Genomic DNA, 230,352 nt, shown 5'->3' with positions numbered 1-230,352 from the left:
CCCAGCCTTTTTTATAAACTCCGTGCTGTCTTGAAAATTCAGGGCCTTGGCTCTACAGTTAAAAATCCAGTTTCTCAGTTGTCACATTTCAAGTGCTCAGTAGCTGTATGTGGCTACTGTATTGTATAGTGCAGATATAGAACATGTCCATCGTAGAAAGTTCTGTTGGACAGCACTGAGCTAAATACTAACCACTTACTGGTGTACTGGATTTATCTTCCGAAAAAGTAACAAGGTCAACAGAAAGAGACCCTTCATGGTCTTCCTGTTCCAGGATGGTCTCCCTGTTCCTGTTGACATGATGCCGACTTCCCTTGTTCAATTCTGTTCTCTCACATCTCTTGGTTCTCCTCCCACCTCTCTCAACCTGCTTGGCCACTTAAAAGGAGGTACTTCCCTGACTTCTGCCCACTCCCTTTTCTCTATGGATTCTTCCACTCCCACCAGCACAGTGACAAACCTTCAGCTGTGGGCATGGCCTCTCTCCTTAGGACCAGTCTCTAGCTGCCTGTGAGGGCCTCCACTGGGCATTTCCTGGGCGCCTCAAACAGCACTCCTTGTCCTACTAATACCATTTGCCTCCTGGTCTTTCAGGCTAGAAGCCTCCAGTTCATCCTTAACTCTCCTGCCCCTTCTCTCCAAATTCAGTCCCCCCACACCTCCCTCTTCCCTCCTTGGGACCCACCTCCCTTCTTTTCATGTTGTAGTTAGAGCCTCTTAATTGGTCTCCCTGCCTCAGTGTCCCTCTCTGAACCATTGTCTACTACTGCCAAAATTTGCACCAAAAATAAAGTTGGTCAAGTACTTCTCCCTCTAGAAATCTTCAGGGGATTGTTGCCTATAGAGTGGCCCATATTCCTTACCTCGACAGTCAAGGGTGTCCGATACCTGGCTCCAACCCTTCTTTTCTACTCAGTGTTCCTCAAATTACAGGCCATATATTTTCTCACCTTTAAGTCTTTGCTGTTTTCCCAGCCTGGAATTCCTTGATCCTCTCTTGTCAAACAAAGTCATGATTTTTTTAAAATTCAGGTCAAATGTTATCTCCTCCACAAACCCTTGCTCTTCAAACCAGATTTCTCTGGGTTCCTACAACACTTTGCTGACACATCTGTTTTAAGGTTTATTTCCTTTTGCTTTGCATATGATTGCTGACTTTTTTTTTACATTTCTCAGTATTATGTGCAAACATAAGAAATGAAAACCTCTGGAAGTGTGACTAGCTCTGGGTTCCTCATGTATGTTTTCTCTTAGACTTTCACAGCCTTCGTTTTAAGAAGGCTGGCTTGTCCCAGCTGGGAGGTAGCTGTAGAAAGAGAAAACTGAACTTGGAGATAGAAGATCTGGATTAGAATTACAGCCCTCCCACTTTCTTTTTTTTTTTTTTTTGGATATAGGGTTTCATCTGTCTTCTGGGCTAGAGTGCAGTGGTATGATCATAGCTCACTGCAACCTCAAACTCCTGGGCTCAAGTGATCCTCCTGCCTTGGCCTCCCAATGTGCTAGGATTACAGGTGTGAGCCACTGTGCCTGTCCCCTCCCACTTTCTCAAGCAAATTCCTTCACCTTCTGAGTGTTGCAGAGAGGATTGGTTAGAAATTTGATGTGAAAATACCTCATACAGGGAAGGTGCTTAGCCAAAACACATCCTGTTGAATTGAGTTGTTCTTAGAGGAACAGAGGGGAATGGTCTGAGATTTGTCCATTCTTGGACTAGAATTCTGAGAAGGAAACAGCCCCATGGCCTGGGTGGCAATAATGGCTGGATTCACAAAGACCACCAAGCAGGAAGGTGCAACTTGAAGGTGCAGGGTCACCCAGCCTCTGCATGGGAGTTCCCTTTAAGAGGGGACCTTGTGGCCCACCTCCACCATCTCACAGAGGAGGCCACACCGAACAATCACACACTGAGGGCCTTGGCTAAGTAAGGAAGGGGCTAGTCACCCGGGACCTCCCATTCCAGTTGTGTGTCCCTGTGACCTGTCATCCCTGGAAGCTGATCGCACTCTGGCCCAGTGTGCTGGGTGTGTCTCTGTTCCAGGCACCTTGTCCCACCTTCAGCAGCCAGAACGCTGTGACCCTTGGGCAAGGGAGGGCGGGGAAGAAGTTTGTCAAAGTTCAACTCTCTTGGGAATGTGGAGCAGACAAGTCTCCCACTGGGGTGATAAACTCCATCTTAAAGAAAAAGCTTCAGATGCTATATTTGATTTTGAGGCTGTTCTGAGAAACATTCCTGGCCAAGATAACCAAATGACAGCTGGTGCCCAAATGGCATGTGATCAGTGGGTCACCAGGCAGATGACAGACTCCTCTTTCTATCCTACCTCCACCTCCAAAACCATAGTCATCATCACAGCCACTGCCCATCCACGCCAAAGCCTCTACTAAAGCCCTAGTGTCCACCAGCAACCCCATGACAGCCACCTCCAGGTAACCAACGCCGTATGGATTAAGTTGAACACTGGATCAGTATTCTGGGTTACATGCAAGACATTTGGACTGCGAATGGTCCCTGGCCTCAGGTAGCTCCCACGGCGGTGGGGAGAGGAAGTGGTCAGCCAAGAGTCAGGGCGTGTATGAAAGGAGCAGCGTGGAGGAGCTCTCATAACAGTCTCACTGCTGCGCTCACACAGGAACACTGAACACGTGGGGCTGGGATTTGAGGGATGCCAGGTCCCTCTATCAATGAGTCACTTCACTTAGTGGCAACTCAGGACTGTCAACAATCGCTGACACTGTTGGAGAAACCCAAGGAAAGGGAGACCTTGTCTACAGCCATACCACCCTGAACATGCCCAATTTCATCAGAAGGGGAGGCCAGGCGGCATGTGGAGTGACGCTCAGTGTAGTGAACAGAGCCAGGGAACGAGCCCCGAGGAGGGTTACGGCCAGCGTGGGAGATGGCTGGGTGTTTGAAGGTAGTGGATTGTTGGCATTGGCTAGAGAAGCTTTCAGAGACCTGTAACTCTTAAACAATGTTTAAAGGAGGGAGAAACACAACAGAGAGAGAGGAAGGCAACTTACCAAAACAGAAGGCAGCAGTTTTGTGGCAATTGTGGCAGTAATACCACTTGTACGAGCAGAGTACTTTATCCATGGCGCTGTCACACAGCATTGTCTCAGCTTATCTAAGACACCCCTACACCCCTGTGAGGTGAGCATTGTCACCACATCCACTGGAGATGACCCTGAGGATGGACAGAACTTCTAGAGGTAGAGACGCAGGGAGAAGGCACTCAGGGCAGAGGGACTGTGTGAGTTTGTCAACAACTCTGTCCACCCAGCCGTGGCTCCGGGTTCCTCCAACAATCTGTCCCTTGATTTTTTTTTTTTAATTGTAGTAAAATATACATAACATAAAAGTATAAAACTGGCCATTTTAACCATTTTAAATGTGCGGTTTGGTGGCATTAAGTGCATTGACATTGTTGTGTAATCATCACCACCATCCACCTCCAAAACTTTACATTTTCCCAAACTGAAACTCTGTGCACATTAAACAATGTCCTCGGACTCTGTAAGCCTCGAGTGGCAATGGCTCCCTATCATGGCTGCAGTCGTGCCTGTGGACACCCGACTGGAATGCGGCATCTCTGTCCTGTTGGGCACTGGCACAGCAGCCCTATGAGGAAGTTGGCCACAATCATCTCCTATCTCCTTTGAACAAATGAAGAAACTGAGGCAAGGATAGGCTAAATAACTTACTCAAGGTCACACAACTGGGCAGAACTGGGATTTAGACCCCAGCAGCCCAGTTCCAAGACAGTGGAGACACAAGAAAAGGCTAGAGAACTTGACCACTGACAAATGTGGGGTTTAGCGCAGGTGAGGAGTCCAAGCTGACCAGCGTTTGGAGCAGGTGGTGACTGGGAGAGGAGAGCAGGAGTAAGAGCCCGCTTTAGCATGCTGAGATGGAATAGCACATCCTGAGCGGAGACACTGCCGCTACTAGTGGCTTCCCCTGTCCCTGCCCAGGCAGAGGCTGAGAGAGGAGCCTCACCAGGGTGAGCTCCATGGGCTGGAGGTGAGGCTGATGCTGATGTAGGAGTGACGGTGTCCCAACCTGTCCCAGGCTGGAGCCCTGCAGCCCCGCTGAGCAGCATGGCCCGGGTGTGACTGGTGTGACCAAATGGATTTACTCCTTTGGGGAAAGACTCCTGGGGTTTGCCTCTCCCCACTACACTGCCTGGGAGCATCAGCATAAAAGTAGGGGAAGGCCGTGGGGAGAGGAAGGTGGCAGAGGGTGTGGAGAGCCTCGGGACCGGGAAGCAAAGGGGAGGACAGGAGACACAGGACCAAGGAGATGTTCTCCCTGCTCAGCGGGCTGGCTGTATTGGCTGTCTCCTTCCTGCTTCTGAAACTTGGCATCCTCTACTGGGAAAGGAGCCACCTTCCCCCTGGCCCATTCCCCTTCCCCATCCTTGGAAACCTGTGGCAACTAAGCTTTCAGCTGCACCCGAAGACACTGCTCCAGGTAGGCAATCTGTCCCCAAGTTGGAAGCCCTAAAGGGGTGAGCAGAAGAACCCTTCCTCCTTCTCAGCCCAGGGACGCTGGAGATGGAAGGAGCTGGGGTCAGACACAAGTAGGGGTGAAGCCTGGTCCTGCCACTCACTAGCTCAGGGCTGTGAGCCTCAGTTTCCTCATCTGTCAAATGTAGGGTTGTAGGTGGATTGCAAAAATTGTAGACTTTGTGCAAAGTCTACCTTAAGAGGATTCTGAGGGCAGTAGAAATCCACTGCAAATGTAACATGATGGAGAAAGCTGTACTGAACAGAACTCTACTCCAAGAGAGCACTGTGTGGCTGGAAGGACTTTCTGAAAAGCTGCTTCAGATGGGAGTTGGGGAATGGGACCCCTAAGGGCACACTCAAGTAACATTACTCAAGTAGTCACTGCACAAAGCCACCTCCAGGGTACACAGATGCGCCAGCGGGAGGGCGTCTGTTGGATTGAGTGTGCCAGGGGTGGACTGCTACTGAGAGCCATGGGCAGGACACACTGCCTTTCCCTGGTGAGGCTTGGCTCTCTTCTCAATCCGTGCTGAACAAATATTTTTTTTTTGAAACAGAGTCTCACTCTGTTGCCCAGGCTAGAGTGCTGTGGTGTCAAGCTCACAGCAACCTCAAACTCCTGGGCTTAAGCAATTCTTCTGCCTCAGCCTCCCGAGTAGCTGGGACTACAGGCATGTGCCACCATGCCGGGCTAATTTTTTTCTATATATATTTTTAGCTGTCCAGATCATTTCTTTCTATTTTTAGTAGAGACAGGGTCTCGCTCTTGCTCAGGCTGGTCTTGGACTCCTGACCTCAAGCGATCCTCCTGTCTCGGCCTCCCAGAGTGCTAGGATTACAGGTGTGAGCCACCACGTCCAGCCTGAACAAATATTTTTTAAATATCTGGTTGAAGAGATCAGAGAATTATGATCCTCAGGCTCCTTACAAACTGGAAAGAACACTACATTGGGAGTTGGGACAGCTGGGTTTGAGGTCCTGCTGGTCCTTTGCTATCTTTCTGGAGTACTTTTTTTTTTTTTTTTGAGACAGAGCCTTGCTCTGTTGCCAGGGCTAGGGTGCCGTGGCATCAGCCTAGCTCACAGCAACCTCAGACTCCTGGGCTCAAGCACTCCTCCTGCCTCAGCCTCACGAGTAGCTGGGACTACAGGCACACCCCACCACGCCTGGCTAATTTTTTCTACTTTTAGTTGAGACGGGGTCTCGCTCTTGCTCAGGCTGGTCTTGAACTTCTGAGCTCAAGCGATCCTCCTGCCTCGGCCTCCCCGAGTGCTAGGATTACAGGCATGAGCCACTGCGCCTGGCCTTGGCCTATGTTTTTTAACCCATAAAATGGAGATGATCCTACCTGCACAGACACTGAGGGGGACTCAAGTGACATATGTAAAGCCTACACAGGACATTAGCCCTCAGGAAACTGCAGTCATTATTTAACATCATCTGTAAAGTGAGTAGAGCACACCCAGCTCCCAGGGCTGATGGGGCGTGGAACTGGGCCCTGACCATTCCAAGCACTCGGGGAGGCTGTGGCCCAGGTTTGGCTTGTCTGGGGAGGGGGTGGGGGTGCTCTGAGAAGGTGCCCTGAGGTGGGTGTCACCTGGTCTCTCCGCAGCTGGCCCAGACTCACGGACGTGTGTTCACCGTGTGGGTGGGCCCGACCCCTGTCGTGGTGCTGAGCGGCTTCCAGGCGGTGAAGGAAGCACTGGTCTCCAACTCGGAGCAGTTCTCGGGCAGGCCCCTCAGCCCGCTCTTCTGGGACCTGTTTGGAGAAAGAGGCAGGCTGCCCTTCCTGTTGGGGAGGGGAGGTGGCTGGATGGTCACTGCGCTCAGGGAGTCGGGCTGGCCCAGAGCTGTTAACAGAGAGGGGACTCCCGAGAGGACTCGGGTCTCCTCAAATGCCCCTGTGGTGGGGGTGTGGAAAGGAACTCACTCTGGAGGTCAAAAGACCCGGATTCACATCTCAGTTCAGCCCCTTGCCACCTGTGTGACCTTGGGCAAGTCAGCCTCACTGTGCCCTCAGTGTTCTCGTCTGTTAGATGGGGATAACGACCGCTCTTGCCTCCCGAGGATGTGGGGGAGACCAAGCAGCTGAAATATCGAGAGTGCCCAGTACAGTGTCAGGCTCAAATGTCCCTGTTCCCTCCTCCCCCCTTCTTTATCTCCTCCTACATTTCTTGCGGGGACTCTTACAGGCAAAATCAGATTGGTGGACTGGGAGAGGGCGCAGTTGAGCCCAACTTGAGCACCCCAGGCTCACCAACCACACTCCAGATGCCCCTCGCTCACCGGTCAGAGCACCAGCCCAGAGCTGGCTGGGAAGGTCATTGGGGGTCTGCCCTCTAGGCCTGAGTGACAGCCTAGTGGTCTTGGCCTGGGAGGCTGGGAGAGGCTGGTGACTGTCCACCTCGCCCCGGACCCAGGGGTCATCTGCAGCAACAGGCACACATGGCGGCAACAGAGACGCTTCTGTTTGGTGACGCTTCGAGAGCTGGGCCTAGGTAAGCTGGCGCTGCAAGTGCAGCTGCAGGAAGAGGCAGCAGAGCTGGCTGAAGCCTTCCGCCGGGAGCAGGGTAAGACACGGGCGGGGGGCAGGCCAGGGACAGCCCACCCTAATCCCCGCACCCCACGTACACGCAGAGGAGGCTGAGCCTTGCTGCACATGCAGGGGTGTGTGTGTGCACGCGTGTCTGTGAAGCCTGGGAACGTTAACAGCAGTTTAGAGCTGGATCAGTGCAGTGGGAGTTTCTCTGAGGTGGGTGGGCAGAGGCCCAGGAATGCCCAGGTCACTGGGAAGCCAGAAGCCCTTCTTCTCTACAGCTGGGGAAGTGTTCTCCAATGACACCTAATGCCTTTCAAACCTCCAACCTTTTGCACATGGTATTGACCCTCCCAAATGACCTAGCCCACACCCCTTCCTTCCCCACTAGCTCCTCCTTTCAGACCTGGCTGAGGTCGTCCGCCCCAAGAAGTCCTCTCAGAATCCCAGGCACAGCTATGGATTTGTTCCCACCTGTGACATAGCTGCCCTACATTCTGTTGTCATTTAAAGGTTGTCTGTGTCCCACTCCTCCCTCTGCAAACCTAGTACCTGTCACAGAGCTGGCTCCTAGAAGGTGCTCAGTAAGCGTTTGTAGGGTGTGTGAATGAGGAATGAGAATGAATAAATGATAAGTAAACGAGCGTCTATATACAAGATCGGATGAGTGCTCGAGCAGTGCTCCTGGGCCTCCCCAGCCTGAGCCCTGCCCCTCTGCTCTCAGGTAGACCCTTCGACCCTCAGGCGTCCATTGTCAGGGCCACGGCCAGAGTCATCGGGGCCCTGGTGTTTGGCTACCGCTTCCTCTCGGAGGATCCCATCTTCCAGGAACTGACTCAAGCCATCGACTTTGGCCTGGCCTTTGTCAGCACCGTGTGGCGCCGGGTAACTAGCATTTGGGGAGGCAGCTATGCAGGGCACTGGACAAGGCAGGCAGGAGCCTCAGCCAGGGCCTGGCAGGAGAGAGACCGTGGGGCCTGAGTCTGGGTCCCTTAAATGGCTTCTGTTCAGCAAGCTGACAAGTTCACAGCATCAATCCTCCTTGTGTGCTTCAGCGAGAATGGGCAGGGAGTAAGAAGCAGGTTATGTCCTCAGAAATGCAGCTTTCTGGCCCTGCAATGTCCTAGCTACGCCCCAAACACATATTGCTACCATTGCTCTCATTTCTGTCTAGATTATTTTGGGGGTCATCAGATGAGAGGCAGCCCTGGGTTGCCCATGTCAGAGGCTGCAGCCCACTCTGGAGCCCCCCTGACTTGAGGACTGGCAGCTGAATAGGTCCTGGGCGGGCCTCTCTCCCCACAGCTGTACGACATGTTTCCCTGGGCCTTCCGCCACCTCCCAGGGCCCCACCAGGAGATGTTCAGGTACCAAGAGGCTGTGAGGGGCTTCATCCGCCAAGAGATCATCAGGCACAAGCTTGGGGCACCTGAGGTCCCCAAGGACTTCATCAGCTGCTACCTGGCCCAGATCACCAAGGTGGGCCTGGAGCAGCTGCAGAGGAATGGAGGGGGCTGTCTTTCTAGGCTGCACCTCGTTTCTAAGCCATGGTCTTCCTTGTCTTGTCTTGGTCTACAAGCGTTCAGAGCACCCTGAAAGCTCGTGTTAAAATAGGGTTTTCCTCCCTACCTTTTCCTAGGCCAAGGAGGGCTTCTGCAAACATGGGTAGGGTGGGAAGCAGAGGCTCTGGCTAATGTTAAGGATAGTTCCCCATCAAAAGTGAGTGCATACCAGGCACGGTGTAGTCCTTGCTACTCGGGAGGTGAGGCAGGAGGATCGCTTGAGCCCAGGAGTTTGAGTCCAGCCTGGGTGACATAGCTGGACCCTGTCTCAAAAAAAAAAAAAGTCAGTGCAGTTCTGGGACTCAGGTCCTCCTGAGGGGTCAGACCCCCAAGGAGTCTTGGAACAGGTCAGGTCTCAAGGAGACACCAGGGCTCTGCTAGGAGAGAACTTTGGACCCCGAGCTGTTCCCCCCACCGCCTGCCAGGCCAAGGATGACCCTGTCTCCACATTCAACGAGGAGAACCTGATCCAGGCGGTGATCGACCTGTTTCTGGGAGGCACCGACACCACAGCCACCACCCTGCGCTGGGCGCTCGTCTACATGGTTCAGCACGGAGACGTCCAGGGTGAGGGACCCCGGTTCTACGCTGGCTGACTGCGTGGGCTTCTGGGCCCCATGCACCACCCCGTCACTCCTGCTCTGTGGTGCCAGGGCTGGGTCCTGCTCTCTCACCACCGTGGTCAAAGAAGCGTTCACGGCTTTGAGTCAGACAGGAGGGGCTTCAAGTTCCCACCCTGCTGCTTGCTGTGTGACCTTGGGCAAGTCATTCCGCCTCTCAGAACCAGTGTAAAAGGGGGCAGTGTTATTTTACCCATTCAGTAATGATTCAGCACCTACTAAGTGCCAGGCTCTGTGCTAGTGTCCACCTCAAGATCACAGTCACGGAGGGACAAAGGTGGCTGGAATTCTCTCAGGGACAAACTGGCTATGATCTAAGTTTGAATCCTGGCTCCACAGTTTTGGGACCTTGGGCAAAAATATCTGTCCTATTAGAGCCTCGGTCTCCTTGTCAATAAAATGAGGACAACAGTTTCTATCTCGTAATGCTCTTTGTATATAGAGCACCTGACACAGAGGGTGCTCAAACCTGGGTCCTTTTCTTTCCCTCAAGTAGCCCCTGGAAAAGAAAACCCTGCAAAATCTCGTTCATAAGCAGCTAGCTCTGCCTCAGAGAAGGGCGTGCTCCCGTGGGACCGGGGGAATAGGGTAGGGTGGAGTAACCTGGGGGTCAGGAGCCTCTGGGTGGGGGTGAGGGTGGTGGCGCAGGGTGGGGAGGCCAGGCCTCAGGCGCCCTCCCCAGACCCACACTGAGCTACCCACAGACAGGGTGCAGCAGGAGCTGGACGAGGTGCTGGGCACTGCCTCAGCTGTCTGCTACGAAGACCGCGAGCGACTGCCCTACACCCGCGCTGTCCTCCACGAGGTACAGCGCCTCAGCAGTGTTGTGACCGTGGGCGCCGTGCGCCAGTGCGTGACCCCCACCCGTGTGTGCGGCTACCCCATGCCCAAGGTAGGCGGCCCCCATGCAGCCCCACGCCCGCCCCAGTACCTACAGGGCATGCCCTTCCTGCCCAGCACAGCCATCTGCTATGGCTTCTGCCAACCTGCCAGCTCTCTGTCAGTCAGTCAGTCATCTGTCTATCTATCTATCTATCTATCTATCTATCTATCTATCTATCTATCTATCTATCATCTATCTCAGTCATCTATCTGTCTATCTATGTGTCTATCTCAGTCATCTATCTATCTATCTGTCTACCATCTATCTATGGCATTTGGGATGGGGGGTTGATTATAAAAGAATATACTCACCAAGGGATAAGTTTTAAAGTTCCCTATTGCTCAGAGATAACTCTTGCAAACATTATAACGTACCTCTTTCCAATCTTTTTTATCCAAATACATTTTACATAGTTGTGATTATGCTGAATATCATTCTGAATCCTTCATTTCACTTAACATATTATTCAGATTCTTCTAGATCAGTGGTTCTCAAACTTCTAGGTACATTGGAGTCTCTGGAAGGCTTCTTCAAACAGACACTGCTGGGCTCCACCCCCAGAGAGTGCGGTGGGGCCTGAGACTGCCTTTCTAGCAGGTTCCCAGGCAGTGCTGATGCTGTGGGTCCAGGGACCACACTTTGAAAACCACTGCTCTACATTACTCTTAATGGCTGCATAATGTTCCACCAAATGGATGTTTTGTCATTTTTAACCCTGTTGGTGAACAGTTAGGCCATTTGTAATTTATGTGCCCTAGGCTTGGTCTGTATTTTGTATTATATCCTTAAAACTGGTTTCTGACAGAAATGTCTTTCTTGTTTCTTTCATTTTATAACAAGGTTAAGAAACAAGTACCAAATAAGGAGAGATAGAAGAAGAGAGTTATATAAAAATAACCCAAATCAAGAACAGCTACTTCATATGCACATAAAACTTGAATCTGAGCTTTACAGGGGTCAAGGCAATTTAAAAAAAGGAAATCCCAATTAGTTATGAATCTTATTATGTAATAAAAGGAAGCATGCCTGTATCAGGGAAGCTTTGGCTTATCCAATTAGTTATTAGAAGGATCATCATTCATAATGTTCTTTCAAGGTCCAGTGGGCAATGTGTAGGATAATGCCTTAAGCAGGAGTTTTACAAAAATTCGGAAATATTCTCCAAAATGGTAGCTGCTTCTTATCTGAACCCCTTTTATGAGATAAAAGTTTAACATGAAGTTGAATGCATTTCTATAGTAAGCCAAAATAATATAGTTGAAGTTTACAGCTCTCTGGTGATCCAGGCTGAGACAGGTTTCCAAGAAGGTTTTTGACATGAGCTTGACAATAACATGATAACACCTGCTCTTTGCCAAGGTGTACGGTGGGCTGAGGGCTTTGCACCCACTCCGTCATTCGGTACAATGGTGTATTGCTGAGCCATGTAGGTCATTCAATGTCAATAGACATTGAATTACTTATCTCTTGTTGTGTAATAAATTACCCAAAAACTTAGCAGCTTAGAACAACAGCATTTATAATTTCCCTGTTTCTGAGGGTCAGGAAACTGGGTGCAGTTTAGCTGGATGCCTCTGATTCAAGATCTCTCATGAAGTAGCCATCAAGTTGTTGGGGGGGGGGGGGCTGCAGTCTCCTCTGAAGACTCTACTGGGGAGGCTCCACTTCAAGCTCACTCACATGGATGTCTTCAGGGCTCAGCGGCTCATTGGCTGCAGACCACCCTCAGTTCCTCCACGTAGCACAGCTCACAGCAGGGCCTCTGACTTCCATCAGAGAGAGCAAGCAAGAGAACACCCAAAACAGAAGCTAAAATCTTTTTGTAACCTAATCTCAGACATGATATTGCAGCACTTTTGCCATACTCTATTAGTTAGAAGTGAGTTCCTAGATCTAGCCCAACTTAAGGGGAGGGGATTGCACAAGGGTGTGAATCTTGAGAGTCCAGGATCATTGGAGGGCATTTTAAAGGTAGCATACCACAGACTGTGTAGGTGGTGAGGTTGCCACTTTAATGAAAATGAAACGGAGTCACTCACCTTGGTGCCCTGGTGCAGGGTGACTCCTCTATACCTAGAGGCAGTGGCTGGATCCCCAAGACTTTCCTCAGAAAGGGGCTTTGACTTTGCCCTGATGCCCAGCCTGTCCTTAGTGGAAGCTGCAATGGTACGACGTGGCACACTAGGAAAGCGATGAGGGGAGAATGTGTGGGAGATCCCTCTTCATCATAAGTGTCTTCATTCAGCACTTATGACTGTGGTTCAAGGCAGACTCGACTTGACTCCAAGGGCCCTGCCAGGATGCCATTATTAACTTCTTATTAATTTGGTCAGACTTGAGATCCCCACCTCCACACATTTCTTCTCCATAGCAACCCTATCCTTTAGATGCTGCTGTTGTGATTCCTTTTTTACAGATAGGGCAACTTCAGCATACAGAGCATGAATAACTGCCCAAACACACTGCTAATAAGTGACTTAACTGAGTTTCAGATTCATGGCCCTCTGATGCCAAAGTTTTTTCTTTCTACCACATGCTCTGCTATTTGTATGGCTCCAAAAATGACTCTCTAGGTAAGCAGTGAGCCAACGTGTTAAATGGAGGCATTTTGCATTGCCCACTGGTCTGTCTGATTGGTGGATACTGAGCTGTTCTTGGCAGGAGTTGGCCAGCAAGTTCATAGGTTTGTCAAGTGTCTCTGGGAATGTGAGGAGGGGACAACGTCATCAGTTCATCTTGCTGGCATGGCAGAGGACCTAGGCCCAGAGTGTCTAGAAGCTGTGCCAAACTAGGTCAGTTAAAAAGGGAAGACCAGAGTCCAGCTCTGTTTTATGCCATTTGGGATTAGAAATTTCCTTATTAAGAGGCCCTTCCTGCCAATTTGATTCTAGATAAAGGCTCCAGAGGACTATTAATAACCTGAAATCAATATTGAGCTTTTACAACTTGGGCAAGAGATGAATGCTGAAAGTGGAATCAAAGCTTGACAGTAGATCATTAAATGTTACAGATGTTCCTAAACTGTTCTTAGCTGTTTCATCAGCTGAGTGAGAGTGACAACAGCAATGGTTCCTAATACAGTGGTTGCACTTCAAGACTTCAAGCCTGTCTCTTCTCTGACATGCTGTTTGATTGCGAACTCCAGACTGCCATCTACTGGGGAGAAGCTGGCATAGAGTCCCCAGAAGGCACCCAGCAGGCACATGGCTCTACAATATGGGGGATAAGGAGGGTCGCCCTTTTTGCGTGCTGGATAGGCTATGCTCTGAACTCATTCCATGAGCTAAGACCAGTCAGTCACTGTGCAGGGAGGCCAGAACATCATGCAAAACAGGATACAAATAATTCCGGAGTGAAAAGAGCATCTTGCTAGGAGCCTCTTTCTCTCAAGGTGATTATTAAGGAGTGTTGCAATGCAGAGAGGGTCACTTAATCCCAGGTGGAAAAGGGGGAAATCGCTAAGACTAGAACTGGGAAATGTATAGCTCACTCAGGCAGCAGCAAGAACACGTGCCTCCCCAGCACCTCTGCTTAAAGCCACTGAGTGACCAGGTCTGGAGGCCCTAGTGGTCCAGATAGCTAGGGTCAGGCCCCTCCCTTAAGCTTACAGCACTGCAACAACAACAAAAAAGTGCCTTCTGAAAGTATTTACATCGGCTCAATTTCTGCATTCTTTATTCGTTTCTGTTTGGGATACAGGCTTCAAGCACTTCTGAGCTTTTATTTTATTTTATTTTTTTTAAATTTCAAGCTATCTTTGTCAAGACCAAGAATCCTGTAGTCAGTGTTCTGCTCCCTATAGAGGTAGCTGGTTTAATTCTATGGTATTTGTTTGGTAAATGAGCCATGGAGTAGGAGGCCCTCCCCAGAATCCTGGAGCTCAGTGTCCTGGGTCCTGGGACCATAACAAACCCCACTTTTGTTCCACTTTGGCCTCTGTATGCGGCTTCCACTTGGCCTCTCTATGCCCAGAGCCCACAAAGTAGGAGCAGAAGTTACCCTGTTCCCATCTCATCAGTCTGATTCTTTTTCTGATCACTCACTTCTCCTTTTAGATAGAGTGTGGGCTAGGGTTAGGGTAAGGGTGAAGGCCTGGGTTGGGGTTAGGGTTTGGGTGAGGGTTAGAGTTGGGGTTAGGATTTATGTTTTCCTCTCCCCAACCCTAAAGAGTGAAGCTTCCTGTCTCCTTTTCTTCTCTCTGTCCTTCCATTACTCGGTCCTTTCTTTTTGTTTGCCATTCCATTTTCCTCTTTCTCTCTGTCTCTCCCTCTGACACACAAACACACAACCCCTCATCCCAGTGTTTGCTGCCCTGTGCCTTACTTGGTCCCTTCCAGACATGCCCACAGCTGCTGGCCTTCTCCGTAGGAGGCAATGGCTCTGTGTCTCTAGACCTGGTTGAGAATCTTCAGAACAAAGGTGGGAGGCCCATAGCCAGGGGGGTGTCATGCTCAGTTCCTTCACTGATGTGAGCCTGGAGGAAGGGCACCCTGAGAGGGCCTGCCTGCTGAACCTTCCCATGTCCCCCCGGGCTACTCCCACAAGCACACTGGGTGTTCTTTGAGCTCACTTGGGCCCAGTGTCAGGGCCATCTGAGGCTCCTTGAGCCACACCAGCTCCTCTCTTCAGGGCACCATCATCTTGCCCAACCTGGCCTCCGTGCTCTATGACCCTGAGTGCTGGGAGACCCCTCGACAGTTCAACCCCAGCCACTTCCTGGACAAGGATGGAAACTTTGTGGTCAATGAGGCCTTCCTGCCGTTCTCTGCAGGTACTAGGCACAGTGCTGGATTCAGGGTGGTGGTTGGGGGTGTGGAGGGACAGACACAGGGACAGCTTCCGCCCTCTGACCTTTCTGCTTCCAGGGCATCGGGTGTGCCCAGGGGACCAGCTGGCTCGAATGGAGCTCTTCCTGATGTTTGGCACCCTCCTCAGGAACTTTCGGCTCCAACTGCCAGAGGGGAGCCCGGGGCTCAAGCTGGAGTACATCTTTGGGGGCACTCTGCAGCCCCAGCCCCAGGAGATCTGTGCAGTGCCCCGCCTGGGCAGCCCCAGCCCAGGTCCTCGGGCAGAGTGCCCGTAGCCAGCTGGGCATCTGGAGGCCTGTCCCCCATGAAGTCCTTCCTCAGTCTCTCTTGGCTTCTGCAAAGTTAGAGAAGAGGAAGAACAGGGGTTCACGCAGCTCAGCTCATGGTTCCCCCTAACATGAGCTCTGGGGGGTGACACTGGAGAGTAGACTTATCAAGGATTCTATGAAGGCAGCTGAGTTTGGGTAGCTCGGTTCTTAGGTTAGGTTATTCTTTGGTGGGGAAGGACATTACAAGGTTAGTTAATCTTGACATTAAATCAGTTCACAATGTTAATTTGGGGAATTAAGCCTCACAAAGTAGCAGCTATGTAGGTTCAGAGGGAAAGGCAAACTTTCAAGCAAAACTATAAATACAGTAATGCATGCAAGTACTCTGGATGCTGGGGCTGATAAGCATCTCCCCCCCACCCCCTCACCCCGCCAAAAAAAAGGGGAGGGGAAGCAGCTCATTTTCTGGCCTCTCCTGCCCTCTCTTGACCATAGGGAAGCAGTGCAGGTCTCTACAGTCCTCGGATGGGGAAGGATCTCCCCCAGTCTCCACCAGGCAAAGCCAGCAGCCAATAATAATAACTGTTCCCAGCAAATTCTCCACCAAGGACTCCCTTTACTTTGCCCACAAGGCTCCCCAAGTTTTGAAACATTGTCTCTTCAGATAAGTCTTGTTTATTAAAAAAATTGCTTGTATTAAGGAAATGCAAATCAAAATCAAAATGAGATACCACTACATATCTATTAGAATCGCTATAAATGCAACCCTGACAATCCCGAGTACTGGAAAAGATGTGGGGCAACTGGAACTCTCATGCACTGCTGGCAGGAATGCAAAATGGCCCAATCATGCTGGAAAATAGTTTGGCAATTTCTTGTAAAATTGAACATTGCTCACACAACCCAGCCGTCCAGCTCCTAGGTATTGTTACCCAACTCCTAGGTATTGTTGCCCAAAAGAAATGAAAATATATTTTCACAGAAATACATACTATATGATTCCATTTCTGTGATATTCTTGAAAGGCAAAACCATGGAAACAGAAAACAGATATGTGGTTGCCAGGGTCTAGGAGTAAGGTTATGGGTTGGCTATAAAGGGACATAAAGGAATTTTCTGGAGTAATAGAAATGTTTTCTTTCTTGATTATGGTGATAGTTACACAACTGTATGTGTTTGTCAAAACTCATACAACTGTACACTTAAAAGGGTGAATGTTATTGTATATAAATCATATCTCAATAAATCTGAGTTTTTAAAAAGGAATGCCTTGACCTTTTCCTTTGTGTTATTTAAAAACTGCACAAAAGCTGGGTGCAGTGGCTTGTGCCTATAATTCCAGCTGCTCAGGAGGCAGATGGGAGAATCACTTGAGCCCTGAAATTTGAGGTTATAGTGAGCTACAATTGCACCACTGCACTCCAGCCTGGGCAATGGAGCAGTACCCTGTCTCTAAAAAAAAAAAAAAAAAAAATTAAAATTAAAAAAAAGGCGTACATATGAAGGAGCCAATGCTTCTAATTAGTAGGATATCAATCATTGTTGCTGTGCTGGCCTGGGAGGATTCCAGCCAGAAATGAGAAAATGTGATGTATTCATTAGCCTCTAGCCTTTCTGTAGGCATGTATACAAGTTCTTCTAGGCTTTTTGAAATCTTGAAGCTTTCTCATGGGCACCCTATTTTCTATGTGGAATTGTTCCCACAGGGCCTGGGGAGTCCAGATTGGAATCCACTGGACAAGTCGGGTTGCAGAGAGCAGTAGATAGCCTGGGGTTATTTATTTTTTGAGACGAAGTCTTTCTCTGTCACCTGGGCTAGAGTGCCCTGGCGTCGGCCTAGCTCACAGGAACCTCAAACTCCTAGGCTCAAGCAATCCTACTGCGTCAGCCTCCCAAGCAGAATTACAGGCATGAGCCACTGTTCCTGGCCAGAAAGCCTGGGGTTCTTAAGCCCAGGAGATCCTACCCTGAGCTGGCAGCTGTTTGGAGAGGCAGGCTCTGGGGTAGAGAATACAAAGCTGGGCTGTAATGCACCTGCTGCTTGCCTCACTTTCTTAACACTTTGTCAGTCCTTTCCCTGTTAGAGCCCAGGGAAGCTTGCAGCATCCTCTGACACCCACTCCCACCACCATCTGGCCTCCTGTCTTTGATCCTGCCTGGCCCTCTGCATGCCACTTCATTCAAAGGCCAACTTCTCCAGGAAGTTTGTCCTCACTGTGGATGAAATCCCAGCTTTGCTCTCAGTAACCCAACTCTTGCGTGCTTCAGTTTTCTCATATGTCCAATGGAGCTCTCCCTTAGGACCACTGGGAGTGACAAGGCTCAGCACAGAGCCTGGCATATGATAAATGCTCTGTATATGTTGGTGGGGAAACTCTTTCCCCCATACAACATCCATAAGCACTTTGCACCTTTGTTTATGGCACTAAAATAAAATGATGATGATGGGAGGAGCTGTTTCCTAAAGACAGGTTTCCTTTTCAGTTTCTAATTATTACCTCATAACGATATGATGATAGCTGCCATGTGTTGAGTGCCAACCATGTGATAGTGAGTGAACTGGGTACCTGACATATATGAAATCATTTAATCATCAAAGTGACAAGGTAGATATAATTATCTGAATTTATAGGAATGAGAATCAGGATCTTGCCCAGGAACAAAGAGTTTGAAAGGGTCAGAATATCAATAAGCTTCAGTTCTCTCATCTGCAAAGTGGAGATAATAACGCTAATTTGTTTAATATTAAGATTAGGTTAAATATGGTAATGAATGCAAAATACCTAACACAGCACTAAGTGCTCAAAAAATGTCAAATAATAACAGTAATAATAATAAATACTCCTTTGCTGGGATCATGGTCAGCACACCCTCATAGATCCTTCCACTCTTTGTCTCAGCTGACCGACCCCTGGCTATCCCCTGAGGACACTAAGGACACTGCTTCTCCTGCAGCCTCTGAATGGAGGCTGCTTGTTTTTCCTGTGTCAGTTCAGGTTCTGACCATAAATAGCACCCTCACTCACTCAAATTGAACAATGAGAGTTTAACAACAGAGAACACAGAAGCCAATGAATGTGGCTCAAGGAGGAAGGGAATGGGAAGAATAAGTGCTCTAAACTCATTTTCTTCCCATGCTCCAATCTCCTGTTGGGACTATAATTGGCTGAGCCCAGCTGGAAGCCGGAGGGCAAGGGAGCCTGTTGACCTGGTCCATAAAGGTCAGCCTCCAGGGGCCTAGAGCAGCACGCAAGCATGATCTGGGGGAGCAAGGGCAGAAGACATTCAGCATGTCCCAGTCCCAGATCCTTTGGGTTCTGGAGGTGGACCACATCCTCCTCATGCCCTAATGGTTCCTCCAGATAATTTGTCCAAAGACCACCCTAAGCACATATTCCTCCTCTGTGGAGACTCTGCCTCTTATGTCTAGCACCTCTTCAGCACCATTAATAATCTTTGGTCACCTCCTCCTCTCCTTCCCTGAAGTCTGAGGATTCCATTCCAAGTCCTGCCATCATCTTGGTGATGTGAACAAGTTCATGTGAGCAACACAGTCAATGTTCAATGAGCGGTGTTGGTGGTATAGTGGTGAGCATAGCTGCCTTCCAACATCCAAGACTCTCAGTTTCTGGGCTTCATCTTTGGTGACTTCCAGCTTCATTCTTCTTCAGCTATCAGTCCTATGGCCATACTCAAGTTCTTATCAACACCTAGAGAAGCTCACCCTCTGAAATTGCAAATTCACAGATCTCTATCAAGAACTGTAAAGGGTCTACTCTTTTGCCCCTACTTGCAAACTAACAAGTTACCCTGACATAGCTTTATGGGTGCAGATGGAAAACATAAGATTCCAGGGTCAGCAATGGAGGGCAATTTATTATTCACAGCAATAGCATCAGCCAAACTATTATTAGGTCATTAAATATTAAATGTCTGATTTAGAATCAAAAATTTAGCTTATTATATCTCAAACAAGAAGTAGTACAATTAATCAAAGTATGCACCTAAACTGTCAACACAGTTTTCCTATCTTTACAGTGCCTTGTTTATGCCAGCAGCAAAGAAGCCTGGAGATCAAGTGGCAATGAAATCACAAAAGGTGTTTTCTACAACTTGTTGAGAATTGAATATTTTTCCTTCCAAGAAGTGGTCCAAAGCCTAGAAGAAGTGGTAGTCAGCTGATGCAAGGTCTGGCGAATATGGTGGATGACAAAGAGTTTCCGAGTCCAGCTTCTGTAGTTTGAGCAGCGTTGATTGCGTGACATGTGGTTGAGTGTTGTTTTGCAAGAGGATTGGCCTATCTCTATTGACCAGTCTTGGCTGCTTAATTGCAAGCATCCTCATTATTTCATCCAATTGGTTGCAGTAGACATATGCTGTAATTGATTGATCACATTTCATGAAGCTGTGGTAGATAAAACCAGTGCTGGACCAACAGATACAATTAGCTTTTTTTGATGAATATTTAGTTTTGGACTGTGTTTTGACACTTCATGTTTATCCAACCATTGTGCTGAATGCTTGTGATTGTCAAAAATAATCCATTCTTCAGCACACATAACAATACAGTACAGAAATGGCTAACCTTTATGTTGTGACAACAAAGAAAGGCAAGCTTCAAGATGATTTCTCTTCTAATGCTCATTTAATCCATATGGTACCATCTACCCAGTTTCTTTACCTTGCCCATTTGTTTCAAATGGTCCAATACTGTTAGAATAGTAATGTCAAACCTTGCTGCTAATTCACGTGTAGGTTGAGACGGATTTGTTTTCACTACAGCTTTCAGTTCATCATCATCCAGCTTGGTCTTATGTCGCCCACATGGCTCATTTTCAAGATTAAAATCACCAGAACAGAACTTCTCAAACTATCGATGTACCATGCATTCATTAGCCACAGCCTTCCCAAACACTTTGTTGATATTTTGAGCTGTCCGCGCAGCATTAGTTCCACAACTGAACTCGTATTCAAAAATAACTTGAACTTTTTATTTATCCATGGTTTCACAATTGCTCTAAAATATCTGAAAGATAATCACAAGCCAAAAACCATGGATTTGAAATAATGATGGTGTATCTTCACAATAAAAATAAAACAAGAAGTGTCAAAATGAAATGTCAGAGCTATCAATTGTCAAACTTAGTACTTAAGGAAATCAGACGTTTCATACTTAATAACCTAATGAATTTTTGTGCTGGTACCCTGAGTCCCAATTCCCATGGAGCAATGGGAGGAGGGCTAGAATGATACCTGCAAACTCAATGGGTTGCATTAAGGAGAGAAATGCTGAGCTTAGAAACCAGAATCTTTTATAATGGGCAGCTTCCTATGCTCTATAGGGTGATATTATCTTTCTTCCAAAGGCTGTAAGCAAACTTCCCTGGAAGAAAATATCTCTACCTTCCAAGTTCTTTGTTTACTGTAAAAATTTACTATAAAACAGTAGATTTTCCAAGCTCAGTGTTCTTCAGTTGAGATGCAAATCCATTTTATGTTCAGCATCTATTTGGCTTATGGTATTGCCAGGATGGGATGTGGAGAACAAGGGGGACCCATGCAAACATGATGCTCCTGACGCTTGCTGTGCTATGATAATAAAGTCCTTTTTCTCCGATCAAGGAGTCTCCTGTCTTTTGCCAATACCCAACCTTTTAACTTGTAAATAGAGTAAAATCCCAGACTTGACACCTATGACATAGCCAAAGTGAATTTATTTTAGTTTCTCAAACAAGTCATGCCCTGGGTGACATCACAAATGCTATTCTCTCTGCCTAGAATATTTCAGTCCTTTTCTTCTCTTCGTGATCACTATCAGTTTCTCTGGGAAGCTTTCTCCCCCAGCTTCTCATCCCCTATCCCTCGACTGTGTTATATCCCCCTGCTCTAAACTCCCACAGAGCCTTAGGCTTCTCTGATCATAGTGCTTTCACAATGTATTGTAATTGTCTGTTTATTTACATGCTCTTTTCTTCCCCAATACAGTGGGATCTTTGTGAGGTCAGAGATAATGTCTTCTAAATTATATCCCCAGATTTACTACATCGCCTCGCCTACTGTAGGTGCTTAATAAGTATTTATAGAATGTTGTTTTGTAGAGATATGCATAAAACAGTATAAGAGTACAAAGGAAGGGCATCTAAATCAGAGTAGAGGTCTGGGAAAGGCCTCCTAGAAGAGGTGACATTTGAGGTTGATGTGCAGGACGAGTTGGTTAGGTATGTTGAGAAGGGGGAAAGGGAAAGGTGTTCCAAGCAGGGAGAATGGTGGTATGAATGCACAGAAGTGGGAACTAGGATGCTGCCTTTGAGAAACAGCCAATGATTCAGTATGGCTGCAGAGAGGGCTGGAGGGATGCAGAGGCAGGAAATAAAGCTGACAGGCAGGCAAGGGCTGAATCATGAAGAAATCTAAATTTTATTCAGAAATCCCCATTTTCATTTCAGGTTTGGACTTTTTCGTTAAAGACACAAGGCACATCCTCTGATGTGTGACATAACAGAATAAATGAAATGGTGAGATGCAGAAGAAAGAGTAGTAATTTAAGAAAACTTGGCTTGCAATGTTGGCTCCTCTAGGACCAGTTCTGTAACTTTGGGCAAGTCATTTCACCTCGGTCAGCCTCTGAGGCACTGTGACACAGTGATGAGAATATCCACCTCAAGTGGTGTTCTGAGGACCAAACGCGATAAGGTGGGTAAAGTGCCTGGGACATGACATTACTCAAAAAATATTAGTCTTCGTTCCTTTTTCCTCTGGTCCTCATCTTCCTCATCTGCAAACGGGGTGGAGGCCAGGCTGCTCTCCCAGGCCGCTCCTAGGTGCAGGATTAGCAGTGGAAGGCGAGGTGTACACAGGTGGACTGGCCACTCTGCTCACCTTGGGCTGGTTCGGCCGCCGCTCAGCCGCGCGGGGGCGCTCTAGGCTGCTCCTTGGCGCTCTATGGTTCTTCCTTCGCCCCGGAAGTGGTTCCGCGGCTGGGGTTGGTAAGGTCGGGCCATGGTGGGGCAGAGGCTGGAAGATGGCGTGGCGAGGCTGGGCGCAGAGAGGCTGGGGTTGTGGCCAGGCGTGGGCTCCGCAGCTGAGCGGCCGCAGCTGCGAGGAGCTCACTGCAGCCCTAGCCCCGCCGCGGCTGCTCGGACGCAGGTAATTGCCGCCGCTCCGGGCTTCTGACCTCTTGATCCGTGAGCTCCAGCCTCGCATCCTCAGGGGCGGAGGCTGTCCGGGCCTCTTGTGCTGCCGCCAGCTCACTCCCTTCTCCTTACCTGTCCCTTCCTTTCACTCCTGTCGCCTGCGTCCAGTCCTCGCTTCTTGCCTCCCTGCCCCGGGCTGGGGCGCAGTGCCCGGCCCTGGCCCAGCCTTCCGTGAGCCCGCGCTTTCTTCGTGCCCGTCGAAAGGGACGTGACGGGAGGGGAACCTGAGGGCTCGTTGCATGCCACATTTCATAATCCTGAGAGGAAACGATTGAATTCCTTTTTTAAGTAAAGCGGTTGTATAGTTGGTAGAATGGCAGAGCTGCGGTTTTTATTCTCTTTCAATTTAATTATAAACCCTATGTTCCACTGCAACCAATTATCTTATTTAGCGTCCAGAGAGTTAAGGGAGGACGAAGTCAAGGGATGTCTCTTTGCCTCTTGCAAAGTCGTAGGAGAGGCTTTTCTGTTGAAGAATTGAGACAATGGAGTATTTGACTTCCAGATGATTTGGAAAGAAAACTACCAAGCCTGCCCGAGTAAAAGCTGTGTGAAGATAATGGTCTATCAGTATTTGCTGATTTTTGTATTAGAATAATTAAATTCTAAGTTGAGAAAGGAGAGAAATTCCTTAACTGTCCAAGAATCTGATGTGTATTTGGCTTTGAAATTTGTCCCTCATCTTTCATACAAAGTTTCAACCTTCTCCGTTTCTGACTTAGTTAGATGGGTTCCACAAATCCACCTGACTGATGGTAGCAAGGAACGCGGAAGTGTTTATCAACACATGGGCTAGCCAGTGGTAAGTAAGTGAGGCTCCAGTATGGTGGAGCTGTTGCCTATTAAGAATCACCTGAAGTGTTTGTAGAATATATTTCCCAGGCCTCCCCCCAGTCTTAGCAAACCAGAATCAGGAGAAGAGTGGAAGAATCTATTTCTTACAAGCATTCCATGTGAATTTTATCAAGGATTTGTGAACAACTTGCATACATTGTATCTTAACAAATATACTGTAACATGGAGCAGCAGGAGCTAATCTTAAACACGGGGAAAATACAGAATGAGAAGGTCAGGTGGAAGTGGTGATGGAGTTCAGTGGTCCTGATTCCATTGCTTACTCCAAATCCCATTTGAGATTGCATGGATTAACGGGGAAGAAAAGATTAATACTGTATGTTTAGGAAGCAATAAGTGTGTTAAATATTTAAGATTTGTGTACACATCACTGTACTGGTTTTAGGAAAGGGAAGCAGAAGAAAACTAACTTGATTAATGAGGAGCCTCCAATAGAAATTGGGCATGAAGATCATTTGAAACAATGAATGAACAAGAAGATTAGTACCTCATTTTCCAAAAGCTTACCATTTATGTGGAAAGTCTGAAAAATGACATTTTCATGGTTACATAGAATAATATGCATTATGTAGATAAGCCTGAAATAGAGCATTTGCTTCCATTGCCTCTGGGAATAAACACTTCAAGTTATTAAGGAGCTTGAGTTACTTTGTATATAACTTTTATTAGGTCTGTTTTGACTTCCTGTGGCAGAGGAATGACTGAATCCATGTAATAGGCCTGAAGTGGGGCCAGAAATTTGCATTTTGCAAACACTAAGTGGTGATAACAGGGGTCCACAGAAACCCACAAGCCAAGAATAATTTACATTTTAAAAGGGTTGTAAAACAAAAATATATGTGACAGATTTTAGTAGTCCACAAAGACTAAAATATCTCCTATCTGGCCTTTTACAGAAAAAGCCAAAAATCTTATTTAGGCTTTTCAGAAACTTTTTTATCAAGCTTCTGGCAGCACTTCTGTAAAACATGGTTTAGGCTTAAAAGTAGAAACCTGCATTATTTGCCAATTGTGTGAAACTATCCAAGAGAACAAAATAGTTGATTGTAGCACTTAACACAGAGCCTAAAATTTTTAGATTGAGGTGATAGTCTTAAGATATCTTTAGGTAAGATACTTGAAAAGTTAGTAAATCAGGTGTATTAAATTATTTTCCCTGTTTAACTCACCATCTATTAAGATGGGTTTCAAGAAAATGATTTTGGCTTGCAAGAGTTCATGTAGGATCTCCCTACCCCTGCCAAATATACCTGTTTTGTTTTAAGTGGAATGAATCTAATCAATTGTGCTTACACAAATTTGTCTCCATTTGAACATTAGGCCATGTCTACTCAATTTGTTCATACAGATCTTTAGTAATATAGATATTAGTGCTAACCTGTTTGTATATTTAAGCTGCATTATCTTCTCACACTCTTAAAAACAATTCACAAGACTGTATTACCTCGTCTTAAGCCAACAAATATATGGACTTGACTTTTTTTTTTTTCAAAGTTATAGCGTCATATTAAACTGAACCATAGCTATGTGGCTAGTGGCAATTCAAGTTTTCATGAGATCTTCCCACTTCAAGCACAGTAGATTGTGTCCACAAATCACTAGTTATTGGCAGGACCAAAGCAACAGAGCTAAAGGTCAGGCCTGTCTTTATGAGTTGGTTTATGACTCAAGGGACTTTCCCCCATTCCTATCTATTTTATTGTGCTGCTTCACTTTATTTTCCTAATGTATTTCAGATAAGTAATTTATTTTTTCATCTTATGTACCTATCTGAATGAGTAGAGCTAAATAACCTAAACCTGTGAATAAGATCTTAAACATTTACAATTAGAGACATTTTTCATGCTTTTCCTGATTTGTTAGGCATTTTAAGAAATTTAACACAAAAACTCCCTAAAGAGAGAATGTACCTTGTAATGTAATATGTAATGAATGTACTTTTTACATCTGAAAGCATCCTTTTGCCAAAGAAAACCCAACTCTAAGTGACATAAGCAATTAGGGAATTTATTGGTTTATGCAATTGACAAGTCTAGAGGTGGAACTGGTTTCTAGTGAGACATGATCTAGTGTCTCAGATTGTCTCCACACCCCATTTTCTCCATGGCTTCTCTGTGTTTCTTAAATGTTGGCTTTGTTCTCTCAGCATGTTCTCCTTGTACTTATAAGATGGCTGCCATCAGCTCTTGGGGCTGTATATTTTTAGGTTCAAATCCAGCAGAAAAAGTTTTCTTTTCCAGTATCACAAAATCTTGAAATTGAATTTCGTTGGACCAGATTGGCCTAACTTGGGACAAGTGCCCATCCTTGAATCCCTTGAAGTTGCCAGGGAATGAGATGTGTAGGTTGGCTTAAGCCAGTCATGAACTTGGTGTGCCTCCCCAAACCGAATGGCTGGAAATTCCAGGATACAGTTTGGAGAAGGAAAGGGTGCATGGGTGCTGGGAGTCAGCCCTAGTGAAACGTTTGTATTGGAATTCCTTGTTATATTACCTAGTTAGGATAAATCTGTAACTAACAAATCGTTCTAATTTAAGTGGAAGTATTGTTGGAAGAGTGGGAATTCAGGTTCTAGCTCTATTCAAAGTGGTTCATGAACCAGCTGTTTGGGCATCATCTGGGACAGGGGTTTGGCAAACTAATTTTGTAAAAGGCCACATAGAAAATATAGCCACATATGATTTCTGTTGCATGTTCTTTTTTTTTTTTTTTTTTTTTTTTTGAGACAGTCTCACTCTGTTGCTCCGGCTAGAGTGCTGTGGCGTCAGCCTAGCTCACAGCAACCTCAAACTCCTGGGCTCAAGCAATCCTACTGCCTCAGCCTCCTGAGTAGCTGGGACTACAGGTGCATGTCACCACTCCTAGCTAATTTTTAAAAATTTTTGTAGAGATGGGGCTCACATTGTTGCCTAGGCTGGTCTTAAACTTCTGGCCTCAAGTGATCCTCCTGCTTCAGCCTCCCTAAGCACTGGGATTACAGGTGTGAGCCACCCTGCCCAGCCTCCACCATTATTTTCATTAGCAAAATTGATGCCTCATGTCTTTTTACTAAATTCATTTCTGAATTTAAGTATTATGGCAGTGTAGCTGATTAGCACACCCTGATCACATCTGGAACCCTAACTATAGGAGGCCTGGGAAGTTTCTGGCTTCTATTCCCTGCAGTTTATGAATGTGCCCTAGGTAATAGGTTCAGTGAGCCAAGACAGAGTATCTAATTCTATCTAGCAAGTTCTCTATGTCCCAATAGAGACATACCTCGATGATGTTGTGGATTTGGTTCCAGACCACAATGATATAGTGAGTCACACAATTTTTTTGGCTTCCCAGTGCATATAAAAGTTATGTTTATACCATACTATAGTCTATTACGTGTACAATAGCATTATATCTAAAAAAAAACCCCACACATACCTTAATTTAAAAATACTTTATTGCTAAAAAATGGTAATGGTCATCTGAGCCTTAAGTGACTCACAATCTTTTTGTTGGTAGAGGATCTTGCCTTGATGGTGGCTGCTAACTCATTAGGTAGTGGTTGCTGAAGGTTGGGGTGGCTGTGGCATTTTTTTAAAACATTTTTTTTTAATTTTTAAATTTTTTTTTACAGACAGGGTCTTGCTCTGTCACCCAGGCTGGAGGGCAGTGGCATGATCATAGCTCACTGCAGCCTTGAACTCTTGGGCTCAAGCGATCCTTCTGCCTCAGCCTCCTGAGTAGCTGGGACTATAGATAGGTATGCGCCATCATGCCCGGCTATTTTTTTTTTCTTGACCTTGGGGCTGGCTTGTGTAACATACTTTTGGTGTCCTTAGCCCTATACTTACTTCTGGTGAGATTCTCAAGGTAAATATTCTAGACAAAAGATCTGGCTTTGCTTTAAGTCCAGATTCCCAACTTAGTCTGTTTGTGTTCGTTTTCAAATGTTGTGCTTCAAAATTTTAAATGAATTGGTGAGATATAGAAGTAATCTTTCATTAGAACTGATTGAATAGTTTTAAGCTGTTGAAAATATAGAGAATTCTCATCTTCTGTATTTCTTGGTCTAGTAAGAGAAATGCAAGAAACCACAGTATTGTTGGTTTCTAGCATTTTTGATCTTTATAGTAGACATATTCCCATTACTTTGTCACTCCTTTGTTTTGGCCCAAAGTAGCATTACTTGTTTTGATTACTTGCCACTTCATTTACTAAAGCTAGCTCCAGGTTACTTGGGAATATTTAATAAAAATCAAATCCACTGTGAAGGGTTCACATCTGTCACTTTGTGCACTTTCAGACCCCTGTTCTCCTGTGCTCCTCCACACACACATAAAAATAAATAAAAATAAAAAAATAAAGATGTCAGGTATGCATTTGACTGTAAGTAAACTGATGGTTGTTGGGAGGGTTATTTATCTAATACAGGATGATTGGAAGTAAGTGGCTACTACTGCCTTTGCTCAGTGGCATAAAAATGTCAAGGTTAGTATCTAAGTTCCTTGGCCTTTCTCTTGACATTCAAGATGACTGCCCCAGCTCCAGGCTTTTTACATCATTATTCAAGGCAGAAAGAAGGGTGTGTGTGTGTCATCAGTGATGTGTCCATTTTTATCAGGTAAGCAAAATCTTTCCAAGAGTCTCCTGAAAAATGCTCAAGTCTCATTTGTGTAGAATTCTGTGTGATACGGCTGCCACTAGCCATAGGGGAGGCCAGAAAAGTGAAGATATTTATCATTCTTAGCCATTATAGAAAAAGCACGCCAGCGGAAAGGGTTAGAAATAGATTTGGGATTAGCTATTCAACAGTGTTTGCTACAGGGTATTCATTCATAAAACTGTTAACACACTCTGAAGGCATTTAGAGTATCATTAACATGGTTTGAATAAGTTCATAACTTTCCAAAATAGATTTCTTTGAAAGAAAGGAATATCACTTATTTGGAAGTATAAATTCTGGATTATTTGAAATTTCAAGTCAAATTACTTTATCACTACTCCCCATCTTCACTGTGATTTCTGAGAAGTTGAACTGAGTAGACTCAGTGTTGAAGAGAAAGCACATTCTAGACAAGTAATAGTAATAATAGTAGCCATATCATTTTTCTGAGTTTCATTGGTTTCCATAATGCCGATTAGATACCTTTACCTGGATATCCTATAAGCATCTTTTTTAATGGTAAAAATACTTCACTGAGATATAATTTACATATAGTGAAATGTCTGGGTATTAAATGTACAGACTGCAAATTCTGGTAAATGTATACACCTGTGTGACCATCACTTAAATCAAGATAGATATCCATCACCCCAGTAAGTTCCCTTTTGTCCCTTTCCAGGTAAGCCCCACCCACTCCAGGCAACCACTGTTCTGATACTTATCACAGCCGATTAGTGTGTCTTCTATTCTTCAACTTAAATGAAAGTCAATCACATATAATGTATTCTTTTGTGTTTGACTGCTTTTGCTCAACAATGTTTTCAAGAGTTATCCATTATGTATGCTCAGTTCTTTCTTAGTTTCTTCCCTTTTTTGGTGAGGGGGACAAGTATACTATTCCATTGTATGAATATATCAACAGTTTATCCATTTTCTGTTGACGGAAATTTAAGTTCAGTTTTAGCTAGAAGAATAAAGCTAGAGTGGTAATTCCAGAGGCTTGCATGGCTGAGGTGGGAGGATCACTTGGGGCCAGGACTTTAAGACTAGCCTAGGCAACATAGCAAAACCCCATCTCTTAAAAAATAAAAAAAATTAGCCGGGCATGGTGGCATGCACCTGTAGTCCTAGGTACTCTGAAGGCTGAGGCAGGAGGATGGCTTGAGCCCGGAAGTTCAAAGTTGCAGTGAGCTATGATTGCACTGCTGCACTCCAGCATGGGCAGCAGAGCCAGACCTTATCTCCTAAAAAAAAAAAAAAAAAAAAAAAAAAAAAAAGCTGCCATGACCCCATGACTGCAAGCATTTTAAACAGGACCCCAAATGGAATCGTACATCCTTTATCTTCTAATTTCCAATTTTGAGGCCTCCAGTTTTCCTTAGTGAATAGTTCCACCTTCCATTCAGTTATTCAAAATAAAATTAACAATCATTTTTGACCCCTTCTTTATTCTAACATAATATTTACCTTCTTTTTATTAGGGACTAGGCTTGATGGTAGAGATACAGTGAATACAAAACTGTAATTCAGTGGGGGCATGGGCAGTAATTGAGATAAGTATTAGAAGAGAGCTTTAGAACCCTAGGATTGCAAATGAGAAACCTACCCAGCCTGAGAAAGCTAGAGAAGACTTCTGGAGGAGGAGATATATCAACTGAATTCTGAAGGGCACAAAAAGTTAACAAAGGGAAATAAGTACCATAGGAAGAAATAGCATTGTCATAAGTGAGAAAGAGCAGATTGCGGGAACTGCAAGGAAGTGAGGATAACAAGTATAGAGAGGATTTGGGGTGGTAGAGGGAGGAAGTGGCGAGAGGAGGAGGACAGATCTAAGGGGAATGTGCTGAGTTTGATGGGGTGATGAAAAATTATTGTACGATTTAAAGCAGAGGAATATTACACTTGTGCTTAATACATACAAAGTGAAGGCTGAATTTGGAGTGGGGCAATATTGGAAGCAATGAGGTCTGCTAGGAAATGGTGGAGTATTCCAGGCCAGAAGGGATGGGCTAAGGAGTTGTGTTGGAATTAGAGATTTTTTGGCCCTGATAAGAGGGCATTTGAAGAACTATTGGAAGTTTGAGGACAAGTGATGTGAGGAAAGAAGACCATACAACATGTTAAAGTGTTTGATGTTAACTGTGATCCAGACATGAGGTAAGGGACTAGACCAGGAATGAAAAAAATATTTTTATTTGACAGAGTTGGTTTTTAATTGGATGATAAGAATAAAGGAAAGAGAGAACTCCAAAGTGACTTCTAGAATTTTTTATTTTTCACTGGCTTTCTAATCTGATTAGAATTTTTATTTTATTTTTTTAAGAGACAGGGTCTTGCTCTGTTGCCCAGACTAGAATGCAGTGGTGCAAGCATAACTCACTATACCCTTGAACTCCTGACCTCAAGTGATCCTCCCACCTCAGCCTCCCAAAGGCTGGGATTACAGGCATGAGGCACCATGCCTGGCCTAGATTTTTAACCTCAGTAACTGAGAACTATGGTTCCACTAAAACAATTAGGAAGTCAGAAAATGGAGGTGTTTGTACAGGAGAATGAGTTAGTTTCATTTTTAATATATTGGTTTTAAAGTAATGGGGAGCGTATCCAAGTATTGGTATTCGATATATAGTTAGAAATACAGGACTAGAAAATTGAAGTTAGGACTAAAGAAATACATTTGAATCATTTACCTGCTTAGAAGTGATTCAAGCCACAGAAATGAATTTTTTCTTTCAGTCAATCAGATGTGAGCATCTTGTGTCAGAGGCTGGATTACAAAGATGAGAGACGTGTTTTTGAGGAACTTTGGATCTAGTATAAAGATAATGTGTTCATGGTACAGTGAGAACAAACAGGAAGGGATCTCTACTTTATCAACCTGGAGAAGTTGCAGTTTTATAAAAGAAGAAGAATGTTTCAAGAATTTATATGGGTTGAGTTTGAATGGAGTAAAAGAACTTAAGAAAAGGGGAAGCTATTAGGATTTGAAGATGAATTTTAAGAGTAGGGAGCGCAGTGTTAACAACAGCTAAAACTGGGAGGCATGATTAGTGTCAGATGTTTTAAGGAGGTCAAGCTATAAGGACTCAAAACCCTTTATAAATATATTTGGTGGATACCCCCAAAACAGTGAAATAAATAAGGGAGAAGTGAGAGGACCCATCAATCACTACTTATAAAAGGAAATAATTATTTGAATTTGAAATGGCTTCGAGGATAATACATTTTTTAAAAAAATTTCAATAGATTTAGAGGGTACAATTGTCTTGTTACATGAATGAATTGTATAATGCTGCAGTCAGGGCTTTTAGTGTACTGGTCACCAGAATAGTGTACATTTTACCAGATAGGTAATTTTTTTATCCTTCACCCCCCCCCCCCTTTTTTTTTTTTTTTGAGACAGAGTGTGGCTTTGTTGCCCTGGCTAGAGTGAGTGCCGTGGCGTCAGCCTCGCTCACAGCAACCTCAAACTCCTGGGCTTAAGCGATCCTCCTGCCTCAGCCTCCCGAGTAGCTGGGACTACAGGGATGCGCCACCATGCCCGGCTAATTTTTTCTATATGTATTTTAGTTGGCCAGATAATTTCTTTCTATTTTTAATAGAGACAGGGTCTTGCTCTTGCTCAGGCTGGTCTCGAACTTGTGACCTCGAGCGATCCACCCGCCTCAGCCTCCCAGAGTGCTAGGATTACAGGCGTGAGCCACCACGCCCGGCCCCCTCACCCCCCTTTTTACTCTCACCCCTTCTTAGTTTCTTTTCTTCTTCTCTTCTCTTCTCTTCTCTTCTCTTCTCTTCTCTTCTCTTCTCTTCTCTTCTCTTCTCTTCTCTTCTCTTCTCTTCTCTCCTTTCCTTTTTTTTGAGGCAGAGTCCCACTCTGTCACCCTGGCTAGAATGCCGTGGCGTCAGCCTAGCTCACAGCAACCTCAAACTCCTGGGCTCAAGCAATCCTTTTCCCTCAGCCTCCTGAGTAGCTGGGACTACAGGCATGTGCCACCATGCCTGGCTAATTTTTTCTGTATATATTTTTAGCTGTCCAGATCATTTCTTTCTATTTTTAGTAGAGACGGGGTCTCACTCCTGCTCAGGCTGGTCTCTAACTCCTGACCTTGAGTGATCCTCCCGCCTTGGCCTCCCAGAGTGCTAGGGTTACAGGCGTGAGCCACCGCACCGACCCCTTCTTAGTTTCTAATGAAGGACAATACATTTAAAGTTTGTCCTGTGAAGTGGCCAAATTTACAAGATAAAGCTATTCTGTGCTGATGGAAACCGACAAGAATTCTGCAGCTTTTTATAGGCCTGCAGATTCTTTCTGTGTGGAGGATCGATACAAGTTATTGTGTTGATTGATACAAAGTAATAGCCCAAACAAATACCTTCTGAAGTTGCTGTGGTTTTTGTGTCTCTTGTGACTTTGAATTCTACCTAGGAGTTAGGGCTCCTGGCTCTTTTTGGACTGTAGAGGAGAATAAACTGAAATGGTGATGATGCAGTGGAGAATCACAGATGTTGATGTTTGCAAGATGCCGTTGTGTTTCTAATCAGCTATTTTTCCCTGTAGGTTTAACTTCTTTATTCAGCAAAAATGTGGATTCAGAAAAGCACCCAGGAAGATTGAACCTCGAAGATCAGACACAGGGACAAGTGGTACAGCATACAAAAGAAGTGTTTTGATTCCTCCTGTGGAAGAAACAGCCTTTTATCCTTCTCCCTATCCAATAAGGACTCTTGTAAAACCTTTATTTTTTACTGTTGGGGTAAGAGCTCACATCACTAGGCATTACCTACCTTGCTGCACGTGCAATGTTAAAGTTCTGTTTGTCTTGTCTGGGTTCCCTTAAAGTAAGGACAGGTGGGTGGGAGTCAGGGATCAAAAGGATCTGGGTAGCTGGGCTCATGAATTCTGAATACAGAATGTGAATTTAATAATTGCTTTTAGAAACTGGCCCAGTTATATAAGCACTGGAGAAGAAACTTACAGAGTCTCACATTTGGTACAGCATTTCGGTGGATACTAAGTTGGCATTTTGAATTTTATTTGAAGATTTGTTGATGGAAACAGGCTCCAGGGTACTGTGAAGTAATAAAATGGAAAATAATAAAATGTCCTTTTTTTCTGTTAGGTTTCACTGTGCCAGGTGTTCCTTTTGTTGGTTTGTAAAAAGCAATGAAAATGAAGTTCTGTCCTTATATGTACAGATCTATTTTCCTTTTAAATTTATTTTATAATTTTATATATATATATATATATATACATATATATATATATATATATATGTATTTTTTTTTTTTTTTTTTTTTGAGACAGAGTCTCACTCTGTTGCTTGGGCTAGAGTGAGTGCCGTGGCGTCAGCCTAGCTCACAGCAACCTCAAACTCCTGGGCTTAAGCGATCCTACTGCCTCAGCCTCCCGAGTAGCTAGGACTACAGGCATGCGCCACCATGCCCGGCTAATTTTTTCTGTATATATTTTTAGTTGGCCAGATCATCTCTTTCTATTTTTAGTAGAGACGGGGTCTCACTCTTGCTCAGGCTGGTCTCTAACTCCTGACCTCGAGCGATCCACCTGCCTCGGCCTCCCAGAGTGCTAGGATTACAGGCATGAGCCACCGCGCCCGGCCTTATTTTGTAATATATTTTTATATAGTTTACAGGCTGTGCATTTGGATCCGCTGCTATTTGGCAATATGAATCACTGAAATCCAGGGTCCAGAGTTATTTTGATGGTATTAAAGCTGATTGGTTGGACAGCATAAGACCACAGAAAGAAGGAGACTTCAGAAAGGAGGTAAAGATAAACATTGCTTTCCTCTAGTTAATCACAAATTTTTTATTGATACATAATGTATGTACATATTTTCAGAATACAAGTGATATTTTGATACATTCATATAATGTGTAATAATCAAATCAGGGTAATTATAATATCCATCACCTTAAACATTTATCTTTATGCTGGGAACATTCAAATTATTCTGTACTAGCTATTTTGAAATAGACAGTAAACTATTGTTTACTATAGTTACTCTAGTGATAATCCCAATCTATGAAGTCTGGCTATTTATGAGGTGTTTTTAGTTAATGGCAACATTAGGTTAATAGATGTCAAGTCAGTTCACTTAACAATCTTTTAGAGTCCTTTTATCACAATATTTATTAATGTTTTGTATGTCTGGCAGTGTTGTACTTGACAGTGTTGTACTTGACGGTGTTCTAAGAATTTTGTCCCTCTGCCCATCTGAATCAAAAATCACCACAGATAGTTATAAAGAATTAATGTTTTGAGGGCCCATCTTACCTCCACTGAAGTTTAAGGGCCACTGGTGTATTGCCTTACTGTATTACTGTAGAGTACATATCAGAATGACAGGGAGTTTTTCAAAATATACATGCCTTAGGGGTAGAGCTACCAAGTAGGTTTTAGAAAGTTTCTCAGTGGTATGATGTTTACATGCCTCTGGTAGATACCCTCTGGATGTTTCTAACTGTGCTCAAGGAGATGGGATGCAAGAAAAAGGTAAACTACAGAGCTTTCAGAGCTTGTCATTTACTTTATATGCAAGTTCATGGCCCTCCTTCCTCTGAAATGATTTTTTAAAATGTTTCCTCTTAGATAAAACATGAATATTTTATTTCTTTAACTTGCCAATACTTATTGAGCACCGAGGCTTTAGGTTAATGTGTGGTTCCAGATCCATTTGGTTTCAGGCACCTTTGTTTCCTATGATACACTGCCCTCTGGTTTGGACAGCGGGTGGATGTCCTCCTTATTTTTCCCCTTCCTAAGGAACAGTGTGATGCTGGCCAGCAAGAGGCTGAGAAGGAAGCCTTGGGTTTTCTTTTTACTAATGATAGTTTGAGGTTCCTTTAAAGAGGGAAAAGAATTCATTCCTCCTTGTTTCCCTGTAGACACATTCAAGAAGCATGAGCCTTATCTGTTTAGAGAGGCTTTATGTCAGAGTAATGATGGATAATATTTACAGGTAGAAGTGACAATAACTAGCAGATTTTTATTAAGTACAGTATATTTGAGAAGATAGTAAAACTGACCTCATTCCGAAGGAATTATCCTGGATCCCTTAGAAAGCTACAGGTTTCCAGCACATCTTTGCACTATGAAGTTTTTTTGGTTTTTTTTTGAGACAGAGTCTCACTTTGTTGCCCGGGCTAGAGTGAGTGCCGTGGCATCAGCCTCGCTCACAGCTACCTCAAACTCCTGGGCTCAAGCGATCCTACTGCCTCAGCCTCCCCAGTAGATGGGACTACAGGCATGCGCCACCATGCCCGGCTAATTTTTTCTATATATATTTTTAGTTGTCCATATAATTTCTTTCTATTTTTAGTAGAGATGGGGTCTTGCTCAGGCTGGTCTCGAACTCCTGACCTCGAGCGATCCACCCCCCTCGGCCTCCCAGAGGGCTAGGATTACAGGCGTGAGCCACCGCGCCCGGCCCACTATGAAGTTTTGATATACAAATGTACACAAATGGTTCCTGAGAAAGGAGCAAAGTGACAAACTGTGTATATAATCTTCATCCAAAGATGGATTGTTTATAATAGAATTAAATAAGTCATAGGTTATAATATATACAATCCATGCCCATTAAAGAAGATTGAAATAATATATAAATATAACATGGAAAATGAAAGTCCTGGGAACCCCTTTCATACCATTATGTATGCAGTTCATAAAGTCTGGGAACTTACAAGTTAATTTTAATTAAAGTAATGGAATCGTATATATACTGATCTGTAATTTCTTTTATCCTGGATTTCTTTTCATAACAAAGTCTGGTTCAATTTCATAGTTAGAACACATTTTTTATATAAAAACTTTAATCATGGGAAATTTCAAACAGATACAAAAGTAGAGAAAATAGTATGATGAACCACTGTCATCCAGCTTCAGTGATCACCAACACATGGCCCATTTTATTTTGTATCTATTTCCCTTTCATTCCCCTCCCTCCCCACTGCTGTATTATTGTAAAGCAAATCCTAAGCATATTTCATCCATAGAATTTTCAACATGTATCCCTGAAAAATTAGGATTCTCTTCTCTTTCTAAACTTCATATACTATTATTATATCTAAAAAAAATAGCGATTTAGTAGAAAATGTTCTTGGTTAGAACTATAAAACTACATGAGACCCTCCTGGTATGACTAATCACTTACTTGGTACTTGGCTGAATCTGATAGTGTGCTAAGGGCTTTACATTATTGTTGCTCCTCATGACAACACTGCTAGATATTTGTTATTGTCTCATTTTCTATATCAGGAAACTGAAGTTTAGAAGTAATTTGTTTGAGGCTTCAGAGCTAATCAGTGGTTTTATGTAGACAATGTAGGCTGACTATAAACACATGCCTTTTCCACTCTACCACATATGTATTATGTCTGTGATCACCAGTGACTTTTACAGATGAACAATTCTCCTTTTATGTGCAAGGCATTTCCTTTCTGGATTTTCATTTTCTAGCCTGAAACTTCACATATGGTAATCTGCAATTTTCCTTCTGTTATAGATTAACAAGTTGTGGAATAACCTTAGTGATGGCCAGCGGACTGTGACAGGTTTGTGTTAGCTTACACGTTTTAGCCATTCAAGGGAAGAGAAATCAAACCAAAAGGTACAGTATGTCGCAGGCAATGGCTTTTGTACTGTGCTCACCAGTGGTTTAGAAGATAGAGTCTCTGTACCTGTAGGCTAATGTAATAGTATAAAAAATAATGTGGCATGAAGGTTCACATGATGCTCTTGGTCAGTTATTATATTTTCTAATTTTGATCTAGTGTGATACTGATCAAATGATCAAATTGTTGTAGAATCCCAGCTTGTGAATTAGCTTATGAATAATTATTACTTCCCCTATTAAAAAAACTGAAGAAGACCTTGATTAAGTACTTTCTATACAGAGGATGCTTTAATACACATTCTCTCCCTACCTCACAGAGTTGCTTACAGAGTAGTTGTCTCCCTTTTTACAGATAAGGAAACTGACTTTCAGAGAAGGAACTTTTCGAAGGTCAAACTGCTAGTAAGTAGTAGAGCTGAGTTTCAAAACCTGGGTCTGTCTCATTCTAAAACCAGTTTTCTCTCTACTCCATGCTATCTATAAAACTCTCTTTAAGTGTAAGCATGCCATGCATGTCACCATGATAATTTTTTGTTCTTTGTAAATTTTTATGGAAAAACAGATCTAGCTCTTCAAAGTAACACTTGTGCAATATTTTATGTACTTAGTTATTTGAGAAACTTGGGAAAATGGATTTGTAAGTTCTTTAGCAATTGTGTAAATAAGAAAAAATTATTTCTAGAGAATTGTGAAATATTGCTTTTTCTCAAATATAATTAGACTTACTGGTACTTCTAATTTTCTGTACCTGTGTAAGTGAAGAAAAGGTGTTTATCTTTCTTTATTCAAACTGTTTCCTCAGTCTAGAAGGCTTATTTTTTCTGATGTTACTGGAACCTGATCTGGCATTCAGTCTTATAGTTCAGATGTTTCCTTCAGGAAGTGCTTTCTTTTTTCTGAATTCATTGCAGTTTTCATCATTTATAATACAACCTGCCTTATATAATTGTACATGTAGCATCTCTGAGGGCAATGTAGGCATCTTGAGGACAGTGATGAGATTTTTTATTTTGTTCTAGCACTTAGCACATATCATGGACATGGTAAAATAAGGTACTCAGTTAAAATCTGTTGAATGAATGAATGTTGAATGGGATCTTGAAGCATGGGATTGAGATTTTTCAAAGTATGTTGCCATACCTTAGACTGTAGAATTGATTAGTCAATGAGGTCTTAATATGATTACTTCAAAGATAGCTCTATAGTAACACATCTGTTTTCACTGAGATTAATGTGTTTTCTTTATTTGCTTGTTTTCTGAAAGTAACGAAAATTAATAGCATTCCTTTAGGGTAGCAAGGTTTTGGTTTCATTCATTATTTTCAAAGCATTTCACAATTGATACCTCATATTCTTTGAAGGTAGTAAAGATTTTATGCCATTTAACTATATGAAGAAATCTGGGATCAGAATTTAAAACCTTTTCTCATGCCAGTAAATAGTTTATGCAAAGAACCTGGTATTCACAGGTAATTAAAAATCAGAATTCTTTCCCCTGGCCTTTTTCTTCTTTTAATCAGTCATTTAGCATGAAGGGCATAGCAGTAAAGAGATACTTGGGATCTATCTAGCAACTTGAATGTAAAGTGCTTTGAACAACATAAATATGAATGGTTATGCTAAAGATGCTAAAGGTCTTAAATCCTTATTTATGTATTTTAATTTATTTTAATTGTTTTTTTAGAGACAGAGTCTTGCTTTGTTGCCCAGGCTGGCTCAAGTGATCCCGTTTCAGCCTTCCATGTAGCTGGGACTACCGACATGTGCCACCACGCCCGGCTAGTTTTTTTACTTTTTTAGAGACAGAGGTCTCACTGGTCTGTTGCCCAGGCTGGTCTCAAATTCCTGGCCTTAAGCAATCCTCCTGCTTCCGCCTCCCAAGTCACTAGGATTACAGGCATGAGCCACCATGCCTGGCTCTTAAATCTTTATTGTTAGGTTTATCCAAGTGATTTTTAAAAGCTGAAGAAATGCTCTTTGAGCTGTTTTGTGTCACCTTAGACTTCTCTTGTAGAAGATAATTATTCTAGTAGCACTGTTTCTAGCTTTGTAGTGAAGCTTAATAATCAGTTAACTGTCTATTGAGATTCTCAAGGGTAAACTGGTACTTTAGTTATGTCTTGTCTTCTTTCAGGGGCGCCAGTTAGTCCAGCTTGCCTTGCTTAGCCCTCCTGATTGCTTTTTATAGACTGAACCTAAGTGAGGTTGGCTCAGTTCTTGGTTTTAATAAACAATAGATTTATAGGATGACAGATTCATTCTGTCCCACTTTCTTTCCTTACATCATAGTTGTTCTCAGTATTATTATTATTTGTTGTTGTTGTTTCTTTTGAAAGAATTTGACAAGTTCTGACCTGGAGAGTTTAAAAGCTTTGTGAGACTGGTGTGCTTCTCTGCTTTGTGGTATTCATACCTAGACAATGGCATGAAAGCTCTAGTAGGTTAAAGAGTTCTCACTGTTACACCAAGTGCTTCTTCACATAAGGATTCCTTGCTATCTGAATCTATTGGGTTCCTGAATTTGGATGGCAAGATTTTGGATATAGGAAGTTCAGACAGCAAAGTGTCATCTAAATGTATTTGATTCCTGAGTTTCAGATAGTGAGAGGTATATTAAATTTGTCCATATCTCTTTGGTTCCTAGGTTTAGATAAGAACAGTTCAAATTGTAAAGGATACCTATAAGTTATTTTATATGTTATATATTAAATATATATTTATTTTTTATACTTTATATATTATTGTTAAGGTAGAGTCCAGTGATGAGGTGAAAAACCTCCCTTCCTTATAGTTGATGCCAGGTTTGGAGTCCCAGGTTTTTGACTACTATCTCAACCTGTCCCAGAATCACTTTCTAAAGATGTATTAGAGAACTGGTTTTAATTCTGTTTGTTTGATTTGGGGATTTTTTTGGTTTTAATCTTAATTATTACACAGAAATATTTCCCAAACTTCATCTTCCTCTGGGGAAAAAAAAAGTAGAGACAGGATCTCTCTGTTGCCCAGGCTGGAGTGCAGTGGCACAATCATAGCTCACTGCAGCCTCAAACTCTTGGGCTCAGGTGATCCTCCTGCCTCAGCCTCCTGTGGAAAAAAGAGGTTTTATAAGCTCCCTTGGTATTTGTGGAATGAGTGGGGAGCGTAAGGTAGCATTCTTCAACGTTAGACTTGTTCGTGGTGCTTTTATATTTCAGCTAGTTTCCTATTCTATTGTCTTGATCTGTCTTTTAAGCCTGTCTTGGAGGTTCCCAGCAACCCCTAAAGAGAGTATTTTCTCCTACCTTTCTAGCGTTTAGGGGTATCTTTGAGGTGCTCACCGGGTTTTCCTGTTAGTTCAACAGAATGCTGACTTTACCATATTGGGATTCAGGTACAGCTGAGAGGAAAGAGCCGGCTAAATTGTTTCTGATCAAGGAGGAGAAAGATGGGGAGAGAAATCTCAAGAAAACTGTACCCCAATTCCTCTACTAGTCCATATCTCTTGTCAGCCCCAAAGTTAGGCAGCACTACACCCCAGGCCCTTAACCCCTCTGCCCCAACTTCTGAAATCTATTTTTTTCTTTACTATTCTGTTTCTACCAGGCTTATTGTTTTTTAGTTACAATTTTCTCTCTCCTTATACCTTCCCAAGGTTTTGAGCTGTCCTCCCAGACTAAGGTCTTCTTCCCTATTCCTGATGTTGCTGATAAGGCAGCGTTTCCCTTCATCTTCTAGCTCATCTTGATATTTTAATTAGTCACTATTTTTCTGTAACTCCTGGCTTCACAGTCTTTAGACAAGTTATTTCTGGGGAAAGAATAGCAAAAGTAATGCTTGAGTGCCTACTAGGCTTCAAGTATCATGCTAGGTGCTTTATATGCATTTATATTATTGTTATTAATCATCATAAAAGCCCTGTTAGTGGTATCCTCATTTTTCATATGGGGCAAAGAGAGGTTAAATAACTGTCTGAGATCATACAGTTAGAAGGGGTGGATATGGAAATCAAACCCACTTCATAGTTCAAATAATACGCTTTTAATCACATCCTTTCAGTTTGTACTATAGCAAACCACCACTATTTACCTTTCTGATAAACCACAATGCCTCCCCTCATCCCAGGTATCTGGGTGCTGATTCACAGCCTAAATTGTAGCAAATTATTCTAAGGCAGCAGGCTGGCACCCAGAGAAGAAAGGGAGCCTTTTTTGACTACCTAGGTTAGACTTAGTCATTGTAAATTGAGTAAATGTGCATGGTAAGAGATTAAAATAGTGGTAAAGGATACAGAAAGTGAAGAAGAAATCTTTCTCTCACCTTGAACTTCCATTTCTGCAGTTTTCTTTCCCATAATAACCATTACATCTTTAGTTTCTTATATGTTCTTCCAAAGCATCTATTTATATATAAGCACTTATATCGATCTGTGGTTTGAAACACAAATGGTAGCATGCAATACATATTCTTCTGTATCTTGATTTTTTTTTCATTTAATATTTTAAAGGACAGTCTGTATGAAAATGAATAGATCTATTACATTCTTTTTAGTATTTTACTGAAGTATAATATACATAGAGGAATGTGCATATGTCAGAGAATGTGTATAATACAGAGAATAAATAGGCAGGTCAGGTTGATTTCTAAAAGTTGCCTATAGGGGAGGTTAGATATTCTCATCTGCAGGGAGAATACAGAGAAATAATAACCCATTTTTGTGGTTAGCCAATATTGTAAGGGTCTTTGCTTTTCTTATTGTGAATTTGCCCCATTCTTTCTGTTCACCCAGATTAGTTTCAAACTTCTGTCTCTATCCCAGTGGGAGGATGGAAAATGGATGGTTTTTCTGGATTTTTTCTTGCTTATAGGTAGCTATGGGTCTACTCCTTAACTACTTTGGTGGCTACTACCTAGGAAGAGAAGTAATAGCCACTGTGTGAGGCCAACAGGTTGATACCTGCACCTTCCTGATTCCAGGGAACCTGAGGTAGGGGGTGCTTGAGCTCAGTTCTTTGGCTGCTGTGGATGTATGTACTTGTCAGTGTGTGTGCTGGCCATGTCTAGGTGAGCGTGGCAGCTTCTTCAGAGAGAGGAACTGTGGAGAGGTGGATTAACCCACCCCAGAAACAGAAGGATCCCATGCTTAGCTACTGAACTCCAAGTGGGATAGTGAGTCCTTTTTTTTAGGAAAAGAGGTTGTACTGTCTTTCTTGGCCTAAGGAGGAAAATAGACTGAGGTTACTAAACCAAGTAGTGCTTCCCAAATCAGTGCATCACTCTTTTTTAAAAAAAATTGAGATATAATTCACATATAAAATTCACCAAAGGTGTAAAATTCAGTGTTTTTTTTATTATAGTCACAAGATTGTACAACTGTCATCATCTAATTCCAGAACATTTTCATCATCCCAAAAAGAAACTCCATTCCAATTAGCAGTCACCCCCTCATTCCCTCTCTCCTCTTAGTTCTAGGCAACCACTAATTTGCTTTCTTTCTCTATGGATTTGCCTATTTGGATATTTAATGTAAATAGAATCATATAGTATTTAGACTTCTGTGTTTGCTTCTTTCACTTAGCGTAATGTTTTTAAGATTCACTCGTGTTGCAGTATGTGTCAGTACTTCAATTCTGTTCATGGTCAAATAATAATTCTATTGTATGGGCCAGGCGCTTTGGCTCACGCCTGTAATCCTAGCACTCTGGGAGGCCAAGGCAGGAGGCTCACTTGAGATCAGGAGTTGGAGACCAGCCTGAGCAAGAGCGAGACCCCGTCTGTACTAAAAATAGGAAAAAATTAGCTGGGCATGGTGGCACGCGCCTGTAGTGCCAACTACTTGGGAGGCTGAGGCAGGAGGATTGCTTGAGCCCAGGAGTTTGAGGTTGCTGTGAGCTAGGCTGACACCACTGCACTCTACCTAGGGTGACAGAGTGAGACTCTGTCTCAAAAACAAACAAACGAACAAAAAATTCTATTGTATGGATATATCACATTTTGTTTATCTGTTCATCTGTTGGACATTTGAGTTTCCATCCTTTAGGTACCATGAATAATGCTGCTTTGAACTTTCGTGTGCATGTTTTCACATGGACACATATTTCCATTTCTCTTGGTATATACCTAGGGGTGGAATTGCTGGGTCATATGGTAACTCTATGTTTAACTGTTTTTTTCTTAATTCTGGCTTAAAACCTACATGAAATATATATCTTAACCATCTTTAAGTGTACGACTGAGTAGTGTTCAGTATATTTACATTGTTGTGAAACAGATTTCCAGAAATTTTTCACCCTGTAGATCTGAAACTCTATACCCATTAAACAATAACTCCCTTTTTCTTTTCCCCAACTACCCTGATAACCAGCATTCTATTAATACTTTCTGTTTCTATGAATTTGATTACTTTAGGTACTTCATATAAGTGGAATCATAAAATATATATTTTTTTTCATAGCTGTCTTATTTCACTGAACATAATGTCTTCAAGTTTCATTCATGTTATAGCACATGATAAGAGTCCTTCATTTTTAGGGCCAAATAATATTTCATTGTGTGTATATATCACATTTTGTTTATCCATTCATCTGTTAATGGACATTGGGGTTGTTTCCGCCTCTGGCTGTTGTGAATAATGCTACTGTGAACATGTGTGTGCAAATATCTCTTTGAGACAGACCATGGATTCAATCTTTTGGATGTATATCCACATGTGGGATTACTGGATCATACAATAGTTGTATTTTTAATTTTTTGAGAAATACCTGTACTGTTTTCCATGGTGGTGTCACCATTTTACAGTCCTACCAGCAATGCAGGAGTGTTTCATTTTCTATACACCCTTACTAACACTTGTTATTTTCTATGTTTTTATTTTTAATAGTAGCCATCCTAATGGGTGTGAGCTCAAAACCTCATTGTGATTTTGATTTTCATTTCTCTGATGATTAGTGATATTGAGCATCTTTTCATATGTTTATTGGCCATTTGCTTATCATCTTTGGAAGAATGTCTCTTCAAGTTCTCAGATTATTTGATTTTTTGTCATTGTTGTTGAGTTGTAGGCCTTCTTTTTTTTTTTTGAGACAGAGCCTTGCTCTGTCCCCCGGTAAAATGCAGTGGTGTCATAGCTCACTGCAACCTCAAACTTTCGGGCTCAAGCAATCCTCCTGCCTCAGCCTCCTAAGTAGCTGGGACTATAGGTGTGTACCACTGTGCTTTACTGATTTTTCTATTTTTAGTAGAGATGGGGTCTCACTCTTGTTCAGGCTGGTCTCAAACTCCCGACCTCAAGCAGTCCTCTTGCCTCAGCCTCCCAGAGTGCTAGGATTACAGGCATGAGCCACCATCTTTATGTATTCTGGATATTACTTCCTTATCCAGATACATTATTTGCAAATATTTACTCTCTTCTGTGATTCATTTTTGCCTTTTTACTCTGATTATGTCCTTTGATACACAAAAGTTTTTAAGTTTGTTGTAGTCCCATTTGTCTGTTTTTGCTTTTGTTGCCTGTGCTTTTGGTGTCATATCCAAGAAATCATTGCCAGGTCCAATGTCATGAAGATTTTTTCCTGTGTTTCTTCTAGGAGTTTTATAATTTTAGGTCTTTCGTTTAGGTCTTTAATCCATTTGAAGTTGATTTTTGTATATGGTGTAAGATAAAAATCCACCTGAACTCTTTTGCATGTGGATATCCAGTTTTTCCTTTGAAGAATTGCCTAATTGTTTTCCAAAGTGGCCATACCATTTTATATTCCCTCAGGCAGTGTAGGAGGATTCCATTTGTTATTGCCTTTTCCCCCCTAATATATCAGCAACAATGATTAATATTTTTGCATTTTTTAATTGCAAATATATATATAAAATGTAAAATTTACCATTATAGACATTTTTTAGTGTGCAGTTTAGTGGCATTAAGGACATTCACAATGTACAATCATTTCCAGAGCCTTTTCATTATCCCAAACAGAAGCTCTCTCTACCCATTAAACATTAGCTCTCCATTTCTTCCCCCTCAGCCCTAGTAACCATCATTCTAGTTTGTGTCTATGAATTTGCCTATTCTAGATACCCCATATAAATGGAATCATAAAATATTTGGGTTTGTTTGTATTAGGCTTCTTATGCTTAGCATCTGTTTTCATGGTTCATCCATATTGTAGCATGTATCAGAATTTCCTTCCTTTTTAAGGCTGAGTAGTATTCCATTGTATGTATATAACCACATATTGTTTACCCATTCACCTGTTGTGGCAGATTTGGATTATTTCCACTTCTTGGTGGTTGTGAATAATGCTATAATATACAGAAGTCCCAATATCTCCACATCCTTGCCAATACTTATTTTTCTTTTTTTGAATTTGATAGTAGTCATCCTAATGGGTAGGCAGTGGTATCTCATTGTGGTTTTGATTTGCATTTCCCTAATGACTAATAATGCTGAACATCTTTTCATGTGCTTATGTATCTTCTTTGGAGAGCTGTCTATTCAATTCCTTTGCCCATTTTTTAAAACTGGGTTGTTTTGTTGTTGAATTTTTGATATATTCTAGATGTTAATCCCTTATCAAATGTATGATTTGCATATATTCTTTCCCATTCTATTGCTTTTCTTATTGATTATAATCATCCTAGTGGGTGTGAAGTGGTATCTCATTGTGGTTTTGCTTTGCTTTTCCAAATCAGATGTCTGTTTCTCCAAATCCTTTGCCCATTTTTAAATAGTTCTTAAATATTTAAATATTAAAAATTTTAAATATTTATCTTTTTGTTGAGTTATAAAAGTTCTTTACATATTCTGGATACTAGACCCTTATTAGATATATGATTTAAAAATGTTTTCCCCATTTTATGGGTTGTCTTATCACTTTCATGATTGTCTTCTTTGAAGCACATTTTCATTTTGCGCAAGTCCATTTTATCTGTTTTTTCTTTTATTACTTGTGCTTTAAGTGTCATATCAGGGAAACTGTGTCCTAATTCAAAGTCACAAAGATTTATATACCTATGTTTTCTTCGAAGAAAAAAAACTTCTTAAAGAAAACTTCTTTAAAGTTTTAGCTCTTACTAAAACTGTGGTTTAAGCCTTTGATTCTTTTTGAGTTAATGTGTTTATTTGGTATGAGGTAGAGGTCCTAAGTCATTCTTTTGCTTGTGGATATCCATTTGTCCCAGCACCATTTATTGAAAAGACTATTCTTTCCCCATTGAATTGTCTTGGAACCTTAGTCAAAACCAATTGATCATAATTGCATAGGTGTATTGTATTTCTGGACTCTTAATTTTATCCATTGATCCATGTATCTGCCCTGATGCCAGTACCACACGGTCTGTAGCTTTATGTTGTAAGTTTTGAAACTAGGAATTGTGAGTCCTCCAGCTTTGTTAATATGAAGTATTACATTGATTTTCATGTGTTGAACCAACCTAGCATTCCTGTGTCATATTCCACTTGACTATGATTTATAATCCTTTTCATACACTTCTGGGTTTGGTTTGCTAATATTTTCTTGAGGATTTTGCATTTATATTCATAAAGGGATATTGATAGTTTTCTTGTGATGTCTTTGGTTTTAATATCAAGGTATACTGGCTACATAGAATGAGTTGGAAAATGTTCCACTCTTTTCTGTTCTTTGGGAGAGTTTGAGAAAGATTGGTGTTAAATCTCTTTTACAGTTGGTAGAATTCATCAGTTGTAAGTTGAATAGTGTTCCCTCAGAACCACAGAATGTTACCTTACTTGAAATAAGGTCTTTGCAGATGTAACTAGTTACAATGAGATCATACTACCTTAGGGTGGGCCCTAAATCCAATGACTCATGTCCTTAGAAGAGGAGAGGACAAAAAGAGACACATAAAAAAGAAGAGTATGTAAAGAGATGGTGGCAGAGATTGGAGTTGTGCATCTACCAGCCAAGCAATGCCAAGAATTGTTGGGAGCCACCAGAATGTAAGAAGAGAGAAGGAAGGAGTTTTCCCTAGAGCCTTCAGAAGGAGACATGGCCCTGCTGATACTTTGACACCTTGATTTTGGACTTCTAGCCTCCAGAACTGTAAAAGAATAAATTTCTGTTGTTGTTTTTTTTTAATTGGTTGTGTTACTGCATTATTTCTGTTGTTTTAAGCCACCAAGTTTGTGGTAATTTGTTACAGCAGCCTTAGGAAACAAAAACACCAGTGAAGCCATCTGGTTTTGGGCTTTTCTTTGTGGTAAGTCTTTTTGATTCCTAATTCAATCTCTTTACTTTTTCTTGGTCTAGTTGGGTTTCATATTTCTTTTGAGTCAGTTTTGGTAGTCTGTGTCTTTCTAGGACTTTTAAAATTTCATCTTAATTATTCTCATTTGTTTGTATATCATTGTTCATAGTATTTAATTATAATCTTTATTTCTATAATGTCAGTAGTAGTATTCTGCTTTCATACCTGATTTTAGTAATTTGAGTCTTTTTTTTCCCTTTGTCCTTCTAGCTAAAAGTTTGTCAATTTTGTTGACATTTCAAAGATCCAACTTTTAGATTCATTGATTTTTCTCTGTTCTGTCCTTTATGTCATTTATCCATGTTCTTCATTACTTCTTCTGCTTGCTTTGGATTTAGTTTGCTCTTCTTTTTACAGAGTCTTAAGGTGGAAAGTTAGGTTATTGATTTGAGCTCTTTCTTCCTTTTTAATGTAGGCACTCATTGTACTGCTTTTACTGCATCCTGTAAGTTTTGGTTTGTTGTATTTTTATTTTCATTCATCTCAAAGTACCTAATTTCCCTGTGATTTCTTTGATCCATTAATTATTTAAGAATGTGTTAATTTTCATATATTTCCAAATTTATTTTTGTTGTTGACTTGTAATTTCATTCCGTGTGATCAGAGAACATACTTTGTATAAGTTCAGTGTTTTTAAATTTATTTAGACTTATTTTGTGGCTGAACATATCCTAGAATATATCCCATGTGCATTTGAGGAATGTATATTCTGTTGTTGGGTGGTATGTTCTTTAGATGTCTGTTAGGCTGAGTTGTTTTATAGTGTTTTTCAAGTCTTCTGCTTCCTTGCTGATCATCCAATTATTCTATTACTGCAAATGGTGTATTGAATTCTCCAGCTATTATTGTTAAATTGTTTATTTCTTCCTTCAGTTCTGTCCATTTTTCTTCATATATTTTGGGATTCTGTTGTTAGGTGCATATGTTTTTAATAGTTATATCTAATTGATGGATTGACCTTTTAATTATGTAATATCCTTCTTTGTCCCTAGTAACATCGTATGTCTTAAAGTCTATTTTGTCTTGTTATGCACATGACCTTCTAGATGCCAGTAATATGTTGGAGGTTTTCAAACCCTCTATGGAAATCCTTTTTTTTAGAAAAAGCCTACAGAACCCAGTATTCCCAGGCAATCTCCCATTAAAGTACTGACCAGACCTGACACTGCATAGTTTCTGAGATCAGACAAGATCGGGCACGTTCAGGGTAGTATGCCATAGACCCTCCTGACCCACATGGAAATCTTATTTCCCTGCTTTTCCTTTTAAGATTTTGGTTAGACTCTTCTTTACCCCAAGTGTTGTCCACCTCTCAGGCAGCCGCCAACTTAAAGCATTTAACCTGTAATTGTTTTTGGTAAATGCCCTCTGGCAAAATGACCCAGTCAGGTTAAATACAGCCTTGCAAGTGGGATTTTTTGGGGAAGCAACAGCCAGGTCAAATAATGACAATTCTTAGGGAATGAGGCTTTGAAAGAGCTCCAGCACAATTCTACCAGCTCCTTCTGGTGGTTGTCAGGCTGCACTGGGAATGTGGACTGTTTTTAAGGTTACTTTGGAGCTGGAGAGCAGGGGATGAGACTAGGGCAAGATAAAATGCTACAAAGCTAGCTGTTCTGAGATTCACCAAGTTTTTTTAAATGAATGTTCTCTCATTTGCTGCAAGCCTTTGGTTAGTTTCCAGAGTTCTGAAAAGTTGATTCTGATAATTTTTGCAAGTTTTTTCATTGCTTTTATGAAGGAGAGAGTTTTCAGAGATCCTTATTTTGTTATTTTCACTGATGTAATTCAGTGTATCACACTTGGTAGAAGTTGGCATGGGGACAGCAGCCTTCCCGAATCAGTAGTGCCAAGCTTGTACACAAAGTCACTGAGTCAGGAGGAATCATGTAACACCTGTGTTAAATGGAGATACAGAGACCTTAAGCTGGTGCGTTTCTCAAGGGAGAAAGAGAAGGGAGGAAATCATTCTTTAATCATCTGCATGCCAGGTGCATGTACTGTCTTACTTAAGCCTCACTACAACCTTTGAGGAAGGAATTATTATCCTCATTTTACAGATGAGGAAACTGAAGTGAAAGGGATAAAGTGCTAAGTGACATATCTAGGATTCAGACCTAAAAAGGCCATTCTCTTTCCACCATAATTTCATTTATTGGTGCATTACTGTGTGACTGCTACATTTAATTGTGCTTTCTCACTTCATCATCACTCAACTCTTTTAGGTAGATTTTCTTATCCTCATTTTACAGAAGAGGAAACTGAGGCTGAGTGGTTAGGCCTCTTACTCAGGTTATAATGTAAGTAGAACAGTCAGTTCTGCTGGATTCCTTCACCATACTCTCAGGCAATGTACGGTGCTGCCTCAGCAGGCCTAGGATTACCGCACGTCCTCTCCTGCTCACCTGCTTCTGAGGACCGGCCTGTGCTGTTTCTCAGCTAGGGAGCTGTTTGTCTGGTGTCTGAAGTCCTAGAATTACCAAGGTTAAAATAAATTCTCCAGGCACCCTCTGTCTTGATACATAGTAGAGCAATAGATTAGGAATTCTGGCTTGGCCACTGAAGTTTGCCTCTCTGAGAATTTGTACCTTTTAGAGCCTCAGTTTTCTCATCTATAACTGGCCTTCAAAGTGGGATTTGCAAGGAAGAAAATACCTGCATTTTATTTTCCTCACATCTTTTTAATTGTTAGTGTGTTTTATAATGAACTACAGTGGTTCATGTGTGTAATTTGTAAATAAGTATACACATATTGGGTATGTCTATTCAGTTGTTCACTAATGTGGTGCCTAATCAAAGAAGTCTGGTGACCACTGACCTATGAAGTGAGGGATTTTGCCTACAGTTTGTTCCAGTGCCAGTACTCTCATAATTTACCGGAAAGGCCTCTTGCATTTGGATTGAAAACTTGGCAGTGTTTACTCTTTGTCTCCTGTTAACCTTGATGTTTTTGGTTATCTTTCCCTTTTTCAAGTCTTTTCCTTAGTTGTAATCACTTTAACCAGAGATGCCTCCTACTTCTCTACAGTGCTGTGGTACCTGTGGTTTCCAGAAGTTGTGTGTGCTGTATGTCACTGGTTTGAGGAAGCAGCCTGTGGAACTGAAAGAGTAGGCAGGGTAGTTGTTGCCATTTTTCAGCCTAGCGGGTAGGATAAGGAACCCCTTCTTGCTCACTTTGCATTGAACCACAAGTAAAGTAAACATCAAAGCCCTGACTGATTATCTTTATGATCATAGAAACCTGATCTTTATGATGATGTCCAAACTGTTCTCAGGTTTTCTTTACCCTAAGATATCAATCAGCATGTACAATAACCTAGACCTCAGGGGGTGCTCTGGGTAGTAAAGATGTTTATAACTCTTCTAAAGAAAACTAAAGAACCCTAGGCAACACTAATTACTGCTGTCTTCCTGTAGGATAAACTTCCCCAGGTTCTGTGGAGTCTCTGCCTTTCCTCTAGCCAGCCTCCCCTTAGGGTTCCAGGCTTCTCATTGGGAGGTACACCCAACTCCCACATGTAAACATACTTCAAAAGCAGTTGCAAAATTCTTCCAGATTATCCCTGAGTTCTTATCAAATGAGTATTTTTCTCAAACATGTTGACCTTCATCTATACAGATGATCCACAGATGTTTCCATGAGCCAGCAATGAGTTTAAGAAGTGTACCATTCCCTGAAGTAAAAGAAGTGATGTTAGCTTTTCTAGTCTTGGCCAGAGAACCTAATTCTGTATATTACTTCTATGTTTGGCTTGGCCATTATCAAATAATTATAGATATGATTATTATTGAGAAGACTGAACTGTTCTGAAGAAGTAAAATATGGATCTAGGTGAAGGAAGTTAGGTCGCAGAGCATCTGCAATTTTCCAGGAATTCTGTGACTTTACAGTTTTGGTACTTTAAAAGTATTGATTTCACTTTTCTTAGCTCCCCTCCCATCCCGCAAGTATATAGTACTCTTACACAATTGTGGTAGAAAATTTTATTCAGGTAGACTTTAGATCAAACTGTCTTTGCTCTTCTTTTTCCTCTCCCCAAATTATAAATGTTTATTTTATAGGTATCATAGCTGCAAATGTCTTTGTATTCTGTTTATGGAGAGTCCCTTCTCTACAGAGGACAATGATAAGATATTTCACATCCAATCCAGCCTCAAGTAAGTCTAACTTGTGTGATTTTATTTTGAGGTAGAGATAATATGAAAGAAATATGCTTGATGTTCATCGAAAAGCTATAAAACAGATGAATTATTTGTCAGTAATTACAAGCAAAATCTGGAGGATGGGCTGTAAACTCCTTGTGGACAGAAAGCTCATCTCTCTTAGTCCTATATCCCAGGTGTCTAATATGTACCTTGTACGTAGTAAGGTACACATACTAAGGTACATATTAGTATCTAAATATTTTTTAATGAATTAAGGTCTGTGATCACTACAAGTTTATCCTTTGAGGAGAATATTATTAATATATACAACTTAAAATTAAAATAATTTACTCATTCTTTCCCTTAACTAACTTTTGCCATAAGGACAGCTGCTTTCATTGAACTGAAAAGTTTTATTGGTTACTTACTAAGTAGAAAAGAGACTTATTGAGAAAGCTTTTTACCCCTTTGAAAAATGCTGTCTTAAACTGTCTTATTTAAGCTTTGAGCTGGTTCTAATTTTGTTTCCCATGTTTGATTTGTTTTGCAATAATAATAAAAGTCTACGTTTTTTGGTCTTTTTTTTTTTTTTTAAGACAGAGTCTCACTCTGTTGCCCAGGATAGAATGCTGTGGCATCAGTCTAGCTCACAGCAACCTCAAACTCCTGGGTTCAAGGAATCCTTCTGCCTCAGCTTCCTGAGTAGCTGGGACTTTGGGCGCGTGCCACTGCACCTGGCTAATTTTTTTATAGTAGAGACGGGGTCTCGCTCTTGCTCAGGCTGAGCTCAAGTGATCTTCCCGCCTCGGCCTCCCAGAGTGCTAGGATTACAGGCCTGAGCCACTGCGCCCGGCCAATAATAAAAGTTTATTTATTTATTTATTTTTATTTTTTTATTTCAGCATATTATGGGGGTACAAAAGTTTAGGTTATGTATATTGCCCTTGCGTGCGCCCCCCCCAACAGAGCTTCAAGCATGAATAAAAGTTTAAAATAGATAATTTTTACTGGCTATATACTCCATGATTACCAGACTCTGCTTTTCTCTCTTGTAGAGGTCCTTTGTTCTCCAATGTTGCTCTCAACATTCAGCCATTTCTCCTTACTTCACATGGCAGCAAATATGTATGTTTTGTGGAGCTTCTCTTCCAGCATAGTGAACATTCTGGGTCAAGAGCAATTCATGGCAGTGTACCTGTCTGCAGGTAATAAGCTTTAATCTCAGGGCCTTTGAGGGCATAAGCACTCTCACTTATCTGCAGAAGGGACAGAGAGAATGTTTACCTCCATATTCTACACAGGAAGTGCCCAGGACTTGTTTGTCAAGTTGTATGTAGAGAAAGGAACCACAGACTGGGGGAGCTGTTGTCTTTCTTCTCATTTTGCTGATTGCCTTTTACATGAATTATTTTGGTGTGCTTAGTTTTAAATTAGGATAAACAGGAGTTAAGAGCTAGTGCAGAATTTAAGCATGTCATTTTAATCCCACTAGACCTTGATTTCTTTATTTTTTATTTTTATTTATTTATTTTTTTTGAGACAGAGTCTCACTTTGTTGCCCGGGCTAGAGTGAGTGCCGTGGCGTCAGCCTAGCTCACAGCAACCTCAAACTCCTGGGCTTAAGTGATCCTACTGCCTCAGCCTCCCGAGTAGCTGGGACTACAGGCATGCGCCACCATGCCCGGCTAATTTTTTTTTTTCTATATGTATATTTTTAGTTGGCCAGATAATTTCTTTCTATTTTTAGTAGAGACGGGGGTCTCACTCAGGCTGGTCTCGAACTCCTGACCTCGAGCGATCCACCCGCCTCGGCCTCCCAGAGGGCTAGGATTACAGGCGTGAGCCACCACGCCCGGCCGACCTTGATTTCTTTAACTCAGGCCCACCATTTTATAGATAGTGGTTCCCAATTTCCTGGCTGTCTCAAGTATCTGGATCTTTGTTAAATAACCTTAAGCAAACTCATTTCCCCCTGTGTGTTCAGTTTCCAGAGGGTTTAGATCAGAGCTTTCCAGTATGAATGCCTCCCATCCAAGTACTAACCAGGCCCGACCCTGCTTAGCTTCTGAGATCAGACGAGATCGGGTGTGTTCAGGGTAGTATGGCCGTAGACTGTGACTGTCAAGAATGAGTTTGTTCCATCTATTTTGCAAGAATGTATATTGGCATGGAACTATTTCCTAGTCATGGCCTTGGAGGTGGCATTGTTTTCTTATTTCAATTAGGAAATTGCAGTGCACGATTCCAGGTCCCTAGATGCTGCTAAGTTGACAACTGATCAAATTTTACTTGCCTCTATACCAAATTTACTTAATTAAAACAATAAAATATAAAAATTAATTTCTAAAATCTCTACATCAAAAAATAGTATATCTGGCAGTGTGCTGTAGTGCAGAAAAGCACTTATCTCTCATCTACAAGGCCCAGAGTAGATGCTTAATCAGTGTTAATTGAATACTCATGTGTATGTAGTTTGTCAAAAGTAGATGCTGAGCAATATCTTTGGCTTGTAAGATAAACATATATTTCTTTCCCCAAGCACTAGTTGTGTCATTGTAGGTACAGAGGGTCTGTTTCAGATGCCATTACTTCCTTCTCCATAGAAAGTTGTTTTTTAAAATGAGCCACATTAACTCAATGACATTGGAGCCAAAGGGACCTAAAGGATCATTTAGCCTAGTATCCCACCCCAGAGATTCTGATTTAGTGTGTCTGGAGTACAGCCCAGAGGATTCTGAGAGAGTTGGTGAGTTTGGGAGCTAGTCTCCTTTCTTTATGTTACAGCTGAGGAAAATAACTGAGAGGGAAAGTGAATGACCCTGTGTCATTCAGCAAGTCATAGAGTGGGTCAGACTTTCTTTCCCTATAAATAGCTGGAGCAATAGGCAGGATAAGTATTCATGCCTGTGCCCTTATAGTGATCCAGATAGAAACCTGATACTTAATCTGGGTAGAGTGAACAGCAGAAATGGAAACCATTTTTATACCTCACTTAAATTATTGAAATGTGACTTATTTCTCAGGTGTTATTTCCAATTTTGTCAGTTACGTGTGTAAAGTTGCCACAGGAAGATATGGACCATCACTTGGTGCGGTAAGTATTTCTAATTTAAATTTTTAACATTTTAACTTTTAAGTTTATTTTGAAATAACTCGACTTACAAGAAAGTTGCAAAATTAAAGAATTCTCATTTACCTTTCATTCTACTGTCAACTGACATCTCACAGAACCACAGTACAGTTATCAAAACCAAGAAATTAACATTGAAACAATATTCTTGACTAATCTACATCTAATTTAGAATTTGTAAATTGGTAAATCTTTGTAAATATCAGGCTATAGCTTTTAACTGTTGGTCATTTATATGTACTTTATGAATAGAGTACATATCAAGAGGGTTAAGTCAGAACAGTGAGTATCCAATCCCCATAAACCAGAGAGCCTAATCTAGCATTGGAAAATTCTAATTATAGATTTGAATCTGGTACCATATCCTCTTTTTTAATCAGTGTATGAATGTCTTCTGAATAAACTAGGTGACTAAACACTGTGCTAGAGCCTGGGGATACATCAGTGAACAAAATGATCAAGATTCCTGCCCTCAGGAACTTACATTCCAGATGCTTTAAAAAATTTTTTTAGGCTAGGCATGGTGGCACATGCCTGTAGCCCCAGCTACTCGGGAGACTGAGGCAGGAGGGTCCCTTGAGCCCAGGAGTTTGTGACTAGCCTTGGGCAACATAGCGAAACCCTGTCTCCAATTTAAAAACAAAAAAATTTTTTTTTAATATGTTTTCTTTTGAGTTTAATAGAGGATTTCTAGGCACATAGAAATCTTTATATAGTATTTCTCTAAAGACTACACATTCAGTTTGTACATGTTTAAATACTAATGTACTTAAATGCATTCAAATAGGGGATTTCGTATCTAAAGGAACTCTAAAAAGGCTCAGTTTTGCAAAAGAATGCTTATGTAAAATAATCATCCCCTAATTTGTGTGTTCCTCAGATCTATTTGTACTTAGTTTTCCTAATGAGGTATCTATCTTGTTTATGACTGACGTACTTTCTTAAGCCTCCTTTTTTTCTTCATAGAATTTCTATATAAAACATGGTTCCAGTATAATTTATATATTCCAAATCATACTTTCTAACTTATTCTATAACTAAGCACCTGTTATATGAAGGCCATGAAGATCACTAGGATGAATCAAAACTGAACCCAGACTTCAAGTTTAGTTGGGGAGAAAATGTTATACACACATCTAATATACACTGAAAGGAAGAATTCTCTCGAGAACTTTGGGGGCTCTAAGGGTGGGGAGACTTTTCTTATTAGCCCAAAGGATCTGGGAGGACTACTGTTATTCTTATTTTACAGATAAGAAACTGAAGTCCCAAATTAATAGAGCGTGGCAGTGTGGTATTTAGAATTAGAGTGGGGTTGAATCCCAACTCTGCCACTTACCTGTGATTTCCAGGATATATTACTGAACTCCTCTGAACCACAAATTTCCCCACATAAAATGGGTAACACCATCTGTACATTTCTGATTTGCAAGTATATTTAGAGTGCTTAGCACAGTAAGGAGCACATAGTAAGAAATACGGAGGTGGTAGTTTTACTCAGTCACCAAAGTCCTATAGAGCCATGGCAGGGCAAAGTTATTATCCCCAAAAACTTTAATTCATCCTTGATTAAAATTAAAGAAAATTAAATCACCAGCTGCAATGGCATTTTAATGAGAAATCTGGAAGAAATACTATTGACAAAATTGTATTATGAAATATAAAGTATTGATCTTAAGATGTTATAAGCTGATGAAGATGTCAGTTGCTATATTGGCATTAAGGATCAAGAATACTGACTAGTTTTGGTAAGGGTTTTGTTTAGTTAGAGCTATGCTTATTCTGAATCTCATCAAAAAATTAGTTTCTTACTAGTTATTGGCAGGAAGCTTTTCTCTAATATTCTACTTTTCAAAAATGTATTTTTTGCTGGTTGCAGTGGCTCACGCCTGTGATGCTAGCACTTTGGGAGGCCGAGGTGGGAGGATTGCCTGAGGACAGGAGTTCAAGACCAGCCTGAGCAAAAATTAATTTTTTGTGAATTATAACCCTTAATCTCAAAATGGCAAAGATTATCAAATGTTTGTTGTAGGAAATAGCATTTGTTAAAATGTTTGTTAGAGAAAATCTTTTTACTTGAAGTTGTAAATGATTTCTCACAGGCTGAATTCGCTCACCAACATTACAATGACTTGTTTGCTATGACTTCCTTGATTTAATTGTAATTGACCTAACTGTATGTAAACTGAATTGTCTTGCTAAATTAGGAAAGTGTCTTTAGTCTTTTCCTTACAAGGTTAGAGTAAAATAAAATGGTCACTAGAGCAGATTCATTTGTTATTCTATTTTAATTTATCTGTAGTGCTTTGGAGTAGTCTTACCTCTCTGCATGGCTTTTTTAGTGACTGCACTAGGTATTATGTATACATCACATTTCACCATCTACTGATGGTGTCATTTTATCAGTGTAAGTATAGAAACCTTTCCTCCCTTTACATTCCTATGCCTTCCCCAAATTATAATTCTTTTAAATATTTACTATATTAATATAGTATCAGTCACTGTTATGATTTTTGCTTCAACCATTAAGCATAATTTAGAAAATTCAAAGGGAGAAGGAAAGTCTACTGTATTTATGCATGTTTTTACTTTCTCCGTTGTTCATTCTTCCTGATGTTTCATTTTCTTTCTGTTTCTTTAGCCATTCTTTTAGGTAGGTAACTTTTCTTTCATCTAAGAATATCGTGCTTTCTCCTTCATTTCTGAAGGATATTTCCACTGGATATAAAATTCTGGGCTGATAGTTAATTTTTTCAGCACTTGACAAATAATATGCTACTTCCTTTTGCCATCCATGGTGTCTGATGAGAAATCCTTTGTCGTTCAAATAGCTAGTCCCCTGTAAGTAAGGTGTCATTTCTCTCACTGCTTTCAAGATTTTTTTCTTTGTCTTTAGTTTCAAAAGTTTGACTATGGTGTGTCTTGTCATTAATGTCTTTGCATTTATCCTGTTTGGAGTTCACTCAGCTTCTAGAATATGTAAGTTTATGTCTTTTGTGAAATTAGCTGTTATTTTTTTGAATAGTTTTTTCAGCTTTCCCTCTTTCTCCTCCTCTTCTGGGACTCCGATGATATGATGTTAGATCATTTGTTATAGTCACATGGTTCCCTGAGGCTCTGTAAATTTTTTTAAGCATTTTCTTTCTCTTTTTAGATTGGGTAATTTTTTTTTCTGTCTTCAGGTTCACTGATTATTTTCTCTGTCCTTTCCATTCTGCTTTTGAGCCCATCCATTGAGTGTTTTTATTTCAATGGGAATAAGCGCAAACATTTGTCAAAAAACAAGTTGTGGGCCAGGCGTGGTGGCGTGCACCTGTAGTTCCAGCCAGTCTGGAAGCTAAGGCAGGAGAAACACGTGAGGCCAGGAGTTTGAGACTAGCCTGAGTGACATAGGGAGACCTCATCTCAAAGGAGAAAAAAGAAAACGGCGATTAAGAGAGGTAGATGCTATTTTCCAAAATAACCTTTTTAAATGTGAAAAGGTAGGACTCTTCAATTGTAAGGGCTCCTTTTAAAAGTCATTTTGCTCTCAGGTGTCTTTTTTAACATCCCATTTGTAAATAAAACTTAAAGAAAAGTTGCAGGAAATGATACAAAGGACAACTCCCATACAGTCTTTTTTTTTTTTTTTTTAAAGCAAGTAACTTGGGTTTACTAATTAACATTTTAAAAGCTGCACAGATTTAAAGTATATAATTTGGTAAGTTGTGACATGTAGACACATGTCATGAAACCACCACACTCAAGATCATGAACATACTCATCATCCCAGTTTCTGATGTTCCTTTGTAGTCAACTCCTTCTTGCCTCTCCTCCCAGGCCAAACTTCCCTACTTTCTGTAAAGGTAAATAAGTTTGCAAATGGAATCATACACCATGAGCTCCTTTTTGTTGTTGTCCCAGCTTCATTTATTCTGTATAATTATTTTGAGATTCATGCATGTTATGTAGATTGGTAATTTATTCCTTTATATTAAGGAATAATATTCCATTATATGGATATGTTATATTGTGTTTATCTATTCACTTGATACTAGACATTTGGGTTTTTTCCAGTTTTTTGGATATTACAAAAAAACCCAGCCGTGAACATTTGTGTACAACTCTTTGTATGGGCCATATGCTTTCATTTCCTCCCCCAGCTTTTTTTATTCTGCATTATGAGAGCGCATTTTCATTTCTCTTGGGTGAACACCTATGAGTGGAATAGCTGGAGCATATGGTAGATATGTTAAACTTTTAAGGAACTGCCAAACTGTTTTCCAAAGTGGTTATAGTATTTTATGATTCTTTCCCACCAGCAGTGTGTGAGAATTCCAGTTTCTTCACATCTTGACCAACACTTGGTATGGTCAGTCTTAAACTTCTAGTAGGTATATAGTGATATCTCATTGTGGTTTTAATTTTTATTTTCCTGATGACTAATGATATTGATCATCTTTCCATGTGCTTATTTGCCACCCATATATCTTCTTTGAAGTGTCACTTCAAATGTTTTGCCCATTTTTTTGAAGAATTGCTTTCTTATAATACATTTATAGTGTTCTTTATGTATTCTGGACATAAGTCCTTTATCAGACTTTACGACATGAAAATATTTTCTCTCAGCCTGTATGTTGTCTTTTCTCTTAACAGTATAAGGTTTTAATTTGTATGAAGTCCAGTCTTATGGATCATGCTTTTTGTGTCATACTTAGAGACTTTTTGCCTAACCTAAAGTCACAAAGATTTTTTTTTTGGTTGGCTGGGGGTGCGGGTGGTGGTTGTTAAGAGGTGAGGTCTTGCTGTGCTGCCCAGCCTGGCCTCAAACTCCTGAGCTCAAGCCATCCTCCCACCATGCCTGGCTATTTCCATGTTTTTATCTAGAAGGTTTTTTATTTTAGGTTTTACACTGAGGTCTACGTTTCACTTTAAAAGAACTCCAAAATATTCTTGACCCAGATTCACTGATTTGTAACATATGCCACATTTCATTTATCATTTTCTTTCTATATCCATACTTCTTTTTCTGAATCATTTGAAAATAGGTTGCATATATTATGCCCTTTTGCCCCTGAATACTTCAGTATGTATTTCCTAAGAACGTGAACATCCTTATATATTCCATAGTGCAGTTATCATACTTAAGAAATTTGACATTGATATACTTTCATTTAATCTGCAGACTGTACTCCAATTTTGTCAGTTGTCCCAATAATGTCCTTTATAGTTACTTTCTCCCCTAAGATCATACATTGCATTTAGTTGACATGTCTCTTTGGTCTCCTAAAAAAAGCTAGAACATTTCCACAGTCTTTCTTTGTTTTTTATGCCATCAACAGTTTAAACAATGCAGGCCAGTTATTTTATAAAATGTTTGTCAGCTGAGTTTGTCTATTTCCTCATGATTAGATTCAAATTATGTGTGTTTGGTTGGAATGTTATGTAAATGATGTTTTGTCCTCAGATATCACAACTAGAGGCACACGATGTCCATTTGCCCCTGACTGGTGGGGATAACTTTGGTGAATGGTTAAAGTGTTGTCCAGCTTCTCTGCTATAAATGTATTTTTCCTTTGTAAATTAATTATTTATGAGAAGATACTTTGAAATTATGTAACCATCCTGTTCATCAGCTTCACCCCACCTACCTTGAAATAGCATCCATTGATTGTTCTAGTTTGAATTGATTTTTACTATGATGGGTGTTGCAAGGGTGAAGGGTGTAATTATATCTTACTAGCTTTCCCTAATGTTAACATCTTCCATAACCATGGCTCACTTATCAAATCTAGGAATTTTTTTTTTTTTTTAGAGACAAGGTCTCACTGTACTGCCCACACTGGGGTGTAGTGGCATGATCATACTCGCTGCAGATTCAAACTCCTGGACTCAAGTGATCCTCCCGCTTTAGCCTCCTGAGTACCTGGGACTACAGGCATGCCACCATGCCTGGCTAATTTTTCTATTTTTTGTAGAGATGGGTCTTGCGATGTTGCCCAGGCAGGTCTCGAACTCCTGGCCTCAAGCGATCTTCCTGCCTCAGCCTCCCAAAGTGCTGGGATTATGGGGTGTGACCCACCACACCTGTGAAATCTAGGAAATTAACATGGAATTAGTACCATTAACTACAGACTATATAGGGATTTCCCCAGTCTTCCCACATCCTTTTATATCCCAGTATGCTACATTGCCTTTAATTATCCTGCCTTTTTAGTCTTTTCCAATCTGTGACAGTTTCTCAGTCTTTCCTTGTCCTTCACAACTTTGATAATTTTGAAGAATGGCAGGAAGCTATTTTGTAGAATGTCCCTCATGGGAGTTTTATTATTTTTAATAGGTGACTAAGATTTGCTCTGCTATAAAATTGGGTAGAAAACAAACTAAGTTAGAGCGCCTGCCTCCCTTCGCTCTCTCCTTGTTCATCAACCACACTCCACACTCAAGCCACACTCACCTCGTTGCGCTTCTCCACCATGCTGTGCTCATTGACCTCCAGCCTTGGTTTATGCTGTTCTTTTGCCTAGAACACTCTTCTCATCTCTTCTTCCTTTACCTGGCCAACACCTGGTCACCCTTCCATGCAAAGCTTGCTGTCACTTATTTACGTTGTGCTGACATTAGCTCTCCCTTCCATGTACTGTCACAGCATGGTGTACTTCCTCATCATAACTCACCATATTTTGTTATTTTTACTTACTATGTCTCTCTTTCTGTGCAGTAAGCTCCATGAAGGCAGAGACTGTAGGTCTTGTTCCTCTGTATCCCTAGCATCTAGCATAGTGCCTGCGACACTATGTAGGACGCAACTATTTGAATGAAAGAGATTCATGTATGTGGGTTTCTTTGGGCAAATTCATGCTCACTCTCTCCCGTTGGGGGAGCTTTGTTGGAGAAGTTTGAGTTCTTTCTTAGACAATATATGAAATGATGCATGTGATGCACTTAGTGCTATCCTTGAAGTTCGGGAAGCTGAACTCACATGCTGGTTGTTATACGTCTTATCGGCCTGTAATGAAAGTTCAGTCTTCCAAACAATTACCGTGTGAAGGACCTGGAGCCCCTTTGCCTGATATTGTGTAACCGAAAGCTTTTAAGCTTTGTGCTCACCTAGAAACATGTGGCATACAAACTTTTCAGAAAAAGTGCCACTCCTTTAGACATTGCAGCCCCTAAGCAGTTGCACATTGAGTTTCCTGTTGTCCTCTCTGTTACTTTGCAGTCTGGTGCAATCATGACCGTCCTCGCAGCTGTCTGCACTAAGATCCCAGAAGGGAGGCTCGCCATTATCTTCCTTCCGATGTTCACCTTCACGGCAGGGAATGTAAGTATTTTTGTGAAGTGAAGTTCTAGAGACAGTGGTGATGTTTTTACGTTGGCTGAATTCTTGCCCTTACGTTAGAACTGTCAATAGTAGAGAAATCAGTGTTGTACCACTTCTGTTCTTTCTTGCTGTCTTTCAGGCCCTAAAAGCCATTATTGCCATGGATACAGTGGGGATGATCCTGGGATGGAAATTTTTTGATCATGCAGCACATCTTGGGGGAGCTCTTTTTGGAATGTAAGTTTGAGCATAATTGATTGCTAACATGCTTCCTTGGGTCACCCCTCACTCCTCCTCCCTCGTCTGGAAGGCAGAATGAGAGACACTTAGCTGTGTAATGGAAGCAGGAACAGGTAAGGTTGGGAGGGGGAAGAAACCTCAACATGGTTCACTTTTGGCCTTACCTAGTTTCACCAGGGGAGGTGGGATGTGAGACTATCAGCCCTGCCCCTGCCTTGGTCATTTGCAGAAGGAGAGTCTGTGTCTTGCTTACCCTTAAGCTTAAGTCACCCCAATTCCTGACCTGTCATCATTCCTAGCCCTTCTCAGAGACTGTTGCATGGCCCCCAGTCTGACTTGTCATCTCCTTTCCCCTGGCTCAGGCGTTCTTGCCTGGTGTCCCACCCTGCTGCCACTGACCTCTGTCTCACTAGTGCCATGCAGACATACTGAGTTGGTGACACCATTTCTCTGCCTGCAGTGAGTGTGTGGGAGACAGCTGCGGGACTGGAATAGAGGCCAGGGACATAAGCCAACATGGACCACTTGCTGAGCACGTGTTATATGCAGGCACCAAGCTAGTTACCTTGCATTATACTGTTACTACTCCCATTTTACTGATGGGAAACTGAGGCTCAGAAGTGATCTTCCCCACACCAACCAGCTCTTAAATAGCAGAGATTTAAAGCCAAACCCAGAGCCCTTCCCACCCCCATCACACCATATTGAATACATCTGGCATTGTGGTTACAAGAGCTTCTATTTGTGCTTCAGACAACAGGATCTTGCTTAAAACCTAGTATTTTAGTAGCAACTCTGTGGTGGAAACATCCTCAGGACTCTTGGAGCCCATCTCACCATGACCCTTCAGCAGAGCTGTTGTCTGTCTGGTGTGCTGGATCCCCTAATGGCCTATTTTTCTTGCATAAATGTTGCCTTTTGACCTTAACTTGGTTTTTACTTTGTTTCATGACAATGAAAAACTTAGGTTTTCTAATTTAAAAAAGTAGAAAATTTATTCTAAGTGAAGCAGTTTTGCCCAGTAGGCGGCAGGACTAAATGCCATTATGCCATTTATAATTTTTCAGTGATGATTAAAGAATAGCATATGTGAGTTCTAGCTTTAACAGCAGCACGTTATAAATAGTAGAAACTGACCTGACATTACAATATGAGAAACACAAAGACTTACGAAAAGGGGTTCTGTTTTATGAGTTCTAAATTCATCTAGATCCTTCCACGTATACTTCAAGGGTCTTTTCCCCAGCAGTTTTTTATTCTTCTGAACTATAATTAGATGACCTTTTTCCATTCTGAAAATAATTGGATCAAATGCATTTTAAAGTCCAGGATCTGAAAGGCAGAGGAATCCTTTCTCTTTGCTGTTTCTAATTTCAACTCCTTTTCATTTACTAGATCTCAGTCATATCCAGAATTCATCTTTTCTAACATCTTTAATCTAGATTTAGAAATCTAAAATCTTTTTTTTTTCTTTTTTTAGTTAAAGTGCCCTGATTTTGTTGATGTAAAGATTCCTTCAGTATCCACTTGCACATTTCCCTGACTTTATGTTTCTGACTAAATCTTACAGTCTTTGTATTGTACTGTTGCAATAATAACAGCTAACATATATTGAATATTTGCTGTGTGCCTAAGCTAAGGAGTTTGATTCTCTAGAATTCTATGAGGGAAGGGCTAATCCTCTGAAGTATTCCATTTTACAGATAAGGAAACCGCTTAAAGAAAGAACTTGTCCAAGGTCACACAGCTAATAATTGCAGAGCTGGAATTTCAAACTCAGCACTAGATTAGGCTGCTGCTGTTGCAAAAAAGGGTTCCTCTGACAGTATTTCCTAATTTTAGTTTAGTCAAACAACCAATTACATTTGGATTTACAAGTATAATCCGAACAGCGTATCTGTAAGATTAAACTGTTTAACTCTTTGCTTGAAATAAGTACGTTTAAAAGATTTGGGAAGGGCTGGATGCGGTGGCTCATGCAAGTAATCCTAGCACTCTGGGAGGCTGAGGCCAGAGTCGCTAGATATGGGGAGTTTGAGACCAGCCTGAGCAAGAGCAAGACCCCATCTTTACTAAAAATAGAAAAATTAGCCGGGCATCCTGGCGCACACGTGTAGTCCCAGCTACTCAGGAGGCTGAGGCAGGAGGATCCCTTGAGCCCAAGAGTTTGAGGTTGCAGTGAGCTATGATGATGCCACTGCACTCTACCCAGGGCAACCGAGACTCTGTCTAAAAAAAAAAAAAAATTTTGGGAAGACAGTTTATTATGGGAGAGTTCCTGACTAGTAATTTATTTATTGTGAGAATTTTTACAATTGCATTTGAATCTGAGTGATCCTTTCTATCTTGTTCAAAATTCACCAGAAAATTTTACTATAAGCACAAGGAATTTTGTTACAGGCCTATTAATTAATTTGCATTTTTTAAAAAAAATGCCTTTTTCTATAAATTTACTGAATATTTTCTTTGAGATTTTCTTTATTTTTCAAGATTTTAATGGTAACTATGTATTTTCACAATCAGATTTTAATTATATTTAGTGAATATTAAGTTTCAGGTACAAATACATTTTTGGTAGAGATGAGGTCTCGCTATGTTGCCCAGGCTGGCCTTAAGCAATCCTTCTACCTCAGCCTCCCAAAGTGCTAGGATTAAAGGTGTGAGCCATTGTGCCTGCCCTAAACCCCTTCATAATAAAAAAATACATGTTTAGAACATTTAAAAAATGTTAAAACATTTAACTGCTATTGTAATATAATCTAAGTCAAATAGAGCTTTTTTTAATGCTCTGGGAGATGCAAGATCAACAAAATCTAGTCTCTGTCTCTGGGAACATGAAATCTGTTTGGGGAAACCAGGACAAAAAGAAAGGTTTCAGTAATAAAAGCTTTCATTAACTGCCTTTCCAAATCAACCCCTTGTCCTCTGGGAAGCCTTTCCTGCCTCCACCCTGTCCTTGAGGGGAGGTAGGTGCCGCCTAAGTTACACTTGCAGCCTGTGCTGCCCTTGGGTAGGGAGCTGAGCGTCTCACAGACAGGCCCTCTCCGTCTCGGCTCACAGGAGATGCTCCCTAAATGCACACGGGTCAGAGCACAGGCTTCGGAGTCAGTTTTGGGTTCTAGTTTCAGTCTAGTGATTCCCAGTTGTGGAGACTGAGCCAGTGAATTTACTAAACCTTAGCACTTCTGCTGTCTTGGCTCATCGCTTGAGGCTGCTTTTAGGCAATTTTGAACAGGAGAAGAAGGGGGATCAGAACTGTTTATCTTAAAAGGGTGGGCAGAACTTAGACGAGCAGCCCACGCTTTGTGTAGCTGGGTGGAAGCTGTCAGGAGGCATGTAAGCTGTTACAGCCATCATTAGTAAGTCCTGTCTGACATTTCAGAACATCGACTCAGGCTGGCCTGCGGGTGAGTCCTTGGGCAGATTACTTTCTTTCAGACTTGGTTTCCTCATGCGTAAATGGGAAAAGTGATACTTGCAGGGTAGTGGTGAAGACAGTGTATGTGAAGTACTTACACATTTCAGAGCATTCAGCCATCGTCCTATCCTACTTAGAACTTTTACATACTCTATATATTAAAGCTAAATCATTTATCTACATAAAATAAATTGGTTGTTTTAGTAAGCTACATAGTAAATGATAGTGGCATTCGATTTTAAAAATGTCAACTTGGTATCATCATAGTACTTACTTACCATTTGTATGTTACACTATTTAAATGTCGGACCTGGTTTGTTTTTTTCTCCAGATGGTATGTTACTTATGGTCATGAACTCATTTGGAAGAACAGGGAGCCTCTAGTGAAAATCTGGCATGAAATGAGGACTGACGGCCCCAAAAAAGGAGGTGGCTCTAAGTAAAACTGGGGTTGGACAGTGCTGGTGCATCTGGGCCATGCTGCCCGGGAGCCCCTGGGCCCGGACTGATGTCTGTGCTCCTGCTTGGAAGACACCCCATCTGGCCTCCCAGCGATTTAAACTGTGTCCCCCAGTCCATGTCTTACTATAAAGTGAATTATCACGAAGTTGGAAATAAAGGTTTATATCTCTAGTTTGTAAGCAGAGGGTGTGCGTTTTCTCTTTAAGAGCACAGATGCTTCTCCGGCGTCTTGCTTTTGGTGGTTGGTGGTTGCCGTTGACATGGTTTGAGCCGGGGACCTGGGGAGAGGCCATGTTGACAGGCCTGATCAAAACACTGAGGTGCTGCGTTTGTCCACGGGCTCTCTGGCACCTCTGGTTAGAGCGTTCACTCTCACCTACCCCTTCCCTGGCTTGGCTGACAGTCAGAAGTCACAGTATCACAGTGTTACAGCTCTTTGAGAATCTGTCTAGCAGGTTTTCTAGTCCTCACTGGAAGACCGCCCCGTCCCCCCCCAAAAGTCACAGTATCTTCTCTCTGGCACAGTCTGAAATAACAGCTGCAGTATTTTCTAAATTTTCCCAAGAAAGGTAATGATTTCTGGCAGTGAGTGGCATATACAAAAAGCTATTTTTAAGTTTTGCTTTCTAGGTTAAAATCGTAGATAAATTAAGAAGTAGAAGGAAGTGACTTGGATAAATTCAGATGTGAATCTGAGCCAAATTGCATCTTATGTCTGAAAATGTACCTTCTAATTGAAAAATCTTACTGAAATAGCACACCGTGGTCATCATAGCCTCTCTATAGTAGAACTCAGTGTCCTCACGATTGAGAATTATGTGTAGAAATGCAATTTGAGAGTTTGTTTTTCTTGAAAGGATTTAAGTTTTCAGTCTTTTGGTGGTCAGAAAATGCTACACCAAATCTTGCACCTTTGCACTGACGGGGAGTGAAGGCCAGACGTCAGCCTTGTCTGGTTAGTTCGCCTCAGGTTGCGCACCGCTGGCCATCTGGGCGCCGGGCTTGTGAAAGGGCGTGGGCGTCGTGCCCACCTCCCCAGGTGGAGAACCGGATGGCAGCACACGCCCAGCACAGAAATTGTCCGGTATTTGGCAGGTCTTCATGCTGTTTTCCACCCAGCTGAACTCGTCTCTGCTGAGAAGTTCCAGTTATTCTTACTGGGCACAGGATTCTATTCTAAACTAGTATCACTTCTAGCAGAGAGAATTTTCTTAATCCAGCCCCATTTTGCCAGCAAGGAAACAGGGGAGGTGTGATGATGGGGCAATGCCCAAGGTCACACTGCTTTGCTCTGACGTTTTTCTTTTTTTTTTTTATTTACATATTTTTATTTGGAAGTGTTTGTATCACTACAGTGAAACCAGATTTTAGACATTGGATGTCAGCAGTTTAAGATACCAGTTTATTATAAAAGAGACATGGAAATTTACGTGACGAGAGATTTCAGAACTTCAGTGGAATGGGCAGCTTCATGTCGATGCCATTTCAATAGTGATTTATTTCAGTCCGCATACTTTCCAAGAATGTCACCATCTCTAAGAAATACCTTGTCATCTGGAACGACTTTGGTGCCTCCACATTCTGGGAGAAGAACATTATCTCCAACTTCCACACTAACTGGTTGACTCTCTCCACCCTTTCCTTTAGAGCCTGATCCAGCAGCCACTACTGTTGCTTGTAATATTTGAGATTTTTCTGGAAGCATAATGCCTCCTTTGGTTACAGTTTTTGGCTACATTTTATTCCTTCCAACCAATACTTGGTCAAAAAGTGGAAGAAACTTTCTAAAATGGTTGTCCTGCCATGACTTCCACCACCACAGCTCATACTCTGCTCTTTTGCACAGCTGCTGCAAGGAGAGACCCTGACGTTTTTCTTTTTCTTTTTTCTTTTTTTTGAAACAGGCAGGGTCCCGCTCTGTTGCTCAGGCTGGAGTGGAGTGGAGTGATCACTGCTTGCAGTAACCTCCAACTCCTGGGCTCAAGTGATCCTCCCTCCTCAGCCTCCCAAAGTGCTGGGATTACAGGTGTGAGCCACCACGCCCGGCTGCTCTAACATTTCTGAATGTGTCATGCCAACAACCCTGTGACATAGAGATGAGGCAAGATTTGTTTTCCAGAGACGGGATTGGAGGCTGAGTTCACAAGAACATTCACCATAGGGTCCAAAATTAAATTCACATCTTGCTTTGGGCAGAGCAGGGGAAGAGGCAATGAAGACATTTCTTCTGTCCCTGCTTAGTGAGACAGAAGGAGTGTTTAGAAGTCCCTGAAGCATTTCTCTGTCTATAAAATCCCTCAGTGCTGGAGCCTCTGTTCTGACAAGTACCATTTTCACTGGGAGTGGCCTTGGGAGATGAGAGCCTCGCTCTGGCTGCACAAGCCTTGCCTTGCTATCCACAGCTTTGCAATGGGCCCACTCGCCGAGTTGCCCACCAGAGTATTCTATTTTCTCATCTTGGCTTCTCTGGTGACACTTGACCACTGCCACCAAGGCCATCTCTCCCTGGCTCGGGAGCTTCTTGGGCGGTGCTGCCTCCTCCGCTGGCTTCTTAAGTGTGGGGTCCCCAGGAATGCACCCTTGGCCATTGTCTGGCCTCATTCATGCACTTCTCAAGTGGGTGCACCTGCTGTGGCTTCAGTTGTCCATGTTTGGGTGCTTTCTCCGCTCCAGACCCGCTGAATATCTCTGGACTGTAATTTAGTAAATGTATCTACTGCAACATGCATGTGGTTCCAGGTGCTGGGACCCCGCTGCACAGGTACCTCAAATATCACTCTTGGCTTAAGGAGTGATGTCACCAATCACTGAAGCCAGAAACCGGGGAGCTGTTCTAGATTTCCCTAGCTGGCCTCTCACTTCCAGAATCCAGCCCCTCCTCTCCGCACCCAGTGCCTGTGCCTTGGTGTCGTCCCTCATCTCCCCAGTCCCTGGACTGTTAGGACTGTTCTTCCAGCTGGTCTCTAAGGTGTCCTTGTACTTCTTCACGTGGCTGCCAGCGTGCTAAGAACACTTGTCATTCCATGTTGTCACTTACGAAAAATGTTTAAGCTCCGTAGTGTGGCCACCAAGGCCGTCCATGGTCTGGTGTCTGCTACCTCTGGCGGAACCCTCATCCCTGTGCCCTGCATTCCCACCGGTCCCACCACTTCCCTCATGACAGCTGGCAAGTCCAGCCTTCCCTGTCCCTTGTCCCTCCTTACACTGTCCTAGCTTTATCAGTCCTATTACATGTTTTTCCATGTCTGTCGCCACCACACTAAACCTCCTGAAGGGACCCAGCGTTATTCCTCGCGCATAGTTTGACGAAAGACGTATTAAGAGAGCTGCTCTTTTTATCCTGCAAAGCGGAGTATTTCAGTCACCAAGCATCATCGGCCAGGCTGGCTAACCCAGGGCCCTGGCACACACAGTTTACAGACAAAGGCAGCTTGTTCTGGACGTGGAGCGCAGGTGTGTCACCTTCCAGCGTCTTCACCGTGCACATGGCTTCCCTCCTGCTGCCTGCCAGGCCAGCACCTGGCCTGCTCAGCTGACCTGCTGCCGATACTTTGCTCTGACTTAAAACCAAGACCAGCAATGTTTTGGGAGATGAGTTTGTTTTCTGGCTGGCCAGGGCTGTACTGCAGTCCTTTCCTCTGAGGTGCTGACTGGATACCGTCCAAGTGTAGCCTGGAGACGGAGCTCTGGGTTAATTAATGCCGTTACAATAGTGTCATTAGTAACTGGTCTGCCGTGCATATTGAGGGCACGTGTAATACTCAGAGCCTTTCGAGGGTGGTCAGGGAGTTGTTTCTGATGCCCTGTCCTGCATTACACAGACTGACCTTTAGGCTGGAGGATTATTCAAATGTAGCTCTGCATTAAAAATAATGCATGCACAGAAGAGAAAGGAACTTTATAGCACAGTGGCCAAAGTTTTGTGACAGCTTTATAAAACCTGAGCCTTTTGGGACCATGCTTTAAAGTTAGGGATTTTAGAACCCAGGGAAAGGCCAGTTGGTTGCTAACACCAATTCTTAATGAAAACTGGATTGGTTGTCACAAATAGCATCAGGACTAGTCGTCACGACTAGCATTGGAAAGGCAAATAGGCGGTGACTAACAGGCTGATTCAAACACGTGTTCCTTGGGAAACATGGCCCTTCCCGGTGATAGCCTCCTCAGCTGCACCTCCCTTCGTGCCCGCTGGGTCCCGCAGTGCAGCCCTAGCACAAATGCACCAGTCGCCCACGGCGACCAAGCAGAGACCCTCCCGGACGCGGCCGGGCGATTGCGTCTGGCTGCTGGCCCTGGGCGATTCGCTGGGAATTGTCGCCATCTGGCCCTCGGCCTCTGCGAAGCCAGGTGGATTTATAAAAAACATTTAGGGAACCTGGAATTCCTAATGAGACATCCTTCAGGTTGGACATTTGTAAATGGCTGCAGGCGGTTTCAGGTGACTGTGCAATCTTCCTCTGTCCCGGCTTTCCGGCGGGTGTCCCGCTCCAGCCGCGCGCAGCCGGCCCGGCTACGCGGTGCTGCCGGCGAGTCCGCGGCTCCCGGGAGGTCCCCTCACTCCCAAGCCAGGGGCGGCGCTGCGGCGGCGCGGGGAGGGCCGGGGGGCGGGGACGCCGGGCGGGGGCGGTGCGGCCGGGAGCGCGGGGAGCCGAGCTGCGGGCGCGGCGCGCGCCGGGGCCGGCATGGCGTGGCCCTGCATCAGCCGCCTGTGCTGCCTGGCGCGGCGCTGGAACCAGCTGGACCGCTCCGACGTGGCCGTGCCGCTCACCCTGCACGGCTACTCCGACCTCGAGATCGAGGAGCCGGGCGCGGGGGGCGCCGCCTCGCGCAGGGGCCAGTCCGCCGCAGGCGACCGGGCCCCCGGCCGGGACGTGCCACTCACTCAGTACCAGAGGGACTTCGGCGTGTGGACGGCGCCCGCGGGGCCCAGGGACGCGCCGCAGGGGCGCGGGCCCCGGGCGGGCGGCCGCAGGGGCAGGCCCTCCGCGCCCCCTGCCCGTGGGGTCTACGTGCTGCCCGTCGGCGACGGGGACGCGGCTGCGGCGGCGACCACATCGTACAGGTACCGGGCTGGGCTGGCGAATGCATGGTGTCCACACCCCGCGGTGGGAGGACACCGAGGCCCGGAGCTGGGAGGACGGGGGGGGCCGGAGCCCGGATCCCACACAACCTCTAGGGCTGCAGGCGACCTCGGAGGTCACCCCCTTTGGTGCCTGGGCACTGCAGGCGCCGCTTTCGCTGCCCCTGCGCGAACTCTGAGTGAACGACACCTCCACTGACGGGGAGCTCACTCCCTCGCTCACAGCCTGCTCCCCTCTCGGGCAGCCTTGTCAGAACGGCCTGCCTTCAACTGTGTTGAAACCCGCTTCCCTCTAACTTCCGCCCGGTGGGCCCGGCCTTAGGAGGGTGCGCGCGGGCCAAACCCCCAGCTCCCTCTGGTCAGTGCCCTCCGTGGGGGGCGCCGGCGGTGAGGACCGAGCGCCCGGTCCCGCGTGGGTGGCCCTTCAGGGTCCCACTGAGCGACTGAGGGCTGCTGATGGGCTTTCACGGAGGACAGGTCTGCGGGTCCCCCCCGGCCCCAACCCCAGCCCTGCTTCTGGGCAACTGAGGGCTTCTCCCTTTTTTCTCTTATTACAAAAGTAGTTCATACTCACTGTGGAAAATAGGTAATTGTAGAAATTACAACAAAGAAAGCAAATATCCCCTTAATCCTTCCCCAAACTGGCCATTCTTTCTAATCCTTAATGTGCGCTTGAGTACATATGCATTTATGTGTTTTTACGTGGTTAGATTTTTACTGTACACATTATTTTTCACCCATTGTGGATGTCTGTTACTAGATGTTCTACATCATGAATTTTAATCAATGTGCAGTATTTTTATCCTACGAATATACATCTATATCTTCAAATATTACTTATCTACTCCCTCATCATTGACTTGTAGGGTGTTTCTAATTTGGGGCTATTGAAAGCGCTACTATTCTTTTGATGCAGCTGTTTCACTTCTAGGAATTTTCCCTACAGGTATCCTAGAAGGGGGTGGGAGCTCAAGGTATAAAGTACATGAAAACACAGTACAGCCACCTTACACAGCCCTGCCGCCCTGCTGGTGGAGGGACTGGTTAATTACAGCACTGCCGTGGGATGGGACACTGAAGCCCTGCAGGCACTGATAACAGAAGGTCTTAAGTACGCACATGTCAAAAAAGCAAGGTGCAGAAGAGCATGTATGCTGCTTGTGTTTAAGAAAGGATATTAACATACACACATGCGCAACTAAGCACAAGATATCTCGGATGGATACAGAAGATGGAAGCTTTGGAGAGAGGAACCTGGGGAGCAATGGGGGCTGTCAGGGGTGGAAGACTTCTCATTTTACTCTTTTGAACCATTGCTTTTTTTTTTTTTAAACATGTATTACCCTTTAAAAAATTTTTTTTTTAAAGAAGAAAATGACTTCAGTGGTAAGCATCCTTGTAGCTAAATCTTTGTTCATACCATAATTTCCTGTGGATAAATTCCTACCTGTGGAAGTACAGAGCCAAAAGGTATGAACTCCCAATTTATTGTTTTAAAAAACCAACTGCATCAAGGCATACTTTCCATGCTGTAGAATTCACCCATTATAAATAGTGTGTACAGCTCACGACTTTTGACAGATGTATCCACCGGGGCCACCATTACCAAGACGCAGAGAATTCCATCTCCCGAGGAGCTTCCTCACAGGCGCGCGCTCCTTACGGAGCTTGATGGGGCAGTGGTTGCGGGGTGGGTCTCGCACGCACTGACACGCGCTGAAGCGGAGCTGCTGACGCTCGAGCGGGGCTGCAGCTGGCAGAGCAGAACGGGCGCCGCGTGCGGGCCATGGCCAGGCCCGGCCAGGTCTGATTGCTAGCGATGGGGACCAGCCGCAGGGCCCTGAACGGCGGGAGGGCTGGAAGGCCAGAGGTCCTGGGCGTGCTACACCTTCCAATGGCTGATGTCGAGATGCCAGAACAGGACAAGGGGTCGAACTTGCAGGGAGGAAGCTTCAGCTTCGGGAAGGAAGCACTTTTTACCAATCAGAGCTCCCTGACCGTGGAGTGAGCTGCCTCCCGTGCGCTGAGCTCCTCACTGGGATGTGCTGGCAAAGGCTGAGCTTTCAGAAGCGGTCCCTCACCTGTGTGGAGCATGTGGCGAGTTCGAACATCCTGCCGGGGCCTCACAGCTCCGGTGAAAGTAAAGGTGCTAGTTATTGCTTTCTCTGCTTTGGCACATCCCCGGCACCAGGCTTGGCATGTCCGGTGGATTAGCTCCCTGAGGCGTGTTCAGCGATCGCTGTGCCCATTCTGCACAGGGGGATACTGAGTGGCTGGCGCTGCTCCGAATGGCGGAGAAGGGAGTGGAACCCAAGTCTGTTTTGCTCAGAGACCAAATCTGTAGCCCCCACAGGTTATCATCCCGTAAGGGCTGCCTCCTCAGAATCACTTAGTTTCTTGAACTGTGTCCTGATGCCAGCGATGGAAGAGCAGTGACAGGAGCTGGGGCTCAGAGGAGCCCTGGTGTATAAACTTGGGGTGGGCGTATCGGCCTCACCGACCCTGTCCCCATCTGTGAAGCAGGAATAGCAGGAGCGTGGCTGCCCAGACCCCTGCTGACCCCCCCAACATGGACAGAAACACAGGACCACCATTGAATTTGGCTCCTCCGAGTGCCACGCCAGCTGGCCTCTGGGACCCTCACCTCTAGCTCTGGGACTTGGCATGAGCAACCCCATCCTGCCTTCCATTTTGCAAGATGCACATCATCTAAGCAAACCTTAAATTCAGAAAGCCAAGAGAATGAACAGATCCAGGAACCCCAAAGATATCAGAGTAGATGTGTGGCCACTCCTGACCCAGGGTTCTTGAGTTCCAGAGACCCCCTAGGCCTCAACCTCCCCACCCCAGCAGATCCTGCCTTGCCCGGCTTCAGGTCTCCACGTGAGGACTGCCCTGCCTTGCTCACCTGGCCAGGTGGGCAGTCAGCTCTGCCCATGGCCGGCCCGGGCCCCTCCACCTGACCAGTTCCTCCCAGAGCCTCCCCTCCGGAATTCTGCTCTCTGGCTGTTCAGCGCCTTTGGCCCAGGTTCTAGCCCCACCTGCTTCTGGAGGACAAGTCCCTAGCTCCTTGGTCATTTCCTGCCTTCCTTCCCAGGAAGGTCAGTTAAACGGTTAACCCAAGTTCCACAAGACTTTTTCCCCACAGTAACTTCATGCACACAGTTCAGCAGCCCCACTTTTCACAAGAAAGTGAGGCTCCGAGAAGTGAAACAATGTGTCTGAAGCCACGTTGGGCTGAGAACCCAGGCCTCCTGGTCCTCCATCCAGGGCTCCCTGCGTTACCCCAGTGGCCTCTGCCCCTCAGTGGAGGGACTGCAGCCCTCAGCGTGCAGCTGAGGCCCATGAGGCGGAGGCCGCTGGGACACGGGTGGAACACTGCCAAGGGAGGCCCAGCGAGGCCTGTATGTTTTACTAATCTTGGCCTGAGCCATTAGTCTGTCTTCCTCCTCCCCTGGGCAGTCACCAGGTCCTGCTGATTCCATCTTTGATGTCCCTTCTCTATTTCCCCTGCAGCCCCCTCTGACCTGGGCCCCTCCTCCGGCAGCCACAGCGATTGCTCTAGCAGGTGGCTCTGGTCACTTCTTGTCCTGGGACCCCTACAGCCACCTCAGGGGAGCAGGCTCAGGCTGCCAGGCCCGAGGCTCAGCTCAGCCATGAGGTGTGGTTTGGGGACAGAAGGGCACACCTAGGGAGGACCTGCTTCCCCAGGAGAAACAGAGCAGCAGATGGTTTGGGCAGCTGGTCTTTAGAACCTTGCAGCTTCAGAAGCAAAGATCACCGGATAGGGCCCTGGCCCAGCTCTCCTCCCGGCACCCTGAGCACCCCAGAGTGCTGACCACGGACAGACACGGCCGCTCTCGGCCCACTGGTGCCCCAGCTGTGCTGCTTGCTGCTGAGAAGAAAAGGCAGCTTTGTTGACCTCAGGGCCTAAAGCAACAAAGAGCAACCCACGGCACGTGCGGGTTTGGGCCCCGGCCAGCGGATGCTTTTCCACGTCACCTCGGCCAGGTGCTCCTGTGGACACAGGGGTCTCTGCCTTCCTGAGCCCACCATCTAGCACGGGAGTTGGTAGACAAAAGAGGTCTCTTTTGTCAGAGAAATAGAGGAAGTCAGTCTTTTCGCCGAGAAAGCTGCTCCCGGGGCATGGAGCTAGGTTGTGCCAGCCTTGTCATTTCCCCCCAGGGGCCAGCTTGCCCTCATCAGCCCACCCTCCCTCCCCACATGCTCATGCCAGAGCTGGGATCCGCTCTCTCCAGCACGCAGAGCTGTGCAAAAGCCAGCCCATCTTTTATAATAGGTGTTTCAGATGGTCACTACAATTCATCCTCTCTTTGGCATGAGTTAAGATGATAAAGTATAAAAGAACTAACAGAATGCTGAGCCTTAGTTTTCTTTTCCGTCATAACCAAGTACAGAGGGCCTTGGCTGTGCCAGGTGCTGTCCAACTTGGCACCTCCTCTGGACATAAGTGGCCACTAGTGACCTGAATGCAACAGACGTTCACTGCTTCTGGGCCTCTGGGGCCCCCCAAAATGGCCTGGCTTCTGGGCAGGCTGCTGCAGAATTTCAGGGGGTCCTGGAGACAGTACAGAGCGTGCTGGGTTGTGCTGGCTCTGAGACCGGCATAGAACCAGGTGATGGCGGTTTCTGGAGTAATGAGACCCAGGTGCTGAGCTCTGCCCTGAGTAAGTTTCCTCTCCTACTGCCTTGGGAGGCAGGGTGAGCCCAGACTCCCCCGTGGAGCACTCGGAGGCCAAGGGCAGGGCAGCCGCAGACCGCATGCTCCCCAAGCCGGGCCGTCTGCCTGAGGAGTGCACCTGTGCTCGGTTCTCTTTGTGAGGGGGATACAGAAGCTGAAGCAGCTCAGCAGCGACAGGGTCATGACATTCCAAGAAGCAAGGGCAGTGGCCCCTGAGGGGTCAGGGGAGGGGATGGCTGACCCTGTGCCAGGCTGTGACTTGTGTTCTCTATTCCAGGCAAGAGTTCCAGGCTTGGACTGCAGTGAAACCCTCAAGATCCACAAAGGCAAAACCAGCCAGAGTCATCACTACCCACACTTCTGGATGGGACGGCAGCCCTGGGGCCAGCTTCCAGGTCAGCCTGAGCTGGTGCTGCAGGGGGGGTGGTTACAGAGGCCTTTACCCAGGCTAGGGATTAGGAGTCGGATTTTGATGGTGTAAAATGGCATTATGGCCAGCGACAGCAGTGCCCAACCAATCGTCCCCAACAAACAGAAAAACCAAGGTACTTCTTGTCATTTAGCCAGGTGGGTGCTCTTCTAAGCTTGGTTTCTTTGGTGAGCAGGGTATCTCTCTGCCTCCTAAATCCCAGTCTTACCCTTGGCCATTCCAAATGCCCAAGCATTTGTGTAAGTGGGAAGAGAAGGTGGAAGGGAGGTGGGGGCCCTTTGGCTTCCCAATTCCACACAAAGGTGGCTTCCGGAAGCAGCATGGGAAGTCTCCGTGCCAATGGCCTGCTAATGCAGTGACAACTGCTCACTGTAATTCTCCCCCACTCACCCCTCAGGTTAGTAGTCTTAACTCCTGGAGGACAACGAGGAGGAGATGTTTTCCTGGAGCTGGGATGAGGGGTAGTTAAGGAAAAAGCCCACTGATATGTGGCCACATTTCATTTTTTAGGTCCCTGAGGTGAGGAAGAAGTTCACTCCTAACCCTTCAGCCATCTTTCAGGCTTCGGCGCCCCGGATTCTCAATGTGTGACTGCCTGTGCCACGGCACCATGGCTGCTGAGACAAAGTGCTGAGAGGCATGCTCAGGACCCACTGGCACCGCGGCTGGGCTGAGACCATGGCATGGTCCCCTCCTGAGGGAAGGGCATGACCCCTCTCAAAGCTGCTGTCACCAGGGCTGTAGAACAGAGGTGCAGATGGACCTGTCACCATCCAGCCCAGCTTGGCCTCAACCATGCTCTTCTTCCTCAAGAAGTTTGTGGAAGGCTTCACATGTTTTTAACTGCCATCCGGCCATCCTTGAGTTTTTAAGTCTGAGGAACTTAAGGATCAATTCAATTGTGAATGGAACTGGTGTCTGGGGGCTGAGGAATGTGGACGTGTCAGGTCCTTGAAAGAACCAGTAATGTCCACTTTGGGTGGTTTTCTCAGGATGCATGATAATTTTGTTAATTTTATAACCTATGGTAATCTAAGATGATATCCTTGGATCTTCCTACAAATGGCCCCACATGTTTAAGTTACAGAAGACATCTTAGGTTATCACCTGCACCATGACTCGTGGTAATGCTAAGTGACCAGGATGAAATTTCTAGAAGAAATAGAATATCAACCATAGGGCTTCAGCTACAAAGATGTGTAATTTCTTTATGACCAAAATGATCCTCATGTTTTAACAAAACATTTCTTGGGATTGAATGAAGGACATTTACCTTGTGGTAGGTCTCTAAAGACTGAATCCCACATTTTATTATTAATACTAATTAGTTTCCCTCCCTAACATGGATGACTAGGAAGGGCACTACCATGCACACTGGGTAAGAACTGGGTGCATTTTGGAGAAGGTGGCATTGGGTTCATTCCCTGAAAGACCTTAAAATGTCATCTGCACAACCCTCGCCCTCCCCTTCCCCCATCACTTAGTGACCAGGGATCTCCACCTGTTGAGGAGGCAGAGCGTTTTATTATCTTTGGAAAGCTCTCTCCTACCTTTCTCAACAAATTCTAGCCAGTGTGGCTGCATGGGACTAGCCTGGTCCCTTCCCTGCATAGTAGCCCTTCAAACAAACATTTAAAGGGTTTACATCTCTTCTTAAATATTAGAGGCACAAGCTCGGGACAGGGACAGTTTGTGGTAAGGAAACTCCAGGATTTCCTTTTGGATTCTTCTTCCTCTCCAGCCCACAGGAGGCTCCTCTGATGGGCATTTAAGCCACAGGTGGAGGCACTCAGGTTTCAGAGCCCGGTCTCCAGCTCCGGCTGCCTATGCAGCGTCCCCTCAGAGGTGCTAGCTCTGGCAGGCACAGCCCTTCCTCTCATTCCAGCAAGGAAATGCTCTGATGAGACTCACTTTAAAGGGAAGCCAGAAGCACAGGCTTACACAGAGGGCTCCGTTATTTCAGACTCACTGAGGGAGGCCTGCCTGCGGTTAGATGTTTCTAAGAGAAAAGAGACTGCCTACTGGGCATTCTGTGGGAAACGAACAGACTAACTGTACAATCTCAGATTTCACTAAAATGCAAAAATGTACTGTTTGAATTTCTTAATTTCTTTAAATTATAAGCACAAGAGACTTCTCATACTTTTATCCCATCTCTTGGTGATAAGGACTTTAATGTAACAGGGCTGCTGCTGTGTCCCTTGGAGGCCTGTCAATCCTGAGCACCCTCTCTGTGGGCTGCAGAGCACACCAGTGTTGTCCACAGAAACCACTAGGTGCTCCTTTCTCTTCACCCCTCTCCCACATGCTCATCCAGGAGCCTGGGGTAAACAGACTCTCTCTGAAGCTAGTTTCAGGCTCAAATCCTGGTTTCTCCACTTACTAGCCGTAAGCAGTGTGAGCTTCCACTTCTTCATCTGTAAAGTGAGGATACTACATCTACACCTGTTGGCTTACTACAGGCATCTATGTTTATTTTATGTGCAGGGTGCTCAGGACAGTAAATAGCCAACAAAGCACAGCTGTCAGAATTATTCTTTCCTGCCTAAGCAACCCCTTCCCGCTTCCCCAGGGAGCCAGATCTACTCCCATCTGCAGCCCCTAACATCCTCCAACTTGCTGCCCTGTGCTCATGGCCACTCACCTCCCCTCTGCCCACTGCCACACTGTACGGCTCTTGGGAAGCCCACTCGTTCTTGTGCCATAATGGACCAGTCAGCTCTGCTGTACCTCAGCTAGGACAAGCCAAGCCTGCCGCCTCCTGGCAGTGTTGGTGGGGCAGCAGCAGGGGAAGCCCCACCACCTCAGCCAGGCCTGACGTCTGCAAGGCAAACTGCATGCCTAAGACCCTTTGCAATGCACCACGACAGCTTTTCACAAACATCCCACCCAACTCGACAGTGTTCTTACCAGGCTTCGTTATTTATTAGAACATCTGGGTTCCTAAGAAACTCCCTCCCACTCACTCTAGGTCTGAATAAGGCCTAACACCATGCTGAGTGAGTGACCCAAGAAGCAACAGAGACAAGCCTCAGGCACGTGGTCCCACCCCACATACATCTTACACGCATATATGATATGCACAAAGACAGAAATGCACTGGAATATTAACAGTGGTTCTCTTTGAAAAGGGGATTATAGTAGTTTTTATTTTTTACACTTTATACTTGCTAAAATTTATATAAAATAAGCATTTTTGTATTAATTCTGTAAAAAAAGTTTTTAAAAATAAAAAGCAGTTCAATCTGTTAGCTAATTTCAGCCAAAATAAAGTGTACAACCTTAATTATCCCATAACCAGTTACCTCTGCAGCAGTTGCCTCGCTCGGCCGTGGGGTGCACCACAAGGTTCAACAAGAGGAAAGCCCTCAGGTCCTTCCACACTCCCGGGCTTGCAGTCATTCAGACCAAGCCATTCATCCCATCTCTCCTGATACAGAACTCTAGGCCTTCAGGCCAAATAACAAGCAGCTTCAGAGGAAAGTTAGGCCCTGCTGGATGGTGGCCCTACAGCCCGTGCCAGGCAGACGGAAGAGCGCCCCCCTCTGGACAGGGTCAAGAAGAGGCCCCAAAGCTGACTCTGTTGGTCCCCTTCAACCAATAACACGGAGTCCTCATTTAAAGTACTGTCTGCGATATGGATCTGTCTGCTCTGCAGCTCCTGTCAAAACCCTGGCTGAGATGATTAACATTCATGAAGGCAAGCCTGAGCATGCTCCGATTCTCGTTCCTCCAGACTATTCAAATCTTTGACTTTCCCAATTTTGAACCTAAGTGAAGTCTGGTCCCCAGAAAGCTACACACCTGAACTATATCACAATGCCTCCCTGCCGAGATTCTTGCGTTTAAAGAACCAAAGCTTTCAAATTCTTTAGGCTCTTATGTTTCTGCATTTTTTGTTATTGTTTAGTCATATGATAGCAGATGGTCACAGCATAAGGACTGTGTCACAGGAGCAACTTCTTTCAGACCTCAGCATAGTCTAATTTTATCCTGCCAGATAAACCAGTATGTTTGTTAGACAACAGAAGCCAAGTCCCTCTTTGCCTTGGCTTTGAGGAAACTGAGCTCATTTATGCAGTTTTCCTTTGCCCCAAGCTGTCAGATATGATTATGTCCAAGGTCAACATGTATCTTCCAATTTTGTTTTTAAGACTTTTATGTAACTGTAATCCTTTATCTTGCATGCTTGGAAATTTTTTTGGAAAGAAGTAGAGGAATTAATTTAAACACACCAAAACCTCTACCTTCACCTCATCCCCGTGCTTTCTGACTTCGTGCTAGAAGAACCCTTAGTGTTTCAAACTAAGAAAAACCCACCACAAATACTAAAAGATTTATTGTAGACATTTCTGTTACACAATTATGTTACACATTATGATACAGACACATCTGAAACAGTAACACATATGAAGACTGTTAAATCATTTAAAATTTCATTTGCAAAAAGATAATTTCTTTAGGCTTTCATACTTGTAATGAATAAATTCTGTTCTCATATGGATCAAATCTTCCACCCTGTAGATCTCAGAGTCCACTTGCTGATCGAATCTATACACCTGTGTATCAGCCTTGCATGTAGCAGTTCATATATAGAATATTTGAGCCTCACATCCTCAACTATTTTATTAAGCCAGGGCGTGCCCTATGCCCTACTGAGAATAGATTCCTTCTGCATTTATTGGCAGCCCTCAGATGCTAAATTAAAAAGGTAGATTTTATCCAGTCACCTCCACTGCCTTACTTTCCTGACTCAAACATCTATCTATAGGACTGTAAAACAAGAGTTATGTTGCTTGGACAAGTTTCTTTGACTCTGACTTGCAGGTTTCACATTTTCTTTGAGCAGAGTAAGAGCAGATTTCTAACAGAATAAGTTTTTCGTTTTACCTTCCACACAGACCACGTTGAGAAGCCTGGGATAGCTTCAGTGGACCTGGACGCCACGCAGTGGCACTGTCTGCTCCCTCCATCGAGGGGGCTTTGCTATGGACACCACCTAGTCTCACTGCTTCTGAGCACTGGAATCCCTGTCTCTGGGCTTGAACAGCAGTTGCTCCAACTTTAAGGCACTCACAGGTGTTTCTTTTAAACACTTATCTTCTTGGGAAAAACTCCTTGACAGAGAAGAACAGAATTCTAAATCCACTGATAGGACAAACGATCCCAGCAGAGCCTGCCCAGGGGCTGTTCCCACTCAACACGGATTTAGCCAAAGCTCCTGCAGACCATGCAAATGGTGTGGAACCAGCTATCTGCTCGGCACACAAAAGTAAAGTTGGTGCAATTCTGCCAAGTGTCGGGGACTTGTAGTTGTTGCCTATTACTAAGAGTTTCTTGGGTTATAGTCAAACCTTTTCCTGACCTATGCTGGGATCTCTCCATCCCGATGTTGCTTTGACACTGGTTGCAGTAATGCTCCTGTGCTCCACGAAACGAACTCTGCTCGGTTTGCAGCCTCCCAGGCCTCTGTGGTTCCTTGCTGGCTGACTCACTTTGTTAAGAGTGCAGATCCTCCACACCAAGGCCAGGCAGGAGCAAAGAACCACTCGCTGAGTGCTGAAGCCCAGTCCCTCTTCAGGGTAACTGCTGGAGTTTCCTGTTACCCCAGCCCACCGAATGGATAAAATCTCTAGCCCGCCAGACTCCTTGTCTACCTGCTGGGGAGTGAGGCCCAATGTGCCCCCTTGAGTACACTCAGAGGAGAGAAGGACACGATACGCACTGCCTGGCCCAGCTCTGAGACCTCCTTATGGAGCCTTGACAGAGAGTGAAGAAATGTAAGTTGACAGAGCATGTATCCACTTACAGCTTCACTCCAGAATCAGGTAACCAACTTATGTCCTAAAAGGATTTCATCTGGAACCGAACACTCTGGTGTTACAGAATTAGGAAGAGGCAATGGTTTGGTAGCCATGATATTCTGAGGCACAAAGAAAACAACCGCCTTCTCCAAAGAGAAGAGTCATCACAGTTCACATGCTTTGGATACGCCTTCAGATCCTGATTTTCTAGGGGCATCTTCGTTCTGTTCACTGATCCTCATTCAATATCCCCATGTGTTTGTTTGTGAGGAAGTCCAGGAAAGGAATGTTGCAAATGGCCTGGTGGATATTACTCACTGTAATTTCTTTGGGAACCCTGGTCCAAAAAACAAAGTAGATTATCAGGTATAATTCTCTCAAGTATATTTCAATTAATTTCCCACAGGGACCATCCCTGCAGAGGCCTTATGAAAGGGGACAATGATGAGGGATGAGGCATGGCTTAGGGCCAGGCTCCAGGTACACTCTCTCTCCCCCTTCCCATCACTGCCTTTCAGCTCTGGTGAAAGTCTGGCCTACCCTCAGTCCCAGTCCTGGTCAGGGCTCAGATCTGACTTCCCAGTCACAGGCACAAGAAAGATTTTAAGAAGCTGATCGAATGATTAGGAAAAAAGATTCTGAGGACTGGAGAAAGGAAGTAAAAGTGGATAGCAGAACAGAATGTCACGTTTATAATTCAATCTCAGCAGACTGAGAGATGAGTCAAAGCACCACAGAACTCTGGGACCGTATTTCCCGTCTCATGGAGTCATGTCAGGCCAAGTGTGACGCTAAATGTTCTCATCACAACACCCAGTCACTCCAGAATCAGGGCCATGGAGGCGAGCAAGGTCCCCAGGAGGCACTCGGCTCATTCCTGGGTTTCAAGCAGGACCACGGGCAGCAGGACTGGAACTCTGTCCCCCTTCCTGTTTTCTATAGACTTCTTTTTTTTTTTTTTTTGAGACAGAGTCTCGCTTTGTTGCCCGGGCTAGAGTGAGTGCCGTGGCGTCAGCCTAGCTCACAGCAACCTCAAACTCCTGGGCTGAAGCAATCCTACTGCCTCAGCCTCCCGAGTAGCTGGCACTACAGGCATGCGCCACCATGCCCGGCTAATTTTTTTTCTATATATATTTTTTTAGTTGTCCAGATAATTTCTTTCTATTTTTAGTAGAGACGGGGTCTTGCTCTTGCTCAGGCTGGTCTCGAACTCCTGACCTCGAACAATCCACCCGCCTCGGCCTCCCAGAGGGCTAGGATTACAGGCGTGAGCCACCGCGCCCGGCCTTAGACTTCTATTATACCCCTGTGAAGTCTGGCCTGATAGTATCCTGAGTTAGGCCTCCTTAAGTCCTCAGGCACTTTGTTACAATTTTATAAATTTTTGACATCCATTAACATAATGGAATAAAATATTTGTTTCCTCTGAAAGAAAAGCAGGATGTGGCCTATATATGATTCTTTCAGAGCCTAGGATAAGAGTGAAATTCAGTGTTCCAATCAAAGATAATTTGAGTTAGCAAAGAGCAGTGGTGAGCCTGTGGGCTTCGGAGCCAATGAAACCTGAGTCTGAATCTAGGCTCTACCATATATTTGCTAGGAAAACCAGGTAAGATAACCTTTCAAAGCCCAGTTTCCCAATTTCTAAAAAGGGAATAGTTCTGCAATGAAAAATAAATTATGTAATATATATGTAATGCTTGGCCTTAATGTCTGACACACAATGGATACTATTGTTAACTTTAATTGCAAAGAGCTGATATTTGTTCAACCCTGTAACAAAACAGAGTCCTAGGTGTATAATGATGGGGAGGATAATGATGGGGAGTATAGAGACCTCTGGGCAAAGGTGAGGTTTCACAACCATAAGGTTTTCTCAAAATAACAGAACAGACCCTTGAGTCTGCCTGGTTCTAAGCATTCTTAGTCCCAAGCACTGAATCTCCTACTGGATTGATTTAAGTACAAAACATCTTCACGGGCAATTAAACTGTTAGGAAACAGGAGTAGGCCTCATACCCAGCTGCAGAGACAGCAGTACCTGTTGTGAGATGCTGTCTGGTATCCGACCGCCAAAGCCTGTCTCAGGATATCATTCACCAGCTGTTCCGTAGCCTGCAATGGAGGATGCTGTTACTTTCAAAAATGGCCATCTGCTTGCTGGCAAGAAGGGATGCATGTGACCCCTCCCTTACCCCAAACTTTTGAATCAATTGCAAATAAGGATTAAAAATTCCTTAAGGAAAAATTAAAGGTCTGAATAACAGACCATGAATGACAGAGGCCATGAATCTGAGAAATTATGAATCAGGGTAATTTTCATTAATCAGATGTTGTTTCTAAGGAAAAGAGAAGTGAGAGTTGCTACCAAGGTATCCCTATTCCTGGAAGGGGTCTTCTAGAAAAGGAAGCTGTGGCTCTTTCACCCCCTTGCCCAGGGGTGGGACAGCTGTGGCCATTTCTCTGTTGTTGTGACATGTAGAGAAGACCCAAGGCTCTGTCTCTGCCACCTCCTAAAGCATGCCACCAGCAGGTGCCCACCTTTAGGATCATGTCCTCTACCACTGATGCGTACACGTTCCTGTGTAGCGCCACCGGCTGCAGGGCGATCCCAATCTGGAAGAGCAGAAGAAAGCCATTTCTTCTTATTTTTGCTTTTAAAAAAGCCTCTCTCTAAACAAGTATACTACTTCTCTGACACCCAAAGAGATGCCTGCTTGGAAGAGACTTTACCAACATCCTGGACAAAACTCACAGGGAAGTAACACAGAAATGCAACATTCAGAAGAAAATGTTATTTCATTTTTCCATGTTTCTGACAGATTGTTTAAAATGCTATTATAATCCTGTTTTTACTCTCAAATCTCCTTCATGGCACAAGATGGTCAGGATTCGCCATGAATTCTGATAGCAGGATCAATACTTTGGAAGCTCTGGAATCAGACTCGAAGGCCATGTTTACAAGAGGTGAACAAGATGTATTTGGGAATTGCATCCTGTCCCATTTTTCATTTCATCCTTAATTGAAAATAAACAGTGTCTTTCAACTTTGGGTCCTGTGTAGCTGGCAGGTGGCAGATGCTAAAGAGCTGTTAAGTTAATCAGGGGTGGGTAAATAACTCTCCTGCACAATTGGGACATGGTGTGCACCATGTCTACACCACAGACAGGGCACTTAGGAGCTATAAAAATGTCAGGGAAAGATTACTCACTGAAGTACAACTTAGAAATATTATGACATGCCTCACGAAGGAAAGGCGCTTCTCTTGAGGCAGGTGACAGAAAAGATGAGAAGTAATACTGTCTAAATCTAGCTGGCTTTGCTTCAAGTTCACGTTCACCAAGCAACCTTTTCACATGTATTAGTTTTCACCCAGGGGCTCTGATGGGGGAAGGTGGGAACCCCAGAGCATGCCTGGGTTTACCAGGCAGAAGTAAATCATACATTTATGTCACCAGAAAAGTGTGGGTCTGAGTTTATAGGGCTGAACATCAGAACATCTTGTGCCTGGTTTGTGATCTATCCATAGGCCACAGCCCCCTACCTTCTGTGTGACATCACCAATAAATTCAGACCCTGGGGTTGGTGGCAGGTAGAATTTCATTTCCTCTTGTTTCTCTTCCTGCTCTTTTTTGATGTTTATCTTTAATGGCTCTGAGAGGTTCAGGATGTCCACCTCCTCCTCATTCTCTGGTTCTCTTTTCTGGAACTGCTGCAGGTCCTCCAGTTTCCGACAGAGGTTGTCAGCAGAGGAGAATGATGACGGGCACTCTAAACAAGAGGTAACCAGTCTTATGTCAGCTGTGGTGACAACAGAAAAGGACTTTTGGCCTCCATAAGAGTCTGAGGAAGGAAGATAAGTGCCGAGGGAGCTGACCTTCTTTCCAGTAATATAATCCTATGGATCTATAATGATGAGAACTAGAGATTCATAAGGCAGGAAAGCACCAGGACTGGCATCTTGTAGAGTATGTGATTTATATGATGTAACTGCCATCTACGCCAAAACAGTACATAATTCTGACTTCTGCCACAAAAACCAGGCTCACCCTCTGAGTATTAATGACTGAACTGATTTTTCATCTTTGAAATCTGTAAAATTTAGAAATGCAGGGTAAACAAAATAAAAATTGCCCATGTTCTCACCACCCAGAGAGCAGGATGTTAATGTTTAGTGTATACTGTGCAATCAGTCTTTAATAAGGTGATTTATACAAAGCCTAACAAGGAGGGCTAGGACTTTACAGCCACTTGTAGCGGACCCCTTTCACTTTATGGATGAATACGTGAGGTGAGACCAGGCACAAAGAACCCAGCAAGATGGTGGCAGAGCATCCAGCTCCTGGCCTCTTCTGTTTTACTGACTGGGCTCTAACAAACAAGTTAAGGAGCAGAGTGAATGCCTTTCGCTTTGGCACCATCGTAAAGGCAAAAAACCTTAACTCAAATCATCTTAAGTCAAGAACCATCCGTAATCAGTCGTATTAACAGAAAGCCTGGCATATGTCAAGTGCTGTGCTTTACACACAGCACACCAGTGAAGCACAGAGGTAACCAATATGGTCTACGTATCTACGTCAGACGAACTCTCAGGGTACTGACGTTAAGTGCTACAGGAGATCACAGAAAGGAGAGGTCACCCTGTATTAGGCTTTCAGGAAGCTTCATGGAGAAAATGGGACTTACCCTAAGTCTTAAAGGACCCCACCTCTGTGCTCCAGGTTCCCTCAGGACAGGGAGGTAGGGCTTCTGTTTTTCTATATAAATGGGGTTGGGAAGAGAAAACACCCTTCTTATTTTTTAAGGTGAAACTCAAAGTGCTTCTCCCCAAACACCTTTTATGCCCTGCCTCCTAGGGCCCTGTGGCCATACAGCAGTTGTCTGTTTCTTTATCATAAAATGCTCAATTCATTTTAGCTGCAACATTATTAGTTGTTCACACGTGCCTCCAACACTGGGCAGTGTTCCTAGCTAGGCTTGGAGACGAAGTAACAGACGAGACACAGGCCCCATCTTCATGGGAATAGGACAGACTTGTCTATGGGGTCATCAGGTCACAGAGGAAGGGGACATCGCCTCTATCTGAAGGAAAGGGGGTGGATTAGGAGAATGATGCTAAGAGGGGACTCCTGAACTAACAGGGTATGCCTGCTGTATGGCATGGGCCGGAACGTTCCTGGCTGGGGTACAACAGTTGAAATACTTAGGTACAAACAGTTCTAGAGACACAGCGCAGTCTTGGGGGGACATGGCAAGGGTAAGCAAAGGCTCCTGCACTCCACAGCAACTGTTCCAAGCCCTCAGGCCGCTGTACTTCAGCTGAAGGCCCACTGAACGCTGCTGGGGCTGAAGAGACACTGTGCTCAGGAGCAAGTGCCCCCAGGCCGCCAGGGGTGCTCAGGGCAGCTCAGCCAATCGCCTACCTGGCTCGCTGTCGATCTGGGTCAGCACATCCTCAATGGAGTCCCCGTCATTCCTCAGGCTCTCAGGATCTGGTGGGGTGTAGCCATGGCAGCGACACCAGTGAGCAATGTGCTTGGTTTTAAGAGGGGCCAGGTGGTGAAATCTTGGATTCTTCTCCAGTATTTCTTGTAAGACTTTTCGCATTGTCATCGCTCTTTGCCACTTAAAAAAATTGTTTTGAACCATAATCAAATCCTTTGACTTAACTGCTTATTGAAAAGTCACATAATTGTAAATCACCTTGCTAAATTAACTTGTTAGAATCATTTTTTCTAAGGAAAAAAATCTCATTGTGTTATTCTCAGTTTAAAAAAAAGAAAAAGAACTTCTACTGGCTTCCTAATGCTTATGATAAAATAGAAACTCTTAGGTTTGGCCTTTAAGGCTCTTCACCTGGTCTCAACCTAGGACCTTCCACACCCCCTTCTTCCCCAGCTTCCCCCAAACCAACCACACGGACTTGTCACTCCTTCCTAAACAGGCCTTTATACATGCTGCTTCCTCTTCGTACAGCCCCACTGTACCCGGCATAGCAGCTGCCACACTGTGAGTACTCAATAAATACTTGAATTCATTTTAATATTTTGAAATTTGTGAAAACTGTTTAGAAAATGTGAGGAATGACTCTACCAATGCAGGAAAATAAAGTAGGCTTTTCAAAGGCTAGATATAGGTCTTTGAACAATGACATTTTTAACTGAGGAAAACATTCTGCCAAATATTTTAACAAAATAGGCCGCAAGTTTTATCACTGTTCCATAAGACAAGGTTTATGGAGGCAGCCAGCACGCACAGCTGTTGCAGTTCTCCTCTCCCCACAGGCTCAGCGGCCTGTCTCTCAAACGGGCACACGGGGGATTACCTCAGCAGCTCTCCTTTTCCCAATGTTCCAGCCGTAATACTGCTCCACAGACTTTGCAGAAAAGCAGCTGGCATCTTCACCTGGAATGCACATACCCAGCCACTCTGAATAAAGCGGTTATGATTCAAATCAAATCTTATTTGCCAGAGGCATGTCCATTAGTTTCTCCAGACCTCTTCATTGCATACACATTCCTCACTGAGCAAGCCCAGGACCAGCGCAACACACGGGCTTCTTTTTAAGAGAGAGACAGTGTTCCACTTGTGTGTACTCACAATGCCACCCCTCCTCGGGAACTCGACTTCTTTGGTAGAGAAAGGTAATCTATTGCCGTAAAGCTATTAAAATAAGTGGAAATGGCGCTCCACTAGGAGCCCCGGCCTTGCTGGTAACTAAGTGGCCCGGGGCAACCCACAGCACCTCTCTGAGATTTAGTTTTCTTATCTGTAAAATGAGAAAGTTGGGAAAGATGGTTTCTGAACTGCCTTTCAGCTCATGTAGTCTGTATTTGTATCTAAATTTTTAAAAAGAGGAATCCTTTTCTGTTGGGCTGGTAAATTGTTACTGAAAATGTACTTTGAGCTACCTCAAAATGATCCCCTGAACTTCAAATGAGAAAAAAAGGGGTCATGTCTTTGCTACTACAGCTGGAAAAAGTAAGCAGGGCGGCCTGTACCTGGCCTGTCATAGTCACATCCCTATGAATGCAAGTGATATGACAGATAATCTGCCTCAGGCCTTCCCGCTGCATGTTCACACTGATCCTGCCCAAGAGCACCCACCTGAGTACCCACGGGTTACCTGGCCCTCAGCAAGGGTTACTGATTCTGTCAGCACAACTGGGGCTGAGAGGCAAATTATTCAATCTTGCTAACAACGGGCAGTAACACAGCAGACTTCACATTAGGTGTTTTGAAAATCGTGCATTTCTACAAAGTGAGTGATACTGAGTTTTAGAGGAAAGACTAATGATCTTGGAGTCAAACAGAACGGGGTTTGTATCCTGCCTCACCACCCACAGCTATGTGATCTTGAGCAAGTTACTTAACCTTGCTTATCCTCAGTTTCCTCATCTGTAAAATGGAGATGACACCACCTATCACACAAGAGACTGTGAGTAAATAAGACAGTAATGTGACAAGCCTGCACAAGGTCTGGCACACTATAAGCAAATGCTAATTTCTTTCCTTACTAACAAACGTTAAAAACTAATGCAGTTATTTTTTTCCTTTTTTTTTTTTAAGAGATGGGGCTCACTCTGTCACCCAAGCTTGAGTGCAGTTGGTGTGATCATAGCTCACTGCAACCTTGAACTCCAGGACTCAAGCAATCCTCTAGGTAGCTGGGACTACAGGCACGTGCTAATGCACCTGGCTACCAGAGTTTTAATTATGTACACAATTTATGATTTATATATAAAAATAATTGTAAGAAATTCCTTTTGCAGATCAAGCACAGTGAAAATAGTAAAATACTAACTGGATGTGAATTCTAAAACCCCTGCAAATGAGCTATATTTCTAGCTAAAACCTCATAAGATAATAACTGCCACATCTGTATTAATTTACAATCCCAAGAGATTTGAGTCAATACCCCAAGTAGTTAAAAATGTACGCATATAGTCAGTATAATTGTCTTACTTTTTGCAGTGATTAATGGAATCTTCTTTACTACTGCTGTTAAGAGTTGCTGGATAGTCTCTAAATGATCTATCCTGAGAAGGATAAAAAAAATTAAGGCAATAAATTAAATACTTATAGCAGTTTCTAGACACATATGTACATGTATTTTGTGTATATATTCCCCCTTTCTGAGGAAATTATAATTTAAAACCATTATATGGCATGTTTTTCCTTCCACAGACAGCCTTCTTTATAAACGAAGAGTGTCTGTGTTTAAAAAGAGAATGTCAAGACTAAATAAACTGATTATGACCCCAGGAATGGTAATTATGCAATTATCACAGACATTTTATCTATTATTTTTAAGTTAAATAGTGACATAATCTTTTTTGCAATGTGACTGCTACTAGAGCAGAAAAATTCTATCACATAAATGCCCAGCTTGGAGCTATTCCGGTCCATGCCTCTATCTCTTATGTTTAAACATTTTTATTGTCCCCAGCAGGTGGAGATACTTCAAATGATGTGATCATAGGTGGGTTCCCAGTTTGGAAATTAGAAAACTTCAGGAAGCATTTTTAGAAGAAGCTACGAGTGTGTATGGCCCGTGGAGAGGTGGCTGTGTAAAATCAGGCAGGTGTGTGGACAGCATCACAGAACGTATACACACCTGAGTGATTATATCACAAGACATTTCATCCCCAAGGATTCCACAGAGAAAGTATGTGTTGGCAAGCCCAACTGAGGGGAGGTCTGTAATCCCATCTGAGGCTTCTAAGACCACAAATCAAGTGCCACCTCTAAGTCACATCACATCACGGTACATGATGTGTACCACTGTGCATCAAGTGGTTATACTCGTGTGCACCACACGTGGACAGTTTCCCCCATCAAGGGCTTAACTCCAAACATACACAACTCTACACATATTCAGCTGTGAAAGCTGATTTTTAAAAAGCATCATGCTAACACCCAAAGCAGAACTCCTTTAGAAAAGACTGGAATAATTACTTAATGACATAGTTTCCCAGCTCAGAACTTTCTTCTGTTTTCACTGCTGTCTGACCCTCCTGGGAGAGGCAGCTTGGCCCAGGTGTTTCTGGTTCAGCCTTCACTACAAGGGAAGAGCAACAAAGGGAGAGCTGTCAGGATTCAGTGGTGGAAGGACACGTGCAGGCACAAACAAAGCTCTTCCATTGAAGCTCAGTGAGGAAACTGCCACTCCAGCTGTTGTAGGGACACAGCCAGGAGACTGAGATGGCTCCTATCATCACAGGGTCAGCAGACAAGGGAAGAACTGTTAGCCTGGGTCTTAGGGGGAACAACTCCAGGCTCATGACAAGATGGGGGCAATAAAATGGCTTTTTAGATATTTTTTAAAGGGCCACCCACACTGCTATGTGACATCCCTCAGCCCCACCAACACATGTGATTGAACAATGCCACATTAAAATACAATGCCGGCTTGTTCTAAGTTCTAATACCATGATTTTTTTGATATCATCTCTCCAGCTAGTTTATTAACAACTTTCAGCCTCATCTTAGTGTTGGGAGACAGAAGGCTGAAAGCAAAAATCAGATCCACTGTGCTTGGAAACCTCCAAGCTAACCACACCAGGCTTTAATGTTACTAAATCTATTGATGGAAGATAGCAATCCCTCAGGTCCATGTGCCTTCCCATCCTTCAACAGTCTTCTTCGCTCAAAAAACCATGACCACACACTTGATGCTTCAGCACCAGCTTCCCTGACTCTGCTCTCTTCCCTGTAAATCCAACTTGCACATCAGTACCAAGTAATTTTCCTAAAATATCTGATTGGTATAATTTCCCTACTCAGTATGCTTCAGTGGTTCCCTATACAACAGGGGTCTACAAATGAGATATACTAGTAGTACATCTTTTCCCCCCTTTTCCTTATTGATGTATACTTTGCATTCAGTTAAATACACAAATATCAAGTTCAATAAACTTTGTATATACCCACGTACTCACCAGTCAAACCAAGATGTAGCCTGCCTGCCTCAAGCAGACGCCCTTATGCTTTTGGCACTTCCTCCTTGACAAAGGTGTTCACCTTTCACCCATTTTGAATTTCATATAACTGGAGTCATATTGTACACACTCTTTTGCATCAGCATCATTTTGGCTATTATGAATAACATGTGATGAACACTCTCATGTGTCTTTTGGTGGACATACGCACTCATTTCCTAGAAGTGGATTTGCTAGATGTTGTTTAACTATTAGAAACTGCCAACCTGGTTTCCAAAGTGATTGTATCAATTTAGAGTCCCACCAGCAGTGTAAGCAATTTCCAGTTGCTTCACACTGTTCTCAACACCTGGTATCGTCAGTCCTTTTAATTTGGTGATTCCGGTGGATCACTATGGTTTTAATTTGCATTTCCTTGATGACTAATGAGGTTGAATAATTTTTCATAGCCTTATGAACTTTTGGGATTTCCTCTTTTGTGAAGTGCCTATTCACGTTTTTTGCCCATTAACAAAAAATTCGTGTCAGTCCTTTTAATATTGATTTTTAGGAGGTCTGTGTATATTCTGGATATGACTCCTTTGCTTTATATATACATATATATATATGTATATATATATATAGAGAGAGAGAGAGCGAGCAAATATCTTTGAGTCTGTCGCTTGACTTTTTGCTCTTGATCTCTGAAGTGAGGTCCCCAATGTTAATGAAGTCTAACTTAACAATTCTTTCCTTTTATGGTTTTCCCGTGTGTCCTGTTTAAAATATCTTTGTTAAGGTCATGAAGATAGTCTTGCATTTTATTCTAGAAGCTTTATTTTTTTACCTTTTACATTTAGGTCTATGATCCAGCTTAAATCAGGTTTTGTTTACAGTGTGAAGTAGAGGCAAAGGTTCAATGTTTTCCCAAATGGATATATCCAATTAAGCCAGTGCTATTTATTGAAAAGACCAACCTTTGGCTATTGAATTTGTCATAAATCAGGTTACCATATGTATGTGAGTCTATTTCTGGGCTCTCTTTTCTGTTCCATTAGTCTATTTTTGAGCCCATACCACATACAATCTCAATTACTGTGGTTTTATAGGATGTGTATCTAGTAGTCTAAGTCCCCCAGCTTTTTTGTTCAATACTGTCTCAGCTATTTTGACCTTTACATTTCCATATACCTTTTAGACTTAGTGCATCAGTTTCTATACACAGACAACAAAAATAACATTGTGGGATTATGATTGGGACTGTATTGAATCCAGATGTCATTTTTGGTGGAAAACTGGTGTGTTCATCAAGTCTTTTAAAAATTTAATATGGTATATTCTTTCCATTTATTTATGTCTTTAATTTTTCTCAGAAATGTTTAATAGATTGTTAGCGTATAAGACTATCTTTCCTTAGATTTATTAACTAAATATCGGTATTTTTGGTGCTACTGTAAATGTTCATTTAAATTTCAATTTCTAATTGTTATGGCTAGTATATAGAAATTCAAATGATTTTTTAATGTATACTGACTTATACTGAGTGACCCTGCTAATTTCACTATTAACAATGCATGTTCTCGCAACTCCTAATTTCAGACTTCAAGAAACAGAAGTCCTCAGAAAAAGTTCAGATACTCCAGTTCTATAGGTTCAAGTATACTCACTTTAATCTAACATTCAAACAATTACAGCATTATATAATCATAGCATTTTCAGGATGCAACAGGTCTACTAGAGACATGAAAACGTATGTTCCCAAAGATTTGTACATAATAGCTCCAAACTGGAAACAACCATAATGTCCATCAACAGGAAAAAAGACAAACAAATTATGGTATATTCCTACAATGTGGAATATTACTCAGCAACAACATGGATGAATCTCAAAACATTATGCTGAGTGAATGAAACCAGTCACAAAAGAACATATGGCTTCCATTTACATAAAGTTAAAAAATAGAAACAATTAGTCTATGGTAATAGAAATCAGAATAGCAGTTACCTATGGGGGTTGGGAATTGATTAGAGGGGCACACGGTGGAAATTTCTGTATCTTAAATGGGGTGTTGGTTACATGGGTTTAAACATTTGCTAACTCATCAAATGGTAGGTGTAACTGTATTTCACTGAACATTTTACTTCAATTAAAAACTAAAACAGATATGCTCTGGCCTAGTCCAAAATTAACTGAATCAGAATCCGTGTGAGGCAGGCCTATGCCATGTACCTCCTGTTGAGAGGGACACCAATTCTTTCATGAGCTGTCTTTTGATCAGAGGTTGGTGAACTTTTTCTATAAAGAGCTAAACAGTAAATATTGTAGGCTTTGTGGGTCACCCGATCTCTGCAGGAACTAAGCATGGGAGACAATATATTAATGAATGGGCATGGCTGTGTGCCAACAAAGCTTTACTCACAAAAATAGGCAATGGATTGTAGGCTGCCAGACCCTGCTTTAGGTGCTTGTTTAGTAAGCTACAAATCCACCTCTTCCCAAGACTATAATGAGAGATCCTGGCATGACTGAAAAGCAGCCTGCCATGGTACCGGACTGATGTATTTAAAATTCCAACTTTACTACTTTCTAGACTTGGAAAGTACATACTTAGTATCTCCAAACTTGTCTTCTCATCTGCAAAACGGGCATTAACAGTTATGCTGAATGCTATATTTAAAGCAGCTACCACGGTGCCTGGTACAGCATAGGCTCTTATTATAACACAGTAGCTTTCGTTATTGTTGGAGATGCTACAGATACCAAATGTGTTGCTCTAATCCACTGCACTATCTTGATCTATTCTTGTCAGAAATGTCCCCCACTGCCAGCTTGCCAAAGTCTAGCCCATACCTAAAGCTTCTTTATCACAATTATATTCCCCAAATGAGCCCCCCTGTTTGGTCTACTCCCCCAAACCAGCCCTGAGTCTTTGTCTCCACTGTTCCCTTGATCTGGCAAACCCCTTGACCTCTCCACAGCTAAAAAAGTGTCACTCTTTTAAAGTCCAGGTTATAATCCATACCCCATACAAAGTCCTGTTCCCCTCACACCCCCTGCCAATCCTGATCAGACATCCTAGACTGCAATATTTCAGCAATCATTTTCCAGACCACTCACTCATCTTGCATTTACCAATCATTGCCTGCTATCTGTGGCAATTCTCTTCAACCAGATTATAAATTCCTGAAGGCCAGAAATGATGCTTCATATGTCTCTGTATTTCCCTCAATGTCAAGTCTACTATATAAAGACTTAGTACATTATTTGCCAAGTGACTGATTCATAGATGCTGAAAAGAAAGGGCTCAGATTACAGTAATGTCCTACATAAAACTTCTGGACAAAAATACTGTGAGATCCTACATACCTTTTGCAACAGCTGCTGGAGCAGAGCTGGGGACAACTGGAGTTGGAGCAGCTACAGGCACAATGGTAGGTGGTTTGCTGGTAGAAAATGACTGAACCACTAAAGGGCAAAAAAGGGGGGAAGGGTACAACAAATATAGAAATTACTTTTAATGAGGATGATCCCAGGTGACAGCCCCATGTCACACTCACAGAACTTTAGCACAACGGGAATGGTAAGGTCCTTTTTTTACAATAGTGATCTGACAAACTGGGCCATTATTAGTTATCAGGATAACTGAGCTATATCCTCAACTGTGGAAATGGGGGCTTGTCGCTAAACTAAGAAAATAAAAATCCAATTAACATAAATTCTCATAAATGTTTAAAATGTTCCCCCTCAACTCAATGTTAGATATGGGCATCTATTTAGAAGCCAGTAGGTCAGGTGGGTTTTACTTTCAGTCTTAGCCCTGGTGCCTGAGAGTTCAAGGTGCCAGTGAATACCACGACATCTGAAGGGCAGGCTGTACAAGGAAGAGCAGTCACCGACTGGTAGACATTGACAGACCTGGAGACAGCCAGTGTGACAGGCCCATGGGTGACGGACTTACCTTTATTCACAGGCATCAGTATAGTCTGCACACCTCCAGATGTGTTTACACTGAGTGGTTTGAGCTGGCTGGGAATTGTTAGGACAGCTTGCTGGGGATTGGATTGACTGGAGTGAATTTTTAATAATCCTAAAATAAATCAGAAGATAAGGCCAAGTTGAAGATCTGATGCTTCCTTAAAATTCCTTCCCCTACTTGCCATGCATATTTTCTCACAGGAGGAAGTTTCTAGGATGTTTACCCTTTTAGTAAAGAAAGAGCTGGAAGCATGAGGCAATGGATGCTACAGATTTCACAATAAAACATCTGTGATGATAATTAATTTTTAAAGTGGCCTTGTCCCACATCCAAAAAGTAATACAGATTTTTTTGCAAAAGCAGGACTAACAGGAAGGAGAAAAAGTCACCCAAAGTCCTACTGCAGATAATCAGTACTAACATTTTGAGGAAGTTCTTTTCTGTTTGTTTTCTATGACAATTCATTTGTTCTGTACATATTTAATAGGTATAATGTGTGAAAACTGGATACAAAGTTTTGTATTTTGACATAGAAAGTTGGCATTTTTGTACTTAAAAACCTATTGTGGCTCCCAACTGCCTAAAGAATATTTCCAAAATTAGCTTCAAAGCATTCAGGGTCCATTTTAATCCGGTCCCAATTTATCTACACCTCCTTCACACCATCCTTACATATCTAATACTTCCATCTGTCTACACATCATACCTTGCATTTCCTATTTCTGTATGGCCCTTATTTTTCAAACATCAGATATTCTCCATTATTTTAGAAAGGGTCACCCTCCCTCATTTTACCTTAAAGGTAATTTCCATACTCCCATTTCCATTACAAAACCATTCTAGGCATTCAGAGGGCTTGTAAAAAATCAGGAAGGGCCTTAGTGTGACAGAGCACACAAGACACAAGCTATACAAACACATGTTATAAAATAACAACTACTTAAAAACAACATCAGAGGCTAAAGATACTTTAAGGCACTGGAAAACAGGTGGTTTGAGCTAAGGAAAGGAATCATCTTAAATACTTCTAGAACAGGCCTTAAATAAATAAGAAAGTAGTAATTACTGAGACATGCCCTTGGGGAATACAACAATGACCTGGTGTCTTCATGTTTCTATGAAATTATATGCTGATCAGCTGAAAGGTAAAAAAGTATTAAAAAGCTTGTAACTAAAAATAGCTACTCCTTGTTCTATCTCCCTATCCTCATCTAGTTTCCCAGCAGCAACTACTTCTAACTCTCTGGTTCTTTCTTTCAATATTTACCTCAGTATTTTTAAAGTAATCTGTATATTGCAGGCCTTGATTCACCAATTTTTCATGTAACCTACTGACTTACTATTAAGGTAGATAAAAGCCTTTTAAGGCACCTATGTTTTCTCTTCTCTATAAAGATAGTCCCTTACAACGATTTGACTTATAATTTTTGGACTTTGTGATGATGTGCAAGTGACGTGCATTCAGCAGAAATCCCACTTCTCTCATGATGCTTGGCAGTGAGAGCCAGCTGCAGCTCCCAGTCAGCCACGAGTTTTTGTGACTTACCAATATTTTCAACTTACAATGGGTTTGTTGGGACGTAACTCCATTGTAAGTTGAGAAGCTTCTGTTATTCTCTGTTAATCCAAAGAAGCATACCATGATACTACGTATGATTACATTTTATTTTCTGAAGTTAACAATTTCCTCCTCTTTCATTTGCTCAGTTTTCTTTCAATATCTTACCTTCAGTCTTCTCATCTCCTTCAAGAACTCTGTAAGCCAGTCAAGAGTACAACTTTCCACAGTCTCATCTCCTAAACAATTTACAGTCCCATTTTTTATAAGATATATCCCTCCTGGAGGTCTCTGATCTGCTCCAATTTGGACTGTTGCTTTCTAGGCCTGCCACAAAACTCATCTTGTCAATGTCCCTTTACTGTTCTCCTGGGAATTCCCTTTGCCTTCCTTCTATGTTGGATCATCTTCTACTTTTGTCCTCTTAGTTTACACTTCTTCATTCTGATAAAACATATATGTTAGTGATGCCTTTGGACACGGTACACAGGAAATACATTTGAAATTCAAAACTATTTCCACCTCAGTAACGATCTTGTTGACTAGAGAATTCTAGACTAAAAGTAATTTTCACCCAGAATTTTGAAAAACAATAGTATGCTAGCGTCCAGCACTGCTATTTAGAAGCTCAATGATAATGTAATTTCTCAAATTTTCTATTTCTTTTTCTCTCTGACAGCTTTTAAAATCTTCTCTTTCTCCCTGGTGTTTTGATTTCTTGAACACATTGTGCCTGGGTGTGGGCCATCTTTCATTCATTGTGCTGGACACTGTGCCTTTTGAACCTAGAAGTTCATGCCCTTCAATTCTGGGAAAAATTCTTGTTTCATTTCTTGGATCACTTCCTTCTATTTTTTGTTTTCTTTTTGGAACTCCTTTTAGTCTGGCCAGAGTCAACTGATACATCATAGAATTTTCTTTCTTAGTGTCTACTTCTTGGTCTACTTCCTGCTTCCACCTTGTGCCCCACAGTTTACTCTCAATGCAGCACCAACAATCCCTCTAAAAGGTAAGGATCACATCACTCCTCAGCTCAAGTCCCTCCAGCGGCTTCTCCTGGAGTCAGAGTCTCCCCAGTGGCCCACACAGGCCCTGCGTGCCTTGACCTCACCTCTGAGTGCTCTCTCCCTTGCTCCCTCTGCTTCTGTCCCAGTGGGACCCTGTTTAAGATAGTGTATAATGCACACAAAAAATATAATTAAAAAATTGTTGGTTGTAGTAGGAAACAGTTTGAGCCTTTTATGAAAATGTTACACAGAAAGGTGCATTTGCTGCTGCAACTTAGGAAATTAGAACTTAAAGCAGGGAGATTTCATCTACTACAGGCTAAAAGCCTGACGAGGAAGGGCAAGAGGGGAAGGCATGAACTACTTATAATAATACTTCCTTTTATTTCTGTAATTTCTATTCCAGTGCCCAACACAGCACCTCACATAAAACATTCAGTTAGTAGAGAACAAGCACTCCCTATATTAGAACTTGGTCAGTTTTAACTGGGAGCTGGGAATCATGGGAAAAATCAGCTGTAATCTTTTATTCTCTGTCCATAAAGCAAACAAGACACAGGGGCTTGGTGTGGAGCTTTGTACGGGAAGAAGGGATAATAATGACAACAACATCCACAATCTCTTATCCAAAGGTAGTAAGGTATGTATGCGTGTATGTATTTATGCATTTGTGTGTATTATGTATGTATCTCTCAGTGATACTCAGTTTTTTCTGTAGACTAGTGCCAGCTGGTAAACTGGTTGTTATCAATCTGCAACAATATAGACATTGAAAGTTTAGAAACTGTTTTAACAGTTTAACATTTCCGTGACATTTTTATTGTATTTTATAGAAGTATCTCTCTGTACTGGATTGTAGAAAACAAAAAACAAAACTGATCTTTCAAGCTTGAGAAGAGAAGCTGTATATTACATCAGCGCCCTGGCATCTGAGATAGCAAGATGTAATCAAACACATTAATCTTATGTGGCAAAACATATGAATATTCACATTAAGTAGTACAAGATGGCTGTCAATGGACGTCAAATTATGCCCTAAAGTTAGTTATAAAAATAAAACCTTTGGTTTTCACAGCTTTTCTTTGATTTTAGAATTGCAGATAAGGGATTATGAACTGACAACAAAAAGGATGGCACTGATGATGATAACTGCAGCAATTATTTACATAATGGCCAGCACACTCCGGACAGTGTGCTAAGCACTCAGATAATGTAATCCATTTAATCCTCTCAACTTTATGAGACAGGTATTATTATCAATCTCATTTTACAGCTGAGAAACTAAAGCAAATTACTTCTTTTTTTTTTTTTTTTTTTTTTTTTTTTTTTATTTCAGCTCATCATGGGGGTACATAAGTTTAGGTTATATACATTTTCCATGTCCCACCCATCCCCCCGAGTCAGAGTCCTAAGCGCGTCCGTTCTCATTCTCCCGACAGTGCACCTGGCACTCATCATAAAGCAAATTACTTCAACTAAGGCAACCTGGCCTCATGACTCGTGGTGTCTGTTACTCAAAGCAGTAAAAGGTACACTTTTCTGGGTTCTGAGAGGTTATGGTTTTATTTTTTCATTTAAAAATTATTCAATCTGTAAATTGTAAATAATTTTAAAATAACAAATTAAATAATAATTTTAAATGATAAACTTAAACTCTCAGACTTAAGTGTTGTTTAAAACCCTCCCAAAGATATTCTAGCCCAAAGAACGAAAGAGAGAAATAATATCATGATACTATTCACCTGATACTGTGGCTTTCCCAGAGATGGGGTTAGGTGTGGACACCAGGGATGTGGCACTGACGACAGCAGGGGTGGCAGCCTTGCAGGTTCCCATGGTGGCCTGGCTCACACACACTTGCTGCTGCCCAGAAGTTTTCATTACAGAACTGACAGCAGATGATGAACTGGGAACTGTTCCTTCAGACTGCTTACCCACGGGGCCAGAAATATAGAGATTAAGAAATTAGGGTTACCATATAAAAAAAAAAAACTTTATCACCTACCATATCACTTTATAAAAGGCTATTTCAACACCAAAAAAGTAGGAGGGCATATTGTTGAATGTAAAAATGAAATAAAATGAGCTTTATTAAGAATTTACCACAATGTTTTAAAGTCTGTCACTTCGACAAATGTCTACTACATGGCAGGCATAGCACGGTGGTAAATGCTAGGGCACAGAGATCAAAGCCATTAAGGAATGTGGTCACCAAGGTGTGATGAGTGCTATAGCAAGCATAGGTAAATGTCACCAAGACGAATGAGAGGAAAGTTACTACTTCTGCCTAGGGACAGAAAGGGGAGGATATTGGAAAAAGCTTCAGGTAAAACATAGTATTTTAGGGAAATCTTCAAGATTTAAAACAGAGAAAGGGAGCGATGAAGGAGTGTTTCTTGGCAGAGGAGAGTACGTAGAAAGAGAGGCATGAAAGAACACAGTATGTTCAAGGAACTGCAAAATTGAGTGGGGGTATGACAAGTGACTAAGCAATAGCTGTAAGATATGAAGCTTGAGAACAGTAAATCAGGCCAGATCATAAAAGCCCTTGGGGTTCCTAGACAATTCAGAGGGGTAATTGTCTTTTCAACAAATGTTGCTGGGTCAACTGCATATTTACATACAAAAGAATGAAGTATGGCCCCTATCTCATTCATACCATATACAAAAATTAACTTGAAATGGATCTAAGATTCATTTATTTTTAAAAATATACTTTAATATATTTTGTTCAAAAATTTCTTCTTTTTTTCTTTTTTTATAGAGACACGGTCTTGCTCCTGCTCAGGCTGGTCTTGAACTCCTGACCTCAAACAATCCTCCCATATCAGCCTCCCGGGGTGCTAGGATTACAGGTGCCCGGCCTCTAAGATTTAAATGTAAGACCTAAAACTACAAAACTCTTAGAAGAAAACACAGGCTTAAATTTTGTGACCTTGGATTAAGCAATGGTTTCTTATATGTGACACCAAAAGCAGCAGCAATAAAAGAAAAATATAATATACTGTACTCCTACAACTCAACCTAACTAAAAAATGGGCACCCCCTAAGATAGTGATAATTTTTAAAAAACAGACAAGAACAAGTATTGGCCAGGATGTGGAAAAATTAGAACCCTCACACATTGCTGGTGGCAATTTAAAAAGGAGCAGCCGCTTGGGAAAATAGCTTGGCAGTTCCTCAAAATGTTAAACACAGAGTTACCATATGATCCAGCAATTCCATCCCTAGGTGTACAGCCAAGAGAAATGAAAACATATTTATACAAAAAGCTATACATAAATGTTCACAGCAGCATTATTCGTAAGAGTCAAAAAGTAGAAAACAACCCAAGGTCCACCAGCTGATGAATGAATAAACTAAATGTAGCATGTATCCATAAAACTTTACCGTTTTTTTTTTTGGAGATAGGGTTTTACTCTGTTGGCCTAGGCCAGACAATAGTTGTGTCATCATAGTTCATTGCAATCTCAAACTTCTAAACTTAAGCAGTCCTCCTGCCTCAGCCTCCTGAGTAGCTCAGATGACAGGTGCACGCCACCACGCCTGGCTACTTTTTCTATTTTTTGTAGAGACAGGGTCTCGCTACTGCTCAGGCTGGTCTTGAACTCCTGGCCTCAAACAGTCTTCCTACCTCGGCCTCTCAAAGTGCTAGGATTACAGTGTAAGCCACTGCTCCTGGACAGTATATCCATAAAACTGAATAAAAGGAATGTAGTACTGATGCATGCTACAATGTAGATGAACACTGAAAGGTTACATTAAGCAAAAGAGATACAAAAGGCTGTATGTTTTATGACTACATTGATATGAAATGTCCAGAAATGACAAATTCACAGAGAAAGTACATCAGTAGTTGCCTAGGGCTGCCGGGACGGAAGAGTAGGGAGTGACTGCTAATAGATATGTTTTTTTTTTCTGGAATAATAAAAATGTTCTGGGATTAGATAATGATAATGATGGTTGCACAACCTGTGACTATAGTAAAAACTATTGAATTGTATGCTATAAAATGATGAAATTTATGGTATGGAACTGTAATCCCATTTTTAAAAAAAGAACAAAAAGGCCCCCTGGTGTGACTGCTCAGTATCTTTCCCATGTTTATACTTTCTTCATGTTTCATTTTGACTTTCTACTGCCATGCCAATTCTCACCTGTTGTACAGAACCATTTGCTGACAGGGCCACAGCTGGGGAAGTGGCAGTTGTGATGACCCCTCCTGCTACTCTCAGCATTGTGGTTCCGGGTTTTGAGAGTTGTGAGGTGGCTGGCACAGACTTCAAGGTGCTATCAGATATTTTCATTAGAGATGCCTGCCCTCCATGGGCTGCCTGCAGAAACAAAGTGGGTAGAAGTAGTAATGTTGCCTTGGTTAACACGCACAATTTATTCCTTATCTACATTTGAGATATGCCCTAAGAATTGGAGAATATCCAAGAAAGTCTTGCCAATCAAAACTATATGAGGTGTTTATGCATACACCTTTCTAATAAGCTCTAAATTCTATGACCTTTTACCTACAAATGCTCTTTTACCCCTAATATAAAACAAGTAAATGAAGGTATTTGCAAGTTACTATTTAGCAGCAGTATTTTCAAAAATAATACACCATTTGTTTTCAAAATAATTGAGTCCAAGATACTCTTAAAGGTACATATAGCCAGGTGTGGTGGCTCACACCTATAATCCTAGCCCTCTGGGAGGCCCAGGTGGGTGGATCGCTCGAGGTCAGGAGTTCAAGACCAGCCTGAGCAAGGGTGAGACCCCGTCTCTACTAAAATAGAAAGAAATTATCGGGCCAACTAAAAATATATATAGAAAAAATTAGCCGGGCATGGTGGTACATGCCATTGCACTCACTCTAGCCCGGGCAACAGAGTAAGACTCTGTCTCAAAAAAAAAAAAAAAGAGTACATATAACCTTTAAACATGAAAATCAAGCAAAGACAGGGCCAGATTCAAGTGGGTGCTCTAAACTAGATCCAGGCTTAGAATCTGAATCTGGAGAACCATTCAACAAATTATACTCACAGTGGTCTAAATCAAAGCTCAACAAATGTTTGTTTCGGTAAATGATTATTTCTGGCTTCACAGGACATAAGATCTCTGTTGCAGCTCCTCAACTTTAACTCATTTATCAGTTTCTGAGAGCTTACTATTTGCCAGGAATGGCAGAGAACATGTGTACATATCTAGGTCATTCATAGGTCCTTCTTTCCAGTAACTTTATATGGTAGATTTTATTCCCATTTTAGAGATGAGGATAATAAGCTAACTGACTTTAAAAGGACCACACAGCTAGTAACTGAAGAAGTCATGATTAGAATCCAGAAGTAAAAGAAAATCCAAAGGTAAGAAGCAACAGCTGCTCCAGATGGGAAGAAAATCGGTGAAAGAACTCTGGAAGTATGAAGAATCAAACTGAAAGCACAACCTAAAAAGGGAATGCCAGGTCTCTAGCAATGGATATCAACCAAAATCAGAATACTGAAATGACAAATGAAAAATTTTGAACATGGATTATAAGCTCAATAAAACGCAAGATAAAATGGGAACCCACCACAAAGAAACCACAAAAAGAATGTAGGAAATGAATGGAAAATTCACTGAAGAAACTGAAATATTAAAGAGAAATCAAACAGAACTTCTGGAAATGAAAAATTTATTCAAGGAATTACAAAATACAGTGGACCTTAAGAATAGACTAGATCAAACAGAAGAAAGAATCTCAGAGCCTGAAGACAACTCCTTTTAATTCAACAAATCAGTCACAGAGATAGAGTGGAGAAATAAGAGAAAAGAGCAAAGCCTACAAGAAATATGGGATTATGTGAAGAGGCCTAACATAAGAATCACAGGCATCCCTGAGGGTGAAAAAGAAAATATAGAAGGGCTGGATAATCTATTTGTAGGAATAATGGAGGAAAATTTCCATGCCCTTGGTAGAAATCTAGATATCCAGGAACAAGAAGCTCAAAGGCCTCCTGGGAGATTCATCACAAAGAGGAAAACACCACGACACACAGTCATCAGATCGGCCGAAATAAACACCAAAGAGGCCCTCCTACGAGACAGGAGGCGAAAGCAGCAGATATCTTACAAAGGAAAACCCAAAAGACTAACTACAGACTTCTCAACTGAGACCTTACAAGCCAGAAGGGACTGGGGCCCCATTCTCAGTCTTCTCAAACAGAATGATGCCCAGCTTAGAATTTTTTTCCCCACAAAACTAAGTTTCTTATATGAAGGGGAAATAAAGTCTTTCCAAACAAGCAAACACTGAGGAAATTCATCAAGACAAGACCTGCCCTGCAAGAAGTACTCAGAACTGTGGATCAGCACAATAGACACTCACCAATGTAAAATCATCTAAAAGCTAAAGGTCAAAGGCCAGATACCATAATGGCTCAAGACATAAAACAAAGCAACAAAGTTCTACTCAACAGGATGAACAGAAATCCACCCAACTTATCAATTCTTTCAATAAATGTGAATGGCTTGAACTGCCCACTGAAGAGACATAGGCTGGCCGAATGGATAAATACACACAAGCCAAGTATCTGCTGTCCTCAGGAAACACATCTACTCCCCAAGGACTCATTCAGACTCAAGGTGAAGGGATAAAAAACAATATTCCACACAAATTGAAACCAAAAGAAAGCTGGTGTAGCAGTTCTGATGTCAGATAACTTAGTCTTCAAATTAACAAAAGTAATGAAACACAAAGATGGTCATTATATAATGGTAAAAGGAACAATTCAACAAGAAGAGATAACAATTCTAAATATTTATGTACCCAACAGAAGAGCACCCAGATTCATAAAGCAAATCCTACTTGATCTAAACAAAATGATAAACAGCAGCACCGTAACAGCCAGGAACTTCAATACCCCACTGACAGAACAGGACAGATACTCCAAACAGAAAATAAACAAAGAAACAATGGACTTAAACAGAACTCCAGAACAAATGGGTCTGACTGACATTTACAGAACTTTCTACCCCCCAAAACCACTGAATATACGTCCTTCTCATCAGCTCATGGCACATTCTCTAAGACTGACCACATCCTAGGCCACAAAACATGTCTCAACAAATTTAAAAAAATAGAAATTATATTATGCATCTTCTCAGACCACAGTGGAATAAAATTAGAAATGAACTACAACAGAAACACTCAACTCTACACAAAGTCATGGAAATGAAAACAACCTACTGCTGAACGATTACTGGGTCAAGGAGGAAATTAAGACAGAAATCAAAAGATTCTTTGAACTAAATGACTAAGACACAAGCTGTCAAAATCTGTGGGACAGTGCTAAAGCAGTCCTGAGAGGAAAATTTATATCCGTAAATGCCTACATCCAAAAGACAGAAAGATCGCAAATAAACAATTGAAGGAATTGTCTCAAAGAACTGGAAAAGGACAAGCAAACCAACCCCAAACCCAGCAGAAAAGAAATAGCAAAGATCAGAGTAGAACTAAATGAAATTGATAATAAAAAACCATACAGAAGATTAATAAAACAAAAAGTTGGTTCTTGGAAAAAATAAACAAAATTGACATGCCTCTTGCTAGATTAACGAGAGCAGAACAGAAAGGACCCTAATAAGCTCCATCAGGAATGAAGAAGGAGAAATTACAAGTGATGCCACGGGAGTACAAAATATCATCTATGAATACAATGAAAACCTCTCTGCACATAAACTTGAAAGTGTGGAGGAAATGGACCAACTCTTAGAATCACACAGCCTCCCTAGGCTCAATCAGGAAAGAAACAGAATTCCCGAACAGACCAATATCAAGTACTGAAAATGAAGCAGCAATAAAAAAACCTTCCTAAAAAGAAAAGTCTCAGGCCAGATGGTTTCACACCCGAATTCTACCAGACCTACAAAGAAGAACTGGTGCCTATCCTGCAGAAATTACTACACAACATCGAGAAGGAAGAAATCCTCTCCAACACATTTTACAAAGCCAACATCACCCTGATACCAAAGCCAGGCAAGGACTCAACAAAAAAAAGAAAACTACAGACCAATAACCCTTATGAATATAGATGCAAAGATTCTCAATAAAATCCTAGCAAATCAAATTCAGCCGCTCATCAAAAAAAATAATCCATCACAAAGTGGGGTTCAGCCCAGAGATGCAGGATAGTTCAACATACGCAAATCTATAAATGTAATTCACCACATAAATAGAAGTAAAAACAAAGGCCATATGATCCTCTCAATAAATGCAGAAAAAGCATTCGACAAAATTCAGCACCCTTTTATGATAAGAATGTATAACAAAATAGGCATAGAAGGGACTTACCTGAAAATGATAAAAGTCATGTACAACAAACCCAAAGCCAGCATCATACTGAACAAGGAAAAATTGAAAGCATTTCCGCTTAAAACTGGAACCAGACAAGGCTGCCCTCTATCACCACTTTTATTCAACACAGTGCTGGAAGTTCTAGCCAGAGCAATCAGACAAGAGAAGGAAATCAAGGGCATCCAAATGGGTTCAGAAGAGGTCAAACTATCGCTCTTTGCTGATTATATGACTTTGTATCTAGAAGACTCCAAAGATTCTGCCATGGAACTACTGCAATTGATAAACAAGTTCAGCAAAGTCTCAATGTATACAAATTAGTAGCATTCATATATACCAACAATAGTCAAACTGAGAACCACATCAGACTCAATACCTTTCACAATAACAACAAAGAAAATAAAATACCTAGGAAAATATTTAATTAAGGAGGTGAAAGACCTCTACAGAGAGAACTATGAAACATTAAGGAAGGAAATAGCAGAGAACGTAAACAGATGGAAAACCATACCATGCTCACGGACCAGCAGAATCAACATTGTTAAGATGGCTATGCTACCCAAAGTGATCTACCAATTCAATGAAATCCCTATTAAAATACCAACATCATTTTTCACAGATCTAGAAAAAATAATCTACACTTCATATGGAACCAGAGAAGACCCCATACAGCCAAAGCAACCTTAAGGAAAAAGAACAAATTGGGAAGTGTCAATTTACCAGACTTCAAGCTATACTGGAAGGCTATAGTTGGAAAATGGAAGACAAATACTGTTGTTATTCTTCTTTGATGCTACACCAAAGCTAAACAAGTGGAAGTTTCCTCAAGTTTGGCTGTATTACATAATCTGAAACCACAGTAATTAAGCTTCTCTGTTACATTAAAATCTATTGGTGAGGGACTTCTGATTCCACACAGGATGTAAAAGGCTGTAAAGCACGTTGCTCCTACCCTAACAAGAAAAGGCTGGATTTACTACAAAATCTTATTTTGGGGGAACATATGGGAACGTTGAAATTTCAAAGTAACCAAGTAACCTGATCTAAGGATAGGCAGTCCTTGCAAGGAGGGAAGGGTAACAGTAATTGTCTCATCCGTGGCAGAATAGGGTAAACTGTACTGGCTGTAACCCCAGCAGGTAAGAAATCTGCTAAGATTTAAAAGAACTGCCTAAAGAGAAGTATGAGGTGTCATATCTGTCTGAAATAGCTGGGGACATCTAACTAAAAGGAAATTAATAGTAAAAGACACCAAATGCCGGAATTTGAAAAGATCAATAAAATTGATAAACCTCTAGGTAGGCTGATCAAGAAACAAAGAGAAGACGCATAATTACCAAAACCAAGAATGAAAAGGAGAACATCACCAAAAGTTCCACAGACACTGAAGGATAATAAGAGAATATTATGAACTTAAAGCCAATAATTTGACTGCCTAGTTGAATGGAAAAATCCCTTTAAAGATACAAACATGCTTCCCTCAAGAAGAAATAAATAATCTGAACTGTCCTATACCTATTAAATAAACTGAAATTGTAGTTAAAAGCTTTCTCAATTAGGAAAACTCCAGGCCAATATGGCTTTACTGGTGTATTCAATCAAATAGTTAAGAAAGAAACAGTACCAATTCTACATAAACTCTCCCCAAAAAAAGGAGGGTAAAGTTTCCACTTCATTTTATGGGGTCAGCATTACTCTGATACCAAGAGAAACCGAAATTACAAAGAAAACTACTGACAAATATCCCTAGCAAAAATCCTAAGCAAAATTTTATCAAATTAAATCCAATATATTAACAAAAGATAATACATGGTAACCAAGTGGGGTTTATCCCAGGAATGCAGGATTGGTTTAACATTTGAAAAATCAGTCAATATAATTCATCATAAACTAAACAATTCATCAAACTAAACAATAAAAATCATGTGATCACTTCAATACAAAAAGCATTTGATAAAAATCTAATATTCATTCCATGCTTTGAGAAATGCTCATCTACATATAGTCATAGAAAATGCATTGTTTTTTGATGGGTGGTATCTTACTATATATATCCTTCTACACCTTTGTTTCATTTGGTAAGTTTTAGAGATCTAGCTATAGGATCATCCTACAAATCACTATAATATCCCTCACTTGTCATTATTATAAGATTCCCTATCATTATTCTTAGGTTTATACTAAAAAATGCTGCAGAAACATGTAACAAATCCCACTGCAGCACTTGCTTACTGTATGGATAGTGTGGCTGAAATTGCCTATTACAGTATTCAGGGTCTTCTACATGAAGTCTCTCCAGAGAAATATTATAATCAAATGTCAAGAAAATCTTTCTTTCTTATAAAGAAATAGTGGATGGTTTTTTTCTCTCTCTCACAAATAGTGTGATTTCATAACTGATCATGCTTTTCATTTTGCTTTTACTGTCACATTTATACCTCATTTTATTAACTGTGTTGGATATCTTACTGTTTACATATCTGAATAACCCCTGGGGCCTTATTTTCTCATTCTCCTTATATTTTCCCAAACCTCAAGATTTATTCTTATTTTTCTATACCATTTTGTTGTTCATTGTCTTCTGTAATCTTAATTTCTTTGTTAATAAAAACAAGCTATAAATATGCAAATAAATGCCACAATCAGCACATATTTGGGGTGAGAGCCTATATTTACCTGTGTAAACAAAGTGGTTTTCTGTCCAGAGATGACTTTTAATGTTTGTTGTCCTTGTGCAGAAGATGTGCTGACTCCCAGGGTTCCCTGGACCACTGACCCAGTAGTCAGTTGCTTTCCAGAAGTCTGGGGTGATGGCTGGCCAACTAAAAATGTGCCCTAAGTTAGAAAAAAATATCAGGAACAAACCAGTAATTTGTTAAATTCAAATGAATTGCTCTGATCCTTTAAATCACAGGCTACAATGTTCTCCCCTTCAATTCTGCAACTCAGCAAAATAATTAAAAGGAATGGTTCTGCCCTAAGTATCACTTCCAACAGTTTTCCCCACTTCTCAAACTTTGCACCATAATTATAGAGCAGGCTGTTGGAAATTCAAGTTTTGCAATCTAGTCCTCAAAGCTAGATTTAATCATTCAGACTGCTAACTATTCATTTTTCTCAGTAAGAACATCTGAAACCAAAAGTCTATTACTTTCCTTAGGGGACAGCAAAGACTTCAGTGACAAGGGGAAAGAAAGTGGAAACCCATTCCTAATCTACTCTAACCCAACTCCAAATACCACAACTTGACACTGTCTCTTTGGTTACTCCCTTCTGAGAGCAAGTTTTCAACTCTAGAGTATACTGTTTATTACCTCATGGATTTGGGAGGCAATTAGCATAGTAGAAATCCTTCTTTGAGGCAGAAAGATCTGGGTTTAAACCCAAACTCTACCATTAGCTGAGCAGGAAAATCTTGGATAAGTTACGTCTTCCTGAATCTCCATTTCCTCTTCTCTCAAAGCAGGCCCCAAACAACATAGATTTATAACATAGCTAAACTCTTAGAACTGACCCCTGATCCCAGAGCTGTAAAGGTAAATCAACTATCCTTAAAAGCAGTTATCAAATAGCTAAATGATTTAAAAGATCAGTCCACCAATAACCAGACCTGGGGAGTTTGCTTGAGGATATAAGATGTGTAAGTCAGGTGCTGGGATATCCCTCCAGAGCCAGTGGTACTTTGCGCTCCTCCTGTTCCTCCTCCTCCTCCGCTGCCACCTCCACCACTGCCACTGCCACTGCCACTGCCTCCTCCTCCTCCTCCTCCTGTACTACTACCACCACTGGCAGCTGAGCCGGACTGGAGATCTAAAAATACAATGAATGACAGCAACATCATAAAAAGTACCAAGCCAAGTTTTAACAGAGAAAACAAATGAGCCCAGAGAGATGTTTCCCTCACAGCACCATTTCTTCTCCTTTCCTATTTCCCTCCTTTTCTGTTATCTACCTATTCTGTGACAAGAGTGAGGAAAACTTCCTAGAGTTAGAAATTGAAATCTATTTACTCTCAACTGAATGGCAGCTGACTATATTTCAGCTCCAAGTACAATGAAGAACTCATCTTTGACAAGTGTTTTGACTTAGCTGTGGGAGACCGAGAGGGCCTGCTACTGACATTTTCTAGCCAAGTGTTTTAATCAACGCTTGAATTTGCTCAGATAGGTGCTTCTAAACTTTTTAGCATCTCATCCAATTTCAGTGAAATTGCTGAGGTTTATTTAGTGTAATTTTACAGTACTCTCTTATTTTAAATCCCACTTCAAGGCCTTAGGACTCTTTTTACTTCCCTTTTGGTCAGGTAATGTATATGAATTACCTGGACTACATTCACTCAATAAATATTAGAGTTTGACTTCCTTCCCCACTTTAATTCCAGTGATTATTACTGGAACAGATTCCTTCCCAATGGTTTATTTTGACCCTGAGGATATCATAAGAATCTGGGTAGCTATCTGGACTTATCTCAGAATACACACATTGTCCTTTTCTTACATATCTTTTAGGCATGCCACTGCTTAGGTATGAGGAAAAAATACCAGGGCAAGAGAGTGGCAATGACCCATCATAGTCAATAAACACAATGGCCATAAGCTTACACACTGCACACTGCCTTTTGGCAAGGGTGGTTAATTTCTAATGTACCTGATTACTGTACCATTCTATTTCTGATTCAGAGGGAAATAATTTCCTTTATACCTTTTCCTTCTCAACACCACCCAAATTGTTTTTCTCTATACGTTAAAGCAAAAGTTTATGTAACTCCAGATAAACTACCTAATCTCCTTTGGGCTTTAAATGTATACACTAAGGTAGAGCCTGTATTCCTCTTTCTATCTCCAAATCCAGCAAATGTTAAGAAGTACATCTAAATAATGTCAGGCAGAGACATTTGATTCTAATCCTATTTCTATCCCCTTTAAAATGAAACTAGACTTCCAGCTACTGAAAGAAGATAGATCTTCCCTCAGGTATCACGAGATGATATTCAGATGCCACTGAAAGGAAGAACTCTTCATTTACAGTTCATGCAGACAACTTTCTCCCAAAATAGCCTTAACAGCCATCTCTATCCAGTCACTCATCCCTGATCACAAACTGAATAGTAAACTCATGTCCAGTTAAATTACCCATATGTTTTAAATCCATATGGGCAAATGCTACCATTACACCATCAAAGAGTTATAGAAATGCTTCCTGAAATAGGTAAAAACTCCCTCTCAGGTGGATGAGATAACCATAGCCAAAGACCCAAGAACCAACTGATTTAACTAACTAGCATTGTTGGTAGCTCGCAGGATGGCTCCTTGAGGGATCAGCAGCAGTTTTCCTTTTCCTGAAGGATTCTTGCTGTTTGTGGTAAGGTAGAGTTTAGTGCCAGGAGGCAAATTTGCCAAGTTGGCCAAATTAGTGGCTGGGAGCTGCAGCGTTGCCATTACTAAAATGGTAAAGGAAAAAAAAAAAGGAGGAAAAACTGTAAGATAAATTGGAACTGAAGGCAACACTCTGAAATTAAAATAGGGGCAATTAAATCTTATATATAAAAACACTAACAAACAGTAAACTTACAGTTTGTTTCCTAGATGCAGAATGCTTTAAAGGCTGATATTCTTAAATATCTTGCTAATTAAAAAATAATTTAGACCAGAAGAGCCTGTCATAAACTCATTTACATCTGTATATAAATAGGGTGAGCCTATTTTCTAGTTTTGACCAGAACAGTTCTAGGTTACACCTATGTCCCATTGTAATTATTAATAGTGACTCTTTCTACTCTCAAAGTACTGTGGGCTAGACAATTAATTAAACAATAACCCTATCTATGGATGAATACACATTTTCCCCCATTTGTTTAAAGTCAAAGTTAGGGCAAGGTCTACTGTCCTAATTGGCAAGTACAGTTGGCCCTCTGTATTCATGGGTTTAAACAACTACAGATCAAAAATATTCAAATATTTGAGGGGAAAAAAAAAGGATGGTTGCATATGTACTAAACATATACAGACTTTTTTTCTTGGTATTCCCCAAACAACACTATATAACAACTATTTATATAGCATTTACATTAAGCATTTATGTTGTATTAGGTATTATAAGTAATGTATATATGATTTAAAGTATACAGGAGAAGCCAGGTGTGGTGGCTCTCACCTGTAGTCCCAGTTACTTGGGAGGCTAAGGTGGGGGGAATGGTTGAGGTCAGGAGTTTGACACCAGCCTGGGTGATTAAGCAAGACCCTATCTCTTACAAAAAAAAAAAAAAGTACATGGGAGGATGTACATAGGTTATATGCAAATACTACGCTGTTTTACAGGAGGGACTTGAGTATCTGTGGATTTTGGTGTCCACAGCAGGAGATCCTGGAACGAATCCCTCACGGATACCAACGGATGACTGTGTGGATACGTGTAACTTTAAAGCAAACTACTTACACACCTCTATGTAAAATGTTCTATAAAAAAGAATAACAAATGTTTTTATACACTTCTTATAGCATCAACCTAACTGGGCTTTCCTAGACCGGATCAGATATCAGATAAAATCACTAGCAAAAGAAATTTTGGACAGAGCTGCTGCTGAAAGGACCCCCATGATTATTAGTTACCTGAACCCTGCGATCCACTCTTCTGAGGACCAGCAGCAGTGACCTGAGCCTTGGTTAAGGCCTGCACCGGCTGGGCTACAATGGTTCCTCCACCTCCACTCACAATTGCTTTGGCCACTCCTTGGGTCACAACTTGCTTTGGACCAACTGCTTTGGCAACAGAAGAGCTGGCCTTGGCTACAAGGATTTGGCCACCACTGATTGCCACAGCCTGTTTCACTGTTGAAGGTAAAGTAGACCCAACTGGTACCCCAACAACCTGTTCAAAATAGAAAAGAGTCCAACAGTGCTGCTTCTCATAGTCTCTTTGAGAGCTCTTAGAACAGTAGTCACTCTGTTCTAGCAAGGAGCAAAGGCCTAGCTATAACACACGGAGTCTAATTCAGTCATCTACGAATGCTATCTGGACAGATGCGAAAGAACAACCATTATGTCTTACATTTTGGATATTATAATAATAAAAGATTAAAGATTGTTGTCTTACCTTGCCTACTTTTATAACTTACTTTGATAATAAATCATTTTTTAATAGAAAATTTGGGAAATTCATAAGCATAAAGAAAAAAATTCTACTCATTCAGAAATAATCTCAAACATTTTTAATGTATTTACTTCCAATTCTTTGTAATGTACATTTTAAAACACAGAATTGGGATCACATTGTACATATAGTTTTGTAACTTTTTAAACATCACAAGCATTTTCCAATGTTATTTTTAAATGACCAAATAATAATATATTAGAATAGATAATATTATAATCTATGTAGGAGAACATTTCACTACTGTTGGATATTTAGGTAATTTTAAATTTTACATTATAAAAAACTGTGCAATAAACATTCTCATATAAGAACTATAAATTCCAGTAGATACTTTTAAATATCACCTCTTCAGTAACTTCTATATTATCCCTACCTGAATTGATAATCTCTTCTTTCATCTCTGTAACTCCTAACAGCTCACATCATTTATAATATACGATACTTCTTGCGACTGAATTTTAAAAAAAGTTACCTTTTTCGCTATGTCTTCCTACTCTTTCCTTTCCTTGAAGGTGGATACTTGATTTAAAAAGTTTAAACAAGAATAATATTTAACTGGATTTCTTAAAAAAAGATCTCAATATCCAAATGGAAGTTGGAAATATCTGGCTCTGAGAGTAAAGTGAACCCTTTCAAGTAAAAAAATACTCTGGAGCTCTTTTAAAACAAAGTAAACAGTTAAATTAGAGGAAGCTAATTAATGGCAAATTGGGGCACTGTTTCCCACTCCCATTTCTTTTTTTCATAAAAAGAACTCACCAGAAACTAGATGAAAAGACTTTTATAAGGGTATATGAAATACAAATGATCTGCCTTCTTAAGGCAAAAAAGATAAAATAGGAAGTGCTTTTTACCTATCAGATTGGGAAGAAAAAAAAGTTAAAAATCTGATAACACCAAGAACTGGCTAGAGGCTATGGGGAAATAGCAATTTTTGTTCACTGCTGGTAGAAAGGTAAATTTCCAAAGCCACTCCAGAGATGCACTGGCATATCTGCTAAAATTGAAAATTCACATACCCCATATAGTAGGAATTCTACTTTTAGGAATATAGCCTAGAGAAATTTTAGACTTGTGCTCAGGGGAACATATAGAATAATGTCCAAGGGAGCATTATTTGTAATTACAAAAAACTATTAGGAACCTAATGTCTATAGAACATAACAACATTATAATATGTACAGACAGAGGAATGGATAAACCATGATTTAAGATAGACAATGGAGCATCACACATTAGCAAAAATGAATCAACGACAGGGAGTCCCAAACTCTCCATACAAAGGAAAAATTTTGTAAATAAAGGTACATTTAGCTACAATTTCCTATTTTCCCTATGTATGGCGACTTTTGGGACACCCTGTAGAAGTATATATTTTAGCATACAAAGACTGAAACAATACATATTGAGTGAAAAGAGACATACATAGAAATATGTATACATGTATCTTTTATGAAAAGCTTCAAAACACAAATATTACATGTTTTCCATGGCCACATATTTATGTAATAGAAGTATGGATTGGAAGGCTACACATCGAAGTCATGATAGTGTTGCTTCTGGGAAGAACAAAGTGGACTACAACTTTTATCAGTCATGTTTTATTTGCAGAACAAAAGGTCTGAGCTTTTGGAGAGCCACTTGCAATTGTCAATTGTCATCCAGCAGCTTGACTTCATTAATGATTCCCAATAACTCTTTGGGGAAAAAAGAGGAGCTGTGCTTCACTATTGGGCATTGACAATACTTAATTTTGCATCCTTTAATTAGCAAAGAGTTGGTAAACTGACTTCCTTTTTTGAACAGGGAGGGTCTGAATGTTTGGCACAGGACTGGAAAAACTGGGGGCATATTTGACACCTTTTTAAAACTGCCCTTTAGACAGAAAAATCTGCTATTCTAATATTAAAGACATTTGATTCATATGAGAATTGGTTACAAATTCAAATTTTCATGTCACCCCATGAGAGGTGACAGACTACTCACTTGGCCTTATGCCCCCCAATTCCAGAAAGGGCTGAATGTTGGTGGCCATAAGAAAATATGGTCAGTGCTTGTGAAGTCGAAATTAGTCATGATGCTAAGATTGCTTAGCTTTTTCTCCCCATTCACAAGTACAGTTGATTTTGCAAGTAATTAAATGACTAGTACAAAATATGCAGAAACATAGCTAGATGTCATTAAAGGGGGATGTACTGGTTTTGATTTTTGTATAATGTACGTATGCCTAACAACCTGTCTAGACTAGTATATTAAACTAATGTTTATATGAATAAAAAAATTTAAAAAAAAGATCTGTGTAAATATTAACATGTTAACTTGGGGTGCAAGATATGTGGGTGTTGATTATATTGTTCTCTATATTTTACTGAAATTTAAAACTCTAAATTAAAAAATAACAGGATTATTTAGGAGATGGAATAAAATGATAAATTATATGCTAGTGATGAATGGGATGTTTTAAATAAATAATTACTAAATTATACATAGTTTTTATTCAAAGATTGTGAGTACAGTAAAATACATGTGTTTTGTTCTTGCATAATATGGCTGATTTAAAGAAAACAGTCCCTAATCAACGGTGTAATAAAGAGGAAAGACCACAGGCTTCTGTAAGCAAACAGATTTGGTTTCCCAATTCAGTTATACCAGTTAGTAGCTAGGTTATTTAACCTGTTTGAGTTTTAGCATTAGCCTCATCTATAAAATACAGATGATATTTATTAATACCTCATAAAATCATGAAACAAAATGAGAATAAATTTATAAAATGCCTAGCTGCTGTTGCTGCTAACCATGACACTTATTATTAACTGAAGAATGGTACTCCATGAGCTGACGTGGAGACTAGAAAAGGAGAGCTGAGGGACAAACATTTGTTGCTGTCTTCAGCATTTGGTCAACGCAAGAGATCTTGATCTTAAATCCTAGATTCAGTTACTCAAATAGAAATTAATCTTGAGTGAAATTATATAGCATCTGGGATCTGCTTTAAAATATTCCAGGAAGAGGAATAAGATTGGCAAAATGTTGATAATTGTTGAAACTGGGTCCTGGGCACATGGGAGTCATTATACTATTCTACTTTTATGAATGTTTAAGGAAGGAAGGAGAGAAAGAAGGAAGAAACAAAATAAATGAACCAATGGAAAAAAGCAAGTTTGTCCAGAATGGAGATGAGAAATTCCTCCAGCTCTTCTAGCTTATTGAAATACCCTACATTTCTTTATTCTAACTGTATGAGCGTCATTCTGTAGGGGACCTGGGAGTTTCTGTGGCCAGAGCGGGGTGAGGTCATTTCCCTAGATATGTGGAGATACAGAAACCCTTCTTACTAGTCAAGAACTTTCCTGTACATTTATAAAAAGTTTCTTTATACAGAAAAACATTTTTGGGGTGTGGAAGAAACTGCTAGTTGAACCCCAACTATCTATTCTTTCCCTTTCTCTCATACAGTAACACACACTCCGGTTTTTAGATGGGGACATGACCACACAGAATCATGACTGTATTTTCCAGCCCTCTTGTACCTAGATGTGGCCATCTGATTTCTGGCTAAAGGGACGTGAGCAGAAATGATGAGTGTAACTTTTGGGCTGTGCCTGCCCTGGGTTTTCCCCTTGCTCCCTTCCTGCTGGCAACAAGTGTGAACATGGTGACATGACATGAAGTGTTTATTTTAGCCCACAAGGTGAAAACCAAAATTTGAGAATGCCAGGCAAAAAGGCAGGAGGAGTTTAGATTCTTGATGACCATGGAACCACCAAAGTAAAACTGCTTACTGGTCTTTTATGTGTGAGAGAGAGAAATTTATTTAAGCCTCTGGTGTTTATATTTCTCTGCTATAACAGTTTCACTTTTTTCCTAAGACAAGAATCTTCACATCTCCTAAACACATCAAACTTAATAATCTATTTCACAAATTAAATTACATATAGCCTATTTTTATGTTCCTAAACTAACAAAGAAAGCAAAGACTTTAAAAGAAATCAAGACATAATTGGACCTATTTTGATCTTTTCCCCAAAATTCCATGCATCTGAATTACTTTTCCCTTCTTGTGCCAATTGCTTCAAAGTTCCAGGATATGACACACTTAATCTCTCCAACAGCCTGATAAGACATGGTGTCCCAAATTGGCCACAGGAGGGCAGTCTTTACTATCAGCTTATCCACTATGTGCAAGCACTTCCAAGATGAATGCCCCTCCCCCTTTGTTTTAGAAAAACAAAAGAATGAGGAAGTTGCATTCTATTAGGAAAAACTCTAGGCCCAGCTAATTATTGACACAAGGAAGGAGGGTAAGGGCTCTGAAACTAGACACATTATAATGCCAAATTAGTTTGACTTTTTTTAACAGCACACTTCAGCCTAGAACCTGAATGCACCCACCAACTCTTCTCATCCTCTCACACTTCTCACTTTGATTCAATGTTTCTATTTCTGCTCTTCCTGTGCCCTGTACACACCTTTGCCAAGTTAAAATTTACTTCAGGGGAAGATTCTATATATGTGATTTTTCCCTCCAGACACTAAAAAATACAACCATTTATAAGTGTTTAATAGTAACTATTACCATGGTACTTGGGCATGTATATATATGACCTTCACATTAGCTACTACTTACCCAGCACCTGCTCTGTGCTAGGTCCTTTATATACAATGATCTAAATCTCCTACAGCTTTGAAAGACAGGAGGTATTATTCTCTTTCACTAGATGAAAAAAACCAGGGTTGAGAGATTAAGTAATCTGCCCAGGTCACAGAAGTAGTAAGTGGCTGTGATCTGCAACAAGTTCTAATTCCAAAGCTCAAACTCTTTTTACTATACCATACTGCTTCCTTCCCACATGAACCCATTTATTCCTCAGTTGCCCCCTTTCTCATCAAAGGCAGTACCTCTCTCCACTTTCAGGAAAAACATAAGCTGTGTTTGTTTTTTTTTAGAATTCAAAACATTTTTTAATTTCAATTTTTTCTATTTTCCACATACATGAACTATATGGTCAAAATTTCTTTTATAAGTAATGTGCAAGGGCGAAGTATTGAAAAGTTTGTTGTTGTTTGGGTTTTGTTTGTTTGTTTTTTAATTTCAGAATATTACAGGGGTACAAACGTTTTAGTTATATAAATTGCTTTTGTACCGTTTGAGTCAAAGTTATAAGTGCCAACCCCCCAGAGAGTGCACTGTACCCATTAGGGGTGAATTTACCCATCCCCTTCTCCACCCCCACCACCTGCTTGTTTTCCGATGAATGTTATTTCCATATGTGCATATGAGTGTTGATCAATTAGTTCCAATTTAATGGTGAATAAGCTGTGTTTCTATTGTTCCAACGTTGTATGGGCAACAGTACTTTTTCCATCCTCCTGTTTTCTGGCATAGTTTCTAGGAATGCACTTTAGCAATAACCAGGGACAGCCTGTTCTTGCAGTCAGATCCTTATTTCAAGTGCAAAGGATGTACTAAATTTCCTGGACAGCCAGCCGTGACTTTTCTCATGCTCTACTGCTTCTTTGCAGTTCTTTCACATTCTGCTGTGGCTCTTCTTTTCAGGTATCTTTAAAATGTATTCAGGGCATTCTAACACAAACCCCACCTATTTTCTCTTAGTCCTATATTATCATTAGGTAGGTGGTAATGTGTCAAGACAGTACAGTTGTTCGGCATTACTGGAGGAGTGGATTGGCAAAAAGTGGAGATTAAACTTCTCCCAGAGCTTCTGACCATAAATAGCAATGCTAGATTGACTGAAAACCTAAACTGGTAAAACCATATATCGCTATGTGAAGCAAAATAAATTTTTGGGAACATACAGGCAGAACAAGTCTGAATAGAGAGTTCAGATGACAATAAATGATTCACTAAAGGATGCTGACAGAATGCTTACCTGTACGGCCAAAACAACAGTGGGAGCCTTGGGAAGCAGTTGGGGATGCTTGTCTTAATGATCATGGCTATGGAAGCCTCTAAGTCAAATCTGATGCTATAGCTCCACGATTCCTTAATTTGTCTAAGCATATGTATCAGCAGGGAAGCCTATCAAAAATCCAGATGCCTAAGGCTCCCAAGAAGATTCTGATTCGGTAAGTCTGAGATGGAGGCCTAGGTATCTATATTTTTTTTAATCAGCAGATAATTCTTATAACCAGATATGGCTGGGAAAGTAGTTAATAAACTCTTACAGAACTTAAAACTACCTGGAACTCTATGAATTTTTATCTTGGTCCTTATCTAGCTATGTGATATCTAAAATCTTTTTCTATTTTAGAAATATTCCTCTTAAAACGATTCACTCTCCCTAGACAAGCTGGCTTTCAAGTTGAAAAACATCCACATAATATTCTTAATAGCTTTAGAATACACCTGCCAAAAAATTGAGATAATTTAACTCTGGATGTTCTAAAAGCATGCTTAAATTAGAGACAATGGTTCACAAATTTTCATTAGTTTTGAAACTGGGAGTTTGGAATCAGCAGGCCTGGGTTCAAACTCCCTGTCCCTTATAAGCTGTATGCTCTCGAGGAAGTTGCTTAACCTCTCAGAGCCACAGTTTTCTCATTTGTAAAGTGAGGGTGAAAATACCCATCCTGCAGGGTTGTGTGAGGATTACAGATAAAGTAAATATGAGCATGGCATACAAAAGCACTCAACAGATACTAAAGTCATGTATCACATAACTACATTTCAGTCAACAACAGACCACATTTCCAACACTGGTCTCCCATGAGATTATAATACTGTATTTTTACAGTATCTTTTCTATGCTCTGATATGTTTAGATCCAGAAATACTTACCATTGTGTTACAACCGCCTACAGTACTCAGTATAGTTATATTCTGTACAGGTTTGTAGCCTAGGAGCAATAGACTGTCCAGCGGTCCTCACCCTTTTTGGCACCAGGGACCAGTTTCATAGAAGACGGGAGTGGGTGAGGACAGAGCTCTGTGGCCCAGTCCCTAACAGGCCACGGACCGGTACCAGTTTGCACCTCAGGGGTTGGAGACTGCAGGACTGTACCATTGAGCCTAGGCATGTAGTAGGCTATAATACCATCTAGGTTTGTGTAAATACACTCTATGATGTTTAAACAACGATGCAACTGCCTAACCACGCATTTCGTAGAAGGTATCTGTCATTAAGCAACACATGATTGTATTTTTAATTGACTCAGGAAAACATGAACCTATGTATTATTTTACAGTTCTCCAAATATATTAATTCGCCTATACCTCCAAATTATACAGAAATTAAACTCTCTATAGAAAGCCAAGAATCAATCAACATCACACAGTCTGGATATCACAGGTGTAAACTGTAACACTCCTCTATCAGAAATAAGTAAAATAGTAGACCCATTTTAGATTTGAATCAAGTGGAAAGCTAAGTCCATGAAGTCAGTCCCTTTCACTGCCAGAGATAACACAGTGTCTCTTTGCCTCTTGAACGATTTCTGGACCCTCTATAATATATGCCCCAGCTCTTGTCAATGATTACTATAGGAGCAGAAGGGTTTAACACATTAACTGCCATGTGAGTTGTAGTTAACTCACATTACTTTTGAGCCTGGGACCTCCTGAAGCATATGTAACTCATACATCTCTTCACCTTGGGAGCTGCGAGAACTATTTTTCAAGTTGCACATAACTCATGCACAGAAAAACAATAAAAAACAACACATTTTTCATTAAATTAGAAAGGATCATTTAGTTTTCGAAGTTTTCATTCTATTAATAGTTTCATAATAAAACATCATGGCCCTGAGAAATTTTTTTTCTAGTGTGGCAGTCAATGTGTTAACATCAACTGACTTGCTTTTCCAACTGGGCTTTCATCTATAGGTTTTTATGGGATCAGCCTCTGTCCCCTTGAATCTTTTCAGCGTCTGTCAATTATTTAGGCAAACAACATTCACTTACATGTTGACCTTCCCATCCCTACCCAACACAAACCTTGGAGGGCTGAATCTTTGGTGACTGGGTAGTCCCTTCTCCAGTAGTTATGACCTGTTTTTGAGGGGACACGGCTATCATGTGACCCCCTTTCACAGTCACATACTGAGGAAGTGGTGACTGGCTGGCAGCTCCTGTGGTGGGCACGTGAGGGGCTTCACCAGGTTCCTGTTTGATGATCACCTTGCAACAAACAGGATAATGACATTGAATAAATGTCCCATTTTTAAAAAGCTATTAATATGATTTATTCTCTTTGCAGGAACTAACAAATTAATGAAGCTTGATCTGTAGAGAAGGATTTCACCAGAAGGGTAAAAATGCTGTTTAAATACAGTCCATAACAGCTATTAAAGGGACCAAAAGTAGGATCTGGACTCGATCCTGTGTTCTTGCAAACTCAACCTAGTCACTTGTTTTACAGATTGGTGACATATAGCAAAAGAAAGAAACAAACAAACTGTTTGTGCTCTCTGAATTCCCATCTTACTGGACTCTAAGAGCTGTCCTGTGGACACCACTAAATAAATGAAAGCACGTCTCAGGCCTAAGGTCTGGTCTTAAGAGTTGAGACATTCTAAAAAGTAACATGTTGTAGGAGTAGTGTCAATGAACTCCAACATTACACAAAAACTATTATGAAAGAAGACCATATGGACTTGTAGGATAATGCCCTAATAAATACTCACTTTTGTGAAAGCTCCAAGTCCTCCAGTTATAGGTTTGGGGCTTTGAACCTTAGGGTGACTCCCAATTGGACAAAGAGGTGGCATAGATGCAAACAAAGAATCCTCCTGCTGTATGTATGAAAATAACATATTTTACAATCAAGATAAACTGATGATTTCATATATCTAGTCATTTATATTTGATACAAACCTGTGACATTCCTTAGCAACATAAACAACCAAAAGACAAAACAAAACAAAAAGCCTAAAACTGAAACTGTGTGGGTCTTCCAAGCCTCCACACCTGCATTTTTTGTTGTTGTTTTTTGAGACAGTCTCAATCTGTCACCCAGGCTAGAGTGCAGTGGTGTCATCATAACTCATTACAACCTCAAACTCCTGGGCTCAAGTGATCCTCCTCCTCAGCCTCCTGAGTAGCTGGGACTACAGTCTCATGTCACCATGCCTGGCTAAGTTTTTCTATTTTTTGTAGAGACGAGGTCTCGCTCTTGCTCAGGCTGGTCTCAAACTCCTGACCTTAAGTGATCCTACTACCTTGGCCTCCCACAGTGCTAGGATTATAGGCATGACCCATAATGCCTGGCCTACACCTGCATTTTAATATTGTTTTAGAAACCCAATGCAAAGAAAAGCTATAACTTGGCAAGAACCCACTCATCTGTGCCCTGCTGTATGCTGGAAAAACTTCTATCCTACTACTGCTAATATTTGGCAGATAAGCTAATATTTGCCAGACTTTATCAGTTTGCATGTTTAGTTAGCCAGATTATGAATCACTAAAGGACAAGGACTATTATTGTTTCTTTTATATCCCTAGAGCCTAGGCACTAAATAAATAAAGAAACAGGCAATTGCAATGTTTTAGTATATACTCTCTTTTAATAGTACTCACAACTGGATTTGTAAAATTTACTCAATAAATACTCAGAATAAAAGGGAAAATTTTTCAATAATGATTTAAAAAATAAAGCAACAAAAAGAGCTTAAATAATCGGCATATGCAAAGATAACAATGGCCAACATTCAAAACTACTGTGGCTTATTTTTAATTCCCAAACACAAAATGCAAGAACACAGCCAATTTGCCATAAACTATGGGAGCAAGAAGCAAAGTTAAGAACACTTCTTGACTATGTAATGAAAAAGATCATTAACAAACATTAAAAAATAAGGCTGGGCATGGTGGCTCACACCTGTAATCCCAGCACTTTGGGAGGGTGAGGTGGAGGATCACTTGAGGCCAAGAGTTTGAGACCAGCCTGAGCAATGTAGCAAGACCCATCCGTACAAAAAACAGAAAAATCAGCTGGGTATAGTGGTACATGTCTGTGGTCCCGGCTACTCAGGAGGCTGAGGAGGAGGATCACTTGAGCCAGGAGTTTGAAGATGCAGTGAGCTATGATGATGCCACTGTACTATAACCCAGGCAACAGAGCAAGACACTGTCTCAAAAATAAACATTAAAAAATAAACTGGCAGAGTTATGATCCTCAAGTTAATTATTTTAACAAAACTCTCCAAACTAAATAAGTAAATAAACAAGACCACTTCCTCATTGCAGTAAGTTTTCAAATAGATACTGAGTGATCATTTGATAGACATTTTGAAAAGCATTTTCTACACTAGGAAAAGAGCAAAGCAAGGTAGTGGAGTCTGGAGTAGGTGATCTTCAAGATACTTATCAGCTTGATGACTCTACCTTATGGAATTTGTGTCATCAACTGATGCATTCTTGCTGAGGCTAAACACGCTGTCTTTAGAAACTAGCAAAGTGCAATAATGCATTAAGAGTGTTACCTTGACATTAGATGTTACAAAACTACTTCCATGAATTTTAGGAATAGGAGAACCTGTTCCTTGGGAGACCTGAGCCGTAGAGAGCTTGTTTGTCGGACTTCCTGATAGGCAAGGCAGATTTAAAAATAATGTATAAACAAAGTAAAATTTACAGAATGTAATTTTAAAGCATTTTCCACCACCCTTCCCTCTTCCCACTATTTGTTTTTAATTTAGAAAGTTGTGCCCTTCATGGAGAACAAAACAAAAACAAACAAACAAAAAAAAGAAAGTAACTACCTGCTTGCAGGCCCCAAAAGAGTAAGTCTTCCAAATGAAAACAAATTTTTTTAGAAAATTAATTATGGCTCACTTTTAATTTTTAGAAATTAAAAAGAGAACTTAAAACATAAAAATCTAAAAATGTAACTTTTACAAAGAGTAAATCTTCCCTTAGAGAAACAGTATTGGGGTTACTTTTATATATTCCTGCTTTTTGTTTATGGATAGAGATTTCATTCTTCCATTACACCATTATACGGTGGTACAGTCAAAGCCATAAAGTGTATTCCCACTAAAAGTTTACTTAACATAAATGTTAAACTGTCACAAGGCAACGTCATGCCAGGGTTACGTTTTTAATAAAGATCAAACCTTTTGGATCGGCAAATATTGATCAAAAACACACCTGTACTGGGAGTGGTAGTTCCAATAACCTGCCCAGGCTTGTCCATGATAACATAGGGATTATTAATAACGGAGCTGGCAGTTCCTTGCTTCACATGGACTGGAGTGGAAGTTGGGGTTCGAGGCAATGGTGATGGGCTTGGAGTTGATATTGGGGAACCTTTATTAATTAAAAAGAGAGAAGAGAAACAAAATACATATATTCAACTCATCTAATAAGATGCTGAGGACCAAGGAAGAGGGGCAGCGCTACCAGAACAAAGGTGACAAATGAGCAAAAGTGAATGGGACCATATGCTTTAGAGGCTAAGCAGTAGCAGAGGAGCAGCTGAGGCCTGTAGTATGATTCACTCTCTGCATCCTTACCCTTATGGACCCCGGCATCAGCATCATTGAGGAAATCGTTAGAAACTGTTAGCAATTTTTAGAATTTAAGGTCTCATTCCAGACCTACTGAATATAAATCTGCTTTGAACAAGATCCCCTGGTATGCACACTGAAGTTAAAAAAGCAGAGCTTTACATCACAGTGTGGAACTGCTGAATCTTGATTGACATGATCTTAACATTACAGGTTGTTATAATATTGGTTATACTCAAAGACATTAAAATTAGGGAGGAAATCAGTAAGTGAACAGCTAGCTTTAGGAGCCTGGTATCTTGATTTCCAATTCATTTCAAATAGGAAAATGTAAAATTCACCTGCCCAAGACAAAAGTCTCTGTCAATATTATGTCACAGTTACAATCCAGAAAGATTCACTTCCCACAGAATACTCTCAAGGACTACTGACATACATTTAAACACCCTCAGCTGTCTTTCATTGAGCAAATTTGTCATCTGTGAATTTCTCTAAATGTCAAACCAATTGATATGTTCAGCCTATTCCACCTCTGAAGCAGCAAGTTCTAGTATGTTTCTAACTGGTAGGTAAAATTATACATTCTTTACCTCTCATCATTTCAAGGATTTGGATATTTTTGCTTAGCTGTCTATTTTTAGCACAAAACACTCCTTTTTTCCTCCTTCATTTAAGAATTGCACAGGCCGGGTGCGGTGGCTCATACCTATAATCCTAGCACTCTGGGAGGCCGAAGCGGGCAGATTGTTTGAGCTCAGGAGTTCGAGACCAGCCTGAGCAAGAGTGAGACCCTGTCTCTACTAAAAATAGAAAGAAATTATATGGACAGCTAAAAATATATATAGAAAAAATTAGCCGGGCATGGTGGCGCATGCCTGTAGTCCCAGCTACTCAGGAGGCTGAGGCAGGAGGATCGCTTGAGTCCAGGAGTTTGAGGTTGCTGTGAGCTAGGATGATGCCACGGCACTCACTCTACCCCGGGCAACAGAGTGAGACTCTGCCTCAAAAAAAAAAAAAAAAGAATTGCACAGAAGCCCTCCCAATGTCTGGATGTTTTCAGCTGCCCTCTTTCCTGTCTTTTCTGAGGTGATACAGAGCCATAAAGTGTATTCCTACCACATGTTTACTTATCATAAATGTGAAACTGTCACAAGGCAAAGAACAATCCAACTTTAATGAAAAGGAAGCCTCAGAACTACCTACTGATAATAGGAATGAGTAATTTTCTAGTGTGGTTACAGAATAGAAGATACTTCAATTCTGAACCAATTCTAATTCTTAAAGCTTAATTCTAAGCCAAAAGGCCTCCAAATTTCTTCTATTATTAGTCACTCTGGTCTCCATAAATAATCCCCAAACTCAATTCCTACCTTAGTTTCAGCCATATATCCTAGCAAACATTTTAGCCATGCTGATTATAAGAGACAAAAATTTGACAATTTTGAGTTCTCTTTCCCTCATTCAAAAATTAGTTTCATATGAATGAGTTTTGTGTTTGTTTGTGACAGCTTTGCCAATCAAAAGTGATTAACTCTCTTTTGTTAAAACAAACACTGCTTAGAAGAACATAAGGGGGAAAACAAGCCACAGTACTTTGTTTTGCCATTCCAATAATCCTAACATCGACTCAACTCTACACACATCATCTTCAACACATCTTTGGCGTACCTGACACAATCTTGCAGCTCATGGTGATGGGCTGGAAGGATTTTCCAGGTGACTCAGGGTTAGGAACCTGACTTTGTGGCACAATTTTGCAGCTTGATGCTATTGGCTGGAAAGCTGAATTACCATGAGAACAAAAGGTAACTTTCTGGGATGTTGTCATTTTGGTGGGTGTTCTTTCCAATGAAGATGGCAAAGAATAAAATGTAGTGTGTCGCTCAGCTTCAGTGCTAGCTGGGAATCCTGCTTGAAACAAACAGGCAAATGGTAAGTTACTGATCACTTTGAAATAACAAAATCTTACCATTGTAGGAAAAGAATAAAAATTTCAGCACCCACTTAAACCACTTACTGGCAGTAAAATAAATATAATCAATTACTTCTTTATGCCTTTTTTGATAAAAAATAAATATGCTTAGAATGCAATTTAGTTAAAAATGCTTCTTTCAAGAAATCAGAAAACATATTAACTATAAACCATATATAATATGTCCCTACATTCTTTAATATATAAATTGAAAAACTGTTTAAGTTAGAGAAGAGGAAAAACTCGAAAGCATTCACTAAATGCCCATAAGGAAGATGCAACTGAGATGTAAAGAGGAATAAAGTTGAGATTTTATAAAAGAACTAAAATATTAATATCACATTAAAATACAGGATTTGAGATAAAACACCATTTAAGATCAACTTTATATCTTATACACTTATATGCGAACACTTAAATATATACTGATTCACTTACATACTTATCAAATTAGCTATTTAGTATTCAAGTTTCTTGTTCACACAGAGGCTGAACCAGAAAGTCTTCTTGAAATATACTAGAAGAAATTCTCATAATCATCAAAGGATAAAAATCTAATGCTTTTTAGTGACTTGCATTTTATAAAATGTTGGTAGAACTTTATGGCAAAAAATTTTTCTGAGTGCAGAGATTTGGCTATTTTCGTAATAGAACTACGTAGCAGAGGCAGTATGTCTACTTTTGGAAAATTTATTTATAGGTCTCTGAAGGCAGCAAATGAGAGAAAGGAATACCCCAGAATGACTCTATACAAGGAAAAATGCTTTTGTTACCTTTGTCCACAGAGGCATCAGGTACTGGCTCATGTGACTGCTTTATTGGTGAAGAAGCTTTCACTGGGGCTGGAATGGTCAAAGGCAAAGATGGAGGGGCATCAGAGATGTCTGACTCAGAGGGCTGAGGATAAATGTAGTCTTCTCCAAGAGAATGGCGATGGAGTTCCACATCCACTACCTACACAGTTGGGCAAAAATTGGGCTTGTGAGTCCATCATTAATGTCACAGAAAGCTCAAATCCTGTGGCCTAAGAGTTGTGACAAATGATTTCTAATCATACTTCAAAGGCCATTTCAATCTGAAGAACTAAGAGATTTACCTTAGAACATAATGTAATCTGGCTTAGCAGATACATATCTCAGTGAAATGAATCACAAAACTGGTGCCTTTTCATCTGCTGTTTCTACTCATTAAAACACCATTCCTCCCAATCTTTGCATGGTTGCCTTTCTCACCATGGACTCTCAATTAAATGCCACCTTCTCAGAAAGACCTTTCCTAACCACCCTACTTTAAACAACTCCCTTGTCCTCCAGCTACTCTTCCCCATAGCACTTAACTGAAATTATTGTTTGCTTTTGTGTTTAATGTCTACCTTCCCCATTCTCAACACCACCAAGAATACAACTCCTTGAAGACAAAAGTTAGAAGCTTTTTCATTTCTGTATTCCCAACACCTGGACTAGTGCCTAGAATATAGTAGGTGCTCAATAAATACCTTCTGATAATACAGCACATTTTTCTAGGCAGAGTAAGATTTAACTAGCTAACTCTGATTAAATGGCTATTGCTAATATATCATGAATACAAAAGAGTGGTGTGGAGAACAGAGTTAGAGGTACCATACTTCCTGATTTTAAAATTTATAAATCTACAGTAATCAAAACAGTATAGTGCTGACATAAACACAGATATACAGACCAACACAACAGAATAAACCCTCACATATATACTCAAATGATCTTCTACAAGGAGGCTGAGACCATTCGATGGGGCAAAGGACAGCCTTTAATAGTGGTAGGAAAACTGAATACTCACACACCAAAGAATGCAGTCGGACCCTTATCTTATATTAATAGTGTATTATTATTAGAAGGATTTGTTCTGTAAAATTTAGATTCAGTCAGAAGGCCGCACTCAAGGACCCAGAAGTCCACATGTGGCCCAAAGGCTGCAGATTCCCCACCCCTGTATACTACATACTAAAATTAACTCAAAATGGATCAAAGACCTAAATGTAAAAGCTAAAACAATAAACTTCTTAGAAGAAAATGTAGCGGAAAAGCCTCATTGGATTTGACAATGATTTCTTGTATATGACATCAAAAGCACAGGCAACAAAAGAAAAAACAGACAAATGGAACTATATCAAACTTAAAAACTTCTGTGCATCAAAGGAACAATCAACAGAGTGAAACAGGAGAAATAAATCACAGAATGGGAATAAATATTTGCAAATCATATATCTGATAAGGGGTTAATATCCAGAATATATAAATAACTCCTATAACTCAACAACAAAAAAACCTGATTAAAAAAAATGGGCAGGCCGGGCGCGGTGGCTCACGCCTGTAATCCTAGCACTCTGGGAGGCCGAGGCAGGTGGATTGCTTGAGGTCAGGAGTTCGAGACTAGCCTCAGCAAGAGCGAGACCCCGTCTCTACTAAAAAAATAGAAAGAAATTATCTGGCCAACTAAAATATATGTATAAAAAAAATTAGCCGGGCATGGTGGCGCATGCCTGTAGTCCCAGCTACTGGGGAGGCTGAGGCAGTAGGATCGCTTAAGCCCAGGAGTTTGAGGTTGCTGTGAGCTAGGCTGACGCCACGGCACTCACTCTGGCCCGGGCAACACAGCAAGACTCTGTCTCCAAAAAAAAAAAAAAAAAATGGGCAAAGGACTTGAATAGACATTTCTCCAAAGATATACACATGGCCAATGAGCACATGACAAGATGCTCAACATCACCAATAATTAGAGAAATGCAAATCAAAACTATAAGACACCCCTTCACAACCCTTAGGACAGCTATTATAAATTTAAAAAAATAAACAAACAAAATAACAAGTTGTAGAGAAACTGGAGCTCTTGTGCACTGATGGTGGGAATGTAAAATGGTATGGAAGCTGCCATGGAAAATACTGTGGTGGTTCCTCAAAAAATTAAAAATAAAATGATCTAGCAATTCCACTTCTGAGAAGAAATGAAAGCATGGATTCAAACAGATATCCGCACACCCTGGTTCACAGCAGTACTATTAACAATAGCCAAAAGGTGGAAGCAACTCAAGTGTTCATCAGTAAATAAATGGACCAATAAAATGTGGTATAGACATATGATGCAATATTATTCAGTCTTAAACAAAGGAAACCTGACACATTACAACATGGATGAAATTTGAGGACATTATGCTAAATGAAATAAAGAAATCACAGAAAAACAAATACTATATGATTCCATTTATATGAAGTATACTAGAGGTCAAATTCATAGAGACAGAAAGTAGAGTGGTGGTGGGGGGGGAGGAGAGAGGGAGGAATGGGTCGTTGATGTTTAATGGGTACAGAGTTTCAGTTTTGCAAGATGAAAAGAGTTCTAGAGATGGACTGTGGTGACAGCTGCATAACAATGGTGATATTTAATGCCACTGAATTGCATACTAAGAAATGGATAAGATAATAATTTTATATTATGTGTTTTTAACCAATTTTTTAAAAAGGGGATGAAGTGGGGAAGGCCAACTTAAAAAAAAAAATCTAACACTTATTTTTTTCCTAATTAAAAATGAAGATCAATTTTCATCCTTTGTTCCCAAATAATCCTGTAGGAAAAAACCTACCGTTTCTGCTCCAAGAGTCTGCAAGCCTGTGTAAGTTCGATCCAGCTATTGAAACACGAAAAAGAAGAGTGTTAAATTTCACTGTGCTTACATCTACATCTTAGGATACAATCTTATCTAAAACCCCTTTCTCCACAAGTCTTGATACCATAGGATCTAGTTTTTCATAATGTAAACTATCAATTCATCACTGTAATAAAAATCTTCAATTTTCTGAGGGAAAAAAACTGAGTAAAATCAATAAAAACCATCTCAGACATATCAATACTATATTTTTAATATAAATAATACAGTTCTAAAAAACTATTCTAAGAACAATCTAAAAACGGAAGTAGTTTCCCACAAAAAGATGTTTATTGCAGCATTATCTATAATTACAAACTAAAACCAAAGTAAACATCCCATTATAGAGGAATGCTTAAGTAAACCATGGACCATCAATTTGTGAAATATTATGCAGTCACATAGATGATATTTACCAAAACTGTATAAAAATATTTTAAATATAGGCTATAAATATTTTAAATGCATACAGTATGATGACACAATTACATTTATAAGCATTTTTGAAAAAAGAAATGAAGGCCAGGCGCGGTGGCTCACGCCTCTAATCCTAGCACTCTGGGAGGCCAAGGCAGGCGGATAGTTTGAGCTCTGGAGTTTGAGACCAGTCTGAGCAAGAGCGAGACCCTGTCTCTACTAAAAACATAGAAAGAAATTATCTGGACAACTAAAAAAATATATATAAAATGAGCCGGGCATGGTGGCACATGCCTGTAGTCCCAGCTACTCGGGAGGCTGAGGCAGGAGGATTGCTTGAGCCCAGGAGTTTGAGGTTGCTGTGAACTAGGCTGACGCCATGGCACTCTAGCCCGGGCAACAGAGTGAGACTCTGTCTCAGAAAAGAAAAAAGAAAAAAGAAATGAAAATTTAGGCAGTATAGGCAATGCTAATGACTTCAAATATTGTAACATCATGATGATTTATTTTTTAGCAAAGATTATAAACTGAAGGAATATTAATAACATAAAAGAATTTACACTTGCATAGAAAGAGGCTAAGGTGTTAGTTTTTAATTTATATTCTATCACTTTTTAAAAAAGGATTTATGACATCTTATGAATATAAACATTATACAATAAGACTGATATGGAAAAATGCTTAATTTGGGTAGCAAGGAAAGACAGAGAGAGAAAGATGAAGCCAGGGGTAGGTTAGTACATACAAGGTTTTAAAGGCTTGCAAAAGGTAGATATCACATCTGGCAAAGTTCCTCAGCAGCCAACAAAGAGGACAACTCAGTCAGTCATGAGATTTAGTGTTTATAAGATAAAAAGATAAAAGATTAATAGTAGTTCCATGGAAGAGATCTGGAGTTTTAATATTTCAATCTTAGCCAACAGTATGACTGCTAAAAAGATATAGGCAATTTTAGGTTATATTCATTTTCATATCCTCCAGAGCACAGAAATAATAGTCTCTTTATAATCTGCACTGGTATATGTTTCAATATTGGGACCAAATTTTAAGAGACACTGATAAAACAGAAGTGTTATCAAAACAGTAAGAGGAATTGGAAAACACAGCATACAAGCAATGTTACAAGAACAGGTTTTGCCTGGAGAAGAAATGATTTAAGGAGACATGTGAAGGTTATCATAAAACATTTTTAGAGTTCTTATAAAACAAAGTTTTAGGGCCAGGCGTGGTGGCTCATGCCTGTAATCCTAGCACTCTGGGAGGCTGAAGTGGGAGGATGGATCTCTTGATCTCAGGAGTTAGAGCCCTGAGCAAGAGTGAGACCCCCTTCTCTACTAAAAATAGAAAAAAAAAAATTAGCCGGGCATGGTGGCACCTGCCTGTAGTCCCAGCTATTCAGGAGGCTGAGGCAGGAAGATCAGTTGAGCCCAGGAGTTTGAGGTTGCTGTGAAACAAAAGGTCTTATTCTATATTATTTTGGAAATCAAACCAGGACAAATGAGGTCAAGGTTCTTTAAAACACAGCAGTTTAAGGTACATTTATGAAAGAAACTTCTAAAAGTTTATTTACTAAATGGGTCAATGTGTTATCATGGGAAGTGCTGTGCTCCATGGTGACGGTTTATGAGAGGTTAAATGATTATCAGTCAGAAATGCAGGATATGGGAATTTCTTAAATTCTGGGAACTATAAATTTTACATAACTCTAACATTAGAGGGTTTAGCATTTAATATTTACAGTATCAAATACACATTGTTATTTACTACAGAATTTCAGAATACAAAGATCACAGCAGGCTTAAATAGCCAGGAAAAGCTACACAGGAACTTGAAGAATGGAAAAAATTCAGACAATCATTCCAGGAGGGGAACAGTATGAACAAAGACACAAGAGAAGAAGGCTGTAGGCATTTCTAGGACATGAATAGATTAACATGGCTGGAGTAGAGCGCTCATTCAGGGGATTAGTGAGAAATAATTTAAGGGAAGTAAGTTGAATCAAAATGTGCAGAGCCCTGAACAGGAGGCATGGGAGTGTGAACTTGAATAGGAATTCAATTACACTTTCTGAAGAAGGAATAGCATAATGGTTCTGCTGTTTTAAGCAGACTAGTATGATCGTGATGTGTAGAGGGGACTGAGGGGAAAGGATATAGATTACAGAAGTCAATCAGGAGAAAGTAGGATGACAGCCTAGCAATAGTGGGAAGGGCGGAGGGTAGAATGTAAAAGAGATCATATGAAGAAAGTACTCTACAACTAAGCAATTATTTAGAAAAAAGGAAAAATCAAAGATGGCTCTGAGAGTTAACACAGAAATGACAGGCAAAATGATACTGTAATACAAATAAGGATTAAATGGGCACAATGCAGGTGTTTAAGGTCTCAAAGCCAATACCCAAAATATTATTACTATTAATAGTATTACTACTAGTATTACTACCAGCAATACTATTACTACAGTATTATTACTAATTAGTAATAACAGCATAGTAATAATAATACTAATGTGATTTACTATTTTACAAAATAGTAAAACAATGTTTTCAAAAAAACAGATTAAAAAACACTTTATTGTCATTTTAAAATACCATATCAAATAATCTTCCATCAAGAACTCTAAGTAATATGTACAATATAGCATGTGAGAGCTATGTAAACAATTCCCTTTATTTTAGAAATTAGGGCTGGGCTCAGTGCAGCATAAGGTAGTATGTGCAGAACTGAAAATAAAATAAAAGAAAGCAAAACTATTTTAGATCTTCCTCTAAGTAATGGGGCAGTATTCTGTCACTACAAACAAAGTGGCTATACGCTCTTTATTTGGTTTCAGTGCTTCTCTGTGGTCACAGGGCAATTTAGTCTTACAGTAATCTCCAGAAAACAGCTTAAACATCAAGTTAAGTATTACCATCTATCACCAATGGAAGGCAAATTTCAGCATGCCTTAAGGTTTAAAGAGGTGCATTTGTAGAACAAAGGGAATGAAAAAGGAATTCTACAGATGTACTCATCTTTATTTAGTCCAATTTTGGGAGCCATTAATGGGAACATTGTGATAAACCACTAAGTAAGGGTGCTTTGGGAGACATGCAGTATTAAGACTGTAGAGAAAATATACATGAAACTACGATAAAGAAGGCCTAGAGACACATTAAGGAATGGTCTGTCTTCCCACTATAAAACTGAAGTATGTTTATTATATAAAATTGCAAAACTATTTTTAAAAACAAAAACAAAGAGCAAGGGAAATTGCTCACAATGTCATTATTTCAATTACTCCAACATTTTGGTATATTTTTTCTGTATCTTTTCTACCTTTTTAAAATCATGGTTGACCTCATATGCATACAGTTTTATACAAGCACACCTCAGAGATATTGCAGGCTTGATTCCAGACCACTGCAATAAAGGGAATACTGCTATAAAGTAAGCACACAAATGTTTTGGTTTCCCCAGTGCATATAAAAGTTGTTTACACTATACTGTGTAGTCTGTATCAAGTGTGCAATAGCATTATGTCTAAAAAAAACACTGTATGTACCTTAATAAAAAATACTTTTATCACTAAAACATGCTAATGATCACCTGAGACTTTAACAAGCCATAATCTTTTTGCTGGCTGTATTTGTCTGTTTTGCATTGTTATAAAGGGATGTCTGAGACTGGGTAAAGGTTTTCTTTTTAGAACGAAAAGGGTTCATTTGGCTTGTGAGTTTGCTGGCTGAAAGACTGGGCATCTGGCTGGGCCTCAGGCTGCTTCCACTCATGGTGGAAGGCAAAGAGAAGAAGGTGAGGGGGAGTCAGTGTATGCAGAGAGAGATCACATGGTGAGAGAGGAAGTTAAGAGAGAGAAAGAGGGAAGGTGCCAGGCTCTTTTTAACAACCAGATCTCACAGGAACTAACAGAGCCAGAACTAATTCATTCCCCCACCACAGTGAGGACAAAATCTATTTACTAGAAATCCATCCCCATGACCTCAACACCTCCCATTAGGCCCCAGCTCCAACAATGAGGATCAAATTTCAACATGAGGCTTGAGGGCACAAACTATAATACTGGCAGAGAGGGTCTTGACTCAGTGTTGATGGCTGCTAACTCATCCATCAGGGTAAGTGTTGTTGAAGGCTGGGGTGGTTGTGGCATTTTCTTAAAATAAGACAACAATGAAGTTTACCACATGGATTGACTCTTCCTTTCACAAAAGATTCCTCTGTAGCATGCAATGCTGTTTGGTAGCATTTTATCCATAGTAAGACTTTTTTCAAAATGGGAGTCAACCTTCTCAAACCCTGTGGTTCCTTTATCAACTAAGTTTATATAATATTCTAAATGCCTTGTTGTTGCTTCAACAATGTTCACAGCATCTTCACCACAAGTAGATTCCATCTCAAGAAACCCCTTCGTTTGCTCATCCATAAGAAGCAACCCTCATCTGTTCAAGTTTGATCATGAGACTGCAGCAATTTGGTCACATCTTCAGGCTCTAATTCTAGTCCTCTTGCTACTTCCCCTGCATCTGCAGCTAATTCCTCCACTGACGTCTTGAATCCCTCAAAGTCACCCATGAGGCTGGGAATCAACTTCCTCCAAACTCCTGTTAATGTTGATATTCTGACCTCCTCCCATGAATCACAAATGTTCTCAATGGTATCTTGAATGGTGAATCCTTTCCAGGTTTTCCATTAACTTTGCCAAGATCCATCAGAGGAATCACTCTGTATGGCAGCCATGGTCTTAGGAAATATATTTCTTAAATATAAGACTTCAAATGTATATTTCCATCAGAGCTCTTTGGTGACTAGGTATGTTGTCAATGAACAGTAGTGTTTTGAAAGAAACCTTTTTTTCTGAGCAGTAGGTCTCATAGTGGGCTTAAAATATTCAGTAAACCATGACATAAAAGAGATGTGTTGTCATCTAGGCTTTGTTGGTCCATTTATAGGCAAAGTAGATTTAGCATAATTTTAAGGGTCCTAGGATTTTCAAAAGGGTAAATTAACATTGCCTTCAACTAAGAGTCACCAGCTGCATTAGCCCTTAACAAGGTAGTCAGCCTGTCCTTTAAAATTTTAAAGCCAGGCATTGACTTCTCTCTAGCAATTAAAATCATAGATGGCATCTTCTTCCTATAGCAGGCTGTTTCATCTACACTGAAAAGCCAGGCTCTTCATTTATTATCTTAGCTAGATCTTCTGGATAACTTGTTGCAGCTTCTGTATCAGTTCTTGCTCCTTCATCTTATACCTTTATGTTATGGAGAGGGCTTCTTTCCTTAAACCTCATGAACCAACCCCTGCTAGCTTCAAACTTTTCTTCTATAGCTTGCTCACCTCTCAGCCTTCACAGAACTGAAGAGAGTTAGAGCCCTGCTCTGGATTAGGTTTAAGGGACCATTATGGCTGGTCTTCTATGCAAATCACTTAAAACTTTCTCCATATCATCAAGAAGGCTGTTTCACTTTCTTACCATTTGTTCATGGGAGTAGCACTTTAAATTTCCTTCAAGAACTTTTCCTTTGCTTTCATAACTTGGCTAAATGTTTGGTGCAAGAAACCTAGCTTTTGGTTTATCTTGGCTTTTGACAGGCTTTCCTCACTAAGCTTAATCATTTCTAGCTTTTGATTTAAAATGAGAGGTGTGTGACTCTTCCTTTCACTTCAATACCTTCAACACCTAGAGGTCATTGTAGGGTTATTAATTGGCCTAATTTCAGTATTTTTGTGTCTCAGGGAATAGGAACACCTGAGAAAAGGGAAAGACGGGGGAATGGCTGGTGGTAGAGCAGTCAGGACACACATGACACTGATCGATTAAGTTCACCATCTTACATGAGTGTGGTTCATCGTGACCCAATAGAGCAACAGTAGTAACATTAATCATCACTGATCACCAAAATAGATATAATAATGAAAAAGTTTGAAAATATTGTAAGAATTGCCAAAACATTATAAACACAAAGTGAGTACATGCTGTTAGAAAATGGCACCAACAGATTTGTTTGATGCAGGGTTGCCACAAACCTTCAATTTGTAAAAAAGGCAGTGTCTACAAAGTACAATAAAACGAGGTGTGCCTACTGCTTTTCACTTACTGTAATGGCAATTTCCCCCCATGTGTAGAAAATACTCCATAAAACAAATTTATAATGGTTGCACAATAAACCATATGGATATATCTATTAATGAAGGATTCCTTACAAAAGCATTACAATCTAATACTTTATAACTTACAAAACATGTTTGTTCACCTCTATCTTTATCCTTATAAGATAAACATATCCTTTATTCTTATGAGATAAACAGACAAGGATTATTATTTGTCCCATTTTATAGAAAAGTAAATAAAGTTAAAAAAAAAAAAAGATTTCAGTAACTTAGCCCCAAGAAACATATTAACGGTGAGGTTAGATCAAAGATTTATGTCTTCTGACTACCTGACCAGTTAGTTCATCTTTTTAAAGAATATACACTGTACTGTAAAGTGACTCCCTCCCCAAGCTTCAGAGGACAAAGAAGTGTTGTATAGCAGCAAACATAACACACTCAAAAATATTATCTCCTCCTTCCACTATCCTTGGTCACTTCTCTCAGAAAACCTAACATTACCACTTTAAATACAGTCGACTCTTGAACAACACAGGTTTGAACTGTCCAGTTCCACTCAGACCAAACCCTCCTCTTCAACCTACTCAATGTGAAGATGATAAGGATAAAGACCTTTATGATGATCTACTTCCACTTAAGGAATAGTAAATATATTTTCCCTTCTTTATGATTTTCTTATTAATAGTTCTTTTCTCTTGCTTTATTGTAAGAATATATATAATATATACAATATGCAAAACATGTATTATTTGGCTGTTTATGTTATTGGTAAGGCTTCCAGTGTACAGTAGGTTATTAGTAGTTAAGTTTTTGAGGAGTCAGAAGTTATATGTGGATTTTTGACTGTACAGGAGTTGGCCCCTCTAACCTCCATGTTGTTCAAGGGTCAAAAGCCAATGAAAAGAGATTTCATTTCTGGGGAGCAATGTTTTGTTACAATACCTTCAGATTATGTATGATATCTATCCGCTTGTTCTGGCTGTCCTTAAAGTGAACTTGAACTCTGACAGGAAACTCACCCCAGCCTCTTCTGGTCAGGTGAAAAGGAGGCTCTCTAGGGAAAAGCAGACATTAACACATTTGCCCATGTTCATTCTCTCATCCTAGACAGGAAAAGGTTTCTCATACTGCGTAAATAAGAAATTCATGTCTGTGTGAGAATCATTTAGGTTTCCTCATTTGAAGCTAAATCGTCATGCTGAATTTTTCTAAAATGCTAAATTATAAAAGAAAAATTCAACTCAAGCTTATATTAACTTTCAGTTACTAAATGCTAAGAGCCCAGAGTAAACAGACCATACATAATCCAATGTCATTTTCATGGATGAGGGAACTAAGGTGATCTGATGAATGTCACACAGTAGGGCAGGATCCTTAACTGGCATGTGACAAACACAGACTGAGGTGATACGTTCCCTATCCCAGACCCTCATATTTATTCCTCCACTGAGGCAAAAACAAAATAAATCATTGCTCAATCTCCAAGTGGTAATTCAACTGAAACTGTCTACTAAGGACTTTAAAATAAAGAGCCTATGTTCACAGCATAATCTCCCCCAAATAGTGACTATGGTTTTAGTGGGTAGAGTGGAATGTAAGTGAATGCTAAGTAGACTGAAGAATTCTCGTCACAATGAATTTGTGAAGGGAAAAAAAGGGAAACTGAAGAAACAAGAATGGCAAACTGCTACTAACTGATGATGGGTACATGAGGGTTCATTATACTCTTTACTTTTCTATATGTCTGAAATTTTCCATAATAAACAATGTAGAAATTTCATCGAAGAATCTTTAAGTACTCTAAATAATATGGTTTAAGTTAATGGGGTAGAGAGAGAACGTCTTTAAAATGAAAATGTCTGTTAGGCATCCCTAGCTTAGAATTATTATAGTGAGAGAAGATGCCAAAATTACAGGGAGAAAAACTTCCAGTGGGATGTGTTTTTGGAAAACTAAGGAGAGACATGAATTCAGTGAGGGCAGAGTACAAGAACACAGCTGGAGAAGAATCTAACAGATGTGCATTAAGCAGCACAGAGCCAGAAGCTAACAGCGGAGCCCAAGACAGGAAAAAACCCTGAGTATGAGAGTAGCCTAGAAAGCAGAGAAATTAGCAATATGTTATAGACCAGAGATAAAAGAAAGTAAAGAAAACTAGACTGTCCTGCATGGAAGAAACTAGCTGAGCTGAGAGAAGTAGCCATGATGTTGGTATAGATTTAGGTCTGGGGTCAAATGAGAAAGTAGACTTGAGATAATAGTTTGAAAATGGATCTAAGACCAGAGACGCAGTGGGGCTAACGGGCATGGTGAACTTAAGAGTAATTAATGGAAATTCTATTGATGTTAAGCTCGGTCATTTAAATTTCTGTAAAGCTAAGTGGTAAGTCTAAACTCATGTTGCAATACGTCTTAATCACACTGTTTCAATGCTGGATTTCTCTCACAATGGATATAATAAATTAGGTCTGTTCCTCAATTTCTATACATGGATTAACCTTTAGTAAACAGACAGGAAGAACTGCTGCTGGAAAGACACAGACAAACATAAAGCCAAGAAAAAGGAACAATGCTTTTTGACAGGCAATTCTTCCACAACCATATTTTTGGAAGCCAAAAAAAAAAAAAAAAGAATCTAAGACCTACCAATTGTCAATGGAAATTTTATACTTCAAAAGATATGTTACTTCACACAAAAAAGGCAAAAAAGGACTGCCTCCCCTGAACAAACATCAGTATTTCTGGATTAATCACAGATGTTGAAATATATCAATGACCAAGAAGGAAAAATCACACTATAGGGCTAAAAAAAAAAAAAAAAGGCTTTATCAGAAATATAGAACGGACTATAACTTCTTGTTCAACTAATTAATTCAAATGGCCAACCAGTCTTTCAGGATCACTCCTAGCGACCAAGAACTCACTACTTAATGAGACTTCATTACATTTCTAAATAGCTCTGTTATAAAAATATTTCTTCTATTTCCTGCATGTCAGTTCTAAATATGCCATTTGGAATCACTAAGAATAAATTCTTCCTCTACATGAAAGATCTTCAAAGGAACATCTTATAACATTCCTGTCTTTTCTTTTCAGAATGAATACCTCTGTTCCTCACAACAGTAGCAGCAGCAAACACAGTGTTTCCTATGATCCAACCATGTTCTAAGCCCTTTATATTTACTAATTGATCTAATCTTTACAATCACACTATGAAATATCCCCTCTTAGACACAGTGAGGTTGAATAACTAACTTGCCAAGATCACACAGTTAATAAGTAGTGGAACTAGGATTTTCACTCAAGCAAAAGGCTCCAGGGCCCACATTTAACCACTGTGCTAGTCCACATCCTCAAGGTGGCAGACCTCACTACCCAGGCCACTCTCCTCTAGATGCACATAGTGTTAACTGGATATTGTCAGACTGCTGCAGGGCACAGCAAGTCTCCTTGACTTCTAATAAAGCAGCCTAAAATTGCATTACCATGCTAAATAATTTGTTTTTACCTTTTGGTTTTTACTTTTCTAATGAGGCTACTGGAAAATTTAAAATTGCACGTGTGGCTCACAACATATATTTCTATTGGACAGTGCTACCCTAGAGAATTCCTATATTGGAGCTAAATGAAACACATATAATCATTTGAAGAAGCTCACCAGGATTTTCTCTGGGGACCTAGCCCAGGCTAGTCTCACATACACCAAGGGCAGGAATACTCCACTAAACTTCTCAAAGGGAGGGACCACATGGTGTTCATCTTTGCAACCCCTGTATCAAGCCCTGAACCTTAGCATACATTTAGTGACTGTCTTGTGCCTAAAAACAAAGATTACAATCACAGCTTTTAGGAAGTTGGCTAAGAGTTGCCATGACATCTGAACCAAATGTGAAAAAGATACTTCTATAGGAACATAATCTACTCATGCTCTTTGTCAGGAAACATGCTGTGATGAGGAGATGCAGGGTGCTTCAGAAACACATTTGTACTTTGATTCACAGTAAGATAAACCAGAAGTTTCAAGGCAGGTGCAAAAGTCCTCCCATATTTCATCAAATCACTTTAGATAACTGATACAAGAAACATCTTAAGAGTCTTGTAAAGAACATAATGAGTTATAATTAAATCTAAGATATATGCTAACAGTTCTATCCTACTTTATATTGGTTATACCATGTCTGGAGTTTTAGGTTTAGTTCTAAAAAGACTATTTTAAGAGGAATATAGATAAACTGGAGCGTGTCAAGGAATACAACCTGGAGGACAAAAGAACATAAAACAAAGCCACATAAGTGATAATTGAAACAAATGTGGATGAGACCCAACAGCTGCTTTCAAATATCTGAACAACTGCTACATGGAAAAGGGATTATAATGATTCTGCCTGTATGGTGGCACAGGCATATGAAAGTACTGAAAGTTTAGAAGTTAGAGAAAGTTATAATAGATATCTACTCAGTACAATTACAAACTTCCACACGAACAAAGTCACTTACAAATACAAGGGCCCACCTCATAAATTCAATAACTTACTCAACATCAAACATGAAATGAGCACTTACTACATGCTAGGGACTACACTAGACCCTCATAAGACAAGCGAGTCAAGGTTCCAAACATCAAGAAGCTCTAAGGCGGCCGGGAGCGGTGTCTCACGCCTGTAATCCTAGCACTTTGGGAGGCCGAGGCGGGTGGATCGCTCGAGGTCAGGGGTTCGAGACCAGCCTGAGCGAGACCCCCGTCTCTACTAAAAATAGAAATAAAAATTATCTGGACAACTAAAAATATACATAGAAAAAATGAGCCGGGCATGGTGGCGCATGCCTATAGTCCCAGCTACTCGGGAGGCTGAGGCAGTAGGATCGCTTAAGCCCAGGAGTTTGAGGTTGCTGTGAGCTAGGCTGATGCCATGGCACTCACTCTAGCCCAGGCAACAAAGTGAGACTCTGTCTCAAAAAAAAAAAAAAAAAAAAGAAGAAGCTCTAAGTCTAGTAAGGGAGACATATATGTAAATTAGTATAATAGATATACACATGTTATACATGTTACTTGCTATAAAAAAACACAGAAGTGTGGTTGATCACAGCAAATGATTTCCTCAGGAGTTTTAAACACCAGAAGCATATAAGTAATAATCTCTTTTAAAATACTATTTAAGAATCCTAACACTGTTGTTCATAATGTTTGAATTGCTGTTGGGAAAAGCATGTGGTAATGGTATAGGTCAGTCACGTCACAGCAGCCAATCTACACAATACTGTCAAAGTGACAAGGATCAGACTGAAAACAACTATCACAGGCTATTTCTTTTTCTTATCTTTTCTTTTTTTTTTTGAGACAGAGTCTCACTCTACTGCCCTGGGTGGAGTGCAGTGTCATCATATCATAGCTCAATGCAACCTCAAACTCCTGCCTCAGCCTCCCAAGTAGCTGGGACTATAAGGTGCACACCATGATGCCTGGCTAATTTTTTCCTATTTTTAGTAGAGCTGGGGTCTCACTCTTGCTCAGGCTGGTCTTGAACTCCTAAACTCAAGTAATCCTCCCGCCTCAGTCTCCCGGAGTGCTAGGATTACATGCGTAAGTAAGCCACTGTGCCCAGCCCACAGGCTATTTCAATGATGTAAAATCTCACAAATTTCATGAAATGAAGTTCATTTACTATTAGCAGAAAATACTCCACATGTACGAGATGAAAGAGAAATTTGAAAAGGAGATGCAGCATGATCCTTTCTTTGGATTTTCTTAGACTGCTATAACACATTCTGACAAATGATTTGCCACACCTTTACCTGCAGATTAGTAAGGATTTCTAAGGAAATACAATCTTATATATTACTGCTTATATTTTTGCAACTTAAAGGAAGTCAGTGTGTTTTACAAATTGTAATTCTTGGTATGAGAATGGAGGGAAAAAACAGGCATTAGTTTCCATTGTTAAGTAGTAAGAGTTTTATATAATGAGTTTTTAATCTCATTTTTTGGGTAAATCATATCTATCATCAATAAAAATATGATTAATACATTTTAACTGATTCACATTTATAGTAAATGTTTTTCTAAGACCACATATTTTAATTTTTACCATGTAAGGGAATTTCTTATTGATCTGGACATTGAAAAATCTATTGTGTTTATTATTTACATTTTTATAGACACAGCATTTTTTAAATTTGTCTATTTCTTACCAAACTCACAAAAATATCTTTATTAAAACACTGTGCTCATTTGGAGTTAGGCTACCTAAACTCAGAAAATACTGTCACTCTATAAGGTATTGCTAAACTGTAAAATATTATTAAAATCCCAGGCATTCAAGTAAACAACCATTTACTGTATTTAACCCATGGAAGAAAGAAGAACAAGGAAGGACTCACTGAGGAACTTTTGAGTTATGTCCTGAAGGATAAAGAACAAATCTCTTCAGAAAGATGGCCATACTGTGTGTGAGTGTGTGTATGCTTGCATGAGTATAGGAAGAAGACAGATAATAGGGAGGAAAATGGTATTCTAGGCAAAAAAACCCAAGTCTAGGTCATTGGTGGTTTTCTAGGAGAGGATGGATCCTGAGCTTAGCTGTATGGGGCATTTCTGAAGGGATTCACGTATCACGTATAGATTTAAATTAAATCAGAGACAAAGTCTTTTCAACACTAGGGTTTGAAAGCCTAAGAATAAAATTGCTCTTTTATCACTTAAGCTCTACTACTGAAATAAAACAAAACACAACAGGTATCAACACTTTTCTAAGGCTTTATCCAGTATGTCAAGAAAATGAAGAAAGTTTTATGAATAATAATAAAAGAAAAAAAATCTTATTTGTATTGCAAAACTACTATACTGATTGATTCTTGGGCAGACAGGAGATAGAAAGATGCAATACCATAAAAAATGTGAAAACTGCTGTCTGTGCAAATGCTGAAAATGAAAACAAAAAGTGAAAATTAATCCTTAATTCAGTGCAATTTCAATCTGCAATTTGATAATTTGATTCTAAAGTAATCTGGAAAAACATAATATACTCAAGAATGGCTAAGAAAAAATCCAGAAGAATGATGACGATGATGACACTATATCAGATATCAGAACATGTTATAAAGCAAATCAACAAAAATAGTATAATATTGTTACAGGAATAAATGTTATTAATAGTCTAGAACAGGATCTAAGTTTATGTGGGAATTCAGTGTATATTCGTTTGTAGGAAAAAAACAGACCAACTGATAACTAGGATAACTATTATCCATATGAAGATAAACATTCCATACCACCTACAAAAATCTGATTTCCAAGCATTCCACTTTCTGGCCACCAACCCCTATCTTTCCAGCTCTACCCCTAATCCAACTATTTTCTAACCTCACTTAGACTGCCATTTCTTGCCCACAAAAATCTTCACTATCCATCACTGCTCTTATATAATTCACTTCTCTCCTTACTCAGCATAGATTCCACAGTGTATCACTATAATAACCTAATCATTAAAGTGAAGAAATGGATGAACCAAGAACCCAGGATTTTGTATGAATTGCCTATATGCACGTAAAATCCTTAAGAACAACACAGAAGTACTGGCAGACAGAACATCAGTAAGCTAGGTGCTAAGACTGTTTTTGAAAGAGCAGAGTGATGTGGGAAATTAGTAGATAACTGCAACAAAGGAGGAGCAGATCATATGGGGCCTCAAAGGACCTAAGGTTTTTTAGGGAGAAAGGGGAAAAGTGGTCTGGAAGCTACAAATATGATCAAAGAAGACATCTACCCCACCCCTAGACCCAATGGTATGTGCGAGAAAAAAACAGCCACCACTTGAAAGGGCTACAGAAGCAGAGTTCTCAGGGGATACCCATTTTTGTTTAAGAGTCGGGGTGGAAGGAAATGTTCTGAACAGCACAGAGGACAGAGATTTCACTGATAATAACCCACAACCACTTCCATAGTACATTTATACAGCAAACATGTATATGATGTAAAACATCATATAGATGTAAAGAATACAGCTAAATGATATAAGCAAATTTCACAACAGTATAAATATATCACTCCATCTTTGTGAAATAACAATAACAAACAACGACTCTACCAGGTTAGAATATGCATAGGAAAAATATCAATAGGGGTTACTTATAAGAGGGTTAGAGCATGGGGAACTTTCAGCATTATATATTTCTGTAATGTTAGAATCCTCTGTTATATTCTGATAACTATAAAAAAACAGTAACACTTTTATGTTTATCTGTATCTATATAAACAAGGTTAGCTATTTACAGAGGTGAGCAAAACCGGCTCATGTAATTAGTGTAGTAACAACCTGACAGGAGGGGACAGTAGCTGTTCATTGAGACAGTAATCTGCAAGAGGGAACCATGGCTGAAACTATATTATGACTAAGAGTCTATGCTGAGTAAATTATTAGTAACAGAAAATTTTCCAGGGCATGTTGTGAAGTTAAATCACTTTTCTTTCACTTCAATAAATCTGTACTTCCTAGGTTAAATAACTCAAATGTGCTTACCTCACTTCCACAAGGTCATTTGGTTTATAGCTGGGATGAAGGAAGAACCAAACTTTCTTGACAAAATGATTAATGCTGGGTTCTCTACGAGACCCTCGGACATATACCATCCACTTATGAGTTGACTGGTCATTTTCTTCCCTCTTATCTGGAGGTATATACCTAGAGAAGAAAAAAAAAGAAACCAGAATTATTTTTTCCTTCAAAAACCTAACAAAACAATTAACTCCTACTTAAAACAAGATTAAAATTCCAGCAATATTTAATAGGTATATCACCTAACCAAACAAAGTCTTTGCAGCTAATCATTTTGTTTTTCATTCTTTCTAAAACATTTATTTGGCCTAAAGGGCATTCTGTTAAGAGTTTGTTTTGTTTTCTGATTATCAGCGTGCAATTAAAAACAAAATCAAACTTGTTTTTCCTGCCAAGTGGGTATACAAAGTGGAAATAAACAGGCATATTTTTATTCCTGGGATAGGGATTCTCTAGCTTTTGGGTTGATTTCATTCAGGTTTCAGGATGCAAGAACTCTAGGCCCTTCTGGTGCCTCTCACTACTGTCAAGGAGGCTGTACCTGGTTTCCTGCCTTTTGAAAGCCAAAACAAGTCATTCCCATAAGTCTTGACCATGGTAGAACTAGCATCGTTAGCCCTCCCCTTCATGAGACCTGTCTTTATTTCAGTATGAGGCCCCTTTCTTAGATTCTGGTGGACAATATGGTCATGTCCTCCTATATGTTTATTTTAGCCTATGATTAATCCTTAGTAATGCAGGGGGCCAAGTTGCCCAACCCAGCTCTTCAGGAGTGTTCTTATCCAATCTTGGCCCTTTACTCTCCATATGTAAGAACCAGTCTGTAAATTTCATGAACCCTGTTGAGATTTTAATAGAAATATTTCCAGATCAATTTGGAGAGAAGTGACATCTTTACAAGTCAGGTTAGCCCAGAAAAGGCCAAGCCCGAAAATTCAGAAGAATTTCCACCAGGCCACAAGAAGATTGGGCATAAACAATCATTTCACCTAAATTTTCAAACGTACTGGCATAACAATGTTAATAGTTTCTTATCTCCTTCATAGTGCAGCGTCTGTAATTGTATCTTCTTTTTTCATTTCTAATATTATTTATTTGTATCTTCTTTTTCTCTGATTAATTTCTTTGATTAATTTTACCAGGTTTGTATATGTTTATATTTTTCCTTTCACAAATGTATTAATTCATTCATCAATTAAATATTTACTAAACCAGTACTATAACATACAAAACCAGAAAAGACATAGTTTCTACTCCAAAGAGATTCCAATCTGATTTGTGAAAAATATATGAAAATAGGAAATGATAGTATGATAAAAATGACAAAAGAGAGTATAAAGGAACTATAACTAATAAGGATCAGCAAATAAAACTTCACGAAAAAATTAATTAAAACTGCTGTAGTTTAAAATCTTGGCCAATGTAATCAATTTTTCTCCATCAAGATAATTTAATCCCTTCCACATATTTACATCTGGGCCAAATATTTACGTAACATAATATCCTTAAGTTTTGAGAAGATTTATAATGTCTCTATCCAGCCCTTAGACATGTGGAAGAGATGATGAAGCTCCCACAAGACAGCATGAGGTCATAATGACAGAGACAGCTCTTTAGCTTGGAGGGATTCTGCCTTTAACACCTGCTCCATAGCTTTTGTCACAAATTTAAAGCATTTCAATTTGGGTAACCAAATCAACATTTTTAGGAATTAGCTAAGGCCCCTAAGGATAGAACTAGATCAGAAGTAATCAAAAGTTTCTCCAAACTTACACACATTAACATGCTTGGTGAAATACATTTATGTAAGAGCTCATGTCTTAGAAATTTTTACTAAGCACTATTTTATTCTGAGTCAAAGACTGACACACTAAAGCAGAGTCTCAAGTCTCTGGACCTTGGTTTACTTTTGAACTAAGACCGTGAGAAAAACATTCATGAGGTTTCTTCCTACTATAATACTAGGATCATAAGGGTATTTATACAAAAATATTAACATAAATGGTTGACTGAAAATGAAACTTTATCTATTTGTTCTCACGTCCCAATGACTTGCTAGATGCAAACCTCTTTGGCTTGCATTAGAGTCACTAAAGTAAGGTTTTGGAAAAAAAAAAAAAAGTCAAAGACACTCATCACACTTAAGTCCTTCCATCTCAAAAAAAAAGAAAAAGAAAAAAGAAAACAAAGAAGAGTAAATGGGTTCCCACCAAGAAAAATCTGGTTTCATCTTTGGAAGTGCCAATCACAAATAAATGGCAGATGCAAGAATGGAAATGTGGAGGAATAAATGAAGATTTGAAAGTTAGAGTTGAGAATAGTGCCTCAGAATTTATCATTCTCATTGGTTTCCAAATAATTAGCATCTTTTACAAACTACACATGAAAGTATAAGAGGTTACTAAGCTGCCTCTTCCCTAGTGATATTTTGAGAAAAAATCTCTTCCCCTTATTTACCATTTGTGGATACTGTGAAAGGTAAGGCAGAATGGCACTGTATAGAGAAGCAGTACAGAGGAAATAATACCCACATGAAAAACAGGAGACCTGGATTCAAACTCTGTGCTTACAAATGAGCAAGAAAGACTACTCTAAGAAAGACTCTGGACTTTGATTTACTTTTGAAACAACTAAGAGCTTGGGGAAAAGAATCCCTGAGGCCTCTTCCTACTGTAATACTTTAATATTAAGTATGAACATGAATGGATGACAAAATAAATTCAACTAGATACTCACTTGGACACATTGCCCACAACTATTGTTTTCTTTACAAAAAGTCGTGAAGTTTCATCTCCAGTGAGATCAGCACTCCGCTGTTCTGTTTTATGGGAGCCAGTAACACTAGAAGTATCCTGAAAAAAATCGTAATCAACATTCATTTTCATTTTGAATAATTCTTAATGGGACAGAAACCAAAAAATCATAAAAGATAGAACAGAATAACTCAAATTAAAAAAAAAAAATTCTGGCTTTGTGGTACCTCTCAAAACATTAAAAAAAATTATTATAAATAATGCATTAATTTATATAAAAAAGTTTGTATAATTCCATGTTTTTAATAGTCATATACATATGCTTTGGACATGCAAATAGGATGTGGAACAGTACACAAGAAACTATTAATATTAATGCAACGGTTACCTCTGAAAAATGGAAATGGAGACAGGGGTCAATGGAATTTACTTTCTTTTTAATCTTCTCTACCAATCAAACATTTTCAATGAGAATACAAATACAATGGTTAATTAAAAGCTTGACTACAGAGATAAGACTGCTAGGGTTCAAATCCTGGCTCTTCCATTTACTAATGTATATGTAATCTTGAGTAATTATTTACCCTCTCTGTCTCAATTTCCTCATCTATAAAATACTTGTCTCACATGATTGTACAGTTCTTAGAAAAGTGGCTGGTATATAGTAAGTGCTAAATGTTTGCTATATAAATAATACATAAATGCCATGTATTGTATAAAGATGTTAAGTTTCTAAATCCTATGACTAGTATGACCTAAATTCTTTTAAATTTAAAAAAAGAAAAACTTGTGCAATATTTGCCCAAAAATACTGAAAAGATATAAGTAAATCCTAACTAAGAGTTCTTATTTTGAGGTGGTAACATTATGAATCACTTTTCTGTTTTTTTCTACTTTTCTATATTTTACAATTTTCAACAACAATGAACACATACAAATTTATAATCAGAAAAATAAATAAAAAATTATTTTATCAAAAGTAAGTCAAATCTTTGATATCCAAGTATATGGAAAGACACCTGGAAATTTCCTCTGTCACAGAATACCTGGCTCAGAAAAACCCCTGATCTAACCCCATAATGACTTTATAGCCAAATATTATATCAAGAAGTTTCAAGTTCCTTGAAATGGGAACTTAAGCAGGCAGGATAAAAGAGCAATAAATGGTTTTCAACTCTATTTATTATTTGTCAAATTTCCTCCAGCTACTACACCATCTTAAATTTAATAACATATATTATATATTTAATTTATATATGTTATATTTAATTAATATAAAGTCTCACAAAAGAAACTGAAGAGCCATTACACTTGAGAGAATAAATATGACAAAGTAGAAACACCTTGGGCAAGATCACAGAATTGCCAACTCCTAAAGGTTTCTTTCATATCTGTGAATGGTATCCAGGAGTTGTGCTGCACACAGCCCTAAGCTCTAAAATTACAAACACCTGGGTTTAATTCTCAGTTCTGATACGTTTGAGCAAATACAATGTTAACTACATCAAGATTCATTTTCCCCCTTCTAAAACGAAAACAATCTATTTCCTAGAGTTCCTGTGAAAGTTAAGTGAGAAGATATGTGCATACTTAATAAATACTAGTTCCTCTCTCCTTTAACACTCCCCACCCCTACAACCAATCCATCCAACTATACCCTTCCAGTATTTCGGCTTGGTCTCTGCTCCGTGTTGTGTAAGAGTCTTTCTTCTATATCCATATTGCTGTTATTATCTTTGTCAGATAAGAAGTCATTGTGTTGAGATAAAGAATCACTTTCTGAATGGTTGGCTGATGGTGTTTCTGATCTCTGATTGGCAGGAGACGATGACCTAGATGGTGATTCCAAAAATTTCTTGATAGCAGGATGATTAAAAACCATTGTATCACATGTCTTTGATCCCTGCAAAAAATGAAAGCAAACAAACTTTTAATCAAATCCATCAAAAGTAGGCAAAAACCTGATCTCTCCAAAACCCTTGTCTATTACAGGATCATGCTTAAAATCCTTCAAAATCTCCTAACACCCATAAAATGAAATCCAAACTCTTTAACATGGTCTGAACAAACAAAACAAAAATTAGAGTGATAAATAATTATGCAAAGTTTCTAACACTAAAAGCTAAAGATGCGGGATCTTCTAAAGATAAATGAGAAATAAAGATAAATATATGGTAACATACAGAAAATCAGATTTGACTCAAAGAAATAAGTCTCACATCACTTTACACCAACATATCAACTGCTCTAAATAATTTCCTAAAAGAAACATAAAAATGAAGGAAATGTATCAGATTACTAAATATGAAATGTTCAATTTCCTTAACTACAAAGTTTGACAGTCAATATCTCTGGCATTTTACTTTGACGCTCCTTATATTTATTATAAAGGTACATCCTCAGTCTTTCAAACTCACATTTTTGGCTTGTGTAAAACTATGGATAAGTCAAAAATTCATGTTATTTTCAAATATGAGTGCCATTGTGGAACCAACACAGCGCAGACAACTAGAAATATCAATGAAGTGTTTGGGAAGGATGTGGCTAATTAGCAAGGTAAAGAAGCTGGACTTGCCAGGCATGGTGGCTCATGCCTGTAATCCTAGCACGCTGGGAGGCTGATGTGGGAGGATTGCTTGAGCTCAGGAGTTCGAGACCAGCCTAAGCCAAGAGTGAGGTCCCATCTCTACTGAAAAAATAGAAAAAAAATTAGCAGAGCAACTAAAAGTAGAAAAAATTAGCCAGGCATGGTGGTGCATGCCTGTAGTCCCAGCTACTCGGGAGGCTGAGGCAGGAGAATCACTTGAGCCCAAGAGTTTGAGGTTGCTGTGAGCTAGGCTGATGCCATGGCACTCTAGCCCAGGCAATAGAGTGAGACTCTGTCTCAAAAAAAAAAAAAAAAGGAAAGAAAAGAAAGGAAAGAAAGAAAGAAAGAAAAGAAAGGAAAGAAAGAAAGAAAAGAAAGAAAAGAAAGAAAGAAAGAAAGAAAGAAAGAAAGAAAGAAAGAAAGGAGCTTGATAGATGGATTCCACATGAATTAAATGAGTGTTGGAAGAGAAATCATCTGGAAGCTTGCCTTTCGTTGCTGTCACAACATAAAGGCAAATCATTTCTACACCATATTGTTATCTGTGATGAAAAATGGATTCTTTTTGATAGTTGCAAGCATTTGGCACATGGTTGGATAAAGATGAAGTGCCAAAACACAGTCCAAAACTAAATATTCATCAAAAAATACTAATGGTGTCTGTTTGGTGGTTCAGCGCTGGTTTTACCCACTACAGCTTCATGAAACCTGGTCAACCCATTACAGCAGATGTCTACTGCAACCAAATAATGAGGACAAAATGATGAGGATGCTTGTGATTAAGCAGCCAAGACTGGTCAATAGAGACAGGCAAATTCTCTTGTAAGATAACGCTCAACCACAAATCACACTAACAATGCTGTTCAAACTACAGAGGCTGGACTTGAGAAACTCTCTGTTATCCACTGTATTCACCAGACCTTGTGCCAACTGACTACCACTTCTTCCAGGCTTTGGACCACTTCTTGGAAGGAAAAATATTCAATTGTCAACAAGTTGTTGAAAATGCCTTTCGTGATTTCATTGCCACTTGCTCTCCAGGCTTCTTCGCTACTGCCATAAACAAGCTTTCGTTAAGATGGCAAAACTGTGTTGATAGTTTAGGCATATAGTTTGATTAACGGTACTGCTTCCTATTTGAGATATAATAAACTAAACTTCTGATTAAAAAATCGGACATTTCATATTTAATGACCTAATATATTTAAAATGGCCCTCACATAGGAGTAAAATGTAATATAGATTGTCTTAAAATAATTACTGCTGCTGTACAAAGTTTGCTCTCAGTCCAGTACAGAAGTCTAGGGTATTTTTCTGTATCTTAGTTACTTGCATACAAAATACAGTGTATTCTATTATAATGTGATACACTGTAGTTATGTTCTTAGGAAACCTAGCTTTTAAAAATGTGCTATCAAAATAATTGTTTTAGTAAGAAAAAAAGAGCGAAAGACTAGTGTTTCAGAGTCAAAGCAACAAAGTCATTGAATTTCAACAATGGTTTTTCAGAGCTATAAATGTGTTTTGCTACTACAAACTAACAATAATTAAATGCCTGATCATAACAGACAAAAGCATAACTAAATATCCTTGAATAAATCCTAATCAGAACGAAGCAGGATAAAATCAGTGTATTCCTAGGCCACCAAATAGCACAGATCAGAACTGCTAACAGAAAGCAATAAAAGATTAAATGGATAACCAGCTTTTCAAACAGAATAGCTACCTCAGAGTAGCTACATCATGCAGATGCTAACTCGTGATGTCCATTTGTTGAATTTCATAGTGAGCCATGCAACAGATGACACTGGAATCTGTCCTGAGTTGGAAAGTGTTTCCCCAAAATTCACGTCCACCCAGATTCTGTGAATGTGACTTTATTCAGAAATAGGGTCTTTGCAGATGTAATCAAATTAAGATGAAGTCATACTGGATTAGGGTAGGCCCTAATGGCTGGTAGCCTTATAAGAGGGAAACCTGGACAGAGAGAGATACAGAGAAGATACACCAGAGAGAAAACACCCATGTGAAAATAGAGGCAGAAATCAGAGTGATGCAGCTGCAAGCCAAGGATTGTCAGCAACCACTGGAAGCCAGGAAGAAGCATGGAAAGATTCTTCCCTAAAGCCTTCAAAAGGAGCATTGCCTGCTGACACCTTGATTTTGGACTTCTAGCCTCCAGAATAATGAGATTAAAAAATCTCTCGTTTTACATCACCAGGCTTGAGGTAATTTGTTATGGTAGCCTTAGAAAACTCATACAGATTATTCTAATGTGTATTACGAAAACTCCTGCACTAAAGAAAAACTTGTCTACTATCTAAGATTAAACTCAAATAATGCTCTAGTTTTTATTAGACAACATCAGTGTAGCACCAATGTCAGGTACCCTAAAGCTCCACAGGATAACATGAAAGCCTAAATATGACAAGTACCTCTTATTATACCCCTCCAGCCCTTCCCTGGTTCTCACTAAGCCAGTACTGTCAAAGAGGAAATTCAGCTGACATTAATTCTAAATTGAAAAAAAACTTAGGAAAAAGAAATTAAAAAGAGAAATAACAAACAAAAGCTATATTCTGAAAATATCAAACAGGAAGAAATATTTCTATTTCAGTTCAGTCCTATCCCCTATGCCAGAATTTGGACAGATTACTAGGATAAAAGAGCCAGATATTTATTTTCGATTTGCTTATTGAAAACAAAATTAGGAAAAACTTCCCTTTATAACTGGAATGATCTAGTGGTAATCACATTACATGGTCAAACTTAATCACTAACAGAACCACCCAATATTATGTGCCTACTTAACGTGATAAAACATCAAGTATATAGCATCACCTATTAAGTATTCTTGCCAGAAATACTTAACCTGAAACCTAAGCAAACCTTTAGACTTGACTTCCAAGTTACAGGAAAATAGAGAAGATGAAGGAGTAACTTAAGGAAAAAAATAAATCCGAAATGTGGGACATTCTGTAAGATAAATGGCCTGGTCTCTTCAAAAAGTCAGTACCATGGAGGAAAAAAGGTAAGACGACTGACTGTTCTGGATTTAAAAGAAACTAGAAACACAAAACAACCAAACACAACCCATAAACCTTGACTGGATCCTAGTTTGAAAAAAATAGCTTTAAAAGATTTGGAGGACAACTGGGGAAATGTGAATATGGACTGGTTCACTTTCTGAGGTACTATGATTACAAAGAAAAACGTCCTTTAAGAAACACATGCTTAAGTGTTTAGGGGTGAAGTGTCATGATGCCTGGAACTTACCTTTAAATATTTTACAGAAAAAGCAAATATGGCAAAATGCTAAAACTGTCAAATCTAAGTGGTACACAAATAGGTGTTTATTTCACCTTTCTCTGTATATCTGAAATTTTCCATCAAAAGTAGTGGGGGAGCTAGGCATAATGGTGTGCACCTATAGTCCCAGCTACTCAGAAGGCTGAGAATTGCTTGAGCCAAGGAGTTCGAGGCTGTAGTGCACTATGAACATGCTTGTGAATAACCCATGTACTCCAATCTGGACAACATGGCAAGATCCCATCTCTTAAAAAAAAAAAAGGTAGGGGGAGAAATCAGGGCTTATGGAGTAGAGCAAATCTTCTGAAACTAAAAACTGCCATTTATTTGAATAAAAGGCTAGGAAAAACTCAATCAATCTATAACTTACTCCAAAACAGGCCACAATCAAATGACAAATTAGAGCAAGCTGCAATGAGGTCTCATTCATTTTTGTAGCTGCAAAGCCTAGCATAATGCTAACAATTAGTAGAAGGATTAAGTAAAAAGGAAAAAATGTTCCTTAGGGTTACTGACAGTGCAGACAGGTATGACTGAAGGACCATGGTTGAACACAGTAATAAGTTTATGTATATTCCCAGGAAAGTAGGCTAGGTTTCTTGAATTCTGAAGGTCAAGATAAATGTTTCCTGAATGGTTCTGTATGTTATGGGAAAAAAAAAATTAAAATTAAAAAAAATAATAAAAAAGATAAATGTTTCCAAGGCAGGGATTCCACATTGACATAATTTCCCCTCACGCAACAAATATGGGTGGCTGGAAAATGACTGACTATGAAAAATACTTACCTCAGAAACTTTTAGAAGACCTGCAGAAGCATAGTAGTTTGCTACAATGCAGGCACGAAGTTTATCCATCATCCTTCTTGCTTCAATCAGTCGCTAAAAACAAATAATAACTCATTACTTTAAAAAAATGGCAATTGTAAAAGAGATGTACAAACAAATCACAAAATAAGAAATACAAATGACCAAAAAAAAAAAAGAGCTCAACTTCTCTAATAATTAAAGAAAAACAAGAGTGATATTTGCCACCTATCAGAATGGTAAAGATGTAAAATGACAAAGAACCGTGCTGCAAGGGTATGTAAGTAAATGTTACTATGTATATTCATGTGCATATTCATTGAGAAATATCCACAAATATTGAGCACCAGAGCAAAGAGGATTGTATTTTAAAATGAAATTTCAGGTAATATTTTTTATCCTTTCTGCAATTTCATTTTTTAAAAAATAGGTTTTTTTGCCCCCCAAACAAGAAAGCTATTTTTCAAAGAACAAAGGGGAAACGCAAACCATGACTTTCTCTCAAGAGATTTTTTTTCAGTTCATTATATATGGATTTTTTTCCCAATATCTCTGGTGTTTTTTCAATTTATCATCATTATACCTGGTCAATGACCTCAATTTCATGTTCTTTATTCTTCATTTCAAGAGCAAATTGTTCCTTAATGATAGTCTCAATCTTCTGCACAGCAGCATCACGAGCTGTACAAAGAATATAAAATACATTCAAGTCCTAATTAATTAATCAGTGGCTATCTTAAGTCAGCAAGCAACAAAAGAAACCCAAAAAATATTAACTCTAAAGTGGAGAAAACTAGTGGACATCACCTTAACCAGATGATGAAAAATTAAAATCACTAATATTGGGGTAAACTGACTTTGTGTGCTTTCTGATATAATGCACTGAAGACCACAATATCATTCTGTGGTATTCCTGCCAAAAATGCTGAATCTACTCACAAGAAAATATCAGACAAACCCAAATTGAAGGATGTTCTACAATATAACTGGCCTGTACTATTCAAATAAAAAAGTCAAGGAAGACAAGGAAAGGTTGGGGAGAATGAAAGATACTACAGAGATAGGACAACAAAATGCCCTGTGTGACCTGGATTAAATTCTAGGGCTGGGAGGTGGATACAATACTGACAATACTGGGACAACTGATAAAATGAATAAGGATCATAGATTAGGTAACATATTAATAGCAATGTTAAAATTTTCTGTTTCTGATAATTGTGGTGTGGTTATATGAGAGAATGCCCTTAAGAGATACACAGAAGTATTTACAGGTGTCCAATTTATTCTCCAATGGTTTACAAAGAAAAATATTAATCATGTGCTTATCTATCTGCATGTGTGCATGTGTCTGGGGAAGGGAAAGAATGATAAACCAAATGTGGCAAAATGTAAACAACTGGTAAATTAATCTGGATAAGACATGGGCGCTCCTTGCAATTTTTCTGTGTTTGAAATTATACCAGCCGGGCGCGGTGGCTCACGCCTGTAATCTTAGCACTCTGGGAGGCTGAGGCGGGTGGATTGCTCGAGGTCAGGAGTTCAAGACCAGCCTGAGCAAGAGCTGAGACCCCATCTCTACTAAAAATAGAAAGAAATTATCTGGCCAACTAAAAAATATATATATATAGAAAACCATTAGCCGGGCATGGTGGCGCATGCCTATAATCTCAGCTACTCAGAAGGCTGAGGCAGTAGGATCGCTTAAGCCCAGGAGTTTGAGGTTGCTGTGAGCTAGGCTGATGCCATGGCACTCACTCTAGCCCGGGCAACAAAGCAAGACTCTGTCTCAAAAAAAAAAAAAAAGAAAAGAAAAAGAAAGAAATTATACCAAAATAAAATTACCAAAAAAGAAAAAAGAACCCCATGAAGATTCTGAGAGAAATAGTTGGTGACCCATGAAAAACCACAGCCCCAAAGAGAAAGAAAGTAAAGAGTTAGGTGGAGGAAGAGGTAATCTGTGACACTAGAGTAGTTCATAAAACTTCCTTTGTAGAGAAGGGTCTAGCAAGCAATTCAGCAGTTTCTGATCACAACTATCTAAAGGAATGAGCAAAGAAGGAATTCAAAAGGAAAGAAAATGCCTCTGAAGGTGACATAATTCAGATGATAACTAATCAAAGCAATAAGCAACTCAAATTTAAAAATATCAAAATATATAATGTGGCCTGATACAAAACAAAGAGGAGCCAAATGACTGCTTGAAAACAAACCTGGGATTTTGCAAAAATGATCCTGTGTTCGTTTTTTTTTTTTTTTTGAGACAGAGTCTCACTCTGTTGCCCAGACTAGAGTGCCGTGGCGTCAGCCTAGCTCACAGCAACCTCAAACTCCTGGGCTTAAGCAATCCTACTGCCTCAGCCTCCCGAGTAGCTGGGACTACAGGCATGTGCCACTATGCCCAGCTAATTTTTTTTCTATATATTTTTAGTTGTGCAGCTGATTTCTTTCTATTGTTTTAGTAGAGACGGGGTCTCACTCTTGCTCAGGCTGGTCTCGAACTCCTGACCTCGAGGGATCCTCCCGCCTCGGCCTCCCAGAGTACTAGGATTACAGGCATGAGCCACCGCGCCCGGCCCATGTGAATGAAGCTTTTGAATAACAGATTTAAATTACATGATACTTACACATTTATTTGGCTTGTTATTGAAAGGAAATGGTATTTCTTCATAAATAAATTATAACTGAATGGGGAAGGGGAGTTGCAGTGAAATGTTTTCATTATTTGGGATTGGATTTGATCATTTTCCCTCCACAAAGACTTTCTGGAGGGATATATGACTTGCCTGCACTTGCAGAGATAGGAAGTTTCTTCACCATTTACATTCTAGGGATCCTAATCTTTGTGAAACTGCAACACCTTCACTATCACTTGGATGCCTTCTTTACCCTCCTAAAAGTATTAATTAATGTAGATTATTTAAATAAACATTAATGAAGTTCAGCAATAATTTGTTTTTTTTTTTTTTTTAGACAGAGTCTTGCTGTGTTCCCCAGGCTAGAGTGAGTGCCGTGGCGTCAGCCTAGCTCACAGCAACTTCAAACTCCTGGGCTTAAGTGATCCCACTGCCTCAGCCTCCCCAGTAGCTGGGACTACCAGCATGCACCACCATGGCCGGCTAATTTTTTCTATATATATATTTTAGTTGGCCAGATAATTTCTTTCTATTTTTAGTAGAGACAGGGTTTTGCTCTTGCTGAGGCTGGTCTCGAACTCCTGACCTCGAGCGATCCACCCGCCTCGGCCTCCCAGAGGGCTAGGATTACAGGTGTAAGCCACTGTGCCCTGCCAATAATTTGTTTTAAAAGAGTAAATTTAGCAATTTTTTGAGATAGCTTAAGACATTCAGGGTACACACGCAGTTGATGGTTTGCTCTTCAGCTAATTATATAATGTTGGCAAGTCATTTAATGCCTCTGAACTTTACCCATGAAGCTAAGTGCAGTGTTGAACTACATGTTTCCCAAATTTCCATCATTCATATACCACCTTCAAGATATAGACCACATCTGAGAACCACATAAAACATTTTACCAATACAATATTTTAAAATAATTTTAACTTTATCCTAAGCAATAGTAGCCATGAAACTGTAAGTTTGAAGGATCACTCTTTTTTCTATGCAAATTAAAACAGTATGTAATTAAAATAAAAAAACTTAATCCATGTACCACCTGTAATCTCATATGATTATGTCACATTGTACTACATATATCAGACACTTTATGATTACTCTTAACATAAAATGATAGCTAAAACTTGTAGCCTATCTCATTACTGATACTTTCACTGTTTACCTGATTTGTTCCTGCCAGATCTTCTGCCTTTTATTGCCACACATGGTGTATTACTACTAATATTAAACAGAGCACTTAGCTAATCCCTTTCACAAACCCCTTCAAATTATACACAACAGTACAAATTCATTTCATTTTAGTTCCTATAAAACTTATAGTGGAGGCATATGTCAACAAAGAAATAAATAATTTCCTAAGGCAGGCCGGGCACGGTGGCTCACGCCTGTAATCCTAGCACTCTGGGAGGCCGAGGTGGGTGGATCGCTCAAGGTCAGGAGTTTGAGACCAGCCTGAGTGAGACCCCGTCTCTACTAAAAATAGAAAGAAATTATCTGGCCAACTAAAAATATATATAGCAAAAAAAAATTAGCCGGGCATGGTGGCACATGCCTGTAGTCCCAGCTACTCAGGAGGCTGAGGCAGTAGGATCGCTTAAGCCCAGGAGTGTGAGGTTGCTGTGAGCTAGGCTGACGCCACGGCACTCTAGTCTGGGCAACAGAGTGAGACTCTGTCTCAAAAAAAAAAAAAAAACAAAATAAAAAATAATAATTTCCTAAGGCAGGTCAATTTCTACCTGAATTCTCAATTGCTTTATGCCGCTTATTTGGAAGGGCCACAGACACATCTTCATAATCCGGGTCAGTTTCTTTGACTGTTCGCTTGATTCCAGACATGATGACATTCAGTTCTTCACTGTGAAGCAATAAATTAATTAATTAATAACACTGCATGGTACTAGTACTTTTAAATATATGTGTATACACATACAAACATAATAAATAATATTTAATAAATATTATATAATACTGGTACTTACACATCTGTGCGTGTATGTATGTACATATCCCTTTTAAAGCCAAAAGGATAAAGCATAAGTTTAACTTTAGAAGTTTCCAAAAAAATATTTTCATCATCAGTCATCTGGTAAAAAGCATGGGTTTCTCTTTCAAGAGAAAATTCTTTAACAAAGTAGCACATTGCTCAGACTTTTCAAAAGAAACCTGGCTCTCATAGAAAGACCCTCATAAGGAAAGGAAAGAAATCAGATTTCTATGGTAAGAGCACATGGTGTCTTGGAATTCACAAAGCATTAAGCATATTAAAAATATAAGCGATACAGTTAAGGGTTTAATAAATAATTTATTGCACAAATCCTGTCTCTGGTACTTATACAGTACCTGCTATATAATAGGTACTCAATAAATGATACCATTGTTACTGATCATTTATTAGTCATAATAAACACAAACTACATATACTTATATGAAACTAATGAACAAATTTGCAATACGATAAACAAGTCCTAGATATACAAGTCTTTGAATAAAACAGTCCCATAAATCCTCTAGATCTGCACTGTCCCAGTACTAGCCATATATGGTTATTTAAATTTATTAATAAATTAAAATTTAAAATTCAGTTCCTTTATTCTACATTTCAATTTTTCATATTTCATAACTAGCTACATTTCAAGTGCTCAATATCCACCAGTTGCTAGTAGCTACAGACAGTGCAGATATGAACATTTATATCACTGCAAAAGTTCTACTAGTAATGCTCCTCTTCCCAACTGTTTCATTGAACATTTATAAATATTTCATGAGTCAGTTTAGGAAACACTGTCCAGACCAGCACTGTCTGATAAAAATACAAGGTAAGCCACTTATAGGATTTAAAATTTTCTAGCAACATTTTTAAAAGTAAAGAAATAAGTGAAATTAATTTTAATAATATATTTTACCTAACCAATATTTCTAAAATATTATCATCCCAACAATGTTATTAATATAAATAAATCAGTAATGAGATTTTATATTTTCATAGTTTTACTAAGTCTTTAAAATCTGGTGTCTATTTTACACTTACAGCACATCTTAATTTGTATTAGCCACATTTCAAAGGCTCGATAACCACTTGTGGCTAGTGGCTCCCTTACTGGGCAGAGTGAAGCTACTGATTTATAGATAAGAAAACAGATTCAGGATGGTTAGATAAATTAACCCTTACAGTGTAAATCTATGACACAAAATAGACTACAAGAGCTCCCTAATTTCCAAACCTCTGCTCTACCAGTAAGGGAGATTACCTAACCAAAGGCAGAAATGCACAATAAATATTTCATGAGGTAATAAAGTATTTTAAAATAAAATTAATGAAAATAAAATGTTAGCTCAAAAATACTTATTTTGTATTCCTTCAAAGTTAAAATAGAAATAACAATTTAAAAGTCCCTTGGCTCTCAGTCCAGTTCTTTCACCCATCTGAGAAACAGACTCACTTGATTCAGCTGGGAGAGAGATTCATTATGTAATGATATATATATAATCCTAAATCTGAGAGAACATTTTTCCTATAACTGTTACCTTGTATAGTATCACTAAGCTTAAAAATATTCTAAAAACCCCTAGCATTGGCCGGGCATGGTGGCTCACGCCTGTAATCCCAGCACTCTGGGAGGCCAAAGCAGGCGGATTGTTTGAGCTCAGGAGTTCGAGACCAGCCTAAGCAAGAGCGAGATCCCATCTCTACTAAAAAAATAGAAAGAAATTAGCTGCACAACTAAAAATATATAGAAAAAATTAGCCGGGCATGGTGGCGCATGCCTGTAGTCCCAGCTACTCAGGAGGCTGAGGCAGATGGATGGCTTGAGCCCAGGAGTTTGAGGTTGCTGTGAGCTAGGCTGATGCCACGGCACTCACTCTAGCCCAGGCAACAGAGTGAGACTCTGTCTCAAAAAAAAAAAAAAAAAAGAAAGTAAGATCTTATTTCTTCAGTCTTCTCCATTTGGTCTGCAATTAATTTTTTTTTTTTTTTTGAGACAGAGTCTCACTCTGTTGCCTGGACTAGAGCGAGTGCCGTGGCGTCAGCCTAGCTCACAGCAACCTCAAACTCCTGGGCTCAAGCGAGCCTACTGCCTCAGCCTCCCAAGTGGCTGGGACTACAGGCATGTGCCACCATGCCCGGCTAATTTTTTTCTATATATATATTTTTTTAGTTGGCCAGATAGTTTTTATTTGTACTTTTAGTAGAGGCGGGATCTCGCTCAGGCTGGTCTCGAACTCCTGACCTCGAGCGATCCACCCGCCTCGGCCTGCCAGAGGGCTAGGACTACAGGCATGAGCCACCACGCCCGGCTGGTCTGCAATTAATTTTAGACAACTTGAGAAAATCTTGGGCAGTTATAACATTCTCAAAAATCAGTAAATCCCATTTGTTTTTCCTTAATGAAGACAGAATTTAAAAAACAATCCCTACTTGTAGATAAACCTATAATCAGAGGTAGATAAATCCCAGCAGATGCCCAAACTTGTTCTTGCACCATACCATTTCTTCAGCGGGTACCTGTCTTCTACAGTTGGCCAAGAGTCTTACGAGATTATCTGTAAGGATGAGTCCAAGTCCAGCATCATCCTCATGTACCCATTCTATGGACTTCATAATCTGCATATTCTCCTCCCACCTCCCAAGTAATCTCAAGAATAACAGTAGCTCCTCCCCCAAAAGGCTGGGGATCCTTGAAGAAAACAGTATTTTATTTTATCCTCACTTAAGAGATAAATCAAAACACTCTTTTGATTTTTGCTGTAAAACTAGGGGACTAGAAGAGGAGAAAAAAGAGAAGAAGTGTGGGGGGGAGGTGTGGAAAGGAAGAAACCACTAATGAGTTAACTTGTGCTGCCAAGGTAATTCATTTTTCATGAAGCCCTTAGAACACAGCTTTTCCTGTCATCTTTGGGCACACATTTGAGCTTCAGATAAACATGTTTAGGAAGATGTTAGCTCTGCATTGAGCATTTTTAAATAATTCAGGTCTGCTTCTGTCAGCAAGAACAATGCTAAAGTATACACATGCCACATTCAAGTAAATGCTAGCTACGGTTAGGACATCTGCTGAGGCATGCTCTCATCATGATGTAATAAATAAGTGAATGGAATGTGTAACAAATGACCCACAATAATATTAAGTTTTGGATTCTTCTTGGCTGACTTGTAGATTTATGAAAAAGAAATGTGGGCAGTTGTTAGACATTGTCAATTCAACTTTGAAACAAAATGTCTTACTAATCCTCTTTAGGTTTTGAATCAGTTGAAATTGAAAAGAATACTGAGATGGTAATGTGAACTGTTTTAAAAAAATCTGTTACCCTTGTTAATTTGTATATGAGAAAGGATTTTCTCCATACTATGGGGCAAAAAACAAATACCGAATAAAATGTAATGCTGGGGCTAACATAAGACTACTGTCATCCATTCTACCAATTTAAAATTATCTTATCAAAATAGCTTCATTATGAAAAGTAAATGTCAATTTAAATGTAGAAAATGTTTTTTTCCATAAATAACACAACAAAAACAAAACTTCATAGACATATAATGCTACCAATGGAAACGCATCATACATGTTCAAATAACATAAGCAAGCCTGAGTTTTTGACAAAGGTTAGAGACCAAAACCAAAACAAAAATTTTAATGTTTTATACTTTGAAATAACACCAGGAGAAAGATAATTTTAAAATGAAAACTATATAATTAAAAACATAAAAATTATGTAATGTACAATACTGGAAATTCTTACTAAAAAGTCTTAGTTTTCATGTCAGGGAAGATCTAGAACCCTAGAACCCAGTCCTAGAACTCTACCATTCTTTGTTTTGCAAACACCACATCATATGAGATATGGCCAATTGCTGAGGGGGAAGGAGTAAAATCTAATAAACACAGCATTTGAAAGATTAGCCATGTACTACTTGAGGTATCTTCTTAATAATTCTATGCTCCTCACAGCATCTGAATCTCAGAACTACTGAACTTTGTGCTCTTTTCCCATCTTGTTTAAAAAGAGGGGAGGGGAACTGGCACAATCATTTTCCATCTGCTTCTATACAGAAAGACATTCCTGAGATGCTGGTAATAATTTTATAGTCCTTTTAGTCCTGTCCTTTCTATATTCTTCACTTCAAACAAAATATTTTCTCCTTTGTAAATAAGACAATCATGTTCCTTTATTAAATATCTGAATGAGAGAATCTATAATTGATTCTCTTCTATTAAGCAAAGAGAGAGACATTTCAAAAATGTCTACAAAATCAAAACAGGAGAATGGACAAATTGTGGTATAACCAATGAACTCCTGGATCCAAGCAACAGAAACAAATCTCAAAATCATTATGGTAAGCAAAGAAGTCAAATACCAGAGTACAAACTAAATGATTACATTTGCATCAAGTTCTAAAACACACAAATTAATCTATGGTAAATAAAATGAGAATAGTAGTTGGGGGTGCTGGTGGTGGGAACTGATTGGGAAGAAGAATGAAGGATCTTTCTGGGGTGACAGAAATATTTTATATGGGTTGAGTATTCCTTATCTGAAATGCTCAGGACCAGAAGTGTTTTGGATTTCAGACTTATTTGGATTTTGGCATATTTGCATATACACAGTAAGATTATCTTGGGGATGGGACCCAAGTCTAAACATGAAATTCATTTTTGTTTCATATACATATTATACACGTAGCCTGAAGATAATTTTATACAATGTTTTAAATAATTTTGTGTATAACACAAAGTTTTAACTACATTTTAACTACAATCTGTCACCAGGTCAGGTGTGAAATTTTCCACTTGTGGCATCATGTCAGCGCTTAAAATTTCAGATTTTGAGGCATTTCAGATTTCAGATTAGGGATGCTCAACCCTTAAGAGTATAGGTTACATGAGCATATGCAATTGTGAAAACTCATCCGACTGTACACTTAAAATCTGTTATTTCACTGTATGTAAACTATACTTCAATTTAGAAAAGAACTTTAAAAATATTTTTCTGATAATATCATCCCCTGCTTGAAACCTTCTAATGGCTTCTCATAACACTTAGAATAAATTTGCATTCCTTAATGCAACCTATAAGACTTTATAGGGACTGAGCACTGTCTCCCTCACTGGTCCCTTATCTTTAAGATCCAGACGTGTTGGTTTTCTTTCTATTCCTCAAACACATTTCAATTCAACTTTTCCTTAGAGCTTTTGGACTTATGGGTCCTTTTGTCTAGAATGCTTTTTCCCTAGGTTAGCTTTACCAGACCCCAGCTCAAATGTCCACCTATCAGAGAAGGCATTCCCTGAGCCTCATCCAATATTAGCTCTCCCCACCTTCCCCCTTCAAAGTTCTTGGAGGAGCTCATTTTGCTGAATAAATAAATGAACTAAAAGATTTGTCAAAATATAAATACTCACAGGGAACATACTAGCTTACACTAAGTTTTCATCATTCTTTTCATACTACTTACAAATCTATTTGTTGACACCGGTACATCTTCAAAGGCACTACAGCTAAATGTTTAAAATAAAGTGATGTGTACATGCAAACAAAAAGACAACAGGCATGGCAATATTAATAACAGAATAATTCAAAGCAAAAAATATTTAATATGATAAAGATATTACTATTAAAAAAACAAAAGCACAAAAATATATCATAAACTATACACCAAACAACAGAGTATCAAAATACACCAAAAAACAAAACAAAACCAGAAATACAAGAATTTAAGAAAATCACATCTCTCTCAAGAATTTAAAAAATCAAGTCAACAGATAAAAATACAGATGATATGGATAATGCAAGTAATAAGTCAGATTTAAAAGATACATATAACTCTGAACCCAACAAAAAATCTGTTTAAAATATCTATAAAAGTTCATTAAATTTAAGTCATCTAATAGGATATGAAGTCTTACTGTAATTGGACTGTAATGGAAATGTTATAGCCATTTTCTGATTCTAATAAAATTAAGTATTAAATTGTTAACTCACTATGATATGGAAAATAACATACTCCTCTAATGACTCATGGCTCAAAGAAATTAAAACTAAAATAACAGACTATTTAAAAAACTAATGATGAAAACACAGCATTTCCAAACTCATGGAAATATGATCAAAGTCATCCTCAGAGGAAAATAGCAAACCAATTTTCATTTGCAAATACAGATACAAATCCAATTCAGCAGGATATTAAAAGAATTAAAAAAAAAGAATAATACATCACAACTGGTAGGTTTTACTGCCAACAAAAGAAAAAAATAAAGCAGAATGAACAAAAGCTAAACCTAAAACCTAAGTAGGATGATCCAGAAGGTGGTTTGCACTACACATGTCTACTGTTGAACTTTTAGAACATTTTAATGCAACTGACTCAGTAATCCAAATACATGTGATACATTTCATGAATTATATTTTCCAAACTAAAAATAGCAGCAGCTTTTATACAAACACCATCCAGGCTTCCCAAAGTCTTTCCAATGTGCACTCTAAAAAATATACGTCCATTTTAATACTTTGAGAAATATCATTAGGCAGATAGAAGTCCTACTAAAAGAATCAAAATGTGGCTGGGCGTGGTGGCTCATGCCTGTAATTCTAGCACTTTGGGAGGCGAGGCTGAGGCAAAAGGATCGCTGATTCCAGGAGTTCAAGACCAGCCTGGGCAACACAGTTGAGATTCTGTTTCTATAAAAAATAAGAAAACTTAGCTAGGTGATGGTGCATGCCTGCAGTCCCAATTACTTGGGAGGCTGAGGCAGAAGGATTGCTTGAGCCCAAGAGTTCAAGGCTGCCAGTGAGCTATAATCAAGACACTGCACTCCAGCTGGGTGACAGAGCAAGACCCTGTCTCTTAAAAAAAAAAAAAATCAAAATGTGTATTTTGATCTCAATTAAAATTTTTCCATCCATTTAAAGATTACTCATAGAACTGTCATCTCCCATTGATACAGATAACTGAAAAAATACACCTAATTTTCACCCCAAATTATGCTCATTTTACAATACAAGCAATCTGAAGTAATCTACCATAGGAAAAACTCAGACCAAGAGAAATCTAGGAGAGAGAAGATTCTGTTCTGGTTTTCACTAGAGTTGGTACTGACAAAACCTCTATCCTAACTATTCTAAGCCAAGTCTTATACACAAAACCTTTTGAGTATGTTCCCACTTTGGGGGCTACATGATCACTTTGTCTTCAAACCATCTGGTTTGGAAACAAAAACAGGTCTTTCAAGTAAAAACAATCACAATTTTACACACTGGACCAGAATGGTGGGAAGATAAGAGGGGTCTGGGTCATTAGCATCAAATTGATGTGGGCCATTCCTAATATGACATATAAAGAGCTGAGCAAAATGGGAAAGCTAGACAGCTGAGCTCAAAAAAAATTGTTTCATTAAGTATTATGTATTTACAGATCAGAAACATCTAGTTTCCTATAAATAAAATTGCTTAGGACTACACAGTTTGCTAATAAGGTCAGCCCCAGGATCCATTTAGGCTGGTATTCTATCTCCAACCTTGCAAACTAGCATATAGAAGATTTTAGGATGTAACAGCTGATCTAAATTATCCATGCCACTACGTCTAGCCATTAATGCAACAACTGGAGAGCTGACTTTAGGTGAGTTTTACCATTCCTTTCCCCCACCAGTTCAACATACTTTTTCTTGAAGAGTGAGCTATGGGACATTCAAGGGTTTTGAGATATTTAAGGTAAATTCTTCTTAAGAAGACATAAGGGAGGCCACATAACCTTCCAGTGACTTCCGTGAAGTCACTTACAGACAAAGGTCACTGAAATTATCTAAAATGATAGTTCTGTCTCATGGCAATTTTGCTGTTTCAGTTGTGAAGCCATGCCATTTTTCTTTCCAAAAGAAGCAAAAAGGAAACAACACTTGTCTAAAAATCCAGGTTGAAAAGAAGAAAAGGAACTGGACTTGATCAAGATTGTCACACTCCAGGGCATAGTCAGTGAGAATACATAAATTGAACCAAATCTTGCACACACTACTAAATAGGGACTTTCAATGGAGCTTTCAAACGGACAATAAACCTTATGGAGATAAGTCTCATGTCCTATCTGGAGTTCAGATTCTAGAAAGGAAACAAGCACTTTAAAACATGAAATAAATTTCTAGAAAATTGCTTTTTCTTTAGACCAACTCTACCTAATCTAGAAAAATCTATCCACCTTCAAAAATCTACCAAATGATGAAAATTTTCTAAAATTAGATATAGGTCCACCCTCAGCTCAGATGTGCAAAAAAAAATAAATAAAAAATAAAATAATAAAATTAGATACGGTGATGGTTGCACAACTTTGTAAATATACTAAAAAACAGCCCACTGAAATTTTACAATTTGTAAGGGTAAATTTTACAATTTGTAAATTTTACATTATATGACTTAGATCTCAAGAAAGCTGTTATAAAAAATAACAATGATAAACCCAATATATATTAACCTTAAACAGAAACCTAACTATTTATAGATTATCCTTCCCCCCAAGTATGTGTATGCATGCTATGTATACCTTTGCCAGGGGTAGGGGGGTAGGGCGTTGGGGGTGGAAAGAGCAATTATTAATAGATTGGGAATCAACATTAGGAAGACCAATTTGGGGTTGGGGGAGTTGTTAATACTTCTTAATTTTACCATAAAATATTTCAGGTATTCAAAAAAGTATAAAATGATCAGTTAGGGGAATACATGGATGTTCAAAAGTATTCATAATTTCCTATTTTTAAAGGTGGGTGGTAGCTAAAAGTAGGAATTTGTTACTTTATTATTATTCTTTAAAACATACTTATTTTATGTCCCCTTTCACAGCTCTTTTTTTTTTTTGGGACAGAGTCTCACTCTGTTGCCGGGGCTATAGTGCCGTGGCGTCAGCCTAGCTCACAGCAGCCTCAAACTCCTGGGCTCAAGCAATCCTTCTGCCTCAGCCTCCCGAGTAGCTGGGACTACAGGCGTGTACCACCATGCCTGGCTAATTTATATATATATATACACATATATATATATATATTTTTTTAGCTGTCCAAATCATTTCTTTCTATTTTTAGTAGAGAGGGGTCTTGCTCTGGCTGGTCTCGAACTCCTGATCTCGAGCGATCCTCCAGCCTCGGCCTCCCAGAGTGCTAGGATTACAGGCGTGAGCCACCGTGCCCAGCCCACAGTTCTTAAAAACTAAAAAATTTACAAATAAAGGGTACATTCACACTATGGAACAAATCAGTTCTGCCATAATATGACATACGCATTCTTAAAAATCACTGCGCTATGTAAAATTGCATAATAAAAACCCACAGGGCTTATGGAGTAAATAAGGTTGGGGCACAACACTCCATCAAAATCATTATCAGTGACATAAAAAAGGAATCTAATAAAAATGGCAGCACAGTTTTACACGTTAGACGGTTAAGAAATATATAAATGCTACATAAATGACGCCTTATCTTGAAAAAGACCTTGAGTTTACTTGTGGAAGTAGGCAGTGAAGGTTGTGAGTTACTGGAAGTGGTAGAGGAAGAGTTATCTGCAATCAACAGAAAGTTGTAACACCAGATGTGCATGAGTGTGGATCATAAAATAGCAGTAAGCTGAGATTGCTGGGAGCCATCTGAGGTGTGTGCGTGTGCGTCTTGTGTATTCTTTCCATGGATCAGTTCATCAGCATGCAGTTTTCTGCATTCACCTAGTGTTTCTTGCTGATGGAATCATGCATAAACAAATGTTAAATTCACATTATGCTCAGATAGTGCCCAAACATTAACAATTGCATTGGAACAAATTTGTATTTTCTTATAGCAAAACTGACTATATTACTTTAAGATTGTAATGCAGCCATTAAAAAGAATGTGTTGATATGCAAATATCTCTAAAATAAATTGTACAGTGAAAAACAAACACCAAGGTGCAGAAAAGTGTTTATATTTTGATTCCTTCTGTGTAAACTCGGGGAGAAAGAAGAGACAAAAGATGAGCTGGTGTATGCTTGCACAGGTTTTTTTGGAAGGAAAGATCAAAAACCATTAATGTGGTTTTTAGTGGCTGCCTCTGGGTAGTAGATTTGCTTTTCATTTTATTCCTGACTACCATGGTTGAATTTTCTAACCATACACATTGTTATTTTGGGTAGAAAAATGCCAAAAGGACTAATCTGGAAAATGGGTTATAGATGTTTCTATGTCTCTTTCTGGTTTCTTCTTACTTCTCTGTATGTTTAAAAAAAAACAAACCAACAACAACTCAGAATGTGAAACAATTGAAACTCTCAAATACTGCTGGTGGGAATATAAAATGGTATAACCACTTTGGAAAACCATTTGGCAATTTCTTAAAAAATTAAACATACCCCTGCTATATGATCCACACATTCCACTACTGGGTATTTACCCAATAGAAATAAAAGTATATGTCCACACAAAGACTTGTACACAAATATTCACAGCATCTTTATTTGAAATAGTCAAAAACTAGAAACAATCCAAATGTCCATTAACAGGTAAACAGATAAAGTGATATATACATGCAATATTATTCATCAATAAAAAAGAATGAATTGACACATGCAACAATTTCAAAATAATGATGCTGAGTGAAAGAAGACAGCTTAAAAAAAAGTACTATATACTATATGACTCCATTTATATAAAATGCAAACTAGTCTAGAGTGATAGAAAGTTCACCAGTGGGTGCCCTGGGAGAAGGCACAAGGATAGGGAGGAGAGAGGATTTTCAAAGGGGCATCAAGAAACTTTTGGGGATGATGGATATGTTTACTATCTTGATTGTGGTTATGGTTTCACAGGTATATGAATGTCAAAACTTATCAAATTGTACATCTTGTATATGTGGAGTTTGTGGCATGCCAACTGTACCTCAATAAAGCTGTTTAAATACACACACACACACACACACACACACACACACACACACACAACTATTAAATATAGTTTACCAAAAAATGTGCAAAGAATATGCAATGAAAACCCTCAAACATTGAGATGAGAATGTTAAATGGTACAGCCTCCATGGAAAACAGTTTGGTGGTTCCTCAAAAAGAACTGCTGTTAGACCTAGCAATTCCACTCCTAGGTATATATCCAAGAGAACTGAAAACATATGTCTATAAAAAAACATGTACATGAATGTTCATTACAGCATTCTTCATAATAGCGAAAAAGTGGAAACAACGCAAATCTCCATCTATTGATGAACGTATAAACAAAATGTGGTATATTTCTATAATTCCTAGCAATAAGAAGGGATGCTACAACACGGAATCACCTGGAAAACACAGTGCTATGTGAAATAAGCCAGATACAGAAAGCCATATGTTTGTTGTATGATTCTACTTATATGAAATGTTTAGAAACAGGCAAATCCATAGACACAGAAAGTAGTCGCCAGAGGATGAGGGGAGATGAGAATTGAGGCTGACTACTAATAGGTAGGGAGTTTCTTTTTGGGGTGATAGAAACATTACGGAATTAAGTGATGGTAGTTGTGCAACTTGGTGAATATACTAAAAACCCACCGAATTACACACTTTTAAGACAGTGAATTTTAAGTTATGTGAATTTTTGTCTCAATTTTAAAAATATACCCACACTCTCAGATAAAGTAAATTTTAACAAAACACATAGCAGTCAGCACTGCATCTGCAACTCTGTGCATAAAACCATTACAAATAAAGTTGAAGCCTCTCCTGCATTCTCCTCACCTTCAGCCTTCATTTACCTCCACAGCTCACTCTTGAGATAAGCAGAATAAACAATCCTTGTCTAGGAGAACTAGTTCTTCTCCCTCTCCCCATCTGTTGTCATCAAAGTTCACAAGCCTGAACATCTCACAATCATCTTCCCATGGGTTCATATTTTATCTCTACCTTCTCCACTCACTGAACTGCTCTTCAGCCTTCAAGAATCAAATTCCGAGTCATCCGTGAACTCCAGGCTTTGAAAACTTTTTTTCTACCTCCCACAGAACAGATGATATAGAAACAATCTTTTTCTTAAGTCTTGTTTTCTGAGTGAGAGGTGCACCAAGCCCCACCCTCCACTCTGCAGCAGTGTAGAAAATAGACTGAAAAAGGAGTGAATAAAGGCAGGGAGATGGGGCGGTCAATTTAAGAAAGTGGCAATGAAGATTCAAATAAAAATCCATGTTTTTTTAAACTGAATTTCTCAAATGGAAAAAAATCCATGGTTGAATGAGAAAACTAACTTAAATGTTACTTTTTCTCTTTTTACAAATTTTGATAAAAAACAGTCAGCTGGTGCAGAGGCTCAGGCCTGTGTAATCCTAGTACTTTGGGAGGCCAAGGTAGGAGCATCACTTGAGGCCAGGACTTCAAGACCAGCCTGAGCAAGAGTGAGAAAAAAACAGAAAACATAGAAAAATTATCTGGGCATGGAGGCGCATGCCTGTAGTCTCAGCTACTCAGGTGGCTGAGGTGAGAGGGTTGCCCAAGCACAGGAGTTCATGGTTACAGTGAGCTATAATGAGGCCACTGCACTATAGCCTGGGCCAGACAGTGCGAGATCCTGTCTTAAAAAAAAAAAAAGTCCATAGCAACCTATAGTCATCCAAAGAATATGAAGGCATTTAAAACTATATGAAAAACATACGGGGAAAATTCTGCATGCTATATGTCAAGCTACATATTTTTAATATCTTAAGAACTTTTGGCAATCAATTAGGAAACAAAAAAGATGCACAGGAAAAGGAACAGAAATTCACAAATTGCCAATAAATGTGAAAAAAGTGTTCAAACACACTAGTAATCAAAAAATGAAAAAGAAGAATGACATCATTTTTCATCTAACAAATTTAGTTGGGGGCAGATGGAGATAGGGGACACTTTTTTCTATTTCTTCACTTCCTCACATCCCATTCAACTATTCTAATCTGGTTTCCACCTCCCACTTCCAGAACTGTGGTAGGAACAACTACTAAAACCAAAACGTCCATGGTGCCAAATCCAATCAACAATCTTACTAAGCATCTCAGAAGCACTGATAGAGGACCAATTCTCCATCTTCCAGAAATTTAACTCTTTTGGCTTCCATACCAGTCTCTTGCTTTTTCTCCTATTTCACTGGCTACTTCTTCTGTATCCTTTGCTCAATCTTCCTCATCTACCAGACTGAGAAATATGTGAATGCCTGAGCCCTTTGCATTCCTCTTTCTACACTCTTTCCCTAAGTGATCTCACATGGTCCCATACCTTTGAGTATCATTTATATATTGATCATTCCCAAAGTTTATCTCTAGCTTCTCTTCCCTGAGTTCCAGACCTGTACATCCAACTGCCTCTTCAGCATACTGACTTCACAACCAATGTGCATCTCATATTTAACACGTCCAAAATAAAAATTTATGATTTTTCTCACCTCAAATTTCTCTTCTGTTCCTCATCTCAGTAAACAATTTCACCATCTACTCAGTTGCTCCAAACAAAAATCAAGAAAGCAAAGACTCTTCCCTTTCCTTCACCAATCTGTTTCCAAGTCTTGTTCATTCTACCTTCAAAATGTTTTAAAATCTTTTTACTCTTCCCCATCTCCACTGCCATGGGCCTAGTCCAAGCCAATGCAAGCAGCACAGTAACCGATCTCCCAGATTCCACTCCAGCCTTCTTCCACCACATAGTAGTCAGATCATGCTACGTGTCTCCTTAAAACCTTCAAAGGCTTCTCATAAAAACTAAACTCCTAACCACAGTATCATCTGCTCTTATCTTTGAAAGCATATACACAACCCAAAATATAAACCCAACGGTATTATCTCTAGACAGTAAATCTACTTTTACTCGTTTTGCTTGTCTGTACTTTTAAATTTTTCTACAATGAATACTTGCTACTTATTAAGAAAGGGGAAATGATATTGCTGAATACTATATACTACTACACCGCATTTTTTACGCGTTAGAGAGAAAAGGGAATGGAAAATGTAGGTCAACTCTTAACTGTTAAGGAATATACTTAGATGAAAATACCAGCAAATATCTATCAAAATTCTAAGACTGATGTGTCAGGGCTGTAGGATTACTGGTAATATTTTTCCTCCTCTATTTTCTATTATTAACATAAGTACATTCATAATAGGGGAAAAAAACGTTATGTTATAAACCTCATTGTCTCCTGCAATCAGGCCACAGCCCACCAAGCCAGCTTTTCTTGCGGGTCCTCACTTTCCACTCCAACCCTGCACTGTCTCACACCTCTGGGGCTTTCACTCCGGCACCATCCCCGGAATATTCTCCAAGCTTTCTAAAGCCTGCCCATCCTTCACGAGAGTGGGGGTTGGGGAGACGGTAGGGATGGTGACAGGTTGGAGGGACGATCCAGGATTCTTTGGTGCATCCACAACTTGCCGGTGCTGGGGCCACATCTGGTCTCCAGTGCCATCAGCAGGCCACCAGGCTTACCGTCCGAACGCTCCCGCGGCTGAGGCTCCAGGGCCCCCAGTCCCTCAGAGAGCGCTGCGCCAGGCTGAAAAGGAACCCCCCACTCACATCTGAATCCTGGGGCTCCCCGACACTCACCTCGGAAGCCTCTCCTCTCCGCAGTCACCAGCTCCCCGCCCTCCCCTTCCCCTCCCCCCTTCCCCCCTTCCCCTCCCCCCTGCCCCCGGGAATCGCCTGTCCCGCCTCGGCGCTGCCCGCGGGGTGGGGGAGGGGCGCGCACGTGCCCGCGCCGCCCCCGCCCAGACAATGCCCTGGAGAGCGGGGCGCGCGCCCGGCCAGTCCCATCCTGCTCCCGCCAACACTCACCCTTTCTCCGGTGTCCGGCTGCACCGCGGGCCCCGCCAGGCGCCGCGAGAGAGCACAGCGAGGCGCGCTGGCCGACGAAGCCCCACGGAGCCGCCCCGCCACGAAGCCCTAGCGACCCCGCAGCCCGCGGAAGCACACAGCTCCGCGAAGCCGCCCGGCCTGTTCCGCCCCGCACGTCAGCAGCAGGGGCGGGGCGCGGCGGCGGCGGCGCGCGCTCGCGCGCGCGTCCCAGGGGCGGAGCTCGCAGGGATGGGGGCGTGGCGGGGCGTGGCTGGCCCAGGCTCCCACCCTGGCCTTCGCGGCCGCGCCTCCTGGACGGTGTAGGCTTCGGTTCTGGCGAAGGCACCATCATCCTTCATTTACCTGCCTAGAAGAAGATGGCAAGTTCCAGCCCCAAGTTTGACAAAATATTCATTCTACAGTCATTTATGAGTTGCCATAGTAATAACAATAATAACTATGATTTTTGTGTGTGCCAGCTTGGGCCAAGCTCTGTGCTAGGTGCTAGGGACACAAATTAACAATAATTATTACCAACCCATTTTACGGATGTGGAAACTAAGGCTCAGAAAACTTAGGACTTATCTAGATCACACAACTAGTGAGTGACAATGCGTGAAGTCCAGTTTTCCCCCTAAATATCTCTGAGGTTTACCTTCTCTTTCATTCTTCTTATGCCATCCTACCCAGGACCCATCTCTCTGCCCAAGACAGTGATAGCCTCCCAACTGGTCTCCAGGGATCTACTTCTGCCCGCCCTCAATCTTTTCTCCTCAATGTGTAAAGATTTACCGTTGGAGCTGGGTGGTGAGTTTACGGGGTTCAATTTGTTATACTTTACATACATGTGATCAATTTTTTGATGTATATAATATTTAATAATGTTTTAGGGGATTTACTCCTATATCCCCAATAGCAAGCCCAGTGCATTGCACACAGTATGTACTCAAAAAGTATTTGTTGAAAGTATGAATAGTAGAAAGCTCTGCATGATGAGGGAATAGAGGAATTTATACTATGTCACCACTGGCTTCCTGACCTTAAAGTCTATTAGAGGTAAAAGCAGATTAACAATATTTGCGCAACAAATTTTTATTGCATTTCTATTCTGTTTGCTGGTGCTGTGTTCCAAGCGCTATATTAGGCACCGAGGACACAGAAGTGAAAGCAGAATTCCTGCCCTTGTGAAATTTAGAGTCTAATTATCATATAACAGGGAAACAATTTAATCTGTAAGGCTAAGAAAGGCTTCCTTGAGCCTTAAGCTAAGACTCAAGATAGAATAGGAAAATTGGGGAGATAAAAATGAATTTCATGGAGAAAAAGGTAAGGTAAGAGATCTGAAAGAATGTGTTAGTGTTCCTCAACTCTTGGACTCTAACCCTGAGGCAGCAGCATAGAGATATCCAACTAAGTGCTAAAGAAGCTAGAAGCACACTTCCCCTGGTCTAGCTTGGAAGGCTGCCCAATTCTGGGAGAAGTCTCACACTGAGCAGGGCTCAGGAGCAGACTGTAGCAGTGGACGGGAGAGGAGTCTGAGATAGTACTGCTGTGTCTCCACAGCTGGCAGATGGTGTGCCAGAAACCCAGACTTCTCGGTATGCTCCATGCTCCCTGCTGCCCATGCGGAAAGTAGCAGGTTGAAGGCCACGGACAGGCCAATGGGCACTTGCCAGGGGTCAGTTTGTCCTAAGCAGAGGCCTTGTGGTGGACTGATGGGCAGGGAATGGCTGGAGAATGTGGCTGAGACTCCAAGGATGGGCAGAGCTGAAGATGCCAACAGAGCTGAAGTCCTGGTGAGAGGAGCAGGGATAGAGGGGTGGGGGTGAAAAGCGAGGCATCAGACTCTGAAGGCACTGAAGCAACAAGTCATGCGCTTGCCAGCCAACCAGCTCTGCAGCTGATGCCAGCAGGGCAGTGGTGACCAGGAGTGACCAGGAACATAGATAGCAGCAGAGGCCAGTGAGGACTTCTTACAACTCTGCACACAAACCTGAGACCCCTCCCACCACTGCCTTGAGGCTTCCCCTTTATCCCATAGCCCACCTTGGGAAGTCAAGGGGAGGAGGGGAAAATTCTGTTAGGACTGCAACTTTGAACCATTTACCCAAATATTTACCAAAAATGAAACTATTTTATTTTTTTCTTCATATTTTGATAGATTTAGGTATACAATGAAACTATTTTAGGCCAGAAGGGACTCAGATAACTTTCACTGGCAAGTTGAGGTTTAGCCTGCTCCCTGATAGGAATGAGAGCCCTTGAGAACGTTCGCATCATTTAAAGAGAAATAACACAGCTACAGATTTTTACACACATGCTTGCAGTGTGGACGTTTCAGTAAGGGAGATAAGCTCTATGAAGGAAATGGGCAGGATGTTAGGGAAGCACAACATGGGAGAACCAAATTTAATGTGAAGGTAAAAAAGTCCTCTTTGAAAAATTAGCAAGTGAAACCCGAAGAAGTGGAAGCTGTTGGGAAGGATAAGGCCTGAGACAAGGGGAGAATGAATCCCAGGGTGCCTTAAGTAAGAGCAGAGTGGCCAGGGTTGGGGCTGAGGGTCAGGGAGGATCAGGATCATCATGCAGGGAGGTGATGGTAAGATTTTGATCTTTACCACAAGAGCAACAGGAAGTCATCGAACGGTTTTAAGCAGGGGGGTGATGTTCACTACAGTATTCTATTTGCCCTTTTAAAAAGATCGCTTGTCCCAGCAAATGGGTGGGGAATGACTGGGGAGGGATGTGTGAACAGAGAAACAGTGAGACAGTTGGAAAGCAATTTGAGTAGTCTGGGTGAAAAATGAGGGTGGCTTACACTGGGCAGTGGAGATGGAGGGAATTAATAGATACAAGAACTATGGAGAAAATACCAAAGACCTGGTGATGAACTGGGAGGAGACTGGCCCCTACGAAGTCAATTGGCCTCTTAGAAAAAGCTGCCCCTTCCTCCAAGCAGATCGCACCCTGCTCTGGGGCTTGGCAAGTTGCTAGAGGCTGGAGTTCAGGCCCCTAGTTGGCCAGACCCCCTTAGACGGCACTTGCCTACACAACCACTGGGGGGTGGGCTGAGAGGGAGAAGTTTAGGAGGGAGGAGAATGGGGTAGCTCCCAGGTTTCTGGCAGTGGCAAATGGTGGGTGGTGGTGCCATTTACTGAGAGGAGGGAGGCTGAAGGAAGGACAGACTTTGTATGATGGGGATGGGGGAATCAAGAACTTCCCATGGGACCTTTTAAGTTTGAGGCATCCACCTGAAGATATTATATCTGTACATACGACTCTGTGGCTCAGGGGAGACCTGATGGGTGCTACCGTCAACATAATGCTGTCAACAGGTAGTTCGTGAGAGCTGGTGAGGTTGCCATGGGAGAGAGTGCAGTCTGGAGAGGTCACACAGCCACAGCCTACAGTTGTCAACATGTTTGCTTTAAACAAGCCAACATTTCAAACATTGAGAAATTTCACATAATAACCTGGATTTCTGCTTCTATAAAAAATCAGAGGCTGTGGTAACCTGGCCCCACATTGTTATTAGATATTAGCTAACACTACATATCAGGCAGTGTTCCAAGGACTTCACAAATTTAATCCTCATGAGAACTTTATTAGTATTCGTACTTTAAGTAAGAGAAAACTGAGGCACAAACAGGTTGAGTTAACTTAGCTATGTCAGACAGCTAAGAAATGTGGAGGTGGGTTGCAGACCCAGGCAGTCTGGCCCCAGGGTCTGAGAGCTTAGCTAACTTACCAGAGAAGCTGCTAGAAAGCTGCAATCCCATTTAGAAAAGGCAAAACATCTATACAATCTGAAGAGAAACCAGAGTAGTGCACTCCCATTTAAGGAAGCCCTATTGCCTTCAGGGTGAAGGTCCCAACACACCCTAGGGTTTTCTTGACCCCTCTCCCCGTCTAAGTCTGAGCAGGAGTTGCCATTTATTGTTTTACTCGCACTACTATTTTCTCATACTAGGGAATTATTTCTCTATAACCATGCCAAGTAGAAAATTAAAAATATTCAGTTAAGACATCTAACTCCAGCCAGGTGTGGTGGTGCACACCTATAGTCTCCCAGCTCTTCAGAGGCCACAGCAGGAGGATCACTTGAGCCCAGGAGTTCCAGGGCAGCCTGGGCAATAACAAGACCCTGTCTAAAAAAAAAAAAGACATCTAACTAAGTTCTGTGGGTAAGAATTTAAAAATAATTAGACTGTAAACTTCTGCTTGTGTATTAATTGTCAGATTAAAATTGGTGAAAACAAATTAACAAATATGTATGAGAAACTCTTAAGTATGTTTCTATGCTTCTGATACAATCATATTTCTTGTGATGATCAATCATTCCCAAGTATATGAGATTAAAATGACCCAGAGAGGCTGGGCGCACTGGCTCATCCCTGTATCCCTGTAATCTCAGCACTTTGGGAGGCCGGAGTAAGAGGATCACTTGAGGCCAGGAGTTTGAGACCAGCCCTGGCAACATAGCAAGACCCTCATCTTTACAAAAATAAATAAATAAATAAATAAAAAAGAAGAAGAAGAAGAAAGAAAGAAAATAACCCAGAGACAAGGCAACTAAAATGTTAAATAACTAATTTTTTATTTTAGGTAGCGTTATTTAGATGAGACCAATCTCCTTAGACGGAGGTGGGGAAGACCGACAATATGCTTAACTTGATTTCAAGTCTTCAAGTCTTGGGGAAAAAAACATACAGTTTTAGTCAGTTGTCAGTTTGAGGTCTTGTCTTATAGGCTTTTTAAAAAAATTTTTTATTTTAATGAGGTCTCTGTTGCCTAGGCTGAACTCAGAACTCCCAGGCTCAAGGGATCTTCCCACATCATCCTCCGGAGTAGCTGGGACTACAAGCGTGTACTACCGCATCTGGCTTTTCTTACAGACTCCGCCTAATTGGGAGAGGGGAATGGGGTGGTTTGGATTGCTCACCAGTCTGTTAGTAAACGTGTGGGAGTGACATGGGAGCGGTGGTGGATGCTAAATGTAAAATATTAGTGAAAGGAAAAGCAAGTGTTATTAAAGTTAGTCAGGAAAGTTTCAGGAATGCCGACACTGACCCAAGAAAAGGAGTCCAGTGGTTGAGGGTGGCGCTCATGCTGGGAGCTGGTGCCCAACAGCTTGAGGGGCTCAGGTTGGGGTCGAGGAGCTGGCTGAAGGCAGCAATCAGAGAAACAAGGCTAGCATGAGAAGGATAGCGAGCTCAGAGCTCTGCGTAATAGTAGAATGAGGAAGCTGGCTCAGATGGAAAATGTTGCTAAGCTCTGACCCAGAGATACCCAGGCCCAAGGTATCCTGGCCTCCTTCCTGGGAAGACCAACTACCCTTGCTAAGATTAATAGGAGTGGGACCCCCAGAAGGCTTAAGGTGATGAGGTGCCCTTACCTGAATGCAGATACTAATTAGACTGAGATTAGTAAAATGAGAACCCCACTTTTGAACAGCCCCAGGAATACTGTTAAAGTCATTAGAGCCTGGGAATCATACTCAGACAATTAAAAATAAATGATTGTCCCCAACCAGGTCAAAACATGAAACCAAATGTCTGATTGGCCTTTTGAGATTTGGCAAAACAGTATCCTACCCTTGTAGATTTTATTGTGCCCTATCATAACCCAAAAGAGTCCATGTATGCTACTTCTCCTATGCTAAATACTGAATATTTGTGACCCCCCAAATTTATATATTGAAACCTGATCCCCAATCTGACAGTATTTGGAGGTGGGGCCTTTGGGAGGTGATTACATCATCAAGGTGGAATCCTTATGAATGGGATTTGTCCCCTTGTTAAAGAGGCCCCAAAGTGCTCCCTTGCCCCATCTGCCCTGTGAGGACACAGAATTCAGAAGATAGCTGTCTATGAATTAGGAAAAGGACCCTCACCAGAGGCTGAATCTGCAGGAAGACACCTGGATATTGGACTTTCCAGCCTCCAAAACTGTGAGGAATTTCTGTTTGTAAGCCGCTCAGTCTATAGTATTCTGTTGTAGCAGCTCAGGTGGACTAAGACACCCTCCATGTGGATGGTATAGTCATCACATAATACAAACATTGGGGGTGGGGGACATGATGTAAGACATTGTCATTTATTAAAAAAAAAAATGGATATCTGCCCCAGAAGGAAACTTTCTGTAGTTGGAACTGGTGGGTTTCTCTGTGTTTTTTTAATATAAAAATAAAGCCTCTAGATATGGAGATATTGGAATACTCATTCATTGCTGGTGGGACTACAAAAGCGTACAGCCACTTTGGCAAACAGCTTGGCAGTTCCTCAAAGTGTTTAACATAGAGTTACCATGTGACCCAGCAGTTCCACTCCTAGGTAAATATTGAAGATAAATGAAAACATATGTCCACACAGCATTTGTACACAAACGTTCATAGCAAAAACTTGTATCTCAACAGAGTTGTTAATAAAAGAAACCTCTGGTGGGAGGATTGCTTGAGGACCAGAGTTTGAAACCAGCCTGGGCAACATAGCGAGACCCTATCTCCACAAAAAATAAGTAAATAAATTAGCTGAGTGTGGTGCTGTGCACTTATAGTCCCAGCTACTTGAGCCCAGGAGTTCGAGGCTGCAGTGAGCTATGATCATGCCATTGCACTCCAGCCTGGGGCAACAGAGCCAGACTCTGTCTCTTTAAAAACAACAACAACAACAACAACAACAAAAACCTCTGGATGTAGACTAAAAATGTCTAAAAATTACTTCTACAGGTAAGGTAAAATAAATACAAAATTTCAGTTGTTAATAGGCAGGTTTCTGTTATGAGTTGGTTCTGATGAAATATGGACAATGCAAAAAGGGGAATGTGCAAAAATGGTTGTACTTAAACCTTTGGGTCAAGTTTTTAAAGATTGAAGACTTTTTATTTTAATTTGGTTGTATTTATTTATATCTTTAATCAGCTTTCAAGTGCCCAATTAATATGATACTGAGATATATTCATTTATTGTTTTTAAATTGGACTTCCACACTACAGGTCTCTGTCGTGGAAGATAAAGACACTAGTCCTGAGCTTATTTATTTGTTGAAAGAATTTTTCATATCTTTAATGGTATTTACTTGTGTTGTCCTACATTAGCTTTTATCATAATCTTTTCCTTGCTTTCTATTTTATGGCCTATCCATTCTAGAAATGCCCCCAGGCAAGAGGTATATTCCTGACTGTAAATAGCCCTCATTCTTAAATGTAATAAGAGGCCACTGTTGGCCTAGACCGAGAATGCCCGAAACAAATAATGTTGCATACATCAGGTTGCAAGAATTGATTACTGCCCAGAGTCCTATCCTTTGGACGCTGTTGTTAGACGTCTTATTCTGTCTTCACAATGGGCTACCCAATGGCAGATTTGTGGAACATCGCCCTGTAATCAGATCTTAAGATTTCTCCAATGAAAGTGAACAGGGGACTTTGGTTGGAAAGAGCACCCTTCTATAACTTGACTTTGGCAGGGAGACACACCACATGTATAATTTTTATTTCTCCAAACATTCCCAAAGTCTTCTTTTTTTTTTTTTGTAATATGACCATTATGTTTCTCTTTCTTTGCTTTATTCATAGGCTAAATATGAATTTATCCTATTTTATATGTTCAGAGTAACATGTTTAGAGTAGTAAATTCATGCAGATTTGGTGTTCCCTAGTTAAGCAGCAGATAATGTCAGAACAGTCATTGCTGGGGCTCAGAAACCAATATCCCAATATATGGCAGGCACTTCGAAATGACTGAAGAAGAAGCCTCAAGGTCTCTCTGGCCTTCCCCCACCCCATCCTTTGTCTCTCCCAAAGCACAGGATGAGATAGTTATCCTCTGATGTTCGGTTCTCTGCCCAAAGTCTGACTGTCAAAGAAGAATATTACCTGAGTTTTCATTCACTGAACTCGTATTGCAGGAAGAAAGGTTGAAGTCTGCCAACACATCTGGACAGACTTTTGTCACAAACCATCGTCTGCTCTGCAGGCCCAGCAGACTTTGTCCCAGGCCACTGTACGTTCTTCAAACCCATTGAATTCCCCTAAAAATCATTTGCTACCCCCTAAAATCATCCACACTTCTCCATCGCCCTTTCTCCTGTGAAGGGTATATAACCCCATTGCGTGGTGGTTGTAATCACTCTGGGATTCTCCGCATGTACATTAATAACTTTGTATGCCTTTTCTCCTTTTAATCTGCCTTTTGTTAGTTGATTTTCAGGGAACCTTCAGAGGGTGACAGGGAAGTTTTTCCTTAGCCCCTATATCATACATGTGCCTAAAGAAGAACTGTTCTCATTATAAAAGAAACAAAAGGCGGGGAAACTGTCAGGGAATTTTTCCTGCTGCTTTGGATTCTATTCTCTATAAATAAGACCAGATTGAGAGTTTGGGTAATCAGAGTTTGTGTATAGACCGAGTCTGGTTTTCATGGCCCCAAATGCAGGCAGTCTGTTTTAAAGGAAAAAATCATAATATTGATTGATATGATAAACTGATAGCTGTGAAAGCTCATATGATTTTTTGACCCTTAATTACATATTCCTTGTACAATGCTGACATCTATATTTTGTATAAAAGATGTATGCAACAACAGAGGGATAAAAAGCTGTGTCTCCCCCTTTCCGTTTAATCACCCCGGTTCCTCGTTTTTGAAACTCTTCTTTTAGGTGTGGTATACACAGTAGCTTGGCAGATTTAGCATTCATTCCCAACCCTTTCTCTTTTCCCTTCTTCTGTAGAAGCTGGAAAGTTAAACATTCAATTTCCCACCTACCCTTGCAGCCAGGGTTGGCCATCTGACCATGTGACTAATACTTGGCTTTCTCATCAATTCTGTGAGCTTCTGGCACCTTCCAATAAATTCCCTATTCAGAGAGAGTTGGTTTCACTTGCAAGCCAACAAGGAATGTTGATCTTCAGCAAGGCACTTAGGAGGCTCTTCCACTTAAGAGATGATGAAGGTCTTAACTAAGGCATTGATAGGGAGGATATAAAGATAAATAGATAGATAGATAGATAGATTTAGATGTCAAAGAGGAAGAGTTCCTGGCACTAAATAAATAAATATTTGAAATGCATGTTTGAATAACAGAAGAGATTACTCCTGTATTTCTGGCTTTGATAGGCAGTCAATATTGTTGCTATTAACCAGAAGAGAAAATGCAAGATAAATGGGTATTTTTGGAGAAAGAGGTTTTGGAATTTCAGGTGCTAGTAGTTCCATATTAAGAACTCAGATAGAAATTTGTAGAAGACATTTGGATATATGAATCTTGACTGAACATTAGATTTTGGAGTCATCAAATACAGTCAAAACTGGAGCCTTGGCCAGGCGAGGTGGCTCACGCCTGTAATCCTAGCCCTCTGGGAGGCCGAGGCGGATGGATCGGTTGAGGTCAGGAGTTCGAGACCAGCCCGAGCGAGACCCCGTCTCTACTAAAAATAGAAATAAATTATCTGGACAACTAAAAATATATATAGAAAAAATTAGCTGGGCATGGTGGCGCATGCCTGTAGTCCCAGCTACTCGGGAGGCTGAGGCAGTAGGATTGCTTAAGCCCAGGAGTTTGAGGTTGCTGTGAGCTAGGCTGACGCCACGGCACTCACTCTAGCCCGGGCAACAAAGTGAGACTCTGTCTCAAAAAAAAAAAACAAAACAACAACAACAACAAAAAACTGGGGCCTTAGGAGTAGACAAAATTACCCAGAGTATTTTCTGCAGAGGAAGAGGAAAGCCTGATGATTACTCTTAGGACAGAGGTGTAGAAAGAGCCCATAAAAAAGAAGTGAAAGGAAAAGTAGGAAAGAGTTCTGTGACTGTAGCCAAGACAGAAAAAATGAAATCAATAGCATCAAAGTTGTAGGGGGATTAAATAAGGTAAGGACTTCAGATTTAGCAACAAAGATGTAATTGGCGATCTGGCAAGTACAATTTCGGTTGGGTTATGAGTATGTGAGCCAGACTGCAGTGTATTCAGAAGCTGGCATTTATCCTCCTTGAAGACACAGAATGTCATATTCACTTTTTCAATCCCAGTAGGAAACATTTTGCCTGACTTGTATTAAGGACTCCAGGTTTGTCAAATAAATAAATGAATAAAATCTCTAAGCTGTTAATAACTACCATTGCTGACTAAGCACCATTGCCAAGCACGTGCTAAGTGCTTTTACATTCTAACTTAATGCTCATGATAAATCTATATAGGAAGAGACGAAACTGAGGCTTAGAAAGGTTAAATATTTTGCCCTAAAACACACAGGTAGTAAGTTTTAAAGCTAGCATTGGAACACAGTTCTGACTTCAAAACCATATTTTCACATTATGGTGCCACCAACCCTAGTCTAAGTATAACAACTAGGATTTTCAGAAAGCCAGGTTCAGTCGATGGCTCCACATTGCTAACTTTGTGATCAGGACTAGGGCAATGATTCCTAAGAGACCTTTCCTTGGGGGAGGAGGGGTTGCCGCATGTGCTGGTCCTGTGTGAGAGGCAGATGCCGAGATGGGATTAAACATGTAAGGATTTTAGTAAAAACATGCAAGGATATGCCCTATGAGGGAAAACATGGAGGAAGAGTGCCAGAGAAGGCTTGGAGAGCCATTAGATCCCAAAAGCAAGTGAAGAAGAAAGAGAACGTTGGGTAGAGGGTTCCTACATTGCCATGTAGTCTAATGAAGGTTGAACAAAGCAGAAGGGGAGTCCTGGAGGCAAAATCCACCATCAGAAGGGAACTGTGTCTCTCCCAGGAACAGGTGTGCTTTAGTATTCCTGCCTCAAGTCATTGGCTGGGAGCAGCCCATGGGAGGTGTGGCCTTAGCACAAATGCAAGGCAGCTGGGGAATCATTTGGTCAGTTACACTCTGTAGTTGGAGGTCAGCCAGGCCCATTTCCATGGCTACCACATCATGCTAGAAAGCTTCTTGGAGAAGGGTTGTATTTTGTTTTGCCTCTGTTTACCCACCTGCTGACATAGAATTCCTATAAAGTCTTAATATCATTGGTATCTTACCAAATCTCAGTAGAATGTAATGTGTGGGGCCAGGCACGGTGGTTCATGCCTGTAATTCTAGCACTTTGGAAGGCCAAGGCCACAGGATCGTTTGAGGTCAGAAGTTTGAGACTAACTTGAGCAAAAGCAAGACCCCATCTCTAGAAAAAAATAGGAAAATTAGCTGGGCACGGTGGTGTGTGCCTGTAGTCCCAGCTACTTGGGAGGCTGAGGCAGGAGGATCGCTTCAGCCCAGGAGTGTGAGGTTGCAGTGAGCTATGATCATGCCACTGCATTCTGTCCCGGGCAACAGAGTGAGACCCTATCTCAAAAAAAAAAAAAAAAAAAAAAAAAGACTGTAATGTGTGGTAAACAACTAACTAAGATCTTTAAAAATTATCTTTTCTCCTTCCATTGGGAGATTTATCACATTTTATCAAAAAAAAAAAACTACATGAGTGCTCAAAGCCTTGTTTCTTTAGCACAAATTCCTCTTTAGCACTTCAGTTATAATATGCAAGTATGGAATAATGCATTTATCAAACTATGACTCAAAAATCCTGTTTTAAGGTCTATCTTTAACAGACTCTGGTATAGCCATAGGAACCAGAATTGGTGATTAAAACATCAAGTACCTCTGTGCCAAGCATGGTATTAGAATACAAAGATGAACAAGTGATTTGTGCCTCAGTCTTAATTTATAAAGGTCACTGGCGGACGACATGGAGAGGTCAATGCCATTGGAAGAAAAGGTTAATGTTCTTCAGCTTGCCTGCAGATGACAGGCATGGCCACAGAGGGAAGAGCCAGTGCTGGTCAGGAGGCAGACAGGAGTCAGGGGAAAGCATAGGCAACAACCTTTACTGGGGTTTCCTCGGGAAAGGCAAAGGCAGGGCAAGGTTAACGGTTTAGGATTGGCTAGTTTGAGTAATTCTGGCTGACTTTGAGGCACAGGGGGTGCCCCTAGTTGTCTGGTACCTGGCCCTGGGTTGAATTAGGGCAGGGAAAATAATGGTTTCGTATGTGAGACTTAGATAAAGGAGGTGGCTGGAGATATGGCCATGGGATTCGTTGGTTTGTATGTGGAAGGCAGGCTCACTGGGAGTTGGTTACTGCTGTCTCTAGGAATTAGCTAGCCCTGGTAGGGGTAACCTCTCTCCAGTCAGCAAGGCCTCCAAAAGGTGTCAAAACATTTTAAAATATGGAAAATAAAAAATATGACTAATACAAAATTTAGTTCCAGTCTTCAAAAAGACCCCAATATAATTGGGAGGAAACCGTAACTTTTGATTTTCTGTCTCCATTATCAGTTAACAAATAGCAGAGAAGCAGAAGGCAGGCATAGTCCATTTTCCCCCTCATTCCATTAGGAGAGTGGGTGATTTGTGTTAAAGAGAAAATTTAAAATACAAGAGGCTCCTACTTATCCATTGTCCACAGTTTTCCAAATATGAGCTAATGAATATTTTTAATTCTTTCAATTCCTTCCCTGCCTTTGCACATTGCATTTTTGTCCGCTGGTCCAGACCAGCTGCATAGAGAAGGTGCCAACAGTGTAAGATAGATGTTCATCTGAATATTTTAAACCAACATTTATGTGCTGCTTTTCTGTGCCAGGACCATGTTCACCCTTGAATATACACTGTGTAATCTCATCTCCTTACAAGAAGCCTGTGAGTGTTATAGCTGTAGTTCCCTAAACAGGGGAAGTAAGACTCAGAGACGTAAATGGCTGTATGGCAGAGCACTGTTTGAAACCGGACCTGATGAAGCCTGTGCACTTTACAGATGTGGCTACAGAGTTCAGTCAAATGAAAACAACTGTAACATTTCCTACTTAAAAAGCACTCTAACTTGCCATTTTATTTTGACGGCATAACTAATACTAAGCATGAACAGCTAAGCATTATATGTGCTCCTATGACATATTTTATATCTTTTCAAAAATTTACTTTTGTCAATGCAAATTCAGACATTACTTCTCCAGTAAATAATAAGCCCAGGCCTTCTCATCTATTTCAAATTTATTGAAATAAATTTTCTTAAGTTCTTTACCCTCAGTATTGCTATAGGGGATATCTTCAAGAACCAAATCAAAAGAACACCAGAGTGCAAATGTTATAGATTACCTTCTAGTAATTAAAATTGTTTTTGAATAAGTAATACTTTAATGTAGTTCAGACTAAAAAATTGATTTCATATATTTATATATTAGGTCATTAAACATGAAATGTCTGATTTTGAATCAAAAGTGTAATTATATCTCAAACAAGAAGCAGTACAGTTCATCAAAGTATGCGCCTACTATCGACACAATTTTGCTATCTTAACGATAGCTTGTTTATGCCAGCAGCGAAGAAGCATGGAGAGCGAGTAGCAATGAAATCGTGAAAGGCGTTTTCCACAGCTTGTTGAGAATTGAATATTTTTCCTTGCAAGGAGTTGTCCAAAGCCTGGAAGAAGTGGTAGTCAACTGGTACAAGGTCTGGGGAATACAGTGGATGACAGAGAGTTTCCAAGTCTAGCTTCTGTAGTGTGAGCAGTGATGTTTATGTGACATGTGGTCCAGCATTGTCTTGCAAGAGGATTGGTCTATCTTTATTGACCCATTTGGCTGCTAACTCACAAGCATCCTCGTCATTTCACCTAATTGTTTGCAGCAGACATCCACTGTAATCCATTGACCAGGTTTCATGAAGCTGTAGTGGATAATACCAGTGCTGGACCACCAAACAGACACCATTAGCTTTTTTGGATGAATATTCGGTTTTGTACTGTTTCGGCACTTCATCTTTATCCAACCATTGTGCCGAATGCTTGCGATTGTCAAAAAGAATCCATTTTTCATCACACATAACAATATGGTGTAGAAATGGTTTGCCTTTATGTCTTGACAGCAACCAAAGGCAATCTTTGAGACAATTTCTCTTCTGACGCTTGTTTAATTCATGTGGAACCCTTCTATCCAGCTTCTTTACTTTGCCCATTTGTTTGAAATGGTACAATATTGTTGGAATAGTAATGTCAAACCTTGCTGCTAATTCATGCATAGGCTGAGATGGATTCGCTTCCACTACAGCTTTCAGCTCATCATTGTCCACCTTGGTCTCAGGTTGCCCATGTGGCTCATTTTGAAGATTAAAATCACCACAATGGAACTTCTCAAACCATTGACTTACTGTGCGTTCATTAGCCACAGCCTTCTGAAACACTTCGTTGATATTTTGAGCTGTCTGAGCTGCACTGGTTCCACAATGGAACTCATATTCAAAAATAACACAATATTTGACTTATTCATGGTTTCATAAAAATTGCTCTAAAAAAAACTTGAAAGATAGTCACAAGCCAAAATGCGCATTTGAAAGACTGAGGGTGTACGTTCACAATAAAAATAAAGCAAGAACTGTCAAAATGAAATGCCAGAGATAGCAACTGTCAAACTTAGTACTTAAGGAAATCAGACATTTCATACTTAATAACCTAATACAATTACATATGATATATATAATATATAAAGTGTGCAGTAAAGTTTCCTTGATACCAGTCCTTCTCCCACCATTTCCTTTCCTCATATACACTAATATTTTTAGTTTCTTCTTTATTCCAGTTATTTTATGGATATACTAGTAAATACACACATGTATTTATTTATATCTATATAAATACATATAGATATAAATATAGTATTTTCCCCATCCCGTTTTGGCACAGCCATTTGGATATATTTAAAATAAAACAAAACAACAATTTTTTGGTAAACGAAATTTAATACAACCATATAGTCAAGTAATAATGGTTAAAAGACATTTTACTAATACAACTTTAAAAAATTAAACTATGCAAGAAGTATATTTAAACAAAATATACTACATGTGCTACAACTGAATTGAGAACAATGAAATACAAGGCGTTTTTTTTTTCCCACTGTGAAGACTCTGGAGCCTCTGAAAGCAAATGACTTTTGGCTGCCACAGGTCTGTACTAGTTGTAAAAGCAGATTATACTTTTGCTCAACTTTAAAATTGTGTTGTCTTAGATAGCTCAGGAAACTCTCAATACAATTTTAAATGAAAAAACTATGGGCAGGGATGATGGGGATGGGAAGAGTAAGTGCTTTTTAAAGAAAGTCAAATGAAAAAGCCTGTAGAGGAAAAAAAATAGTACATAAAGAATGGAACAAAAATAAGTAGATATACTTTTTTTACAGTAGATGTAGACATTGTAAATGATGTTTACAAGGGTTTAATCAGGGTAAGATAGATGTTCATCTGAATATCTTAAACAGCACCTAGGTATCAAAAAATAAAAATAAAAAATATAATAAAACTCCAAACACTCACCAACCTCCCTTAATATTCTCATTCTGCCCAGCAACCACTTGGTTGGTGCTCATCAAGAAATTTAAGAAGGAGAAGTTTATTTACTCTATAGGAAACAAATATGAACCTTATCTAAGGTAAACTTAAATATTTAAATTGGAAAAGAGTTGAAATAGTACTAGAGAACTTAAGGCACATAAACAATTCAGGTGCAGTTATTTTAAAAACATTAAAACAAATTCTTTTCTTTGGAACAATATATAAAATAAGTTATGACTGTTGCTGTTCTAAAAAATTATTTATGCTGATCATCTTTTAGCACTAGGTAAATTTAATATCTAAGGCCATCACACAAATGTAAAACATTCATATAAAACATTTAAAAATGTCTAAAGTATGTTGCAAACATCTCTGGAATTATCAATTCACACTCCTGGCTCAAGTGGTTTCTGGTGCCTAGCATTAGATCTGACAGTAAGTATAGCTAGCTAGTCAAACCTACTGCCTTAAAGGTCAAATTGCCCCATTCTGGTTACTTGGTATGGTGAACTTATTTATTTAACTAAAAAGAATAATGGGGTGAGGTGATGTAAACTTGTCTTTTAATATGATGCACAAAAAATTCTAATAAGGCCAAAAACTATGTTGAGGTTAACTGGTGTCTTGAGTTTACTAAAACAAAGGCAGTCCATAGGAAGCCTTTAAGAGTCATTGTCTGTCACTTGGCACCACATAAATAGCTCCCTCCTCTTTGAAAATACAGTTTGAAGTAGATGTTGTCTTTTCCCCATATAAATCTCAAGACATAAAAGGCACACACAAATAATTCAACCCCTCTCTTTTCATGTATAGGTTCTCACAGCAATTTTTAAAAAAAATCTATTGCCATATCCAGACAATAGAAAAAATAAAAACAAACACATACCTGGTTTGCATATTGACAAAAGTGGTATAATTGAACCTTTGTCTTTCCTGAGTTCCAAAAAGGGTATTTGACAGTAGAGATACATAAATAATTCATATTCACTAAAAGAAAATGTATCAGTCCACAAAACATTTTCATCTTTCTAAATATAAAAGGATGAATGTTTAACCACCGTCATGTGTGAAGCCCCTTTATACCAAATTAAATTTACTCTAGAACCATGAATTGAAGGTTAGGTATGGCACTTTAAATACCCCAAACAGGCAAAAATGAGAAGTTAATACCCTCCCTGAGTATTTACATCATCTTTTCTGAACACCTGGTTTAAATGGAGTAAATACCTATATTTTCCGTCATCTAGGAAAAAAAAAAGGTTACTGAAGATCCAATAGGCTACCATTTCATACCTGTGCAGTAAAGTCAGCAGTAAGATTAGAGAAGAAAAGGAGGAAGTTCTTCTGCTATAAAAATTAGATCACTTTGTAGCTTACTCACATACAGGAAAACATTAAAAATGATTAAAGTTCATGAAACAAAAAACCCACAGAAAACAAAACCAACTGTACTTTTCTGTTATTCCACAAAGCATACCTTTGAATTCCCTTTCCAACTGAGGTATCCTAACAGCTGGGTTTAGCAAACTCATTTCTTCTGACCTTGTAAAACCAAATGTGTTATATAGATTCTGATTGTGTACAAGTCATCATTACTAATATTCATTATGCACTTTCAAATGTAAAAAAGCTCTCAACATGCCCAAATAAGTCTTCTGGAATTGGATTTAGTATGGTCAACTAATTTTTAGTTTATGTGCTTTTTTTATGACCATCACAGACTGCTAAAATTCTTGGTGTATGTATATATGTGTGTACACAACCATACTATCTACATATATACATGTGCATATATACATACATTCTAACCCAAAGGCTCATATGAGCATCACCTATCAAAAGAAATATCTGTCAACTATATGATAACTGAGTGAATATAATCTGACACCAATTTGATTAATATATCCTTTTTGATATACTAATTATACTCTAAAATTCTTTTTTATCGAGGCTAACACCATTATTTTATCAAGAATTAGTATAGGAAGATAAATAATTTTGAAAAATTAAAATAATGAGCTAGGCATGGTGGTTCACGCCTATAATCCTGGCACTTTGGGAGGCTGAAGTGGGAGAATCACTTCAGGCTAGGAGTTCAAGACCAGCCTGAGCAACACGGCAAGACCTTATCTCTACAAACACCAGAAAAATTAGCCAGGTGTGGTGTGCACCTGTAGTCCCAGCTAATCAGGAGGCTGAGGCAGGTGGGTCACTTGAGCCCAGGATTTTGAGGTTGCAGTGAGCTATGATGATACCACTGTATTCTAGTCCAGGCAACAGAGTGAGACCCAGTCTCAAAAAAAAAAAGATTTGGGTAACTTTAAAAATAGTCACTTAAATTTTCTAAAATTCAAGCTAAGTTCTTGGTGGCCTTCAACATAAATTACAACTACTTAATTTATGTAGTTTTAAATTATGTAGAGAAAGAAATTAAACAATATTGCTATGAGGTCTGTGTTTAAACAAATTTTTTAGGATCTCATTTCAAATTTACTATTATAAACACATGGATATTAAAAATAAATGTATAACAAAATAAAAGCAAATAGTTAATACTTTCACAATAGATAAAAATACTAGAAAACAAAGTTACCTTGAGAAAGTCTTTTTTATGTGAAATATCGGTATTTATGAATGGGCAAGATCTTACAAATACACATGAAAAATAACAACTATCATTTGTATAATCCTCAGCATTTACAAAACTTTTTCATACATTATCTCATTTACTGTAAATAACTTCTGAACTAAATAGGTTCTATTATCTATAAAAGTATAATGCAGAAGTAGATGTTTACTCTAAAATTGAAGTATCCCAATTGTACCTACAGCTATCTTTCAACTAAAATAATGGAAAATTGTTTTCTGAATTGCTCTGATAGTTATCACAAAAAGGTATATATCATTTTAAAATTATGATTTAAAAAATAAAAATTCCCCCAAAATTTGTAAGTTTTTCAGAGTTTTCCTCAGAATTTAGATTCTAGCTAAGCATTAAAGGATTAAAGTTTCCAATGTCTATTTGAAATCTCTGTATCATTCTAAGATGAGGAAAAAAAGTTTACTAATGTTAGGTTTTTGATTACAACCTTGGTTTTAAGAGAAATCTGGCGACACTATCATCACATATTTGCATCATCTCTCCTATGACAAGGAATATACAAGTATAATGTGAGAGACAATAGTGACTGGGAAGTAAAAATAGAGCAAGCTACCTGGAACGTCCCTAAAATGTTGTAAATTATTAGGTGTCCACCCACAATCATGATAATCACTTATGCTATAGTTCCTGCCATATCTATCTATTTGCCTTAGAAAAAAATTTTACATTTGTCCCTGAAAATTGATAAGCTTTATAAACTGGAGTTGAGAAATCTAGACAAAAGCAGTTTGTTGTATAGAAGCTTGAAAATGTTGATCAATATTGGTACCAGTGGGTACCAAATAAATGAAAGACTTATCTTAGAAGATGGGAACTACTGCTAAGTTTTTTCCAGACAGCTAACTTTAAAAGAAAAATGGACCCACTGAGATAGCTGGTCCCTGCTTTATCCTATTAAAGGTACCTTAACCGTACAGACTCTAGAATCTTTAGCTGTTCACAAGAAAATAGGATAACCCAAGGAAAAGGTCCTCACCCAAAGCACCATACTAATGAGATCAAACCCTACTGGGCTGGGGAGAAAACCTGTCTTTGTTTTTCACAAGACAATATTGCAAAATGGATTTCAACTCATTTGTCAGATTCAAGAAAAGGAGCTTCCTTAGAGGATTTAGAGATGATGCATAAATACTTTGAGAGCCACAGTGGGTCATTTTTCCCTTTAATGGTTATTTAATTTTTCTGAGGAATTAACCTGTGATTTAAATCCCCCTTTTAGGAGAACTGCAAAACATGTTTAACAGACAGCAATTCTAAGAATGAAGTCACAATAATTAATATTTTATGATACGTGAATTGTTATCACTATATTTTTATCAATTACAGGGAAAAAAAAACCTTCAATAAAATTAATCAGTTTGGATATACTTCGTGAGTGACAAAAATTTTTTAAACTGATTTTTTTCCCCTTAGAATGCATTCTGAACATTAGGTGATTCAACCTAAATGAAGCCTCAAGTCATGCAATTTTCTCTACATATATGGCAAAATAAGGAATATACAGTCTTGCAGATAAACATACATAAATGAAGAGACTATTCACAAGTTCCTAAAAGGTATGCAGACGGACATTTTCTACTCCACATAGGCTTCTTACAAATACTTAAAAAGGTACACTCTCAAAGGCCAAGCAACAACCACCATTACCTTTAACAAAAAGAATTTTTTTTTTCAATTATAGGAAAGGCTTTATTACAGTTTGAAAGACAGATATTTGGGGGAGAAAGGCACCAAATTGTTATTTTTACTATTTTTTGCATATGGTACAAAGGAGATAAGTTCCCACTCTGGAGTTTTAAACACATCTCGTCTTGGATCGGTGTGGCTTCTTGGGTGAGGTATCCGGGCTTCAGAGCTTAAAGCATTTCTCATTGTATCTATGAATAGTCACACAACCATGATAGGACACTGGCCTGGGCATTGCAGCTACCCCTGTGATGATACTTGTTGCAGGATCATAACAGAGAATAGTGTCTGTGGCTTCTCCATTTTCCCGTCTTCCACCCAGGATATATATTTTACCATTACACACAGACATACCACAGTTTTCCTGTTTAACCAAATACATAAAAAAAAATTAGCCATTGAAGATAAGGGATTTGGTAACAAACTGGCAAGTTTTAAAATAATGCAAGGAGACATGCGCTAAGGCTCCCTTTTGCCCAACTCTTGTCCTGGATAATTTTATTAATACATGGATGAAGTGAGTGTTAAAATAGATTATATATTAGTAATTGGGGCCAAGATGTGGGAGGTAGGGTGGATATGGTAGATTGATAGAAGGGTTTTAACTTAATGGAAATTAAACAAAAATATCTTTGAAGAGCTTGGCTTGCTTCTCCTATTACAGGAAGTTTATTACAGAAAGTAGCTATTACATGACCAAGGAGTAAGAGCATTACTCATTACATGGCATTATCTACAAGTTGAATGAATGAATGACAGAAATATTTATACCCAAATTAACAAAACAGTGTTATTAGGGGGCCTTGGCTGGGACATAGAAATGAAGCAAATAACATTTTACAGTTAACTTTCCACACAATGGAATTCTTAGTTAAATTTTACTCTTCTCTGTCAATAATATAAAGATGAGGTAATTTTTCAAAGAAAGAATTGACACTAAAAATTGGCTCATTATTTCATGGATCTGGTTATGCTGGAGATCAAATATTCTTCCACTTACATTTAACTTTAATTTAGAAAGTTATTGCATCTTATTATCCTGGTTCCACATAACCAGCAATGAAATAGGTTTTATTAACAAGCTCAATAAGCATTTTTACTCGACCAGATTTGTTGTATATAAATTTCGCTTTTGTATAAGAAATTAAATCTTGATGGACTTATATAATAGAAGGCTACTATCTTCAGGACTGAAAGAATTGGTGATTACTTAAAAATGCCTCTATTAGAGTTTATATATACCCAGACTGACCTGGCCCATTATCATTAATCAATGACACTTTTTTCTAAAATACCACACCACCATGAATTGTAGCAATATGGGCCAAATTATAATATCTTTCATTTAAAGTACAATGAGCTCTTTCTAGCTTTCTATAATGAGCACTAGAGAAATGTGATTTGTTTTTACTTAACTGTGATATGAGACGGATAAAAGATTATACTCATTCTGTACCATGAAGCTGAAGAGCCCTTAGAAAAACTGTGTTATACTCAAACTCTATTCACTATCCTTATAGTCTATGCTGCATCTCTTATATATCCTGCATATAAGATTATCTGCATATAAAATTTCTGAATACAATAAAAGCAAAAAATCTTTAATTTACAGATATAAGTTAGTTCCTGCTATTGAACTTTATAGTTGTGAACTTTATAGATGATGATTCTAAAACAATATATAATTGTATGATCTGCTGAAACATAATTTCAGATAATAATGATCACAATTAAATGAAGCAAGCAACCTTGAAAACAACTATTCCTATCAGGAAATTACTTCTACCAAATATAATAATTCGTTTCACACTATGTAAAATACTATTTGTTTATGCTATGCATTTATTTATACTATATGGAAAAACGTATTCTTCACTCAGGGGTAAGGGCAGCTAGTAAGAAAAATAATTTACCAATACTTGAAATTTTAATGTTATTTTTAAAGACTGAAATGAAACATGATCCTAATATTATTAAAAACCTGTCCTTAATTATTGTTTTTGTATACTTAAATGTTAAAATGTCAACAATATACAAAAGGAATCAGATTTCTTTTTCATTTAATTATTTTAATCTTTAATGACATTTTAAATACCTGGTCTACTGAAAACAAAATCTTCATCATTGACTTAAAAAAAATCCCACATTTTTTTTAAAGGATGTTCCTGACAGAGGTTAAAAAGCGAGATATGTTTAGAATAACAAGTCTGGCTTTTAGGAATTAGGCAAGGTCAAGAGGCGTAGAAATAGTGAAGGACAAATAGAGAAATAGGCTGGGTCCATTAGGACTGTAAAAACAGAGCTCATTTTTTTTTAGCTGTTTTTCATCATTTACTATTCTAAGGATTTTTAAAAAAGCAATAGCTTTGGAATCACTTAACTGCCTACAATGAAATTAGTTTGACTTCTCCTTTTTCATTGATTAGCATTATAAAGGTAGGCAATCCCTTATAAATGGTTAAAAAATTACCTACCAGTAATGTATACATAGATATACTTAGTAGTATTGGCAGTAAGAATGAACAGGGAAGAGAAGATAATCCCAAAAATCTCAGTACTAGATTTGGACTTCGATGATTTGCCTTTGCTAGATTTAATACACTTCTGATCTAAATGTTTTTTCCTTAAAATTTCCAAAGTCAATGTTGTTCATTATTTAATTAGAGAAAATGTGCCACGTGTGTCCTGTTATTTTTTCTTAGTTTTATCTAAATAATCTAGTTAAAACATATTCATTGTATGCCCTGCATAAAGCTACATGCTGGCAATTATCTTCCTAAGCTCTGTTATTTTTTTGTACAGTATAGCCAAGTTCCAAATGAACATTAATTCTTTGTCAACACTTGACCATAGACCGGGCGTGGTGGCTCATGCCTGTAATCCTAGCACTCTGGGAGGCCGAGGCAGGCGGACTGTTTGAGCTCAGGAGTTCAAGACCAGCCTGAGCAAGAGCGAGACATCGTCTCTACTAAAAATAGAAAGAAATTATATGGACAGCTAAAAATATATATAGAAAAAATTAGCTGGGCATGGTGGCGCATGTCTGTGGTCCCAGCTACTCGGGAGGCTGAGGCAGGAGGATCGCTTGAGCCCAGGAGTTTGAGGTTGCTGTGAGCTAGCCTGAGGTCACAGCACTCTAGCCCAGGCAACAGAGTGAGACTCTGTCTCAAAAAAAAAAAAAACAAAAAACAAAAAAAACCCCACTTGACCATAATGAAGATTCTTATATGGTAGGGCACATTCTCAACTCTACAGGGTTGGAGACTGTGCTTTCCAGGAGAGGGCACTGCACTAGAGAAATGTGATTCGTTTTTACTTAACTGTGATATGAGACAAATAAAAGATACTCATTCTGTACCAGGAAGCTGAAGAGCCCTTAGAAAAACTGTGTTATACTCAAACTCTATTCACTATCCTTATAGTCTATGCTGCATGTCTTATGTATCCTGCATAAGATTATCTTAAAATTAGATCCCCCTCTGTTACTTCATTTCCTGATTTGTTTACTTATTCAATAAATACAAGATACATAAGAGATGCGTTAGAACAAATAGTATCCTCAAGAAGATTGAATTCCAGTGTAGGAAATAAATATTTATACCCATACAGGAATATATGACTGCCACAATTCTGGCCAAGGGAAACTCAGTTTGTTATAACTACCAAGTGATTCTTGAAAAATGAGTAGAATTACAAGTAGAGAAGGTAAAAAAGGCATGAGAGGTCAAGAGAACAGCATGAATAAAGGCAAGAACATTTATTTTCCGTTTAGAAAATACAAACAACAGATACTTAATGTAATTGGGGTAAAGTTATAGAAAGTAAAGCCGAAAGAACAAGCAAAGGTCAGAAAATAGAAGGTCTAGAATGACGTGGTAAAACTGTTGGATTTTATTCAGTAGGTTTCCAATCAGAGAAGTCACATAATTAAATTTGTTGGAAAATAATTGGTGGCAAAAGGGTTAGAGAGGCAAGATATTAGAGAAAGGAAAACTAATTGGATATCATTGTTTTTGTTTAGGTAAGAACTGATGAGAACTTGAACAAAAGTAGGAATAATAAGAATGGGAAAAATAAGAGAAACTCTTGAGGACATAGAACTGATATGCTGGATTGATTTAAATTAAGAGAAAGTGAGAAAAATCTAATAAATTAAGTTTCTAGGTTGCCTGGAAATATAAAAAAAGTAGGTTTGGGAATGAAGGTGAGTTCTATTTTAAGTTTAAAATCTTGTGACACCCATGAAAAATATCAAATAGGCAGTTGGAAATTTGAGTTGAGACCATTAGGAGAGAGGTTTCCATGGAGATAGACTTGGAAGTCATCAGTATGGAGTAGATGAGATCATTCAGGAATAGAGTATAAACTGGGAAGAAGGCAGAGGAAAAAGGCTCAAGGAATACCCATATTTCAGGAATAGGTAGAAAAATAAGAGAATATGAATAAGATTGAGGAGATTATTAGTAGTGACCTTTGAGAGTTCAAAATCTCTAGAGTGGTATGAGTATAGCCAGATTTCCAGCAGCAGAACCATCAAGCATTTTGGTGGTAGAAGGAAGGAGAGTAGAGCCATGAATCAAAAGGTTTAAGGGAAGGCATTTTTGGGGTGGCAGTGGAGGCAAGGAGTAGGGCTCCTGGTGGAGTGTGTGGATAAAAGAGACCTGAGCACAACCATTTCCTTTATAGCAAAAACAACAAGTTCCCTAGCCTCTAACCAGAGAAGCAACCAGTCTGGGAACATTTCTTGCCTTCTGAAATGTGAGAGAGAGAGGGGATAAGGACTGGAGTAGGATTCTGAAAAAGGTCACAGAAAAAAAAATCAGTAGCCAAGTGCAGCAGATACCTCACTATGGGATGGTAAAAAGGAAGTTATTTCAATAAAACAATTCCTCGGAGGGAGTTCAAAACAGGTACACCATAATGCTTTCTGTGGAGTTTTTTACAATTATAAAATAATTCATGCATACATGAAGTATTTTAAAGTTAAAATTCCAGTGTTTTAATAATGATCCTGTACTTGGTCCCCGCTTAGATTTAGATTTATTTTTCTTTTGGACTGTTTTATGTTATTACCTGTCGGCTGAATGTATTCTGTACATGCATCCAGTAATCTTCAACTGGATCGTAACAGTATATTGCCTTCGTCAGTCCACCAGCAACATATATCAGGTTGTTTAGGGATACGGCTGTTATACACCTCTTGGCAATTGGAATAGCTGCACGAAGTAGCCAAGAATTGGTTTCTGGATCATAAGATTGAACCTAATAATATATAAAAATATTTAATTATAATTTCTAAACAAAAATATAAATTTATTTAATAGTCTACCAATACATAGAAACATGATTAAAAATAAAATCCCATTAATCCAGAGAATTAAGGAAGGTTAGCCTGACAGTGAAATGTCTGAGTTATGAAAATTCTCAAAAGAAATGCAGATTTATTACTGTCAAGCAGAAGAGAATAACAGATTGTTTCTAGGATGAATGGTCACCAGGTTTATTTTACTTATTTCCACTGAAATTAACAATCTACATTTTTAAAAAACTGTGTTATATAGGATAACCATACCTCAATCTGAATACAATTTCTTTACACTTTTAGGGAGTCCTTTCTTCAAAAGAACACAAGCTCAATTCAGTATATTCTGAATTATCACAAATTCTGAATTAATGAATTCTAAAGGAATAACATTTGACATTATATTTAAATTTAATTTGGAAAAAAATTAATTGACTGATAAAATTAACATTGATTAAAAAAAATGGTTTAACATTGCTAAACCAATTAGGCATTAGACATTTGTTTCCAGAATAAACATGGTATTCCTGGGATGTCAGGATGGTACGTTCTTTTGTCCCAGGAGTGCAATGAACCGCAATAACTTTGAGCCATCCTCTATTAACATGACAGAGGTTTCCTTTCCTATTCTCTGTCCTAAAAAATACTCTAAGTGTATAGAAAATGGCCCAGTTGGAAGCAATATATTTACTGTGTCTTGCCCTTTGCTAATTCACTTCCCAACTGTTTTGTGTGAATAATTTTTAGATTCTATAGATGATAGCAGTAAAAGGCTCAGAATAATTTATATAGTATAAGACTTTGACGATTAATCTCATTTCAAAAAGACTGTATCACATTTGTTACAGCAAATTTTTAGATATATTAAGGTCTCACTTTAGCAATCCAGAATTCAATGTTTTCCCCCCAAAAGTGTAAGGTACCAAACAATATTTAAAAGACCCCCTCAGACCCCCTTACCTAGCTACCTACTTGTTAAGAGTCTTCTGTATTTCCCTTCTTATAGATACCATTGGTAATTTCTTTAAGAGAATACGGCTTACCTTATCAGAACAAGTATTATCATCAGGTCCTCCACCAATCACAAACAATTTGCCTACACAGCTGGTCACTGCAGGAGAACTCACTGCTTCCTTAAGGGGAGCAACTTCAGTCCATCGATTTGAAAAGGAATCGTAACATTCTACGCTGCTAAGTCTGTTTTGCCCATCATAGCCTCCAACAACATATACCTGTATGTGAAATACATGGAAAAAATCTTAATTATCAAAAGTTTGAATTCTGAACTAGTTGATTAAAGACGGATCTCTCCCCTTTAAAAAGCCCTTGATAACCACATTTATAATGTATTTAGCTCAGAGTTTCTGAGAATTTTTTTTTTATCATCACACCACCACCACCACCATGGAGGTATTTTTTTCCTAATAGTTCCCCCCTCAATGAAATTTTAATATCACAGATAAATTGTATATCTGTTTACCTTACTTTATGTATATCTGCATACCTTACTTTCATGTATAAGGCATGAAAGAGTATTATTTATACATGAAAGAGTGTTATTTTTTTCACCTCTCAAGAACCAGTATTTACCACCCCTTTGGGGGTAATATTGTTCACACTGAGAATTGTATGATTTAGCTTAAATATTTATACTCTTGAATAATGAAATATTTGATTATTATAAGGTAATAAAGCTATGAAATAAAAATATTATGTAAGGATTACTAGGCTGTAAGAACTTTGAAGGCAGACCTATCTTTTAGCCCCTGAAGTGCCTAGAAAAGTAATTGATACATGATGAACTCTATACTCTATATTTCAAAGAGCTTTCACATACATTTTCCTTTCACAAATATGAGAAAGGTAGCACAAATTAATATCTTTATATGATAGACGAACTAATCAATAAGATTTTTCTTTTTTTTTTTGAGACAGGGTCTCATTCTGTCGCCCTGGCTAGAGTGCTGTGGTGTCATCATAGCTCACAGCAACCTCAAATTCTTGGGCTTAAGGTGATCCTCCTGCCTCAGCCTCCCGAGTAGCTGGGGCTATAGGCACGCACCACCACACCCAGCCAATTTTTTCTATTTCTTGTAGAGATGGGGTCTTGCTCTTGTTCAGGCTGGTCTTGAAGTCCTGACTTCAAGCAGTCCTCCTGCCTCAGGATCCCAAAGTAAGATATTTATTAAGCATCATGGGATATAGAAGAAATATATTTTCTTTTTTAACCTAAAGAAGCTCTCCAGCTTAACATTCACATTTCTCTTAATGGGCAGTCATCATCAATTCTTCCCTCCATATCTAATTAACTATTAGGCTCTACTGAGCCTTCTTCCTCATCATCTCTTGAATCCATCCCTTCCTTTTGTTTCCCATTGCCACCACCCTACTTCAGGGTCCACATTGTTTTATACCTCTCAAATAACCTCTTGATCTTCACCATTGTGCTCTCTACACCACAGATTAATCTTCCTAAAACACCTCATCAATTCCTTTAATAGTTAGCAATGAATGTCTAAGGGTCAAGGCCAAATTTCATACCTTGTCATTCAGATTTACCCACAATTTATTTTTCTGTGCTCCTCCAAATTTTCACAGTAGCCAATGCCACTTCTATCATGCATTTCTCATATAGGTTAAAATGATCTGTTGGTGGTTTTGTGCCCCCAACACTATGAAGCTCAGACAGGTTAAGTAATTTACAAAAGGCCACACAGCTATAAGGGGTATGGAACCTGTGGCACAATGCAGCAATTATGGCATAGGCTTTGAAGCCAGGACAGCTGGATTCATATCTAGCTCTGCCACCCAACGTGAGGGCAGTTTATCTATCCTCTTGGAGACTCAGTATTGATTTTCTTAATTATAAAATGTAGACAATAATAATATCTATTATGTGATATCATTTTGAGGATTATTTGTAAACCAAATTTAGAAAGAACTTTGTCTTTATACACAAAGTTCCATTAAATAGTCTCTATGATTCCTTCCTGCTCTAAGATTCTATACTCCAAACCATTCTAGGTTTTCTTAACAGAGTATTAATAAATTCTAATAATTTTATAACCTTGAACTCAACCTATAATTTTTAGGTTAATGATTTACATGAATTAAATACTTGCTGTGTAAGATGGGAATGATTCTTTTTATTTCTTGATTTAGTGCTTCTGGGCTTTGGGTACTTTCAAGTGAAGTATATTAATATTTGTCAAATAAATTTGAGTTTACCAATACATATATGGTTTTTAGACATCAGTCATTGTCATTTGCCTTTATATGTCTGGACTAAATAATTATAATTTTTTTTAGTCACACATCATCTTCTTCCAATCCCTTTATTTTAGCCCCTCTTTTCCAGTAATATTTTGTCATTCTTGAGGCATAGCTATTAAAACCATATATAATATAGTAGGTACAGATAAACCAATGGTCTTAGAAAAGATTCTATTAATATTCATATTTTATTTCCAGTACATCTCTCTCAAGGTCCTTACTATTTCATTGGCCTTGTCGACAGCAGCAGCATACTAAATCGAGGTCCTTAGGAATCAACAATAGCTTTTAAACTATGTTTTGAGAAGCTCTAATAGTCTATAGCATAGAGGTTTTAGGAAACCTCTGTGGGGAAATAGTGGACGGAGGACTGATGGGAGCCTGCGTGGGAAGGGCTCCAGGCCATCATCTCTATTTCAACTAGAGAAGTTCTGTTTTTACAGTGGTGACTCTGAAATGTCTCCATAGGAGGAAGTAAGAGGCAGCAATTTTTTCAGAAAGTGGTGCTAGCAGACTAGTTAAAGATACATGAGCAAGCAAGGATGCTGCCTTTACTGAGATTGTTCATTACTTTGAGGTGGCTTTGGAGGAGCTGAAAGAGACAAGGACAGGGAGAAGCTAAAAACTCCAAGTTACTCCTTGGTACAACTGCTGTATTTTTTTTTTAATATATACAAATTGGGCAGCACCCCATCTATAATAAATAGAAAGGTGCTCTAACTGCTGTGTTTTTATTTGTTTCAGGAAATAGATCTTTATACTAGATTTAACTTTTAAAAAGCGGGTATACAGGTTTATCATCCCAAATCTGAAAATCTGAAATTCATAATGCTCCAAAATTCAAATGCTTTTGAGTGAGGACATGATACTCAAATGAAATGCTCATTAGAGCATTTCGGATTTTGGATGTTGAACCAGTATAATGCAAATGTTACATAATCTGAAAAAATCTGAAATCTGAAATACTTCTGGTCCCAATCATTTCAGATAAGGGATACCTAATGGGTGCAGTGCACACCATCTGGGGAATGGACATGCTTGAAGCTCTGACTCGGGTGAGGCAAATGCAAAATATGTAACCTAAACATTTGTTACCCCTGTAATCTGCTGAAATAAAAAAAAATTAAAAAATAATAAGTAAATAAAAAATAAAATAAAATAAAAAGTTTGGAAACCATCAGCCTACAGCTGATTCTCCATTTCCTAAGGACAGTTCAGAACCTAAAATACGTGTTAATATTTTTTATGATATTCATTAGCTGCAGCCAAGAACACGTTTTCTTTAAAATATGTTGGTGAGTTTATCTTAATAATTAAATTCATTTTGTCTCTACTTGCACAAATAAAAAAGATAAAATAACATCACTTTAGATAAATATATCCCGCTTGACTGCCAAAGTCAGTTAAAAAGAAAAAAATTGCTTGAATTAGCATTGGCCTGTCTCTGTATTTGATGTAACTCCTTTATTTGCCAATGCTTCTTAGGCATTTGGACTCCAATGGTGCATGAAAAGAGAAATGTGCTGCACTGCCACGAATTCCAAATTGGGAGAACAAAATATCCATTCAAAAGTACAGAGTAATATTGTTTATATCTTCAGTTTATCTACTGAGGTTAGAAATGGAAGGAAGTAAAATTTGAATCCAAAATAGCCAGAGGGAAAGTAAAATGAAGGATTCAGCTGTGGCATTTATTTTGGAAATGTGCCAGCAATAGTAATAAAAAGTGGTTTCTCTTACTTTACCAAGGAGGACAGCCATTTTGTGACGCCATCTGCCTTTGTTTAGAGAGGCAACTCTGATCCAAATATTTAACTGTGAGTTATAAATCCAGACATCACGGCTATTGATTCTTCCACCTTTAAATGCAAAACAATGCACACACAATAATATACCACCAAGGGATCTACGCCACCAAAGCACAGGTAATAAAAACGTAGGATTTATTCACCCAATTCAAGAATATGAGAATTCAGTCCAATAAATGAAACAAGGACCTCTTAAAGTTTAATGGAAACAGTTTTACAGAGCAGATTTAAACTTTGCCAATTGGTATCTTGAGAAGTAATGATTATAGGCCCAAAATAATAAAATACAGAATAAAAATTTTACAAATGTATAAGATTGTTAATTTAAAAGTCAGACATCAGGAGCACCCAAATAACAGAATTATTCTAAAAATATTTTTAAAAATAACCCATTTTTAAAAAGTTTACTACCGTAGAAAATAAAGCATGTATTGTTATATCATTCAATGGATAATAATATAATAATCTGCAAAGCTGGTAAAATTATTTTACCAATTAACAGGCTTCCCACCATAGATAATGTAGTTATTCTTTGTATAAGTCTGTCATTTTATTGTCTGATTTTAAAGGTAACATATCACATATCATAAGAAAGTTCAAGTTAAGAATTTTAAAGAAAATCCCATTTTATAAACTTTTGGGAGAAGTTCAGAAAACATGGATTCTATGAGTACTTCTGACTTTGCATACTTTACTATGTTCCACAAAACAAACAGGTAAAAGTTTAAAAAATTATATTCTTTATGCATTTGAGAACTAAAATATGATATGATTAAAGGCATTTGCTGGTGGATCTTTTGTATATAAATCATTCTGTACCATCTTGTGCCTGTTTTTAGGAGCAAAACATTATTCCCAATTGAGTTGTATAAACCGATCTGCCTAAAGTGGGCATATTCATATTTCACTATTTTCTTTTAAGATAGCTATTGTTTAAAATAGCCCAGCAGTGTCCAAATTAAAAGTAGCTACTGTAATAATTCTATATTTACCTGAAACAAGAATGTCATTCCTTAGAGCACACACTGCATACTCTGATTTTGTAAATTCTGGAAGCTTAGCCAAAGATTTCCATTCTCCTGTTACAGGATCATAACACTCAGTGTACGGAAGATTAAATCCTCCAACTCGTTCACATCCTCCAACAACAACTATCACCTCAGAAAAGCCAGTGGACCTAAAATAATTATTATTAGAATGCACAAAAAATGTTAAATTAAAATATACTCAAGATTTTTTAAAACCCTAGAAACAAACCACACACAATTATAAACAGTCAAGTTTATTCTCTGTGCACGTGCCGAATATACAGGCTGGCAATCACTTACTTTGAGAACATTTACAGGGTAGTTAATGACATCATTATTCCATAGAAGATTTCTATGGGTTATTTTTTTCTATTGGTTTTGACTTAAAAACTGTAAAGCAGTCCAAAGATGTTATCTAACCCAATTGAAACCCTGGTAATATTAAGGACGACTTTCAAATGCAGTTTTGCAGCAATTCCACAAAAAAGTAAGATAATGCACTTTTCTAACTGTAGGAAAATGGTGCTTTTTAATCAGATTGCTAGTTCTAAAAAGTAATTCACAGTATAATCCAAATATTCTTTAAAAGAGTGTATATATGTATTTGTTCAGAAATTAATTTTTTAAACACAAAGACAAGTAAATTAAGGTAATCTAACTCAAAATGTTGGGCAGACAGCTAACAGAGTTTATAACAAAGAATGTTAAAGAAAAAAAGCATGATGAAGAATTGTACATAACATATATTCAATACTATGTAAAAAAAATGTGCCTGGAAAGAATGTACCAAAATGCTAATGATGGTTGTCTCTGAATTGTGTGGCCCTCTCTTTCTTTTTCTGTTTCTTTTTCTTTCTTTTTTTTTTTTTTAGAGATGAGATCTCACTCTGTTGCCCAGGCTGGAGTGCAGTGGCACAATCACAGCTCATTGCAGCCCCTAACTCCTGGGCTCAAGAAATCCTCCTGCCTCAGCCTCCTGAGTAGCTGGGACTACAGGTACATACCACCATGCCTGGCTCCCCCTTTCTATTAATACCATTATGAATTTTCAAACCAGTAATGAGCCTGGGCTATTTTTATAATGGGAAAAATGACTTTTAAAACCATGAAGAGAATCTTAATGTTTATGTTAATTACTGGCTTTTCTTGTTTTACAATTTAAATTTAAGATAGAGACAGGAAAAACCAAAAGCTTATCCAAGATTTTTTTTTGTTCATAAGGCTCAATAGATAGTTTTGGAATTTAAAATTTTTAGGCTTCCCCCCACCCAAAAATATAATCCAAATGAAAAAGTCTTGTAATTACATTTTATGGTTGCTACAAGTTAAGTCTCATAAAGAAAAATGCCAACAGGCCGGGCGCAGTGCCTCACGCCTGTAATCCTAGCACTCTGGGAGGCCGAGGTGGGAGGATAGCTTGAGCTCAGGAGTTTGAGACCAGCCTGAGCAAGAGTGAGAGCCCATCACCATTAAAAAAAACAAAAAAGGTAAAAAAAATGCCAACCATCCTTCTCTTACTTAAATATAGAAAGGAAAAAAGACAACATCAATACACACTCATTTGTAGTTTTAGTCAGTGTAATGTTACACAATTATACTACAAAAAAACAAAATAAACAATATTGGTATGTCTCCTTTAACACAGCTATTCTAGCTACATTTACTCAAAGCTATTTCAACTAAGTGAATCATTCACCTATTCTATGCCAGACATACTTTTTCCATTATAAAATCAGAAATACATAAGATAGAAAAGAATTTTGTTCATACATGCAACAAAAATTACTTTTAGGAATCCAGCAAGTTATATAACCCTAACCTAGTATACAGTAAAACAGTAATGGAGGAACCAAAATATTATCAGTAATATTTACTATTTTTAGAGTTACTATAATTCCAAAAAGAAAATATTAAAAATAAAGAGAGTATAGTACCAGATACTTTAGTATATCTACTGACTCACTTATTCTTTCCATAGAAATATCAATTCCTAAAACCACTTAAAATCTAAGACAAATCTATGTGATATTCCTCAGTCTTATGTATTGATCAATCAAAATGAAACTGCTAAATACTGTTACTGGGGTTAAATCACTTCTAATTGTTTTATTATAAAATCCAGAGTAATTACTTTATATTATAGCATTTTGTTTTATACTTTCCTTATAGCCTTTTACTTTGTTTTATACTTTCCCTCTGCTCAAACTTGTTTGCCTTTTTCAAGACTTCTTAGCCCAATAAACATATATTGTCTGTTTTTGTATCTTGGAACGGGAAGAGAAAACTGCATGAAAAGCTAATTGTTAAAACATGTAGTCCACTAAGTAAAGGATAACTTCAGTGTCCATTGGCACATGTATTTATCTGAAAGGATCAACAAGCTAGGAGTTTTGCCTGTATTGAAGGTCCTATTTGCAACCACATGGTTCTTAACTTAATTAGATACAAGTCTGGTGTTCTCATTAGAAACTGTTAACCCAATAAAAGGGTTATTTCTTGGGCTTAGAAAAATACTTACCTCAGACAGAGAGCTGACTGCCTTAAAGTAAATAGGCAAACATATCTTGCTCTTACTCTGTAAATCTTTATCTTGCTCTTGCTCTGTAAACCTATCCTTGTCCTTCCTCAGTAAACTTTCTTTCATGCATGCAAAAATAAAAAATCCACAAGGTACGCTAAACCAAATCAACAAAACAGGCAATCATTATCAGATTCACTTAAAAATATCAAAAGGTGAAATACAGGAATTCCTGGCTAAAATAACAGACCTGCTTATAATTAATGTCAAATATGCCAGAGACATGTGAAGTGCCAAACTATCTTCCATCAACAAAAAGGGTTGAAAAGTGATCCCGGCTAATAAGAATAACTGAATATTTAAAAAAAAATACACACAATAGAAAAGGAAGTGTGTTTCCAGGTAGTGGGAAGTTGGAAAGGAGAAGGGAAAGATGTTAGTGATATTGTCTATTCACTATTCCAAAACTCAAAAATATCTGAAAATGAAACCATCAAACCAAAATAATGGACTAAAGTAGAGATCTGAGACTTTAAGCCTTAAAGAGACAGAATGGTTCTCTAGTCTGTTAGATATGACAGTTACCAAATTCAGTGTATTGATTTATCCAAAAAAACAACTATTTATCAGAAGAAGGAATGTATCAGCCTTAGAAGCAGTAAGTAAATGAACAAATGAATGAAAAAGTAGATAATCACAGAGACAAACATTGGCTGTATCCATTCAAGTTACTATCTAAGGACAAAAAGACCCTTAAGCTAAGCTAACTTGAACATTACTGGTTCTTTAGCAACAATATTTTTACGGTGAGTGAGACTTCCCCAACCTATACTAGCTGAGATGACCCCAGTTCTAAAGGTCTACTATTAACAACTCCCTTTGTTTGGATTCCAGGCTTGCCAAACAACCTTTGAATACGCTGGGCAGACTCACTTAAAATATCTAGTCTGCTTGACAGTTCCATTTCTTATTGCAAATAAACATATGTAGATTAGAAGATAAATGAATTCATCAGTCTTTCATAATTAATGTTAACTCTGCCCCTAATAGTCTCATCTATTCTTACTGTTTCTGACCGTAGAAGAATCACTGAATCATTAAGAATTCAACAATATAAATGACCCCTTAAGACTGCAATCCCGGACCCCCAGGCCATGGCGTGTTAGGAATCAGGCTGCACTGCAGGAGGTGAGCAGCAGATGATCAAGCGAAGCTTCATCTGTATTTACAGCCGCTCCCCATTGCTTGCATCACCGCCTGAGCTCCACCTCCTGTCAGATCAGCAGGGGCATTAGATTCTCATAGGAGCATAAACTCTACTGTAAACTGCACACGTGAGGGATCAAGGTTGCACGCTCCTTATCAGAATCTAATGCCTGATGATCTCAGATGGAGCTGAGGCGGTGATGCTAGTGCTAGGGAGCGGCTGCAAATACAGATTATCATTAGCAAAGAGGTTTGACTGTACAATAAATGTAATGCACTTGAATCATCCTGAAACCATCCCCCACCCACTTTCCTGTCCATGGAAAAACTGTCTTCCATGAAACCAGTCCCTGGTGCCAAAAAGGTTGGGGACTGCTGCCTTAAGACACTTATACCAGCCATAAGCCTTAGAGCTTTCTAACTTGGTGAGGACATAGTATCAACTTGTGTGGTAAGGCTTTCACCCAAAACTGCAAAATATAGGATGGCTTCTATTAGGAAATGGCTGTATTGATCAAAAGACTCGAAATGCTTACTTTTCAAAATCAGCAATAATCTAAGAATTTATCATCAGGAACTAATTTATAGATGTGCTTAAATATTTAGCCACAAATATGCTCATCTTACTTAATGGTAAAAAATCAAAACCAACTTAAATGTGGGGGAGGGTAGGTTATGTTATATTGTAGTAGACTTCATGCCATGGAAATACCTTTACCACATATTAAGTGATAAAAACAGACTATGAAATGGATAACAATCCTGTAAATGAAATAAATTCATAGAAAAAGAGAAGAATAAAGCCAAATATTCACAGTGTTACCTCTTAGAGGTGAGAATATAGGTGATATTTTTTGCTTATCTCATTCTCTGAATTTTCTCCAATTATTAATAACATATAAATTACTCCAACCCCACCCTCCCCAAGTTAAGAAAGAACAAAAGAAAAAAACCCTCACACTTTACTATTAATGGCCACTACTGGGCATCTATCTGGTCAACCTACCATGGGATGGGGTTTTTAGTCATCACATTTCTGCTCCCATGGCCATAGGTAGCTGTTCAGAGAAGGGTGTCTGGCTGAACCAGAGATTGTCTCTCCCCAAGAGAAGGAGAGATCCAGTCTCTCTATGTGACGGAACTTGTACTATTTAATATATATATAAACCTATAACCCATGAATGGCCATATTCAGCCAGACTAATGAGTCAGAACGATGCAGACATGCAGAGAAAAGCAGAGGTGAGAGGTAGAGAGAAGGCACAACCTGATTTCTGATGGCTTTTCAGTAGGAAGGCACAACCTGATTTCTGATGGCTTTTCAGTAGGCTGTTCCAGTCTTCTTTGATGTCCTATTGAATTTTTGCTCCTAGGTTCTACAAGACACTGACCCCTGTACACTTTTAATACATTTCTCTTTTATGCTTGAGCTGGTGAGCTGGTTTCTATTTGCAATCAGAATCTGGATACATTAGAGTTCCATGCATTACAGAAAAAACCAACATACCTACAAATGGCTTTCAAACTCAGGAAAGGATGCTCAAACTATCACATTAAAAAATGCAAATTAAAATTATGAGATACTATTTTCACCTTCCAGAGTAACAAAGATTTACAAAAACTAATGTAAACAAACTGTGTTGGCAAAGAAGTACAGAAATAATCACTTTCATGTTTTTGGTTGAAGTATGAATTGGAAGGCAATTTTTATAGTACCTATAAAAATTAAAAACGTACATATCTTATGACTGAGCAATTCCATTTCTAGTAATTCATGCTATAAATTAACTGTATGTATGTAAAAACATATCTATAAGAATATTCACCAAGTATTGCTTGCAATGGTAAAAAACAAACAATTAGAAAGAACCTACACATCCATCATTAAAAGATGGATTAAATACATTATGGTAAATCCATAAATGAGATACTATACAGCTCTTAAAAAATAAATTTGAAAATTTCCATAATAATAATACTAATGAAAGAGACCTATATGTGGTGATATAGAACAATTTCCAAGATATTTTTTTTTCCTTTTTTTTTTTTTTTAGAGACAGGGTCTCTCTCCGTCACCCAGGCTAGAGTGCAGTGATGATCACAGTTCATTGCAACCTTGAACTCCTGGGCTCAAGTGATCCTCCTGTCTCAGCCTCACAAGCAGCTTGCTAGGACTATAGGTGCGCGCCACCACGTGTGGCTAAATTTTTATTTTTTGTAGAGACAGGGGTCTCACTATGTTGCCCACACTGGTCTAGCCCTCTTGGCCTCTCAGAATTGCTGGGAATACAGACATGAACCATTGCATCTGGCCTCCAAGATACTTTTAAGTGGTAAAAGCAGAACTGTGAGTGTAGTACCCTACCATCTGTATTAAAAATATAGAGAGGTAAATGTACACACACATATACATCTATGCAAAGAATATTTCTAAAAGAAGTGCAAAAAACTGGTAAAAGAGGTATCCTTTGGGGAGGAGAACTAAGGGTCAGGTAGAGGGAGACTTATAATGTATACTTTTTATATAAAAACGTTTGAGTTCAAAATAACAATGAATTAACATGTATAAAAATGGTAACTTATGTATCCTATAATACAGTAGAATATCATTCGTAAGTGGGATTGGAACAGGAATTCAGAACACTGTCTTCTGTCCTTGGCCCTGCTACTAACTAGATTTGTGACCAAGAACAAGGCACTTCACTTAACTGTGCCTCAGTTTATTGCCTATACAATAAGGAAGGAAGGGATTTATTAATCACAAAACACTATTTCTTAAGAAAAAATATATAAGTCCCTCAGTCTTCTCATTGGTTTCCATTAGGAAATTGAGCCTTGTCCTCATTATGGCAATTAGATTCCTAGATGCATTATATAGTAACTGATTATTAGATAAGAGGTAGTAGAAAATATTAGAGAAGTACTTAATTAACTGCTGATTCCAACCTCAAAATGATGAATTTATTAAGTCTTAGCTATCTCTACTGCTCAATGGAGTATGGCAAAGGGCATCAATTTTTTTTCATATATATGGACAATTTGCCATGTATAGTAATATATTAGAAGACATTTATTCAGTTTAATGTCATCTGTGTTTCCACTTGGGTACCTCATTTTGCAGGCAGTCCAGTCCTACCAAAAAGGAAAATTAGCATCTACCAGGGAAAATGACTCTTTCAAGGGAATCATTATGATAGGGACAATCTGGATCAGGTCACAATGCAAAATCAACAATATCAGAACCAAACTACCAAGCAATCGTGAGCTGAATAAAAAGTCTGGTATTCAGGCTGGTATGGGAAATATGGAAAGCAGTATTTGGAGTTAAGTAGGGGAAAGAAATGGAAATTAGGTGTACTGGAGGTCAGAATCTGATTGCTAAACAATGGTCAGGAATATGAAACATCAGAGTCAGGGACAGTAGGGTAAATACCACAGTTAAGATTCCTGAAATGGGACAAGGTTGGGGCAGAGAAGCCCATCACAAACAGAAAAGTTACTTTTTTCCATACAAAAAGGGTTTGAAGCTCAGCACTTAGCATGTAGGGAGGATGGCTCATGGAGGCAACTCAAATATTTATTAGACAAAATTTAAGCCCTGTTTAAGGTGGTTACCATGAAGTCTACAGAGTTAAAAAAAATATTCCCGAGTCCAAACATGCATATAAGTGTTTATACGAACTTTTCCCCCTCAAATGTTTTCCACACTAATATTAAACTTTGAACTTGGAGATAAGTTTCCAAATTTAGTTGAGGACTCAGAGAGAGGGCCAAAGGAAGAGGGTAAGAGAAGAAATTAGGATACTAAGGGCACTGAATGAAAACAGAGTATTTAGTGCAGTGGTCCCCAACATTTTTAGCATTGGGGACCAGCTTCATGGAAGATAATTTTTCCATAGAAGAGGGTAGGGGGATGGGGGTGGGGTGGGGTAGAACAGGTGGTGATGTGAGCAATAGGGAGCGGCCGTAAATACAGATGAGGCTTCCCTTGCTCACCTGCTCACCTCCTACTGTGCACCACCCACCCCGCACTCCCTAAGTTTCATGGAAGATAGTTCTTCCACAGATGGGAGTGGGGGAGTCAGTGGGTGGGTGGCGGAGTTCTGTGGCCCGCTCCCTAACAGGCCTTGGACCACCACCAGGGGTTGCGGGTTGGGGACTGCAGCTATATAGTATCATCATTTTTTGTAGAAGGTCTCTTTTAAATATTAATGTTCAAAAGAGGCAGTATGCATACTAACATGAACTCCGGAGCTAGAAGTCCTAGGTTTTGAATCCTTGCTCTGTCACTTACTATAAACTATGTGACCTTGAACAAGTTACTTCTCTGAGCCTCAGTTTGCTCATCTGTAAAATGGGCGTAATAATAGTACTAACTTACAGGGCTACTACGAGCAATAAATGAGTTAATAGAAGTAACAGTACATAGAACAGTTCCTGGGGCATAAGTGTTTGCTATTATTACTGTAGAATGATATTTGGGAAGATAATATCTTTATATAACAAATAAAGTACAGTTCTTAAATTAGAACAATTATAAAATATGCTTTGAAAAACAAATATATTGGAACAGACATACAGCTTACTATTAATTTTTAAAAATATATGCTTAAAATAAGCCATATGATAGAAAGCATTCTATCAAACCACATTTCCTATTCTATAAAAGTACAGCATAAATTTAAAATGTATTAGGAATATTATCTTCATGAAATCAGCAATAATCTTTATTAAAATTTTATGTATCAAATAAAAACTTTTCATATGGTATTTCCAATCCTTACAACAGTATTACAAGGTAGGTGGTATTATACTTCTTTTATGGATGAGGAAATTAATCCATAGAGAAGTTAAAGTACCATGCCCAGGTACTTTTACCTAGTTGTGTACAGATTCTGAAGCCAGTAATCTAACCCTTTGGTCCCAACCCCGGGGCCACAAATCAGTACCGGTCAGTGACTGCTAGGGACCCAGGCTGCAGAGCTCCGTGGTCCCCGCCCCCTACCCGCAGAAAAATTGCCTTCCATCAAAGTTAGGAAGCCGGGGCGGCACACAGCAGGAGATGAGCGGCAGGCTAGCAAGGGAAGCTTATCTGTATTTACAGCCGCTTCCCATCCTCGCATCACCTATCCTCGGATCACGGCATGAGTTCTACCTCCCCAGCCCCCAACTCCCCAACCCTACCATCCGTGGAAAAACTGTCTTCCATGAAACCAGTCCCTGGTGCCAAAAGGGTTGGGGACCACTGCTGCCCCCATCATGATGCTTGTACTGGATGTTGATTAAAAATAGTATTTTATATGTACCAATATAAAGATTTACAGTTGCCTAATATATATTACTAGAAAGACAACCATTGTTTCTAAGCTTCACTCCCTTCTGTGATTAGTCTCCACTGTTTTTCTCCATGCATCCAAGGGTTTATTTACAACTGGCAGGGTAGATCATCAAAGCTTTTGTGCTCTTAGATTGGTCTATATACTCTTCTTAGGGAACTATCATCACACTTCGATTTTAATATAATGCACTTTGGGGTATTCTCTGTCACCTAAGAGACATGTGGGTATGTAGGTAGAATATCCAGTATGGGTTGAGCTCTGGAGAATACTTGGCAGAAGAGAAACACTAAAGAAATATTGGCTGATATGGGGAATATAATTCAACTGTACAGTGGATGGTTCAGACTATCATTACCCTAATCTGGAGTTAATCTTTTCATTACTAATAGGAGGACAACCAGATGTGTCTCCTAATGTGATGAAATATAATGTATATATTATATAGGATGAATTCTGGTCATTATTATTTAATTTGTATCCATTAAGCCAAAGCTTGAAGAGCCAACTTCCAGTTTCCAGGAGACAGCTAAATGCAGCTAAATGACACCATAAGGAAACAACCAGACTAATCCAGAAGGTGGAATATATTTCTGGACAACTTTCCCATCAACAAGTTAGAATCATGAAAAATAAACTGTCTTGAAATAAAAGAGACTTCATGGAAATAACCACATGTAATGAGTGATCCTGGGTTGGATCCAGGTTCATTAAATGACAGTGTGGAATACTGGGGAAATTTAAACATGGATTGGATATTAAATAATATGAATTATTCATATTATTAACTTTAAGAGATACTGTTATTTTGCCTGTTATTTTTAAAAGATGTACAATCAAGTAAAAAAATTATAAAAATTGTAAAATAAATGTATAGATAAAATAAAAAAAGAAATAATGAAAGAGAAAAGTCCAGGCTGGACATATAGGTCTGGTAGTTGATAGCATGCATGGTAATTAGAACCATGATAATAAATGAGATGCTATCACCTAGTAAAGTGTATAAGACAAGACAAAGATGTGAACTAGACAGATAATCAACATTTCAAAGACTACATACAGGAGTAAGAACCATCAATTTGAAAAGAATGGCTGGATAGATGGGGGGGACCATGAAATGAATGGTATTCCAGAAGCCAATGGAAGAGAGAGTTTCAAGATGGATAAAACAATTAACGATGTCAAATCCTGAGCTCAAGCTGGGTAAAGACTGAAAAGAGGCTAGCAAATAATACATAGAAGGTCAGTGATAACTTGACTGAGAGGAGTTTCAGTAGAGTTACTGGAGCAGAAGTCAGAGGAATGAACTGCTGTTGAAGAAGTGGAGACATCACTCCTCTTTCAAAGAAAGAAGGTGGAGTTTCTCAGAAAGATGAGAACCTGTACAAATAATGCACATTGTTCAGATAATTAAATTCCTAGTGATTAATGCTAACATGCAGTAACAGATAAGTGAAAGACAGAATATAAGGGATAGATGGTGTGGCAGAGTTGTAAAATAAAGATTCCTTTTTACATTCCTCATGTAATGCTCACATAAAATAATTATTTGCTATTATAATAGTCTGTAAATTCAGTATAACTACAGATTGTTTTTTTCTATTTGTCTGCTAAAGGTGATATTGCAATCACATATATAAATGCAATCATATATATAAACCCATTGTATGAAATGGATTTGTTCTCTTAAAAATTGGATGTGAAATACATTTTGGGAAATCAAATAATTAAGTAAACTAGGAAAAGTGTCTCTTTAAAGGAGTGATAGGACCCTTAGGTTGTAATCTGCAATCAGGTCTTGCCTTTATAAATAATATTAATAATAAATTACTTTTTTGATTTTATAACATATAACCCTTGATTCCTACTCTAATTCTATGAGATATGCAGGATTCACATTATTAGCCCCATCTGACTCCAGACCATCTGTCTGCTACCAAGGGCATTCTGCTTGGAAACATGAGTGATTTTCCCTCTGGAGGGATACTGTGTGTCCATAAGAGTTCTGGAATAGCTAATACACAGCCCTGAAGCTATTTAGCTTTCTTAATACATTCAGGAACCTTGGTTTTTCCACATTCTTAAGCTCAGCCCAAATGTCCTAATGGTCTTTTTTTTTAAAAAAGAACTTAAAAAAAATCAGCAGCATATTTATAGAAATAACTTTGAAGAAAAAATATACTCTCACCCCAATACTAAGAAATATTATGTTAATCTTTTGTAACAATAGTTACCCAATATTGTATCTAATTTATAAAAAGTTCAGACTTTCAAGTACTGGGGTTTTCTTAAGTTGAGTCAGGCCTACATTATACTATATAAATAATAAGTATTAAACACTTTCAATGCACCAAGTATTATGCTGGGTACTTAAGAATTATTGCATTTAATAGTTTCAGTGGCAAAACCTGTGATGTAAACACTATGATCATTCTCATTTTACATATGAGGAAACAGATTAAATCCTGCTATATCCAAACTTGTACAGATTTAAAAAGCAAACTATCTCACAATATGCTGAATTTTAATCACATTCCAAAATGATACTCAAAATTGAAGCAAAAAATGTGGTTTGTGGGCTATATTATAGTAAATTTATGGAACAATGGAGATATATGGGAAAATAAAAATAAACACTAGTTTCATAACAATGTGAATATACTTAACACTACTGAACTATACAATTAAAAATGGTTAAGATGGCAAATTTTATGTTGTGTTTTTTACCACAATAAATAAATAACCAATACCAATGTTAGCTTTGTTAGAAAAATATTAAAAAGATTCTTTAATATTTCTCACAATAGGCATTTCTTGCTCATTCACAATAAAATGTTTAATAGTATTTCTTCCATTATTAAGGCATGGATATTATTTTTCTATAGCTCGTGAATTAAAATCTATAGGTGTTTTATAGAAATAATCTATTGTAAGAAGATACAAATATAATAAGACATTTAATTGCATTTCACCCCTGAAACATAAATTTTCCAAATTCTCTATAATGAAGATTTAATTTTCATAACCAGAAAAAGATTAAAAAATTGAGACTGACATTAAATACAGTAACTATGGCAATTAAAAAAGATTTGAGGCCTGGATTTTACATCTGAGAATTCATTCAACGTGTATCAGCTTATTTGCTCCACCTCTACATTTCATGTTCTGTTAGCAAAAAGACCAGTCTATGAATGTGCAAATTGTTCTTTTTATAAGTAGAGGCAGTTCAAGAGAGCCTACTATAGTATTTAGCTACCCTATATCCAAAGAACCTTTGGAAAGAAAAGTGGAATGGTCTGGGGCCCTACAAAGCTTAAGACAAATTAGTAGAAATGTATTGAGATATACACTGTTGCAAAGATCCTTTCCAACACTCTCTGACGGCTCAGAACAAAAAATGCTATTATCAAATCTAGTCTTCATTAGGAGAGACATTCTAATGATTTACATAATTCAGAATAAATCTAACATTATATAAAGCCATATGTAGACTATACATATAAATGACTATACTGAGATTGCATTCAGGAGGTTTAAATACATTTTAAAAACAAAAACTTTTGTTAACTATGTTTGAAAACAGTCTTCTCACCTGCGTGGCCTAGTCCTTGGGGACATCATTTCATTCCCAAGTATGTGGTACCGTCTTGCTTCATGCAATAACTGATAACACTCAGGAGAATTCTGAATCAATTGGTCCACCTCAACTGTTTGAACAAAGTAGTTGGGATGCAACAGAGGGAGTCTCACATGTGTCAACAGCTCATGTAACAGTGGTCTTCTCAGATCGACAGCACGATAGACCCAACGCATGACGGCTTCAAAAACCATCTCTTCTTTACCAATTACAAGTTCATCGCTACAAATATAATCAATAAGTTCATCTTTGTCAAGCTCAAGAAATTCTTCATGCTGGGACACATCCTCAAAAGTCTGTAATGCAAAATTTTTGCATTTTGTGAAAAGTGTTTTGAGTGAATGGGTATCAGCAAAGCGCTGGATTCCTAAGCAATTACAAGGATCAAGTTGCTCCTCCAAGAACTTGGCACACGCATCGCGGAGAACACTAATCTGAAAGAGGCTTGATGTTTCAAAGAGATATTGTACATTCTCTGTAGTGATCTTCACCTTTCCAGTATAAACATACTGCAAAAAACATTCCATAGCTTCAGCTAAAATACCATTGATCTCAACCAACATTTCTCGGCTTTCCCTGTGATCATTACAAAACATAGCTCTGAAGTAGCTACTACAGGCTGAGAGAACGGCTCTGTGGCAAGGAAATTCTTTTCCTTCCACACAAATGATAACATCTGTGAATAAGCGGCTATCTCGGAATTCATTAAATATCTGGAGTATGTTTTCAGCATGGGATGATCCTGAAGAGAAGTCAAAAAACTCATGACCTGTCAGAGATTTAGGGTCCATTTCAAAAACTTTACGCTTAGTGGCTGGGGAATCACGCACCCCAAGATCCTCTCTGTTTAGTCTGCGTCCCAATATTAGTACCATTGTTACATCAGTTGACTATATAATTGTTGAGAAATGACTGTTGGGGATCTTCTTTATGTGGCTAAAAGTAAAAAAAAAATTTCAATGTGTAAAAAATTCAGTATTCAAATTACATAACTTCATTTTGATGTAAACACTACAACAAAATCACACAATTAATACATTTCATATACGGTACAGAGCCTTATCTTATTTTAATAAAAACTGATAAACAAAAATTTGCATTTGCACAATTAGAACATTAGGGGTAATTTGCCATAGTATTCCTTAAGCTCCCCAGCTGAAAGGATACTATGTACTTTGTGAATTACTAATAATCTTCCATTTCCCCTTTTATACAACTAGGTTTCATGTTACTGACTGTAGAGTTAAGTCAGAATGGTCTCTGACTTATAAACATCAGAATTTGACTATATTCAGAATCCTAATACGCAGAAATCTATCCACCCATAGCAAGACAGACCAGTACTGTGCCTGAATGTCAGTTTTTTGTTGTTAAAACTACAGAAAGTTCAAAGTATGTAATATCACAAGTGATAAAAAAGGGAACATCCCAATATGATAAACATAAACAGTGGTGACATGGAATATAACTCATATTTTAACCTTAATGCTTTCCTAATCTAGATTCAAATACGGTTGAATTAGCCACAAGTCAGCTTCCCAAATCAAGAACTGATTCTTTATATCAGCTTATCTAATTTAAATTCTTTTTGTATTTCAGGTTCAAAAAATTCATACAAGCTATAATATTTGACTACACTTTGACTAGTGATCTAATTACTGGTATTAACAACAACAAAAATCTTGAGCCTTCTTCGTCCATATATTTTCATTTTCTCAATGTTTAAATGCAAGTGTTCAGAATGCAAAACAAAATAGCACATTGCAAGAATTAAGAATTTCCCTTTTGCTAAAATTGACAAATAGGAAAAAATATATATGAAAATACACTCTGCTTTCTGAATCCAATGATCTTATTGTATCTAGGATTTGTTAGATAAATTTGGGGATAGCATATTAAGTACTAATGAAAGTCTGATTAAACTTTATGAGTTAAGGGCCTGTTTTTTAATGCTATTTTCTGCCCCTTATTCTCATGGTTGGTTTCTTGATTTGTTGACTGACAATAGAGGTCTTCCTCTCCACTACTTTTACCCAGTGAAATACTGAAAATCTTGGATTAGAACACCTATAAAATCACCTAGTATTACAAAATCTTCAAAAGCTACAAGATATTTGTTTACTGCTTTGTATATGAGAGACTATCTCACAGATCTCTCCAAGCATCACAGATCTCTCCAGTCAGCTTCAACCTGTTGCCTCTTGGCTTTTTGGACAGCTTCACTTTCTTTTGACTTTCTGAGACCTCTCCCATAAGCCAGTCTTCACAACAGGACCAAATATAAACCCTTCCTATTTATGACAGGATAAATGATTTATATAGGGGCATCTCAGAAATGTGAGATGCATCAAAGTGTATCTTTTGGGATTCTAGATGTAATTTATTAGCTTTTGCCTTTCCATTTTATACAAATATTTTAACCAGCAGTGGTTAAAAATATAAAGAAAATTTCATCACATCTCAAAGTACAGTATCTAATATAGGTTCAAGATTGATTACAAATGAACTCACACATAATCAAGCAAACAGAACACAAGATTACAGACTGGATCTTTCTAAACACTTTGTAAATGTCAAAGCATAATTATTGCATCAGGAAAAAGTAAGCAACTAATAGGCACCTCTAGACAAAACAAACAGGAAAACGTTCACTTTAAAGAAATATAATGAGTGAAAATTATATCTAGATGAGTTAATGGATATAAGTGTGATCAGACTGTCATGTCAACAACTGGCTGCCAAAGTTACACGATTTGTCTGGAAAAGCTCATATCCCTTTGTTTTTCTCCCTCATTTCTCCAGGAAATTTATTCCTGGAGCTATACTCTCAGTTGAAAAGAATGACCTTTCTTAACAGAAAGAGTCTTCTAGTTAAGGAGTACACTAAGGTTTACTTCCAACTGTAGAACTCATTACTATTGTAGACTTAGTTTCTGATTGCTAAGTAGATTTAAAATTATATGCTTTTGGCCTATGTCCCAGAAACATGAGTGGAGATAACCTATTTTGGTATTTCAAAAACTGGAGAAAAATGCAGAAGAGGGATTGAGGCCCTCAGGAAGGAGAAAGGAGTGGGTAAATATTGAGCAATAGAAAAGACTGCGACATTGCCTTCTTTTATGATCTTAAGGATAGAATTATTCCTCATTCCTCTGATTGGCATAAGTGACCCCTGGTTAAAGAAAGGAAAGTAGCTTAAATTCTGTAATAACAATGTTTAGATAGTATATAAATAAATATACCTTTTTAGCATTTGCTTGACAAAAGCCCCAGTCAAAATTTGTGTTGTTTTAATTTCCACACCTAAAATAATTAAAGAATAGCAACATATAAATCAGATACTAATAAGTTCATGTACAGTTGGCATTAATTTACTAATATGTTGAACAAAGTTTTTAGTAAATTCTAGTTTCTGATTGGAAGTTTACTTTTGTATAAAAAATCATTAATGAATAACACCCCATTAAAGCAAATTAATAATTTTATGCTCTTTTACATACAGAGCAGTTTTCTTATCCTCCTCCTTACTTGACAATTTTATCCTGCAATAAGATTTGAGTGAAAAAAAGAGTCAACAAATATTAATGTCAACAGAAAGCTAATGGTGGAACTGAGATGAAAAATATATACCCTGTGATAAGTGTGCATTGGATATTTGAAGAGGGTTTGAAAACCAATGTTTCATCTGGGTTTTGGGCCATTAAATAATTCTAAGAGTTGTTCTATCAATATTATCAGAAGTAAACAGTTTAGTCACTATGTATTCTATAACAAAGACATCAGTTTGAGAAAAATCTCAAGAATTCTGGGTAATTCAGGAAAAAAATCCATTTCTTAAAATACTTAGTTATCTAGATTTTCTATACAGAATCTCAAGTTTGTCAAATAATTTTTATCTTTTAATATATAAATGTATATTTCTTCTGCTTTGTTGAATCTTATAGACTTAATTCCTACAGAAACCAGCTAATTCAGCACAATTCCTTTTGTTTGGTGGAAGGGAAGGAGAGGAATGCTTAAGAGAAAATACCCGTACTTTGAGCTGTGCATAGAATAGTAATAACATTTAAACACAAGTGGTTGTAGTTTCTGGCCCAGATATCTTTAAATAGAACTCATAAATTCTTAACAAATTTAGGCAAATTCAGAAGTTGATCCCAAAACCAAACATAAATTACTGACTGATTTTTTTTTTACATGTATACACAAACACATCTCTATACCCAGATTGTGTGATGACTATGAGGTGAATGTTATCTTGTGTGTTTCCTTATTTTCAGAAATCAATGTAACTGTGTGTACTGTTGGTAAAGAATATTGTAACTAGGTCAAATTAGGGGATTGTTAGCCCTAGCTAAGTAAGTGTTCCTTCCCAATGGATAAATAAGATCCTAAGCCAATGTAGGCATTCAGGTCAATTCAAGAAACATTTATAGAAAGCCTAGTTTTTGTCTGGCATTGGGGTTACAAATAATTGGATTCAGATCCAATTTTAGACTCTGTAAGGTTGGCTAAGATTAGAAGAACCAAACGAGAACTCCAAGACTGATACTAAAATAGATTCAAATTCTCAGCGTTTCTCTAGTAGGAAACACAGGTGCAAATTGAAAATAGAGCCTCTCATGACTGATCTGGTCTAGAATTATACCTTACAGAGTAGAAAGGGCAAGGCAATTCACCTGGGCATTTTCTGCAGGAGTTTTAGGTAATACCCACCTAATAGGTAAGGGCAAGGGACAGAGGTCAGGGCACAAAGTCTGAAGGAGATGTATAATATCAGAATTGACCTACAGGATAACTATAATGGAACAAGATTATTTTTCCTTTAGAATGTAGAAATCCTATACAAAGAGGTTACTATCAGCCTTAAAGATGGTATGAATTAATGAGGGGCTTCTAAAGACTAATAAATAACAGAAAACAAAGAAAACCAAGAACATTCTGACTAGCATGGCCCCTATACTTGTAGTAGTGAATTGCCACATGCTATGTTCTACATTACTCCATTTTCTGAAATTTATCCTTAAATGAAGAATAACAACAGAGACAAGAAAGTTTAACCAAGAAGTTTATCTTTAAACATATATAGTAACTTAAAAAAAGCAAAGCCAAAAAATAATTGCAACATGGTAAATCCTTTATTTTTAAAATAACCAGAAAATTATATTTAACAAGGTACTATGCAACACCAAGCAGTTTTTATACATTTCAGATATTTTCACCCTAATTGTCTCAAAATCTATTTATTTGATGACCATTTTTTTAAATTACAAATCTGTACTGTTAAATTTTCAATTTAAAATGTTACTCTGGAGCAGTGGTTCCTGAACCATGTTTTAGAAATAGAATATTTAAAGTCCAGGCTTCAAGCTATTTTCCACATGTCTGATTTTTTAATGGAACCACCAAGACTATTTACCCACCATAAGATAACAGAAACCACCTAAAACCTCAAGTTCCTTTGGCTAGAATTATAGCAACTAGTGATTACTCCATGTTTACTAGAACCTCAGATGGGAAATACACTGCATGACTTTAATCAATGAAAGAAAGAGAAATAAAAGATAAAAAGTGATAAAAAAAATTTAGGAGAGGTTAAACAATGTGTCAGACTAAGCAATATGGTTCTGTAACTAAAAAGGAATTCTATCTTCTCCTAGCCTCAGGAAAAAAAAATTGAATTTTTCAAAGTGTTTCTTTCCCTTGCCTTAAAACTTCTGGCTACTGATATTCCCCAAATCCTTACAAATAATAATAATTAATCAGACATCACACCTGGCATATCAAGCTGCCCTATGGAGCCTACTCATGCTTCTCCCCAGAACTGATATGTAAACTTAATGTCATTTGATTTTATCCTGAGAACGTGTAATTTCTTTTAGGTATTTAATGTATTACTTTATTTAAAAATTGAAAGACCTATAGATTTATGATATAGTTATGTTTTCTGTCAGCAAAATTGCTTGGGTTTTTTAAAATTAGAATGAAATCTCCAAGGATGATACCAGGTGCTCTCTCACTTGGATAAATTTGAGATCCAGTATTCTAGATGACTTCTCTATGTATAAAAACACTTGTAAGTCAGTGACTTTTATTTACCTTAGTGGTGACTCAAATCACTTACAGCAATAACTTTTAGAAACCTCAGTAAAGAGTAAAGCTATAAATTTTAATAGTCTTTAAGAAGTGCCAAATTTTGAAAAATTACAGCTCTTGAGTGATGATTTTAGGCAGAGTGACAAACTCTTTAATTAAAAACATTTAGTTTAGCTATTGTGTTTTTAACAGGAGAAATAACAGTTGTTTTAAAATGTTGTCAAGTGGCTACATACCCTAGTTGCTTCAGTCACAACAGAAATAAAATCATACAAAATGAATCGTTTGTATATACTTGTGAGGATATTTTATTTAAATGAAATGAAAATTTACATTTTTCATTATATAGTTAATTCCTAAATTGAAAAAAGATGTTCCAGGCCGGGCGAGGTGGCTCACGCCTGTAATCCTAGCACTCTGGGAGGCCGAGGCGGGCGGATCGTTTGAGCTCAGGAGTTCCAGACCAGCCTGAGCAAGAGCGAGACCCCGTCTCTACTAAAAATAGAAATAAATTATCTGGCCAACTAAAAATATATATATACATAAAAAAAATTAGCCGGGCATGGTGGCGCATGCCTGTAGTCCCAGCTACTCGGGAGGCTGAGGCAGTAGGATCGCTTAAGCCCAGGAGTGTGAGGTTGCTGTGAGCTAGGCTGACGCCACGGCACTCACTCTAGCCCGGGCAATAAAGTGAGACTCTGTCTCAAAAAAAAAAAAAAAGAAAAAGAAAAAAGATGTTCCAAATTTCTAGGTAAAATTATATACAAAAATAATTGCAGTTATTTCATAAAGAGTATTTATTTTTCACAGGCTTGACCTTTGGGTTTTAATGAAATGGCAGAAAAACAAGGAAGCTAAAAAAAAGTTATTGAAAAAGCATTAAGGTTTTAACAACTTGGACAAAAGCCAGGCGAATTTAAGTTAAAGCTAATAGTCAGCCCTAACTCAGAATGTTATGTCTTCCTGTTTACAAACTAAGCCCCTGGCTTTGTTTGAATAAGCAGGCCTTTATTGAGTAATGGTTTCATTTTTTAAAATGATTCGTTAGAGGGTTGCATTTTAAACTTATTTAGACACATTAAAATGCCTTCAATGCTCCAACTGCAGGAGCTGCTCATTCTGGTGTAGCCATTTCAACTTGAATTTTAAAAATATGTTAAGAATGCATAACCAATAAGAACTGTTCATACTCAATTCCTGCTTCACCCAGGGCAGCTCCACTTTCTACATCTACAGAAAATCTGATAAAACCCAAGTACCCTATTAATTCAAGAGATTAGGAGAATCACGGCTAAAAATGTTTGGTCTTGCAGATTTTATTACTGTCACTTTAATCAACAATTTTAAAACAACACATTTTGCAACTCGCTTCTCAAAAATTTTGAATTACCACGGAGATTAATACATAGAAGTGTGTGAGCCAGAATCCCCCAAACAAGGAAAACAACTCATCTAAGCCAGAGTATAGAAGAATTTTTAACTTTTAAGAGAGTATCCTCACACTATCTTTTTTAAAAAGTAGAAATCTACTTTTAAATTTTAGCCTAGAACAGGCAAATTTTAAATATAATTTACGAATCTAATAAAAACCACTCTCTTAGCTGGTGGCCCTAAACAGTACGTAGCTGCAAATACGAGGACATGCTTTAAAAAAAAAAAAAAAAAAACCGCTCACAAGAGCAAGTGATTAATCACTGAAATTCACTGAAATCATCTGAGAATAGTCACTGCCTCAGGGGCGACCGTGAGGCTCCCTAAGAATGTGGCGTTATGGTCTATACTTAGCTATATAAACCTTGTTTGCAAAACTGGCAAGAACAAATCGCAGGACTTCCTTCGCACCACCCAGTTAGCTAATCCGGCACCATTTAAAGGATGCAAATTTTCCGGTGCTCGGAGGGCGGACCGCGGCTGCAGGCCGCTGCGTGTCCAGGACTGCCCACACACTCGGGCATTAGCGGTGGTGGCCGCCGACACGCCACGCAGCCCGCGGCCAGGCCGGAGCGCGCGCCGCCTGGCTCCACTAGGGCTGCAGCTGCACGAACGGCCAGGGCGCGCGCTCCCGCGCGTCCTCCAGATCACCTTCAAGGGGGCGGGGCGACTGCCGGGGCAGGGGACCTAGCGACAAGACATCCGCCAATAAAAACTCGGAACTCGCCCGTCGGGTCCCGCCCGCAAGCCGCCGCGGGCGCCCAATCCCGGCCGCGATAACAGTCTTCCCTGGGGGTGTCCCGAATTTGGGGGCCGGCACATTAGGTACTAAATTAAGAAACCAAGTCCTGGAGTGGTAGGAAGGTGGGGAGGTTAGGCGGGGACTAGGCCGGCTGAACGCCCGCTCCCCCGCCCGCCGCGCCTCCCCGGGGACGGCCGCTGCAGGCAGGGTGTCGTGACCGCGGTAAACAAAGGCTCGCGCGGGGCGGGGGTAACGGTCAGGTGACAGTGCCGAGCACATTTCGCAATCCCTTTAATGGGGCTTCTCTGGCCCGCGCTCCTCAGACCCCACCAGGACCCCGTCAGTCCTTCCCGACGGGACCAACGGTCGCCCCACCAAACGCGAAGGCTGGATTTGACACCGTCACACTCTCGGCGCTTCCTGACATAAAAAGCAGCGCCCCGTTCGAAGCCCATCGGCCACGAGCAGGGCCTGTCTCCCCAGCCCCCTCCCCCAGCTGCCCCTGGCCCCGAGGCGGCGAGATGGCCGCGCCTGCCGCCACCCCCAGCCCCGGCGGCCACCGCTTCCACCCCGCCCTCGGCAGGCCGCGCCAGCCGCGCCACGGTTCCGGGCAGTGGTGTCAGGGGGCGGTGGTGCCTTCCCTCAGGACTGTCGCTACCGGTCCGGGGTTGAAGACCCCCAGGTGAGCCCTGGAGGCCCCTCGCCTCAGAAAAGGGCCCTGCAGCCGCAGCTGCGGTCTCTCTTCGGACTCCCTGGTTGGCCGGCCGCCGCTGGCTTCCCTCCCGCAGACACCCCCGTGGACAGGACCTCGGCCGCCCCTCCGCCCCCAAGGTTTCAGGCTCCGGCCGGTTCCTCGCCTTTTGACCGGTCCCAGAGCTGTCATCCCCGGGTACCTCTCAGCAAAGGCTGGAAGCGGCCAGCAGCGGCGGGCCCCGCGGTCCCTCAGCGGCCGGCGGCGCAGCGCACTCTCCAGCGCCGGCCTCTCCTCCAGCCACCAGTTTTTGCAGCCGCTCACAACAAAGGAAACATGTGACCGTCTGGGCCAAAACACGGAGCGTCACCGACCCCTGGCCAATCCGGGTGGGCGCCCCCCGCCCCGGGGCACCCTGGGAGATGTAGTTACCATTCCGCGGGTGGCCTCCGGGACCGCCACCTGGGGTTCCCGCTAAGGGGCGGGTGTCAGGTGCGGAGCGGGGCAAGACCCGATTCAAGGGCTGCTGACTCGAAACACTAGGTTTTAGGTACAGGCAGGTTAAGGAAATGTATCCTGTGAAGGAGCCTAATGAGAAACCGGAGTCGTATGTTTGTTGCCCTCAAAGACCCCCACCACATCCCAAGGCAAAAGCCCATGACCAGGAATTCACAGAACCTTAGAGCTTGGGACAAAGCTTAGAGATCTTTTTATTTGACTTTTTGATATAGAATGGGGAAATCTGAGGGCCTCAGGGGTGGAAGGGACTAGAACCCTGGTTGATGGAAGGCGCAAGGAAAACCACCTTTTTTTTTTTTTTTTTGTAAATCTGTTAATGTCACTGGCATCAAATCCTAGTATTGAATCCTTTTGGTGTTAAATGTACACACAAATCAAACGAAATTCTCTAAAATTCCTATTTTCCAAAGCAGATAGATTCCCTAAAGGACATTATTTTGTTGTTTTGTTCCTGAAAATATTTTTTTCAAGGTTGTGTATACCTCCTGATCTTGCAATCATTTAGTTTTTGGTTTCTGTTATCAAAATTATTAATAGAACGCCTTTCTCTTCTAACGTCATGAATACAGTCATGCCTCTATTAAATAAGGGAGTGTGTTCCAATGATCCGAGGTGGAAATAATATGGAAGGCCTGTAAGCAGGCCTTTTAAACATGATTTTTAGGCCTCTTTTTGATCTCTTTTAAAAATGAAAATGCCTGCCATTTATTGAGTACCTACTAAGCTCCAGGCTCACTACTAGGCACTTCACAATAACCCAGCAAGATAGGATATCCCATTTTATAGGTGATGACACTAAGCCACAGAGAGGATAGAGTTGCCCTGGTCACTCAGTTATTAAGTGATGAAGCTAGAGTTCACACAGTTTTTAAAAATAAGTTTATTTACATTAAAATATTATATAAGTACACAATTAACTTTCTACAAAGCTTATTTACAGAATTGTAGTATTACAAGGCTAATAGTGAAACAGTAGTTCCATTTCCTGCCTGTCTTCATTCCTGATTCTCCAGAGGCAACAACTTCCAACTATTTGAGCTATTTCTTCTTGTACTTACATCTGTATTTCCAAATAATGTATGGCTGTTTCCTATCAAGGAAGCTGTCATCCCTGTTTCTCATCCTTCCAATATATTATATAATCTAGCTAAATCATTACTTAATGTTTATGCTAGTGAAACTTTATTAGTCATCGTTGAGTCAATTAGTGTACAATTTCCTTTCCTGTATGGTTTTTTGTTTTCCCTGAACTTAGTCATAGTCCTTGTTTTTGTTTGCTTATTTTATTATGTATCTATCACATTTCTTCTGAGTCTATCTAAAAGAATGATAAAATGCTTTCAATAGAATCGTCACACAATCAAACCCATTAGATAATCCATCATATATATGTGTACATGTACATATGTAAATCTGTATGTGTATATCTGTAGATATAGATGTATATTTTTTTCATTTTAGAGCAATTTGGTCCCCAGTTCCTTTTCGGGAAGCTTCTGTTTAGGATTGTTGCATAGCTTTTGTCTTGGGACTTCCTTTCTCCATCATCCTAGGGTTTTCTTCTGGGACATCTAGTGTTGCGTTGTATTTTGGTGGAGCATATTCTTCATAAGTAGCTCCGTAAGAAAAAGTCCATGGGAAGTAAATCTTTTTTAACTTTTCATGTCTAAAAATGTCATCATTCTACTTTTACCTTTGGGTGATAATGTTAGCTAGATATACAAATCTAGATTATAAATTATTTTTATTCAGGATTTTGAAGACATTGCTTTAATGTCCAGAATTCCAATATTGCTGTGAAGTACAATGCCATTCTTATACTGATTTTATATTTCTTGGGGGGGGTGTACTTAATTATTTCCACTCCTCAGGGGTAATCACTGAGTGGGTTAATGTGGTCTTCCCTTAGCAGCTCCTTTATTTATGAGCGCCCCAGACTCATTGATTAGCCCTCTTCAGTTTTGTTCTTCCTCATGGCTTAAGATAGAACTTCTGGACTTTGGAACTTGATCGTTTTTGAACAGTCACACCTGACTTGGATGTCGTCACACTTTAGCTTGTTCACTACTTGTTTACATTTATGCATATATTCCTTCCATATGGTATAGCCCAAAGATTATAAGTCCTCCTGAGCAGGCATTTGATGGTTATAGGAAGATCTTGACCTGGCACCTCAGGGTTCTTTGCACATTTACATTGGGCAAATTTGGTGACGTGAGAGACAGAATAAGGCTGTGCTTGGGGTGCAAGCCAGGTTGGGGCCTGCCCTTGTGACTTATACTTTACAATGACTCAAGGAGGAGTGTCTGGGGATGTGTGCAGGTACATAGCACCAAGCTGTGTCAGTGCCCTGGGGCAAAAGGCAGGCGACTAAAAGCACTCAGTGGGTCGTCACTGCCTTCGTCCAGTCCCGTCTCCCTGGCAGTGCGTACAAAGTCCTTCGTGATGCACTCTAGGGCCTACCTCTGACACCTGAACACAGCCTCAATGAACTACCCACAGTTGCCCAAAGGACTCTTGCTCTCTCTGTCTCCAGGTGGTTCCCATCCATAGCCTGCTCTCTTTGGGTCTTATGCCCCCGCCTTCCCTTCACCCCATTTGCTAGGCTAGCTC

The 230,352-nt window shown here is 39.7% G+C and overlaps 5 protein-coding genes and 1 non-coding gene across 10 annotated transcripts; 4 read left to right on the top strand and 2 right to left on the bottom strand.

Annotated features, from left to right (window-relative positions):
- Nucleotides 1-8,362: 8,362 nt before the first annotated feature.
- Nucleotides 8,363-15,196, top strand: LOC123646579 (cytochrome P450 2J4-like). Its single transcript, XM_045563751.1, has 5 exons — nt 8,363-8,527; nt 9,036-9,177; nt 9,935-10,122; nt 14,743-14,884; nt 14,979-15,196. Exons 1-5 carry the CDS (start codon nt 8,363-8,365, stop codon nt 15,194-15,196), a joined length of 855 nt encoding a protein of 284 aa, XP_045419707.1.
- A 6,961-nt stretch (nt 15,197-22,157) lies between these two features.
- PARL (presenilin associated rhomboid like) lies at nt 22,158-65,627 on the top strand. Its single transcript, XM_045539783.1, has 10 exons — nt 22,158-22,336; nt 32,436-32,631; nt 33,522-33,662; nt 36,403-36,451; nt 50,812-50,907; nt 51,951-52,100; nt 53,919-53,989; nt 61,227-61,328; nt 61,468-61,565; nt 65,318-65,627. Exons 1-10 carry the CDS (start codon nt 22,212-22,214, stop codon nt 65,427-65,429), a joined length of 1,140 nt encoding a protein of 379 aa, XP_045395739.1. The 5' UTR covers nt 22,158-22,211; the 3' UTR covers nt 65,430-65,627.
- Nucleotides 65,628-65,869: 242 nt separating this feature from the next.
- Nucleotides 65,870-65,931, top strand: LOC123631262. Its single transcript, XR_006733105.1, has one exon. It is a non-coding gene; the product is annotated as a U7 small nuclear RNA (small nuclear RNA).
- Nucleotides 65,932-70,109: 4,178 nt separating this feature from the next.
- Nucleotides 70,110-79,521, top strand: MAP6D1 (MAP6 domain containing 1). The gene is made up of 3 exons (XM_045539782.1): nt 70,110-70,510; nt 75,508-75,625; nt 76,171-79,521. The coding sequence occupies exons 1-3, from the start codon at nt 70,131-70,133 to the stop codon at nt 76,249-76,251; spliced, it is 579 nt and encodes a 192-aa protein (XP_045395738.1). The 5' UTR covers nt 70,110-70,130; the 3' UTR covers nt 76,252-79,521.
- Nucleotides 79,522-79,983: 462 nt separating this feature from the next.
- Nucleotides 79,984-174,654, bottom strand: YEATS2 (YEATS domain containing 2). 2 transcript variants are annotated; one of them, XM_045539780.1, is made up of 31 exons: nt 174,467-174,654; nt 159,423-159,541; nt 155,637-155,734; nt 155,036-155,128; nt 150,009-150,254; nt 148,335-148,450; nt 145,563-145,724; nt 137,990-138,101; nt 130,460-130,504; nt 127,617-127,797; nt 126,540-126,779; nt 124,513-124,671; nt 123,846-123,946; nt 122,049-122,156; nt 121,360-121,542; nt 112,862-113,120; nt 111,532-111,693; nt 109,864-110,063; nt 108,930-109,088; nt 102,085-102,261; nt 99,670-99,853; nt 95,345-95,473; nt 94,753-94,851; nt 90,424-90,526; nt 89,431-89,504; nt 87,791-87,870; nt 86,889-87,090; nt 85,010-85,236; nt 84,006-84,080; nt 83,506-83,579; nt 79,984-81,801 (listed from the first exon to the last, which is right to left on the bottom strand). In XM_045539780.1, the coding sequence occupies exons 2-31, from the start codon at nt 159,520-159,522 to the stop codon at nt 81,693-81,695; spliced, it is 4,257 nt and encodes a 1,418-aa protein (XP_045395736.1). In that variant the 5' UTR covers nt 159,523-159,541; nt 174,467-174,654; the 3' UTR covers nt 79,984-81,692. The 2 variants fall into 2 exon arrangements, with proteins under 2 accessions (XP_045395736.1, XP_045395737.1); XM_045539781.1 differs by lacking the exons at nt 79,984-81,801; nt 83,506-83,579; nt 84,006-84,080; ... (2 more) ...; nt 87,791-87,870; nt 90,424-90,526 and having other exon boundaries at nt 89,446-89,504; nt 174,467-174,644.
- An 18,208-nt stretch (nt 174,655-192,862) lies between these two features.
- Nucleotides 192,863-227,550, bottom strand: KLHL24 (kelch like family member 24). 4 transcript variants are annotated; one of them, XM_045539775.1, is made up of 8 exons: nt 227,423-227,550; nt 221,503-221,563; nt 218,216-219,196; nt 205,528-205,712; nt 204,468-204,586; nt 200,498-200,686; nt 199,226-199,414; nt 192,863-194,516 (listed from the first exon to the last, which is right to left on the bottom strand). In XM_045539775.1, exons 3-8 carry the CDS (start codon nt 219,133-219,135, stop codon nt 194,316-194,318), a joined length of 1,803 nt encoding a protein of 600 aa, XP_045395731.1. In that variant the 5' UTR covers nt 219,136-219,196; nt 221,503-221,563; nt 227,423-227,550; the 3' UTR covers nt 192,863-194,315. The 4 variants fall into 4 exon arrangements, with proteins under 4 accessions (XP_045395731.1, XP_045395732.1, XP_045395733.1 ...); XM_045539776.1 differs by lacking the exon at nt 221,503-221,563; XM_045539777.1 differs by lacking the exons at nt 221,503-221,563; nt 227,423-227,550 and having other exon boundaries at nt 218,216-219,201.
- Between the last annotated feature and the right edge of the window lie 2,802 nt (nt 227,551-230,352).

Source organism: Lemur catta, chromosome 1, assembly GCF_020740605.2.
Source record: "Lemur catta isolate mLemCat1 chromosome 1, mLemCat1.pri, whole genome shotgun sequence".
NCBI lineage: Eukaryota > Metazoa > Chordata > Mammalia > Primates > Lemuridae > Lemur > Lemur catta.
Note: the sequence above shows the minus strand (reverse complement) of the source record. Positions and strands in the feature narration are given on the sequence as shown.

Coding starts and splice junctions, on each gene's coding strand:
- MAP6D1 (XM_045539782.1), top strand. CDS start 70,131: ATGGCGTGGCCCTGCATCAGCCGCCTGTGCTGCCTGGCGCGGCGCTGG. Junction 70,511..75,507: donor GCGGCGACCACATCGTACAG/GTACCGGGCTGG, acceptor TCTCTATTCCAG/GCAAGAGTTCCAGGCTTGGA. Junction 75,626..76,170: donor GCCCTGGGGCCAGCTTCCAG/GTCAGCCTGAGC, acceptor TTCATTTTTTAG/GTCCCTGAGGTGAGGAAGAA.
- LOC123646579 (XM_045563751.1), top strand. CDS start 8,363: ATGTTTCCCTGGGCCTTCCGCCACCTCCCAGGGCCCCACCAGGAGATG. Junction 8,528..9,035: donor ACCTGGCCCAGATCACCAAG/GTGGGCCTGGAG, acceptor ACCGCCTGCCAG/GCCAAGGATGACCCTGTCTC. Junction 9,178..9,934: donor TCAGCACGGAGACGTCCAGG/GTGAGGGACCCC, acceptor AGCTACCCACAG/ACAGGGTGCAGCAGGAGCTG.
- PARL (XM_045539783.1), top strand. CDS start 22,212: ATGGCGTGGCGAGGCTGGGCGCAGAGAGGCTGGGGTTGTGGCCAGGCG. Junction 36,452..50,811: donor TGGCCAGCGGACTGTGACAG/GTTTGTGTTAGC, acceptor TTTATTTTATAG/GTATCATAGCTGCAAATGTC. Junction 61,566..65,317: donor GGGGGAGCTCTTTTTGGAAT/GTAAGTTTGAGC, acceptor TTTTTTCTCCAG/ATGGTATGTTACTTATGGTC.
- YEATS2 (XM_045539780.1), bottom strand. CDS start 159,522: ATGTCTGGAATCAAGCGAACAGTCAAAGAAACTGACCCGGATTATGAA. Junction 123,947..124,512: donor AACTACCACTCCCAGTACAG/GTGTGTTTTTGA, acceptor CTTGCCTATCAG/GAAGTCCGACAAACAAGCTC. Junction 95,474..99,669: donor TGGGAAAGCCACAGTATCAG/GTGAATAGTATC, acceptor GATTTATTTTAG/GATTATTAAAAATTCACTCC.
- KLHL24 (XM_045539775.1), bottom strand. CDS start 219,135: ATGGTACTAATATTGGGACGCAGACTAAACAGAGAGGATCTTGGGGTG. Junction 205,713..218,215: donor CCAAGGACTAGGCCACGCAG/GTGAGAAGACTG, acceptor TAATTATTTTAG/GTCCACTGGCTTTTCTGAGG. Junction 199,415..200,497: donor ATAATACTTGTTCTGATAAG/GTAAGCCGTATT, acceptor ATATATTATTAG/GTTCAATCTTATGATCCAGA.